This window comes from Polypterus senegalus, chromosome 17 (genome assembly GCF_016835505.1).
Source record: "Polypterus senegalus isolate Bchr_013 chromosome 17, ASM1683550v1, whole genome shotgun sequence".
Taxonomy (NCBI): Eukaryota; Metazoa; Chordata; class Cladistia; order Polypteriformes; family Polypteridae; genus Polypterus; species Polypterus senegalus.
The window spans coordinates 32,554,829-32,815,818 of record NC_053170.1 but is presented as its reverse complement, the minus strand read 5'-3'; the positions used below and the strand labels follow the sequence as shown (position 1 = coordinate 32,815,818).

Sequence of the window (260,990 nt, the reverse complement as noted above, 5' to 3'; positions counted from 1 at the left end):
CTTGAGTATTCCTACGGTCAGATTATTCTTTCTTTGTATATTACTTTTTTAGTGGCCAGATTGTGACTGATACTGTTGGAGTACACTTTGCTTGTGACTGTACAATCGAAAAAGGCATTTCAGAAAATTAATGGATGAACGTTAATGTGTTTGTGGCAAGCAATGCCATACTTCTAAAAATAAAAGGCTCTGCCAATATTTGAAGTGGTCTACAAAAAAATCATTCTGAATTATTGAACCTAAATAAAAATATTTCTCTTCACCACCAAGGGGCACTACAAGTACAACATTCAAAGTTGTACAAATTATAAATATGGCATGATGTGGCTTCTACTGTTCTTACTATTTTAAAAATACATACTGTATGTATATATATACTGTAAATATTATATATATATATATATATATATATATATATATATGAGGACTGGCTTATAAGCTAGTATGTGTATTTATATATTATACTATATATAAAATACAATTACAGTATATACACCATTAGTCAAAAGTTTTAGAACACAGTCATTTTTCCAGAATTTATTGAAATTTATGTAGTTTCATGTTTCATTGTACTCCAAAATTTAAAGCATAGAACAAATAAATAACTGGAGATAAAAATGTTTAACAAAATAAGTTCTAAATTTTAAGTTCTAAATTTTTGACTCATTAAATTAGCCACTTTTGCAAATATAAAAGCCCAACACACTCATAAAATTGTTTCTACAATGGAATTCAAAATATAGCTGTTTTAACCTAGTTTCCAAAATTGTCGCAGCCACTGCTTTCTAATGGAGTTCAGACCATGAGTGTGACTCATCAGCACGTATGCAAATAATTCCACATATCAAGTGTCTTTGTTTTAAAAGTTTTAGTAAAAATTCAGAGCAAAACAGTTTACACAAAAATAAGGAGAAAAATGGATAATGCAAATGGAAATTTCTTATACAAGACTTGAACAGAAACATCTTATATATCTTATGTCTCTTTGAAGTTCTTTGTATAACAAACAGTCATATGTTCATATGTCAGACTTGCAGACATGATTGATACATGAACTGAAAGAAAACTGTATGCCATTGTTACTCCATTGAAAACAAAGTAAATCAAACAGTGATGTTTCTAGCTAACTGAAGACTGACTAAAATTCTATTGCTGGAGTTTGATAAAACTGAAAACTAAGGAAATTCCATTGCAATTTAGATTTAGGGATGTAATAAGAATATAAGTTTAATGTCACTGTGCTCTGTACAAAAATTATTTTTTAAATCAATTTACATGTATAGGCCAGGCCAAAGTTAGCACACAGGAGCTCTCAGCATTTAGAAGTGCTGGGCCAAGCATAGGACAAGATAGACAAAGACAGCTGGAGGAATGTATAGTCAGCCTAAAGACAGGTGTATACTATTTTGTCCTCTGTTAACAGTCAGCACAAAATCTTCTTTCCTTGTTTGGAAATGGACTATTTACCTAAGTAAGGGCCTGCATGTGGAGAAGACAGTATAAAAAGACATGAACAGCAGCCAAACACTTTGAAGCCGACAGACGGATGGGTGATATCGTCATATGTCCTTAAAAGCCTTCCAGCGCAGCGATGAAAAATGGCAGACTCTATAGATGAAGATCTTTGGTATTATCTTGCTATAGGCTTCCCATCTGTAATGCCACGTAAATCGTCAGTAAAGAAAGCTAAGTTATTTTCTCTTATGTGAATTTTATCGCCGTATCACTATGGGAGGGATATTGCCTTTTAATAACATATCTATATAGTTTTCGGTTACTTAAAACGGCACAATTACAAAAGAATTTATTCCAACTAGGGAGCTAGCGACCCCCACAGGAACAAGGGATTAAACAGAAACATCCATTATCTATATAGTTATGAGAAACTCACATTCTAAGCAAATTAAGCAATTATTAATGTCCGTTTTAATATTAACTAGCAAAATACCCGCGCTTCACAGCAGAGAAGTAGTGTGTTAAAGAAGTAATGAAAAAGAAAAGGAAACTTTTTGAAAATAACATAACATGATTGTCAATGTAATTGTTTTGTCACTGTTATGAGTGTTATAAAGTGTGAGTATATATATATATATATATATATACATACACACACACACACATATAAACATATATATACATATACGTATACATACAGTATATACATATATATACAGTACATGTATTTTTATCCATGTTGCAAAGTGCAATTATCACAGAGGGGAGCTAAGGCCCTGATCCCTGCTGAAAAGCTGGATGCTTTAGGGACACATTTGTACTGACAAGAAGGAAAAAAATAAACTGCAATTTTTTTACTATCTTGAAATGCTTACGAGCATTCTTGTTACTTCATAATGCATGCAGCCACTATATGAGTAAAGGCAGAACAACTTTGGCAGGAGATGCATTGTTATATGTTGGAAGGCCATGAAACAATTCTCAATCCAAAATACACAAAAACAGATAGGGGCAAGTGTGCACTTCACCTGGAAATGTTATCTTTTGTATGCTGTGTGTGTTTGGGGTTAGGGGAGAACCGGTAAACATGCCATGCACAAAAGATTTTAAATTATGTTGAGCTGGGAAGATGATAGACTATGTTTTAACCTAAAATGTCCAGTTTCCTTTGAGCCAGAGGCCTCAACATGACTATTTCTGAATACAATTCATGTATCACTGATTGTTTATTTAAGGCCACTCTTAAAAATTCTCCAACAAAAAAGTAGTGTTGTAAAGTAGAAATACTTTGTTACCGTACTTGGGTATGTCTTGAGAACATTTCTACTTTACTTGAGTGTAGGTTTCCTGTTATTTTCAAATTTATTTCAATACTTTTTAAAACACAAATACTTTTACTCTGGTAGGTGTTGTTAGATACATTTATTACTGCAATAATAAACCAGAAAGCAAACAGACTAAGCAAATGCACTTAATGCTTAGTCAATTATCTAATATCCAGGTTTTCCCCACTTTAGGAAGAACTGCTTTATGAAAATTTGCACATATGAAAAATCAAATGTGTGCTTCTGGTGCTACCACCCAGTCATCAATCAGTCTTTCCAAGTGCACCTCACCACGACCTTCATTGGGTCAAAGCTGAACATTGGTGATACACAATCTCCAGTCTCATCTGGGACCATTCTGGCCTCCCTTCAAGACATTTTTATGAAGCAATGCATCAGCAAAGCCTATAGAATTGTGAAGGGCTGCTCTCACCTCTCTCATCTTCCAAAAGTGGCACAAAAAGCATCCAAACCAGCTCTTCCAAGTTCTGCAACAGCTTCTATCCCCTGGCTGTCAGGTCTTTGAACTTTGTGCTACCCCTCTGCCCTCACATCTGATCCTGGTAGCTTTTTTATATTCAGTACATATGTTACACTTGCTACTACCCTTTTTTATGATTATTTTTTGTTATTTATCTATTTATTTATTATCTATTTTTAATTATTACTATGTATTCACTTGCCTATTATTTATCTATTTATTTACATTATAGGTTTTTACCTCTCTTGCACCTGTTTTATGTTTTTCATGCCACTGTATGCTGCAGTACTGTGTAGAGATGGCATGATAATAAAGCCACTTGACTTGACATGACTTTTATTGCTGACTAGCAAAATACCCGTGCTTCGCAGCAGAGAAGTAGTGTGTTAAAGAAGTTATGAAAAAGAAAAGGAAACATTTTAAAAATAACGTAACATGATTGTCAAAGTAATTGTTTTGTGTATTTGGCGGCAGCATCAGGAAGTTGTTTTCGTCTAGCTGCATCAGAAAATGTACCACGACGTCTGACACGCCTCCTTTTTACTGTTTTCTCACAGCTTGGATTGCTGCTATCATAATCGGTTTGAGTCTATATATATATATATATATATATATATATATATACTCATACATATATACATATATACACATACATATCTTCATATCTATATATATATATATACATATCTACATATACACATATATATATATACATACCTAAGTACATCATATATACACACACATACATACATACACACACACAAATTATATATGTGTGTGTGTGTGTGTGTATGTATGTATGTATGTGTGTGTGTATATATATATATATAATGTAGATTGGTGTGTGTGTGTATATATATATATGAAAAGATGAAAAAAATTAAAAGTGCTCACTTTGACTAAAGGCAGAAGCGCAGTCAGCGTCTCAAAGGCCGGCACAGCTATGCGCGTGCGCCGGCTGCTCAAGTTTTGTAGGGCAGGAGACCCCACTTTTTGCAGACACGTTCACGTGATCAAAAGTCTCAGCTCTTTGGAGGTCATTCATATATATATATATATATATATATATATATATATATATATATATATATATATATATATATATATATATATATAGCAAAATACTAGCACTTCGCAGTGGAGAAGTAGTGTGTTAAAGAAGTAATGAAAAAGAAAAGGAAACATTTTAATAATAACGTAACATGATTGACATTGTCATTGTCATGAGTGTTGCTGTCATATATATGACAAAACCACGCTTTTATCAAGGCTTCCGTCGGGCAGTCTTTTGAAATGAAATTTTCCTCCAATCAGTCGTAGCAACGCGCTTTTTTCCAACTGTTACATTTTTGTAGCTCTGATGTGTACAGCAATGTAATCGGTGTACCAGGAAATCATGCATTGCCAGAAGTTCCCCTTTGCTTGGAATGGAAAGTGTGATTAAATGCGTTATTTTTTAACGCGTTATGGAGCACATGCATCGAAGCTTCACAGCTGTGCTTGTACTAAGAAAAGGAAACATTTTAAAAATAACGTAACACGATTGTCAATGTAACCTTTTGTAAGTAGTGCCTGGAGGATTCAGAGTGTAGAGAAACTCTAGAGATAGCGTGTGTATTAACTTGTGGATTTTTCTGTGAGTATTTGGTGGCAGCGTCACAAAGTTGGGTCCTCAAGACTGCGTTAGCTGCGGAGCTCAGCTCACAGCGAAATAAGGTGAATGGGAGGGGAGATGATGACGTGACTCTCCCACCTGCCTTAACTGTCAATCCCCCCCACAAACACAGTCTCTCGGAATTTGCATAAGCACACCCCTTCACCAGTAATTTTAACTTAGTTACAAAGTGATCAAAACTATCTTTTATATCCTGCGTCCTCTCATTAAACTTGTATCCCGCATTAGCCGTGGGCATGACAAACGCCAGCGGCAGCCTGTCTATGAACTTAATTTAAACTTTAGGTTTACACCGTGCTTTGTTTCCGAAGTAGCTGTACTCATGAATATGGTTGTATGTGTGACTCGGTCACTTCTTATTGTTTCGCTGCCTTCTCAATTGTATAATGCATGTTTTCTTCAGCGCTTTTTGGAGTTCTTCCTTGTTTTCTACGTATTGCGTTGACAGTCAGTTCATGTGATTACGTGGGAGGCGTGATGATGTCACACGAAACTCCGCCCCCCACGGCCATCGAGCTCAACTCCATTACATTATATGGAGAAAAATAGGTTCCAGTTATGACCATTACGTGTAGAATTTCGAAATGAAACCTGCCCAACTTTTGTAAGTAAGCTGTAAGGAATAAGCCTGCCAAATTTCAGCCTTCTACCCACACGGGAAGTTGGAGAATTAGTGATGAGTCAGTCAGTCAGTCAGTGAGGGCTTTGCCTTTTATTAGTATAGGTTCCCGCAGCATTCAGATGCCATCACTGTGGAAGCCCATGGGCTTCAGCCTGCCAAACAAAGTTGGGCTTGATCCATAGGCTACAGTGAGGATGGCATGTGCGTTCACATGCTGTGGTTCACTCCTCATGTCATATGTATTGCTCATATCTTCCTACAATTGAATTCTATATATTTCTATTTGTGTGAGTATGAGTGAATGAATGAAAGAGAGAAAGGTCATCAAACACATAAAGAGTGGAACTTAAAAGGTGTGCTTCTCTGCTTAAATCTGTTGGCCTGGGTACACGGCTGTCAGTGATTTAGCGAAGGATCCTGGCTTAGATTGGTTTACAGAGTTTGGGAAAGTGAGCACAGATGGTGTTGCCTCTGACGACAAGTGAGTGTTGTGTGGTGGAACCAGAAGCGTGAATGTGCAGGAAAGGAATGTGGAAGAGAAAAAGATCATTGGAGCCATGTGGAAGTAGCCATGGAAGATCAGAGTGATGACTGCTTTTGGAAGGTGACCTAATGAAGAGACAGCCTCTAGTATATCTTGTGTGAGGAGGAGAGGGACAGACACTGCATTTCACGGTATATTAGGCTACCAGCCCCGGTGATGATAAAATGTCAGCCAGATAATTATATGAAAAAAACAAATCACACTATATATAGTGTTTTCTGCTCAAAACTATATATATAGTTTTGAGCAGAAAACAGAGAATAGTTTAGTATTTACAAATATAAATGTCTGTGCTTAATAAATGCAACTGAACATACTGTTAACAATATCCGACTGAATGACTGTGTATAATATTTAGACATAAAAATACTTGAATTCCTAATATACAGCAAAGAAAAAAAATCTTCATAATTCTTCACAATTTGATTTGAAAAGGAATTGCCTTGGTTGTAGAGAGTTTTAAGACAGAACTAATACAGTATATTGATTTATTCACACTGCACTCTCACTGTTAAAGACACTAACTTGTAAAGGATTATCTAAATTCATATTTTTTGTCTACAAAAATAAGCATCAAGATTTGAAGGAGCTAGTAGTATTTGAATAAAATGTAGAAGGGTGGATTTGAAAAGCCTGATTTTATACATGTTGTTTATTCTTTAAAAGTCAGTTGTATTAGAATGTGCATCAGTAACAAAAATCTGAATCTTTATTGCTAGTGAAATATTCAAAAATATTCAACAGAACTGAAGAACATAAATTTTTCTTTACCATCAGATTCCCTTTTCTAAACTAAATGTTACGCAATCAAAACTGCATACATGAGCAGATCTGTTTTGTTCATAAAATGTAAAAAGTTTAAAATCTTGGGTAAGGAAGTAATCAAAATGAATAAAAATCATAATTTCTACAAAATTGTCCCAAACACAGTCCAGATTATCTTAATCTTCTTTTAAAATGAAGAAATAAAATTAACACATTCAAATATTTCATGCTAAAATATGACTTTCCTTTGGAGCAGTAGTTATAGCAAGTCCCTCTGGGCTCATTCAGCTCATAAAATGTCATATGAGTTACAGTATGTGGTGTAATAAAACAACAACAACATTTATTTAGATAGCACATTTTCATACAAACAGTAGCTCAAAGTGCGTTACATAATAAAGAATAGAAAAATAAAAGATACAATAAGAAAAACAAAATAAATCAAAATTAATTAACATCGAATAAGAGTAAGGTCCAATGGCCAGGGGAGACAGAAAAAACAAAAAAAACTCCAGACGGCTGGAGAAAAAAATAAAATCTGTAGGGATTCCAGACCATGAGAGGAAAGGGAAATAATTTAATTTTCTTGATTAGAGATGCTGGTATCTATGATCCCAAATTCACAAGTGGAAATGTGAGACAATTTTTAATAATAAAAGGAAAAAAAAAATGTAAAAAGCACTAGGACAAGTTTATTGTTTTGAAACTCAATCTTTAGTAACATCTATTGGGGGAAAGAACTGAGACACTAGCACAGAGATTTGATATATCAAGGTAAGGCATTTGAAAATGCTTGGCACTATTTATAACATTTATAATTTAACATCTAAATTCACTGGAAATGATTAATGTTGCAAAACTGAAGATGACCTTTTGTGTACCATATTTTCTGCATTAAAGACAATGTTTAAGTTCAATATAGTTTATTTTTGTGTAGCACTCTTCAGAGTACAGCCTCAGAGCACGTGCACAAATCGACAAATACAATACATTAATACCAAATTGTTAAACTGTTTAATATTTAAATAAATGAATACACACATTACATTAAACACAGAATTAAACAATACATTATTTAGTTAAAACAATCAAATCAGGACAATAAAAAGTGCATTAGCACTACAACTGAGATATGGGCAGTTGACAACAGAGGAGAGGAAAACAAAAACTCTGGTCAACAGCATTCTTAAAGAAAATAAACCTCTGGAGGGCCTTGACCAGTTTTATCAGACAAAATCACATTTCTAGACAATTGGCCATCCTCCCCACCAGCCATTCTGCAATATCATAACTAAATATTGATGTTCCTAGTATGTCTGTTGTTACTTTACATGGGAAGTTGTGACAATGTAGACACAATATAGTACGGTCCATAACATTTCATAATGATTAGAAAGGTTGAACTTTTGTACAAATGACCACCAAATTAAGATACATTGTGGACAGCCTAATGAGCTGCTATAATCAGTCATGACTCAGGCGCCGCCACGAGTGGCAGCCTTTCCAGCAGCTTTGTCTACGACTCTATTTTTTTACCTTTTTCTCTATTTTACTGATCATTCCTATCACTTTCTTTCATGTGGACTCGTTCCCTGGACACTTTTTTACTACTTTTTACTAGTGTTTCCTTAGGAGGCATTAGCTCTCCGGAAATGTGTTCTTTTGACATTGTGGCTTGTTAAGTAACCGAAAAATATAGAAATATGACAGAAAAGGTGATATCCCTCCCATCGTGATTACGGCGGTACAGACATCACATGAGAGACAATGATATAATTTAGCTTACTTTACTGACGGTTTTAACGCGGTTACAGATGGGAAGCTTATGACAGACTCTATCAAGGTGTTGGAGTCTTGATCTATGTAGTATGCCATCTTTCATCACCACGCTGAAAGGGTTTTCCGGACGGATGGCATAATCTTCTGTCCGACAGCTTCAAAGGGTTTGATTGCTTGTCCCATGTATTTATACTGTCTTCTCCACATGCAGGGTCCTCTCTGGTCTCCAAACAAGGAAAGTAAGGATTCAGTTTCATCTCAGGAATAGTACAATGCACCTCTCTGGTCTCCAAATAAGGACAGTAAACTCAAACCCCACCTCCAACAAGAATAGCATAATGCTCACACTGCAGTTTGTCCCATTCTCCAAACTGCTAGGCTAATGGTTTCTAAATGCAGTCTAGTCACTGTGTACCATACTTGGTCTGCCTGTATGAATGGATCCATAACAGTGTGCATAGAAACAGTGACATTAAACTTCAAATTATAATACCTAGTGAATTTCTTGGGATTAATAAAGTATCTATCTATCTATCTATCTATCTATCTATCTATCTATCTATCTATCTATCTATCTATCTATCTCATTAGAGTATTCTTCATTAAAGAATCTTCAGCTTTTAAATGCTGAGATAAGTTTGTCATCCCTTATGTATGAGAAACGATCATTTCACAAAGATAAAGGGTTATATTTAATGGTAGAGATGCCTGAATGGGACTGGGATTGCAGGCTAGAGGGGGTAATATAACACAGCAGCATGCCCTTATGAGGTAATCTATACTAATAAAAGGCAAAGCCCTCACTGACTGACTGACTGACTGACTGACTAACTCACTGACTCATCACTAATTCTCCAAGTTCCTGTGTAGGTAGAAGGCTGAAATTTGGCAGGTTCATTCCTTACAGCTTACTTACAAAAGTTGGGCAGGTATAATTTCAAAATTCCACGCATAATGGTCATAACTGGAAGCTGTTTTTCTCCATATACTGTAATGGAGTTGAGCTGGATGGCCGTGGGGGGCGGAGTTTCATGTGACATCATCATGCCTCCCACGTAATCACGTGAACTGACTATCAACGTGGTACGTAGAAAACTAGGAAGAGCTCCAAAAAGCGCTGAACAAAACATGCATTATATAATTGAGAAGGCAGCGAAACAATAAGAAGCGAGTGAGTGACATATACAACCATATTCATGAGTGCTGCTACTTCGGAAACAAAGCAAGGTGTAAACCTACACTTTAAATTAAGTTCATAGACAGGCTGCCGCTGGCGTTTGTAATTTAGTGCCTGCCCATATAAGGCCGTCCGTCAGCGGCAATCCAATAGAAACACTGCCGCTAAATATTCATGGGTGAAGGACTGTGTTTATGGAGAGGAAGATGAGATGGTCAGGGTGGTGTTTGGCACAAACTCAGCGAAACTGTCAGAGAAACTTTTAAGTGCTGGGTCTTAACTAACATTACATACAGCCATGGACATCACACGAGATGGCACCAGCACAGCTGGGAACCTTCGATGCAAGAACACCAAGCGGCTCACGTGAACTGACACAGTGCACAGATAAAAAGCAACAGTTCCAAAGAGTGCTGAACAAAAACCGAATTACACAATTGAGAAGGCAGCAAAAAAATATGAGGGGTCTGATACATACAAGCATATTCATAAGTGCAGCTACTGCGGAAACAAAGCACATGGTGGAAAAAGTCAATGTCCTGCTAAACGAAGACAGTGTAAAAAAAAACCCGTGCATGCAGTGTGTCACATCTCAGATAAAGAGGAAGACGAGCTGTTTATTGATGCAGTAAGAAACGAATCGATGAATGAAACCTCTTATCTTTACAACGATTGACAAACACGGAATGTAACTTGAACACAACACATCCTACAAATACGAACCTGATTGAAAGAAATAATGATAATCAAATCCTTGATGACAGCAACACTCAATAACACTCACAAAACAATTACTGTATATTGACAATCATGTTACGTTATTTTTAAAATGTTTACTTTTCTTAGCACAAGCACAGCTGAGAAGCTTCGATGCATGTACTCCATAACAAAAAATAATGCATTTAATCACACTTTCAATTCCAAGCAAAGGGGAACTTTTGTCAATGCGTGATTTCGTGGTACATCCATTACACTGATGCACACATCACAGCTACAAAAACGTTAGAGTCGGAATGAAGCGCGTCCCTACGACTGATCGGAGGAAAATTTCATTTAAAAAACTACCCGAGCGAAGCCTTGATAAAAGCGTGGTTTTGTGCACACTGAAAAGCAAGCAAAATTAGATGCATTACAGAAAGCGGACTTTGTGGCTCTTACTGGGGATCATTGGACTTCCGTGACCGTTAGTAATTCTAATTACATCTAATTACAAAATGTTCAATGATCACACTGTTTTAGCCTAATGTACAAAATAATTTTGGCTAATGTTACTCAGAGTTTAAAGATTAAGTTGGTCAAATTACCTTTTATGTTTCTGACTTATTTTTTTAAGAAGAAAAACTGCACTTTATGTTGAAATTTTGGTTATTATTATTTAAAGACAATACTATTACTTACTTAATTTTAGTACTTAAAGTAATTAAATTACCACTTTATTTTTAAATCTGCCTAATTTTAGCCAGGGATGATATTTTTGTTTCTGTTTTGAATTCAAATGCAGTTTAAAAGCATTTTTTTTCAGAAATTAAAAGAGCTTGAGTTTACAATATTCATGTCCATGTCTATTATTTGATTCTGTCTCCCACTAAAACCGTTTTAAATTAAAAAAAAACATTTGCGATTTGGGGCAAATTTACGTGTGCTATTACATACAGTTAATCAAGATTATTTCTTACACAGCCTCTAATTAATTGGATTAATTTTTTTAATCGATTCCCACCCCTAATATATATATATGTAGATATATATATGTAGATTTGTATATATATGTGTATATACAGTATATATGTAGATATGTATATGTGTATATATATGTATATATATGTGTGTGTGTGTGTATATATATATATATATATATATATTTATATATATTTATATATATATATATATGCCAGCAACACTCATGACAATGACAAAACAATTACATTGTCAATCATGTTACGTTATTATTAAAATGTTTCCTTTTCTTTTTCATAACTTCTTTAACACACTACTTCTCCGCTGCGAAGCGCGGGTATTCTGCTAGTTAATATATAATCTACATTATATGTACATATGCATTTTATAAATTTTATGTAGCACCCCTGTGTCTGGACCAGAGAGAGACATGCTTCTCAGGTGGCCAAGACCTGGAGTAGTTGGCATAAAAGCACAGACACAGCTCTTACAGAGCACTTTGAATATGTCTTCTGGCTTCCAAAGCCTATTGTCCCTGATGCATGGCCATTGGCAAGCCTCAGATATTGACCCTAGCCTTGGTGGGCTCACAGAGCCAAGGGAAGGTGTGGTATGCAGGTTGCCTCTGACCCCAAGCAGGGAGAGGAGAGTGAGGTGGAGCTGGGCAAAGCAGCTAGGTGCTCCTTCATCACCTCAAATTATTTAAGTAAATATGAAAATATGATGCTTTGTCTGCTTTTATTCATCCTTCCATTCACTATCAAATTCACCTTATCCGTTTCAAGGTAATGGAGTCTTGAGAATATCCTATTGGACACAAGCTTTTGCTTGCTAGGTCTTTTTGGGACCCATGTAGATTTGTGTTTCTGAGTAATGAACATCAGCCCAATAGTAAGCTGGCATGGGACAGAGCACTAAAACTGCATTTCAAGTAACTTTTCTTGGTTCTTATCCACTTTCATTGCTTAGATTTAAAAAGTCAATCAGTCAGTCATTGTCCAACCCTCTATATCCTACCACAGGGTCACGGGGGTCAGCTGGAGCCGATCCCAGCCAGCACAGGGCACAAGGCAGGAACAAACCTCGGGCAGGGCACCAGTCCACCACACAGATTTAAAAAATGAACTATCAATTTCTTTAAAATATATCTGTATTTAAGATGGCAGGGTGGTACATTGATTAGCAAGTCTACTTCATAGATCCAAAAACCTTAGTTTAATTTCTGCCCCTTTGAAGTCAAAGGAATTTTGATATACTCCTTTGTTATTCAATTCAGTTAATTGTCACCATACGTAACCTAACTTAACTTTATAACTTAACTTTATAAGTGGCTAGCTGTGTTACACAGCTTCGCCTGGGACATTCCCTATAACAGTGGGAACCAGATACTGTATAATGCTGTTGGTTAATTAGTTGTATCAGAAGTATAATGTAACCAAGTGCTTTATTCATTTATTTTTTTAACTGGTGCTAATATTATTACTGTTGTTCACTGGAGCTGCTTATTCTTGAATATGCTACATATAATTGTCTATGAGTAAAGCATTCCTGCTGCAGGATTTTGATTGATTAATAATCAACAAGACACCCACCTTGGTATAGAAAATTAATGCAGTTAATGGGGTGTAGGATCTCTATTTCATATTCTGGAACTAGGAGGCCAGAAATGTGAAAAGATCTGTACAATTTATGAGCAAGGTCCATAAATTGGTAAAAACCTTCGCTTTCTCTGTTGTGATTCAAAACATGGCCGAAGAATTGCTTTCACAAGTAGCCTAGAGATGCATGTTGTAATAAGCAAAATAATACAATTTATATATATCATAAAGATAATTGAAGAAGGATATATGCAAATATATAGATATATATATAAGGTGTACCCCGGCCACCTATCACAGCCCAGCCCCACCTCGATAGCTCGCTTCATTCACTATCAGTCCACAGGTATAGTCCAACATGGTCAAAACTCTAGCCCTGAGATTTACTTAAAATTATAGCAAATGCCAAAATTATTGGAAATTGTCATTTATGCAAGATGAATAGTAATCTACTTGCTGTATCATCAATATCTAACTTAATACATGGTAGGAATATGACTTCTGCTGCATGATCATGATATTGTCGGCAATTGAAAGTTTATGCAGTTTTACAATTTGTACAGTAAGCATATGCCATTACATAGGCTTTATTTATCAACTGCTAGCAAACAACTGAATTACGAATATGATTAACGGATGTATATAAGGTCATGTGTTTGATATATGTGCAATAAATTGGTTGTATTGACATGAGCGTATCATTGTTGTACTGTCCTAATTAAGACAAAAAAATTATATTAGATGTATACTATATGACTTATGGTTTTGAAGAAAAGTGAGCATTGCATGAAAACGTCACAAGAAAACGTTTGATTTCACTAATCTTTTCTTATATACGTATATGTATATGAAAGTTTTCTGTTTGGTTATAAAGTTTCTGTTGCCAGCAAGTGGCTTTCATTTGCTCAAGGCAGCTAGCATATGCTCTTACTCAGGGACTATTTCCCCCACCACACTGCATTTTCTATCTGTGTGAGTATGTGTGAGGTGTTGCTTTGCCCTTTTCTGGACTGTCTGGGGAAGCCAAGACTCATCCATTCAGATAATCTTACCGGTCCAGCAGAGGACACAGCAGAGCAGTATGGCCTAAATACTTTTTGATGAGCAGCATTCCAGAATTTTAGTGTGTAGAAGCCTGTCCTCCCAATTGATGCCCAGGATCTTCTGGAGGCAGCAAATGTGGAACACTTCTAGAGTACGGATTTGCTTGCGGTAGGGAATTCAGGACTCGCATCCATAAAGGAGTGTTAGTATACATACAGCGTGATATATCACAACTTTGGTTGCCATGCGGAGACTTTGGTTACAGAAGACATGTTTGTGTAGGCAGCCAATTGCAGAGGAGGCTAGTCAATGGTGGTTCCCAATTTCTTCAGTCACAGAGGCATCACTAGATATTATACTTCCTAGGTAGGGGAAGAATTGTGTGTTCTTCAGTGTCTTGTTGTCAGTCTTGATGACCGCTGGAGGATCTGTGTGCTGGAAGGTAATCTGATGGGTCATTGTCTTGGAGGTGATGATTTCCTGACCCATCAAAGAATAGTCTGAGTGTAAAGATTCAATGGTCCTCTGGAGCTCATAAATGATTGTCGAGGAGGTTTTTGAGTGGGCTGATAATCTTTGGAGATTGAAAAAATTGCCAGAGTTCTCAAGTCTCAAGGACTGAAGGATTCACTGGGTTCATTTGGCCCAATAGTTCTCAAAAGTGCTCTGCCCAGCGATCCAAGATCTGTTGCTTGTCTTTGAGCAGTGTCGCACCATTTGCAGTACGGACTGGAGCTACATTACATCAAGAAAGGCCATAAATTCCTTTGATGGAACTGTAGAACTCATAGGTCTTGCTTTCATCCCTGTAGTGGTGGATTTCAGTGGCCTTATTAACCTAACATTTGTTCTGGATTTCAATGAGCCTGCGCTGTGTAATTGATCTAGTTCTTTTCCACTTCTCCTGGAGGGAAACTGATGACAGGTTTGCAAAATAAGCTTGGAATACTGTGTTCTTGGACTCCAGGAAGGGGAGAATCATCTTGTCTATGGCCTCTTCAAAGCAATCTGGACTCTTTCTCTTGGAGAAGAGACAGAGCCCGTTGCGTTCATGTTTCCAGTTCCATGTTTCCCAATCACATTATTCCAAATGTCAGAGCTCCTTCCAGCTCGTGCATTGAAGTCTCTAAGTAAAGCTATCTTGTGTGAAGCAGGAACATGCTGGACTGTTTTATCAAGGGAAACATAAAAGTTGTCCTTTTCTTCCTTGGTTGAATCCAGATTAGCAGCATATGCACTAATGATTGTCATATGGGAACCTTTCGCCAATGGAACATGCAGGGTCATTAAACGCAAGCTGATGCCAATAGGGTACTCTGGGATTTCTGTGAGGAGTTCATTCTTGATAGCAAGGCTGATTCCATGGATCCACATCTTCAACTTTGGTTGGCCTTTCCAGAGGAAAGTATATCTAGTTGTGGTTTTAGTGATGGATCCTTCATCTGTAAGACAAGTCTCACTGAGGGCACAGATATCCACCTTGGAGCATTGGAGCTCTGAGGCTACGAGGGCTGTTCTCCGAGCTGGACGGTCAGTATTATGCAGATCCATGAGTATGCAGATTAAAAGATTTTGTAGTTTTTCAAACGCATGTAAAGGGGTGATTCACCAGGTGTGGTTTTGGTGTGGACAGGGCAAACTTTGTTTAGGACACCTTTTTTTTTTTTCTTTATTTCGCCTTATACAATTTCTTGTTTTAGGAATTTATTAGTTTTCGCATACCCCTTGGGGTCTGAGCACAGGGTCAGCCATTGTACAGCGCCCCTGGAGCAATTACAGGTTAAGGGCCTTGCTCAAGGGACCAGCAGAGTAGGATCTCTTTTGGCAGTGACAGGGATTCGAACCGCCAACCTTCTGGATACCAGCACAGATCCTTAGCCTCAGAGCCACCACTCCGCCCCTTTTATTGTCCCCTCTCCATCACAGGGTTGACACAGGGGTAGGCAGTGTTATCCTTGAAAAAGGCTGCCTAGTCATGTTGGCAGGACGCAGACAAAGCACTTGTCCTGGGTGTGCCTCTGAATGGCCATCACACCAACTTGGCTATACACTTAAGGGTTCCATACTAAGAACATAAACCATCACCCAATGGTAGTTCTTTTTGTCTGTTGCCTATCGCCATAGGACTTTGATACAGAAGGAAGGATGAGGAAAACACATGGAAGGAGGAGCCTGTGCAAAGGAGTTGTTCATATCGGTGGTAGTGAGGGTGCGCAATCCTCAATAACACGCCTTACTTACTGTTGGGAAGTGAAAGATGACAAAGTACAGCAGAAAGTTGCACCACTTTTGATGGACCCTAGGTGGTTGAGTCAGTCTAAGTCAGAACCTCACCTCTGATCTTGACACCATGGGTGGCCCTACCAGGTGTACATGACTCCCAATGGCTTGCAAACCACTCAGTTACATTAAAGTGTTGACTCATTGGAGGGTTAATCCAAAACATAATGTAACCTAACACAACAAAGGCTTTCTTTGGTCTTAACAGAGCATCAGTATAAACCATCAGTGAAGTGGTAATTCATCTCTGTGCAGTGTGGCACAATAAGAGCCTTTGATATGCTGGTAAAATAATTGTGAATACAAAGGATTCATACATCATATACTGAAATATGCAATATCAAGAGAAATATGGCTCACTTAAGCCACCTCTGGCCTTTGTATAATGAAGTTATTTTAGTAGGACATACTGCAGAGATAACTACTTTAGCGGTGCTTTGTAAGTGTTATTAACACCAAAAGAAGACTTTGTTGCGGCCTTGTTACATTATAGTATAGAAGTAAAAGTAGCATTTTTGCAGTACCTAAACTAAACTGTTACCAAGAGATCAAACTTTCAAAAACATAACCTTATTAACAAAATAAGCACAGAAGAAATGATTCCCGACCAAAGGAAGAACTTAAAGAACAAGATAAGGGCCCTGTCCACACTATTACATGTTCTTTTCAAACCACAGACATTAGATTAGTTTGTGCCTTTTGTCCACACTACCCCAGCATTTTCATTCTCCAAAACTCAAGACTTTTACTTCTGGAAATGCAAATGTGAAATGGATTCCATTCATACTGTAAATAAGTGAGCAGTTTTGTTTCATATTGTACTGTGTAATTTCTGTTTGGTCTGTGTTTTTATTAAGATGTAATGTAGGCAACAGAGGTTGACCAACAGCCGTACCAATTTTCATTTAAAACCCTTTTCTATCTATCTGTCTATCTATTGTGACAGACAGGGAGCGCTGTCGTCCCCTTGAACCCTCGGATCAGACGCCAGACACCAGATAAAAGTCCAAAAGTTGACTTTATTATAACTAATAAGTGCACAAAGCACCCTACACTCCACAATACTCATACAAATCACAATACTCCAATCAATAATCAATCTTCCACTCTCCCAGACGCGTTGCCACCTTTCCTCCCGACTCAGCTCATCCGTCTGGGATCTCTCACAGTCCTTTATAGTCCATGACCCGGCTGAACCCTCAGCCCATGTGACATCCTAGCACTTCCGGGTCAGATCAAAACTCCTGTTATTCATCCCGGAAGTACGTCATTTCCCCTGTCGCTGTGACTAAGACGTACTTCCGGGTTATAGGGCAAATAACAGCCCCTGGGCCCCTTGCAGCGTCCTCTAGTGGCCCCCAGGGTATCCAGCAGGGCTGTGAAGGAAAACTCCAATGTCCATGATTCCCTGCTGGCATTTGGGGCACCTCCATGCTGCAGGGAGGGCTTCATCTGGTTGCCTGGGTGTATTGGTCGGGATGACTGGCTGGCCATAGTCCACACTATCTATCTATAATAAACAACACATGAGACAACAGCTTCTCAGCTCTACCAGTCACATTATTATGTGATGTAAAATGGTGATCTCTCTAGTTGTGGGGTTGCAGGGACAACAAGGGTCCCCCATTAAAGCTCCAGACTTGTGTTCATCATGCAAGCAAAGACCAGTCCCTGAGCTGAAAGCCATTCTGTGGAGATTAGAAGTCACCCTAAATATACTGAAGGGTTAGAGGTTAAAAGGCATTTCCAGCAGAGAACCTCTGAGGTGAGATTGGAAAGAACAAAATTTGGCAAGAGCTTGACTAATGGAAAGAAGAGAGGCCAGATGGGGTACACAGAGGAATGGAAGGTGCTTTAAAGAATGCTCTCTGGTTTGATATGTTGTATTGTGTACTGACCACACTAGGCAGCAGTATGGAGAAAGAAATGTAATGGGGACAGTTGTAGTAAAGTAAACATAAGCTAAGGTCAAAACAGGAACAGCAAGTATCAAGTAACAGAGCCCAGAATGTGGGGCAAAAATCACAGTCAATATTCAGAAAAAGAGAGAATCAAAACCAAGAACTTACAAGTAAACTGAGCCACCAAAGTGTAAGTTAAAGAGTGTGGTTAAATGAACATAAAAAAAGTTCATAACTGATGAACTATAGGTTGTTGGAGACATGTCAATATTGAGAAAATATGGAATGCATTAACTAAGACAGTAACTAGGAAGTTGCTTACTGTACCTTTGAGATCGGCACATAACATCTGTCTTCCATTGTAGTAATCAGAATTGGTCTACTTGAGCGGCCAGCCATTTGTCAATATCATGCATAAAGGGAGTATCCACCTGAAACATAACATAAGCAGATTTTGAAATTATTTAGACAAATGAGTGGATGGTAAGACTTATTGCTCATCAATCGTTAAGCCTGAGGTCTAACATCATTTTTTTCCTGGGCTAAGAATGAAGCTTAATGATTGACTTTTTTGGACTTTATTTGTATAAGCACCATTTACTGAGATTGGATACATCTCACTAGATTAGTTAAGCATATATTTAAATTATTTGAATGTTTGCTGTGTCTGACGCAGTATAGAAGCAATCAGGGTCCAATACTGGACTAGCAGCGATAGTTTCAGCGTGCAGTGATATGATTAGATTGTAACCAGGAATTTGTTTCTTTCCTGTAAAGGGTGGTATAACATGTCATTGGTATCAAGGAAGTATTCAAACAAAAATTCTAGTCTACAGATACTGCATCATGAGTTAGCTGTAAATATCAGAAAAGTTGTTTCCTGGATTTAAATGGTCCATTGAGACTACAGTAAAGATGAATTACTTTAACCCCTATGCATATTTAATATTATGGGGAATAACAGAGGATGGTGGAGGCTAGTCTTCAGCGGTTCTATAAGTGCCTAACAGATAATTGTATTTTAATTATTCATGTAGGCTACCACAGACATTGCTGTCATATTTATTATGCTCATCCATTTCTCTTCTATATCTGTTCTTTCCTGCCCAGTGATACAGGGAGATGAGGCCTATCCCATGTCAGGTCAGGTCAGGTTGGGAAGCGTGTACTGGTACAGTGCGTTGTTGCACTCACCACATGATGAAACAGCATGGGATCCCGGATGGCAACCCTCCAGGCAGACATGCGGTCCAGTCCAACCCTCCAGAAATAACTCTCTATGTGCCACAGCGAGGTGTTATGTGGGCGTCCCCTTGGCCAGGTCCAGCTACTTGGGTCTTCAACAATGAGGATCCTGAGAGCCGGATCACCCTCGGGGAATCGCGGCACATGGCTGTAGTGCTGTAACTGACGCTCCCTCACAATGCAGGTAATGTGCCTCATTCGGGACTCCATGAGCTCCATGAACCACTCATTTGACACCAGTCACACCAGTGGTACCCAAGGATTTTCCGAAGAGACACAGTACCAAAGGTGTCCAGTCTTCGTCTCAGGTCACTGGGTAGAATCCATGTCTTGCAACCATAGAGAAAAATAGAAAGCACCAGGACTCTAAAGACATGGACCTTTGTCCTTTTGCAAAGATATCATGAGCGCCACACACCCCTTTCCTCATGACCCCTCCAAATCATTCACTGACTTCATCGTTAGAGTCATGAGAGACATGAATGTCACTGCCGAGGTAAGTAAACTTCTCGACAAGGTCAACACTCTATCTACAGACAGACACACTGCCGGTCTTTAAAGGGGCATCTGTGGGGTATCTGTTGGTGAAAAGATTCACTCATCTTTACTTTGCCAATGATGCTGTGATATTCAGAGTCAATAGAATGCTTTTATTAAAACAAAAACAAAATTTCCAAATAAAGTGCAGTGCTTCAAGTGTTCATAAAGAAATAATCCATAAAAAGCAGTCCTGTCCCTCAAGCACCGATCTCCATCGCACTCCATCTGGGACCCCTGACCGTGCTGACCTCTCTTTTTCAGCTGGCTGGCTGGGTCATCCTCTTTCTTTTGCCCCCAATGCCGCACTCTTGCTCTACAAGCCTTTTTCCTTTCTTTTTCGTCTCCTCCTGTTTCTCTTTGCCAGCCCCTTCTTATATGGCTCTGTGAGTGTAGCATCTCCTGAATTGGAATAAGCCAGTTTGAGAAAACATGTAAGTTTAGAAAAAGTTGGAATGTAATTGGAAATGTAAATAGAAACAAAAAGCATTGATTTGTAAATGTTAGTTAATGATCTCTAATCTGAAAACAACATAAGATTCCATTATTTGATGTTACAACTAATGAATTTAACTTATTTATTAAAGTTTGGACAGTGGAAAATGTACCACTTTGTAACACTGCCTTCCCTCCTCACAACACTTAATAACTGTGTAGGTGCTGAAGACACCAATTCATTGAGCAATTTTGTCCCATTCTTCTTTCAAACAAGTCATAAGGTATACAGTATGGTGTCTTTGATGTCACATTTTGCATTTGAAAATGCTCCACACATTCTCAATTGGGGACAGGTTAGGACTTCAGGCAGGCCAGTCGAGCACAGCACCCTCTTTCTGTGCAGCCATGTCTTTGCAATGAGTGCAAATTTGATTTTGTATTGTTGTGTTTAAATTTTCATGAGCATCCATGGAAGAGTTGTCATCTTGAAAGCAGCATATGTTACTTCAAAATCTGTATGTACTTTTTGGCATTAATGGTGCCTTCACTGATATACAAGTTACCCTTGCCCAGGATGCTGACACAATCCCATACCATCACAGGCCCTGGCATATGCACTTGTAACTGGAAACAGAAATGATGGTCCTTTTCTTTTTTGGGCTGGTGGACATGATGTGGATTTCATCCAAAGAAGACATAAAATATTGATTTGCCTGCCCACAGTACACATTGCCACTATTTTATGGTCTATCCCTGATGCTGCCGCACCTAGAGAAGGTGGCAGCTCTTCTGAACACTGTTAACATACAGTACAGATGTAACCAACATTTGTTAATGTAGATAAGTATTGTGTTGATAAAAGTTTGCCGAAGTACTCAGGAATCTCAAGTGGTTATTTCACTTATTGATGAATAACGGTTCACGATGCAGTGCTATATGGGGGATCGAAGATCACGGGCAGCCAAGGCTTGTGCTTTCCCTTTACACACCAAAATTTCTCCAGATTCTTTGAATCATTTAATTATATTACTCACTGTTAATGGTGAAATGCCCAAATTCCTTCTCATCTGTCTTTAAAAAACATTGCTATTCAAATGTTGAATGATTTTTCTCACACATTTGTTGGAAAATTGACGATCCTCTGCCCTTCTGCTCCTAAAGGCCTTTCCTGCTTGACGCTTTTATACCAAATTATGATTCCAATCACCCGTTGAACATCATTTGTTTCTACAAACATCATCATTGTTTTTAACTCATTATTGGCCCTAAAGTGCCTAATCCCAACCTTTTTTGGAATGTGTTGCAGACCCTCAATGGCAAGAATGGTCGTGGATAAATTTATTGGTACCCCACCATGAAAAAAGAATAACCTACAATTGTCTGTGAAAGAACTTGAAACTGGCAAATTTAATTGGAACCTATTGTCGTTTATTCCATATTTAGCAAAAATCAGACTTTGCTTTAGAGTTTTGATTCAATTGGGTATTTTAAATAATAACACAAATGAAAATGATCTAGTCAAAAATGTTGGGACCCTTAACCTAATATTTTGTTGCACAACCTTTTGAGGCTATCACTGCAAACAGGCGATTCCTGCAGCTCTCGGTGAGGCTTCTGCACCTACGCACAGGCTGCTTTGCCCACTCGTCCTGAGCAAACTGCTCCAGCTATGTCAGATTTCAAGGGGGTCTTTTCCAGACAGTGTGTTTCAGTTCTTTCCATAGACATCTGATAGGATTCAAATCAGGGCTCTTAGAAGGCCACTTTAGAATCATCCACTATTTTGTTCTTGGTCATTCTTGGGTGCTTTTTGCTGTGTGTTTTGGGTCATTATCCTGTTGAAGGATCCATGACCTGCGACTGAGGCAGAGCTTTCTGACACTGGGCAGTATGTTTGCTCCAGAATGTCTGGATAGTCTTGAGATTTCATTATTCCCTGCACAGTGTGGCCGGGTGTAAGAAGAACGAACCATGACGATAGAAGAATAGTTGGGCTGTCAACTGGGTGGTCCCAATTAATGCCCTTTCTTTTGTTTTCCTTTAACTCAAAGTCAACGTCTTTTAGCCGTAACACAATATGGTCTCATGGGCAACACAATTAACATAAACAAGAGGTTCTCTTCACCCAAACTTTAACAAACAATAGGTCTTCCAAGGAGCTCTAGACTGGTCAGGTCTCAGTCTCAAAAGATAGCTTGTTCCCGGCACTCAAGCTTCTTATCTCATGACAACCAGAAGGGGAGGGGCTAAGTGCCCTCATTGGGCAGATTCTTGGAGCTGTGGGGAGAAAAGGAGAAAACACAGTTAGCAACAGCGCCCCCTCGCACCCCGGCGAGTGATCCAGCAAGGAGATTCTTGGACGCTTTGTGACTAGTGAGTCGCTGCCTTGAACCCAAAAGACGAGGCTAAGTCTAAGGACTTCAGGAAAACCTGCTTTATTCAACTTGAAACAGAAACAGCAAGGTTATTTACTGCAACGGGAGCTACCACTCTACTACACACAGACGCAGCACTCTGGCAGGGTCGGGCCAGATCAGTGGCCAAGTTATAATGTTTCCTGCATCACCCATTGGACAACAGACGCATTGTGAGTGGAGCTGGTGAGCTTGCAGTTTTCTCTGTGATGTTGCAAACCTGCGATGCGCTGTGAAGCTGTGGTTGTCTCAGTGATGGACAAGCAGCCCTCGACAGACGCGTCAATCGCATTTCAGCGTCTTGCCCCATTTTGCTGTGTCTCCCCGTTGGGGAGGGTCTCAAAAGAGTTCAAAAATCTCCCAGCGCAAGTGTGACCACAGATTCAAGGCACCATCTGCCAGAAGCAGCAAAAGAGCACCAAAACATAACCAAGCCTCCTGCTTATCTCCAGTAAGTATGCTGTTCTTTATTATGAAAGGTTAATTTTTCTGAGATGATGTGACTTGCCAAAAAGCTCCAGTTTTGTCTTATCTGTCCAAAGGACATTCTCCCAAAAGCATTGCTGCTTGTCAATTTACAGTTTAGCAAATTCGAATCTGGCTTTTATGGTTATCCTCTGGCCATGCTTGTTCCCCCGGACCTCCCAGTGTGGAGGCTTCCCGGCCACATGCTACAGTAATTATTTATGATCTTTTCTAGGGGTACCAACAAATTGGTACATTTTAGAAAATCTTTGTAGAACAAGCAGTACTTGACCTGTCCTGACACTTGCTTTGCTTTACTGGATGACATATGGAAAACATGCAGGTATGCCTGGTACAACTCCTTTCCATTTCTTCACTTTTCAGGCAGCATACAGCACTTTGTTTTAGTGAGTAGTGATGATACCAACATATTTGTCTGTATAATTATGAAAAAATGAAGTTAACCAGACTAATTAATAAATGTCTTGACTTTATACTTTTTTGTAAGCAAAAGCAAATTTTGAAATCACTGCTTTCTGCTTTTATTTGCTTTATTCATATTGTTCCAACATTTTCTAAGTCAGGTTGTATATAGCATCTTTGTATAAAAATAATCACTTCACACAACTTTGATAGTCCAGGTACACAGTTAGTATTGTATATACTTTTTTGCTGTATTATACTGTACATACTTTTTCTTAGAATCAGTGAATGAGAAGCAAGAACTAAACTGGTAACCTTGTTTTTGGTCCATGGCATGAAAGCACAGTGCATAGAGGACACACAGGCAAACTCCATATAGAAGGAGCACCATTCAGCATTTAATCTGGGATCTGAGCGCTGTAAAGCAGGAGCTGGGAATTAATGTGCTGCTTACTAATTTCCAAATTAGAAAATAATATTACAATACACAACTATTCAGGCTATAGAACTTGGAACAATTGAGAGAAAAAGCCGAATAAGGAATTTGTTCAAAGAGTACTGATACTGTATCAGTTGGCCTGTCCCAAATATGCTCTTGGCAGCCGTACAGCAAAGGTGATTTGACACTTTTGAGATGAATCACATTGCACGGTGCACCCGAGCAGATCGGTTGCTGAATCCAGAAACTTAATACTGGGAAGTCCAGAAGTTGAAAGCCCTAACCAGATATGTTTATTTCCTTTCAGTAGCTATGCAGTTACTTTTTGTCTTACTTATCACAATAATTATTCTATTCTATTTTATTTGTTATATTTAGTCATTTTTCTGATGACTATCACTTGATTTTTATAGGTACTAATGTACACAGAAACTGATTAAAAGACTCTTCTTTTACCTTATCATCCATCAATGAATCCACTTAATCCAGGGCAGGTTGGTGAATGTCGAAGCCTATTATGACAGTATTGCTTATAAGGCAGGAACCAAACCTACATAAAGTGCCTTCTTAACTATGAAATTTCAAAATATTTGTTGTCACCAGTAGGAGGTGTAACAGCACATCCCCAAACCCAACCTCACAGACACAGTCCCAGGTTCAAACATACTTGTATATTACAAAGTACCTTTAACAAGCTTCTTTGTTCACAGCACAGAACAGCAACTAAAACCCTGTTTATTCTCTCTACTCGACTCCCAGGCAAACTCCACTCCCGACTCCGAGCCCCTGAAGAAGACAAGGTGGCTTCTTTTATGCTGGACCAGGGAGTACTTTGGTGCCACGTTGCTGGATGCTGGAAGCACTTCTGGGTCAAACAGAAACTCCCCGAGGTAGGGACATCGCTACCCTACAGCTCCCCCTGGTGGCACCCAAGTACCCTAACAGGGTTGGTCACTCAGACTAGAACTCACAGCATGCCCTGCAGGTGTACCAATGGGAGCTCTTGCCAGGAAAATGCTGCCATCCACTGTATTGGGGAAATATAACACTCTGGGAAGCAGACATCATCTGTCCTTCTACTATGGCTTCTCAACCAAGAAAGATATTAACAACTAACCTGGCTGGAATGCCCGTCGATCCATTTTCTCTCATTATGGCATTCCTCCATTCGAATCGGGACAGCAGTCCATCTTTTATGGTACTCACACCCTTTAGAATTTTCCTGGGAACAACATATATGAGTAAGGATGCAGAAGGAATGCCAGTCTACTTCTTGGCGTACTGAGCCACGCTCATAAACATGTCTATGGGGTCAAAGTGTTCTGGCTATGTAGATTATTCACATGTCTTTGGGCTGAGAGAGAAAACTGATGTTCCTGAGTGAAAGTAATGCAAACATAGCAGAATAAATTATTACCACACAAAATCAGCCTTGAGCGGACGAGAAACTGAAATATAGAAATACCATTACCTGACTGATGAGAGCCATCTGTGCATTGCCAGCTGACAGACAACAGTTGTTGTGATACACTGGTCTTAGTTTTCGGACTACTTCAGCTTCAAAGCGATGCATTGTGGACAACCAACTCAGGTAAGATCAAGGCTCTTGGTTTTCTCCAAGTGCTGCTCAGTGTTGTTGGTTAGCAGTTAAGTGGGACTAGTAGGCCATGGAGCGAGTTAGCTGTTCAATTGGGAATGGAGCTGTGCTGGTTCTCATTAACTAAAATCTGACCTCTTTAAGAGGTTTTCTTAGCCCTTGATTGGTCAGGTAGTACTCTAGAGCTGATCGATGACTTCTTGATATAAGCAATTATCAGTTGCCTATTGATATTCAATGGAAGAAGTGATATCCAGCTTATCACTGACCTTTGCTTTTACCAGCTATGTCCTCATCCTCACACTCCCTATTCCTCCTATTTCTTCTCATCACCATGTTAATTTTGGAGAAATAATAACTGATGATAGACTCACAGGTGGAACAAGCTGCCCACCTTCTTCCCTTCTGCACATCCTTTTAAAGAAAAACACCTGAAGACTCTCCTTTTCCACAAGCACCTAATAAGATCATCAACACATTTTTGATTTGGATCTCCATAATGGAATAAGGCAAAGATATGTTTTTCTATTTTGTATTGTAGTTCATTTGGCAGATGGCTGTTGCTATTACCTAAAGCAACTTGGACTAGATAGATAGATACTTTATTAATCCCAAAGGGAAATTCACATGCTGCAACAGCAGCATACTGATAAAAAACAATATTAAATTAAAGAGTGATAAAAATGCAGGTATAACAGACAATAACTTTGTACAATGTTAACGTTTACCCCCTCGGGTGGAATTGAAAAGTCACATAGTGTAGGGGAGGAACGATCTCCTCAGTCTGTCAGTGGAGCAAGACAGTGATAGCAGTCTGTCGCTGAAGCTGCTCTTCTGCCTGGAGATGATCCTGTTCAGTAGATTCTCCATGATTGACAGGAGCCTGCTCAGCGCCCGTCGCTCTGCCACGGATGTCAAACTGTCCAGCTCCGTTAGTTCCTGTTTTCTTTGTAATAAGGCACTATATACACTGTAAAAAGTAATGCGTTAAAATTACTTAAAAAAAATAAGGCAACACATTACAAGCAATATTTTTGAGTAGATTTGATATACTGCACTATTGAGTAAACTTAATTTATTAATTAACTCAAATTTACCTAAAATAAATGAGTTTGATTAAATATAAGTAGTGGCAAAAATGGTTTCATTTTACTCCGATTTTCATTTGAATTATGGTACTCAAAGTGAGTACAGTAATGACTGTATAACAAATACATGCTAAAAATCCATATCTCTTTATTTATTTGAACATGCACAGATAGTCACAACAACGGATTATATTTTCAAAGGAAAATTAAATCAAATGTCTGAGGATAATTTTTACTGAATTACTGACATTCAAATGTCAATGAAAATTTTCTTTTCTTTTTTTAAACTTTCTTCAAAAAGTATATCTCAATCAAATAATGTCCCAGGAATGAGTGGTAAACGGGAATCCTGCAGCAGGTGCCGCTCTTCAAACACTTCCTGCATTTACGCCAACATATCCTCTTAAATGAATGGCCACCTTTTCCACTACTTTTCAGTATGCGATAGCGAAAATCCTGAAATCAAATAGGACGTATGAAATCAAACATCACTAAATAAATCACAGTCTTTTTATGTTGTTTACAGGTCGTAGTTTAGGACAAATGCCATATCGTTCTCAAACTTACCTCAAAGTATCATTTTCTTTTTCTGTGTAAAATAAAAGTTTTAAACGATAAAAAAACATATGAACATACATAACTATCCGAGAAATGTGCTTGCTTTTTAAAGCAAACCAACGAGGTAAGTTGTTAGAAAGACGCTACATTGCCTGCCATGTTTCCCACATGAAGGGAAAGGTTTCGTGAAAACAACAAATGCTTACGTCTGTATCTGTAACTATATGAAATAAAATACCAGTTATTCATTACAGAATTAATATGCTTTATACTTACACATTCGTAGTAAAATAGCTCTTATTATGGATACGCGTTACAGTTGAATGCGTTGTTGTAAAGACCAAGAAATCGATGTGAGAGGAAGTGCCCTGTCATTAAATTTAACTTAACTTAAATGTGTTCAATTCACAGTTTAGTTTTTTTACCTAGAATAAGTTACAAAAAACGTTTACATTTTAAGAAAAATGGTAAGTTAACATTATTCTTAATTTTTTTATTGAATTAGAATCAAATAATCAATAAAAAGGGTAAAATCCATTTTCATTAATTAAGGTAATGATTATTTTGCATATAGTTAGCTATTTTCTATTAGTATTTTTCACACAAGATTTATTTTTTACAGTGTATGCGCCCGACCTGACACAGACTGACAACGGAGGCACATTAAAATAAACCAAAAAGAATTTATTTTCCTTCTTCAGCTGGGGCCCAATGTCTTCCCCGTGTCGCTCAGCCACAACACAGTTCCAAAATACCCCAAGTCACAAACACAACTAAACTCTTCAAGTCCTCCACTCCTCCTTGGCAGCTTTGTCTCCCTCCTCCCGACCCGGGCTCCCAGAGTGGGGGCTGGTGGCTCCTTTTATAGCTGCTTCCGATTGCACCTCCAGGTGTGGCTGAACTACGACTCAGACAGGCCAAGGAACCCCTGCAGGGCCTCCTGGTTGCTACCCCGGATCCCAACAGGGCTGTCTAGAGCTCCATTTCCCATGGAGCCCTGCGGGTATCTGAGGCACCAGAGTCACCCAGGGGGGTTGCCACCAAGTGGTCCGGAGGAGGTATTGTGCAGCCCATGCTTACTCCCCTGGAACATATACAGAAGGGACATCCCAGCCAGGCATGGGCCCCCGCCATCCATCACACCTTCCTACATTTACTCATTTTTTTTGGCACTTGTAGCCCTACTCATCCCAACATATGTCTACTCCACTACATTTCACCCCTTGTAAGCTGCTCTGCATAAGAATCTTTGCTAAATGAAAAAACATATTACAGGATTTTCCATTGCAATTAGCTGTGAGGATGGACCACTCATTTGTTTTTGTTTTTTTGAAGCACCGACTGTGACTGAAGGTAGCAGTAGCCTCACTCTATTTTACAGAGCACAAGCAACAAAACCAGGATGAAACTGTCAACGTGCGGTTTCTCAGACTTGTAGTTCATAGTTTGATTGGCTGTTCAGTGCTCGGCTTGTAAATTTTGCCATGAACGCACATTAATATGAATCAACCTCTCTGGGATTGCTTGAGCAGATTGAAATTTGGGGAAAGACAGAATTTGTTTTGATATCCAGGATTCTCTAATTTATCTTTCTGGAACAGAACCCTGGGCTTTAATCATGGCCCGTGGAGTGTGCATACTCTCTCTTTGTGTCAACACACATTTGTCTCCACATATGCTTGTCATTCTCTGTTTCTCTAAGCATATGCATGTTAGCTTCAATGGCCTGTGCACATTACTTTAATAACTCACAACTCTCCTGGCCTTGTCTGAGCCAGAGTGGCCATTAAAGAGTGTTGGATACAACCTTGTGTCTGCTTCTGTATCAACTTCTCATGACCTTGGGCTGAAAAATAGGTGGAAAAATGATCAATTTATGGTTAGAAAGTGTTCAAGAAGCCTACTGCAATAAAATAATAAGTTCAGTAAAAGTCAGACATTAAGCTTAACCGGCAGTCTGAGTGAGCTTCATTCCGCAACCTATAACAGAAAAGTATTTTAAACAAATGTAGATGTTTGTATACAAGCAAGTGCTTTTAAAATGCCCTTGACATTGTTCGAGCACAGCATTAGGAGTTTAAAATCCTTTATCAATTAGGGAGTAGAATGCTCATAGAGGTACGGTAATACTAAGATTATGTACAGAAGCAGCCCTATCACCCGATAAGATTATTATAGCAGTGCTGATTGGATTGATGCCGTTAAATAGCACTGTTATCAGTGTACATATGTGTGTTTGGTAGATCGTTACATAATAGACCGAAATCATGTAAAATTAATCAGAGACAGGCCAGTAGAAATAAGTAATGGCTGCTGAGAAATAAAACTTAAATATCTAGTGTATCGGCCATTTATATATGGTACATACACTCGCCTATGTAAAGTACACATTACACATTCTTCAGTCTATGTTGTAAAGGAGCTTAGTTGAAAATCGGGGTGGAATGCTCAAAGCGTATCCCACAAAACTGTTGACGGGATAGCAATTCACTGCAATTTCAATATACAAACCTACAATGGGATCATTCAGAGTCTTCAGTTATCCCAACGTACATTTTTGAGATGTGTAAACAAAAAAAAAACACCAAAGTGCCAGGAGAAAACCTAAAGATAGTGTGGTGACTCTTCACAGAATCACATTTTGGGTGTCTAGAAGTGTGAGGCAAGAAGGCCTCAGATTTATCAGGTCCATCCATCCATCCAGCCTGATTAATCCATTTCATTATTGTGCAAAGTAAAGCTTAGCCACTGGACACAAGTCGAGAGCCAACCCTGGATCAGGTAACAGTCTATGGTGGGATACACATTTACTCACACCATCATCATCATCATCATCACTAATGCAAGCCCAATTAGCCAGCCTTGTAATAGTAAAATATGGAATACCAACAGAAAAATTCAAACAGACACGGGGAGGGATAGGCAAAATACAATATGGAGGGGAGGCTTGGATACTAAGGAAGGCAGATACTAGAAGCTTGTGAAAATTCATTTCAGAGAAGAGTTGAGGGAATAAGCTGGACGGAAGAAGGGAGTAATGAGGGAGTATCAAGAAGAGTCAGAGAGGAAAGGACCTTGATAACAACAATTCAAATAAGACAGAAGAGATGGTTCTGACATGTACTTAAGTTGATGCCACATCACACAATTTCTAGTCATCCAGGGGATGTCCAACTTGATGCCATAGTTCCTGATCTTTTCACCTGAGCATAGCAATAAAAGCCACAGAGTATGTTAAATTACATGACTGCATGAGGACCTTTCAGCCCAGTTACAAATGTCCCCTGTATCAAACGCTTGTCTCTTTTTCTGAAAGCCAATACCATGCTGCCTGAGAGAGAAGGCGCCTGTTCAAAGGCTTTATAGGCATGGCAAGTTCAGCCATCTCAGCTCCTTTTTATATTGTGGTATGTAAAATATGAGGCATCCACATATATAAAATATCCACAGTCCTTCTTCCTCATCGCTGCAATATATGCATTGTACTTCTGGCTTATTGGTTGTCAGCTTTCATCCACAAGTGTCTGTTCCTATGACTAAAGACAACATCAGACTGCTGGAAAAGTTGTAGACTATGGCTATACAGAGCCACTGGTTCGGCTGACTACACGACTGGATGTCATGCCGCCAGTTCTTTAATATAATGTAAATGAAGCCTGCGACTGAAGATCATGTAATGAGACAAAGCCATTAGGTTTGACAAGCTGCTACGATAAATCATAGGGGAAAACATCATGTGGAAGGCAGAGATGGAGAACAATGACCAATATCCCAGAGAATGAAACATACCAGAGTGTGAAGAAGAAGGTGCAAGACAGGAAAGGTTGGAGTTAATATTCCATGACAGGGACCTGCCAACAGGTAAAAAACTAATGAAAATGAAGTTGATGATAGATGTATCTGTGTGCATCAGAGGAGCCTGGCGCTCAACCCAGGGTCGGTTCTAACCTTTTACCAAGTGCTACCAGGAAAGGCTCTGTACCCTGCCAACCTGAACTGGATTAACTGGATTTAAGATAAAGTATAAATTTGAGTTTAAGCTCTCCCGTGGATAAGATGTATAATTTCCGTTATTTTATAAAGTCGGTTGTATCAGTCGAATGCGGAAAACGCACGCTATTGGTCCAAGAGAGTACGATATTCTAATGCCCACCTGAGAGAGTAACCACGGAGCACACAACCTTTTATTGCCTATGCATTGTGCCTACATGAGCACACGATAATACCTGAACTATTTCAAAGTGACGTTTGCACTGTTTTGTATTTTTTGTATCTCACACCCTCATACACCTTTATTGTAAGAGCATCCCTTATCTACAATGGAGCGTTTGATCATAAAAAAAATATATGAAGCTGGTTTTAAATTATCAGAAATAAACTTGATGCATTAGGATTAAAAGTTAAGACGGAAGTAAAAACTTAGGGGTAACTGTTGACTGTAATCTGAATTTTAAATCGCATATTAATCAGATCACTAGGACAGCATTTTTTCACTTAAGAAAAATAGCAAAAGTTAGACCTCTTATATCATTGAAAGATGCTGAGAAATTAATTCACGCTTTTGTTTTTAGTAGACTAGATTACTGTAACTCACTCCTCTCAGGACTACCCAAAAAAGACATAAATCGTTTGCAACGAGTGCAGAATGCAGCTGCTAGAATCCTAACTAGGAAAAGAAAATCCGAACACATTTCTCCAGTTTTTATGTCACTACACTGGTTACCTGTGTCATTCAGGATTGACTTTAAAATACTGCTTATGGTTTATAAAGCCTTAAATAATCTCGCTCCATCTTATATATCGGAATGTCTGACACCTTATATTCCAAATCGTAACCTCAGATCCTCAAATGAGTGTCTCCTTAGAATTCCAAGAACAAAGCTTAAAAGAAGTGGTGGGCGGCCTTCTGCTGTTATGATGCACCTAAAATCTAGAATAGCCTGCCAAAAGGAATTCGCCAGGCAAATACAGTAGAGCACTTTAAAACACTGCTGAAAACACATTACTTTAACATGGCTTTCTCCTAACTTCACTTTAACTTAATCCTGATACTCTGTATGTTCAAGTCATCATAATAACTATTCACAGTGGCTCCAAAATCCATACTGACCCCAACTCTCTCTTCTGTTTCTTTTTCCGTTTTCTTTACGGTGGCAGCCTGTGCCACCTCCACCTACTCAAAGCATCATGATGCACCAACATTGATGGACTGAAAGCCAGAAGTCTACGTGACCATCATCATCAGGTCCTTCCATGAAAACCCTAAATACAAAGAGGACTGTTTGATTTATGTTAGGTAGATTGCCCAGAGGGGACTGGGTGGTCTCTTGGTCTGGAATCCCTACAGATTTTATTTTTTTTCTCCAGCCGTCTGGAGTTTTTTTTTTTTCTGTCCACCCTGGCCATCGGACCTTACTTATTCTGTGTTAATTAATGCTGACTTATTTTTATTTTTTATTGTGTCTTCTATTTTTCTATTCTTCATTTTGTAAAGCACTTTGAGCTAAATATATTTTGTATGAAAATGTGCTATATAAATAAATGTTGTTGTTGTAAATTAAAAGTCGTTGAAGTGGTGAAAGAAATTGGTAACTGCGCTGCTACCACAAAATTTGATGTGTCTGAGAAACTGCTGCGAGATTGGAGGAAGCAAAAAGATGGAAAAAAAAATGTAAGTGTTGTATTTTTGAATCGGTATATAAGTCAGGGTCTGATTTTATGATCGATTTTTTGGGTTTCAAGACTCGACGTATATGCGAGTATATATGGTAACTGTTCAGTACATTTTAATATATATATATATTTATTTACCAAACTTAGTTTTCTAATTTCTATATTGTTCCCAAAACACAGAATCTGGGAAATAACAGTGCACTTAATTAGCCCAGGATTCCAATTAAAAACAGAAGCTGGTTGGAACAAAAACCTGCAGCCACAGAGTGTCCCCAGGACCGAGTTTGGGAATCTCTGGCATAGATGATAGTAAATGCTGGATGGCAAGGACCTTCCTTCAACTTAATGAAAACAAACCTGAAGTAATTATATTTGCTCCCCACCAGCTCTGTCACTAGCCTTAGCAGAGCGCTTCGTCTGCTATCTCTAAATAAGCATAATGAGGTTAAAAGCCTGTCGGAAAAGGGCAGCTTTTATCATCTTAGAACTATAGCTAAATTAAAGCCGATTTTATCTCATAGTTATCCATGCTTTGATCACCTTTTGGGTTGACTACTGTAATTCCCTGTGTATGGGACTGTCCCGTTCCATACTCTCTAGTATTCAAATGATGCAGAATGCAGCTGCTAGACTTTTAACTGGAACAACGAAAAGACAGCATGTCACTCCTGCTCTAGCTCTTTTGCACTGGTTTCCTGTGAAATACAGAATTGATTTTAAATTTTAGTCCCTCAGTACATTTCAGATCTGTTTCCAGTGTTGTGCTGAGGTGTCACCCGCTGCACTCGGGTCCCAATCCAAGTGGTTCGGTGTGTGGTGGGTGCTCTTGCTCCCAACCTCCCTACCTACCTATTTCAGATTCAGCCCCCTGGTCACTTAGGTCATCCTCTCAGCTCCTCATTTACGTCTTAAAACTAAAGGCGACTGGGCTTTCTGTTTAGCTGCCCCCCAATTTTGGAATAGTCTGCCGCGCACTTGTTCTGTTATATTTGTACCTTTTGTGAAAGTGTTTCTTTGATATCTGAAATTCAGGCTTCACACATTATACACTTCATGTCTACATTTTGTCAATTATTACTAAAACATGAAAAACATTTCTGTTTTAACGATGTGTTTACATAGATTGTTGTAGACACGGAACGCACATGAAATGCATGTGTTACAAATAACAATATAGTATTTATAAAAGGTGTCATTTTGCTTGACTTCTCACTCTATACAACTCCAAGCAACTGACATGCAGGTAAACAGACTTGAGCTGAGAAAACTGTGCGCCGGTGGGGGATGTGATAGCAGGCTGCTTGCTGCTTATCGACACATTTACAGGACAAAAGACGCTGACGGAGAGGTGCGATGCGATTTAAGGTGGGACGGATCTACGAGTTTTTTCGTAGGGTCTGGTAATTCTAGTGTTAAGTCCTGCTGTACTACTGACCAGTTTAAATTTAAATGAATGGCCCACCTTTATCATCTTGGTTTCATTTCAGTTTGAGGTTCTCCAAGGGTTTTTCTTAGTCCACTAATATGTTAGTTTTAATTTCAATTTAATAACTCGTACCCTTTTCTTTTTAATCTATTGTTTGTTTTATTACACTTAATTTTAATTTTCTTACTTCTTGTACTGTATGTATATGTTTTCATGTTATTTTATTTACATATTTTATATTCTACTATGTGATTTTATTTATACATTTTTGCAATGTATGTAGTATTTGTTATTTAATTCTTCTTACTGGAAAGCACTTTGGGCCAGCTCCTGTTGTATTTAAATGTGCTATATAAATAAACGATTTGATTTGACTTGACATATGCATTCTTGTATGAATCCCGAAACATGCAGACAGGTTGGCCGGATCTCTGCCTGGTAAGAAATGTTTTAGTTTCACATCACAACCAAATCCTACAGCTAGCAATGTTGTACATAACTGGGTGTGTGTCTAACTCAGCGTGGCTATTAACAAAATTCTGTAAATAGAAAACAAAAAAAGAACACTCGGGCAACTGGACAGATGTAATGCACTAGTATCGGCACTTTAACGTGACTACTGTGACGACTAAATATCACTGCCAGGATAATGGAGTCGTCCTGTCTTGAATTTTGTTCAAAACACGCAAGTAAGCTTTCTTGGCTGATCGAAAACGAGAGTTCTTGTAAGGCGTTCACCGTGTTGGTCACGTCCTTGTTAATAATTGTCTTTGCTCCCTTCACTTTTTTTTTCCTTTAGGTGAACTTGGAACATTCATTTCTCACATGTTGCATGAGATGATAAACATGCTTATCAGTGGAGGATTAGTTTGCAGTTCAGTTTCTATGGTTTCACATCTTTCCATGATAATGTGCTCTATAATAGCTGAAAAACACCTATTCATTTTCTTACTGTTCAAATACTGAGCTGGCTGCAGCAGACGACCGCCGACCAAGATGAGGCAAGCATTGGTGGCTATTCTAATCATGCTGGTTTGCACAAGGATGGTTGGGGTATGTACTGTACATGTAATTATTTTAATACTCAAAAAAGTAGACATTTTAAAACTGAAAAATTAGACAAGTCAGTTAGTGGAAATGGATCAAATGTTACTGTAGATAGATAGATAGATAGATAGATAGATAAAGAAAGGCACTATATGATAGATAGATAGATAGATAGATAGATAGATAGATAGATAGATAGATAGATAGATAGATAGATAGATAGATAGATAGATAGATAGATAAAGAAAGGCACTATATTATAGACAGACAGAGAGACAGATATGAAAGGTACTCAATAAAAATAAGTGTTGTTGCACAGACCAACAGAGGAACAGAAAATTGTGCTAGCTGCTGTATTAAATAGATAGTAAAATTATAACAGCCAAAAAAAAAAAAAAATCCAAGAGAAAGATTTCAGTAATTGCATTAAGCAAACACTTTGAAATAAATTAACTGAAATTTAGATTTTTCATGTAAACAGATTTCTTAATTTTATCTAAAAGGCTTGTATTCTATTCCCAAACTCCACATCCAGTGAATTCAATTAAATCGAGTAACCTCACAACTGAATCAATTTTACATTATTGAACTTCTCACTGCTTCACATTCATGACAGATTAAAAAATAAAATGTAAAGGAAAATGTTTCTTTTATTAAGCCGTCTTTTTTTGTTAAATTGATTTCATGGCTCCCGCTGCTGCTGCTGCTTAGCTGAAGCAGTGCAGTTCAATATTAGAATGGAGTTGAGATTCCCTGATGGGCTTCTGTTTGCTTTCCGTGCAGACTGTGAAGTCACAGTTCATGTAGAGAAGACTCTCGTCTGGCATGACAAAGCCGCACACTAAGCACGCAGGCTGAGTGCTTTTAGATCTCATTTAATTTATGATTCACTTGGGCCAGTACCAGTACCACCATTTCATGTTTCCATGTGGCATCTCTGGACGTTTATCTATCAATAGTCTTTTTTTTTTTGCAATCACATTTTCATGGAATTCATTAACTTTGAGAACTGAAAGAATTACAACTCATTACAACACAAAAGAGAATCCTTAAACTCAGCTTTGCAAAGGTAGGAGAAGCAAAAGAGAAAAAAATAAATAAAGAAGATGTCAGGACAGGAATGAGAGAGTGTGGCAGTTACACTGCTGGGCCTGAAATTAAAAAGGCTGAAAAGATGGAAAAAGTCAAACAAGCAGCGTGCAACAGCCAGGCAGCACATGGCCACGTATTGATGCTTACAGTTGTGCTTGAAAGTTTGTGAACCCTTTAGAATTTTCTGTATTTCTGCATAAATATGACCTAAAACATCATCAGATTTTCACTCAAGTCCTAAGTGTAGATAAAGAGAAACCAGTTAAACAAATAAGACAAAAATATTATACTTGGTCATTTATTTATTGAGGAAAATTATTGAATATCACATATTTGTGAGTGGCAAAAGTATGTGAACCTCTAGGATTAGCAGTCAGTTTGAAGGTGAACTTAAGAGTCGGGTGTTTTCAATCAATGGGATGACAATCAGGTGTGAGTGGGCACCCTGTGTTTTTTAAAGAACAAGGATTTGTCAAAGTCTGCTCTTTACAACACGTTTGTGGAAGTGTATCATGGCACGAACAAAGGAGATTTCTGAGGACCTCACAAAAAGAGTTGTTGATGCTCATCAGGCTGGAAAAGGTCACAAAACCATCTCTAAAGAGTTTGAACTCCACCAATTCACAGTCAGACAGATTGTGTGCAAATGGAGGAGATTCAAGACCATTGTTACCCTCCCCAGGAGCAGTCGACCAACAAAGATCACTCCAAGAGCAAGGCATGTAATAGTCGACGAGGTCACAAAGGACCTCAGGGTAACTTCTAAGCAACTGAAGGCCTCTCTCACTTTGGCTAATGTTCATGTTCATGAGTCCACCATCAGGAGAACACTGGACAACAATGGTGTACATGGCAGGGTTGCAAGGAGAAAGCCACTGCTTTCCAAAAAAAAAAAATTGCTGCTCATCTGCAGTTTGCTAAAGATCATGTGGACAAACCAGAAGGCTATTGGAAGAATGTTTTATGAATGGATGAGACCAAAGTAGAACTTTTTGATTTAAATGAAAAGCGTTATGTTTGGAGAAAAGAAAACACTGCATTCCAGCATAAGAACCTTATCCCATCTGTGAAACATGGTGGTGGTAGTATCATGGTTTGGGCCTGTTTTGCTGCATCTGGGCCAGGACGGCTTGCCTTCACTGATGGAACAATGAATTCTGAATTATATCAAAGAATTCTAAAGGAAAATGTCAGAACATCTGTCCATGAACTGAATCTCCAGAGAAGGTGGGGCATGCAGCAAGACAACGACCCTAAGCACACAAGTCGTTCTACCAAAGAATGGTTAAAGAAGAATAAAGTTAATGTTTTGGAATGGCCAAGTCAAAGTCCTGACCTTAAACCAATCGAAATGTTGTGGAAGGACCTGAAGTGAGCAGTTAATGTGAGGAAACCCACCAACATCCCAGAGTTGAAGCCGTTCTGTACGGAGGAATGGGCTAAAATTCCTCCAAGCCGGTGTGCAGAAATAATCAAAAGTTACCGGAAACGTTTAGTTGAAGTTATTGCTGCAAAGGGAGGTCACACCAGATACTGAAAGCTAAGGTTCACATACTTTTTCCACTCACAACTATGTAATATTCGATCATTTTCCTCAATAAATAAATGACCAAGTATAATATTTTTGTCTCATTTGTTTAACTGGTTTCTCTTTATCTACATTTAGGACTTGAGTGAAAATCTGATGATGTTTAAGGTCTTATTTATGCAGAAATATAGAAAATTCTAAAGGGTTCACAAACTTTCAAGCACAACTGTATACCCAAGAATCTGTGCCACAAAGTTTAAACCAGGCCCAAATTATAGAAACAGAAGTACAACACATTAAAAGAAAGAGACTTGAAGGATTCTGAGCAGGATGCCAGTCTCTATCAATATTTTAATTTCAAAACAGATGGTAGTTTAGAATTCCATCTATTAGGGCTGGCATGTGTGATAAGGAACATTTTTGCCGGCCCCCCATATACTTTTCTAGGAGTGAGACGACACCCTTAAGTGTCTTAATCAATACACAATTCATATGGTGATACAAGCTGTAATGATGCAATAGTTAAATGATACAGTGTGTCCTTAGAACATAACATGACAGCGGACAAAATAATGAAACAAACTAAACTTTATGTGGAAAAAATGTTGTAAAAATGAAAAGTTACAATTAAAAGAATAAAACACAGAAAATAAGCATTGTAAACAATAAAAATGGATGATACAAATATGAATGCAAAACAAATCTTGGCTTTTTCGCTCATCTTGCATGTGTCTCTAAATACCCCGGCAAGCTAAAATGCGCCTGCCCTTTGTAACGAAACACACACGCAGTGCAACCTTCAAGGACTTTCTGCAGACAATGTACTAATGTACACTAATAACATTCCATAAATTAACTCAATTTTATAAAATAACACAGTCGATATATACAGTACACAATCATGAAAATCAGGATCACGAAGGTCAGCATGAAGCACCGCAATGAAGTCTTGATACACACATGCGCCGTTTCTGTTCTTGCAGTGAAGCACAGTGTTGAGAACTACAGTATACGATATTTGAAACGTTAAAATAAAAACATTTTGCATAGATATTATAGGTAATATACAAGTAAGGATGTGTGTACAATCCTCAAGGTTTAAACTTAGTTCTCATTTTTTGCTATTATTATTATTGTGTAATGCAAAAAAAACGGTTACATAAAAATGTCAGCACATTACCAAAGGGCCACCTGAAATGACCGCATATGCCAGCCAGCCCTGCTGTCCTTGCACTGCCACCCAAGAAGCCCACCTCAGGTATCTATGTTTATTACCTGTAGTGCAGGATGGCTACACACTCATATGCCGTCATCTGATAGACACGTCATTTACTGCCGAGGCCATTGAAATGTCTCCACTCATTCCACATTGAACACAACCGGGTTGTCTCTGTTGGGTGATGGTGCGATGAACCAAACTGGATGAAGTTAAGCATGGTGTCCCACAGGGGTCAATGCGGGGGCTGCTGATATTTTTATATATATATATATATATATATATATATATATATATATATATATATATATATATATATATATATATATATATATATATATATATATACACAGTATAAAAGATTTGGCGAGGAATATCAGTAACAAGCAGGTTAGGTTTGTAGATGATACCAAACTAGGAGGACTGGCAGATAATCTCGAAACTGTTGAATCATTATAGTGGGACTTTGACAGCATACAGTCTTGGGGAGACTTGTGGCAGATGAAATTGAATGTCAGTAAATGTAAAGTATTACACATAGGAAGTTAAAATGTAAGAACACAGAATGGAAGATCTGAAAATCAAAAGTACAGCATCCAAGAAGGATTTAGGAGTCATAATGGACTGGACATTATCAACTGCCAGACAGGGTTCAGAAGACATTAAGAAGTCTAACAGAATGTTAGGTTATATAGCACGATGTGTGGAGTACAAGTCACAGGAGGTTATGCTCAACCTTTATAATGCACTGGTGAGGCCTCATCTTGAGTACTGTGTGCAGTTTGGGTCTCCAGGCTACAAAAAGGACATAGCAGCGCTAGAAAAGGTCCAGAGAAGAGCGACTAGACTGATTCCAGGGTTACAGGAGTTGAATTATGAGGAAAGAGCTGAGCCTTTACAGTTTAAGCAAAAGAAGATTAAGAGGTGACATGATTGAAGTGTTTAAAATTATGAAGGGAATTAGTACAGTGTATCGATACAGTTATTTTAAAATGAGTTCATCAAGAACACGGGGACACAATTGGAAACTTGTTAAGGGTAAATTTCACACAAACATTAGGAAGTTCTTCTTTACACTTAGAATAAGTTACCAAGTAGTGTGGTAGACAGTAGGACTTTTACAGACCTTCACCATTTTTACCTGCATTTGTGTCAATCTTTAATTTAATATTGTTTTTTTATCAGTATGCTGTTGCTGGAGTATGTGAATTTCCCCTTGGGATTAATTAAGTATCTATCTATCTATCTATCTATCATAGTGCCTTTCACTATCTATCTAACCATCCATCCATAAATGTTGAAATATGCAATGAAAAGATAACACACCTACAGTACTTCTGTTTCTGTTCAAATTTTGCTTTTGTAAAGAGGCATTTGCTTTTCTTCCAACTGTACAGGCTGCTGTGAATGATAAAAAGGAAAATCCTGATACAGTAAAATCCTCCACTACATCCGAAGGTCTCAGAAAGGGAACCAAAACCACCCCAGCTGAAGATAACCCAACAAAGGAAATGAAACCAGATATAACAGCCCAAAATGAGAGAACAATGACAACTGAAAACAATAAGGTGTCTTCTGAGGAAACAGCGACTTCTGGGAAAATAACACACTCAACTGGAAAAACTGGAGAAAACACAACAAGGGAAACAACAATCCGCAGGACCACTGAAAAGACAACAACAACAACTGAAAACAAAATCACAATTCAATTTAACACGACTGAGAAACCCACCAGTACGCACTTGGTAACTTCCACTTCTAAAACAACTAGGGAGAGCACAACAAAGGAAACTGCAACCCACAAGGCATCTGAAACAACAGCACATGAAAACAAACCCATTGCTACAAATCACACTACTACTACGGAGAAACCCACCACTCTTGACAAAACAACCAACACACACTTGGTAAAAACCACTTCTAAGGAGACAACTCACAAGGCTAATGAAGCAACAATTACAACTAAAACCAAACCCACTACTACAAAAGAACGCAGAACCACTGCTGAGAAAATGACCACCACTCACAAAACAACCTCTACACATCCAATAAATTCCACTTCCAGTAGCACTAGAGTTGCGACGACAAAAGAGCCAACAACAAAAACTGAAGCCAGTAGTGATAAAATCAGCTCTTCTAAAACAACCTCTAAGAAAAGTGAAGTGACTGGCACAACCAAGCATAAAGAATTTACCACAACCGCCCATAGTGGAAACAACAACCCAGTCATGTTGTCAAAGTTCATCCTGCTTGGAGCCTTAGTTTTCATCTTCTCCAGTCACCTGCTATTATAAAGTTAGGGAGAAGAAGCACAAGGAACTTATTTGTTGTTTCAATGATCAGCTTGCATTTGGTTACCAGACCAGAACTGAAAATTCGTCCTGTGACTTATCTGTTCACTGCTGTTGAGAAGAGTCTGAGAGTATCAAACCCAATCTCCATTATGTATCCGTCATGATCTGCACCAATTGTCAGTTAGAGGTAGTTGCTCATTTTTCGAGACAAACCTCACAAATCTGATTAGTGAAAATATTGGAACTTTTAATTCTATATTTGTATGAAGGCTCTCTGCAAAACACATTTAATCCATTTTTCTTGCCTATGTTAACGAGATGATCATAGATTAATGCTAAAAATTCCCATTACTGAATGTTTACATTTGTACCTCTTCATTCTATTTATTAATAATACTGCAGAGCTGAACTGCTCTTCTACGGCCCCGACATGTCTGCCGCATGGGCTTTTCAGACTTGCCCGTCTAGTGAGGGTGCAGACATTTAAGTCCAAAGGCTCTTCCATCTGATTTCTGTGCTTTTTAATCAAGCAATCAAGAATTAATAACTGGAAGCTAAATTAATTATAAGGAGGACAAATACAAATTAACAAATGTGATTAAATTATTGGTACATAATTGATACACGCTGCTATTTTAGCAGACACAACTACTTAAGGTACATGTTGCTCTTTTAATATTGTTTAATATATTAAAATAAATTACCACCTGTTATGGTGTCTGTGTCTACTTTTGATCAACAGAATGATTCTTGGCAATAATTATTTCTTTCTCTGTGTCTATTTGAATAAAAAGAAAAAAAAACAAAACACTTGTACTGACAAAATGACAATAAATGGCATAACATTTCTTTATATTTTTGAACTTTATTAGGAAAATAAGCATGTTAAAAAAATAAAAACCATCAAGGGAAGCAAAAGGAATCACATTTTGACAAACTGGATTGTCCATTTTATGGAAAGTAAAGTTTTAAGGCAGTGAACTTTCTAGTGGTTTAATAGAAGAGTTTGAACTCGGTGTGTATTCAAGCAACAGAAAACCACCGAGAAGTTTATCAGCATGCAGTTCAGAGCTTCTGTACGTTTATATATTCATACATACATATACATATATATAAATATTTATACATACACATACACACATATAGATAGATAGATAAATAGATAGATAGATTATATACAATTACACACAAACACACACACATAGTATTTGTGTGCATGTATGTATATATATGTGTGCATATATATATATATATATATATATATATATATATATATATATAGTACATATATATATATATATATATATTCACATACATACATACATACACATATGTATATACGGTATATATAGCACTGGGCCACAACATTGCATAGACGCATATATAGTATATACAACAATATATAATGAGATGACTGGTTTATCAATAATTTCTATAATTTTATATGAACTCATTAATAGGATTGCAAAAGCTGCCAAAAGTACAACTTAAATATTGCCATTTGGAAAAATATGAACTTAAATAAAATGCATGCTGTGTAGTTGCCTATGGTCTGGCCATGCACTACAAGAGGCGATCATTTATGGCCACAGCACTTATTGACATATATTTACATTTTACACTTTCCTTTTTGATTGTATCTTATCAGTGTTAATCCGTTTATAGTGTCTATAAAGAGTATTTGCTTGTTTGGATATTTTCAGTTTTTTTTTGTGTTACAATATGGGCTCTGTACAGTACATGAAGTGTACATTTTTTTTGCCATTATTAAACATGAAAAACTAATGTCAAAGCAAAGACAAAATTTTCTGCATCCTTCAAAATGAATTATTGAAAAGCAAAGTGTCAAATTCCTTAACTTGTTTGCTACTGTTGATTTCTCAAAAAGAAGCAGCCAGTTGCCTTTCCAACTTTCAATTTCAGGTGTCTTCAAGTCAAACAAACCTCCCTCAGAGTTGTCCAGCTCCAGACAAACGTTACATCAGAAAGACAAATGAGCATTAAAAAAAAAAAAAAACAATAATAAAATAATAAAAAAGAAAAAGTTCATTGTGAAGACACAGAGTCGGTGTGCCATGACTGTGATTCAGCCCATAACAGGATGAAGCCCTGAAGACTAAGCTGGAATGAGATTTAGAGTGTGAAGCTCTCCCAGTATGAGGGTAAGCAGATGTGTTTTCCATGCTGAACTGGTGCCCAGTCTAAGGCTGGAGCTTAATATTATAGGGATGTTCACTGCTTGCCTTGACAATCTGCACTGGATAAGTAAATTAGAAAACTGACGTGTGAAACATAACAAGGCCTTACGGAGTGTAATGTGACGTGAAACTGGCACATGTAAGCGTCACTACAAGCCATCATTTGCAGCAGCAGCAGCATTAAGAGTTTTGTCCACACAATCTTGGATTTTACTTATTAGCAAAGCACTAAATGACAGGACTTGAAGATGTGCTACTCATGTGAAGATGTATTATTTTCCTTTTCATGGCATCATTTTTTCTTACCTTCACACATCTGTATCTTACACTGTTTAATAAAAAATGGCTTTGGGTTTCCGAAACTAAATGGAACACCGCAGCAGCTACAGCACAGAAATCCTAGATTGTCTTGACACACACAACTGGCACACCTAAAAAGCAAAGTAGCAAAGACTGCCGGCCGTATTTCTAACAGCCAATGATAAAGTCCTTTCTTCCTTCCACTAAGATGGGGTTCATTTCAAATTTACTTTCTCTTTGAGGCACATTGGGATTCCTCGGGGGTTTTTGATGTTGCAGAGTTTTTTTTCTGCCATTTTCCCTCTTGACTTCATTTTAATTAACTTAAAAATATCATAGCAGCTTTTTGCGATGCCATCTTGGTACTCACGGATGGGATCGTTTTGTGAGCATTTGATTGTGTGTTGCCAAGTCACGATCCGTGACATCAGCGGGTCAAACATATAAAGGATGACGGGGATTTTCCACTTGTCTGCAAAGAGCAGTGCTTAAAGTTGCTCCCAGTTTCTTTTTGACTATGAGTTATTATTATTAGTTAGCAGATATCTTTATTCTGCGGTGGGTTGGCACCCTGCCCAGGATTGGTTCCTGCCTTGTGCCCTGTGTTGGCTGGGATTGGCTCCAGCAGACCCCCGTGACCCTGTATTCGGATTCAGATGGTTAGATAATGGATGGATGGATGGATATCTTTATCCAAGGTGACTAACAAAGCATGTCAGTTGTTATCTTAGTCCAGTGGGTTTTAACGTTTGGTATCTTAGTTTTGTTTCAGACTACGCCTTTCTCCTGATCATTTATTTGAACTTCCTTGCCTCCTTGGGAAACTTTCAATTACAATTTGTACTTATAATCCTATAAGAAGAATCTGAATGTATTTTTAGTATCATTATGCATATGGCTTTTGTCTTGTAATGTTGCAGAGGGGGGCACACTGCATGCTAAAGTCCTACTAAACCAATTATCAAAGTGCCCGCCATACTCCACACTGCCATCCCACATAAATACATGCAGTAAATCACAGCGTCAGGCCGCTTTTACACCAGATATCTAAATGAAAGCTTTGTTGACGGTCAATACAAAAAAAATAAACTGCAACAAAGTATTCATAAAACAGTTAATTTATAAAAAGCAAAATAAAAAAATGATGTGCAGGACTGGTTTGTTGTGACATTTTCCTGGATCTTGTAATGAAGTGATGTATGACCGACCATTAATGTGCACTGTTTTCCTACTGTGTAACCCAAACATCAGAAACGCATTATCAAACAGGAAAACGATTCAAGAAGAAGATAAATAAAGTGTGCACAACCGCTTATCTGAAAAAAAATTCTGCTATTGAGCAAAAAGCTGGTAAATGAAACTTAAGACACTCCTGTTTCCCCAAGTCAGAATAACCATTAACTAATAAGCAAACGAAGAAAGGCGTGAGCAGCATGACATTTTAAATACCGAGTCAGCCCCGGAGACCTTTTGCCTTAAATTAATGAATCACGTCACCACATTACACAATGGTGATTAAGCTTTGCTCTAAATTGCTCAAAAGTTTTCATTTGGAAGTTAAAGTGCGTTTCGTGTTAATTAAGACCCAAAATGAAATACACGGTCTCTCCTTTCATAGGCTGTCGGCCCCCAGCTCTTCCCTTTTGGGGAAGTTGTTCAAAATGTATTGTCTTCTCATTAACTGGTGGGAAGAGCACAAGAAGTAAAATGGGATAACCGCCTTTTTACAATGCATTTTGGCGATATGTTTTTCAATTCTCATTGCCATTTTGGTCTTCTGTCTTGTGTCCCGATACCTCTGTGTGAGTTTTAACTTATCTTACTCATATCTGCTCTCACACTCTGCCTCACGTTGATGCTGTCCAGCTCGTAAACCTTATACACTGCTGAGCTGCTCCCTCCTTTTACTACAACATTTTAAAATGTAAAAAAAAAAAGATGAGAAGGTTTTATAGGAACTGCAAAGGCAACAAAAATGCACGTAGACATTGTATCAATCACGAGTTCACACTCACAAACACGTTGTAAGCAGGATCTCCTGTTTCATGGCTGTATGCCTAACCTACAGCGCTCTGTCTCTAACTCTGGAAGTCCATCAGCGTCCCAAATAGAGCTGGTGTATCTAAACAAAGAAAGGACATAAAGGAAAATAAAGATGGCACCATATGGTTGATCCAGAGCTGCGGAGCGACCCTCTTCACGTTAACAAATCAGCCCACTCAGTTTACTCTCAGTAAGGCTGACTTAACTGAAACCCACCAATATCACTGGCTTGGACATTGGTGATTTGTGCTGATGTCATATGAACATGCGTTTCTTGGAAGTATCAGTCCTTTAATTTTCATTTATGTGCACTGTGACTTAGGTGAAATGGTACAAAAACACATGAAGAACACCTCAAATCAGGTTACAAAATATACAGTTTATATATTTGAAGAACAGCAAGGAGGATAACCTTGGCAAATAAGAGACATATTGGCCAAATGTCTTCATATCAGCCATTCTTCTACTTTATCATCTCCCTTTCTTGATTTGGCCTAACGTAAAGAATCTCAGGGTCAAAGCTAAACATCAAATTGTACATTAAGCATATTATTAAAAATGCATTCGGTCACGTAAGAAACATTGTTAGATTTGTCATGTCACTTTAACATGCTAAAAAGTTAATACATGCTTCGGTCTTTAGTTATCTAGATTACTGCAATGCACTCCCTGTCAGGATTACCAAAAAAAAGGTATAAGCAGCTGTAATTAGTCCAAAGGCAGCAAGAAAAAGAGAAATCTCAGCACATGTGCCCAGTCTTGGCATCACTACACTGGCAGCCAGTATCCTTTAGGAATGACTTTAAAAGATGTCTACAGTTATTGTCAAAGACAGGCTCATAATAGAAGAAACTGAAAAATATTTGATACCTCCTACCCTACAGTATATGTACCTTTAGTGGCTCTCTTCATTACCTGTGTGTGTCTGACCCTCTCTTGCCAGGTGCTCCCTCTGCCCAGCATGTTCCCATAAAGCCTGCTTCTCAGATTCTTATTTGGAGTCAACTTGCTGGCCTCTTTTTCACTTTTTTTACTTCCCATCTTTGAAGGGGACTCTCAGTATGCCTCCTACACCTTTATTCTTCCTTGTGTGCCTCACACTTGCGCTTCCTCTTTTGATCGCGTCACCAAAGCCTAAATGAATAATCACATTGCTCTGGGGTACAAAGCACACACACACACATACACAGACTGTAGTGTTTTATTATATGGTAGATAATTCGTTGAAACATCTAAAACCTTCTGCAATTTTTTGACTGCTTGTTCCCCTACATTCCAAATTGTAATCGTAGATCCTCGTCTTGCTCAGTATTCCAAGAGTGAAGCACAACAGAACTGATGATGCAGTTTTCTGTTTCTATGCACCAAAAATCTGGAATAATTTACCATTAGAGATACACTGGGCCAGTACAGTTGAGAGGCAAAAACTACTAAAACCCACCTCTTTAATGTGGTTCTCAAGAGCACTTACAAGAAATTTGTTCTTTTCAATAAATATAATTCTGTTTGCTGTTTCATAGGCTGGACACTGATCACTATGTTTGTGCGTTTTCTTTTTTTCCAGTGCTCTGTGGTGACACTACTGTATGTGCCACTGTCCCCAGGCCTAAGAAGGCTGCAGCCACCTGAGTGTTCTACAAGAATATCCCACAATTGTGACACTTTCATAGATTGCAGCATGCCCAGAGGGGATTGGGTGGTCTTTTGGCCTTGGAACCCCTCAGGTTTATTTTTTTCCAACATCCTGCCAACTGGAGTTTTTATTTGTCTGTCTTCCCTGGCCATCTGACCACACTTTGTAATTAAGCTGGTCATTAAGACTCTGCTGTTACAAATTGCTGCTGTTCCTTAATTATCATTTTCTTTCTGGAACTATGTTTAGCTATTAATATTGCACAGTACTTTGAGCTATTTCTATGCATGAATATGTGTCACGTAAATAAATGTTCTTGTTGTTTTCGTCTTTTAAATTTGTATTGCTTAGTCAGCTTTCAGACTGGAAGTAGATTTGTCACGTGAATTACAGTATATATGTTGTGGCCGGCAGGCCCTAATAAGGCTTTTGCTCTGCAATTTACTTTACTCTTCATTCTTAAATTTAACTGACCCACCATCAGGAGGTGGACTCCACGTCCACATACCTCAGACCACGGGAGGAGGCTCCTCAGGATTTCATTTTAAAGAACGCCGATTACAATTTGAGGTTTATACAGTAAATGGCAGTTTTTGTTTTTTTTTTAACTGCTTTACAGGGACACATTCCTATATTTTCTTTACAACTATGTAACAAGTAGGTCAAAGTGACAATGTAGTTTTGTCAATCAAAACTCTCGAAAGCACTTAATGTTCCTTATGATTTTAAGCAAAGCAAAACTGACACAGTAGGGTACTTTGACATTCACATGAAGAATGGTGGATTGAGAAAAAAGGAAGGAACTGAATGACTAGATAGACAAATAGATAGATAGATAGATAGATAGATAGATAGATAAGAGTCACAAATAAAAGCAAATAAACAGGTTCAATGTAATCACAGGATGGCACTATGGTTTGCTTATTTTCCATTGGTTCACAGTGTGACAGCCCTTAGTTACCAAACGTCTCCTTGTATTCATGAGGCTTTTGAGTCACATTATTTACAGTCTCTTTTGCCACATGGTCACAACAAAGTAGAAGTTGCATTTTCATAAACTTGTCCAGCAAGTCAGAGACCTAAACAAGTAACGTAATTCCGTGCAGTCTTTGCTCCAGCTGCCAGTCTTCCATAAGATAAGGAGAATCCACTTCATTACGGCTCACATGTAAGGAGACTACAGTTAAATGATCTCCATGTCCCAAATCTGAGTAGGTCGCTCGTCAGAGGATGACCACATCACTATATGGTCCTTGTCATAGGTCTTGCCTCCTGGGGGAAATATTCACAGAGATTTGTGTTACTATCACATGGCCCATGTAAGGAGTATGGTGAGAGAGCACTCAACACAACCTGCAGTGTTTAGTTCTATTAGCTGAAAGTGCACATTGGGTAGTGTTAGTAAACAGTAGCACTGTCAAGGCTGAAGCGTGGTGTCTTTTTAGAAGGCAAAGGTATCCATCAATAAAATATGCTGTTATGTGCAAATGTAATTTGAAAACACTACCCATTATTATAGTATAGATGTTGTCTACTAGAAATACTATAGCAGACAAGGAGTTGAGTGTTTGATACCAGAAGGGTCTAATCGGACCAAAATGCCTACATTTCTTTTGTTCTTAAAGGAACCCAGAATGTCATTTTTTATATGTATGTTATTTACCCCAAGTAGTTAATAGGAAGGATTGACAAAAGCTCTTAATCTCAGTTATAACAGACGTTCTGAAATAATAGGCGTCTATGTTGGCCAACAACAAACAATATCAAAACCTTCCATGAACAAATCTCTTCTTATGCGTGTTGCATAATCCACATGTCAAGTCATCCAGTTGTATGCTAACAACATCCCAAACACATGCATTTTTACTAAAATATTGTTAAATCACCACTGGAATGTGCTGTCGTGAATGAAAATGGTGCATGCCCTGATGCAAACGAGTATCTGTATTGTAGGCCCACCCGTCATCATTACATGCATATTCACATTGATGAGACATAACTGGAGTATTGCATGATTATTTGGGAGCAATCTGTGAACCTGAATGGGTGAATTAATCTTCTGCTTTCTGATGCATCCTGATAATGTTTTCACTCACTTTTCTTTAACTTCCAATCTGTAGTTGTATGCGTCTCTCAGTGCACCCTTGCTGTTGATATCACAATAGGCACAATGTCAGCCAATGAATAAGCTTGCTACTGGGCTGGACTCCTGACCAATGAATGAGGTGTGGAGGCGGATCTTCAATTCAAAATGCTCAGGATAGATCTGTTTTTATTCATGAGTGCGTTTTCCAAAACTAGTTTAAGAATATTTTCGCAAAAAGACGTGTTTGGGATATGGTGAGCATATGATTGGACAACCTGACATGTGCATTATAAGACAGGATTAACAATATTTGCTGTTTTCAAGCATTGGTCACCACTGACTCTTCTTGTATGTAAGAAGCATTATTATTATTATTACATTTTTTACATGAAAACATTACATTTACATTTTTTTTGACCATCATTGTTAACTATGGGAGGGTAAGGAACATATAAAAAATATAATTTTTGGGAGGAGTATTCCTTTAAGTTCTGTTAAGAAGATTCTTCTACAATAAGAAGAATAGGTGAATAAGATAAGGTGGTTGAAAAACACCACTAAAAAAAAGACATAGTGCTTTAGTGTTATTGACTAATAAGAACTATGGACTTGACAGACATATATCCTGGCATTAGGACCACAATTTAACACCAGAAATGTCAAATATTTATTTGCTGTTGTACAGCAAGTGTACTATTAGAAATAATTGATATTGATATATTTTTAGCAAACTACAAAGCTGTATAAATGCAGCAGAAAAAAAAATATTATTATGTTTTATTTTTGATCCTACTGACTAAACCAAGGCTCAAGTTTATTTTAATGAAAATGTCAGTACAGAGCTCATGTCTTGTCTGTTTATTAGTAGCTCTTAATCTTGTAAATTTTTCCAAATAAAGACTGAGTAAAACATAAGAAGCATGGTCTAGTAGCTAAGGCACTGGACTTTAAACTCCAAATTTGCGTGTGTAACCCCTCATGCCTGGCTGTGGGACCCTAACCCTAGTCACTTCCTAACATGTGATCTAACTGTAAAAATCAAATTACACTTCTACGTGTATAGCACCTTGGAATTATATTTATTTAACAAAAGAGCAATATAAAATAGAGACTTTTAGTTTGTTTCTTTGAGTTTCCAGCATACTAAATGCCTGTTACAAAAACTAAGGTATAAAAGCCTGTTGCACATACCTTTCACATCCATTGTCATTCCCTCAAAGATAAGGCTACAAATTCGCCCACCGGGCTGGATCTTCCAAGACTGCCGGGGGATGCGGGACTCCGTCCACAACACCAATTTGGAGCCTTCCTCTGGATTTCCAACCACCTGCAGGCTCAGATCCAAGGCCAGCTAGAGTTAAGGAAAAACAGTGCTTTAATGTCATGTCTGTGTTACATTTACAGCCTTTGGGTATTCACTTCACTGTATGTAATACGTAGTACGTTCAAAAAATCTGAATACTGTGCACATTTACAAACATAATATAATAAAAATAAAGCACACTATTAAACAGAAGCACCATTTTGCATCATTCTGCTTTCCGGTCACAAGGACAGGAAGCGATTTTGACAGCTTAGGGCGTGAAGCAATCCTGGGTATGGTGTTAGGCCATTACTGGTCAAACTTATCTTCTTACTGGATCTACTTAATCTAAATGTTGAGTAGTGTTTAATTGAAGCATACCCCAGCAGCATCAAGTCCTAGAGCACAAACACACAGACACTCATGTACGGCCAGTTTAGAGTCACTAAATAACTGAAAACTACACAAACTCCATTGTTATAGTACATTGGGCCAGGTTTCGAACCCAGTCTCCTAGCCCTATGTGGCCACAACACTGCCCACTGTGCCACCATCTTATCACTATACCTACGTGTTCACTTTACAACAATCTCTTTTTTAAATTAGAGAGTTCAAGCATTAATAATATTATTTTGTCAAAGAGTGGCAGTGATGCAGTGGCCTGTACATTTAGCACTGTGCCTGCATACCACATTTTTGGTTTAGTTTCTGAGCCTGAAATTTTTCATATTTATTGTAGGTGTGAAGTGCCAGAAATACAAATCATTTTAGCCCTTAACTACTCACGCTGGTGTATTTTGTACACCAATCTCAAACAATAAATTTGAACATGACCTTGGTAGTTAGGATGAACAAAATGCTTTCAGATGGTTACCTTGTTTTTGAGCAAGCCTTCTTGATAATACCAAACATGTGACATCCCATCAATCTGCTCTGATACAACCACCCGGCAGGACTTCAGCTCTCTCAGGTCGCCTTGAATGGTCATGTATTGTCCTCTGTGGCGATTTTTTAAATGGAAGAAGATTCGTTTCTGTAAGGCAAAAGCTGGCATCAGGGCTTACTTAGTGACTATGAGCAGCCTAAAGAATTACATAATGTAGGTGCGTCAAAACCCTAATTTAAAAAAAAAAAAAAAGATTGGTTCCGTTTCCTTAGTGGTTCTCATTATCTGACTCCTGCTCAAATGTGTGCCAACAGCATACTGAAAACCTACTATAATAACTTTGCTCTCACCTGACGAATAGGATAGAGTGACCCAATTTTGGACATTTCACTGAATTTCAGCCAGTTAGTGATCTCAATAGACTCTTCAAGCAGAATCTGACTTCCCCTGTAATTGCTGTGTTCACAGGCCACCCATCTGAAAAAGATACGAGAAAAAATGAGGGCAAATGACAAGACAACACAGTTACTATAGGGAGCAGCATCGTCATAGGATGATCAAACTAGAATGGAAAAATATGACACATCTTACCCTGCATGAGGAAGGAGCAGAACTATTCTTGCAGCATTTAAAACTATGAATAAAGACTTTAACAAAGACTCTTTATGCCATTTCTATGCTACGACGGCTTGTTATAAGCAAAATGGAACTTGCCGGATAATGCTTTTGCATTTAGACAAGAACAACCTGAAAATTTTAGTAATTAGTTCCATTAGAAAGTGTTAAAGACTCTGGTACTATAAATCCAAAATTATTTTAGGAGTGTTGAGCAGCATGTTACTTGGTTGATAATAAGAGCAAAATTACTGGCCTGAGTGCAAAGTTACACAAGCATTCTTTGCTATAACTGTCTTGCTTTTGACTTCAAAAGTGTAAGTTAGTTTTATGAATTCTGAAAGGTGAATCCGGACATCTTTGGAGGATGGCAAACTTAGTTTTATGAGCACTAGAAAAAAATGCTAATAGTGCCTTGGGGACAGGCAACATTTACAAGCCCCATAAAATGAGACAGAATCACACCACACTTTAGATTTAACTTTATACAGGCAGCCAATGAGTTGATCAGGGTCTTCTGCCACAATCGAGACTGAGGTACACATGTCGAGTAGAAGAGGTAAAGCCGCTGAACAGCAATGTGTGAACAGAGCCGCCTGGAGCAGTGAACATCTAGCACTATCAGGTGTATGGTGGATTGCCATATCTTGATTTGCTTTCACTTTAGTACATAAGATTAAAGAGTATTAATATTTTGAACATTGCAGTATAACATTAAACTGAATTAACAGCCTGCTTCTCTGGCTTGTACTCCTACTTACTTTTCTGAGGACTAAGTGCATTAGTTAAGTCAGTGAGGAAGGAAGATGCTCTGATCGAATTAATACAGTAGCAGGATACAGAATAAAGTGTGGACTCTACAGAATTAATATATTATATATATATATAATCATGTGGGATGTAAAGAGATGCTACAACAGCATGATAAAGAATTAAGTGCAGGTTATACAGAATTGATATTGTAGCATAATATAGACTCAAGTGCAGGCTGTATAGAATTTCGTATAGATGTAGAATATAGTATGAGATGTAGGAAGGAAGAAAGGAAGCCTTTATTGCTATTATACAAGTACAATGACATTATAAAAGTTACAACTGCAAACGGTGCAAGGACATCAAACAAAGACAAACAAATAATATAAAACACACACATCCTATGACAAAAAATATAATACATAAATAAATAAATAAGGGACAGGAAATTATTATTCACTGAAGTAATCGTCATACGTAGTGGAGGAAAAAAAAAAGTAACTGTTCTAGGAGCTCTTAAAATTTAAAATTCTGATGGGCCAAAGATAGAAACTATCTGCAAATCTTTTTGTTTTACTTTTAATGCTCTTGTACCACTTGCTGGAGGGCAGTAGTGTGAACAGTGAGTGGCCAGGATGGGAAGGGTCATTAATGATTTTTCTGGCTATGCGGATGCATTGGACACTGGAGATATCTTCCAGGGAGTGCAGCCACTGTTTTTTCTCTGCTGTGGATATTACCCTCTGCAGAGCTTTTCTGTCTGCTGCTGTACTGACAGCCTACCAGGTTGAAATACAGTATGCTAAAACATTCTCAACTGTTTAGTGGTAGAAGGTCAATAGCAGCTTCTCCTTCATTTCCACTTTACGGAGAAATATCAGGAAATGCAGAGGATGCTGGAACTTTTTGACCAACGCTAGAGTGCTTGCTGTCCAGGACAGGTCAACAAAAATGTAAGTTCCTAGGAATTTAAAGAAGGTGACCCTCTCCTTCTAGTTCCCCAATGATGTACTGTATACAGGGGGTGGCTCTGCTCTGTGCCTCCTGACGTCAATGACCATCTCTTTAGTTTTGCAGATGTTAAGTAAGACATTGATCGCAGAGCACCACACTGACAGCTTCTGCACCTCATCTCTGTAGGCTGATTCATTGTTGCCGGCTATGAGACCTACAATGGTGGAGTCATCAGCGAACTTAATGATAGTGTTTCTGGAGTAATAAGATGTACAGTCATAAGTGTACGGGAAGTGGGTTCACTACACAGACCTGAGGGGAGCCAGTGCTAAGTGTGAGGGTGGAGGAGCTGTGGGGGCCAAGTCCAACAATTTGTGGGTGGCCAGTTAGGAAATCTTTCGTCCAAGTACAGAAGGAGGGGGAAAGTTCAGGTCATGCAGCTTATCGATTAGTATGCTAGAGATGATTGTATTAAACACTAGCTATAAACGACAAACAGCATTTTGAGTGTTCCAAATGGCTCATCACTGTATGGAGGGCTGTACTGATGGCATGTACCATGCTTCTATTTGACCTATTGATGAGGGTCGAAGGAGGGAAGGAGGCTGGCTTTAATGTGTTGAGCTATAAGTCTTTCAAAACATTTCATGACTGGTGACATTAATGCAATCGTTCTGTGGTAATTAATGTTATTGAGATATATACTGTATATATATATATATAAAGAACTGATACAGAATTAAGTGCAGGCTGTATACAATTTATACTGTAACATAATATAAAATACAATATGGGCTGCATAGAGTTGATAGAGTTGCATGGTATAGAATTAAATTTGGGCTGTATAGAACTGATACAGTATTATCTGTGAGGGATGGCCGGGGACCTTACCAGGCTGGGACACCTCCTTAATGGAAGGACCGTGGTCGACAGTGTGCATTATCTTCCCCGGAGTACTAGATGGCAGTCCCCATGGGTTGCAGCAGTGCCTTGAATTCCCACAGGGCTCCATAGGAGTTAAGAGTTCAGCACAGCCCTCTTGGGCTCTGAGGGTGCCCCCAGGGCTGCAAAGCCCTACTTTATCGGGCTTCCAGGAGAGCTTCTGGACCTTGCTAACAAGACACCTGGAATACTTCCTGGTGCAGCATAAAAGGTGTCGTCTGCCTTCGTTCAGGGAGCCAGTGTTGGGAGATGGAGGAGGAAGAGGAGGAGGATGAGGATGACGATGAAGACGCAGTTGGCCAGAGGAGAAGTGGAGGCAGAAGACAGAGACAGAGAGACAAAGAGTTAGACAGAGAGAGAAGAAGACAAAGTGATGTTTATCTGATTGTGCTTGCTGTACTGTGCTTTGGTGCTGGTGGGAAACCAAGGGAAAGAGTTTCCCACACCTCAATCAAATCCTGTATTATCCTGGACTTGTGCCTTATGTCTGTCTGTGTCGGGTTTGGGAAGATGGTGCGCCCCCTGGTGGCCACACATTATATAAAATAAAGTGCAGGCTATATACCCCAAAGTGCTGTGATAAGTCAGAGTAAATGAGTATTAGACATTACACTGTGGATCTGCTTTAACAAGAAAGTCCACAAGTAAGAGGAGGTAGATATTTTGAGGTGAGGCGTCTCTAAAATATTTCTGCAATAAAACAACAAAAATATCAGTTAAAGGAAGATGGCGGGAGAAGAAGCAGTAAGAATGGGAACGACAGGCAGAGGTGCAGATGTTGTTTAGCAATACTCAAAATTTACAAAAGAAGACTAAGTGTCAAATTATACCAAAGCAATGGGATTAATTTTACGACAATTCTGCAAAGCATTTTACTAGCATTTTTATTATTACAGAAGGTCAAGATGTAAAAGAATACCACTAACTGCAACTTGGTGTTTAATAGTAAAAAATATAAGCATAAGAAATAAGAGAGTGATTTGCAGGACTGTGCTGGAAGTGAAATACATCAACACCTTTTCAGAGTTTCTCTTCACATACACATTCAGACGCTGTTCCCCAAAGATGGTCCCCATTAAAGACATCAGCACATCCAGCACAGCAGACTGCCCACTTGGACTCACATTCCTCCCTTGACGCGCACAGACAGGACGTGGTTGTTGAAGCCCTCAGCCAGGAGGCTCTGAATTTCGGAGTTGAGCACAATTTCCTTCCCTTCAAAGCATTCCAGGCTATATATGGAGATTGACGGCTCTGAGAACACCTGGGGAATGATGAAACAGAGAATTGAGCTCCCAAATGCCTCATGGAGCTAAAGGCAAGATTCATTTACTAAATACAACCTGTGCTGATACTGTGTACAAAAAAAAAAAAAGAAAAAAGAAATTCTCCTTTGGTAAAGGCATGATTTATTCATCAGCAGAATCAAACAGCTTCAAGTGCCTGCGGTATAAAGATTTAAAAGTAAAAACAGTAACAAGCAAAATTCCTTCTAAATGAAGTATTAGATTTTCAGAGTATTGCTAACTATGGGGTTTTCATTAAGTCATTCAGTTTTAATTCAATGTAGAGTGCGGATTGAAGCAGCTTTCCCTGGCAGCACTGGGAGCAAGGCACAAATCAACCTTGTACAGAGTGGCATACACAAAGTACACCCATGCACATATTCAGAACTGACAGTGGTGTAAACATGCTAACCTGCACACCTTTGGGATGTCGGAAGAAAATGGAGTACCCAAAGAAACTCACTAAGACAACGTGATTACATACAACCAGTGACAAGGCTAGGATTTGAACCCTGGATTCTGGAGCTCTAAAGTTTACATTTCAGTCTTAGTACTAATATTATCTTCAAATTTAGGAATAATTCAATTACTTTATTACAAAATGTATATTACTTTTCAGTGTGATACTGCCATTTTTGGAACAATAAGTAACTGCTTCCTATCTCCAGGGTGTTTCACTCAGTTGGTCAAGTCACCCTCTATGTGGAGGTTTTATATTCTCTTTGCAGCTCTATGGGTTTCCCGCAGGGATTTCTGGATCCTTCCACATCCATATTATGAGGCTGGATGGTGTCTCAAAAATGACCTAGTACTATTGTGGTTGTGTACATGTATTTGCACCCTGATGGAATGGGTATTCAGTCTATGGTTGCTTCATGCCTTGTTCTCATTTCCCTACAATAGGAAAATTAGGCTCTAAAAGTAGAGATATGGATGACTTAGACCTTTAAAATAGATGATGGCAATAAAATATGTTAATATGTTACTGTCCTTAAAGTATACTCACAATGGGAATCATCTTGACTGATCGGATGATGACGTTAGGTGCACAGCCTATGGTGGTAAAGTTCGGATACTCTCCTTCTCCCAAAACGTACAGATTTCCAGAGAATTCTCGACCTTCGTATACAACCCAGCTGAAATCACAAAAGCACAGAGAACTGTTCATCTGGCAATCTGCATTATAAAAATGGTCGGCCATCTTTAAACTCCTTTTAACTGCACCTTCATTTAATCATGAGTGATAGCAGCACTATTCCTTTATCCTTACGCCATGGTCACAATACGTAACTTCTAGTCATTGTGTATGTCAGGTTTGCTGACCATAGTTGCTGATCTCGTCCCTGAACTACATCAGTTGGTACAACTGAAAACCACTGGCCATGTCACGTTTAGTGACTGCATGATGACCACTCTAGCACCCCTTTTTCTGATAGCCGATACCATGCTGCATGACTGAGCTCATGCTGTACGAAAGAATAACAAGTATAGCTGCTTTTTGCTTTGCACCCCTCACCACCATAACCTATTGTCTATGAGGGTGAAGTGAAAGTTTTACATTCATCAAAAATTTCAATCTCCAGTTTTCAACGGATCTCAAAGTTTTAGGGTACTGTGAGATCTCAATGATGGGTGTGTGTTTGTCTGTTTCACAGTTTGTTTAAAAACAGCCTAGAGCTGAAACGGCTGGATGGAAGAACACTAAACTGAAAACCTAAGCTTGGTATGAGATGACGATGTGCTGATTAGTTTTTGAGCCAAATCATGCCAGAGAAAGAGTCACTCTAGAGGAACCCTCAAATACCGAAACTCTGAAATTAATTATGAATTCTTCTTCTTAATTGCTATTGTAATGATCTATTTTATGATCAGAAAGATCAGCTTTAGAGTGTTAAATAGTTACTGAAATGTTATAGAATAGTTTGGGTAACTTGGTTCCTGGGGTGCAAAGTCTACTGATCCTCCTGTCCAAATTTTTTCTTTCTTTTTTTCCATTCTGTCGTGGTATGTGAAAAACGAGACATCAGACAGACGAGCTTCTTATGTGTTTCTTAGGTCCAAAGCCCTCATATTCCATATTCCTTATCGCCGTATTAGATCCACTGTACTTGTGAATGAGCATTCTTTGGTTGTCAGCTCTCATGCACACAGAACACGCCCCAACGGCTAAAGACAAAATCAAACAAGCAGGAATAAGTTGGAGGGGCGTCTCAAATTATGTGACTCGCTTCACAGGAGCATGCTGCTGACTGCCTCTGACTTGTTAAGATTATGTAAATGAAAGCTATGACAGAAAATCGATGTAAAAGTCACATAATGTGACATGGCCTTTACCAATATTACTGTAAATTTAGCTGATGTAATTATTCAAGGCAACTTACAAAATTAAGCTGGTGAAATGATTGCTGAAGATCGCATTGTCAGCCGGAGGTGAGGACTGAACCAGCAACCTTGAGATTTACCAGTCCAATGCCAACAGTTTCCTTCTTCCAGCGAAAGATGTCGGGGAAGGAAGGGCACACAGAGAGGTAGGGACAGACTTTATGCAATTATGGAGGAGAATATACAGGAACACATCCTACAACTGGCCAGTCCTCAGGGTGCTTGGTTGCTTATCATTTCCTACTCCAGTGTTTCTTTTCCTCTATGAAAATTTGAAAGTGTGACATGGAATAAAGACAGGTGGCTGTTGTATAACTCCTTTCTGGTGCTGATGCCAATGTGTTACTACGGACTGTCTCTCATAACCCCCACGTGCCTCTCTGACTTACCTGCCTCCCACAACTCTGAATGAGCAGGGCTTGAATGATTCAGGGATACAGGCTCGATCCAAGTCATACACTAAGCAGTTCCCCTGGAAACTGGGCTCAGAAAAGAGATAAATCTAAAAAAAAGAATAAAAAGGAAACAAGCTAAGAAGGCATATCTAATAAAACAAAGATTCCAATACCTTGTTACAAAGTGTTATTTTTGGATGATTAATTACAAACATAGTGACTGTGCTTGAGTTTAACTGCTCAGCCATTTCTAGCACCATGAACAAAGACTAATTACAATTGGTGAAGTATTCCCAGTGATGGGGCCATTCTTTGTAACACACTTCTGCACAGTGCAGAGTTGGCAAAAGAGAATATGACATTGCTGTTTTTCATTGATCCATCATTTCACTAAAAGCAATTTTTTACTGCTCATGCTTGATAGAACTAAGTGCTTCTACACTGGATGGGGGGACCAGTCCACTGTAAAGCAAAGCCACTCAGCTTGAGCTTATTCAGAGTCACAAATCAACTTGGGAGGTTACAGCTACAGGCTGAGGAGACTCCACATGAACAAAGTGGAGAAAATGCACCACAGAGGAAGGTGGCAAACGGAGAGGTCTGTAAGTGCTGAACAGCTTATGTGCCATTCTTACTGTTGTAAAAAAGTACACTTTATACATTCATCAAACAGGTCAAAATGCAGGAAGAATCTTTAACATTTATTTTGACATGTTTAAGAAATGAGCTGCTGTCTAACAGACTGAACTGTGTGGAATTTCAAAGCCTAGAAAAAATATCAGCCTGGTCCAAACTCAAGAAGCAGGCTTCAGGCCCTGCTATAGAGTTTGTATATTTGCATCTAGTATCATGTACTCCAGTCTCCAGAGATGCAGGTTGGGTTAACTGATAACTCCACATTGTCCCTGAGTGAGTCCCATGAAGGTCAGTCACCCTTGTCCAGCGTTAGTCATTACTTTATGCCCAGAGGTTCTAGCACATGTATGTTATGCCTCGAACAGGGTTCTATACCTGTCTCTGTTTTCTTTGGTTGAATTTAATTGTTTTGCTACTTTCTATTGATTGTAAACATTTTATTATTTTATGTATGGCTACTCTGTAAATACTTTTGTAATTTTTCTTATTTTTTTTATATCTTTAACCAAGGGGGTCTGGGCTCACTAAACTACAAGCAGGCCATAAAATGGCCATTGCAACACTGACTTTGTCCATGTTTCATTGAAAGTCCTTCAACATTAACTTATGAAAACAGAAAGTTCTGGTTTTGGATTTTTTTTTTGTTTTGCTGTGTATAAGGAGTTACACATGTGCGACTGGGAGACTACCTCAGGGCTCATTTGATGGTAATTACCCTCTAAACCAGGGGTTGGCGCTGTTATCTAATGCTTCTCTTTTACCTTCCTCCAAAGAGGATGATTAATGGACTGGCATCCGGTGATGTCACTTCCAGTGTCTGGCCTACTAAACCTGCCTATAGTTATATAATGTAAATAGTAAGGTGGAAAGATTTAATACTAAAGTGAGAGCTGCTGTTGACATAGTTGCACCTGAAAAGACAGTTAAAAAATCTTCTAGCATTGTTATACCATGGAAGACCCAAAGAGTGTCTGATTTAAAGAGAACATGCCGCAGAGCTGAGCGTCAATGGAGGAAGACTAAACTTACTATCCACTATGAAATATTAAAAGTCAAAATAACAGAATACAATAACACTGTCCGTCTTGAGAGACGCTGTTATTTCTCCAAGATTATAAATAACAATGCTAGTAATCCCAGAGTCTTATTTTCTACAATTGATCGCCTACTAAACCCAGGTAACTCAAAGGAATGCCTCCAAAGTTCTTCCAGTAAAACCTGTGAGGCTATCGCTGTATTTTTCAATCAAAAAATTAATGATATTAGAAATAACATAGTATATCCCTCCAACACTAAGGATCCTCCTAAACCCCAGCATCCTGTTATAAACAAATTAAACTCTTTCACTAGGATAGATTTACCTGATTTACAAAAAATAATCTCTCAATTAAAACCCTCCACCTGCGTCCTTGACCCGATACCAACAAGGTTTTTCAAAGAAGTATCAGGTGTGCTAATTGATAATGTTCTTGACATAGTAAATTCGTCATTAGATACGGGGGTCTTCCCAGACTGTCTTAAGACTGCTGTAGTTAAACCCCTTCTTAAGAAACATAATCTTGACCCTCGGCTCTTGAAAATTTTAGACCCATCTCTAACCTGCCTTTCTTAAGTAAAGTTCTGGAGAAGGCAGTCATTATGCAGTTAAATGACCACCTCAATAAACATGCTATTCTTGATAAATTTCAGTCGGGTTTTAGAACAAATCACAGCACAGAAACTGCACTCGTTAAAGTAGTAAATGATTTGCGAGTGAATGCAGACAGAGGCCATTTATCTGTTCTCATCCTCTTAGATCTGAGTGCTGCATTTGACACCATTGATCACAACATTCTTAGAAATCGCCTTAGTCAATGGGTGGGCCTCTCTGGCAGTGTCTTAAATTGGTTTGAATCCTACCTGACAGGGAGAAAATTTTTGTTAGTTGTGGGAATTACAACTCATGATATCCGATATGGTGTTCCACAAGGCTCTATCCTGGGTCCGCTGTTATTCTCAATCTACATGCTTCCGTTAGGTCAGATTATCTCAGGGCACAACGTGAGCTACCACAGCTATGCTGATGACACACAGCTGTACTTATCAATAGCACCTGATGACCCCGATTCTCTTGATTCACTAACACAATGTCTGACTTGTATCTCAGAATGGATGAATAGTAACTTTCTCAAGTTAAATAGAGAAAACTGAAATCTTAGTGATTAGCAATAATGGATACAATGAGGCTATTAGAAATAAACTGGATACATTAGGATTAAAAGTCAAGACGGAGGTAAAAAGCTTAGGGGTAATTGTTGACTGTAATCTGAATTTTAAATGCATATTAATCAGATCACTAGGACAGCATTTTTCACTTAAGAAACATAAGTAAAGTTAGACCTCTTATATCACTGAAAGATGCTGAGAAATTAGTTCATGCTTTTGTTTTCAGTCGACTAGATTACTGTAACGCACTTCTCTCAGGACTATCCAAAAAAGACATAAATCGTTTGCAACTAGTGCAGAATGCAGCTGCTAGAATCCTAACTAGGAAAAGAAAATCCGAACACATTACTCCAGTTTTGATGTCACTACACTGGTTACCTGTGTCATTCAGGATTGACTTTAAAATTCTGCTTATGGTTTATAAAGCCTTAAATAATCTCGCCCCATCTTATATATCGGAATGTCTGACACCTTATATTCCAAATCGTAACCTCAGATCCTCAAATGAGTGTCTCCTTAGAATTCCAAGAACAAAACTTAAAAGAAGTGGTGAGGCGGCCTTCTGCTACTATGCACCTAAAATCTGGAATAGCCTGCCAATAGGAATTCGCCAGGCTGATACAGTAGAGCACTTTAAAACACTGCTGAAAACACATTACTTTAACATGGCCTTTCTATAACTTCAATTTAACTTAATTTAACTTAATCCTGATACTCTATATGTTCAATTCATCATAATAACTATTCATGGTGGCTCTAAAATCCGTACTGACCCCTACTCTCTTTTCTGTTTCTTTTTCCGGTTTCTTTGTGGTGGTGGCCTGCGCCACCTCCACCTACTCAAAGCTTCATGATGCTCCAACAATGATGGATGGATTAAAAGGCAGAAGTCTACATGACCATCTTCATCAAGCCCTTCCGTGAGAACCCTAAATCCAAAGAGGACTGTCATTTATGTTAGGTAGAATGCCCCGAGGGGACTGGGCGGTCTCATGGTCTGGAATCCCTACAGATTTTATTTTTCTCCAGCCGTCTGGAGTTTTTGTTTTTCTGTCCCCTGGCCATTGAACCTTACTCTTATTCGATGTTAATTAATGTTGATTTATTTTTTTTTCTTATTGTGTCTTTTATTTTTCTATTCTTTATTATGTAAAGCACTTTGAGCTACTGTTTGTATGAAAATGTGCTATATAAATAAATGTTGTTGTTGTTGCCTCCTCCTATTGGTGTCCTACTTAAACCGCCATCTTAGGAGACTATGGATTGAACCATCTGAAGAAGACTTGATTTTTTGTTTCAGTCTATTTTCCATCAGAATATATGGGGATAACTTTCTTTCCCCGAACCTTCATGATCTCTGTGTTTATTCTTAACAAAGTTTTGGTACTTGGATTGTGTACTGGTTTGATTTTGCTTGGATTTCCCTTTAAAGATTTTGCTTTTGTGAAATCATTTTCTGCTTTTTTTATGTTTGTTTTTTGAACATTCTTGTTAAATTTTTTTTTTGAAAATATTAAAAATCATTGTTTTCAATATTTGAGATCAGGGGTTTAACGATACCCTTCTTTGCCTTTCTGGGTTTTTTAAAATTTGAAAAGTCTTCCCCTCTTGTGATATTTTTTCAGTCTGGCCTGTTTTCAGCATGTGCAGGTCATGAAGTCTGTTTCTTGAGTTTGGGTCCAGGCTGATATTGTTTCTATGCCTAGTTTTTGAAATCTAGCTTGAATTTAAGATTTCATCAGCCAGTATTCATAACCCTGTGGCTCGGAATTAGATTAAGCAGGTCTGAGAATGCTATGTTACATTAAGGAGATGGATAGTATTGTAGAGGAGATTCATAATCCTGGGAATCTTGGTCTAGGCCTCAGCCTGGTGAACACTTGTATCTGTTCCAAGTAATTTTTCTTTGGTTCCTTTTAACATCCTATCAATGTGCACATTAGAATAACTGGGAGCACTACACTGGCCCAGGGTGGGTGTGTGCAGAAGTGTTTAGTAGGGTGGACTGGCATCCCATTTAGGTTTTTCAATCTGTTTTGATGACTGGATAGGCTCTACCTTGCAACAACCCTAAAAAAGAGTGCACTATCTGATCCACAAATGAAACTGAGGGAAATTCTAGCTAGGTCACAATCATGGTTCAGAAGATCAGAAGCTTTAGACTTATTTTAGCCTGTTCATTATAAAATGACAAATTAAAGGACATTGAGACAAGCTCAATGCAGACATCTGGGTTAGAGCCAAGTAGGAATAAATGCTGTAAATGTGATGGGAAAATCCCGACTGGCTTTATGCTCCAAAAGATAAGGCGCTTCTCTATTCATATGGCCTTCTTGTTAAAAATATTAAATAGTAATCTTTTTTATTGCATCACGCATCTTCCTCAACAACACAGCAAAGGTGTGATTTGCAAATACAGCATTGTGGACTGAGGCTTATGTCAACATACTCTTAATCAGTTCATTTCATCATTCCGCATTAGGAAAGGACTACTTGATTTTACCTTATTTTTGAAGCTAGGGCTGTCTCCATTTGCCTAAAAAAAAAATAAAAAATAAATGTCAAGTTGTATTTTTTAGTCATTCTAGAGACTTTAAAAATTTAAAAGCAGCAGACCACCAGACTCAATAAGAAGTACTGACAACAAAAGTTTAAGCATTTATTAGTCAAACAGTTTATTTTAATTTTAGCAGACATCTTTCATAGTGAGAATTCTCAAAAAGGAATTAAAAGAGAAAAAAAAATCTACAAGTAAATGTCTTGGCATCAATTCAATACAATCAATACTTAAGCTATCTGAAGCTTTGTACATTGTACTTTAGAGGGAAAGAAAGAAAAGGTTTGCAGTGACAATTAGAAGGAAACCTCTAACAAAACTGTATGGATTTGAGCAGTATGACAAAATAAATACCAAAATGTTTGAAAAGGTCATAAGAAAAGAATAAAATCATCATATACTGTAGTGACTCAGCAAGCAAATACTTTATCACAGCCTAGTACACATAAAAACATTGTGTATGCTGATTTGTGTTTCTTTTAATTAAAATGAAAATCTGGTACCAGAGAGTTGTGATTTGTTGAATGTTGGTTGGACGTGCAAATACATATTTCACTCTGTACACGTGACAACACTATCACTACTTATACCACATAAACCAAATTTACACAAGAAGGAAGTAATTAAAAATCACAAGTGCCCAAGACAAAATTGTAGTAAAAAAAATCTAGATATAAATCAGCGCCACTCCCAATATGGAAATGTACAAAATTTTCAAAGTGCGTGTAATGAAACTAATGACGTAGTCTTTCAAAAGATAAAACCATACAGGGTGCCACCACACATGTCCAAAGCAGGATCTGAAGCCTGGCGAGAGAACTGTCTGTGTGGAGATTACACGTGGTCCCCAGGTAGGTTTCTTCAGGTTACTCAGCTTCTCTCGACATCTCAAAGATGTTTAAGTGAAGTTAATTGGAAATAATAAACTACGTGTGTGACTCCTGTACCTGACTATAGACTTGTCCAAGATGGCTTCCTACCTGGGGGAAAGTGCTTTTTGGAACAACTCCAGTCTCAAGACCCTGATTTAGATTTAGCAGGACTTAACATGGTTGAATACAGTCTGCATTTAATTATTTTAAGATTAGCTATTGCAAAAATGAATGTTTTATCAGTGAAAGAACCAGAACCAGATAGAGTCACAAAATGTAAACCACTAGGGCGTTAGACTATGGTGGACAACTGAGCACTAAAACATTTTATTCAAAAACATTACTGGATTTTTAAAGGGCTGTAGTACTATGGCATTCAAAGAGATTTCACTCAAAGTGACTTTAGTCTGTGACAATTGTTAGGATAAAATGTTTTGTGTCAATTTGTAAAATGCTTCTGACTGTAACTGCCTGTTTAGCTAAGATATTCTGTAGCACTTGTACCCAGCACGTTACTCCAAAATGATGAGATGATGCCAGTTAACATTCTATTCTCTATGAGAATGGGTACATAAGAAGTCCTATTCAGCGAATCAGATATCTACCAAAGACTTTTAAGCTGTTTAAATATTTTGGGATCTTTAAGGCTAGGGACCTGAGTCGGCAATCGGAAGGTTAACAATTCGAATACCACAGATGCCAGAAGTGATTCCGCTCTGTTGGGCCCTTGAGTAAGACTCTTAACCTGCAATTGCTCCACCCTGGTTATGACGTTAACCTGCATCCAGCCCTGCAAGCAGGTACTCCAACTTGCAGGGAGAACTTGGGGGGTTAATGGCAGGATTGGCACTAGGACTAGTGTGGTGCTGAGGTGGGATTCAGAGGAGGTTTGTTATGTGGTGGGTGCGCCATCACGCTGTATCAGTGCATGCTCCTAACTTTTCTCTCTCTCTAGATAACACTAAAATACAGGAGTGTTTAAAGATTACACTGTTTATACGCTAATTTGTGCAACCAATGTTTCTTGATTGTGTTATGCAAATAAACCTAACTTAATTAAGACAGTTTCTTTCTTGTATTCTTTGTCCTGTCATGCTAAATTGATTTGATTACATGACGAGACACCTTAAAGCTTGCTATAATAAATGACACTCTGCTGATGCTGCCATTTGTAAAGGTGCATCAACTGTTCTTTATGTAAAATATTTATTTCCTTGAAATACCCTATGAGATTTGACTCTCTATGATACTCACTGTAACATTGTACAAGTTTTTACTTGCCGTAACTCTGGCCTCATGTCACACAATGGTATCTGGGTTATTGTGACTATGACTCAGTGACACCCAATGGCATTTTACTGACTCTGAAACCAATAAGATTTAAATAAATATATACCTTTGACCCTTGTGATGGATGGCGCACATGGGCAGGTATCCCAGCTTGGATGGGGGTAAGGTTCCTTACCTGGACATAAGGCCAGCTCTTCAGTGACACAAGAAACAGGGCAATGATTGTCTTGCCTCAGCCAGAAGATGCCAGTGCAGCAGTGGGTACACTGGCATACTGGCTTGGTTGGTCCATGGAACAATACCCACCTAGGAGGCCAGTGTAGTGGTAGTGGAAGGTCAGGGGGAGACATGGAAGAATTACATGCATGTCCAGTGTGCTAGGTGGCAGCCTCCCTGGGTGATGCTAACTGTACAGACATCCTCAAGGCACACTAGGAAGTGTAGTCCTGTAGGGTTCCGGGAGTACCGCCAGGGGATGCTGCAGGTATTCATCATCCCTACTTTATGGGACTTGAGATTGACCCAGAAGTGCTTCCATTGGGCTATACCGTAGCACAGGAATCACTCCACATCCAAAATAAAAAAAGTCGCTCCACCTCATCCAGGTGAGTTGTAAGAGTGGAAAGAGAGAGGAAAAGAAGAATTATATGGGATTGTATTTATTAAAGACGCCTTTTTGTAAAGTATTTGTCAAAATAAACCTTTCTATTGTACCAGGACTTGTTTCTGTAAGGTTGTGTCTGAGATTTGGGATGTTGTAACGGTCCCCTAGTAATCATACTCTGCAATGACCTAAGAGGGGTTAGTTACTCTGTGACACCCAATTACATTTCAGTCATTTTGATTGTAACTTTGTCAAATCTAATTAGATTTTAAGCACTGTCATCCTTACCCTGTAGTACCCGGTGTAATTTCCACCACTGTGATTCTGAACACTGAGATTTAAAGAACACGGTAACGATTACTTAGATTATAGGAAAAGGTTGAGTCTCACTTTTTCACAGATTTAAGTAACTTTGGAGTTGATGTTTACAATGCTGAGATCCCATCAACTGAGGCCCAAATTCTACGGCACCACTGAGACATCATTGACTGTGACTCAAATACCCAATAAAGTGCAAACCTTTATGATTTTGACCCTAAGACACCTAAGGTGATTTTAGAATATGCAGATGTTACCCTTGTGACGCCCAGTGGAACAGTACCACTTAAACTTGATGGTCTGTCTGTCTGCCACCTCTGTTGTACAATTCTTACTCTTTTCTTCCTTGAGCCATTTTGCAGGTACTCACCATTAAGATGGGCTGAACAGAAGAGATCTTAAAGTCACTGGCTCCCCAGTCTTGCCAGGTATGGTAATACCCTTTTTCTAAGATATATTGGTTCCCCGAATAATCCACATGAGAGTATGCAATCCACCTGTAGATGAGAATGACAGCCTGGCATTTATTGCTTTCATGCCAGTTTCACAGACAAAGAGAGAAGTTGTGTCATATTGGATTCAGAAATATGAACAGCTACAGTGGATTCAGAACTTCCTTCACTTATTAAATTATGTTGTGTTGTAGATTTAATTCTAAATGGGGACATTTGCCATTTTTGACCATCAGTCTAATCTCAACAACCTATAATAATAAAGTGAAAATTCAGAAAGATTTGCACATTTATTAAAGATCCAAAACTGAAATCTCTTATTAACATAAGTATTCAGACCCTTTGCTGTAGCACTCTAAACTGTGGTCAGGTGCATCCTGTTTTATTTAGTTCTCCTTTAGATGAACTTGACTGGAGTCCACCTGTGGAAAACTGAACTGATTAGACGTCACTAAGCAAGGCACATGTATGTGTCTATAAGGTACCTGAATTCACATGCATGGCAAGACAAAAAACAAACCATGAAGTCCAAGGAACTCCCTGTAGACCTCAATGATACAACTGTGGTGAGGCATAGATCATGGCAAGGGGATAAAATGATTTCTAAAGCTTCTAAAGTGTTACCAGGAGCATAGTGGCCTCAATAATTGTGAAATGGAAGATGTTTGGAACCACCACTAGATTTGGCCAACAGTAGATGAATGATCCCTGTAACAGAGCTGAGATGAAAGAATCATTTGAGCACCACTCAGGTGATTATGGTAGAGTGGCTAAATAGAATCCAATTTTGAGTAAAAGGTATTTCACAGTTTAAAGGGCTAATTGAAATCTTTAGAACCCCAAGCACTATGTCTGATGAAGACCAAGTACTGCTCATCCCCTACTTAACACCATCTCTGTGGTGAAGCATGGTGGTGGCAACATAATGCTAGGGAGGTGCCTTTCAATAGCCGGGACAAGGAGAATGGTAAGAATCGAGGAAAGGATGAATGCAGCCAAATACAGACAGGTCCTTTAAGAAGAGTTCATGCAGACTTAGACTGAGGTGATGGTTCACCTTTCAGTACGGCAATGACCCAAGCAAAAAGCCAAGACAATACTGGAGTGGCTTTGGGACCAGGCTCCAAGTGTCTTTGAGTGGCCAAGCCAAAGCTTCGACTTAAACCCCATAAGATACGTGTGGAGAGTCCTAAAGATGGCAGTTTACAGATTCTTACCATCCAATCTAACTGAGCTTGAGGGGATCTGCCAGGGAATATATGACAAAAGTTGGCTGTGCAAAGCTCATAGAAACTTATGCAAGAAGACTTGAAGCTAGAATTGCTGCCAAACGGGCTTCTACAAAGTACTGAATTAAGGGTCTGAATACTTAACGAATGAGAGATTTTGAATAAAATTTCAAACCTTTCTGAAAATGTTTTCACTTTGTCATTACAGGTTATTCAGTGTAGCTTGATGGACAAAAACAGCACATTTAAAATTAAATTTACAACACAATAAAGTGTGCAGAAAATTAATACTTTCTGAATTCACTGCATGAGATGAAGGTAGAGATTAGTGAGAGAAAGGGACTATGTGACATCAGAGGAATGTCAAGATGCTGCATCGTGCTTGCAGGCAAACACTGACCAAGGCACAACAATGAAACATCAGCCATTTCCACAAGGTGGCGATGACCATGAGAAGTTTGTACTAGTCAATAAACTTTGAGTATTTTTCAATCTGGGAAGTAGCCAAATTCACACATTATTTTTATTTTCATGCAGTACACATGGCACTCATTTTGACATTATCCATATTTAATCACAGGAGTATTCTTGTAAAAGCAGACTGAAATTCTTACTTGCATGTACATCAACAAGTATTGTAATGGAGTCAACCTTTCAATCTACTTACGCCCCACTGAGGACATGGATGGACTGGATCATTGATTTGTAACCAAGGAGCTCCAGATCTGGTGTGGCTTCTACTACATGAAAACGCTGCACTTCCACATCCTCATTATTACATTCATGCATAACCATTTCAGGGTCTGAAAAATCCTACATTAAAAAAAAAAATAGTTTAAGGTCACAAAAAAGGCTCATTTGTGCTGAACATCATCTATACATACTTAAAATAATTAGCGTTATTTCAACATTGTAATCTTGTATTTTGAGGTGTTCAGTTAGATAAATCCATCTTGCGCTTGTACCATCCAAAGTCATGAAGAATAACATAATTAAAATGCTTTCCAATGTTCATGCCAGAGGCAAGGACAGAGAAAACCTCCACACAAAATCTAAAGAGGTATAAGAGAACAACACTTGAAGAATCAGAGGTCCCGCACATAACCAATGTGCGATTCGAGACCCCTAAGAGGTAATATATCCAGTATGTGTGCAGATTAGCTCTGGAAGGGCACATGAAAGACTGATATGTCCTGGGTGCCAAAATGACATTTCAGAGCTGATGCTAGTGAGTCACTGGTCAGTTGGAGAGAATGGCCAGGGAGCTCCCGCAAGATGTTACAAGACCTCCTAGCTGACAGGTGGCAGCAGATAGCCACCATGTGGGAAAGCAAAGGCTAAGTTGCGCATTTAAAGGATAAATTAAGAAAAGTCCTGCTGATCTGCTTGGAGGCAGCATAGGGTTGTATGAAATGGAAATGGAGTGACTTTGAGAAACCCATCTCTTTAAAGACAAGCGGATGCTTACAAATGCGGAGACACTGTGAGCTACCAGAGGGACTTGCAACTTGCTAAGAATCAGGCTGATGGGTAGTGATGATGACAGTGAGTTTAAAGCTGTCTCTCAGTTGAGATATCAACAAGTCTTGCACAGAGCAGAGGGCTGGGATTAGTACTCTAATGGGGAAGGAGGTGGACTTCAGAAAAAGACTCTGAAGGAGATACAGAGATGAAATATAAGGAAGGGATTGCTTAAGTAGTACTTTGAAGTGAGCAGTTGTGTGAGCCCCCCACACTGGGTCTGAGAATGGCCACCGGGTTTACTCTCTTTATTTTGCACTTTTGGCAACACCTCATTTACTGTAATTGGGTGTTTAACAGTGAGTAAGCACATCGATTTTGAAACTTCTGACATCCTTTCTATCTTTTGTTGTGTGTGTGTGTGTGTGTGTGTGGGGGTTACAAAGAGTACCCCCTCTTGTTAATATTTCTTTATCTTATTTAGGTCCTTACCGCTCGAATTAGATGTAGAGACTTGAGCTCTGAATCACAACCTCCCCACACTCTCCAGTCATGGAAGTCTCCCTCTTCCAGAAGGTACTGGTGTCCTCGAAAGCCCTCTTTCTGGTAGCCCACCCAGCTTCAGAGAAAAATAGAAAAATACTCCATTAACATGTGTGCTAATAATCTAATATAGTATATTGTTAATATTTTCATAAATGCTTACTGAAAACAACATTTGTCAAATCCTGTAAATTAGAAAAGTACAGAGTTAGAACTGCTTGGCAAGTCTTTTCTCATTTATTTTTAACTTTCACTGCAGCCCTGAGTAGTGTAATGTGCTGGGGTGATTTATAAAGTGGGTCCATTTCTTTTTGCAGTGAGTTACTATAACTCTTAATAAAGCTGTGTTAACCAATTGGACATGCAATATAAACAGAAAGCATTTCCATCCAACACAGACATTTGCATTGCCATCTACCATTTTTATTATGAAATGTGGATCTTGTCAGTGAACATTAATAAGACTGTGAGCATTGCCAGCGTTAGGCATATGTGTTCATAAAAAGAGCATCAATTGTTGCTTGAAGAGGGCTTATTTTCTTTAAGGTAGTAAAATTAAGGTGGGACAAAGTCAAGACTCTGGTTTTACAACAGGCAGGCAATGATTCAATAACAAAAAAAGCAAAATAAGGGTCAAGAGAAAATCAGTCACAATAGCAAAGATATTCTTGCAAGTGAATAGTCGTTCTTCAAGTAAAGCTTACACCAATGGTGATTGCGATTCCCATCCTTAATTAAGATAGTGGCAGTGATGTAGTCCATCAGCACTTTCACGTGGGACCTTACAATGGAAACCATGCTCACAGCTCTCACCAAAAATGTAAAACTATGTGACATAATCAGAACACATGATCAACATTGAAAAAAAAATATATATAAATGTGGTAATAAAAAAAACAGAGAAACCACAGCAGTAAAGAAGGAACCATTCCACCACAAAGCTGTGGACAGTCCCAGAGTACACCCATGCATGCCCGTGCACTGACCCAACTAACTTTTAAGGCAGCCAGAGTTCCCAAGAAAGCCGACACGTACATAAACTCCAATGTGCTAGTTAGGAACTTGACCGTATTGTTGATATGTTCTAGCCATGGCCTCATCACTGGCTCGAGTATGTTTTTTTGTTTATTTAATATTTTTGTTATCTTATATTGTTTTATTATTAATTCTGTTTTTTGTTTTAACTTTTCTTTATTGAAATCATGTCACATCATGTTTTTTATTAATACCGTGTTTAATTACTTTGCCATTTTGTGTTACGTTAATATGAGATATTTCATTCTTAGTTATGCACCCTGTCTCCTTAAAGTGGATTTCATGGAGGCAGAGCTACCTGACAATGCAATTGGAGGATTACCCACAGCTTCATAAAAGGAGAGGCTTCTGTTTGTACTGAAGCATTGGAATTTGAGTTTTGATTTTAATGACTGGTTTGTTGCTTCTTTTCAATTTCTTGGATTATTGGCCCCTGCTCTTGTTAAAAGGTGCTGTCTTTGTTGTGTGATATTAGATTTTTTGCTGCAGCTCTTGCCTCTATTTTATTCTTCCCTCATTTGCTTTCTGTGATCCTTTATTTTGAATCCTTTACATAAATTATTTAATTATAAAGAAACTGTTCTGTTATTGTGGTCTCCAAGGTTTGACGATGATCATTCCACATTTCTAAATAATATGTTAAGGTATTTTTGAATTTTTAAAGTCAGTGCCCCATTTTTGGCTTGTGCAGGTCTGAAAGTCTGCCTTTTGAGTTTGAAGTCTGGCTGCCTGGAGTGAGGCCTCAGTGGAAACAGATCAGTGGTTGGGGCAGGTCAGAGGTTTTATGCTTTTTTAAGGCTGGCTCCACTATTTTGAGATTTTTATGTGTCACCATTCATAACGGGTGTGAGCTGGTAACTCATAGCTCCTGGGCACTGTATACTCGCAAATATAGAGAAACTGAATTTTCTACTTTAATTCTGAAGGCATTACTGTGAACTGAGATGAGAGTGCAGGATGTGGATGGTTGAGTGATGTATAAATGATATTTTCTCAAATTCCAATGTTATTCTCCAGGGGCATTATTTGTTTCTATTTTTAGGAGCAGATGTGTATATATGGAGTATATGAACCAGATAAAATATAATAATCCCCCAATAATGTGCTACAAACATGCACACAGCCCCTACAGAGGAGGATTCTTCAGGACACTCAGACTCAGCATCTTTTCTAATTGTAAGTAATGCAAAGCTGTGCTTGCCAGTGCCTAACTGTCTGTAGCAGTGTTTCCCAAACTTTGTGAAGTCACGACATACGCCAGTGTGTTCGTGACCCACTGATTTGACACCACCATAAATTTAGTGTGACCGTCTGAGCACGAGGAGTGGGTTGGTCCCCCTTGGTGAATCGAGAGCAATTGTCAAAGTGTGGGGGAGTCTCGTGCCATCATCAGAGGATTGGATGAATCAAGTTTGATCGTCAGTGCTTTTTCTCCTTGGTGAATCAAGCATGACTGTCAGAGCAGGGGTTGGGGAGGTCATCCAATATCGGCCACGATCCACCTGTGATGCTGCAGGTTTGAATCAAAAGAGATCATTGGACTGGCGAATGGGGTTTCATCCTGGATTGGTCACGATAGTCCTGTGATGCTGCAGCTGTGAATCGAGTGTAATTGTTATTGTCCACTGCTCACCTACAATGCCACCACAGCACACCAGTGGGCCATGAGACACAGGTCAGGAAATGCTGATCTATACTATTTAAAATCACATTTTATTTAATTCCTATATTAACATTTCAAGCATTTATTTATAGAATTACTTTTTCACTTTAGATTCAGGAACAGTTATAATCTAACAGGCACAAATTAGGAATCTGCTCAGAGTGGGACACCAATCTATCTAAAAGCACTCACACAAATGACCTCAATTAATATTTTTGGACTCTGGGAAAAACAGAGAGACCCTTCAACAAATCCAGCAGAACAAAAGTCCAACCTACAACTGAAAAGCGTCATGCTTCCTCACTGCATTATCTGTTTCTACTTAATTTACATTAAAATGCTGAAATGCAAAATGTAACAGAAAGATGAATATTTTTCAACATACTAAAGTAATAGTGCATAAAAAAATGGGTAATGGCTACTCATCTCTAAAAACTTACCATCCTAAACCTGGGAAACAAGTGAAAAACAGCAGTCTGCTTACCAGCCTCCTAATACTTTAATGGAGCCTGCATTGGGCATAAACACATTCTGTGAATCTGTTCGGGTCATGAAGTCCCGGGTGTCAGTGTACACCTCTCTGCATTTTCCTGTAAAGTATGGTTTTTCATAGATGATCACCTGAAACCACATAGGAGAGGCTGATGTCATTCCATTTCATTTTATTTTTGCCACTTACACAAAAAGTGAAATATGCTTAGGAAAGCTGATCATCTTTATGTTTCTGTCTTACCTTTGGTTCATTGATATTTTCAACCTTTGGTTCACCCTGCACAAAAAATAGAAAAAAACAAAATATTTGTCTGAAAAATGCTTGCATTACAAGTTAGAACATTATTTGTATTTCCAGAAGCTGAATCAGGACCATTTTGATCCTTTTTAAATTAGGATTATCTGTGTGAAATTGGCCTATTAAAGTTTACTTGACTGTATACAGTATGGTGTCTCTACAGTGAACGCTACCTCTAAAACACTTGACATGCTCAGTGCAACTTACAAGAAATCATCCATTTTAAAACCTGCTTGGCTCTTAAAAACACTGAGTGCAAATTAGAAAACTGCCTTGGATGTGGCAGGGCACACTCACAAACACACACACTCATACGATGACAATTCAGAGATCCCAGTTAATTAAACATGTATGTCTTTGGAACACAGGAAAAAACTCCACGTTGAAACATGGTTGGGTGGTGTTCAAACTCCACTAATGCAGTGGCAGGGTCAGGATTCAAATTCAAGATATGTGGCAACAGCACTAAAGAGCATTATATGTGCCACCAAGAGATAAATTCTAGAACTGTTTATGGGAAGAAAAAATGACTTGCTTAGCATCACCACATATGGGCTAACTAAAGCAGTGTTTCTCAAACTCAGTCCTGGGGACCCCCTGTGGCTGCAGGTTTTTGTTCCAACCAGATTCCTAATCAGTGACATAACACTGAGCTCATTTAATTTGCTGGTTTTTTTTCTTTTATTCGACATTCAGAAAAGCATAGCAGCATGATTTTTACATTTATAAGACATTTATAAATATTTCTGCTTTTTCTATAGATTTAAATGCTTAACTTTCTTTTGTTGATTTCATTCTACTTTGCCCTTTCTCTGTGCAGTTTTCCCCCTTCATTGTATCTTAATAATGACAACTTAAAACGAGCAGAGCAGACACCCAGGCAAACAACACTGAATAATCAAAGGCTGCAGCTACTTTAGAGTCAGACCCACTAGTAAATAACGGATTAATTAAACAATTAGAACACCTAGAAAAGTAGAATGAAAATCAAGATGAAAATACTGTTAAAAAGAAAAAAAATAGATTATTCTTATATAACTGCTTGGTACATTTTAATATATATACATATTTTTTTTTTAGCAAACTTAGTTTTCTAATTAATATATTGTTTCCTAAACACAGAACTTTGGAAATATTAGTTCACTTAATTAGCCCAGGAGTTCAATTAAAAACAGAAGCTGGTTGGTACAAAAACCTGCAGCGACAGGGGGTCCCCAGGACCGACGTTGAAAACCCTTGAACTAAAGGATTTGAGAATGCAGCCTAGTTGATTCTAGTTCAAAGTTTTTGCCACTAGATGGCACCACTAACTTATTTATGCTGTGTAGAACACAACTTGTGGAGTCATTAAGTCTTAGTTTCAGAGTCAACCAAATCCATCAATCTGTTTTCCAAATCCATTTATCCAAGGTTTAAACAGAAAAGTAGATTTTAAAAACAGAATGAAGTAATAATTAGGGAATGCCTTAAAGCTTACATCTTTAGGTTGTAATAAGAAAACAAAGGTGAGTTTTATTGCTAATTCCTTTGTTGCCCATTCAATAAGGCAGGAGCCTCCAACTCCGGTCCTAAAGCACTACTGTGGCTGCAGGTTTTCATTCTAACTGTTTCCTTAATTGGTGACCCATTTTTGCTGCTAATCAACTCATTTTCCCTTCATTTTAATCGATTTGCTTTTTAAGTTTCAGTCCTCTTAATTAGAAGCCAATTCTTGTTGTTAACTAAACTTGTCATTTTAATCCATGGCTTGTTGGTGCTCTTATTCTGCATACATTTCCAAAACTGAATTTCTTTTTTAAAGAGTGCTGTCAAAAGGGGCTGTGGACCTGAGCAGATCAACATTACTGAGACCTTCACCTTTACTGTATTTTAAAGTATTGCATGATGGATGCAGGTTGTTGGACATGTGTTGGCTCATTTTGTATCTCATTATTGTTTGACTACTAATTAATTAGAAAAGAAACAATTATGGGGTCAGAGCCTTAATTAGCATGGCAACATAAATTAATTAGCAACAAAAACTGGTCACTAATTAGCAAAAGGGTTAGAAAGAAAACCATCCAGCCACAGTAGCACTCTAGGACCAGAGTTGCAGACCCCTGCCATAAGGATTTAAATACAAAACAAAGCACAGTTTCATTTTCCATTCTTACTCTATTCATCTATCCATCCATCTTCCAAACCTGCTTACCCAGTGTCATGATTTGGGGAGTCCCAAACTCACAAGTGCAAAAATACTTCCAAAAAGTTGCCCAATATTGTCCATCAAAAACCCTGACTAAAAACCCAAAGGGCAGAGAATAAATCTTTATATATTAATGGTTTATTTCCATAAAACTGGCTGTGTAAGCACAAAGCTCAAAGAGCACATAACAGATTCCTGAAGAGACAAGGCAGACACAGCAAGCAAAGTCCCAATACAGAAACCAAAGACAGTCTCGAAACAGACAAGAGGTTCAAAAATATCAAATAACACAGTCGTAATACAAAATCCAGAGGCAAGGTCAAAAGCAGAGCAAGAGTTCAAAAATCCAGAAAATCAAAAGCAATAACAAAAGCACAGCTACCCACAAAAACTCTCCACTCCCTAGTTCAATGAACTGCAAGGAACTATGGGAGGTCCTCCCTTAAATCGGATGCAGGGCCGTTCTTGGTGGTGAAGCAAGACCGCTTCCATTGGGAAACCTCCAATAAAACACATGGGACATAACAAAGGCCATTCCCCTTTACTAACCCACACATAGAAAAACAGATACAGTCATATGAAAAAGTTTGGGAACTCCTCTTAATTCTTTGGATTTTTGTTTATCATTGCCTAAACTTTCAAAGTAGAAACTTCCTTTTAATATATGACATGCCTTATGGAAACAGTAGTATTTCAGCAGTGACATTAAGTTTTTGGATTAACATAAAATATGCAATATACATCATAGCAAAATTAGACAGGTGCATAAATTTGGGCACCCCAACAGAGATATTACATCAATACTTAGTTGAGCCTCTTTTTGCAAATCTAATAGCCTCTAGATGCCTCCTATAGCCTTTGATGAGTGTCTGGATTCTGGATGGAGGTATTTTTGACCATTCTTCAATACAAAATCTCTCCAGTTCAGTTAAATTTGATGGCTGCCGAGCATGGACAGCCTGCTTCAAATCATCCCATAGATTTTCGATGACTGTGACAGCCATTCCAGAACATCGTACTTCTCCCTCTGCACGAATGCCTTTGTAGATTTCAAACTGTGTTTTGGGTCATTGTCTTGTTGGAATATCCAACCACTGCGTAACTTCAACTTTGTGATGGATGCTTGAACATTATCCTGAAGAATTTGCTGATATTGGGTTGAATTCATCTGACCCTCGACTATAACAAGGGCCCCAGTCCCTGAACTAGCCACACAGCCCCACAGTATGATGGAACCTCCACCAAATTTGACAGTAGGTAGCAGGTGTTTTTCTTGGAATGCGGTGTCCTTCTTCTGCCATACAAAGCGCTTTTTGTTATGACCAAATAACTCAATTTTTGTCTCATCAGTCCAAAGCACTTTATTCCAGAATGAATCTGGCATTTGTATACAACAAGTGACTCTGTTTGTGGCGTGAGTGCAGAAAGGGCTTCTTTCTCATCACCCTGCCATACAGATGTTCTTCGTGCAAATTGCGCTGAATTGTAGAACGATGTACAGATACACCATCTGCAGCAATATGTTCTTGTAGGTCTTTGGACGTGATCTGTGGGTTGTCTGTAACCATTCTCACAATCCTGCTGCTCCTGTATTTTTCTTGGCTTGCCAGACCTGGGTTTAACAGCAACTGTGCCTCTGGCCTTCCATTTCCTGATTACATTGCTTACAGTTGAAACTGACAGTTTAAACTTCTGAGATAGCTTTTTGTAGCCTTCCCCTAAACCATGATACTGAACAATCTTTGTTTTCAGATCTTTTGAGAGTTGCTTTGAGGATCCCATGCTGTTCCTCTTCAGAGGAGAGTCAAAGGGACACTTGCAACTGACCACCTTAAATATCTTTTCTCATGATTGGACACACCTGTCTATGAAGTTCAAGGCTTAATGAGCTAATCCAACCAATTTGGTGTTGCAAGTAATCAGTATTGAGCAGTTACATGCATTCAAATCAGCAAAATGACAAGGGGACTCACATTTTTGCGCAGCCAGTTTTTCACGTTTGATTTAATTTCATACAACTAAATACTGCTTCACCAAAAATCTTTTTTTGGAAAACACCCCAGTACTCAGATGTTCCTAGGAAATGAAAGACATACCACTGTTTGTTGAAAGTAGAGTAATTTGTTATGCAGGCTGAGAGGGGTTCCCAAACCTTTTCATATGACTGTACAATAAAAAATAACCATTAATATGAATAAATTGAATATAATTAAACAAAACAAAAAAGAGACACAACTTTTCACACCAGCCAGGTGGAAAATGGTGGCTGAACTATGACACCCAGGGTGCAAACATAAAACTGTTGATTTTAAAAACAGAATGGAGCAATAATTAGGAAACAACTGAAAACTTACTGTACATCTTAATGTTGTCATAAATAATTTGGTGGGCTTTGTTGCCCACTTGATAAGGATTTAATTCCGGCACATGTAATCATGATTGATAGACCGACAGACAGACAGACAGACAGATAGACAGATAGCTCGATCTTTAAGTGGAAATTGCTGAATCCTACTTTCGGTCACACATTATTTCATGACTATAGATCAGTCAACAGGATTCAGAATGTTTCAGTGACCATTGCCCGTCCACTTTTACATACTATTTTTAGTGGATGAACGGAGCAGACATCTGGCTGTTTTGCACCCCACGCCTTCAAGCTGCTGTACCCTCCGACTTCAATAACGCGAGGGATTCCTTCAAAGAAAGGCTTTGCATAGACCAACCACCTGCAAAAGAAATAAAATTATTAATCTCAGAGAGGTGCTTGCTACTTTAGCAGTAACTGAGGAAATACTCTCTCTTGTGTCATAACATAATCTGAGCACTCACCCAGAACATATTACCAGTCATTTCATGGATTCACATGAGTTCCACACCTACAATGTATATGCTATTAGCATGATTTTCTGAACCATAATATACAATACTAGTGTGAACCCTACCGTAACAATCTCTTCAGTATCACAATGCCTGCAGTTGAGTTTTACCAAAGTCAAAAATATGACCATAGAAACAACTCAAAATACAACACAGAAAATGTATTAGGTACTGGTTGTGCAAGTTAGGAACTAACTTAATAGAGGTGATAAAAATACAAATGAATTCACAACAAGTATTGAAAAAACAAATAAAAAGCAAGAGCAACAGGTGCCACCTCATAATGTACGTGTTTTATTTGAAATGCCCTGTGTTTGCATTGTGCAGGATGAAGTTCTGTATGCTATACACATGTTGTGACTCAAAAATAATGTGTGTGTTGTTTCTCTGGGTGCGTGAGTTCAGACTGTTACCAATGCCACCTGACATACTGTATATCTGATCAGCAGAACCTGCATTTGGCTTGCCACAGATTGTAACCACCCTGTAAAAATCCAGTGCCCCCCTGCTAAATGTGTCCTGGTTTCGTTGAGTTATTTATGTACAGTAATTTTCAAAAATCACTGGCAGATGAAGTGCAAATGTCAAAAGAGCCTTGTTTGCAGTATATTTTTATTTTCTTAATTAACTTAATGCATATCAAAATCTGATACAGGTAAGATTTAGCTGCCTAAATAAATTAAATGAATCCATCCATTAAAGAGTACCTCTTGTGATCTTTAATTAATAATTAGGCCATATACAAGGGGCACTACAACATTTTCATGGCAGTTGAAACAGCTTGTGTCCTCTTTTTTACTTCCTTTCTCTCGTCTTAATCTAAATTATGACATTTTCAGTTACTGCCTAGGCACCTGCTTCAACGTAAGCTGGCACAAGGAGAATACTTTGAAATAATGTAAAAAGGGAAGAAACTTGTGATTTTGAAATGTTGAAAAGCACAACATCTGTTGATTAGAGTATCATAGATGGGAAGATGAGCCCTCCAAAGGCATTTCAATCTTTCAGCTGAGTGTGAACAAAGTGTTTTGTGATTAAGCAGCAGGTGGCAGCACTTCATCTCTTATAAGGACTGGCGTGTGAGCTTGGTTAGTGCCACATCATCACCGAGGCATTCCTGTGGCTAGCTTGGACGTTTGATGGAATAAGGCTCAGGGCCAACAAGGAACAGGAGGAACTAACTGGGGACGGAGACAGGAAGTGGAATTTTTTGCAGAGAACACTGATTTTAGCAGAAGTGATTTCTTCTTTTTACAAGAAAGTCTGCTTCAATTGTGCTGCTTCAGGACATTTCCCGAGGATGTTAACACTGCACCTTTAATAAATCTAAACTGTATCCCACCTTGTTGGGTCCTGACACACCAAGACATGCACAGCCCTGTTATAAAACCCCTAACTGGATGCTATAATCCTAGCAAAGCTCCTTTTGTTGTTCCATAAATAAAGGACTTAATTCAAAACCTGCTTAAAATAAGATCTAGTCCCAGAAGAATAAATATTATTGTATCACAAATAATATACACTTCACTTTGTAGGAAGAGTTACTCTAATTTTAATTTTTCAAATTAAAATACCACAAAAAATTGGTAAATATACTGGATCAATGAAAATGAATGTCAGGATTTTCATGTTTTATGTATTGATAAACATGACACATTTGCCAATGATAATTGAATTAAAAAATGCAAAATCTCTTCAAGTTTATCCCTCACCTTTCTTTGTCCAGAAAACTGTGTTGATAAAAAAACAGAAATATGACATCATGGTTCCTTTATGAGTTCCCCCTAACTGTCGCCCATTATTTCTTGAGGTTTTTATGCATTTTTTTTTGTGTTGATCAACCAAAATCAAGTTTTTGCTGATGTGATGCTGTAGAAATTGGCGTTGGTTTCTCAGAATGTGCAGGGAGCAAAATAAATATGCAAAAATGAAATGTACATGTTCAATGCAAAACCATTAACTGTTGAAGAACAATAAAAATGAGAAATCGATCATTAAAGTCACCCACATTTTTTTACAACCCTATCTGTGGAACACATGGCCTAACTCAACTTGAACTAGTATTTTACATATTATCTCTTTTGTCTCATACAATTGAAATTGTGCTAGGCCAAGATCCTAATTGTGAGTGAATTCGTCAGGCATCTGCTTCACTGGGCCACATGTTCAGGGACTGTCCCCTGATTGGATCTTAGTGTCATGAAATTCTTGCTTATTTATCTGACAGTTTTAATAAGGTCCAATACTCCAACAGCTCTCTTTTTGTGGGTAACATGGGATAGAACAGAACTTTTAAATGAAGAGTCCATTGTGATAACATACACTACATCACTACCACACTGTTTTATTCCACACAAATGGAATTGTAATTCCCACAATCGGAAAAATTATGTATTATTGTACTTAAAATTTGAAAAACCTTACATTCACTTTAGGAGGAACTGCCTAAATGTTCTTTAAAATCTGACATGAGATTATCAATCTTGCCCTGAGCTGGTTGAATATGTTGAACCTCTGCTAACTTTTTAATCAAGTCACTATCTTCGACTGATCACTTCTTTCTGGATTGTTTTTCTCCGTTCTCTAGATGGGTTGGTAGGCAACATCTAATCTGGTTTGAATAAGGTGGAGAATTGTATGTTTGACTGACTTGCAAATTACTAGTTATCATGCAACATTTAAATTTCGTTAAAAAAGTCACTTGGTATGAATAGTATTGAGCAACAATTTCCATGTTTCTCTATCAATATCTCGGGCGAGGAATAGAAATCGATAACGTACAACCTTCATTCTTCTTCAGTTTGAGCAAAACACACTGTACTCCATCTGAAAACCGTCCACTGCAGATGACTTTCCAAATTACAACCCTAATTGAACCCTAACTGAACAATGCCAGGTAGCTCCAGCCTCACCTAAACATATGTTTTGGAACTGTCCAAGTTTAAAGCCACTCTAGGAAAAGATATTTTCATATCTATCACAAAGTGTAGAATGTACAATAACTGCAAATGCTCGTACAGTAGACTCTGGAGATATTCCACATGAGCTTAGCTATCCGATGATGAAGTGTCCATTACGACATTGTTAGCATGTTGACTAATCCTCCTCAAATGGCAGAATCCTAATGCACCTTCCATAACTCAGTGGGAACCTGATAGTATCTAAAACTAGAAAAACAATGTAATTTTCTTTATGTGGAACTGTGCAAAGATTCCTTAGAATCTGGAATGATTTCATTAATACTAGCCAACCCGCGGCGTATCATACGCCGCATAATCAGGCCGGTTCTTTAATAATTTTTAAGCACAGGGAGAAAATTTTACATTTGCAAAATCGGTAATGTAATAAATCAGCAAGAAAAGCAACATTGTAACAATGCACAGAACGAACCAACACACAATCGTCCGTGCGGCGTAGCGAGGTGGGAGGGGGGTGTGTACAAAGTGCAGGAGCATCTAAGAAGACGCATGTCTGTCGCGGATGCGAATTGCTGTATGTAGCGTGTACAACACTTTGCTCTGCTGCACAAGGTCATGCGTCGTAACCGAAAACTCGTTTTTTAAAGACTGCTCACTTCATTGTGTTTTAACCTCAGTTGTAAAGGAATGTTTTAATGATCCCATGGGATACCCCTCGCAAACAGTTTTACACGCTGCATATGGCGATTCACCTCTGCGACAAACATGCCTCTATTAACAGTCAACGTGTGGGGAGGGGGGTGTGTACAAAGGGTAGGGACGAAAACAGTGGGAGCATATGAGTCGCACTTAGTGGCAATTCCACGGTTTGCAGCCCGAATGGGGTTTAACGGTTTACCCACGCCTAGACACACGCTCAATCTCATGCATAATTATTTATTGAATGGTAAACACTTCTGGAAAGACACGGTTGTCTAAAACAGGTTAGTGTGAGAATACAACAGTAAGTGAATGAAAAGATGGAACTCTGGAGAGAGCAAAATACAACACAATAGTGAACCCGCAGCATAACAAACGCCGCATAATTATTTATTGATGGTTGAACACTTCTGGAAAGACACAGGGACACCCCTCGCAAACTGTTCTACACGCCGCATACAGCGATTCACATCTGCGACAAACAAACTGTTTTACACACTGCATACAGCGAATCAATTCCGTGACATGATTTTTCCTAGATGGTCCTGTCGCGTCCACCCTCGCACTCAAAGCATACACACTGCCTGCTCATATGCCCGGTCGCAAGCCGCGTCCAGCCTCGTTCTCGAAGCATACACACCGCCTGGTTATGTGTCCGCTTGCAAGAGAAACTCACGGAGAGCCGCCCACCAGCTGCCTGTGTGTGTGCCTCTGTCTGTCTCTGGCGCGGCTTTCTCTTGCGCTGCCTCTGTGTGAACCGGTCAGGCACAGAGAAGGTCATCTGCTGACAGAGCGTCTCAACTGTTGCAGGGTCTGCATTGGTGAAGCAGGTGAGACGGTAATGAAACAGAGGCACAGGGCTTATTGGTTTTTAAAGACTGATTCCTTCATTGTGCTTTAACCTCAGTTTTAAAGGACTGTTTTAAGGATCCCATGGGATACCCCTCGCAAACCGTTTCACACGCTGCATATGGCGATATGCCTCTATGAACAGTCAACGCAGCTCGGACATGACATTACATGACATTAACCTGACCTGCAGTGCACGTGGCCTCTAAGACAGACGAACATAAATGACGCCATTTTTTCTGTGTCGTCGCGTCCGAGTTGGTGGGCGTGGCCCTGTGAGTTGTCGCCGTATCCAATGGTCTTGAGTTGGTGGGCGTGGCTCCTCCTGCGCGCCATAGGTGTCTCACTTGTCGGCGGCTTAGTGAATCCACGCCCCTTCCGGCGTGCTTTTCATGGTTGTTTTGCCTTAGTGAATTATATATATAGATTATTTTAAATTTAATTGTAGTGTTATTTTAAAAAACTTTGCTGAGCTCCTGCTTGTGTCTCTGCTAAACTCCTAATGTTTTAATTAATATGAGGCTATATATCCCAGTACACCTCCCTTCTCTCTTTTTTCTCGTCTTATTACTCATTTCTCTCTGTTCTGGGTGAAGGTAGGTTTCAGTGCGATTCATGATTACTTATTTTAATTGTTTCAGTGATAAATTGGATTGGTTGCAGTACTGATTGAAAAGACTTTTAAATGTTGTTATACTGAAGCATATATTTGAATGTCATATTATTTAACTTTTTCTGTAATGTACAAGTAAAGATTAATATATAAAGACTGAAAAATTTCCAACTTTGATATACACTTAAGACTTGAGATAGATCTACCAGTGTCCAGAAGCTCATCTGTGTCTCCATGTGACAGGTAAGCTCACTTTGTGACATCTGATTCTCCACAAAGGACTTGTCTCGAGACATTTTTTGTTAAAAAGATAACTGAGTTTTTTTTTGTTTTTTTTTTAAAGATCTTGCATTTGATGTGTAAAAAAATAATTTTCAATTTTGTTTATCTATTTCAATGGATACTGTGATATTTGTGAGAAATGCAGAGAAGATAAATTAGAGGCAAAGTGGGGGCTTTGTAGGGCAGTGGAATAAGAGAAAGTAGGGAAGCCACCCACCAGACATACCATGTAAAGGTTTGATTCATTCAGAAACAATGTCTTTAGTTTATTTTGTTACGTGTTGCTCTCCCTGTAATCATCCCTTCCTAATATCCTCTTTGGTTTTGACATTTGGATCTCAGTGCCATTTCATTTTGAATAGCAGACGCAAACTACAGGGGATGGTGCTCTCACATTCAGCGTAGAGAAACATTACCTAGTATGTAACTCATTATTTACAAAAAAGCAACTGTTACATATTATATAGCTACTCATCGTAAAATACAATGCATTACAAAAAAGTGCATCACTTTTGGGTAGCTTTTTCTTCTTTGTATGAAAAACTGCACATTTGACTAGCCACCATTCATTTTTAAATCCTAAACCCATTAGCCTTCATGAAACTGACCAGAAACATGGCTGTATCTTGTGTTTTTGTTAAATAGTGAAGCACCCCTGAGTTCAGATCTGAGAGGGACACACTCCTCAGGTGACTGAGACCTGTCTGAGGGGTTAGAGAAGCCAGCTATAAAAATCAGTCTCTTGGGCAGCAGAAGGGGGTTCTCAGACACAGCACTTAGAAAGGACTTCCATCGCATCGCCCAGCTGATAAAGCCCATCGACTTCTTGCCTTACACCCACCGCTGCTGTTATGATGGTCACTACCTCTCTATGACCATAAACTGGGCAGATATGATTTACCCCTCAGCACATGCAGGAGTAAATGTTTACTTATAACTTTTCTTCAGTTTTTAAAGCAAATGCCTAATCCTTTCCTACCTACCTGTCATGGCAGAAGGCCATGCATGCACAGTCACAATGTTACTACAACAGCAGGTGGTACCATTTTAATGAAAATATTGCTGCAAAACATAGCAATTTATTTACTTTTTTTTTGAGTGGCGAAAATAATCATCTACAGTAATGTAATACAGCATACCTTTTTTTTTACTACAAGAAAATAAGTACTACTCTAGGTTATTTGTGTCACAAAATGTGTGCCTGGGGGACGTCTTAAAGCAGGGGTCCTCAATCACACTCCTGGAGGGCCTCGGTGGCTACAGGCTTTCATTTCAGTCAGTTTCCTAATTAGAACTTGGTTCTTGCTGATAATGAAACTTGATATTTAACAATATGTCTTGTTAGCACTTTCATTCATAAATGCCACATTCTAGTTACATTGTACATCAGAGGTCTTCCATTACAGTCCTGGAGGGTTTCACTTCAACCAATTTCTTAATTAGAACCCATTCTCTCCTGTTACAATTCAGAACCCTTAATTGCCCATTTTAATTTTTAGCAGCTGCATTTAAGTCTATTTTTTGCCTGTTTTCATAACCAGACATTAGTTAATAATGCAATGCAGATCACCACTAAACCAGCAATTCTTCAGCTAACATGTTTCCTTTTAAACCTGTGCATATTCACCATGAAAAATCTGTGTTAAAAATGTTTAGTAATAAATTAGAGGGGAATTCGACGGACCATTAAGTTTAAATCTGTTCTGGTCCACAAGGATAATGTTCTCAGGAAACTCTTTTAAAATTCAAAATTGTATGAATAAAAACACTAACAAGCCAAATAATTAAATACCAAGTTTCATTATCAGCAAGTACTGTCTTCTAATACTAGTTGGAAGGAAAACCTTCAGCCAGTGCGGCCCTCCAGGCCTGTGATTGAGGACCCTTGGCTTAAAGGGTCTGGTGGTGGTAATTCTTCACCAATCCAAGGGTGGCACTGCATTCTAACAGCTATTGTCGTCCTCCATTTACAGACTGGATGATTGACAGCTTCACCACCTCTGATGTCACTTTGGGTATCTGACCCCTGGACCGGCCTATTCTTGCCTGGCCGTCATTTCACCAGAAGTGTTGACATCTCGGATAGTCTGAAGTAAGACTCGCATCTTTAGTGACGTTTCTTTTGCTGAAAAGCTGATTTTCTTTTGCCTTTACAATATATGGGGTCTCAGTGTCACCCCAAATCTTCATTTTTGTCTTGTCCTCTTTTACACTTGTTACTTTAAAAAGTAACCTGAGTATGTAACACACATTACTATTATGAGTTACCCCCAAGGACTGCTCACATTACAGTCTGTTTGATTTATTGTTGAAAAAGTCCACTGTCCAATCATGTCTGACTTGATTGGACAGCCATTACATTTTGTTTTGTTATTTTTATGAAAACTGAAGAGGAAGACTAAAATGCTACGCAGAAAAAACACTAACTACAAGATTCTTAGTTTACTTTACCTTAAATTACACACTGCTAGAACATTAAAATCTGTTGGCTCAGGCACGTACCATTGCAGTTATGGATGTAGCTCAAGTGCAATGTCCAATATTCATTGTGATTATCGGGAGATTGTACAAAGACCAAGGTTAAAATGGATGGGGGAATTGAACAATTTTGTTGAATGAGTCAGTTAGTAGGTTACACTGAGCAAATGCTTTTCACTTTTAAACTTATTGAGGAACAGTCAAATGACACTGTCTAGTCTACCAGGAGACATCATGGCTGTCACCGTAGTTTAATGCAGCTCATGAAGTGACCAGACTAGATCACTGTATACCGGTCTATTTAAATTGTACCAAGGACGCTTAGAGTAAAAGAGGAAGAAAGAAGAAATCAATGACGGCAAATCAAGTCTCACAGGTAACAGGAGTCTGACCAGCACATCTAGCCTGTTTAGCTGGCCCTAATATCTCATTTGGTGCATACATGACAATTGTCAGGGTATCTGCTTTGGTACCATGAATTGGCAGAATCTTCCAGTCTCCAAAGATGTCACAAAATGCATGGATACTCATCTGAAAGTTCATCTTAAATGCAAGTAAGAATTTTACTTTACTCTGCACATGTAACAATATTTCTACTACTACTACTAAACACATAAATTAAAACTATCAAATGCAGAACTTACCAGTAAGAGTAATAGTTGTCTTTTTGTTAACAGTGCAGCAAATATTTTGGGTGAAGTGATTTTACATTTCTACTAAAGTATTTAGTACAAATTCTGTGCATATATTTACCAATGCATAGAAATTGCACACAAATTCATCCATTCCTCTGTTTTCTGAATGGATGCCTATCCCTGTCACACAAGGTCAGGGTTTCAGTCCATTACAGAACACACTCAGACACACACCCATACTGAGTCACAGAGAGACAATTTCGAGAGGCTAATTAAAAGAACCTGTTTTAAGGTGTGGGAGGAAAGCAAGGAACTTGGAGAAAAGCCCAGGCTGACACTGGGAAAACATGCAAACTCCACACAGAGAGTAACAAACAATGGAATCAAGCTCAGGTGCCTGTACCAAGATGCAGCAGTGCTAATCGCTGTGCCCCAATGCCATCTATACACGCTTAAAGAAATCTATAAATGTCAGAAGTGTCTGCTGTTTATTTACTCACAAGCCAGCATTGACGATTATGGAATTAGCTCTGATTGGAAGACCATAAATGCGAGCATCTTCGGATGTGTCTCGGAATATGACCTTCTTCCCTTCTGCGTTATCTTCTGGGAACAGGCACAGTTCAGGAACGCTGTAGTCCTGAGGGTGAAAAAGCATGTTAGAGCAGCAGAACAGGATTTTCCATTTTTGTAGGTTGGTCAATTTGGATAATAAATGGAAAAATGAGGCTACTTTACCTGTCTAATATATTCTGTTTGCAATTTGTTTTTTAAATATTTTAATTTTTAATTTGCCTAGTAGCAAAGTAACTTCAAGTAACATTGGAATGGGCATAATTGTAAACAGATCAGCTTAATATATCCATATTCTTCAAAATCCTACTGTCATCCACAAGGAATCACTCAGAGTCTTGCTGTGACGATGTGGGTTCTGGCTCCACTCTCCCCTCTGATATTTGGAAGCCCTTGAACCCAACACCGTCGATAATGTCACTGATGAGCTAGTCAGTGAAGGCAATAACAATCCAGCAAGGGGATGGTAAAAAGTGCAAAAGTGCTTGTATTAAAATAGTCAATAAAAACAGTGTTCAAATAAAGTGCAGTGCTTTCCAAAGTCTTATAAATAAATAATACATAAAAGAAATCGTGGAGGTTAAAATAGCACACAAAATCAATCCTTTAAAACGAGGTTAAAACGATCATATGGAAGCAATGTTTAAAACCAACAACAAGCCCGGGGCCTTCTTTTTAAACTAGCGTCACTCCTGCTTCACCCATCTGGGCCCCGCAACAAGGGAGACACTCTCTCTCTGCAGCTGACCTTTGTGCCTACCTCTGCTGTCAGTTGCCTAACCGATCCTTGGCTCCGGTCGGCTCCTCCGGACAGCGACTTGGGAATTCCCTACGACCAAGGCTCTCACGTTGGGAACACCACGTCCCAAGTCCCGACTCCCGCTACTTTCTGCGGAGAGTCCTGCGCCTTCCGGTCACTCCCGCCCTACAAAACAAACTCTGCGGGAGCGACCACAACCACTACTTATCCCGGGTGTTGGCCAAACACCCAGGCTGCCTTCAGCTGCCTGCGAGCGCTCGCCCGCTTCCTGCTTCATTGACTTGCGCTTTCCTCCTCACTGCTTCCTGCTGCCAACCTCCGTTTTCCTTCTCTTTCTCTCCTATTCGTTTGTTGTTCTCCCGTTCTTTTCTTTTTCCTCCTGTATCCGACTCGCGCTTCTTTTTATATAGCGAGGGGCCATAGCAGCTGCAGCACATTAGCCACGGGAACAATCATGGATGTGGGAAGTCCCTCACCTGTGCATTCGGTGAGAAACGCCCACACCACAGATCGCCCCGTGGCTTGCTATGGCCCAACGCCCCCTCGCCAAGCCGCCGCGAGAGCGGTGATTATTTATTTAAAAAAACTGGCCTTTGCACAGCGAGCTGTGGATCCATAACACCACACGTGCCCCTTCCACTTCACGTCCTCACATGGAGTGACTGGCAGCGAACCTAAGACCACTAAAGCAGAAGCAAATACTCATTCAACTTCACTAATGGGAATCTCACTTTGCTTAGATATATGTATATAGGCCTCTCGACATCTACTGCCATTAGGAGGGTATCACAGCACTGGTTCTTTCATTCTTAATGCCCCTCTATATACTTGCCCCTTATCTCAGAGATCCTGCATAAGCCCCAAATGTCAGTTCTGAGGAATCGCTCAGGGATTTGCCCTACCTCATTTTAGGTGTTAACACAAACATCCTGGGTTCAGAGTCTTCTCTCTGTGGAAGTACCTGAAACAGAGACATCCACCTATCCTTGTAGAATGTATGGATGCTAGAGCTAATCCTGGAAGTAGGCTTAAGTTAGGAACCAAGTCAGGATGGAAGACTTTCACCTACGTTGGTACAATTCAGAATCACCAATTAAATAGCAGCCTGTCTTTGTACAATGGGAAGAGAACATACTTTAAGGAGAACAGGACAATTCTCAGGAAAGAGCTAAGAAATAAGTAAAGGTACAATTCTGCAAGGTAAAACACAATTTACCATAAAACTGTGCTTCTTAAATTATTTTATTCTGTTATTAAAAAAAGCAGCCAATCACTGACAAATGCCAGAGTGGTCCATCATGCTGCTTCTTCAAAATTCTGAAACTGAACGGAATGACTAACAATACTGTCTAAAAACAAACAGATATCGTTATGGAAATCGGGCACCTTTTAGCGTTAAACCTACCTGTTCTTTTTAGGGCCCATTTTTGGAATTTCTAAAAGGAAAAATTTGGATATTCTTTTATTAAGTCTTTTTTATTCTGTTATAAGATCACCAGGTCCTCATAATTCTACCCTAGCAGCACTTGGCATAAGACAAGAACCTAACCTATAAAACAACAAAATGCAAATGAACCCAAATGTACAGTATGTTGGAAAAAGAACGTATTTACCTAACCAACTAAAATATACTGACTTCCACTTATTAATAATTCTGATAATACAGGGTGTGTATCAGGTGGCCTGTCTATCTGAATAGTAATCAGTGGGGTTATCAGATACAACTCATACACTGTACTGTATAGATATGTCTATACAGAGCTGTCTTTCCTTACCCTGACTGCTCTCCGCAGTGAGCCAATGACAAACTTCTTTCTGGGAGGGTCGTCAGGTTCTGGGCTGTGTTCTTCTGTCTCTCCAAATGGGTAAGAAAGCTCAATGTCTCCTTCTTCCAAGGCAAATTTTTCCCCCTTAAAGTCAGGCTTTTCATATAATACCCATCTGAAAATGCAATATTATATACATATATATTAGTATCAACAATCAATAAAGAGATTGGCCATCTATCTACTTACTGAATCCATCCATCCATTCTTTAGAACAGGTTAGATGAAAACAGGCCATTTAGCCTGAAAAGCTCAGCCATCCTATTTACGTAGATTGTCTAAAAAAACATCAAGTTGCGATCTGAATATCTCTAAACTCCTACTCTCTACTACTGTAATTTCTGGAAGGTGGCAGTAAGCTGTTGCCCACACCAGCAGCACCAGGCATAAAAGAGGAACCAAGGTTGGACATGATGCAAGTTCATACACTCCATTTTATGTATTCATTTGTTTGTTAAATTCTAACTTAATATCAAGACAATGACAGGGTCTTACTAGCATTTCAGTATTTTACCATGCCTTATCTTATATTTGAGTCCCATTGTATTGCAATCAGGGATTCAAAAATAAAACTAATAATAAAAAATTATTATTTTGTGTTTTTATTTTGGTTTAATCTTCTGTACATAATGGTGACAGATAATTGTTTAGTAATTTTCTCTTGGATATATAATTTTCTTTTAGGGCTCTGATATTTTCATATTTATTTTGAATCATGAAGAGTTTTAATATATTTAGTTCTTTTCATGTTAATTTGTAAGCTCTGTTAATTTCAATTTTATTTTCTTTTGAAATTTACTACAAACACATTTTGATATATTTTGTGGGTGCTCTGGTATGAACTTTTAAAGTAATCTCCCCATTTTGGGAGCTGTTTAGGTAAATCCTGCAGATGGTAATTTGGGTAAGGCTTACTTAAATTGTGCTTCTTCTTGGTCCTGGCCTGCTTTATGAGCTTTTGGAGGCCTCATTAACCCCTCTGACCATATCTGTGGTCAGACAGAGTCAAAACTGGAAAGTCCAAATGATCATGCATCAGAACCTAAATGCTAAACCAAGCTCAAAATCTCTCGTTCAAAGCCAAAGTCTAACCTTTCAGTTCTCTTGTAATCTACCAAATATTGCAACTCTGTTTTTTCTGTTCCAAATCATTTCTGAGCATTTTCAAATGTAAGTAGTTTGTTTTACAAGCAATTATTTCCTTTTATCAGTATGACAACCATTTGACCACCATTTTGTACTCAGTTTGCATGGCTGTTGGCATATTGTTCACTGGTTGCTATGCCTGTTGTTGGTCATGTGATGTGGAGGTCAGATGGTGTATTGTGTCATCTTGCTTCACATGCTTTGCATCCTGGCTTTTGGATATTTATAAACCTCCACATTCCTCATTTCTCCTTTTTTGGCTAAGGAAGTTATTAAGCTTCTGACCTTTAGCTTGTTTTTTGACATGAGAGTTTTGTCTGGGAATTTGGCTTTCAAAGGCTCCTGACTATAAATTTGGCTGGCCCCTTAAACTTGTCATCTCCTGTTCAACTTCTCTAAAATTTATTTCATAGGATGCTCACAACATGACTTTAAAAAATATTTTGGAAATATCCACAATCTTAAACATGTTCTTAAGTGGGACACTGGCTTTTATACCACTACAAACATGACATCAAAATGGCATGACTGCCACGAACATTTCCCCCTTAGTGATGGACTGTTGTGTCATGGCAACCTAGGTACAAAATTGCAACCTACATTAAAAAAAATCACTAGGGAGAGAGAAACCATAAAACTCTGGCTCCTTGAGACAAGTCAAAAGCAAAATCTTTACAATTGAACATATTTACTGAAAAAGAAGAAAAAAATAGCAAAAACAAGTCAAAAAATATTTGCCTAGAAGTCAATCTGAAGTGAGCAAGTCCTAATACACGATCTTATGGCAAATCCAAGAAATGGGAAAAAAAAAATAAAAAAAACATAATAAACCAGAAAAGCAATATTCCATTATCCATTACAGGATGCTTTTCTTTGGCTGTCATAAATAGCCAGAGGAAGGACCCAACACCAGTGACGTCATGGTGGTCCCTCCTCTTGCGGCTCCACCCACAGGACAGATGGTATGAACACCCTTAGAAAACTGAAGAGCAGTAAATAATAGCCAATTACAGATTTTTGGCTTGAATTAGCATTTAGTTTTTTGACTTTCCAGTCCCTTTGCTTTTTTTCATTAATACGGTTTTATTTCTTCCATTTTACAGCCCATTTCCTAAAAGTTCTTCCTACTAATTTTACTGGACGGTGACATCACAGTTGTGGCTGTTTTGAGCAGTGACTTAAGTGACACTTCATGTTGCTCAGAAAAGCTAAAGAACAGTAAATGACAGCTTAATAAAAGGACACAACATTTTCTTACCCTCCTCTCACCACTCGGATTGAGATGGTTTCAGGAAAGACCCAAGAAGTAGCGTCTATAACATCACTATAAATCTCTGTTCTGTTGCCGGTGAAGCCTGGTTGATCATAGATGTATATCTGTAACACAGTACAAAGCATTATGAATGACCTATAATGTTGGGCTTCTGCTTCACAAGCTGCACACACATATACACACATACCTACATTTTTCATCTAGTAACAAAACTGACTAAGTCACTAAGGACCAGTACACTCAGCACTGAAGAGACCATTATGGTGAGACTGTAACAGATGGTGTAAGAAACACGTGACACTAGATACAGTCCATATCCAACTAGTAAGAAGGGCAGTACCAGCATCATCTCCTCAAAACCCTGCTACACCTAACAACCATCCCTTCAAATGAAGTGGTCGTCATTTGTGAAATTTATGATTAAGGCTTTTAATTAAAATGACTTTTCTGACAACCTAAGAATCTTATCTATGTTCATATCACTGCACTATTTAAAGCTATGTGTCCTGGATCTTTATCTAAACCTCACAGCGGGCCATACCTTAACGGAAATTAACATCTCCAAATCTGAGGTCATCATCCATTCCCAGAAAATAGTGGCTTGCTCTATGCAAGTGAGGGGGAATCAACCACCCTTTTAAATACCTTGGAGTCTTATTTGAAATGACAGAAGAGCAGGTACTGAAGCTGACCAGGGGATCAGTGCAACAGCTGCTAGCATTGTGCAGCATGATGTTGTTGGCTCCTGATTTATTCTACATCCTCTTTCTCACCTAATCATGGGCTCTGAGTGACAGAAAAAAATGAGTTTGCTGGCATAAGCAATTAAATCGAGACTTTGTAAAACTTTGCTGGGTTTGCCGTTTGTAACTTGGGAAGACCCCTGGCGAGCAGTTTGTAGTCTTACAAGGTACAGTTAGAACAGAAATGAAGCCATGAAGGCCTAATATTATATCATTATGTAAAGCACTTTGAGCTACTTTTTTGTATTTTGTAAATAAATGTTGTTGTAATAAAATAAAACCAGAGTCTTGAAATACAGGCCAGAGAAGGTGGCTGAAAGATGCACCCAAAGAGTAGGCTGGAGGAACAAGAGAAACCAGCACTTCAGCTCAGAGAGCAGAAAAGGCAGAGCTGACTTGCAATGACAGATTATGGAAGGATGTAAAATGTGGCACTTAAAAGAAATGGTGCACAGTAAAACACTGCTATAGAATAATGCAAAAGTGACAGACATGTTCAATCATAGCGAAAAATTCCAAAGAGGATGGTGACCAAGCTGTTTAGCTCTCTAATTATTGTCTGTGAACAGGTAATAGTTTATTACTTAATACTGAATTGATTATATTTAATATAAAAAGAGGATTGCATTCTACCCCTTAAACAGTATGACAGCACAGTTTTATTTGTATCCGGCCAATGAAGTGAGACCTTAATGTACCTGTGGAGTTCATTAATGTCAGCAGGGGTGCCCTACCATTTCTATAGGATTGGAAGTTCAGTCGAAGCAGGTTAGGCAGGCACTGTGGTGTAGGGGTTAAAACTTTGAACCTGAAACCCTTGGGCTGTGGGTTCAAATCTCACTAATGACACTGTACGAACATCACAAGTCACTTCACCTGCTTGTGCTCCAAGTGGAAAACCAAAAGAAATATAACCGATTGTACCTCAAATGATGCAAGTCTCCTTGGATAAAGGCATCAGTCAAGTAATAATAGTAAACGGGAAGTTTCTACCCAGACCTCTATAGTCTACAAATGCATCTTTTCTTGGGTTACGTGTGGTTGAGCATTTGCTTTAACATTAGTGTGGTTCTATGAAAGGCTTTAGTCATATTCATCAGAAAAATCATTTGATGGTACTTAATTTTTTATTTTTTGTAATACTTGTATGTCTCTGATGGGGTTTGTTGCTGTTGTTTGCTGTAATAAAAACAATTCTTCAAGTTTTTGTAAATGCTTAATTTCATTTTGGGACAAAGTGTTTGTTCATTCATTCTATCTATGTATCTGTCTTATAGTGCCTTTCACATCTATTTATCTGCATATTATATAGTGCTTTTCATATGTACAATCATGGCCGAAATTATCAACACCACTGGAATTTTCCCAGAAAATGCACCATTTCTCCCAGAAAATTGTTGCAATTACAAATGTTTTGGCATACACATGTTTATTTCCTTTATGTGCATTGGAACAACACAAAAAAACAGAGAAAAAAAGCCAAATCTGACATCATTTCACACAAAACTCAAAAACCGGGCTGGTCAAAATTATTGGCACCCTCAACTTAATATTTGGTTGCACGCCCTTTGGAAAAAAATAACTGAAATCAAGCGCTTCCTATAACCATCAACAAGCTGGTTACACCTCTCAACTGGAATTTCCGAACACTTTTCTTTTGCAAACTGCTCAAAGTCTCTCAGATTTGAAGGGCGCCTTCTGCCAACAGCAATTTTGAGATCTCTCCACAAGTGTTCAATCGGACTCATTGCTGGCCACTTCAGAACTCTCCAGCGCTTTGTCTTCAACCATTTCTGGGTGCGTTTAGAGGTATGTTTGGGGTCATTGTCCTGCTGGATCACCCATAACCTCTGACGCAGACCCAGCTTTCTGACACTGGGCGCTACATTGTGCCCCAATATCTTTTGGTAGTCTTCAGATTTCATGATGCCTTGCACACAGTCAAGGCTTCCAGTGACAGAGCCAGCAAAACATCTTAGAACCTCCACCATGTTTGACTGTAGGTACTGTGTTGTTCATTTGTTCGTAGGCCTCATTCCGTTTTCTGCAAACAGTAGAATGATGTGTTTTACCAAAAAGCTCTACCTTGGTCTCATCTGTCCACAAGACATTTGCCCAGAAGGATTTTGGCTTCCTCAAGTACATTTTGGCAAACTCCAGTCTGCCTTTTTTATGTTTCTGTGTCAGCAGTGGGGTCCTCCTGGCTCTCCTGCCATAGCGTTTCATTTCGTTCAAATGTCGACAGATAGTTCGAGCTGACACTGTTGCACCCTGAGTCTGCAGAACAGTTTGAATATGTTTTGTTAGTTGATTGGGGCTGTTTATCCACCATTCGGACTATCCTTCGTTGCAGTCTTTTATCAATTTTTCTCTTCCATCCACATCCAGGGAGATTAGCTACAGTGCCATGTGTTGTGAACTTCTTGATTATGTTGCGCACAGTGGACAAAGGAACATGAAGATCTCTGGAGATGGACTTGTAGCCTTGAGATTGTTGATATTTTTCCACAATTTTTGTTCTCAAGACCTCAGACAATTCTCGGCCCTTCTTTCTGTTCTCCATGCTTAGTGTGGCACACTCAGACACACAACACAAAGGTTGAGTCAACTTTTCTCCATTTTAACTGGCTTCAGGTGTGATTACTATATTGCCAGCACCTGTTTCTTGCCACAGGTGAGTTCAAACGAGCATCATATGCTTGAAATAAAACGATTTACCCACAATTTTGAAAAGGTGCCAATAATTTTGTCTGGCCCGTTTTTGGAGTTCTGTGTAACATGATGTCAGATTTGGCTTTTTTCTCTGTTTTTTTGTGTTGTTCCAATGCACATAAAGGAAATAAACATGTGTATGCCAAAACATTTGTAATTGCAACAATTTTTTGGGAGAAACGGTGCATTTTCTGTGAAAATTCCAGGGGTGCCGATAATTTCAGCCATGACTGTATCTATCTATCTCCCTCCATGACACCTTGTCTTTGACTGGGATACAAGATTTACTAACGAAGAAATTGAAGGTTGTTGTTTTTAACATGGGTGTTAGGGCTGGCCTCGCCTTTTAACTGGCACTGTGCATCCAACCCTACCTATCTGATTGAGATTGAGCTCGCCTAGTAGCTTTTCACTTTGCTTTAAGGCCGCTGTCAAGCCTCAAAGGTTTCTGTGACTTTTCAAGTTTTTTGCCTATTTCCTTTAGTTCTATTTTATTTATGCTTGTCATTCCTCCTGTTTGTTTCGGATTACTCTTTAGATTACAGACTTTAATAAAACAACAACTGCTTTAACTAGTTTGTCATGTCTCTTCCACTTTCAACTCATCCTGATCTGCATTCCCACAGTAGCTGGCAAAGCTTACCATGCTTGACTGGGTGGCACCTCACTTGCCGTTCCCACCCCAGTTCCTTGTCTACAGGAAGCCGCACCTGTAGAGACTAACTTGTCTTTTAAAAGTCTTATCAGCCAGAAAACATTTGACAATGGGTGAGGACACCAGAGATGACGGGCCCAATTTATGGAAAGTGCTTTAGATCATTTAAACGGAACTATTGCTCACAGATGGTCACTTTTCATTACAATAACAAGAAGGCATGTGCTGTAGAAGGTGATTTACACACTTCTAAAGCTAAGCACTGATGAAACAGGAGAAATTTAAATGGCAGCTGGAACAAATAAAACTACGTATGCATGTATGAAGTGAGAAAACCAATGAAAAATACTGTACTGCCCTTTCACTTTAGGCCTCGCTAGGGGTGTGTGCCGACTTTTCATTTGAGGTCTTGAACAACTGTAAGAAATCTTCCTAGTTGCTTGCACCATAAAAGACAAGATGGGAAAAAGGTCAATTCATCATCCCTATTGTGCCTCAAAGGCTCAATCTGAAGGTCTTGAATAGGTGGGCCACAAAGAGACTCCAGCAATAGTGACCTCTGTGGACAGGTGTGCTACCAGAATGACGGGGACAGTGAGAGAATAAAAGAAGATCATCATCTGAGACAATTTTAAAAGGACAGGTTAATTTAATTTAACTTCATGTTTATAACTGATAAAGGTGATAACTGAATGATAAAAAAATGAGTGTTTCTCATATATATGGAATGCATTATTTTGCATTCATTGTTTGTATTTATGGTCATTTTTAAGTACCATACTACTGTCTTTTGTGTATAGAAGACATGCAAATAATGCTGGTGGGCACATTACACTTCTTCTAGTCAGAGGGAATGTCAAACTAGACAGCTGAAGTTGCTGATCCTGTTGTCTGTGTATGCCAGATGAGATGAGTAGAAATTGCAGGGAATGACAAACTAGACAACTACGTGATGGCTTTTCAGTGCAATTTCACATTTCCAGAGTACTGCAAGCTGACCCCTTTTTCTGGCAGCCAGGTTTATGCTGGCTGACAGAGCTGGTGCTATACGAATGTTTCCCCAAGTATGGAGAATCCAGCTACAATTTCAGACCTTTTTTCTTTTTTCCACTCTATCATGGTGTGTAAAACACAAAAAATCAGGCCCATGAGCCTCTTTTCTGTTTGTCAGGTCTAAATTGCTGTATCACATGCATTGCACTTCCAGTTGTTTTGATTTGATCTTGTAATAGAAAAATATTTTAATATCATTCCTCGATGCCCTTTTTTTTTCCACGGGTGTCGCTATTTTGACCTTGTTGCAAGCCACAGTAGTATGCCCGACAACCAAAACTTGTGACCCCTAATGTCAGATTAGACGGTATAAAGGTCACCTCAAAGACATTCTGGTTGTCCAAGGTCCTGTATAAAAATCTTCAGTGATGAGTGCATTCTCTTTATCAATCTTCTGGTTTCAACTTAGGGCTTTGTTTTCTTAGGCTTGATGATAGATTGATTTAGACTTCCTAGTTTTCAAATTGTTCACCTTAAGACTACATTTCGCTTCCAGATTCTTTATTATTAAAATCTGCCTAAACTCATTTTGTGGTAAAATACTAACTGAGCGTTGGTTCTCAGTCTTTTGCAAACACGGGCCCGCCACAACAAAAGACAAAATCATTTTTATTTTTTTGGGGAATTCGCAGACTAGTTGGACTGATCTGGTGTTTATGTCGGACTATATGACTTGCAGTCAAAGTAATGTGAAGCAACTGCCTCTGACTTGTAAGATTATGGAAATGAAGTCTGCAACTGAAAATCGCTGGAAAACTCATGTAATGCGACATGGCATTAAGACGTACAACAAACAACATTCTCAATCCGGCTTAATCAAACTCAGACCCTGTCTTTACAATACTGGTGTACCGCAGGAAAAAAACTCTCTGGCCAGGGTTGCCAGTCCTTTGCAGGGCCCACACACCCAGACACCCATGCTCACACTGGGCTAATTTGGAGTCACCAATTAATTTAATACGCATATATTTGGGGATATTGAAGGAAAGCAGCACAGACAGGCAGTGGTACAGTGGTTAGGGCTTTGGACTTCAAACCCTGAGGTTGTGGGTTCAGATTCTGCCACTGACACCGTGTGATCCTGTGCAGGTCACTTCACCTGCCTGTATTGCTATTGGAAAAAGAAAAAAAACGTAACCAATTGTATCTCAAATGTTGTAAGTCACTTTGGATAAAGGCTTCAGCCAAATAAATAAATGTAATGTAATATAATGGAAAGCCAGAATTCGTCAAAGAAACAACAATGCTGGATCCATAAGTCGGTAGGTAGCACTGTCCCCATCATGAAACTGTACTTCCCACGCAAGCAAGAATTTCATGCATATTTGAATCTGAACTTGTCATGGGAGGAAGGTTAAGCCATGCTCTTGGCACAACTAAGGATGGAGATTTGTTCACAGACAGATAGAAACAGTGATATCTTAAAAGGCTTGCAATGCTTCCTGATGACGTGAAGAAAGAAAAGCCAGGCAATCATTTCATTTGAAGCATCAGCATAATCCATTGTCCCATTACCTTTCCAGGGCGAGGGTTGATTTTTCCATGTTCTTTTTCCTTGGTTTGCTAAGGAGACAAAAGAGAACAAATTCACATGATGTATTCTTCCTAGAGATGTCAACATTAACATTAATTAAATAATTTGATCCATGTTGCTTTGTGGTTTAATATTATTTTTGTCCTCCTTTTTATTGCTTTAAATGTTTTTGCTTTATAAAGTTCCTTAGGACTTTTTTTACCTAAATGGCCACTGAAATAAAATCCTTGAATCCTTATGATAGACTGATCAGTTCTTAACTTTACAATGCAAGTGACACAAACATCAAAAAGTGAAATGATAACACCAGCATCTGCAAAACAAGCCAAAGAAAACTCATAAATAATTACAAAGTAGAATGATAAATGCCAGATGCCAGACGGTTTTGTCAGTAAAGAATATATCCTTTTGAAGCATGCAGGATTCTCACTTTGTTCATGAACAAATACCACCAACAACTGCACAGCAGCGTTTTCTTTAACCATTTTAAGTGCCCCAAACTTTATTATCCTATGGCCATACACCATGTCTTTGTTGGCTCTAAAAATGGTTATGCAGAATAAAGTGACTTAATGGAGAAAAGGTTAAAAATTCTAGTCAATCAAATACATATGAGAGAATTTAACAACACTGTCACAATGAATGACTATCACAGAAATCAATAATGCAATCAAAACATAAATTAATAAACACAGATACATAACTGATTTTACAGAGTATTACAAGAACATCTTCAAGCCTTTTTGGGTAACAGTCTTGGAACAGGGTTCTGGTCTATCACAGCGCCCACTCACACATAAACCCACATAGGACCAGTTTTGACTCACCAATTAAACTAACACATCTTTATGGACGTGTGAGGGTAACTGGGGGTCCCCGAAAGAAAATGAATGCACACCCCGAGATAACATGGAAACTAAACACAGTGAACCAACTGGATTTTAACCTAGGAAACTCGGTCAGCAGTGAAAACTACTGTGCCAGCCTAGCGTTAAAAGATATTTTATAAGAAATAAATTTTTGTACTAAGACATAACTACATGCATGATGTATAGATAGATAGATAGATAGATAGATAGATAGATAGATAGATAGATAGATAGATAGATAGATAGATAGATAGATAGATAGATAGATAAGGGACCTTGATAAATCAGGTGCTCTCTCCAAAGTATTGGATGCTAGCAAATCCCTGAAAACAGGAACATCTATAATTCTACACAGATCCCCAGTAGAAGTTTATAAAATCTATCTATTAAAATAAATGAATTACTGATATTTATATTTATCAGAGACAGACAAGAAATGTAAAATACTCTGCCAGATATGAATTTCAGTTGTTTTTCCCAAGACAGATAAAAACTCATTGGAATGTTCATCCTATGGATCAATTGCCATACAAAACATTGATGTTAAGATTCCAGCCAATGTTCTCACAAACAAAATCAAAGTGCCACCTCCTATCATTTCACGCATTCAACTTAACTTCATTAAATGGATGGCTATTATTAACACTCTAATGTATGCTCAGTGTAATATAAAAAGGACATCAGCAGGGACAGTGACATTAAGGTCTTGCTCTTGCTCGATGCCTTTGAGTGGAATGAGGTTTAACTCAGACATATTTCTATTTGGAACAAACATATTGTAAGGATTAAACTGACATCATTTAGGTAAAACAGTTCATGCATCTTGTTTAGGGCTGCAGGATCAGAAAGGTGTCCCTTATCACCGATTTCATTTTCTGTTTCCTTTGAACCTCTCCCTCTATTTATTTGTCAAAACAATCAAAGAGCTGGAAAATGTAACAGAAATACAAACAAAAATGGGTTCAAAATTAATCTTAAAAAGGCTGCATTATTTTTGCAAAGGTTTCACATAATTGGGAGTCATAGTTACACAATGATTTCAAGACCTATTTAAACTAACTAAAGGAGTGTGTCAGACAAGACCTGAACAACTAGGCATAGCTTCACCTCATATTATCTTGGAGAATTAATGTTATTAAAATAAAAATTCATCAATAGCTTAAACATTTTCTCATAGGTTAAAAAAGGAACTTGAAACTTGTAACTCTGTGTTGTCTTTGATCACTAACCTTTTAATAGAAGAGGAAAAGAGGAAAGCCAAAGAGAAGGTATATGGATGTGATGGGAGACGACATGCAGATGATGGGTGTAACAGAGCAAGTTGCAGAGGACAGGAAGATATGGGAAAAGATGATCCACTATAACCAGTCGAATGAAGAAGAAGAAGAATTAGATCTGAGCAGTTTCTGATCAATCTATTGTCAGAACTTACACTATCTTAAGACGCAGTTGTCAATAAAAAATATTAATATTAAAATTTTATTAAGCATTTCATAGCTTTCTTTAGGTATTCTTGGATGTTCTGAATATCAGAGAACAGTTTAGTATTATGTTAACCAAACCAAGTTGATAGAAATATCTATACTTTTTTTATTCTTATTTTCATTTACTGCTGTACCATTTTGTTTACCTCATGGGTGTCACCTCTTTAAGGGTCCCACTGCCATGATACGGCTTCTCGTTGCTAGAGGGCATGGTACTGGAAATCAAGCCATGTGACACCACTGACAAAATGCTTTATTAGCTGATGCCTCAGATCTAATAGCATCTGTGACAGCGGATAAACCAAAGAACATTGTGTAAGTTATTACACAGAATTTGGACCCAGGAAACTTTATCAATTCCTTTTCAACTTGATTTTTGGTTAGTGTTTTGGGCTTAGGCAACACTTCCTAATATAGCAAGGGTCACAAATAAAATATTAGAAAATCAAAATGAGATCCAAAAATACAAAGTAAACAAACAAACCAAAGTCAAAAGCAAAATCTTGGAGTATAAATTTTGTTCTAGAATCCATTTTAGCCTGTCCTGCACTAGATCTGTCCTTTAGGAAATAGTCAAAGTTCGGACACTTCCTTGAGGGCACCAATAAGTTTTATAGAGGAACTTGACATTACGTCATGTGGCCTCCATGTCACATGACTAAGAATGGTACTGTTTCTATAAACAATATGGAAAATGAAACACAAAATGTTGGCAAGAAAACGTCATGAAAAGTAAAGAAGAAAAAGACAAAAATAAACTGAAATACAGTGGAACCTCGGTTTGCGAGCATAATTCGTTCCGGAAATGTGCTAGCAGTCCAAAACACTCGTATATCAAAGTGAATTTCCCCATAAGAAACAATGGAAACTCAGATGATTCGTTCCACAACCCAAAACTATTCATATAAAAATGATTATTACAAAATATAAAGTAAAAATACATAAAACAAATTAACCTGCACTTTACCTTTAAAAAGAATCATGGCTGGTGTGAGTGAGTTTCTAAACTCTTGTGGGATTCGACCCAACGGGACGACACGTGGAAGACCGTCCCAAAGCAATCGCAGTCTCCCAGTGCTGTAGCAGTTCACCGTATAAGCGCATCCAAAAAGTTCGCAGACATGCTATAAGCGCCTGCCGTCAATGGGTGATACAAGGAACATTATAAAAATCCCGCTACAATAAATAACCGCGCTGTTGCTGTTTCAAGCTAAATAAAGCTGGTGTTGCTAAAGTACTGAAACTCAGCTTCGTGTTTTGGGGTGCAAGACGGGGACTCGCACTCCACAGCAAACACGTGCGCGCGCACACACACACACACACAGTCACAATGCTGTAGTAAACAGTATACGCTCGTACGGATGTTGACTATATGAGTGAAGCACACAGACTCAGACAGGAGACGGTTGCCCTCAAGAGAAGAGAGAGAGAGAGAGACGCGCACGGGAGCGAGAGCGAGATAAGGAGAGATGCGCGCCCGAGCGAGAGAGATAAGGAGAGAGAGACGCGCGCGCGAGAGAGAGATAAGGAGATAGAGACGCGCGTGAGAGAGAGAACAACAATCAGCTCAGTTGTGATCACATGACGTTCAGCAGACAAAGTGTATCCATACTACTCGTATTGCAAGACATCGCTCGTTTATAAAGTCAAAAATTATTAAAAAAATTTAGCTCGTCTTGCAAAACACTCGTAAACCAAGTTACTCGTAAACCGAGGTTCCACTGTATTCCACATTAATGCAATTAATAATGTAATTAAATTCTCAAAGGACAACAACGTGAGATGCCTGGCATGAAATAGAATATGAATTATTTCAAATGTGCAAAAACGAAACTAACATGAAATTGCCATTAATACAACATTAGATCCTCACAATTCCTCCCAAAAACCAACACCATGCTAATTTAAAAGTATCATGGTAAGCGGACAGACAGAAACACATAACACCTTCCACACAGTTCATCAATTAAATCAAAATTACTCACAGGTTGCCCCTCACTAACCTGAACAAGGCACTCTACTATATAATAAAAGGCAGCTGTCTGCGTGTGCACGTGTGTGTGTGTGTGCGTGTGTGTGTGTGTGTGTGTGTGTGAGAGACTGGTCCCTCTGAGCTATCTGATTGGTAAGTTGGGCTTTGGTTTGATTGATCAGCTTGACGTTGCAATGCAATCAAAAAGAGGAAGTGCTGGACAACAGAAGTTGAGGTAAACAAGGAGGAGTCCAGGTGTAGGAGGCACACTGATAGTCACCTTCAAAGATGGGAAGTATTTACAAGAATATGAATGAGTCGGTAATGGGGACCCATCTACCACTGATGACAGTCAAAAACCAGACATGAGACAAGGAAGGCACTTTAAAATGAGAGAGTTTAAGAAGAAGGCTTTACAGAAACACACTTGAGAGAGGAAATTCTGGACAAGAGAGGTACGGACTCATGTGGGTATCAAGGTGAATGAGGAACCCCTGAAGGTACACGTAGTGTAAGAAATATAAACTATGAAATGTTTCTTAATTTACTCTATTACCTGTAAGATATGAATGTTGAATATTTATTGGGGAATATCTTCACAAATTCTTTAAATTACCAATATTAATCCTATTCAGATATCCCCATTTAATTATCACTTCATTTTTTATGAAGGTTGCACAGAGCCTGTAAGAGCCAATCTTAGAAAATTTACTTAAGTGTTTGCTTAATTTCAACAGAATATTAGTTTCTAATACTTACTTAGATTATAGTATAGTTTTTTACCCCCTGTAGGTTGAGAGCATGCACTGATTTTACAGGGCATTGCTGCTCCCACCTCATGACAAACTACCCGGATTAGGAAGATAACATGAAATAGAACTTTCTTTGCTATATCCGTAAAACTAAGTGTTAATTTAGCCAGTAAAGAAGCAGTCTCAGTGAGCATGTTAGATAAGTTTGCAAATAGGATATTGGAATTCAGTTTTCTAACCATGCTTACAATTATTTGATATGAAGATTTGAAAGTATTACTGTATGACCAAACTTGGAGAGAAATGAAACAAGATAAATAAGCCTTATACAGAACATTCTTAAAAAAAAAAAAAAACTTTTATTTTCCTTCCTTCAATTTTTTCTCTATTTTTTTGTGAACTGCTACTTTGAATTTTTACTAAAATTTTTAAAACAAAGATATTTGTATTGTGGAATTATTTGAACACACGTCACACTATTGCCTGAACTGTCCTGTGAAGGAAACTAAAAGCTACAGAACTTTGGTAATTAGGGACAAAAACAGTTACAATGCCTTTAACTTTTAAAATCTCCATTTTGCCAGTCGTCATGTTTGTCAGATACAAGTACTTAATGTTTTGGAAGATCTTATGCAGGAATTCATCAATTGGAGTCCAAAAATTTGATTGGCCTTTCCTGGTGGGCGGTAGAAAATATCTGACCACAGTTGCCTTTCAGTATAATACGGTAACCTGTAATGTTCCGATGGATTACAGTTAACAAACAAGTGAAAAATCTGAGGTGCCACGGAGTTGTAGCTCCCTCCAGAGTTTACTAAGGTTGACCTTGAAAATCTCCAAGCTACATTCGTGTCCTCTTTTGTTTTTTTTTTTTAAGATCTAGGCCTTTTCTGATATCATCTCTGATCTGTGTGTTTTTATGGGAATTCAAACAGTTGATAGTAAAGTACTATTTACCAAGGGAGAGCTGTGACAAGGAGAGTGAAAACCTCAAGTTGTTAAACTTAACATGGCTGCCAAAACCTAAACCATTTTTATCAAACCCAGACAGGCACGATGGGCATGCTCTGCTGCTCCATTTGTTCAAGTTAAGTGGAGCTGAGGACACCCCATTATATAGTAGACTAGCAAAATACCCGCACTTTGCCTTAAAGAAAATTAAACCTTTTTAAACGGAGGGAAAATATGCCAATAATTATTTAAGGATCTCTTTGTATACCACATTGTCAGGTCGGCCCTCCGGTTGTAATATGACCAAGCTGTGTGCTGAGCTTACTCTTCAGCATGCAATGTACAGTTGGCCATGTGAAAAGTAATCTTGTCTAAAATCTCACAGCTTGGATTGCTGCTGTCATAATCGGTTTGAGTTTCATGGTTTGTTTCAATTATGACAGTATTAGCAGGACTTGTGTTGAAGTGACATTCGGCATCTGTCAACCGTTTTAAGCATACAACCGGTTTCATTGATAACTTCACATCCAGCTTTTGAGAGTTTAAACATTCATAAACATCAAAGTGTCCACTACTGAAATCGTCACCTGTGAATCTAAGATGTTTAAGAGGCATTGGCGGTTCTCCAAAGGTGTAAAATATTTGGCCATTTTGGTACACTTGAAAGCGACAACCGAACAATTCAGTGGCAGCCATCAATTCACATGCAGAACCATTGGTGAAGGGCTTAAGCATTTCACTCTTATAGTGTTCCTGTGTAGTATAATTATCTCCTGTACCGTCATCGGTCCACACCTTGAACCCGTCTCAGTCATTCAATACATAAGACACAATGCTCCTCCGGATATCAAGAGTGAACCTGATATGGCTGTGCAATATGTAACAATGAGAATGGAAAAGATAGGTGCCATCTCCGGGCATGGAAACCACTCGGTAAGTGACAGTTCTTTGATCAATGGTGATCACCTTGATAGACATGTTAATGGGGGTACAGTTGAAATGAAAAAGGAAATGGGTATCTGAACAATGTAAAGTAAGTCTAAAATACCCACACAATAACTATAATCATAATAAACGAACAATAAAACAGCGGAGAAGCCGTGGATTAAATAAAAAGGCTGTAGTTATCAGCAGGGAGACGTGAATCCCGTGGCGAAGTAAGGAAGTGAATGTAGAGACCGGATTGACGGACGGCCTTATACAGGCAGGCAGCCAACAACGTGGGAGGCGTTGGGATGGGGGACCCAACGCCGCCTCACACGGTGACCGAGCTGAAGGCTATGGATGTATATATGTATGTAAGTAGGATTCAGTTAGCGTTGGGAACCCGTGTACCAAATTTCTTGAAGATGGGCCCATAAGTAACAAAGAGCATTGAAAAGTTCAATATGGCGGCCGACAGTGGCATCATACCACCGAAATAAGTACGTACATTGGTTTCGGTTAGCGCAGGGAAGCCGCCTACCAAATTTCGTGAAGATGGGACCATAAATAAGAAAGTTCAACATGGCGGATGTTGTCGACCGTTATGCGTAGAATTTCGAAATGAAACCTGCTTAACTGTTGTAAATAAGCTGTAAGGAATGAGCCAGCCAAATTTCAGCCTTCTACCTACACGGGAAGTTGGAGAATTAGTGACGTTGGAAAGTTCCAATTTGGCGGCCGACAGTGGCGTCATACCACCGAAATAAGTATGTACATCAGTTTCGGTTAGCGCAGGGAAGCCGCCTACCAAATTTCGTGAAGATGGGGCCATAAATAAGAAAGCTCAACATGGCGGACGTTGTCGACCGTTATGACCGTTACGTGTAGAATTTCGAAATGAAACCTGCTTAACTTTTGTAAGTAAGCTGTAAGGAATACGCCTGCCCAAATTTCAGCCTTCTACCTACACGGGACGTTGGAGAACTAGTGATGAGTAAGTGAGTGAATGAGTGAGTGAGTCAGTCAGTGAGGGCTTTGCCTTTTATTAGTATACAGTATGCAGAGCATATAAATTTTAGCCCTTAAGCAAGCTGTGGAGTACATCGAGGATGGGATGTTTGTGAAAATGCTTCCCCCATCTCTTTAGTCATATCAGCGCCCACATATGCAAAGTAATCTTTTTGTGGTATCATCTCTCTGTTGACATCCATGGCTGCTGATCCTATATGAGCAACAGGAGACTAAGTTCTCCTAAAGCATCTAATACACAGTAAAATCAACAGTGTTAACACTTTTACGTGTTTATTTAAGTGTCTAGAAAGAGTAGGACCATAAAACACAGAGTATGACCATGCAAACACTTCAATTGATAATTTATCACTGACAGTGCTACTGTGTTGTTTTCATTATAGACATATTTCTTAATAATCTGTAAGGTGCTCAGGCTTGCAGCTTGGAGTCTGAGCAAACACATAGTGCTCCACCCATAGCCACACCTTTGGCCAGCAAATTGTTCCTTGACCCGTCCTAACCTCTTCATTGGTTGGGGCAATCACATGATGAGAGGTGCAGGGAAAACAAAAGGCAGGGCCAGACACAGGCATTTCACTCTAGAATTGTGAGTTTTGTCTTTCTATGAACCTCTCATCTATCTCTATCTCTGTTTTTACGTTTTCCAGAGTTTAATCCACCTTAATCCATTCTTTAATAACATTTACACGTTATTAAAATATACAAGAGTAATGAATTGCATTACCGTTTAAAGAAAATGCACTCTGTTTTTTTGTGCTTCATGTTTTATTACCATTGCTTGTTCCTGCTTTGCATGATCTATTTTTTGCCTATTCTCACAGGAACAAAGCTAAGATGCCAGTTCATTGTGTTGTACACTCATATACTGTTCACGCCCTCTGATTCAGAAACAGACAATGCCCTTCCTTCTTACTATCCTTCTCCTCTAATTTTCAGTGGCCTTCTTCCAAAATTATCAACAGATTATATTTCAAAATTCTACTGCCTGTGTTTTAACGAGGACCAAATGTAATGACCATTTCACACCTGGACTGGCTTTACCACACTAGTACGTTATTGCACTATACTAAAATGACATGCAAAGCTACTAATTTCAGCACCCAACGACTACCAATCATCACTGCTTAGTTGATACTGACCAGCTATGAAAGTAGGATGCTCTGGAGCTGGCCTTCTCACTTGTTTTTCAGCTCTCAATAACCACTTATTGAGTTTTGTGGGTCTATTATTGAGAAGGCAGTCTTTGTGTACAGGCACAAAGCTCTATAGTACAGCAGCTTATTTCCGGCACTAATAAATAAAATACACAAATGTTGTATTTTGCAAAAGAATGCCATAATTTCACAATAGTTATTTCAAAATTTCATAAAAGATATTGCCTGGTTTCTCGGTACCATTATGCATGAGCATGCTGTGGATGTCCCGTGACAGCAAGTGAGGGATACACTATGGATGTACACATGTGCAAGAAGTGAACAAAAATCATAGTTAGGCATTTAATTGTGCATGTGCTGAGGCTTTTTTTTTAATTATTTTAATCAGGACAATTTAAAGATGATGGAAGCCTTTGCAGCTGCACTGGGTAAAAAGCAAGAAGCAACCTACCGCTGCTGAGGTGAAGAAAGCATGTAGATTGCAATCAAGAACGATAACTGAACAAAAGTTATAGACACACATTTAATTTTAATCAGATTAAAGTTTAGTAAATTTGGTACAGATGTTTTAACATAGGCAGAGTAGTAGTAGCGCAGAGCAAGTGTGTCATTAGGATTCTCAGAGATCAGGCTCTTATCACCTTCTGTGATTTTTGCTTGCAGTCTTACTGAGATTGCCTAAATACAAAACTGAAGAGGACAGTGGGTTGGCATCTCTTGACGTTGTATGATTGTCTTTCCAGTATCTAAATTCAATGTGCCTTTCGCAGTCTGAACAGGCAATAAATCAAATAGGATGGATAAAAAAAAAAAAAAAATCAGAGGCTTAACAATATTATTTTTGTACATTCCTGAAAAAAGGTCAAAGGCATGATACAACTAATCAGTGGCAAAAGGCTCTGATAAAATCCCCCCAAGAATTCCTAATTCACGGTACTAGGGTCTGCATGAGGTTTGCACGTTGTCCCTGTGTATTATAAATTCATTGCAAGCTATGGGTGCTTGTAACTTCTCTCTCCATTCGTGTGCCTGATGTTACCTGCAGCAGTAGATGAGATCCTTGAATACCAGAAATGTCTCAGGGATACTCCTCAGTTAACAAAAACACTTAGTTCTTTGTATGCTGTGAAGTAAATAACATCCCCCTTTTCCATCCTCAACCTGAGGACATGAACATTTAAGGGTTAAACATTAGCTGCAGTGCCACCAGATCACACTGTTTCAAAATATCTACAGTAAATAACTGGATTAAAACTATATACATACAATATTCATAGGTTTCAGCTAGCATATTGCACGCATTACACTCTTTTCTGCTTGGCTGTGCAGTTATGCGATGTAAAAGACGAGCGTATCGTCCACCATATTTCCTTCGTGCCTTACACTCATGCAGACCCTGGCGGAGTGAGCTGGAAATGCAGGCTTTACGCTGTCACTGTTTCTATGTTAAAACAACTGACCAAATTTACTAAATGACTAAGCTGATTATAAATCAAACGCAGGCCTATAACATTTTTTCAATCCTTTGATTGTGCTTTCTTTACCTCTCCCTCCAAAGGCATGCCCAGTGTTACCAGCAGCAGTTTCTTGCCTTATACATTGTAGTGCTGTGATGATCACTGGCTTCGCTGTGGTCTCTAAACTGTGCAGATTAAATTTACCCCTCAGCACATGCTGAACTGAATGTAAATCTATGACTTTAGCTCACTTCATGTCACTCAATTGCACGTATGCACATCCTTAATCTGTCCCTCACTAGCCATCACAGGATATCCTGAGCACATGCCTGGCACGATTGATACTGAACACAGCAGACAATGTCTTTGGTGGAATAATACAAAGCTTCCATACCTTAGTGGCCATTCATGCCTGAAAACTCAAATCTCCTCTTCTGCAGTTTAATTCATTACACCGACAACTTTATGCTTTAATCCAAATCTTCTGTCCATGTCACACTAATCTTGATTTGACTCTGATATCAGACCCTTCTGTTAATTTTGCCCTGGAGCTTTCAAGTTTACCTTGTGTAGTTTGTTACATTGTGATTCATCATACATGTATATTAGACAATTTTGTGTTTTATTGTATTCCTGTTAACCGGGAATGCACTGTATTACACTGTATTCTTATTGGTAGTTTAAAGTGCCTTGTGATAAGTGTGCTGTGAATGATACAACATAAAAATCATATTAAGTAATTAATTGACATCCACTTTCCCCTTACTGGGGCAGTATTAAGACAACAGTGTGCTATGCTTGCCGCAAAAAGAGGCAAACTTTGATTAATACAGGTGACTGAAGCAAAAAAAAAATGTCAATAAATACAAGCAAAAAAGATCATAAATGAGAATTGGTTCTGTTTGTTGTCAAATACTAATAACAAAAAAAATCAAAATCAGCCCCAAAAAGAGGTCTTTTAGTACTAATAAAAAGAAAAACATCCACCACACAGGAGCTAAGTAAAGGTCGCCACAGGCCACCCTTAAACCCATCAGGTGCCATCACCTACGAGGCTTTGCATCTGGCACACGAGAGTGTGTGCTAACAACAGGACTACTAAAACAGCAATGTGCGCAAACATCTGAACTGACTTCAGAAAAAGTCTGGAATAAAAAAAAAAAGATTATGAGGAAAGGCCTTGAGAAAAGAAACAAAGGAAATGGTCAAAACCAAATATCAAAGACAGAAATGCTACCAAAAAACTCAAAATCTAAATTCTGGGCAAAAATCTATCATACAAATTCTCAAAATAAAGCATGTAGATTGCAGTAAATTCATGAAATCTTAGATTGAGTGAGGCCTCAAGAAACTGTGACATACAGACACACACACACAGAGACAGACAGACAGACACCCATCATCAAGATATCGATGTGTTCGGTATCAGGGGACCCTAAAACGTTGAAATCGACTGAAAAATGGAGATCGACATTTTTGACAAATCAAAAGCTTTTGTTCCTCCCCTATAGACGATATGTTATAGTGGGGCAAAGCAAAAATTACGTTGAAAAAAAACATGAAAACAAAAAGATAAAATTCCAAAGCAAAGAATCTAAATAAAGATTCACTGGGTATGAAAACCCCAGAATGCATATTTAGATTATTTTTCTAGCTTTAGGAAAGCCTGAGGAAAATTAAATACAAACAGTAATTATAACAACAGTAAGTGAGTGAGTGTTGAATTTCAAGAGGACGCAAAATTTCAGAACTCTCTGAAAGCAACATTTTAGAAAGTAATTCTACAACTCAAAAAATCTTCAACTGTATGAATACAGATCAGATAAAGAATATCAGTCATACTACAATGGAGGTCAAGCCACCAGAGCACATTCACATAAAAAAGAAATGAAAAGGGCAAACTCCACACAAAAGAAACCAACCTGGCAGCAAGTTTACAAAAGCTTCAACACCATTGTTCAGGTTGGCTGTACCGCCCTCCCCACACACATGCAGAAATGTGACATGTCTGTGGTCACAGAAGCAAAGTTTTGACCTTCATTAGTCTTCATTATTTCTATTGTTGTTTTCTAGCAGTAAATGATCTCCTTTTGCATCAAAGAGGAGCGGCAAGCAGTGATTTGCCTTTTATGGGTAGAAGGTGCACAATGCTTTTCATTGTTACTACTCTAAATATAGTGCCTTTCATTTCTATCTATCCCTTGTACATAGTGATTTGTATATTATATATATATATATATATATATATATATATATATATATATATATATACAGCATCTTACATATCAAGCCAAGTGAAGTCAAGTTGAGGAGCATGCACTGGTACGGTACGTTGCCGCACTCACCACACGACGAAACAACTTGGGATCCCGATTGGCAACCCCCCCAGAAAGACACGCGGTCGAGTCCCACCCTCCGGAAATGACCCTCTATTTGCTGCAACCAGGTGATACGTGAGCGACCCCTTGGCCTGGTCCAGCCACTCGGGTCCCCAACAATGAGGATCCTACGAGCTGGATCACCCTCAGGGAAATGCGCCACATGGCTGTAGTGCCATAACTGACACTCCCTCACAATGCAGGTATGTGCCTCATCTATTTTGTATATATTGCTTATCACATCTCTCTATTGATGCTGTGTGATTAGAATCAACACATACTGAAAAAGGTTTAAGCTGATTCCTGATTTACAGATATATGCTGACATTTAAGTGATTCCTTTCTACTTTATCACACCACCATCAGATACCAGTACTGATGACATCTATGAAATCTTCCATCCTTCAGAAAAAAACAATGTAGGAGCTGGGAGGGAGACAGTACTAATGTCAAATGATCCACCCATCCATTTTGTAAATCTGCTTACTTTATTTCAGAGTTGCTGGCAGCTGGAGCCTATATTGTGAGCATTGACCGCAAGGTTAGAGACCAGCTCTGAATGTGACGAAAGTCCATTGCAGGGACACACATGTGTAAACTGGGCCAATTTAGAGGTACCAGTTAACCTAGCAAGCACAAATCTGTGATTAAGCTGGAAACTCAATTAGACAGAAGATGAATGAGCAAATGCTACAGACATAGGGATATGGCTGGGGTCTGAAACCAGCTGCAGCTAAGCACTGTGTTCCCCTTCAAATACTCCTAACAAATTTTTTAAAAATATAATTCTCACAAATGTTTCCTATGTTGCAAGTTGTAATTTTGTGGAAACCCTGTGGAAAAAATAGAAAACAAACAAAAGTTCCACGGCAAATTGTTACTATAAAGAAAAAAGTAGTTGCATTGTCGACGTAAATCCCAATTTAAATGTTGACATTACAGACACAGAGAACAGCACTCAGTTCCACAGATGGCATCACGATGGCCTCAGGCTGAAGCTGCGCATGTTTCAGACAAGACAGGTGTGTCCAACGCCCAAAAAGTGGGACACCGAGAATGTGGAAGATCTTGAAACGGAGGCTTCATGCTGAGCCCCACCTTACATATTTTAGTAAAGATTTTTATTACATTTTACAGTCTTTAATATTTGAAATGACAGCTGTGAAATGAATGAAACTTTGACCCTGAGCATGTTCTGTATATATGCCTGTACAGACAATATGCACCTACTCCCTCACAAAGAGGCTCTTTTTTATCTGATGCCTAATGTTAACCCTAAAAACACACAAACAAACCTTAAAACAGGCAGCAGAGGACAAAACACTTAAATGTTAAAGGAGAAAAGTGCACTTAGCTTGCCTTGTAGTGCCAGTTTAGATTGGAATATTCAAAGAAGCATAGAGAAAAGGAGTCATTTGTTATCATTATTGCAGAAAATGAGTACCTGGCACAACAGGAATGTGGACAAGTTTCTTGACTGCCATGCTTGACTCAGAGCAGAATCCAAAGATTGGGTGGCTTGATGACTTCCAACAAAACAGAACTCAAATGGTAACTGATGAAGAAACAATAGCTAGCAGAAACAGGGAGTGGGATTGGCCCCCTTTAACCAACTAATTTAAATATTACTGCCACAAAAAATGACCATAGGCAACAGTGAAGATTAATGATATTATGTGTGGTTTGTGTGATGAATGAGCTTTGCACTCACACGAATAGCCTTCTTATGAAATGTTTTTTTTTTCCCACATACAATATACAGTATACATAAACATTATATATACACAGTATGTATTGTAAGAGATGCCCGGTAGCCCAACCCGGCCGGGACATCCAAGACATGGAAGGATGGGGTAAAGCAGCATCTTTTGGACACTGCCAGAACCCCCCCGAATACTAGATGGCAGCTCCCCTGGGTTGTAGGGATGCCCCGAATTCCCACAGGGCACCATGGGACTTGGAGTTCTTTACATCAGCCCTGTTGAGTGCCGTGGGTGCCGCCAGGGGGTGCTGCAAGGACTGAGGAGCCCTATGGTATGCATAATAAATACACACAGAATTTATATTTTTTTGGAGTAGGATGGTGGCACAGTGGTAGCACTGCAGTTTTGTAACAAGGAGACTGGGGTTCAAGTCCTGGGTACTCCCTACATGGATCCTCCCAAAATTTAATGACATCCAGGTTAGGTGGATTGGCGATATTAAATTGGCTCTGTTATAAATATGTGTGTGTGTGTGTCTTCACCCTGTGAAGGTCTGATGTCCTGTCCAGGGATTATTCCTGCCTCAAAACGAAGGCTTGCTTGGATAGGTTCCAGCTTTCCCACAAGCCTGTTTTGGATAGACAGGTGTGGAAGATGGAAGAATCTTTTCTGTTATTCTGCTTCTTGTTATTATCACTGTATTACAGAGCTCACACTTATTAAGCATTGTCTGCATTTGTTTTCTTTCTTGTGATATATAAATACGTAAAAAAGCACTTCTTGGTTCTATGCCAACATCAAGAAAGTTCTTTATTTTGCATCTGGTGGTGAAACTCCTAATTAGGCACTATTTGGTTTTGTGTAGCAAAACAATATTATCTTAATGTTACAAAAAGCAGTACCATACCCATGCATTTTGAGAACACACAACCGTTGGACCCCAGATAGACTGGAGTGCCACGGTTAATGATTTGTTCAACCATGACAGTATTAAATTGTGGCCTTCCTTTACCTTCCATCCTCCAAATATCTACACACTTCAACTTAATCTGGATTAAATTGCTTTGTCATCTCTATCAACTTTTACCAGGGGTCTTCTGGCAGAGTACGATTGTGGATTTGTATGATAAAGGATTGTTTAGTATCAGATAAGGACCCTACTACATTTTTGTTTAAAAAGACAAACATTTGTCACCGTTCTAGCTTTTCGTCCACACTACAACAGAGTTTTCAACTGATGAAAACAAATAACTCGAAAATCTCTGACCCCATCACCCTCTGGTTGGTTGGTGCTTATTACATGCCATTCGCTGACTACATCCTACCCATTACAACGTCCTGTTCCTTGATTGATTACCTTTCATAGAAGAAAAACACACTCCAACATGGCCGGCATAAGGTTTAAGGTTTAAGATTTCTTTATTTAGTCATGTCTACATAAGAAAACATGACATTTGCCATAGCCATAGAAGAATTGCTTCCTATGGTGCTTGATGTGCTGCTTAAATACGCATCTAAACTGCTTTTTGTATAGTTTTACTGGTGCATACATGCACAAAAGGAAAGTCATTTAATGGTCACTACAGCTTCTAGATAAATCCCATGGCCTGCAGCATTTCCGCTGTAGTGAAAAGGTCACAGCTTCTTTGAAAATCAGATTGTAAATTACTCAGTTGAGAGCCTCTTATCAATGTTTATTACTTAAACTCGATCCATTCAATAAGCAAGGCCACATTCTACAGTAAAATTAATAACAAGGCGCTTAACAAACTGGACTGGTATAGAATGCAGCATAGTGAAATTCTGCTGCCACAGTTATTCAGGGAAGGATGTTGGGAAGTATATACAGACAATAAGGCAGTAAAATGATGTTTTATAGAATAACTACAAAAAAATAAAAGTAGCATAAGAATGTCTTAATGTACCTACTGTAGTGCAATGCTGAATTGATCAGACATATAGATAATGCAGTTTACCAGCAGTAAAAAAAATAAAAAGGTGCAGATGGCAGTGCACATGTAACATACAGCAGACATACACATAAACTAACAGATGGGTACCGTACAGGTAATTGAGACATAGGTGTCATGACTGATGTTGTTATTGTTGTGGTTACTTTGTCACTGCTGTGGCCCCAAAATGGAACTGTAAGTGGAACGCCTTTTCCAGAGTGCAATTCCTAGTGCTGAACCTGATCCATCCATGGCACTAACACTCTCAGCTGGAGCACCTCAGCTGTACTTTTGTTGTCTGATTTTTGTCTGGCTGTTTGCATTTCAAATGTCTTATTCTATAACTCCTAAAGTTGCTCAAGTTCTTAGTACAAGCTTACACAATACAATACAATACTTGTGTGTGTGCATGTGAGCAAATCGAATCTAGTTATAAAATACTGCAATATAGCAATATTATTATGGTATGTTTAACCAGCATACATCATAGTGACATACCAATCGTTGATTAAATTTGCTGCACACTACACCTCGCATACATATTTCTTCTGGACTTACTCAATTATTTTATTCGGTTTTACACAGCGATATGAACAGTATTCACCATCACAATGACAAAGTATACAACAAATTAGTCAGAATCAAACACAGAAAATAATTAACTAATAAAATCGAGAAAGAAAATCCAAATAAAAAAACAAATTGTACAATACTAACACATACCAGGAGAAGCTGATACCAGCAGCTCTAAAAGACAGGAGTTTTACAACATTCTGAACTAGCTGACTGTGCACGTGAATGAATGGGTGCGGGGAGGTTCTCTTTGCCCTAGTCTGAGTTGGTAAATATTATTGAAAAGTAGAGCCACACGAGCACGTTCAACCAGGTATGGTGGAATTTAAGATCAATCACAAAACTACAGATGATAAATGTTGTGTTTACTAGTGACAGCTGGTATGTAGCTGTCCTTCTGGCAGACCCGCTGGGGCCTGGCGGTATGCTGTTTGTGAAATGCCTGTGTTATGTTCAGGCTTCCACCTTGCCCCTTTGATCTGGTTACACAACGAAGTTTAGTGTATCTATTGTCAACTTTGAGTTTTAAATGAACAGTAAAATGAAGATGTGTAGTGGTTAATGCTGCTGACTCCCAGATTTAGTGTCCTAGGTTCAATATTTATTCAAAGTCACTGCCTCAGTTTGTACATGTTCTCCCCAAGGAGAGTTTTCTCTGAGTACACTGGTTTCACTCTAACATACTAAAAGTAAATTGATGGTTACAAACTGGAATGTTGGGCCCTAAGATGCTGCTGGGAGAGGCCCTGATCCCCCATAACCATGAACTGGATTAAGCAGAATTGAGAATGTGAAGTTAGGCTTACTTTATGTAGTTGGCAACATCTAAAAGTAACAAATGAGCATCAATGAAGGGATATGTACAGCACCATCTACTGGAATGCTGCAGAAATGCAGAATATAGAGTAACGAAGTATGAATCTGCTGTTAAATAAACAAAAATGAAATGTTCAATGAGTACAGCAAGTTAACCCTTTTCAATATGATTTATAAGATTTCAAAAGTGTACCACCACTAGGTTTACTTATGAGCAACAGTGATGAAATATTGAAGGACTGATATTGAGGATACTCAAAAAAGGGTAGGACTATGTTTCAGCCTGGGTCATTTTTCCCTTTTTTGGCATTTGTGTTGTTTTAGCACTAATATTTCTTCATATGTTTTATGTTGTTATGTATATTTTGTTGTTGTTCTATTTTTATGTTATTTAGTAGATATTCTTTGGGTACTTGTGTCCCCTGACTAAATTCGTATTGGTTTGTGAATGGAATCCCAAGAGGCAGAACCACCATGAATGACATCACTGCTCAGGAACCCCCACTTCCTTTATGTTCAGGTTGAGGAAACAGTTCACTCAGTGTATCACTGATAGTTGTGTGTTGTGAATCCTCATTATAAGTATTTTTAAGAAGTCTTTGGTTTCTGGATTGCAGACCCGGACTTATTAGCTTTGTCTTTTACAATTTTGTGTTGCTGTGTCACAACAGGAGTCAGTACAATGAAAAATGAACTTACCAAAATGCCAAAGTCAAAATGAAAAATCAGCCAAGCACTGTCTAAACAACTGCTAAGTTCAAACTCCCTAAACTTCTTTCATTAGCATTGTGGATTGAGCACAAATCTTTCCTTTCAGACAGCAGGATAGATACATCACCATCATTGATGACGACAATACAAGTCACAAACTACAAGCCTAGAAACGATCAATAGTCATTGCTATAAACAATTTGGAAATGCCCCTGAAACCTGCACTGTTATGTGATTTCAGCACCTTTGCTATTTTTTGTTTGACATATTACAATTTCTTTTCTATGACTTTTAATTATTCTGATTTTAGTTTCGCTTTCATTTTGTGGTTTTGTTTGAGGCCTATAAATTAGTTACACTCACTGAAAAACTGACATATTCGTTAAGATTTAAAAATTTTCTTCCGCGCCCCATAGCCTACAATGTGCCCCAGTACAGGCAGGATATTTTTTTTAAATTTATAGAAAGCACTTAACTTTAGAGCACAACTTCACAAGGCAAAATTTACATATTGTATACCATGTTTGTGAAGAAACAACTTTGACTTGATAAAAACGGAACTAATCCTTTAAGAGATTACACAATGCAAAACAAAAAACAAACATTGTAGCATTCAGATGTGCAAAGCTGGTAGAGACTAAGATGCTCACTTCTAGAACTTCTGCCTAATACTGACAATGTTCAGCTAATAATAGCAGAAATAATTGGAAATGGGGAACAGAAGATGAAATGCAAGTCACAAAATATGCTAAATTGGAAAATCAATCATCTTTCATCAAACCAAAATAACACTCCCAAAGATTTGAATTCCAGGAAACTATCACAGAAAAACAGAGCATAATGGGTCATAAGAATAATCCATCAAACTTGAAAAGAAATGAAATGAACAGCATGGCTTTTATACCACCGCATTAATGATATCATGTGTTGCGACCTCCAACACAATTACCACAGCAGCTCCATGACAACAGCATCACAAAATAGAAATGGCATGGGAAACAAAAAATCATAATATCCATGAAAGAAAGTGAAACAGAAAACTAACATCAGTATTTAATTCAGCATCCCACAAAACCATAACAATTAATCAATAAGAAATATGTTTCAGACAATTATAAACAAAACAGCATCCCATCAGGCACACAGTGGGTGAATGTTTATGAAATCGGCCATTTCCATATTATAATTTAGAAGTATGAGTGATGGCACCTTGTGAAGAACTGACAATCCATACGCACCCGGCTCCTGCCATGCCTCTGATGCTGTACTGGATCAGCAAGTCTGATAACAGGTAGGCCTATAGAATTGTATTTTGATTTTGACATTAGCTTGTACATCATGTTGATCAATAGCAAGAACTGTTATTAAACTTCTGAATTGTCAACACAATGAAATACAAAATGACAATTTTAGTAGATGTGCCATCATTTGTTTTTAAACATTACACAGCACATCATTTCATTTCTGGATACAACTTCAGCTGAGATTAGTTCAAGTTTCAAATTTAAAAAATGTACACCACTAACAGATCTGATCAAAGCTCCAGATCTTCTAATCGCTGTGGCCTCTGAAGTTGTGTCGGTACACCTAATGATGGTAGTGACCACACCCACCTTTCATAATGTTTGCAATGCTGTCTGTCATCCGAAACTCCCCATGTGGGGCCCGCCGCACCCATGCAGCTTGGAGTTGTCAGGCTATAATCTTTTACAACATGCTGAGCAAACAAACGTGTTTTAATAAACTTTAGCTCACTGTGGGAATCAGCGTGACACCTCAGCTAACTTCATATATCTGGTGGGAAAAGACTTTCTCAGGCAGCCTCTATTGACTCCATTTATGTCTAAACATAAGGGTCTTGATGGCCTTGTAAATATCTTTGAAAATAGTCTTGTCCTTGGAATGTCTGTCATTTTTGAAGAGCCACTGCAATGAATTCACAACTCATTCATTCTTTAGATTCCTTTTTTGCCACAAAATTACAAAGACAAACAAATAATACTGTCTGAACCAGTAATGTAAAATGGGATTAAATAAATAAATTGTATCCATGCCCTGTGTACTTGTGGCTTAATTTACATTACAAACCATATGGACACAAAGTGCCAAAGAAATCACAAGTGAACAGTTTTCTGTATTCGAAGACCTGGAGCCTCTAAGGGTCACAAGCACAAGGAGCAATGGGGGCTGAACTGGCCACCATGTGCCTTATTGTGCACCCTACCAGCCACTAGGGGCCCACACTGTTGGTGGTGTGCACAAAAGGCCTTCTCTTAGAGTCATCTCAGGCATTCTAACTGCCAACAAAAGTGGTCACAATACAAAGAAACAACCTTTTACCTAAACAGTGCATTTCTATACAAAATACCAATCCAAAGCCCTTTACAAATGCAATGACATTGTATAACGATTCCAATAAACTTTCCATACATATATACTAGATAAAATATCCAGCATTGCCTGAGTATATTTGTATAATGTGTTAAGGTAAAAAGGCAAATATTTATTTGTGTTGTTTAATTATTGCCCCTTTAGTCATTGCTGGCTGTTCTTTTCATCACCTGCACTACCTCTCTATCTATCAGTCACGAATTTCACCTTTTCTTATATATCATGATTTCATAATTGTGGCACCTCCTTGCTGGTTTGGAACCATGAATGCTACTTCTTTATATTTCCTGGTTTAGTGTGGTTTCTTAAAACGATTAAGAAAAGGAGTATGTGCCCCTATGGATACATGTATAAAGAACATAACCAGACTAGGATTTAACAGCTTAGTCAATTGGTTAGGGCAGGGGTCGGCAATCTTTCAGCTGCATCGTTCCGAATCTATGTTACAATGTTATTCTGCGTACTGACATAATTCTAACAATTTCGTTATATATAGTATCAAAATTGGTCGGGTTATAATGGGCTTCAAAAGTATATATTATATACTTTTGGAGCCAATTATAACTGGATCTTATATTATTGGTCATTCAATGTTTTAAAATACATAGGATCATATGTTGAAAGAATGTTTTGTCAAATTTTAACTTTCAACACGTTTATTAAAAATTGTATTACAAATTATAAATTACAATTTACGTAGTTTGAATAAGAAAAAGTTATTAAGAATTCTAATATGATCCATCATTCTTTATTATTAACCAGAGCTATTAATCAATTAATGCAAACCTTGTCTCTGTAACTCTTTGCTCAATGCTCAATATCAGGCATGTAATTGTTCACTTTTAGCTTCACACAGGCTTCTGAATGTTCAGGTGTTAGACAACTTCTTTTATACCTTCACTTTTCTCATCAGAGTTTTTCAACGTGGATTCATGTTAAGTTTGATAATGCCTTTGTACACTTGATGTACGACACACAACACTATCACAGCATAACGCATACACACATAGCACAATCCTTTTTATTTGTACAGATTCATATTCATTCATCTTGAAAAGAGAGAACATTACGTTTTTGTCTTTTATGAGTCATTTTAGGGCAATATATTACTTAATAATAACAAGAGGTTTGTTTCAACATAACACAGCCTGCACTTGCGTGCGCAAAACGTAGGTGGGAATGCGGAGCGCAAACTCATACGTTGTAATTAAAATATAATAGCGAGGTTTGCTTTAACTTACCACGGCCTGCAATGAACACATTTTTCATTTACATGTGAGTCGCATACGCAAAACATAGGCGAGGACGCAAACATGTGCTGTAAAATGTCATTTTTTTACTATATTTCAATTCAATCAGAGTGCCACTGAAAATCTTTCCATGTGTCACACTTTGCATGCGTGCCGCAGGTTGCCGACCCCTGGGTTAGGGAATTACCTAGTTGACTAACTGATTGATCAATCAATCAATCAAATTGATTACTTAAATAATGTTCTTATCACAAATATGGCTGACTTGTTTCCAGTCTGAAATGTTACTTACGTAGGCATCAGGGAAGGCTCTATATTTCACTGTGTGGTTGTTCCGTGGTGTGACAGTTGGTGAAGCTGAAGCCACCTCCCTCAGAGCGTCCATGGAAGTCTGCCTATTAAACTGTGGGGCAGAAGGTGGGAGGCTAACCTTTAACCTCTCATAAGTCCCTGGCAGGGAACTTGTTGGAGATGACAGGAAGGATAAGCGCTCATAGGCACTCATTTTGCCTACATCCCCATACCCCAAGCTTTTCTCTATGGAGCTGGAAAGATCAGGCATGGAGGAAAATCTATATAGACTGTCAGCCAGTGAGCTACGTTTGCCATTTTCAGTGGGTCGCTCTCTTGCTTCCTGAGACTTGTAGTTTGAAAAAAGGAAGCTGTTTTCTAGTCTGGAGAACTGCTTGTCATCTGTTGGGGTCAACCTGGTCTCTAGCTTCCCTGACAACAAGTTGCTAGCGGCGCCCAGGCCTGAAAGGATGCTAGTTTTTGAAAAGACAATGCTGTTGTCTGCAGATGCTCGATTTAGAGTTGGGACCCTAGGTTTGTCTTCCACCAAGTTGCGCATCATCTCTGAGGGGGTTAGGAATTGTTTGGATCCACCTTGTCTCATGTTCAAGGATGGTGGTAAGGATAAATTTAGCCTCTCTTTAAGTTGAGGTTCAGGGGTCAATTTCTGTTTCACAGGGTTTCTAGCAATGCACTCGATTGATTTTGAGGAAGATATAGGGAGGGGTGGTCGGGGCACATCAGGAGATGGGAGGTTCTCATCAATGGGTGGCAAAGATGCTGGAAGGGAGACTGGCCTTGGAGCCCTGGTCCCTGTCTTTCTCCTTAAAGTTACGGAAGGATTGATGCTTCGGAGAGTATCCACAAAACTGTCAATATCCAAAGAGGTGTCTGCTTCCTCATCCTCTTCCTCTTCCTTGTCGATGGGAATAAACTGCACAAGCTCCGCTTTGAAGATGCTGTCTTTGTCAGAGTCATCTTGACAGCTGGAATTTAAGGTTGAAGTCAGACTTGCTGGAGGTTCCTCCCAAATTTGCACAGTGGGTTTGGTCTGCACAGCAGAGGTTTGTTGACCTTTGGCGTTGCTGTTGTCTTTAAGCATGAACATGTGATTGGAGACTCTGTCGTCCGCCTGATGGGCAGGGACTTGATGAGCTGGAAAACTGCCACTTTTGTTTTCATTAAGAAATTCCATTGTATTTCCTGGAACCTGGATGTGATTCGCTGTGCTTATTGAACCTCGCCCTGAATTATATTGTTGAGGCTCATAAGTGAATAACCTTCTTCCATCACCGTCCTCCATTGGTTTATCTGCCAAAACAAACCTCCGGCTGCTCTTCTGTACCGGAGACAGACTTTCCCCATTGACAGCCCTAGTTTCAGGTGGCAGGTATCCATCAGTTATGTTTTTTTTGTCTGAAACCAGGAACACTGTGCGGGATTTTGCCTGGTCTTCATCTCTCTGGTTCCACTGGGACTGTATTTTCAAATGTAAAGTGGAACTAACAAGGCCAGATCTCCCACCACTAGATGTTTTGTAGCTCATTTCTGCTGCCTCCTCTGATATCGTGGGGTCCTCATAAAGAAATCTGTCATGTATCAGTTGGCCAGCAGCTCCATTTACAGGCAGAGACCTGCAAAAACAAAACATTAAAGTCACTGTAAAAACAAAAAAACTGTGCATATACTGAAAGGAGGACCATTCACACTGTCCACTTTCACAAGGTGTGTCACAGAACAAAATACATGACAATACAGAATGAAGCTGACATTTGTAAGAAGTGCCACTGGGACCCCTCCCTGGCAGGGACACTCTCAGCATGGAAGGATGGGGGAAAACTACTTCTGCAGGGCATTGTCTCCCCCAAAATTCTAGGTGGCAGTCCCCCTGGGTTACGGTGCCACCATGGATTTCCACAGAGCACACTGGGAATTGTAGTTGGACGTCTCAGCCCCATTGGGTTCTGTGGGTGCTGCCAGGGGGTGCAGTAGGGCCTGGCGAGCCCTACTTGGTCAGGCTTCAGCATCACCTGGAAGCCTTACTTCTACAAATTGCATGAAAAGAGCCGTCTGCTTCAACCCTGGGATCCAGAATCGGGAGGAGGATGACAACATTTGCTTGGATGAGTGGAGGCAGAAAAAGAGAAAGACAGAGAGGATGACAGATGAGAAAGAGAAACAGTTAAAATATGGCTGTGTGCTTTGTAACTGTGACTATGGTTGAGGCGTGGGAAATGCTTACTGGAAAGGTTTCCCACAATAAAAGCTCTTATTTAATCGTACCTTGTGCCAAAACCAAGTGGTGTCCAGTGTTTGGGGAGCAGCAGTGCCCCCTACAGACTACACATTATATATCATAACATTCTCAGGTCCATTTAACCCAATTAAGGAGTGGCGGACTGTCGGGTACAAGGCAGGAAACAGTTCATCTCAGGGTTTACCCACATTGAGCCTGTTTGGAGGCACCACAAGTCTTTGGCGATATGGATGGGGAAAACTAGAATACCAGGAGGAAAACAGACCCTGAAACAGGGAAAGGGTACAAACCCCACACAGACAGAGATCAGGAGAGGAATTCAACCCAAAGGATTCTAGGAAAACTAACCATGGTGCAATCATTCTGTTTAAAATAAAACTGAAAAACTCAAATAAAATAAAATAATACAGTTTTTAAAGCAAGAAGGCATTATTAGCAGAAACTTGGAGTAGCTTCAAAATGACATGCATCAAAATACCAGGTTGGCCTAGGGCTTCATCTACTCTCCGAATAGAATAAAGTGTTTGAAAAATAAATGTAGCTGGAAACTCACAGTACAATACAATACAATTTATTTTTGTATAGCCCAAAATCACACAAGAAGTGCCGCAATGGGCTTTAATAGACCCTGCCTCTTGACAGCCCCCCAGCCTTGACTCTCTGAGAAGACAAGGAAAAACTCCCAAAAAAAAACTTGTAGGAAAAAATGGAAGAAACCTTGGGAAAGGCAGTTCAAAGAGAGACCCCTTTCCAGGTAGGTTGGGCATGCAGTGGGTGTCAAAAAGAAGGGGGTCAATACAATACAATACACAGAACAGAACAAATCATCAATACAGTATACAAATAAAAATTTTAGAAGTATGTAGCAGAATTTAACAGTAGATGATACCCCATAACATGATTTGGATATGTTTAGAGTCCTGGAGTCCTCATCCATCAAGCTGCCTCCCCCATTTGGCCATTTCACGGCTGAAACAGCGCTGAGTCAGCCAATCCGATGAAAGGACCCCTCTTTCCCATGATTCCTGCGATCCTCCATCAGGGATGACTTTACCTTAGGCAAGCAAAACAACTTGGCAGGTGGGCTGTGGCACCAAGTGCCACATTTGAGTACCGAAAAGAATTCAGTGAATTTAGAAAGTATTTAGACCTCATTACCTTGTGCAAACTTTACCAAGCTGTAAGTTTAATTTTTAAATGATAAATTTAGAGGTGCCCAGGCCCGAAAGTTTGCAAATACTATATATTTAAAATAAAAAACTGAAATTGTTCATTCATAGAAGTATTCAGACCCTTTGCTGTGGCACTGCGCAGTCAAGAAGTAGTAGTGTTTTTTTTCTGTCCTACCTGGCCATTGGACCTTATTTTATTCTTTGTTAATTATATTGCCTAATTTTTATATATTTTTTCTTCATCTTGTAAAGCACTTTGAGCTACATTATTTGTATGAAAACATGCTATATAAATAAATGTTGGTGTTGATACAAATGGTCAGAAGTGAGTAAAGCAATATAAAGGCCATAGTATGCCAAGAAGAAAAAATGGTCATCAGTAAACCAAGAGACATTAAAGACTAAAGTCTGGTTTATACTTACTGCGTGATGACTGCATGCAAACCACACCTCAAAGCCCACATGGGGTGAGCAACCAAAACACATTTATACCTGATGTGGCCTGTTCGATTGGTGTGTTGATAGTCTTCTAGTCAATAGGAGATAGCGTCTGGTCAGTGTTGTACAGCTAACAATGTCGCAACAGAGGATGCAAGACTCCCCTGATGGAAGAAGAAAGAAACAGCGAAGTTGGAATGACCAAAAGCAGTGAAGGAAGGGCGAGTGTGATATTTTCATAAGTGGAGGGCCTACGTGATGAGCAGATGCACATCAAATGTTTCTGCATGTCTTCCTTCCTCAGCAGTGTTGTATCGTAATGAAGTAGAAATAGTTTGTAAGTGTACTTAGGTATATTTTGAAAATATTTTACTTCACTTAAGTATAATATTTTCTGTCTACATTCACTTTAAGTTTACTTCATTTTTAAACACAAATGTCTTCTGTGATATATTTTGTGGATTGTCTTGTGAAGGGTCACAGCAGGCATTTCAATCATACGGTATTGCTTCTGTTAGGACAATTCTCTCAGTTGGATTCATTCAACACGGGATGATGGTCCACAATGATTCTCCAAGGAGAACCACAGAGATGATGTATGGTGGTGAGTTGAGGGCTCGAACATACAAAAATGGCAAAACTGGGTCATAAGAAAGAACCACTGTACTACGCAAATGATGCTTTTCTCAGTCAATTACCTAAAATTTAGGCTTCCCTGCTTTAGGAAAATTCACATATACAAAGAATCCGAGTTTATTTTCAAATGTGCGCTGTTGGCACTAACACCTGGTCATTCCAAGTACTGTGCGTTACAGGAAGCCCACAGAATGGGGATGTTTTGGGTGGGGCTGAAAGTTGGTGATGTGTAATCCCAATATCAGTTATTGCTTAGAGCAGTCACTGTCCTCATAGGCAGCTCACCGAACAGGACGGAGCCCAAGAAAAACTGAAAGGCTACTTCCTTGAATATGAAACTAGAAGTGATAATGTCCAGGTACTGTGATTTAATAAACATTATTTGGGTTTGTTTTAAGAACTAATGTTATTATTAACTAATTCTGCCAATTTACATGTAGCCAGATATTATATGAAAAAATAAGGGTTCATTTTTGGAGACAAGGAATGCTTAAAAACATTTTTCGCCTAAATTATGTTATAGAAATTCCTGTTATGAAGGGTTTTTCAGGAGTGGATTAGCTCCTTTCTAAAGATGATGAAGCTGAATGTCTCTCCTATCACCCCATTAAATGAGGATACATTCATTGAGATGTCCGCTCATGTGGCCTGCCACTGTTTCAAGATGCAGTTACTTGGCTCATACTTTAGTGATAGTAATGAGACTCACAAACAAAAAGTAAGGTAGCCTGAATCAGTTTAAGTTTGTCAGAACATTTTTTGACTATACAGTTTATACAGTGGAAGAGAAGGTCTGTGATACGGTTTGCATATTTGCAGCTGGAGATCCACAAAGGGAGAAAATGAATCACGTATCAAAAGTAGTTTTTGATTCCTGAGCTTTCAATCCCTGCTAGGGGTCTTCATCACAGGATAATCCTTAGACTTACAAGAATCAAAGGCAATATACTGTATAGCAAAAAATTATGTGGGCGGGGGGGTGTAGATGGGGGAGGTGGATAAGTCAATGTGGTTGGGGGATATTGGGTGTAAAGTCTTGTTTATTATGAATATGTTCTTCTTAAGTTTGCATATGCTGGATTTATGTCCAAGTGTCTGTTGATGGTGTTCTCATTTGATAACCAGGATTCGGCCAGCTCTCTGGCACTTTTCGTACTGGCCTTGAATTTTACTTGTACATTGTCCCAGTTAAATGTATGTCCTGTTGATTTAGTATGCGTATAGATTAAAGATAGTGAATCCTTTCTTCTGACAGCATTGCGGTGTTCCTGTATATGTGTTGCGATTCTTTTTGAAGTTTGTCCAATGTATACCGCTGAGCATGAACTGCAGGGAATGCTGTACACTGCGTTTCGTGTTTCGGCTGTCGATTTCTTGATTTTAGCTTTTAGTTTATACAGTATATATAAAACAGTGGGTGGCATTGCGGTGCAGTAATAATGCTGCTGCCTCACAACAAGGAGACTGAGGTTCAAGTCCCGGGTACTCCCAGAACAGAGTTTACATGTTCTCTCCAACTGAGTGCACTCCCACAGTCGAGACATGCAGGTTAGGTGCATCAGCAAAGCTAAATTGTCCCCAGTGTGAACGGCCGCCCTGTGCACGGATGGTCCTGCCTTGTGCCTGTTGCTTGCTGCGAGAGGTTCCAGCGTTCCCGTGGACCCTGCTCCAGATAAGCAGATTTTGAAAATGAACGGATGAATATAAAACAGAAAGATACCTGCAAACGTCTACTGTAGTAGTTATTCTATGGGAAAATGTTATTGTTACTTAAGTAATTTTCTAGAACAGCATCCCACTTTTATTTAAGTATGGCTGTTCAGTATTTAATACAGCACTGGCTCTCGGTGATGTGACAACGTGAGTGATGTGAAGTAAAATTCAAATTGATTCATTAATTAAAGGACTAATTTGGTTAGCACTCAAACAAGACAGAATACATCCCATCATTTTACCAAATAAACTTCAGCTACCTTTCACTGCAGAAGCCCCCGATATTTCCTACTTTATTATATCCCTAAACATATATATATATAAAGATATTTCAGCATTAACCAAAGCCAGCTGCTCAACTATACAGACACGCAGAGTCATTTGTACTCCCCAAACTTTCACTGCGCCATACCAGCTCTCATTTTTGGGTATCGGCCCTCAGGCATTAGTGACGCTGCAAATTCTTCACCTTTCATTCTCATTTCCCAGGTTCAATAATCATCGCAATCTGACGCATATTTCTCAAAGACAACAACTTAGTGCTGCCTAACCGAGCAGCCCATAGCACCACAAGGGCTTCACCCTCATCAAACCGTCAGTTTCAGTTATTATTCAGCAGAGGAAAATCAAAGTAAATTTTTAATCTAATTACACCTGTCACCAGATTATTAATACACAATGCACCTTCATATAACAATGTTTGTCATGTCATTTACTTTTAATCTATTATGTGAGGGCACAGATAGATGCCTAACCTGTTGTTTGACGATTGGCATTATCTGCTGTTATTTCTCATTAAAAAAATATTGCAGTAAAATGACAAATTTCTGGCTAAAAGCCAAAGAAGAAATTTGTTTAATGTAATTCTAACAGGGAAGCTATCTACAATATTTCCTCTCTGCTAAATCTGGTTAGCGTACATTCTAGTGTTTATTCTATAAGGGCTACTGTAAAGAAAGCTGTTGATTTACAAAGATTTATGTTACGTGAGGTTCTAAAAACATGCATGATAGGCCAATTGGTATCCCAAATGGATTTCATGTGAGCACATGCACAAATGGGTCATGTCATAGACTGGTTCCTACTTTGTGGATGGTGCTGCTGGGATAGGCGCCAGTCCCCCTGAACTGGATTAGGCAGGTTTGAGAAAGTTAATATCATTATGTGTTTTTACATGGCTGATTAACTTAGTAAGCAAGATCATGTCATCATCTGAGCCATAGTAGGTTCAATGCTGAAGTCATAGTGAAGCATTCCAGTCCAACTGTTGTACACTATGGGGAGGGAGCATTCACTGGTACAGCGCATTGCCGAGCCCACCACAAGACGAAATAGCTCGGGATCTTGTTTGGCAACCACCCAGGCAGACAGCCCCCAGAAATGACCATCTATCTGCAGCAGCCAGGTGTTACGTGGCCGTCCTCTTGGCCTGGTCCAGCCACCCGGATCCTCAAGAATGAGGATCCTGTGAGACGGATCACCCACAGGGAATCGTGCCACATTGCCGTAGTGTAGTAACTGATGTATCCTCACAATGCAGGTTATGTGTCTTATTTGAGACTCCATGAGAAACCGCTCAATCGACACAAAGTCAAACCAGCAGTACCCAAGGATTCTCCGAAGAGACACAGTACCAAAGGGGTCCAGTCTTTGTCTCAGGTCACTGGATAGCGCTCATGTCTCGCAACCATAGCAAAATAGGAAGCACCAGGACTCTAAAGACTTGGACCTTCGTTCTTAAGCAAAGACATCAGGAGCACCACATGACCCCACCATACTCTCCCAATCCATCTACTGACTTCATAAGAAGAGTCACCTTAGGCATGAATGTCACCTCCAAGGTAAGTAAACCTTTTGACAAGGATGACGCTCTCTCCACAAACAGACACACTGCTGATGGCAGTGCCTAAGAGGTCATTAAAGGCCTGGATCTTGGTTTTTATCAGGACACTCGCAAGCCCAGACACTCAGACTCTTCATTCAGTCTTTCGAGAGCCCTGATCAGAGCCTCCATTGACTCCGTGAAGAACACAGCATCGTCGGCAAAGTCAAGATCGTTGAATTTTTCTTCGCCAACAGATACCCCACAGCCGATGGACCCCACAACCCTGCCCAAAACCCAGTCCATGCAAATGACTGAACAGAGTAGAAGCAAAAACACACCCCTGAATAACCCCAGAATCAACTGGGAAAAAAGCAGAGGTTCTGCTTCCACTCTGCACAGCACTCACAGTATCAATATACAGGCCGGCCATGATATCCAGCAAATTTGAGTGGATCCTTTGAAGTCTCAGGATATCTCACAGGGCATCTCGATCAACTGATCAACTTTACGAAAACTGATAAAGGCTGCAAAGAAACTCTGACGATATTCGCATTTTTGCTCCATGAGATCCCTCAGTGCCAGGATGTGGTCGATAGTAGACTTCGTAGGTGTAAAGCCAGACTGCTCCAGTCACTGGTAGGTGAGCAAGTGATCACAGATCCTACTGAAGAGGACCCTAGTGAGGACCTTACCCGCAGTGTTATCCCCCCGTAGTTACCGCAATCCAGGCGATTACCCTTCCCTTTCCAGACAGGGATGACAAGTCTGTTGGTATTTTCCAGTCACTTCAGGTGTCAAAATCCAACAGGATTTAAGCTGCAGATGAAACATTGTACCTCAGTTCTCATCTCACAACCGTGCTCACCAATATCATGTAGCTAGGTGCTGTAATACTTCACAATAAGGACTAGCTTGGACAGAGCCAGAATAAGTTGGACCTCAGACACAATTAAACTTCAGCATTCTGAAGGCTGACTCCGACGTTTTGTTGCAGTGTGCATCATGCAGTGTCTGACTACAGGAAATTTTAAAAGCCTGCCAGAAATTCATACTGTAGACCAGTACTTTTCAACCAGTGTGCCACACTTACAGGGGGTGAAAGGCTATACCACAATCTAAAACTATGAAAGAAAATTGTAGTCTATTCTTCTTAAGCAAACACTAGTATGAGTTTAGCTTAGTGCTTTATCCTTCTAAGATTGTCTGTTACAGTGAGACAACAATCAAAGTCAAAGACAGAGAAATCAGGTCAAACCACATGAAATGTGCAAGAAGTAATTTTAGTAATTACACTTTCTTTAAGAAGTTTCTTGTTTACAGCAAATCAGGTGAAGAACGGAACCTCCAGCCAACTTTGTATCCCGTCGCATTGATTTCCTGCAGATCACGACCTAGGAGGACACGCCCCTAGAAACACAGGAAGTGGCACTAACAATGGCTAAGATGTTAGAAAAAAAAAAAACTTAATGAGTCATCACTTGCACTTTCATTATGTAGCTGTCAGACCCCTAACTATCTCAGTGCTTTAATAAATGGGAGCTCGACAATGTCAGGGCATGCAGATTTTGTTTGGTAATGCTCACAATAGTTATATTTTAAATATCTTGTAGACTACCACAGCCCGATCTTAGAAAAGTGCACTTTTACTACATGGAATCATATTAGCAATACAATTCTAAATCCACTGCTGTCAGTTCACATACAGTACAGGCCAAAGGTTTGGACACACCTCCTCATTCAATGTGTTTTCTTTATTTTCATGACCATTTACATTGGTAGATTCTCACAATGGTTTTATTTCAGGTGACTACCTGTTGAAGCTCATCGAGAGAATGCCAAGAGTGTGCAAAGCAGTAATCAGAGCAAAGGGTGGCTATTTTGAAGAAACTAGAATATAAAACATGTTTTCAGTTATTTCACCTTTTTTTTGTTAAGTACATAACTCCACATGTGTTCATTCATAGTTTTGATGCCTTCAGTGAGAATCTACCAATGTAAATGGTCATGAAAATAAAGAAAACACATTGAATGAGGAGGTGTGTCCAAACTTTTGGCCTGTACTGTAAGTTAAAAAATTTAGTATAAGCAGCTGCCAGATGCTGTCAAATCTCATTGTTTAGTGGTTTTTACATTTAGGGGTTTGATTCTTTCTGTTCAAGAAGATGTAGTCGGACTGGACTGGCACTTTAAAACAACATACCATAATCAAATATCTTGGAGGCAGATTTTTTTCAGATCTGGCTCAAGTTTCCCAAAAACAGCACATATTAATGAATAAAGATAAAATTAGAGAGAATGATTTTTAGGTTGTGTGCAGTTACTCTTTGCGAGTAACGAGTAGGTAGTTAATAATTTATGAGTAGGTTAATATACCACTTTACAAAAGATGAGTCTTTGGAAACAGTTGTTCATTATCTTACAGTCTTAAAATAAAGTCAACAAAGTAATTACTGCACAACACTTCTGGGAAACTCACCTTTGTATTTTAGAATATCAGAACATAAGAACATTCTGGATAAGAACATGCCATTCAGCCCAACAACGCTGGTAACACAATAAACTACAGATCCCATAATGCAGCGCTTTAAAATAAAAATAAAAAAACTTTTTGTGGAGCACTTGAATGGCATTGTCTCACAGTTTGCATCCTGTTCTCAAGTGGGGATTTTTGGGTCGTTTCCAGCCTCTTTCAGGGCATGCTGACTTTGCTGCATAATCCCATGAAAAAGAATTAGCCTAACAGATGAAATTATACAAAAAAAACATATAATATTTACATATTCTGCAAATGCCCAAATGAGCTGGAGCAGTTGCTGCTCTGTTACTACCAATCAGAGTGCCTCTGCGTCTAAGTATGTGAGTGGGAGCTTCAGTCCTAATGAGAAGAAAAAGTCTGATATGCTAAAAATTCAGAATACCAATGTGGCATGATGCAACCATTTGGTCAGTAAGTTCAGTACTTCAGTCCTAAGGTGCTTTAAGCGTTCCCATAATACATCAATAACTTGACACTGAGAGAGCAGACAGGTTTGGTGACACAGTCACAGGGAGGGGGGCCACCACTGGAATCTGCATGCCAACGTTGATGTCAAGGCCAACTCCTTAGCTACTAACCAACAGTGCCTGCAGCATTGACAAAGCTGAAACGGCACATTGAATGACGCCCTTCATTATTATTGAGGTTGACCAACGTAAAATTATTAAAAGAAACACTTCACTAGGGCAGTGCATACAAAGTCAGTCTTTACTAGCATAGTCTGTTGTGGGAAAAATAAGCAAAGAAAAACTCCACTCAATAATGATAATTTTTTTTTACATATGACTTACCTAATGTAGGTTCTTGTGATAGCCGAGATAAAGGCTTAATTTCTTGTTTTCATAAAGAATGGAAATAACATAGGTGTCTAAGGTGGCCAATGCTGGATAAACAGCATACAATACCAAAAATGTATATGAAAAAAACTCATGTCACTTAACCTGCCTGTCATCCAGTCATTTGCTCATAATGTCCCAAACACATTGTCAAATAAGTCAATTCCTGAAAATGCTCTCACAAATGCTCAAGTGAAACCAAGAATTTGAACTGGAGACCCACCCACCTCTTCATTCATTGGTCACAAATCCAGCCCAGTCACAGCTTATTCATTAGCTAACATTGCTCTTTACGTGATATTAACAGCACAACGTTCACTGCGAAACGTGTACAACTAAAGATCAGCAGTTAAAGAAAAGCAAGAGATTTAGCAGGAGGAGAACAGGCCTCAGACTTGTGCATATATGAGATGCTTCCACCAGCAGAAGGTCAGTTCACCTGTCTGGTTTTATACCGGCTGCTGCTAAATAATTCCGAGGTACTCCAGGTGTGGATGTGAATACCAATGTAATGATAGGAGGGGCGTCTACAATTCAAACGCTGAGTGTTCTATTTTCATTCACAAGAGCATTTTCTGGAAAGAGCTTCTTTAACAATATTTTAGCACACGGATGTACAACTCCAATCCTGGTTTTCATTCTAACCCTTTTATAATTAGTGGTCAGTTTTTGCTGTTAAATAACTTTTTCTGCCTTAGTTTTAATTGACTTGTTATTTAAGACTCAGTCCTCACCATTGTTTCTTTTTTCTTAATCAAAAGCCAAACAGAAATGAGATACAAAACGAGCTAACACATGACCAGCTAAGCCATGTCCATCATTCAATATATGAAAATAAATAAAGGTGAAGGCCTCAATAATGCTGATCTGCTCAGGTACTCAAAACATTCCAACCATACTCTTAGAAAAAAGAAATCAGTTTTAGAAATGTCTGCTGCGGCAGAACGACAGCACAAACAAGCCATGGAATTAGATAACGGGTTTAATTAACAAGAGTCAACTTCTAATTTAGAAACTGTTTGGTGTGAAATTGCCTAGAGTTTGTGACCACAACTTACTGGTCAACTGTTGGTTCACTTCATATCTCATTTTTGTTCGGGTGCCATTTAAGGAAAAACAAACCAATTCAGAGGACAGAGTTTAAAAAAAAACAAATCAATTAAAGTGAAAGGAAAAGAAGTCAATTAGCAGTAGAGGTCCCTGATGTAGAAATTGGCAGGAAGGAAAACCAGCAGCCACTGCAACCCTCCAGGACTTAAGCTGGATAACCCTGTTTCAGTACAAATACACGTGTTAGGGATTTTGTGAGCATAGGACTGGATGACTTGGCATGTGGATTCTGTGACGTGATGTTTTGATTTTCCATGGACATTTTTGATATTGTTTTCTATTGTCCAGCATGTGTCACTATAGACACCTATTCTATCAGAAACTTTGCTATCTCTGTTCTGCATTAAAACATAAGAGTAAAAATTTTCACAGTCATTATTACAAACTACATGCTTATTTACTTGTTTTTAAGATACCTACACCTCCTAACCTTAAATTTGAAAGGAACTTCAGTAATCAGAGAATAAATCTACAAGAAGGGGATGGATGCCTGGCTGATTCAAAGTGTGTTCATCTTATTCCTTCTGTGCTAAAGACTTGACCTTTTTGTGCTACACTTCAGAACTACTTTTGCTGATCTTTAATCCTTTCTCTTTCCAGGTTTTGTGCAAGTGACATTTTTCCATTCTGTTCAGGTAACATTACTTTGTTGGATTGAATTCAGTTACCTGAGTAAGAGATTTATAATGCTACATAACAATTAATCAGTTAATCAAATACTTAATTAAGGTGGGGAACTATGTGAAGGTGCTGCATACCGTACCTAGAGTGTATCTGTGCTTACTGGTGTCTTACCTGCTTATTGTATAGGTGGCAAAATAAAGTGCCTCAGAAAGGATCAATAGCACTTTAAAACAAGAAGTTAAACCCAGCAGCATGTGTCAAGGCTAGGATGATATCATCAAGAGGCATTTTTATGGGTCCCTACATAACAATGGTAGGTCTCTTTCCAATATAAACAAACTGAATGGGATAGAAATAAATACAGTTTTCTAAAGCCATGGATTACATTGCCATAAAGCCATATAAAGGAATTTTGCACAGGCTGAAGTGCTACATAATCAATGAAGGCAGTGCTGTGTGATCATTGCATAGGCTGCAGTTGCTGATGGAGGAATAATAACGACATTCCCAGTGTCCCACTGTTTATTATTCTTGCAGCACTATTTCTGTTTCTGCATTTTCGCTTTATCGCGCTTCGACTTTTGCTGCTTCACTCTATCGCGGATTTTAAATGTAAGCACATCTAAATATATATCACGCATTTTTCGCTGGTTCGCAGATTTCTGCGGACAATGGGTCTTTTAATTTATGCTACACGCTTCCGCAGTTTTTTTGCCCAGTTGATTTCATACAAGGGACGCTATTGGCGGATGGCTTAGAAGCTACCCAATCAGAGCATGCATTACATATTAAATAAAACTCCTCAATGCTATAAGATATGCTTCCCGCGCGGTGCTCGATTGTTTGTTTGTCTCTGCCTCTCTCTCACCCTCTCTGACATTCTCTGCGCCTGCCGGAGGGGCTGTATGCAGAGGTGCTGTTTGCCTAGTGGATACGGACGCACCTCTAAGAAATGCGGCTTTATCGCGGTGCTTCCAAAAGCACACGTATTGATTTTTTGATTGTTGCTTTAATCTCGCTCTCTCTTTCTGACGTTCTCTGCACCTGACGGAGGAGATGTGAGCAGAGGGGCTGTTTGCATAGAGGCTGTTTGCTTGGAAGATACTGACACTCCTCTAAAAAATTTTGGCAAACTTAAAAGCACACGTATTGATTTTTTGATTGTTTGCTTTTCTTTGCGAGCGCTCTCTCTCTCTCTCTCTCTGAAATTCTCTGCTCCTGAAGAGAAGATGATCTATTTGCATTCTTTTAATTGTGAGAAAGAACTGTCATCTCTGTCTTGTCATGGAGCACAGTTTAAACTTTTGACTAAAGGGTGTTATTTCATGTCTAGAGGGCTCTAATAATGTTAACAGTGTGGGAGAGTTTATAAGGGCTTAAAATATATAAAAATAACTATACAAACATATGGTTTCTACTTCGCAGATTTTCATCTATCATGGGGGGTTCTGGAACGCAACCCCCGCGATCGAGGAGGGATTACTGTATTGTGGTGGTGCTTATAAAAGGTTAGCTGCAGCAGCAATGAGGGTCATTGCTCAAGCTTTCCATGCATAAAATCTGTGGTTCTAATACAGAAGAGAAGACGTGCCCCATTGATAATTTAATGGGTTCTCATTTCTTAATATTTTATCATTGTAGTTGCTCTTATTTATTTATATTTAATGGTTGGTCATTGTGGGCGGAATGGTGGCGCAGTGGGTAGCGCTGCTGCCTCGCAGTTAGGAGACTCGGGTTTGCTTCCCAGGTCCTCCCTGCATGGAGTTTGCATGTTCTCTCTGTGTCTGTGTGGGTTTCCTCCCACAGTCCAAAGACATGCAGGTTAGGTGCATTGGCGATTCTAAATTGTCCCTAGGGTGTGTGTGTGTGTGTGTGTGCCCTGAGGTGGGCTGGCGCTCTGCCCGGTGTTTGTTTCCTGCCTTGCACCCTGTGTTGGCTGGGATTGGCTCCAGCAGACCCCCGTGACCCTGTAGTTAGGATATAGTGGGTTGGATAATGGATGGATGGTTGGTCATTGGACTTCTTTGTTGATTTATTTTCCATGCTATATTACTTGACTACCAATTATTTCTATAATGTGTTCATTTTTCTAGTAGTAGTTCTAGTTAAGTCTGACATGGGGATCAAAATAGACCAAGAGGAAATGTCTCAAAAAAAGAAGAACTTAATTAATAATTAGATATCTGGTACATTCAAGGGGATTTAAATTGTTGACGTGGAAGAATAATTTGTAAATTTTGCTTAATAGTGCTGTGGTGTTGTGAAAGGCGCTATATAGTTAAGATAACTAACTTAGGACTGGCTTCAGAGCGTTTGTCTTGTTCCCTGACCAATAACTTGTTTGAAGATCTTTTTACAAATTCACTTATGAGGAGCCTGAAACTGACAAGTAAGAATTACTTGAATGTCTTGAACTTCATGTTCACATTTGTTATGTATTTAAGGTTTTCGCAAGTGGAGAATGTCATTTTACACTTATTTTCTGCTCATTTGTTCATGCTGGTTTTGTTATTTATCAGTATAATTTTTATTTCATACCACCATATTGTGTGTTTCTTTATGGCTGTAGCTATATTGTTGACGGTTGTATGGAGCATTGCTACCAAGTGACTGAAAGTCTCCCTGTGTGTAACATTACAGGGCAATTCCTATATAAGATGGTGGGACACTATTGATAGTGTCTACAATTCTGTATTCAACTAAAAAACATTGCATGTTAGCTAATGCAAAATTATTTTCATGAGATAGAACTTTGCGCATGTTTTTGACTGATTTTTGATTTACAATTTGTTCTTTGGAATTTTGGCTTCTTTGACATTTTGACAACAGTTAGTTTTTGGTTAATTAGTTTACCATTTATCTCCCAGTCTATCCACTTAGACTTTCATCCTGCTATTTTTTTTTCCATCTTGGAAGAACAACATCAAACACATTCACCTTTACCTTCTGTTATCAACAAAACACAGGCAGATTACAATACTACAGTACCTCTTTGTTGCAAATGCTGAAGCACTTTATCTTCAGGGCCTTCACTACCTCTTTTTGGAATACTCCAGAAGTAAATCCACCAATCATTCTAATGCAAACTTAAAAGGGGAATATTAAATGTAAGGTTGGGAGGGCACCCAGTCATACAAAGGTCAATGTTAGAATGCCAGGTCACATACTGTACACACATACACATAGAGTACATACAGGGAGGCATGGCGGCACATTCGTGGTGCTGCAGCCCTGCAGTAAGGAGGCTGGGGTTCACTTGCATGGAGTTTGCATGTTCTCCCCGTGTCTGTGTAGGTTTCCACCGATCTACTCCCACAGTCCAAAGACAAGCCAGTTAGGTGAATTGGCAACACTTAATTGGTCCTGGTGTGCATTTGTGTTCACCCTACAATGGGCTAGCACCCTGTCAAGGGATTATTCCTGCCTTGTACCTTATGCTTGCTGCGATAGGCTCAGGCCACCCATGACCCTGCTCAGGTCTAAGCCCGCTTTGAAAATGGTATTTTTATGGTTTATAGATGAACATATATACACACACACACACACAAATACATAAGTGTTCATTTCACTCTTGTCAGCACAGTGTATTTAATCCTCATTTCAAGCATCTCCTAGTACAAAGTAGCAACAGGTTACAACGGGTATGGAATGCTGCTTCAGAGTCCTGAAATAGTTCAGATATACAAATGGCTTCCTGTCAGCTGCACAGACACAAGCTAATCTTGCCAATAACATAAAACCTATAACCTCTAACACGCTGTGATACTTGGCCATATTGCTTACTTGGATTAAAACTATGAGACACCCAAGACCTTCTGCAGTTGGCCTCTGTGTATATTAAAGCTCTGCTTTACACCTTTCAGTTTTTTTGTCCCATACTTTCTAGAACTGTCCTCATGGGTCTGTCAGGGTGATGGTGATGTTGCTAGTGATACTATGCCATTCCTTGATAGCTTTACACCCATACTTCTTTCTGTGCCATGCCCTCCACTATTTCATCTCATTTTTCCTTATTTATATAATTTTCTTAAATCTGACTCAATGCAACAGTAAACATTTTGCAAGATCTGCTCATCTTCTCTTGATATTTTTGCTTCTACAATATTTTAAATCTTCTATAATTTTTAAATTGTAAAGTACCTTTTTAAGTTTGCAATTTTATTCCATTTTAATTTTGTGTTCTCACTGGTTAACCATGTGATGGCATTTTTAAAAAAAGGCATATTATATACTATATCATAAACTAGGGGTGGCACGGTGGCGCAGTGGTAGGCCTCGCAGTTAGGAGACCCAGGTTCGCTTCCCGGGTCCTCCCTGCGTGGAGTTTGCATGTTCTCCCCGTGTGTGCGTGGGTTTCCTCCGGGCGCTCCGGTTTCCTCCCACAGTCCAAAGACATGCCGGTTGGCGATTCTAAATTGGCCCTAGTGTATGCTCGGTGTGTGGGTGTGTTTGTGTGTGTGTCCTGCGGTGGGTTGGCACCCTGCCCGGGATTGGTTCCTGCCTTGTGCCCTGTGTTGGCTGGGATTGGCTCCAGCAGACCCCCGTGACCTTGTGTTCAGATTCAGCGGGTTGGAAAATGGATGGATGGACATCATAAACTAATTCATTGACTGTACCAGGGGATGGAAGGCATGTCTAAGATACTTTCTGTGAAAGCCTCTATATAAAATAATTACTAATTGTGTGAGTTAAGCATGCAGCATTGCATAGTGGCTAATCAGATACTTCTTAAACTCAAAACTGCTAATTTGGTCCCTCACTTTTAACTCACTGTGTGACAATGAGCAACTCTCTTAATAAAAAAATAAATAAATAAAACAAGCAAAAACACCAATATATACTTTGTTCTGGAAAATCCACTAAAGAAGCATCTGCAAAATATATACTTGTCCATTTTTTTTACCATCTTATCCAATTCAGAGCCACAGGGAGCCAAAGCCTATCCAAACAGTGCTGGGTAACTGGTCTGTAATCAAATGTTAATGGTACACCAGTTCTTTGCATGGAGACACACAGTATTTGTCTCCAAGGAAAAAACTATTTTCTACAGATGTTCAATGAATAAACAACAACCTTCTCCCAAAAACACACCAGAATAACTAAAACAAAGTCTAAATGTAAAATGAGCAGACACCGTCACAGTGAGGCACGATAAAAATGGTATAAAAGATGAATAACAAACTACTGTATAAAAATACATCATATCCATCCACATAATTGTCTATTCAGTTTAAAGCCACAGGGGGCTGATGCCTGTCCTGGCAGCACTGGGCATATATAGGAACTAAAGTTCTGGCCCTTCAGTAGACAACATTGATTCATAACAAAACCTACAGTATGCACTCGTCCATTTTCCCTTCTTTTTTTTTTACTTCTGCTTAAAGTCTAGGACGGCTGATGCCTATTTCAACAGTTTTCGGCTCAAGCCTGGAGAGTCACAATCAGGCAAACAATTCCGAGTTGCTCATTGCCACACCAAGCAAGTTTTTGAGATGTGGGAAGAAAACTGCAGTACTCGGAGGACACCCGCTCAACCCTGACCATATCTATAGCGGTCTGCGTAAATGTGTAACGTGAACTGAACGTTCTCTATAATGCAAATAAAGACTGACTGCCTGAACTGGATTACGTGGGTTTGAAAATGAATGACAGAATCAATTGTTAAATGACTTATTGGGTGAATGAAGACACTAAAGTTCTCAAAGGCGCTCAAGGAATGAAATGTGGAGAATGTACGAGTAAACCGTTAAGGTCTTTGTTAAGCAGCAGAACTATGGCGTTTGCGATCACCGGTGCAATATCAAAAACACCGACTGCCTGATGAGCTCTAAAAGTTATGGGCTCTCACAGTTACAGGTGCACAGTCATCTCCAGCAGCAATTAACAACTAAATCGCTTTGTAACGAATACAACAAAGTACAGTTAGGAAGCGGACACCTACATGGCCAGTTGAGAAGGATCGCGGCGGTAACGTTTTTTTAGACAGCTACCTCAATGATGCAGTCGGGCCTCAGAGAAGCTGCGTTGCTTCTTATGTGGCAGTACCCCCAACCTTGCGACAGTGACGGACTTGACATTAAACGCGGCATAAACATATGGAAAACAGGAGGAGTCGGACTGCTCGAGCGCGGCGAACACCATGTCACTTACCCGGCGAGGTGTTTCTGCTCGTCCACTTGACACTCTCCCGTCGGCCGACCACCTGCTTCAGCCGGACTGCCAGGCACATGGGAGTCTCTCCGCGGCGAAGGGTCTGCTGCTTCGTCGCCTCGTATCTGAGTGGGTGGTGTCAGCTTAGCAGCAACACCTTTGGCACGCTTCGCAGGCTCCTCCCTGCCGTTGGCTCCACACCCGCCTTCAGGAAGAGATGTTTGAGATTCCTCTCCCTGGGAAACCAGCGGAACAGGTGATTTGAGTTTCATCTGACATTCCTGCCCTCGATTATCGCCAGAGGTGGCTAAAGTTGGCTGCGATTCACTGGTCGCCGCCCCTGTGGTTCGTCCCATCTGGGTCCGCCCCACGTCGCCCGCAGACCCGGCTTCAAACCCACAAGGCTCTGAGACTTGGTCTCCTGTTATAAACCGATCGTGGCGTAAGGCGGCAATCGCGTTTGAGGACTCATCTTCGGGTCCTGTCTCCTGCTTTGTTGTCCACAACTCGTTACGCGAGTCTGAACGTCCACTTCCGTCGCGATGGACCTCTGATCCCGTTTTCAATGCGTTAGCTCCAATTGGACAGGTCGGCTGGTTTGTATCACATATTTCTCCAGGATACCCTACAGGGTCTGTATTTGCAGGTGTGGATTGCACCAAGACGGGGGGAATGGCCCTTCCAGATAACTCTTTTTGAAAGTCATCCTCATCTTTGCACTCTCCCAGTAAGAACATACCCTGTTGAGGTTGGCTGTCTGAACTAACTTTGACCAGACTGCTTTGGCTGTCCAAGTTTAAACCAGGGACAACAGCTTCATGACCTTTCACAACAGAATGCCTGGTGCCTCTGTCCTCCCTGTCTTCTCCATTATTTTCCAAGGATCCAACTGCAATGTTCAGTTGCTGGACAGTCACATGGTGGTTGGTGGAGCTGCTATACTGGCCTTCCAAATGCCTGCCCACCCTTCCATTGGCATGGTCTGCTTGTGCTAAAGAGTCAGTGTCAACCAGTGTGCCGCTCTCAGAAGCCACAGTTCCAGTATCTCCTTCTGTTTCTTTTCTGTGCTTTTCATGGTCTAAGTGTGTTAATGTAGATATTTCTTTGATTTTTGTGGAATCCATCTGCACATGTGAGGATATGCATTGACTTCTGTTTTTAAACTCCTCATTTGCACTGTGCTCTTCACTCAATATCACTGAAGCTTCCAAATCTAATTCCCCTTCTTCTTGAGTGACTATGGTTGTTTTGCCCATGCTTAGGTTATGCTCATCAGGATTCAATTGTTGGACATTTTCATTGTGGGTTGCACTCTGGTCATCTCGGTCATGATAAGGCTTGTCTTGAGACTGGCTCACTACAGCAGCCATCATAGCAGATTCTGACTTGGCTTTAGGACTTTTTGCTGTAGAATGTTCTAATTCAACAGTAAGGTCAATTGTACTTGAACACTCCATGGTTTCTTTTCCAAAAGTCTGACTCATCTTCTCTGATTCTTTAGCAATCAAATATTCTTTATTTTTTATCATCTTGCTTGAATCTTCATGTTCTGACTCTGTCTTGTTATGAACATGTTGCTCCGAGGCGACTGTTTGATATTCCACCACATCGAGCACCATCTCTGAAGAGAAGTATTTCTTAGCAGTCCCTGTGCCTTTACCAGGATTATCATTACTACCGTTGGGTTCTGCTAGACCTTCTGGATTTTGAATGCAGGGGCCGACCTTCGGGTTTACAAATACCTGTGTGCATAATAAATCCTCCTGCTGGGTTAGGTCCATATGCTCTGATAATGTGGTAAGATTCCTTTCTCCCTTGTCCTCCTTTTGCTCATCCATTCTGCTTGCAGCATGGTTGCCTAGATCGGTGTCAGCACTTCCAGATTTAGGATCAATGTTGTCCAACTTATCAGTTCCCCTGTGATTAATCTCTTCTAAGCTTTCATTTGTACAAGTTGCTTCACCATTACTCACTGCTGTCATCCAAGTCTCTGACTGTCCAATATCACTAATGGCTGGGCCCAAATTTATGTCTTCCATGCCTACCTTACTTTTGTGTGCAGATTCACAATTTGGCATCTTTATTGAATGCTGTGATCCGAATTCAATGCCTGACTGAGTACATCCACTAGTGCCTTTGTTTATGTCCTGTTGACTTTTGATATCATTAGCATCAATTGCATTCTGCCCATTGACAAACACTCCACCACAAAATTCTGTCATATAGTGACTTCTATTCCTGCCTTTTTCTGTCGCGTCTATTGTTGGGTACACAGTCCTGGCATTCAGTAAAGCATCTGTGTAGAGACTGAGGTCCTCGTCTTCGGATGCCTCCTGAAAATGGCTCTCTCTGTCTGACTCACTCTTGCTTGCATCAAATTCTGGATGGTTTGCCCAGTGCTGAATTCTCAGCAGGTACATCTGGTGATTTTCATCATCAGTGTTGAATTCTGTTTCGGATGGAACAAGCCCATCAACACCACTTGCCATTTCACTGACCTCAACAGCACTCTTGTCAGTAATACTTTTTCTTGGGCCTGCAGTGGCTGTGTGGCCAGTTGAGGTACCACATCCCTTTGTAGAATGTGCAAGCTCAGATGGAGACTGGAGTTCCTTGGACAAAGTTCTAGTATTTCCATATCTGTCCAAAGCCCTCTCCTCATTTTTACCCTGAATGTTTCTGTGCGGCACTGTCTTCACTTCTTTTTTGACTGATAAATCGTTGATGTCTTTGATGCTCCTTTGTGGCTTCGCTGTTTTGCTGTTTTCCCATTCTGGTACCTTCTTACCTCCCTTTGCATCTCTATTCTTCTCTTTTTTGGTCATATGGATTGTGATGTTGTATTGTGTTGTCTTTGCATTTCGGTTCAGACTTCCTGATCGGCTGGATGTTACTGAGTTAACTGGTCTAAGCTCCTGCTCATCTAGCTTCTGTGTACAATATAGTGAGCTTGAAAGATCTTTGGCACTTTCCTTGCTCTCCAGGTGCTGTGCTAAGTTTGCTTCTTCACCTGAAGGAACATTTGGTCCAAGGTATGAAGACAAGATGGTTTCTGCCCACTCTGGGAGCTTCTCTGAAGTTCCGGACTTTTCATCCTCGGCCTTCTGAATTTCAACCATGGACTGGTTATGCAATGATGACCCTTCATTTTCAGAGCATGGAACAGCCTGAGCGGCCCTGTTTCTGGGTAAGCTGTCGAATGATGTTGTTAATAAAAGCTTCCCTTGTTTGTTCAGTGCCTGATCCCTTGAGGTGCTCAGGGGATTCAGACTATCACAAAGATCTGACTGCAGACAGTCAGTGGATTTACTTGCGCTGCTGTTTGGGCTTCTAGCGGAAGGTCTGCTGATCAGATGTCCAGTGGAGCTCCGCTCATCTGGTTGGAGGTTGGTAGAACTGCTGCTCATGTCAATTTGGCTGCCCTTCTTCTTCCGTGTCCCACTGTTCATGAAGGTGCTGAACCTTTTGAAGAGGGTCCCCTTCCGCAGATCTGACTCTGAGTAGCTGCGACTCCGTTTCTGTGAAGACAAAAAGTTGTTGTTAGGCATCTGGCTCAATGTTAACATTATTTACCCGGAATCGGGTCACATCTGTTTTTCATTTTTTCAGACCAAAATAAGTGTAAGCAGATCTCCTGAACACATTATAATCTGCCTCAATAATTCTTAAAATATTAAAAATGATATCTGATAGAAATTAAAAGTTTCATTGGTGTATATAGCTGAGTATATTTGTAGGAAATTAAAACAAAATTCCATAGTGGATTTATAAAGAGATGAAAAAGAAGCTGCAATGGAAAAACAGCAATATAGGGCATATAAGGCTAATGTGAATCATAGGGTGTATGAGAACATGAGGGCAACCATTAAGAAGGATATTAGGGGGGGCTGCAAGGCAGTTGGGGAGGAATATAGCAGATAAGGTGAAAGAAAACCCTAAGAGATTGTCAGTATTTTAGTAGTAAAAGAATAGTCAAGGAAGAGCTGAAGTGTATCACAAGTAGTAAAGGGGAATTAAAAAAAACAGACAGTGAAATAGCAGAAATATCTAAATTTCCATTTTTCTGAGGCTGTCACATCTGAGGAAGTAGATAACCTCCCAGCAGTAAAAGGGACTGAGTGATTGGGAAATTGTAGAGGGAGAAGTGTAGCTCAGATTAAATAGGCTGTTATGAACATGTTGCTCTGAGGCGACTGTTTGGTATTCCACCGCATCGAGCACCATCTCTGAAGAGAAGTATTTCTTAACCGTCACTGTGCCTTGTCCAGGATTAGCATTACTAACGTTGGGTTCTGCTAGACCTTCTGGATTTTGAATGCAGGGGCCGACCTTTGTGTTTACAAATACCTGTGTGCATAATAAATCCTCCTGCTGGGTTAGGTCCATATGCTCTGATAATGTGGTAAGATTCCTTTCTCCCTTGTCCTCCTTTTGCTCATCCATTCTGCTCGCAGCATGGTTGCCTAGACCTTTCACGTGGTACCTTATCAAAAACCTTCTGAAAATCAATATAAATAATATTGTAGCAAACCCTGAGATGGAAAGACAGAGAAACACACCTTACGGGAGTTAAGCCTGATAACAGCCATTAGTATTTAACAACAAATGACTAACAGTCGTACTACTAGCAGGATCACTTTCCCAATGTTAAAGCCATGTGAAAAGCATCTTATAAATGACAACTACCTAAACCGGAAAGAGCTATCCCACTTTTGCAGTGTCTCTGACCATCATACAGTGTCAAGTTACTCTCCATCCTTTCATTATTATCCGTGAGGCTGTATTTATGCTGCCCTAGGAATCTCCATCTGCCTTCCCGAGCTTTCCTGGACTTGTATGTGCAACAAGAAAGTTCCGAGGGTTCCTGGAATGCACAGCTCAGCACACCAGTTAATCAACCTGCCAATCCTTAAGCTGATATGCTGGCTATTACAATATTATATGCCCCTCTCTGATCATATTCTTTTGTTCCTTCCTCACAGAATTCCAGCATTTCTTAATAATTCTTTACATTAATTCACCTAGTATACACCTTTCGCTTGCTGGCCTATACTTACTTGGATAAGCCTGATCACTAACCTCCTTAAGCACTCAAAGATAGGTATTATCTGGTTCTGGTGATTTGTTGGATTCGAGCCTATCTATTCCAAGCAACACCTTCCTCTACAATTTCCATATCAATAAGTACCTCCATAGTAGTCTTAGTCTTCCTCCCACATTCCAGCAATATGCATGTTGGGTTAACTGACAACTCCAAATTTCCCTCATGCGGATGTGTATAAATGTGCCTTGCAATAGCTGGACACAACTGTCCAGGGTCTTCTACAGCAAGTGCTGATGAGATACAGTAGGGAATGCAGCCTCAGACCTGCAGGGAATCTCCATTGTCCCCTCCATAGTACTTCTGTGGTAGTCCCTGCAGGCATTCACCCATGTACCATTCTCTAACCCTTCAGTGGACAAACAGCTTTCTGTTAGAGTCAAAAAAAGCAAATTTGGACTCGTCAGTCCAGAGCACCAGCTGCTATTTTTTGCTGCTCAGGGCTTGTAGTTTCATACAAAGGTGAGTTGCTTGGCTTCTTTTTCACCTTATATGAATGACTTTTAAATTGCAATTCTTTCATGGAGACCATTTCTGATAAGACATATCTGGACTGTTGGTTGCACAAACGTCCTGATGGACCGGAGTTGATAAGGGTGCTAAATTTTGAAGTGAAGTCAGCTTAATGCATTTCTTGCTTGCTGCACTCAGTTTTTGTGGCCGACCATGTCCTCTGGAAACATCTGTGTGCTTGTGAGAGACCTTGACGGTGCTCACTATGTGTAAGATTTGCAGTTTAACCCATCACATTTACCCCAACCTCACCCTTTGTTTGATTGTCACTTGTCCATTTTGTTCTGTCTACACAACTGTTTCTGCCTGAGTTCATCACTTTGGTGCAACTACACCTGTCATTGTTGATTAGCACCTTCATCAAGCACTCTGTGCACACAAAGATCTCATGCGTTTGACTGCAAAGTGATCTCTTACTATATTACTTTCTTTCTTTAAGGACATCATATAGTACTGCATCACTGTTAGAAAGACAGCACACATTGGCATTACACGTCTTACATTTCAGGGTGCATGTCCCAGCATGCAATACAGCATGTAGTATTATGGGATGTTCGTTGAGAGAAAGAGATGCATGTATTAGCCATTTCCGCATAGAGAAGTAGTAATAAGTAATAAGTATGAGTCCGCAGTATCCAGAATCAATTAGAATATGTGAGATTAATGAAACCACACATACAGTGCATCCGGAAAGTATTCACAGCGCATCACTTTTTCCACATTTTGTTATGTTACAACCTTATTCCAAAATGGATTAAATTAATTTTTTCCTCAGAATTCTACACACAACACCCCATCATGACAACGTGAAAAAAGTTTACTTGAGATTTTTGCAAATTTATTAAAAATAAAAAAATTGAGAGAGCACATGTACATAAGTATTCACAGCCTTTGACATGAAGCTCAAAATTGAGCTCAGGTGCATCCTGTTTCCCCTGATCATCCTTGAGATGTTTCTGCAGCTTAATTGGAGTCCACCTGTGGTAAATTCAGTTGATTGGACATGATTTGGAAAGGCACACACCTGTCTATAGAAGGTCCCACAGTTGACAGTTCATGTCAGAGGACAAACCAAGCATGAAGTCAAAGGAATTGTCTGTAGACCTCCGAGACAGGATTGTCTTGAGGCACAAATCTGGGGAAGGTTACAGAAACATTTCTGCTGCTTTGAAGGTCCCAATAAGCACAGTGGCCTCCATCATCCATAAGTGGAAGGAGTTTGAAACCACCAGGACTCTTCCTAGAGCTGGCCGGCCATCTAAACTGAGCGATCGGGGGAGAAGGGCCTTAGTCAGGGAGGTGACCAAGAACCCGATGGTCACTCTGTCAGAGCTCCAGAGGTCCTCTGTGGAGAGAGGAGAACCTTCCAGAAGGACAACCATCTCTGCAGCAATCCACCAATCAGGCCTGTATGGTAGAGTGGCCAGACGGAAACCACTCCTTAGTAAAAGGCACATGGCAGCCTGCCTGGAGTTTGCTAATAGGCACCTGAAGGACTCTCAGACCATGAGAAACAAAATTCTCTGCTCTAATGAGACAAAGATTGAACTCTTTGGAGTGAATGCCAGGCGTCACGTTTGGAGGAAACCAGGCCCCGCTCATCACCAGGCCAAAACCATTCCTACAATGAAGCATGGTGGTGGCAGCATCATGCTGTGGGGATGTTTTTCAGCGGCAGGAACTGGGAGACTAGTCAGGATAAAGGGAAAGATGACTGCAGCAATGTACAGAGACATCCTGGATGGAAACCAGCTCCAGAGCGCTCTTGACCTCAGACTGCAGCGACGGTTCATCTTTCAGCAGGACAACAACCCTAAGCACACAGCCAAGATATCAAAGGAGAGGCTTCAGGACAACTCTGTGAATGTCCTTGAGTGGCCCAAACAGAGCCCAGACTTGAATCCGATTGAACATCTCTGGAGAGATCTTAAAATGGCTGTGCACCGACGCTTCCCATCCAACCTGATGGAGCTTGAGAGGTGCTGCAAAGAGGAATGGGCGAAACTGGCCAAGGATAGGTGTGCCAAGCTTGTGGCATCATATTCAAAAAGACTTGAGGCTGTAATTGCTGCCAAAGGTGCATCGACAAAGTATTGAGCAAAGGCTGTGAATACTTATGTACATGTGATTTGTCAGTTTTTTTATTATTAATAAATTTGCAAAAACCTCAAGTAAACTTTTTTCACATTGTCATTATGGGGTGTTGTGTGTAGAATTCTGAGGAAAAAATGAATTTAATCCATTTTGGAATAAGGCTATAACATAACAAAATGTGGAAAAAGTGATGCGCTGTGAATGCTTTCCGGATGCACTGTACACACCTATTCAAATACATGTATGCTTCTTTATGTATCCTCAAATAAATAAGCCATAATTTCTTTCTGAGCTGCTGTGTGGAATACTCTGAATCCTTTACCAGCATTCTGACCAACACTCCAGAGCGAAAACTGCACGTCCTGACTTCCTCAAAGATATATGGTCCTTCTTTGCTACATTCACTTTATGCAAAAGTAATGCTGGGAACACTAAAATACACTCTGATCTATTCACACACTAATGTAGATGACATATAATAACTACCTTACACAAATATTTCTGTAAACTAAAGTCCCTAAAATTTTTAGAACTGTGTATAGGTGTGTGTGCACTTGTACAACCTTAAGGTATTATATAAAAGTTAGAGGTCCTATGCCTGATTTTGTAGAATTATGGAAACAATTATAGCATACCTAGAAAGTGTCAGTGAACAGTTGGAAACTTGTTAAGGATACATTTCACAGACACTTTAGGAAATTTTTCTTCATACAAAGAACCGTAAACACATGGAATAAGTTACCAAGTAGCGTGGTGGACTGTAGAACTCAACAGACGTTCAACATTCAGGTTGAAGTTCTTTTGGAGGAATTAAGTGGATAGGATTTTTGAGCTGTGATGGGCTGAAATAGGCTGTTGTCATCATAATGTTTCTTATTGTCTTATGCTTATCTGTTAGCCATCAGGCCAAAGATTCAAAGGTGCCAAGTTCTATAAATCACAGGGGACTCTTGGGCTCCCTCTAGTGGCCCCAGCCAGTTAGTTGTACAGTAGAACCTCTGGTCACAAACATTTCTGAACATGTGCAAATTGGGTTACAATCAAAAAGTTTGCCAAACATTTTCATCTGTTCACGACCACACGCTCTGGTGGCGAACAAAAACACTGGCAGCCAGTTTCCCTTCCGGTTTGTACGCGCCAATGATTTCTGCATGTGTTCAGTCTCAGTCAGATGTGCATACATTCACTGTGAACTCTTTGTGCTCTATTTCGTGTGCTTTTGCATTAATTTTGCAATTAACCATGGCCTCTAACCAAGTGAAGAATGGTGGTGTTGGTGAGAAGAAAGGTTCAAAGAAAATTGAAATCCAACTAAAGAAAGAAATAATTGAAAAGCATGCGTGTGGCGTTCATGTTACCAATCTTGCTGCTGAGTACAAGAAGTCGAAATCTACTAGAAATCTATTGGTTTCTAAATTGAAATCTTCTTTCGCAGAGCCGGACTCTCCCTCAAAACTGTAACCTCCTCTCCACCCAACTTCCTCCTCACTTCCTTCATGCCAGAACTCGACTCATGCAAGGGTAATTTTCTTGGTTGTTTATGGTTAGTTTTTGTATAAATTAAGGACTTTTCAAACTTTATTTTTTTCCCCTGTGCTTAAAACTCATAAAAAAGTGTTTACAGCGAGCGGTTCGTAAGGGTGTAACGTAAACTCTTGCAATGTTAGTTTTCTGTGTTGTTCAAGGTTTTTTCAGTGTTATTTAAGGTTTTCACATTTAGTTTATTATTACACTGTGCATTCTATGGTATAATTAAATATTTTTGTGCTTAAAAATCTTAAAAAAACATTTACATACAGTTTGTATGGGCTGGAACAGATTAATTGCATTTACATACAATCTTATGGGGAAATTACATTCGGGTCACGACCAAATCGGGTTGCGTCCAGAGTTCTGGAACTAATTACGATCATGACCAGAGGTACCACTGTACTTTGTAAAACTAAATGTTCAAGCCAGAGAGATCTTAGACTCCACCGCATTTCCAGCAAGTTTACATTCCAGCGACTTTCTAAATTTGTAGCTAGCAACTGCTGTTAACCTAACATCATTTGCACTTTCAACTTATAACATAAAGCATTAACACTGAGAATTGGCTTCTCATTTTAAAACTGGATTGATTGAAGAACTGAAGCCATTGTGGCCCTCTAGGAACTGAGTGTGAGACCCCTGCATTAGAGCCTGGCAGTGTGCTCACGTTAACACATCAGACATTTCTCATATTGTTTGCTTGAACATCATTCAAATGTTTTTTTTCACTTACAACAGCCTGGTATTTATTGTTATCTGGCAACTGTTTAAGGAAAAATAATCAATTTAACCTTTGAAATCATAAAAGGAGACTCAGTTAAAGAAAAAGCAACAAAGTCCGTTTCATTAGCAATATTTAATTGTTACTAATTAAGACAGAGGCAGGAATGTAAAGAGGTAGTCACTGGTATCCTCCATGGAGACCCCTGCTTTAGGCAGTACACACTCTCAGATGTGAGTGTGGGCACTCGAGAAAGGAAACCCAGCTCGCCCTGTCAATTTTATTTGCACACTTTTTCTTTTGTTCACATTTAGTTCTCAATCTCAATGTTGTCTTTACATATACCAGAATATATCCAGGCATACCAGTAGGTAGAAGGAACATGAAGGTAAAGAGCACTCTAAAGCCATGCATGATGGTAAACACATAGTTAATACTTTTTTGATAACTATTTACATAATCTGAGAGGGCACATAAACGCCCCATCCAGGGATGATTCTCGCCTATCCCAGCAGCACTTGGTGTATCTGTCAAATGAACAAATAGCTAAGAAAACAGATGGATGGAAACTGGATAAGTTAGACACCCAGCTTTACAAAATGACCCACACCTTCACTTAACCTATTTTTTGCATTAGGTGGGCAATTCTCTCAAGAGCCAAAGGGGGTGCCAGACCAGGGGGTGGCAGAGTGCACGAATCCTTCCTCTTTTTTTATTGGCAGACCAACCACGGGAAATTTCGCCTGGACTCGAGGACGTCACTTCCGTTTTCTGGTCCCAATGACATCACTTCCGGTTCTGAAGCTGATGACAACACTTCCGGTTCCTGTCCCGATGACATCACTTCCACTGCCTGGTTTTGAAACCACCATGTTTTTCTATTGTTATTGTTCTATTGTTGGACTGAAGGCTGTTGAGATATGTCATTTGGAACCAATCTTTCATTTTGGCAGCCTGATTTATGTATACAGGTGGCTGCCCCCAAACCTCTTTCTGTGTCTGTTCAATCATTTTAAAATATTAAAGTAGTCAGCATAGTGGCTAAGAAGTATTATTTTATATCCAGGATTTACTTGTATTTGCTGTATAATTGTTATTTTGGCTATTTTAATTCATATTTTATGTAATTTCTGTTATGCTTGCCTTTTCCTTAACATGTTCTGTATGTACAGTGGGGCTGCAACGATTAGTCGACGTAATCGAAGACATCGACTACAAAAATCGTCAATGCGGATTTTTTTATTGTCTACGCTTCATGAACAGAACCTTCAATAGAGGCTCCAGTCAGTCACAAAGAACCACATTGGTTTTTGTAACTGCAATGCACTACATGAACGTCTGGGGGCAGTATCGTTTGTTATTGTTTGTCAAGACTGCACACAGTCCTACCAATGAAGAAGAACGTCTGAGGAGAAGAAGAATGTAAAGGAAAATAAACGTGGTTGCAAGGGCGAGTCGGATAGAGGAGGGGGAAGGAGATGGAAAAAAATTGAGACAGAAACTTTCTAAAGTGAGGGAGCACTTCACCGAAAAAGGAAAAAAAGTTGAATGCAGATTATGTAAAGCAGAGCTTTCTTTTCACGGCAGCACCATCACTGGAGATGTGATGCCGCCGTCTCTTGAGAACGTATGCTGGCGCTGTTAGTTAGTTAGTTCGTTCGTTAGTTAGTTAGTTAGTTAGTTAGTTAGTTAGTTAGTTAGGGTCAGATCAGGAGGGGAGGGAGAGCGTAAACAAGACTGATAAAATAAAAGTAAAAAAAGGTAACTTTTACAAGTAACAAATTTACACCCGATCTGTTCTTTTCAAATAATATTGCATTAGTGCGATGATGTTTTCTTATTGGTACTATTCAGGTCATATAATGATGTCTTCAAAATGTTACATATATTTTTCTATTTCCTTTTTTTCCCTCTGGTGCTGTGCGCTGACACCAGAAGGCGTGAGCTTATTCAGTGCTAGCAGCAGCACGCAGGTGGCTGGTTGTTTGTGCTATAACAAGTTGACCTGGCGGCAATCAAAGCACATGTACTATGCACGTGGTCCACTGAGAAAAGAAGAGCGTTCATGGCACACCTTGCAGAGGAACATTCTTTTCTCTGCATGTCCATGAGTCCTGTGCAGACTGGGCAAGAAGGTACGTGAATGAATATGAATAATGTTGCATCCATGCTGCAATGTATAAGATCATAAAATGAATAATTCCAAATATCATATATACCTATGTCCCTGTTTTTTGTCAGTTCAGCTTTGACATCACGGCCCTTAAGCTGCATACTAATTCAGCGTAAGCAGGAATACTCAATAAAATTGAATAAAACAAAATCAAGTGACAATGAAACACAAATAAGGCAGATTTGCCAGCGTTTGTGTGTCAGCTTTTATCCATCCATCCATCCTCTTCCGCTTATCCGAGGTCGGGTTGCAGAGATGCCCAGACTTCCCTCTCCCCGGCCACTTCTTCCAGCTCTTCCGGAGGAATCCTGAGGCATTCCCAGGCCAGCCAGGAGACATAGTCCCTCCAGCGTGTCCTGCGTCTTCCCCAGGGCCTCCTCCCGGTTGGACATGCCTGGAACACCTCACCAGGGAGGCATCCAGGAGGCATCCTGATCAGCATCCTGATGCCTGTGCCACCTCATCTGACTCCTCTCGATGCAGAGGAGCAGCGGCGCTACTCTGAGCCCTTCCCGGATGACTGAGCTTCTCACCTTATCTTTAAGGGAAAGCCCAGACACCCTGCGGGAGAAACTCATTTCAGCAGCTTGTATTCGCGATCTTGTTCTTTCGGTCACTACCCATAGCTCATGACCATAGGTGAGGGTAGGAGCGTAGATCGACTGGTAAATTGAGAGTTTTGCCTTACGGCTCAGCTCCTTTTTCACCACGACAGACCGATGCAGAGCCCGCATCACTGCGGATGCCGCACCGATCCGCCTGTCGATCTCACGCTCCATTCTTCTCTCACTCGTGAACAATACCCCGAGATACATGAACTCCTCCACTTGGGGTAGGATCTTGCTCTCAACTCTGAGAGGGCACTCCACACTTTTCCAGCTGAGGACCATGGTCTCGGATTTGGAGGTCCTGATTCCCATTCCAGACGCTTCACTCTCAGCTGCAAACTGATCCAAAGACAGCTGAAGATCACGGCCTGATGAAGCAAACAGGACAACATCATCTGCAAAAAGCAGTGACCCAATCCTGAGTCCAGCAAACTGGACCCCCTCAACACCCTGGCTGTCCCTAGAAATTCTGTTCATAAAAGTTATGAACAGAATCGGTGACAAAGGGCATCCCTGGTGGAGTCCAACTCTCATTGGAAATGGGTTTGACTTACTGCCGGCAATGCGGACCAAGCTCTGACACTGGTTGTACAAGGACCGAACAGCCCTTATCAGGGGGTCCGGTACCCCATACTCCCGGAACACCCCCCACAGGATTCCCCAAGGGACACGGTCGAACCCCTTTTCCAAGTCTGCAAAACACATGTAGATTGGTTGGGCAAACTCCCATGCACTCTCCAGGATTCTGCTAAGGGTGAAGAGCTGGTCCACTGTTCGGTGACCAGGACAAAAACCACACTGTTCTTCCTGAATCCAAGGTTCGACTATCCAACGGATCTTCCTCTCCAGAACCCCCGAATAGACTTTTCCAGGGAGAAGTGTGATCCCTCCGTAGTTGGAACACATCCTCCGGTCCCCCTTCTTAAAGAGGGGGACCACCACCCCATTCTGCAATCCATGTCCAGTGCCTTGAGGAACTCCGGGCGTATCTCATCCACCCCCGGGGCCCTGCCACCAAAGAGTTTTTTAACCACCTTGGTGACCTCAGTCCCAGAGATGGGGGAGCCCACCTCCGAGTCCCCAAACTCTGCTTCCTCATTGGAAGGCATGTTAATGGGATTGAGGAGGTCTTCGAAGTACTCCCCCCACATTCCCACAACGTCCCGAGTCGAGGTCAGCAGCGCACCATCCCCACCATATACAGTGTTGACACTGCACTGCTTCCCCCTTCTGAGATGCCAGATGGTGGACCAGAATCTCTTTGAAGCTGTACAAAAGTCGTTCTCCATGTTGTCCCCCAACTCCTCCCACGCCTGAGTTTTTGCCTCAGCAACCACTGAAGCCACATTCCGCTTGGCTTGCTGGTACTTATTAGCTGCCTCCAGAGTCCCACAGGACAAAAGGGTCCGGTAGGACTCCTACTTAAGCTTGCTGGCATCCCTCACCGCCAGTGTCCACCAACGGGTTTGGGGATTGCCACCACTACAGTCTCCAACCACCTTGCAGCCACAGCTCCGGTCAGCCGACTCAACAATAGAGGCACGGAACATGGCCAATTCAGACTCTATGTCCCCCACCCCAAAGAGGAAATATATCATAAAAAACATTGAATACAAATCAAAAGACATTATGCTTAGGCTATAAAATACATTAGCAAGACTGCATCTGCAGTATTGTGTACAGTTCTGGTCACTGTGGCACAAAAAAAGACATAGCAGCACCTGAAGCTGTGTAGAGGAGCACAACCAAGTGCACCCAGTAGGACACATCTCCTTTTGTTTGTTAAATTTCTTATGTTTTTATATTCTATGTGTTTTAGTACATGTTTATGTATCTTATTGAGTTGTTACATATTGGTTGGATGTTTAAATAAGACGTTCACCAAACTCTACAAATGTGTTTAGGGGACTATAAATAAAATGAGCTTTGGCTTCAAAATTTATCATAATTTGCCCAAAAAAGTATATCCTCTGGCTAAATGAGATAAGCCCAAAAACAAAATCTTTAAACATGAAGAAATATTTATTAGCAGAGGTTGGACTCCTGTAAGTCCTACATATGCAAGTCTCAAGTAAGCGTCAAGTCCTGACCTTCAACTCTTAAGTTTCAAGTCAAGTCTTCAGTTATAAAGATTACATCCAGGCATGTCAAGTCAATCAGATTGTGTTCATGGCTCTCCATTTAAGTTCCTTTTTTATGTTACCTTTATATCATTTAAAGAATGTTTCTTCTTTTCACCATGTGTATTTATATTTTGTTTATCATATTTCATTATTGTGTAGTTTAGTTTTCCACAGTATGTGTGGTCACATGTTCTGTGATGTTGGCTGGTCCAACTGTCTGTCTCTATGTGGAACCCCTGACCCTCTAAAGACTGAGGAGGCCCGTTGATCAAATGCGGTTCATTGAATGTGCTTGAAGGTGTTGGTAAGTTATAGCAACTTATTGAGCTTTTATGTATTTCCTGGATTTTGGGACCTTCATGGTTTTGTTTTTGAATGTTCTCTCTAGATTTGTGTTTTGAGTCTTGTTTGCTTTGAGATTGCCCGCTTCATGCAACAGCTGCCATGCCCTTTTCACTCCTTGCAGAGCATTTCGGTCATAAATATTTTTATTTATAATGAACCTTCACTGCCCCTGATGTTTACAAGCCAATGGCCGTCAGATCCTTCTGCTTGTTGGGGCCTTTAGCTGCAGTTGTCAAGACTTTATGATGAGGTTCTCAAAAGTTCATGACAGAAGTCGAGTCATAACTGATAAGACTTGAGTTAAAAAGGACCACTACTACCTGAAATTAACTGAATTATGATAATGGCATATGCTGTGTATATTAGCATGATGTATATGTGATGTCATGATGTGTACTAATATATAAGCTGAGAACAGACACCTTAATAAGAAGGAACAGCGAGTGGTAAATAAAGCATTAGTTTATTTTAGAGTCACGTAGAGCACATGTAGTATTGATTTTCCACTGTTTCCTCCTAAGTGCACTGCGTCTGAAACAAATTGTGCTTGAATAAAATAAATTCTGAAAGGCTATGTCACTTCAGAGTAACATAGCTACACAGTCAACACTCATTTTAAAATAACTTCCTTGCATAATTTTGCATATTTATACATTATTAAAATATTTCAACAATACCCCATTACTTAAAAAGAATTGCACTTGCAGAAAATCGTATCAGTTTGTGAACGATTAGTGGCTGCATGCTCACCCGTCCATGACTGCTCAACAGAGTAACTGGGCACCGGCGCTGCCACTTTGAGCAATGAGGGAGAGTCAGTTTGGTCAGACGGCTCAGGCCTAACAGATAGCCAAAGGGCTCTGCAGCCTTCAGATGTTCTTTTTTTTGGGTTATTTTGTTGTAGGATGAATTCATTACTACCCTCACTTGAGTTCTGCTCTTTATTTAAAGAAATATGAAAGTGCATTTGGGTGTGGGGTCTGCTCAACCTGCGTTATCTGCTCCATAGTCATCTCTAATAAACAAAAGTATGTAAAACTATCATAGGTAGTTATAATAGATGTTAAATAAAACAATACAACTTCATACACCTAACATCTGTCTAGGAACACGCAACAATGTAATGACATGCCTGCTGTAGTTTTACTGTTTGCCTTTGGCAGGGCTTAACTTGTGTAATGTTTGCTTTTAGTATGCAATATTTCTCATCAAAACAAATCAATGCTGCCATGTTACAGAGAAACAGCTCAAGGGCCACGAGTGGGAGCGCTTCACACTGGCATGTGGCCAACGAGCTAAAGGGGTAAATTCACATATCACTTAGTTTACGTTAAACGTCTAGATAGATAGATAAATAGATAGATAGATAGACAGATGTGAAAGGCACTATATACTAAATAGATAGATAGATAGATAGATAGATAGATAGATAGATAGATAGATAGATAGATAGATAGATAGATAAAGGCACTATATACTAAATAGATACATAGATAGATAGATAGATAGATAGATAGATAGATAGATAGTGTGGGGGCCAGGACACCCCTATGATAGGAGGACCAGGGTATGAGAGGGCAACCCCCCTGGAATACATTGAGGTTAGAGGTTCCTAACCTATGGCCTATGGCCACTGCCAGGTGAAGCCTAGACAGTTCCTGAGCCCTGGACTGCAGCACTTCTACCGCAACTGGAAGTGCTGCCGGAAGAGGATCACAGAGCACCTGAAGCACATCCAGGTTCACTATAAAAGAGGCTGCCTCACTCCATTTGAGGAGCCACAGTCGGGAGGAGGAAGACAAAGCTTGCTGGGAGAGGAGTGGAGGCCGAAGAGAAAAGAAGGAGAGAGAGAGAGAGAGAGAGAGAGAGAGAGAGAGAGAGAGAAGGGACTAAGCACTATTGCTGGAACTATGTTATATTTGTGGGGAATGGAGAAGATGTTTAAGAAATAAAGAAATAAAGTGTGTGGTGGTTTTGCACTTGTTTGTCACTGTGCCCATCTGTGTCTGGGTTTTGGGAGCTATATGGTCCCGATATTCCACAATAGATAGATAGATAGTGTGGCGGATGGCCAGGGCCCTTGCCCAGTCAGGACGTCCAAAGTCTGGAGGAACCAGGGGAAATATGATTGTCGGGACAGTTTCTTCCCCGGGTCAATAGAGGGCAGCCCCCTTGGTTTCCAGTGGGGCCACGGGTTATGAGCATGGGGGCTCAACACTGTTGGAACCCATGGCCACCGCCAGGGGGCACATTGACCTTTCCAGGGCCTTATTTGGTCACACTTCTGCCACTCCTGGAAGTGTGGCCGGAAGAAGCTGGAGTCCATCCAGGTGCCTTATTAAAAGGAGACGCCTCACTCAATAAGTGGCCAGAGTCGGGAGGAAAGGACAAAGCCTGAAGAGGAGTGGAGGAAGAAGGGACTGAATGGTGTTGGTGTATTGCATTGTGGTTACTGGCATTGTAAACTGTAACTAAACGTGTGGAGTGTGGCAAAACTTGTCTCCTGCCTGTCTGTGTCTGGGTTAGGGTGGCGGTACACCCCCTAGTGGCTCACAGTAGATAGATAGAATCATTACCACAGGATGAGGTTTTGTTCCCTCTGCCCAAAGAGATCTCACTACACTGAATTGTTCAACAATGGTGCAATCCTACAGTGGAGGACATTCCTTCAGATCTCGACTTGATGTTATTTCGGACAATCAGATAAATACAATGGATGAGCTTGTTGGGCTGAATGGCCTGTTCTTGTCACAATTTTTCTAATGTTCTAATAAGGTGTCTTATAAAGTAAACTTCACCTGAAACATCTACTGATATGCTGTTAAAAATTTCACACATGCGAAAGACACAATTGACCACCTGGTCCTTTGATGGGGACTTCCTTTAAGCAGACTTTTGCCTGGAAACTGTGCATTGAGGTCTTTGAGCCTATAGCAGAACACTCTAACTGTTGGAAACGCCGCGTTATATGAATGTTTATTTATAAAAGAGAAAAAAAAGGGTCCCTCACACACTCTCTAAACTACATCAGTCAGAGTAATTTGGCTCTGAGTGCAACAGAGGGCTTGAATGACTGAGCTACACACAATGGCAACAACTAGAAAAAAGTACAGCAGAATTACACATCAGAATGTTAATGTTGTCTGGTTAAGTAAATTTAAAGAGGAATATGAACTCTGGAGATTTCTTAGTTGGTGTGTATTTGTTTCTGAAAAATCAGGCATTTAAAAATGAATATTAGTTAGACTTTTATCGATTACTTGAAATCATCTGAAAGCCCAAAACCCTGAAAATGTAGAGGTAGTAAGTGGGCAAATTAATGTTGCGCATCATGAAATGGAAGAATCTGTACCGTGTAGTACCCTTTCTGTCCACAGGGTGGAAGGCTTTTCACATAAATGACTCTTACGTAATGTCGACTCGCATCTCTTGGGAGTCCGAGCGTCTCCTCCTTCTCGATGGTGATTCGTGCCTCAAATGAACCTCGCTGCCTGTCCGTGAATAAGACTTTGATGGATTTGTTGGGTAGCTGGTCACTCAGCGCTGCTGTCTCTCAGCTCCAGCTACATTCGGATCCAGGCTAGGGGGCTTTATGTATGGAGTTTTCACGTCCCTTTCTGTCGCAGTGGCTTGTTCTACAAATTCCCCCCTTCTGTCGCAGTGGCTTGCTCTACAAATTCTATTTTCCCTCACAGATCCCAAAGGTGTGAGTATTAAACCGACAGCTCAGTATTAGGATGTGCAATGAGCTGACACTCCATCCAGGGTTACGTGTTGCCTTGCAATAAATACTTGAAGATTCCCATGACCTTGAATTGAATAAGTGGGTGAGAAAAAGGGAGGATGGATAGATGTGACAGACTTCAACACACAGGTGTGTCTATTCGATTCCTTTATTCCTTATTTTAAAGTTATCTGCTTTTTAAGCTTGTATTCCCTTGTGTTCTTAAAAATGAACATTGTGCAAATAGCAGAACACCCTAAACTGAAGCTTCCATTAACAACTGTCAAACAGAATGGACCCCCTAGTAGCAAACACACTGGAATTTAAAAGTCAGGGCTGTCACTGGGAGACCCCGAGCTAATTACTTCACACCCCTGCTCTCCAATACAATTGTGTTATGGCTTTAAATTGAGTGGTCATAAGAGAAAAGTGAAGTGTGTTTGTCATTTCCACATGTGATCATTATGAAGAACCATCATTTAATAGAAAGAGAGATAGATGTGAAAGGCACTATATGATAGATAGATAGATAGATAGATAGATAGATAGATAGATAGATAGATAGATAGATAGATAGATAGATAGATAGATAGATAGATATGAAAGGCAAGACGAGACTTTGCGCCAATAGATTTAACCACGAAATAAAAAACAAAGAGTAGATGACAACGTAGAACGTCATAAAGAGGTTCCAAAACATTGGCGCTATACACATACAGAGCAGGTTAGAGATAATGGAAGTACTAAAATTCAAAAGTTTCAAAAAAGTGATAGTAAAGATAGCATTAGTGCTAACAAACGGAAATTATTACTCGGTGAAATAACGGAGCAGCAAAAAGAGATCGAATATATTGTTCGGATTTAAAAGTTTAAGTCGGAGACTTGTAGATCTTCTAATTCGTGTTGCTATCAGGGAAAACTAGTGTTTCTTGCCAACGAAGAGGCGTATCTGCGAGAATGAAAAGATTTGTTGGTTTGGTGAAAGTGAAATCCCATGAGAGAAAATTTCAAGCCCCGCAAGGCAAGAGCGTATACAAAGAGATTTGGAAAAGTCCTGCCCGCATCTAAAACATTTACAACCACACACACGGTTTAATCATTTCTCATTTGTGTGAATGCTATTGTCAGACACATTTCTTGTAAAGAGAAAGAAACGATATTCACTCACGGGCAGTTTATACATTGTGTTGTCACGATGTAATTCCAAACATGGAATCAAAATTCAATGCGATTTAAAAAAAAAGTTAAAAGTGAAAAGAGATTGAATATATGGACATATAGGTGATATGACAGAAGTATGCAGATATTGTCTGGCTTTAAACTTTAAGTCTGAGACTTGTAGATCCTCTAATTCATGTTGCCATCAGGGAAAAGTAGTGTTTCTTCCCAATGAAGAGGCCTGCCTATCCACGAGGATTAAAAGATTTGTTGTTTGGTGAAAGTGAAATCCACATCCGAGCTTCAGAGAGGCAAAGTGGCTGGCGTGTAGCACACGCAGGGGGGTTGGTGAGTGAAGTCCCCTAATTTCATTAAAATAAAAGAAAAAAATATACACAAGTCTGTATCTATCTATAGACAATCTGTCTATCTATCTATTGTGGAGGACTGCCAGCTTCGTGCTCCGGCCCTCACCCCCAGGCCGCCAGGAGGAGCTCTCCCAACAGCAGGATCGTGCCCCGAGTTCCAGCAGGGCCTCATGGACTATGTAGTGTTTATACACAGCCCTGCTGGATACCTTGGGGGCCACCGGGAGTCGCTGTAGGGGGGCTCTTATGTGCCCTATAACCCGGGAGTACGTCACAGTCACGTGACAAGAAGGAACGACGTGCTCCCGGGTTGAAGAAAAGGACTGTTTACCCTGACCTGGTAGGAATAAGGAACTGTGGACTGATTGGGCAGGAACACCTCCGGGTCAGGGTGTATAAAAGGATTGTGGGGAAGCCCTGACACTGAGCTGAGCTGGGAGGTAGAGGGGCGAAGTGTCTGGGCGAGGAGGAGAGAATAGTGTTGTTGTGGTTGATTTAATTTATGAGTAGTGTGGAGGGTGCTTTGTGCACATTATTCTTAATTAATAAAATGTCTTGGACTTTTATCCAGTGTCTGGAGTCATACCTGAGGGTTGGAGAGGTGGAGAAGAGCCTCACTGTCACACTATCTATCTATGAATGCATGGTAGCTGAAAGACATTAAAATGTGTGCGATGTTTAAGTGTGGTAAAACTGATGACAACAAAAGTAAAAGACATCACAGCTAAGGGTAAACATGGAAAGTCCAATCTGGAAATGAAGCACAATGTGAATAATGAAAAGAATGTCGGCAACGCCACCAAAAACCTTCACAGGCACGTTACAGTAGAAAGAGCAAACACAGCCATAATGACAGCTCTGACCTGCAAACTCTGACGATCGCAGTACACCGAGAGTTTCAGTTTCCATCTTTTTTTGGTTATTTTTTTGTATGCTGCCCTTCATCTGAGCTCGAAAGGTGTAGGTGATGAAAATGGCAGTGCAGCAAAGGGCAAAAGAGTAATGCGGACCTTACGGAAAAAATCCCATGGAAGGCCAATAAAGCTACTAAATACACATATTAAAACAGGTTTGAAAATGCACTTAAAGTCTTTCTCGAACTTGAATTGGCAAGCTGTTCTGTGTCCATGGAAAAGTCAGCTGAGACACTGGGAGGCAGTGGGCAGTCAGTTGGCCGAGACCTCCAAGACTGTAACTGTGTGGTGAAGCACACTAAGGGTCCATGGCGAAGGTACAACTTGTTTTTTTTATTATTTTATTAATAAAAACAGTGTGCTTAGGTTTTGAGGGATGCAAGTGCAAATGGTAGCATTGTGGGGTCTTGGTGTGCAGACAATTGCCTCTTTAACACTCTGAGCTTCATGATAAGCAGACCTGCATCCTTATCAGCTGAAAAGGAGTCTGTGCAGGACAGTGAGGGGGGGGCATCAGATCAGTAGCCAAAGGTGGCACCAGTGGATCAAATAGGCACAGTGCTGGCAGGCTGGCAGGTGGTCTGTCTGTTGTTGAGTAACTGGCATTCCATCGGTGGACTGTTACCCGAAAAACACAAAGGGAGGAGCAGGGAATGATCGGGCAGCCTCCTAGATCTCAAGTAGGGCCTGTGGGGCAGCTGACGGAAGACGTCAATGGAGGCAGTCAGGATGAGAGTAGGAGATCCGATGGGGTGAGTTGGGGAGACAAGAAGGGAAGACGCACGGGGTGACAGAATCAGATTGGAAAAGAAAAAGGAAAAGAATCCAATCTCTTCTATGTTTTATGTTTTTATTGAATTTTTATTGCTGATTTTAACCCGTGGAGAGCACTTGGATGAATTATTTATTTATCTATTTGACTGCCCTGCACTGTTTCACTTGGCTTGACTGTTGAAATTCGACGCACTAACACATTGTAGGCACCTCACTCTTGCTGTTCAAGTGTCTTCATGGTGTTGGCTCATCTCGGTACTTGACTGTCAACAGTCCCGGGTTCAAGAGTGACAAGGATGCTGCAGCCAACCCGGATCATCACATTCTGTGTCTGACTTTGTCTGTTATAACTGACTGCAGACCCCCAGAGGTTTATTTTCTACAGGGAGGCTGCTGACTGGGATTTTGGTTTGTCAACTGGCCATTCTACAATTAATGAATGGACACATAACTCTGGACTCCATTTATGTTAATCAGTTTTGAAATACTATGTCGTTCTGCGAGTTTAAACAAATCTGTGTCTTTATATCTGCTAATTATATAATGAGTAATTTGCAAAATGCATATAAGCATTTTACCCGAGAACTTGTCACTGAGCTCCGCACCTGCACTTGGCAAAGAGAGCTAAACAAAAATAAACTGAACTGAAAGAGAAATTGTAGGATCTATTAAATGAAAATGACCACAGAAGCTTTTGATTTTGTAGCACCTTTCATGTTGTATACTACATTTATATTTGGAGCACAGCCACATGCAGGCCTATCATTTAGGACAGTCGAGTGCTGAACCCTGGAGTTTTCAGTTTTAATTACAGTACACGGCGGCTGAAGCCAAACCCCTGATTTAGTACAATTAAAGCTGTCAGCTGGGATTAAAGGAGGCGAAACTAAGAGTTATGTCACAATAAAACTACAGTAGTTACGCACAAAGGAAAATGAAGCTGCAAACATCACATTTCCGTGACTCCACACATTTAAATATGTAAGTGCCGATAAACCTTAAAGTGCACACAGCAGCCTCTTGTGACACTGGAATACAATTTGTTTATCAGCTCCGAAAACCAACCAAAGCTGGTCACGGCAGATTCTTTATGTAAAGTGGTGTGCCATATCCTGCAGGGAGTGCGCTCTGGCAGCACTTAAGTGTTTAATAACAATTACATGTCATGCCAGGAAAGCAGGCTCAGCAGCTACAACTGTGAGGCTTATTTAAATTCCTGGGACAGCAGAAGAACAAGATAGTTATTACTGGGGGCATAACGTGCAGCACATTCATTAAGAGTCGGCCCAACAGGTTCTCAACAGGAGCAGACGCCGCCAGGCGGGCGACGGGCACAGCCTGCTCTGTATGTTTACGTATATAGTGCCATTCACTTATGAGGAAACAGTTCAAGAAAGGCTATAGATAGAAAGTGTGGGCCCGATTTTCAGTATATTATTGTCATTTTTAAGATGTGAATTGTCAATACATAAAATAGAAATATTGAGACTTGACAATATTCTAAAAAATGTTGTTTTTCTGATTACTGTTAATATATAAAGGCAATTATGAGACTGCAATTTGCCATTGGTATCAATAAAGCATCTACATTTTTTATCTATTATATAGTGTATATATCTATCTATCTATCTATCATAGAGTGCCTTTTATATCAATCTATCTGTTATATAGTGCCTTTCAAATCTTCTATATATATCTGTCTACACTATATAGCCAAACATGTGCCATATCTAACTAAATATTGACTATACTGCCATTCACATAAATAAAATCAAATTTTGTTGATCACAATTATACACAGTACAATATGCAGTAAAACGCCTAGTTGCTAAGCTCCAAGACTGTGCATTAGAAAGAATATAAAAGAAGACAATTAAAATAACTACACAACTCTATGAAAATTTAAATTTATATATACAATGGCAACAGTACTGTGCATTATATTAAGTATTGTTAAAAAATATATAGCATTTTATATATATATATACACAGTATATACACATACATATATATATATATATATATATATATATATATACATCCATCCATCCATTATCCAACCCACTATATCCTAACTACAGGGTCATGGGGGTCTGCTGGAGCCAATCCCAGCCAACATAGGGCGCAAGGCAGGAAACAAACCCCGGGCAGGACGCCAGCCCACCACAGATATATATATATATATATATATATATATATACACACATACATACATATATGGATTGTGAGAATGGATACAGACAACCCACAGATCACCTCCAAAGACCTGCAAGAACATCTTGCTGCAGATGGTGTATATGTACATCGTTCAACAATTCAGCGCAATTTGCACCAAGAACATCTGTATGGCAGGGTGATGAGAAAGAAGCCCTTACTGCACTCACGCCACAAACAGAGTCGCTTGTTGTATAGAAATACTCATTTAGACAAGCCAGATTCATTTTGGAACAAAGTGCTTTGGACTGATGAGACAAAAATTGAGTTATTTGGTCATAAAAAAAAGCACTTTCATGGCGGAAGAAGAACACCACCGTTCAAGAAAAACACCAGCTACCTACTTTCAAATTTGGTGGAGGTTCCATCATGCTGTGGGGCTGTGTGGCTAGTTCAGGGACTGGGGCCCTTGTTAAAGTCGAGGGTCAGATGAATTCAACCCTATATCAACAAATTCTTCAGGATAATGTTCAAGCATTAGTCACAAAGTTGAAGGTATGCAGAGGTTGGATATTCCAGCAAAACAAAGACCCAAAACACAGTTCAAAATCTACAAAGTCATTCATGCAGAGGGAGAAGTACAATGTTCTGGAATGGCCGTCACAGTCCCCTGACTTGAATATCATCGGCAATCTATGGGATGATTTGAAGCAGGCTGTCCATGCTCGGCAGCCATCAAATTTAGCTGAACTGGAGAGATTTTGTATGGAAGAATGGTCAAAAATACCTCCATCCAGAATCCAAACACTCATCAAAGGCTATAGGAGGCATCTAGAGGCTGTTATATTTGCAAAAGGAGGCTCAACTAAGTATTGATGTAATATCTCTGTTGGGGTGCCCAAATTTATACACCTGTCTAATTTTGTTATGATGCATATTGCCTATTTTCTGTTAATCCAATAACTTAATGTCACTGTTGAAATACTACTGTTTCCATAAGGCATGTCACATATTAAAAGGAAGTTGCTACTTTGAAAGCTCAGCCAATAATAAACAAAAATCCAAAGAATTAAGAGGGGTTCCCAAACCTTTTCATATGACTGTGTATATATATATACAGTGGTGTGAAAAACTATTTGCCCCCTTCCTGATTTCTTATTCTTTTGCATGTTTGTCACACAAAATGTTTCTGATCATCAAACACATTTAACCATTAGTCAAATATAACACAAGTAAACACAAAATGCAGTTTTTAAATGATGGTTTTATTATTTAGGGAGAAAAAATCCAAACCTACATGGCCCTGTGTGAAAAAGTAATTGCCCCCTTGTTAAAAATAACCTAACTGTGGTGTATCACACCTGAGTTCAATTTCCGTAGCCACCCCCAGGCCTGATTACTGCCACACCTGTTTCAATCAAGAAATCACTTAAATAGGAGCTGCCTGACACAGATAAGTAGACCAAAAGCACCTCAAAAGCTAGACATCATGCCAAAGAATCCAAAGAAATTCAGGAACAAATGAGAACAGAAGTAATTGAGATCTATCAGTCTGGTAAAGGTTATAAAGCCATTTCTAAAGCTTTGGGACTCCAGCGAACCACAGTGAGAGCCATTATCCACAAATGGCAAAAACATGGAACAGTGGTGAACCTTCCCAGGAGTGGCCAGCCGACCAAAATTACCCCAAGAGCGCAGAGACGACTCATCCGAGAGGTCACAAAAGACCCCTGGACAACGTCTAAAGAACTGCAGGCCTCAATTGCCTCAATTAAGGTCAGTGTTCACGACTCCACCATAAGAAAGAGACTGGGCAAAAATGGCCTGCATGGCAGATTTCCAAGACACAAACCACTGTTAAGCAAAAAGAACATTAGGGCTCGTCTCAATTTTGCTAAGAAACATCTCAATGATTGCCAAGACTTTTGGGAAAATACCTTGTGGACTGATGAGACAAAAGTTGAACGTTTTGGAAGGCAAATGTCCCGTTACATCTGGCGTAAAAGGAACACAGCATTTCAGAAAAGAACATCATACCAACAGTAAAATATGGTGGTGGTAGTGTGATGGTCTGGGGTTGTTTTGCTGCTTCAGGACCTGGAAGGCTTGCTGTGATAGATGGAACCATGAATTCTACTGTCTACCAAAAAATCCTGAAGGAGAATGTCCGCCATCTGTTCGTCAACTCAAGCTGAAGAGATCTTGGGTGCTGCAACAGGACAATGACCCAAAACACACCAGCAAATCCACCTCTGAATGGCTGAAGAAAAACAAAATGAAGACTTTGGAGTGGCCTAGTCAAAGTCCTGACCTGAATCCAATTGAGATGCTATGGCATGACCTTAAAAAGGCGGTTCATGCTAGAAAACCCTCAAATAAAGCTGAATTACAACAATTCTGCAAAGATGAGTGGGCCAAAATTCCTCCAGAGTGCTGTAAAAGACTCATTGCAAGTTATCACAAACGCTTGATTGCAGTTATTGCTGCTAAGGGTGGCCCAACCAGTTATTAGGTTCAGGGGGCAATTACTTTTTCACACAGGGCCATGTAGGTTTGGATTTTTTCTCCCTAAATAATAAAACCATCATTTAAAAACTGCATTTTGTGTTTACTTGTGTTATATTTGACTAATGGTTAAATGTGTTTGATGATCAGAAACATTTTGTGTGACAAACATGCAAAAGAATAAGAAATCAGGAAGGGGGCAAATAGTTTTTCACACTACTGTGTATATATATATATATATATATAAGCACATATACAGTATATATATATATATATATATATATATATATATATATATATATATATATAGTGTATATATATAAAAAAAACTGCTCAAAAACATTAAAGGAACACTTTGAAACACATCAGATCTCAATGGGGAAGAAAAAATCCTGCTGAATATCTATACTGAACAAAAGGATGCCACATAGTTTGATGGAAATGAAAATTATCAACTTACAGATGGCAGAATTCAAAGACACCATGAAAACCAAAGTTAAAAAATGATGCGTCAGGCTAGTCCATTTTGGCGAAATCTCATTGCAGCAACTCAAAATCGTACTCAGTAGTTTGTATGGCCCCCACGTACTTATATGCATGCCTGACAATGTCAGGGACATGCTCCTAATGAGACGACGAATGGTGTCCTGAGGGAACTCCTCCCAGATCTGGACCAGGGCATCACTGAACTCGTGGACAGTCAGAGGTGCAACCTGGCGGCGTTGGATGGACCGAAACATAATATCCCAGAGGTGTTTTATTGGATTTAGGTCAGGCGAGTGAGTGTGAGGGCCAGTCAATGCTATCAATTCCTTCATCTTTCAGGAAATGCCTCCATACTATCGCCACATGAGGCTGGGCATTGTTGTGCACCAGGAGGAGCCCAGGACCCACTGCATCAGCATTAGGGTCTGACAATGGGTCCAAGGATTTCATCCCAATACCTAATGGGAGTCAAGGTGCCACTTGACTAGCCTTTTGAGGTCTGTACGTCCCTCCATGGATATGCCTCCCCAGACCATCACTGACTTACCACCAAACCGGTCATGCTGAATGATGTTGCAGGCAGCATAACATTCTCCACATCTTCTCCAGACCCTTTCACGTCTGTCACATGTGCTCAGGGTGAACCTGCTGTCATCTGTGAAAAGGACAGGGTGCCAGTGATGGCCCTGCCAGTTCTTGTATTCTATGGCAAATGCTACTGTAGCTCCATGGTGCCAGGCAGTGAGCATAGGGCCCACTAGAGGATGTCGGGCCTTCAGGCCACCCTCATGAAGTCTGTTTCCGATTGTTTGGTCAGACACATTCACAACAGTGGCCTGCTGGAGGTCATTTTGTAGGGCTCTGGCACTGCTCATCCTGTTCCTCCTTGCCCAAAGGAACAGATACCAGTCCTGTTGATGGGTTAAGGACCTTCTACGAGGGGCCCTGTCCAGCTCTCCTAGAGTAACTCCCTGTCTCCTGGGATCTCCTCCATGCCCTTGAGACTGTGCTGGGAGACACAGCAAACAGCATGAAGCATCACTTCATGACCGAGTGACCAAAGAGTTGGAGCTCCTCTTTCACTTGAAAAGAACCGCTAAATGAATTGGCCTGCATTAACAGGAGGCTGCTATTTTGTTTTATTCTGATGGCACTGAGTGTTTGTTTTTTCTTTTCTCATTTGAAGTAAAAGGGGACGGCAAGATTATTTTGTTGAGTCTGTCATTTCCTTGGATGACAACAATATAATATATATTAAAAAAATAATAATATAAGCATACATACTGATGGCATATGAGAATGTAAAAAAGTAAATATATTTAAAGTGAAAAAGTGTGAAAGTGTACACAGAGCCAGTGCTAGGTTATTTTGCACCCTAGGCCAAGCTTATTAGTGCGCCTGCTGACTGTGTGGCAGCTAACCCATGTGGCTGCTCACCACCCCCCAAACACGATCTGCACCCTACTTGAATGCCTAATTCACCTTAATGGTGAATGTGCAACAATAATAGCATCAGTGTGTTGTGACTTTACTCTTAAAACCAGGGCGTCCTTTAGCTCTAAGGCACTGTCCTCATTTAATATGAGAATTGTGGACAGAAACTCCTCCTCAATCTCTTTGCACTGGTCCTTAGGCAACGGTGTCCCTGAACAGAGTACAGAGAAGAGGCCGTCATCAGGATGGCCCCTTAGTGAGTGGACACCCAATGGTGTGTTCATCTGACCGCACCACTCTCTGCCGAGCCTTTCTGCTTGCGGTTTCCCAAACCAGGTAGTAAAACTTTTTGCTTGATTATTTTCAATGGTGGATGTGTAGATGTTCTTTATATCAATCAATACTGCACATCTGTCCATCTGTATTACATACACTACAAAACCATTCATACCTACTGTATCTATACAAATGTACAGGCAGGCAGGCAGTCAGATAGATAGATAGATAGATAGATAGATAGATAGATAGATAGATAGATAGATGGATAGATAGAAAGAGTTAGGTCCATAAATATTTGGACAGAGACAATGTTTTTCTAATTTTGGTTCTGTACATTACCACAATGAATTTTAAATGAAACAACTCAGATGCAGTTGAAGTGCAGACTTTCAGCTTTAATTCAGTGGGTGAACAAAACAATTGCATAAAAATGTGAGGCAACTAAAGTATTTTTTAACACAATCCCTTCATTTCAGGGGCTCAAAAGTAATTGGACAATTGACTCAAAGGCTATTTCATGGGCAGGTGTGTTCAAGTCCGTCGTTATGTCTTATCAATTAAGCAGATAAAAGGCCTGGAGTTGATTTGAGGTGTGGTGCTTGCATGTGGAAGATTTTGCTGTGAACAGACAACATGCGATCAAAGGAGCTCTCCATGCAGGTGAAAGAAGCCATCGTTAAGCTGCAAAAACAGAAAAAACCCATCCGAGAAATTGCTACAATATTACGAGTGGCAAAATCTACAGTTTGGTACATCCTGAGAAAGAAAGCAAGCACTGGTGAACTCAGCAACGCAAAAGACCTGGACGTCCACAGAAGACAACAGTGGTGGATGATCGCAGAATCATTTCCATGGTGAAGAGAAACCCCTTCACAACAGCCAACCAAGTGAACAACACTCTCCAGGGGGTCGGCGTATCGATATCCAAGTCTACCATAAAGAGAAGACTGCATGAAAGTAAATACAGAGGGTGCACTGCAAGGTGCAAGCCACTCATAAGCCTCAAGAATAGAAAGGCTAGATTGGACTTTGCTAAAGAACATCTAAAAAAGCCAGCACAGTTCTGGAAAAACATTCTTTGGACAGATGAAACCAAGATCAACCTCTACCAGAATGATGGCAAGAAAAAAGTATGGAGAAGGTGTGGAACAGCTCATTATTCAAAGCATACCACATCATCTGTAAAACACGGTGCAGGCAGTGTGATGGCTTGGATGTGCATGGCTGCCAGTGGCACTGGGACACTAGTGTTTATTGATGATGTGACACAGGACAGAAGCAGCCGAATGAATTCTGAGGTGTTCAGAGACATACTGTCTGCTCAAATCCAGCTAAATGCAGTCAAATTGATTGGGCGCTTCATGATACAGATGGACAATGACCCAAAACATACAGCCAAAGCAACCCTGGAGTTTATTAAAGCAAAGAAGTGGAAAATTCTTGAATGGCCAAGTCAGTCACCTGATCTTAACCCAATTGAGCATGCATTTCACTTGTTGAAGACTAAACTTCAGACAGAAAGGCCCACAAACAAACAGCAACTGAAAGCCGCTGCAGTAAAGGCCTGGCAGAGCATTGAAAAGGAGGAAACCCAGCATCTGGTGATGTCCATGAGTTCAAGACTTCAGGCTGTCATTGCCAGCAAAGGGTTTTCAACCAAGTATTAGAAATGAAATTTTTTTTCCGTTATTTAATTTGTCCAATTACTTTTGAGCACCTGAAATAAAGGGATTGTGTTAAGAAAATGCTTTAGTTGCCTCACATTTTAAGGCAATCTTTTTGTTCAACCCACTGAATTAAAGCTGAAAGTCTGCACTTCAACTGCATCTGAGTTGTTTCATTTAATAATACATTGTGGTAATGTACAGAACCAAAATTAGAAAAAAATTGTCTCTGTCCAAATATTTACAGTATGGACCTAACTGTAGACAGATAGATCGATCAATCAATCAATCTTAGGTCTAAAATAGTTAAATATAGAATAAATACAGTAGATAGTCATTCATATCTATTATATAATCCCTTATGAATTTATTTATCTGTCTGAATGCAACGACTTCGATGTCTTTCTGACTATCCAAGGAAGCAATCCTGACAAAGATGTGTATTTCGAGACAGACACACTTTATCCACTTTATATCCTGTTCTTGTCAAATTGCACTCCCTAACATAAGCCTGGTTGGATCCTACATATGAGACCTCTGTGTAAAAAACTATTTCCTACTAAAAGTGTTCCAAGCTGACCTGTACGATAGGTTGGGAGGGAAGCCTTCAGTCCAGGTCAGAAAATTCACTACAATGCCTAAATGTAGCAACTCAGATGTGTTGCTGCCAGAAGAGAGTCTTTCTTCTTACAGGCTATGAAAGCAGTGATGCATGATGGGAAGCCTGACCTCTAATTATGTCTCTGCTTCAGTTTAGAAGTCAACAGACCCTAGAGCACAAAGGAAAAACTGCAAGCTTTTTCCTGGCCATGGTTTTCCAGGTCTGTTTTTCCAGTTGAATGTCTTTCAGTGGAGTTTGCATGTTCTCTCCGTGTCTGCGTGGGTTTCCTCCGGGCACTCCGCTTTCCTCCCATAGTCCAAAGACATGCAGGTTAGGTGCATTGGCGGTTCTAAATTGTCCCTAGTGTGTGCTTGATGTGTGTGTGTGCCCTGCGGTGGGCTGGCACCCTGCCTGGGATTTGTTTCCTGCCTTGCACCCTGTGTTTGCTGGGATTGGCTCCAGCAGACTCCGTGGCCCTGTACTTAGGATATAGCAGGTTGGATAATGGATGGATGGATGGACTTCTTTTAGTAAATTCAGACGGTGTCATCAGAGATATGGGCAAAAGAGCTTAAAAATAAAGAAATAAAAGAACTTGCCTTTGACCTGGACCCCGCTCCATAGACAAGGGTCTGTTTTGAACCTGTTTTCTCACTGAGCTTTTTTTCCACACTCGGAGGTCGAATTGTTTCATCTTCATCTAAGTGAGTTCTGTGTAAAGAAAAAGAGAAGAAAGATGTCAGATAAGCACAAGAGTCACAATGTTTAAGATGGCCCTGCACTGTCTTTTCACATGTAAAGTAGGAAGACAATTTAGACTGGTCATAAACATGTGTGTTAGGAAGGGGGGCTGACCAGATGTCCTCTTGTTTACCCCCCAACAATAAACTTGTATTAATGAATTCTCAGCTGGTAGGGCACTACAGACTGGTGGCATGGATTATGGAAAAATGCTGGATGGACTGCAAGGATCACTTACTGTACTGGAGGAATAACCATAAATACAGGAAAACCTTGCTATCTACAGATTCACTTAATTGTTATTACAAAAGTGTGACCTGTTCGTGACACCCTTGGTTTACACCTGCATAATCACCGTAATGTGCAGCACCAGGACTTGCAATTGTTCTCCACGAACAAGGAATTCCCTGTAAGAGCAGCACATAAGCTTACACTCATTAAGTCTCATCCTTTTGTACACAGCACTCATCTCTGCTACCAATTGGATGGCTTAGTGTGGTCCTTGGATTGTCCATGCCACAGGCGACTGTGGTGGAATGCCTAGAAGAAGATTGAACTTAATTACAGAGGAAGTAAAGGTCAGAAAAATTTTACTGTAGATAAACAGGTGGAAAGATCATTAGCAAGTCTCGTGGGATGACAGTGGAAGGCCAGCATGTCCACCCGATCTCATCTAACCACATCGTTCCTCGCCAAGAGTCAGTGCCATGCTGGAACCTAAACCCATTTGTCCGATGCGATGAATGCTTCACTATCTGCAGTTTCTGTATCAGTGAGGATTTTGAGGAACGCAGCCCCCATGAGTAACAAGAGCTGAATGCACTAGAAAGACAAAAAGCCTACATTGCTTGAAAGGGCCGAGTGTTTCAGTACCCATATCAGATTCAGTCAATCAGTCTTGATTCTATATGGGTGACTTTCATGGAGTAGACCATCATAAGGTGCTTTAACATTCAGGGCAGCAACATTAAATATGAGTGGGACGTGCGCCAATGACAAGAAAAATCAACAGCCTTGGGAAGTGACTGTTAAAATTCAACAAATTTAAACAAATTCACCCTCCTCTGCAAACATGGGTGCTCACCCATTATGGCACTCTTGGCATCTTTTTAGGGTAATTAAAAAGCCAAATGCCAGGTGGAATAAAACATACGTTTAAAAAGCCTCCATTTACTGTACACAGGCAAATCTTCTTGTGGGAAAGTTGAAGAGCCTATGCTTTATGTGACCTGCCAGTGGGGCATTTGATCAGTGTGGCACAGTCAGCCTGAGAGGCTTTCGCCCTTATTTGAATTTATTTGAGTGCCAGTTAAAAATTAACCACTACTGGGCAGAGTAAAAGGATCAGGCTGGCCGTGAGGCCTTTCTAGGATACCCACATCCCATTCCTAATCACACCAGAACTGTGCAGTTGGCACTGCTTTTCCCTGAGTTCCATTGAATATTTGGGTTCTTCAAAATGTGAAAAGGTATGTTGCCATTTTAATGATGTCAGTCTGACTATGAATTTGGATGTGTGCCAGGGATCAACAAACCATTGAAAAATATTGTAGTCACTCAACCTGTGAGAGAACAGGCTGGAGAGACGCTGCATGACGGAGGGAGAAGCTGCACATGCTCAAGGAGCTTAAAACGCGATGCGATGAAGAGCACAGGAGTTTGGGCTTGGCAAAGGAAAGAAGGCAGCCAAGGTGGGCATAAAGGCTCGTAAGGACCCCTTGAAGAGGAAAAGTGACATCTCCCGAACTTGATAGATAGATAGATAGATAGATAGATAGATAGATAGATAGATAGATAGATAGATAGATAGATAGATAGATAGATAGATAGATAGATAGGAAAGGCACTATATGATAGATAGATAGATAGATAGATAGCAGCCTTGTGCATTAAGGTCCAGTGCGCTGCATTCAAGGCCCCCTGAAGGTTAAAGAATGTTTGTCAACTGGTAAACGCTCTTATTTTTGAACCCAATTCATCAGTGTGGAGTCTTCACATTGGTCAGATGGAGGACTAAACTTGTGCACGAGCTTTTTTTGTAATGGATAAGTGTCACATTAAGGGTCAGGCCAGCGTTTCTCAACCTTTAAGTATTTGCGACCCGAGTTTTCATAACAGTTTTAATCGCGCCCCCCTAACGTTTTTTTGAAAGGAGCCCACCAATACCAATTTGTTCTTTTTTAATTAATGATATATCATAGATGCATATTTTATTATACCTACTTAACTTTTATCGACATTTATCTAACTCTATATTTATTTTTCTAGTATTAGAATGTAGTTTAAATTAATTTGTTTTGGTTTCAATAGATATATTTTTCATATTTTTGATTCTTGTTTTTATTTTCACATCTTCGCTCCCCCCTTTTTGTTACTTCACGCCCCCCCTAGGGGGGCCCACCCCACAGTTTGAGAACCACTGGGTTAGGCCATGCCTTGAACTTAATGGTGTAGGGGAAAAATCACAGGCTTCCTGTGACCCTTTTAACAGAAAAAAAAATGACTCATAAAATGGATGGAGGAAGGAGTGGTGTCCAAGGTTGGCCCCTGACTGCTACTAAGAGCTGCTGGGAAAACCTTAAGCTTTCTTTGGAAACAAAATAAAATGGACAAATAAGTGAATGAAAACAATAAGGTGTCCTCTCTGATGGACTGGCGTCCACTCCAAGGGTGATCCTGCCGTGCACAAAATGCTGCTGGGAAAGCCTTAGATTTCCTGTGAGACTATAATGGAAATGGGTGAGTGGTTGAAGAGAAAACAAAAAAATAAAGAACTTGCATTCCATCGTGTCACTGTGTCTCATTTGTCCAGTCGTGATGTTTTGTGACATTTCATCACTTTGTTTTTATGTAACCCAAATCTGTAACATTGCAGGAATTATAGTCCTGCTTTCACACATGTTGGGCATCTCACCAGTTTACTACTCAATTTAGAGTCGATACCTGGAAAAATTCTCAAGCTGAAACCTATAAAGTGCTCCTAAAAAGTGTTCACGCACTTTAACGTTTTCACGTTTTATTGAACACTTTTCATTGGCACTGTAATTCCCCCAAATATGTCACCTCAGCTTATGTGACAGAACCCTCCTTGTGTCATCAAGACCACTTCTGCCAGGTTAGACTCAGGGTCTAACAGCATCAGGCCCAAGACTGCAAATATGACTTCATGGGACAGCAGTGACCCCCCAAATCAAGTAAGTGTGCCAGACGTCATGGCTACCTTTAGTTGGATGCATTGATGTTAATTCAGATCAACTGGTTCTTAAAAGCTCAGGCGAGGACATTTACACAGCATCCTTACCAAAAGAACTTTCACAAACAAGCTTTGAACTTGGAGGTGTGTTTCTTTGATCCACCTATCTTTTTAAAAATAACTGGAAAAACTGTGTAAAACCTGAAATAAAAGTTCAACACTAGATCTAGTTCAAGGAACAGTAAGGCAAAGAATCTGTTAGGCAACATTTTGATAAGATAAAAATAAGAAAGGTCTTCAGCGTGTATGGTCAAGACAGAAAAAGGGCTCAGGTTATAAACAAACTGAACACTCTTTGGACATAATGTAGAATTTTGGGGTCACGCCAGAACGAGGTGCCTGGGACATGTGCCATACGTACTTTTGAACAGAGCAGGTTCAGTTTGGTTTCTTGAGATAGTGAATCCCACTTCCATACGCTAAACTGATCCATTTAGAAGATGTGCCTATGAGAGACAGTAAGTGTTTGATAAACGGTGATCTTATAGGAGCATCAGGAACTGAATGAGATCGGTAAGAGAACATCAGTTGTGTATCCGGCCTGCACGTAGTAGAAGAAGTAACAGAACGGGCAGGTCAATGAACACACTCTGCTCTCGCCAAATTAAAGGCCATTAAAGAGCTTCGCTAAATGAAATGCAGCAGACTTGGAAAGGATCCATTGGAATACTTGTTGCCATTAACCAACAGGTGGAAATCTACTGTATAGCCCAGGAGGGTTAAGCAAGACTCATTGACAAAAACTGTCCAGAATAAATAAATCCATTTTGCTGGAATGCAGAAGAGCCAGTTCAGCGTGACTGTAATAATTCTAGCATTTAGGTGACTCCTCACAGATATCACTGTGCTATTATTATGTGGCTGCACCTTCTCTTTAATGAGTTATTCCCACCGTTCTTTGATGTTCAGCACTAGTACCTTCATCTTGTACATTTGTTAGATCTTTTTAATTTTGTACAACGAAGCAATGAAAAAAGATGAAGTGACAGGGCAGGTTTGCTCCACACTACTGGACCCTTCCGGGAGCCTCTTGAACCCACCACCGTCGATAATGTAATCAAGGGATGAGCCGGGCAAATGAGGATACCTGTGCAAAGCAAGGGGTAAACGCAGATGTGTAACAGTGCTTTAAAAATCCAACAATAAAGATCCAAAGTATCCAAATAGTGCAGTACTCAGAAATGAAATACATAAATAAATAAATAATCCAATTAAATGATGGATTCAATGGAGGTTTAAAACAATTCCATAAATACCCATAACAGAGAGGCTAAAATCTTAAGGCAGGAATCTTTTCTGTAAAATCAAGTCCCCAGTGCTTCCCTTTATCCTGACTGGACCTTGCAGGAGGAGGAAACACCCAACTGAAAGTCCAAAGCTATCCTTCTTCCATAGGTCCCATATAGCTCCCAATCTTAACCCAGGCTCAAGTCCATACTGTCCATGGCTCCCAATAGGGCCCCCAATCCAAGCCTTGCCAACTGCCACTGCCTCCCCGGACTTACGTGGTGAGTCACATCATCCAGCACCACATCACTATATCTCCCTCAACCGCTCAGCCAAAGTGATCAGCTTCAGCAGCCCCTAGTGTTGGTGGCAAACTCCCCTCAAGGGGCTCTCCTCTCGACTGTCTGCCTTCTCTCTCTTCCTCTCACTCCCCTGCTCACGCACTGGCTCTTTCCCATCTTCCTGCCTGCTTCTCTCTCCTTCCATTAAGCTCCTTTTCCTTCTCTCCATTGTTCTTGTCATTCTCTCCCTTTTGTTCTGTGCAGGATCCTCATTCTACTGCCTCACTAATTGGGTGTGGGTGTGAAAGGCATCTACCTCCACAGCTCAGTTGACGTGCCTAACCGATCCTCTCGTTACTGCATGTGCATGCAGGGGGATTGGCCAAGTACACCAAAGAGCCACAGAGCCAAACATGCCTGCGTACACTCTCCCCGATTGAAGCCCTGCATGCGATTATTTATTTAAAATTAGCTACTATACCTCAGGTGACTTTATGAAAAGGAAAAAAACAAAAACTAATTTAAACAGGCATGGGGGCGTTGTGGTTGGCACCCTTTCTCTCCATGGAGTCTGTACATTCTGTGTGTCAGTGTGGATTTTTTCCTGGATACTTCAGGTTTATATATCATTATGTGCATGGGAGACAGTTTATGGGCTCTGGTGATGGTCATTACCCACTGAACCAGGGGTTAGTGCTGTGGTTTAATGCTTTTTCTCTTCTTACCTCTGCAGAATGGAAGAATGACAGCCACACCACCGTTGACCTCATTTCCATTGTCCACCCTTCTGGACCCGCACCTTGCACCTAACTGACAGCCACTCCACCGCTGACATCACTTCCATTGTCTGCCCTCCTGGTCCCGCCCCTTCCTTCTGAATGACTAAATAACCCGGGAAGCAGCCATTTTGTTTTCAATTCTCTTCTGAAATCGTATCTGGAAAGACATCTCCACAAATTATTGCGTGCCACATTATAGTGTCACCAAGGTGGCGCACCAACTCTTTTACATTATTGTATATATATATAAAGAGAGAGAGTGATCCAGATCTAATTATGCAATTTTCATTATGCTATAACTTATTAAGTTTATTACATAGAAAATCATCCAAAAAATCCTGGACCATTGAGAAGTGTGTGAACTGACGACATGAAGAATGATCTTTGCACAGAACTGGAATCGTCCCTGCATAAATGAAAGTCATCCAGATGATCTGGATCTGCATAATTAGATCTGGACCACTCTATATATACTTTGTATATATATATATATATACACAGTATATATATATCTATATATATATATATATCTATATATATACACAGTATATATATATCTATATATCTATATATATATATCTATATATATATCTATATATATATCTATATATATATATATATCTATATATATATATATATATCTATATATATATATATATATATATATATATATATATATATATATATAAATAAATAAAATTTGTAGTTTGTTTCTTCACCAAAAAAAACATTTGGAATGATTTTCACAAAATATTCTATGGACATTGCTGTTTGTCCAAGTTAAAACATTGGCTATATGGTATTTTAAACATTTCATTTGGGGTTCTTCCTTATATTCACATTTCATCAACATCCCCATGCTAATATGGGAACTACAACTCCCATCAAGCAGCTGGAGAGTGCTGGGGCTGATGGGAGGACATTGTTTTGTTTAAATCAAAATGGGATATCATCAAAGTTTTCTTCTTAAGAAATTTAACACTTTCATTTCCTTGCTGCATTACAGCTTTTGTCTAAGAGTATTCTTGTAAAATACCTCACAAATGCCCACTAAAGAGGGAAAACTATCAAACCCTGGTTGTTATGAAAGAACAAACACAGGATCTTTATAAATAAAACATTTATTATCAAAAAATGCTTTGTGGCCCAAGCTTTGAGAAGCACACAAAGTCATAGAAGGGGATGCCCTTAAAAAAATAGGCAAAACAAGTTCCACCACAAAAATCCCACGAATGGTCAGAAAACAGGGCAAAGAGGTCAATGTCCAGAAAATCGATAATCTAAAAAGAATAAATCACCAGAGAGTTCACCAAGGTCAGCACAATCAATGAACCACAAGGGACTGCTTATGTTCCAGACTTTTACAGGCAGGTGGTGGATAAATAGATGCTGTTAAAGTAAATGATCAACAATATTAACATAGACAGAAGAATACAATTTGAACAAAAAATATATTATATAAAAAAAGAAAATGAACTCCAGCTGGAGGTGACCCTGGCTGAAACATGGCAAGTATAAGTCTTTATGCCTTATCATGGCTTCCCAAAGACAGTTTTTCTCCTCATTGATTATCATCTGGACTCTTCTAGAGAGATAAGTCCATAAGAGGTGTATGGTGTTACGAGACCCTTAAGGAGCAATGTCCAACTTTTCTCTTCCAAAAAAACTTTTAAAACTTCAAAACACCCTCTTCAGTAAGTTTTGTAGTTCTGAAATCACATGTGAAATAAAGTTTAGCACCAAACCTGCAAAACTCAACACAAAAGAAAAGCCAACTGCTTTGCTCACCATTACCTATTACATTATGAAGGCACATTTTCCGTAACCGATGGTGCAAGATCTGAACTGACAGACAAGGACAAAGGCAGATTGGTTGTGTTGTTAATAAGGCGTGCAGAAAAGAATTTCAATGCACTGTGAACATGTGGCAAAAAATGACTTCATGATATATTTTTTATCAAAGAAAAAATTGTACATATTGAAACAGCCAAGGCTATCATTACCAGTGCAACTACAAAATAAAGCACAATGAGGTTGGCTTAAGTGACTTTTACTTTTTCTGGATGGTGGTCTTTTTTATGACAATTATAAGTTTATACTTATGATATCAATCTTGAATTATGATTTGTAGCAATCTGAAATCAAATTTGAATGAATCAACTTTGAATCATACTTATAACATTATTGAACACCGTTATTGGCGCTGCCTCATGTAATAATATGGAGTTGTGCAGCAGTATCTGTGAATCCCAATCCCCTGTGGTCCCCTTGCTATCGATGGTTACCATGGTCCATGTACTCAATTATTCAAGAAGCCACCCAGTTAATTAAAGATCTATTAGTGAAACGACAGTGAAGCAGGAAATATAAAAGAGTAACGTTCACTGCTCTAACTCTGCAAAAAGATACCACAATTATGGAATCTAATCATACATAAAAAGCACAAATTCTTGGCTCAAGAGAGTAGACAAATTAATAGAGAGGTAGTGTACATGTCAAGTGGGACAACCAGCTATGGCAAGGATGCCAACATTAAAAAAACACATATTTGCCTTATTACCTGAACCCATTATACAAATATAACTGTCAAACACCATGATACTTCAGCTAGTACAGATGATAGATAGATAGATAGACTGGCTTTATACAGAAGCTGTTTAAATAAATGAATAAATTAATTAATTTATACATACATACATACATACATACATACATACATACATACATACATACATACATACATACATACACACACACATACACACATACTTTGGTGTGTTCAGACTGTTGGTGCAAGGGACTCCCAGTCATGTTTCTTGCCCTCTTATGCTGATTGATTTGTTGGCTGAAAGTCCTCAGTGTTAGTGTGTCAGAGGGAGGATATGCAGCATTGTCCATAACGGCACTCAGTTTTGTCTTCTTTTTTATTTTCCTTGCTATTACCTTCACGGGTCCAGAGTGCATACTATAACTGAGCCTGCCCTTTTTTTACATATATATATAAAATATAATATACAGTTATGTTTTCACACATGCAGTTCAGAGAATTGTTCATACCTTCTAACCTATGCTTACTGGAATCCAAATCCTCCTCATTCAAAATGCCCCACCTGGCAACCCAAGCAGGCTTAGAAAGCAGTATACATATGCATACAGTATGTTGCATATACTAAATTATATTTCTCTAGCTATATTTAGGCAACATTATATCTGTGTGTATTGCAATTCATTTTTCTGATTAAATCTGTGGGTGGCATGGAAGTTTAGTGAGTAGCACTGCTGTGTTATTGATCCTGCTTCCCCTGTGTTGTCTGTATGGAGCTTGCATGTTCATTGTGTGCCTGCTTGGGTTTTCCTTCAGGTACTTCACTTTCTCTTCCAGATCTTTCCAGAAATGCATGTTATGAGGACTGGTGATTCTCACTTATGCCCTGTGCTAGTGTGGGTGTTTGCATGAATGGGCCTTTTGACAGACTTGTGCTTCACTCAGGGCTTTTTCCTGCTCCTGGTAGCATCTCTGTGACTTTGAATTGAATTTAGCAGGTTTGTAAAGGTTATACTTGTGATTATTGTGCTGTACGTTAGGCTCATAAGTAGATGTCCTCTTATCTAGTACATATTGTAATAAAGTGTAAGGTCTGTGTGTGTGTGTCCAGCCCCTCCAAGCAATCTGATTGGTCACTTTGGCTTTGCTGTGATTGGGCAGTCTGGGTTTGTAGACACAATCAGAAGATCAAGTGCAACTGTGAGACACAAGAGGACTAAAGGCATGGGTGGCATGCTGAGCTTCTCCTTCAAAGATAGGAGGCACCTCAAAATGACAGAGCCTGAGAAGCAGGATCTCAAGAGAGGTTCAGACACACAAGGATAAAGGGGCTGAATGTACACGTAGGGCCAGAAATAGCAAATATTTAAAAATAAAATTTAGTACTACATAAATAATTAATACAATGTATAAATAATATTACAATAATATTTTGAAATGTGTAACAAGGCTAGTTTGGATTAAATTGAAATTGAAACTGAAGTCTAGCATTCTCTTTTTTTCTTACACACACATTTAAAATGTGACTGCCAATATGGAAATGAGGTGTCTTATCTTTCATAGTCAAAGCCTGAGAAGGGACTTTACACAAAATAAACAAATATGACTTACAGTAAGTGTGGTAAAGCTTTCTGTCATATAGCTCCTTTAATAGTGGAAAAATACTAATACAGGACAAAAAGGTTATGTAGTGTTTAACCTTTTAAAATAACTTCTACGTTGAGCTTGTGAAAACTGCAACAACACAATAACCATCTACCCATCTAGCTTCAAAACAGCAGACGGAGATCAGAATCACAAGAAGGCAGAGCTTATTCCAGCAGTAAAGTTAGGGTTCAACTGAAGGCAGGGTGCTACTCCAAGGCAAGGCACACTTACTGACATGTTCACACTTACACATTCTGGGTGAATTAACAATTTCTAAAAATATAAAATGCAGTGCAGGATGGGAAGAACACTTTCAGCGACACACACATGGAGTCACCGTAGTTGGAGCTGACTGAATTAGAGCCGTTGATTTCACTTCTTAAATACACAGTTCATTACAGGAGTGTGCATTTCTCATGTCCTTGCAAGTTACTGGTAAACGGACCCTGGAGTCTTAACTGCTTGCTGCTTTTGCTTGTATTGGTTTTTGTTATCAATACTTGACTTTGCACAAGAGTAACAGTGGGACTGAGTCACAGATTAAAATGCTTTGTAAAAGTGCTAAGGGCAAAAGCTAACAGTAAATGAGATATAATCAAATAATCAAAAATCAGCTCTAACAATAAAAATCAACTCTGACAAGCTGAACAAATGCAAACAAGAAAGAAACAATTATAACGGACTTAAAAGGAACTTAAATACAGAAATCCATCTCCTTTGGTTCAGGATAGAGTAACCATTAGCCTGTCATGCACGACTTCAAGAGGTGGGAAGAAATCTGAAGCACCAGGAGAAAAGTCCACGCAGACACAGAGAGAGCATGCAGCCGCCATGCACTGTCAGAAGTGCCTGGACTGCTACTCATGCCCAAGACTTGGAGCGAGCGAGCAGAAACATTAGCCACTAGACTGCAGTGCTGGTCCACCATACAATGATGCCTTAATATTACATCACTTCTGCAACGTCCTCTATTCGATAGACTTTGTGATGTACTTGAACTTTAAGGTACTATTTGATTTTTGTGCGCTCAAAGAACATTAATAAATCATGCCAGAAGACATCGCTGTACAGTAGCAACTGTGTTGTGTCTGAAGCAGACAGATTTAGTGACAGCCCCATCATTACCTGACAGTCAGGATGTCCCACCTTTGGAGTTTAATGTGACTTTCAATCTGCTGGTGTGAGCCGTGATGCCAGACATGCTTTCTGTTGGCTGCGTTTGATGTGGAGCTCATCATCCTAAAATACGGTTCACCCTGGGGACAACCGTTTGATCTTTCAATTTCATGCAGTGTCACTGTTATGGTTCTTGATTTTTGCATCCTGGGATTTGTTTTGCATATTTATGTGCCCATTTACCTCAAGCTCTGGTTTATTTTTATTGTTACGACAGTGACAATATTGTGGTGCCATTTTGGAATATGTTTACTGTCATATTTTCTTCTGATCTCAGCCACATTGTTTGCTGCTTCTTCTGCATTGCTAATCATGTGACAGCCAGCATTGTGGCACATGATGTCATTGTCGTGTTAAGACCAGGGTTTATTCTGTGCCTTGTGTTTATTTTTCTTTTAACTATTGTTTTTAGGTATGTTTCATTTTAATCTTGGTATGCTTATTTATTTTTTTTACAAATGTACTGAGTCTTTAGATGTTCCTCCATTCTTTGTGTTTTGTGAGTGGAACCACAAGAGGCGGTGCCACCTTTAGTCTTTAAATTTCAGGCAGGGGATTTGCTTATCTTTGAATGTTTCCTCTTTTCTGGCTTTTATTTCTTGCTTTTTCTTTCTGGATGGTGTATTGGGATTTGTGTAACTTCATGTTCTCCTGTTTTAGATATCTGGCCTTATCTTTAAAGAATTTTGCATGAACTTGTCCCACCTGGCCAGAAGTTTTATAGTTCTTTTCACTAGAAAGGATTTTTTGTATTTTATAGTATTTTGAGTTTTACGCTTATTTTATGAAAACTTGAGCTTGACTCTTGTTTCACTCCTTGTGGTGTTTTCCTATCCTTTCACATTCAGGTCCTTTACAAAAAAAAATCCAAAGTGTCTTTTAGATAGAACAAGCTGGTGAAAGTCCTAGCCTGCTTTACGAGACTTCTAGAAGGCCACGTCCCTTTTTTCTGCCATTTATGTGAAACAAGATAACAAAAATTAAAAGGCAGAATTAGTCCCTCATTACTAGCTTGACTGAACTGAAAACCAACACCTACTACAAACGTCTAGCAATGGGTGTGAAGCAATTAGGTTAAAGGAGAAGTGTGAGCAGAGTGGGTTATGCTTGCCACACACAGTTAAAAATGACAACTTTGAGAAGAATATGTTTAATTACAAGTCATCTCGTAAACAAGCAAAGAGTAGCTTAGTGACACAAACACCAGGGTGTGGTGGCTGTTCGGTCGGGCCTGAATGATTGAGCTTATGAAAGGAGATGGGTGGATAATAAGACAGCGAGTAAGTGAGCAGTGAGAAGACCTTTGTGACTAAAAACCTGGGCACGTCACAGCCGTTTGAAGACAGTCATGGCAGAGAGGCACAGAATGACACGGTGGACTATGTTACATAAAGTCATTTGTATAAATGTATAAAAACTTCATCTTATACAGTACAGCACCTTTCCATAGCAAATTCCAACCCAAGGAATAATATGATACATAATACAATGGTGTGTCAAGGAAATTTGTTGGGATTAAGTGTGCCAAATTTCAAAAAAATCTGCCCTTTGAGACACAACTTGTTTCATGAGGATGGAGAGACACACTGCAACAGTAGGTGCTTTTTGCATTATGTGTTGTGGAAGATCAGCCTTGACACAGACAGACACGCAGACTCAGAAGTCCCAAAAACACACACGTTTATTATTTTTCTTCAAAGCACACACAGTGCACAAACCCAAAATGCTCAGTCCTTTCCCTATTCTTTTTTTTCTTCTCTCTTTACTCCACTCCTCTCCCACAAGCTCTGTCTTCTACCTCCCGACTCTGGCTCCTCGAATGGAGTGAGGTGGCCCCTTTAATAATGCACCCAGATGTGCTCCAATAGCTCCCTGACACTCTTCTGGCAGCACTGGTGTGGTGGAAGTGCTGCAGTCCAAGGCTCCACTGGCAGTGGCCATGGTCCCCAACAGGATTGAACTTCCAAGCTCCGGTCCTGTGGCCCCAACACAAACCAAGTGGGCTGCCCTCTCATGCCCCGGGGACGGTATTGCTTCTCTCCCAGTGGGGCAAGGTCCCCGGTTGTCTGCCACAGGGTGTATGTACCTAATAACAATTGTCGAAAGCGCAAATGAGTTAAGAAAAGCAACAAGTTGCGAACCTGCTAATAGCAAACTGCAAACCAAAGGTTACTTTTAGAGAGCTTTTATCTAAAACTTGGACATCTGGATTACTGTGCTGCCTTCTCAAATGCTGGCAATGTGATAACATTTGACACAAAACACAGAAAATTTAAAATCTGAGTTCAATTTTCTTTAGATTCACAGAACCAAACTGCCATTGGACCTCTTCTCCACACAAAGCCACCTGTATGTAACTAGAGAGTCAAGACCTTAGACATAGACGAGGAATACGCCATTGTGCCTGTTGTACCGCTGACTCCTGTATGGTGTTATTGATGTGCAGTTACAAGAAGTTAAATCAGCATGAACTGTTAGTCCAAGTGCCATTGTTTTTTCTAAATTCCAAATTTTAGTCCTTCACTGCATGTTTTGTGCTGCATGTGGGTGTGTATTTGGGCAAGCATTTGATCGCCAGATTATTTAGAGTGTGTCCTCTACAAAATACTTGTGGAACCTTTTAGAAGATCAAAGCTGGCAAAGCAAATGACCCAGACCAGTATTCATCTTGCATCATCAAAACATCTGACAACCACCTAATTCCGGTGTTCAGAAATGTTCAACCTGTAATTGCCCCCTGTCTTTTGTACCTATTATGTTTCAAGACACCCACCATTATGCCACTGCACTAAAAACACTAGGACTTCTACAGTGGGCTCTTACTCTATGGTTATCAAAATCTTTGGAAGATTGTAGTGATCTGGCCTTCCTTGAACCATTCTGGCCTTATATTTCAGTTATTTGTACTCTAAAGTGCCATGTAAAGCTAGCAGTAAGTCTACACAGCTCACCCGGAACACAATAACCAGATTCCATCAGTGACAGTGTTGTAATTATGGATGATGATCAAGACATTGAGTGAAACTGGCAAGGGTCATGATATAACTCAAGTAAAAATGTCTTCTCAAGGATCAAAATCAACTTGTTATCAACACTTAAAGGTTCAGCTTGAAGATTTATAAAAAAAACATCTTCATTGTGAAAACAAGAAAATCTATAAGTGAAAGATCAGTCGCATGGCACTTTCAAAAGGAAGTTGGCTGCTGTTACAAAAAGAAGCCACTTACCAGTATCTAGACCACATGGCAGCAAAAAAAAAGAAAAAAGAAAAAAATTAAATACATGCATACCTACATACTGTGGCGGATGGCTGGAGGGACCGGGAGAGAAGCAATACCTTCCGTGGGCCCTATCCTGGTCTGCGTGGGGACCACGGGAACTGAGCTTGGAAGCTCATCCTAGTTGGGGCCTGTGGTCACCGCCAGGTGGTGCCTGGAATAGTTGTGGAACCTGGAATGCAGCACTTCCGCCACACCAGGAAGTGCTGTTGGGAGAAGCTCAGGAAGCACCAGGAGCACATCTGGGTGACGTATAAAAGAGGGCGCCTCACTCCAGCAAGGTAGCCGGAGTTGGGTGGAATTGGACAAGAGCTTGCCTGGGAGGAGTTAGAGGTGATAGAGAAGAAGAAGAGTCTAAAGGACTGAGTTGGTGGTTGGTGCACGTATCGTTGGTGTTATTGTGAGTTGCACAAATAAAACGTGTGTGTTTTATGACATTCTGTGTCTGGCTGTGTGTGTTGGGTCCGAGCATTTTCCACAATACATACATATCTTTATATATAATACACTACCGTGGCTGTTCGTTTGTCATTCCAGGATTTTAATTTATCCGTAGCTCGCAAACCGTTTGAACTATTGAGCTGAAATTTGGTACACATATACTACGTCACGTCTACTATCCGCTTTCGGGGTGATGATTGACCTCCAAAGTTATTCCCCTTTTTATTTTATTTTATTGTAGAATCAACTCTTGGCAGTGGCTAGCATTGTATCCTGCGGCACATGTATTTACTGGCGCGGTTTCCATCCTTACCACCTTCACCATTACTTCCCCTACCTCTTCATATCTTAAATCATTCTTAAGTCTTCAATCTGCCTCAAGTGCCAGCTTAAGTGGAAAATTAAAGAAAACATACCAAGTAATTGCAACACAAACACTGACTCAATCAGTTTTAACCTGGAAAGACGCCGACGAAAAAAGAGAAGAAACGAGCAACTAGGGTGGAGAAAAGAAGAGCGGCTCAGGAAGCAGCAAACGCATCAACCACTGACCAAACGAATGCTAAATGTACAGAGAAGGAGGATGAAAACTAGGAATGCTCAGGTCAAGTGAATTCACTGCACGGTATCATGCAGTGTGCCATTACTGGTCTATATATACATATATATGTATACACATACATATATACCTCCATAGTATAATGCCTAACTAAAGTAATTGTTTACTCAAAGCTGACCTTACATACAATTTCCTAGTAAGACGATTACTGATGATAATGATGGGCAGGCATTCTTCATCCAAACTCATTTTCAAGAACTCACACTTGGCTCATAACTATAACAGCCAGCGTATGGCCACAGTATTTGGGATGATCACAAATAATAAAGACAACACATACAGGAATAAGGTAATGTCTCTTACAAAGTAATGTAGTCCTCAAAGCTTGGGTCTGAATTTTGGCTGCAAATGCAAAAGAAGTCATTGTGGACTTTGAGAGATATTGTGTTGCAATACAATTAGCATTAATGGGGCAGCAGTGGAAACTGTCAGTTTTGGCAGAGATCTGAAATTAGAATATTCTGATGACCTGTTTTTGGAACCAAAACACTTTTGGTCTTGTAGCTTTGTAAGCCCACACTGTAAAAAGCCTGGGGTCCTAGAAACTATTGAAATCGTCAGAAATGTTGAGATGTCAGGTAGTTGAAAGGAACTACTCTGGGCATCTCTCTCCTAGGAGGTTTCGTTTTGTTGATGTGTTCGCATCGCTTGTGTATTAGCTTGGGAGGAAAAATAAAAGGGATACCATTTTGCCGATGTTAGCGGCGAAACAACTTTGTCTTTCTTCTGAGGTTTCGTTTTGCTGACATGCTGGCCCTGTTTGTCTTACTAGCGGCTAAGCAAGTTTTCTGTTTCCTTGGAGGTGGAGCCCTTACCCCAACTTCACCTCTCACTTCTGGGCCGGACAGACAGACACACACACTTCTACGCATAGACGTTTATATATAAGATATCCAGGAGCACCACCACTTCCTGATGTGCCTTACGTAAAAACTTCACACAGCTCTGAAACGTCAGACAGGTCTCCTTCCTGCTCTGTGAGGGAGTAGCTCTGCTGAAGCCACCCATAGGAAGGGGATGGGGGAAAGCCCCGAGAAGCCTCATCTCTGGAAGAGTCAAAACCGTCGCAGAGCCATCGGAGTCAAGCCTGTTGGGGGTCGGAACTGGTGTGTTGCTGAGGCGTCACCCACTGCACAGCAACATGTCAATTTGAAGTGGTCCATCCGGCATGATGATTATCTTCCTCTGCTGTTGAAGGAACTTCGTAAACTCAGCATTTTCAGTGGCGGCACTTTCTAAGGTACGTAGACCTGGCAATGGCCAGAACTCTGTGGGCGGGAACACCTTTAATTGGTCTGGTTGCTCTTATGGCTGTCATACTGAAGGTTGTTGAGGGTTGTGTTGGTATTACCAGTGCTCCCAGAAGACAGTGTTTCATATAGCAGGGCACTCTAAATATCACTGAGAGGAGTCGCAATGAATGGCTTGATGGCAACTCTGTTCTGTACCGGAAACTGAGAATGATGGCTGCGAGGGGTCTGAGGGCTGATAAGGAGATGTTTGTTAGAGGAATCTGTGAGCAAGTGACACACCACATATGGTGTAGTGACCCACATCCTGCTTACAGAGGAATCAAAGTTTTATTCACATCTGAATCTGTTCCTTGGAGAGTCTCAGTCAAGGCGGCTGATGGAACAGTCCTTACGGATGACACTGCAGTTGTGACCCGCTGGGCTGGCTACTTTGTGCAGCTGTTTAAAGCTGATCCTCCAGCTAGGACGTTGGATATCTCTGGGTCCACGGTTCTTGATTCTGATCCTTAGCTGTGAACCACTGAGGTTCACTGATGGTAGGGAAGGCTGCAGAGATCTGTAATATCCAGCGTGAACTTCTCCAGGTTGTTGGTAAGGCTATCCTCCTTGCATTGGAAGCAATCTTTGTTTCCATTTAGGAGACGGGCATCATCCCAACTGGCTTAAAAATGGGACTTGTCATCCCTATCTGGAAAGGGAAGGGTGATCGCCTGACAAGTGCAACATCTTATCTAAGGAAAATCGGCTTCTCATAGCACAGGCAACGAACGTCGCTTAAGCGTTTTCAAAAGTCCTGTCCTACTTTGTGTCACTGACTGAACGGTCCAGACTGCAGATTGCACCAAATTTAATAAAAATGTATAGGGAATCCTTCATTTGGGTTTGTCGTTGTTTGGTGCAACTCATCTCCTTCACTGGCCTTGTAGTTGTCCTTCATGCCTGTGTCTGTGTTATGGGACTCTACAGAATCGGACTACACTTTGTTGCTAAAGCTGCTACAAACAGAGACATTCACCTTCTGATGATTACTTGTAAGGTCAGTCACATTTGTGTCAACTGCAGTATTTATGACTTGTTCAGATTGTCACTTTTGTTTATTCAAAAAGCTGACAATGTCATGTATAGTTTTTAGCTTTTCTCCTTTCACTGTACCACTGGGTTCTCATTTTCAATCACCACCCGTTTTGGATTTTTATCTTTTCGTGGCACAGTAACATACCAAAGGTATGGTCTCCTAAAACTGAGATTATTATTGTTGTCGCCCAGAAACAGCCCAGCTGAAAAAAATGTAATGTTCATGGAAACAGCTTTAGATGATGCATGCTTTCTGGCATGCCAGGTAAGTCTGTCTGAAATATCAATTTCAAAGATTGTCCTACAGCCATAATGGGAAACATTTGGTTGACAACACTGCTTACGTATCCTGTGGAACTCAAGTGATGTTCAGCAGGTATTAAGAGGCCTAATGTGTACCAAGAGAACATTTCAAACACCATTACATTACCACCATCTGCCACGCAGGCTGGATCCATGAGCTATGCAAACACTGACACTACTATCTGGATGTCACAGCAGAAATCAAGACTTGTCAGACTAAGAGACAATCTTCACATCTTAGGTTTTCAGATCCATCACTGAGGTCTTATCTTGCTGTTTTAAGTAGACAGAAGTGGAACCTGGTGTGGTTTTCTGCTGCAGTAGCCCATTGGTTTCAAAGTATGATAGACTGTGCATTTAGAGATGTCCGTCTCACTCCTGTAAACAGTGGTTATTGGAGTATTTGTGGTCTTTCTGTTGGTTTGAGCAAGCTTTACCATTCTTCTTTGTTAACAAGGACCACAGTTCACTGGATTGTTTCTTGTTTATCACACCATTTTTTGTAAATACTTGGTGCGTGAAAATGGCAGGAGAGCAGCGGTTTCTGAGATGCAGGTACCACCACATCTAGCACCAACAATCACACCATATAATGTGTGCTGGTCATTCTATTTTTTGGCCAAAGAAAACTTGACCTCTTCATTATGTCTGCAGACAGAATATTTAATTTTGCCTGCATGATCAGAAGTTTGGAAGAACAGACTATTTGTATTAATAAATAGCTGTAACTAATAAAGTGGCCACTAAGTGAATGTGTGAACAGCGATGCTCCATTCATCGACTCTAAACTAGAACAATTTATTGATACCAATCAGCCTAAAGGCTTATCTTTAAGCTTGCTAAGGAAGCTGGAGGAACTAGAGAAGGCAGACATTAGAACGATTATGATAAGAGAGGGTCATTCAGCCTAACAAGTCTGGCCATCCTATTCATCGAGACTCTCCAAGAAAACATCAAGTCAAGGTTTGAAAGGCACTAAAATCTTACTCTCCACCACACTGCGTGGTCATTTATGAATCCTTGTATGAAGAAAAACCTTCCTAACATGGTGGCTCTGTGACTAAGGATCTGCCCTGGTATCTGGAAGGTTGCTGGTTCAAATCCTATTACTGCCAGGAAGGATCCTACTCCATTGGGCCCCTTAACCTATCAATTGCTCCAGGGCCTGTTGTGCAATGGCTGACTTTGAACTCTGACCCCCAAGGTGATTTGAAAAGACAATTATCCTCGGGGATTAATAAAGTAGATCAAAATCAAATTAAACATTTGGGAAAAATTTTCCTTTAACAAGTTTCCAACCATTTTCATGTGTTCTTATTGCAGAATTTATTTTAAAATAACCCCTGGACACCACTGTACTAATTCCTTTCACAATTTCAATTGTGTCACTACTTAATTTCCATTTGCCTACAATGAAAAGTTTTAGCTCCTTCAATTTCTCCTCTTAGCCCAAACCTTTGAGTCCAAGAATTAGCCTACATGCTCTTCTCTGGACCTTTTCTAACAGTGCTATGTCCTTTTTTTGTAGCCAGGAGACCAACATTGTACACAGTACTCCAGGTGAGGCCTCGCTACTGCACTTTAAAGCTTGAGCAGACCCTCCTTGGACTTGTACTCCATACTTTGTGATTTAAACCCTAACATCCAGATAACCTTGTTGATCACTTCTGTTCACTATCTGGATGTAGATAGTGAGGAGTCCACCAAGACTCCCAGGTCCTTCTCATAAGGGGTCCTTACAAGTTTCAGACTTCCTATTGAATATTCAGATCTACCATTTCCACTTCCTATGTGTAATACCTCACATTTATTCACATTAAATTTCCTCTACCAGAAATCAGCCTACTAGTAGAACATGCCAACTACACAAACGTCATAGCTGGCATGACGGCTCTGACTTCCCATGTTTAACATTCTCCCTTAAAGGTTATGAAATGAATGACTGCTAGAAGTTCTAAAACCAAAATCACCTGTCATGGACTAAACAACACAATGCAACAATCCATGGATCCTAGGGCCTTTAAAATGATTTGAGTATAATGACTAAGGTTTTGAATGTCAAAGAATCCATTAGATATATTTATGTTTTGCTCCCATGTGTTTTAAACATTGTTAAAGATGATTTATGTTCTCCCATGGCACCATGTTGTTTTGCTTATGGGCACTGCCATTTTGGAAGAGTTTTATTGAGGGTTGCTATGACATGGCTAGGCTAGATGACTTTGTGCACTTCCTGATCATCCAAGAATGGATTCAATAACAAAAAAAACTTAGTGGCTTTTCTTATTATTGGATGTGAGCTTAATGGCTACAAGAACTGTTTCTATCATCTGGCTGTGTTTTTTAGTCTTTTTAGACTTATGATTTACCACTGCATTTTTTTGACCATGATTATAGATACAAGTTCTGAGCTTTGACTACTTCATCATAGTCTTTTCGGTTACAATAAATGATTGAATTCAAACCAGTCCATGCTGCTGCTTCTGACTCCATTCTCTTTCATAACTAGTACATCCATGTTTGTCATAGCTCTTTACAAATTGCCAGAGTTGCAGGGAAGTGTATGATCTGCCATGATCTGAATTAGTGACCCCCAAGAAAAGCTGCAAGTAGTTCAGCATTGCCATTTGCTCTGAGCCTCAGCTTAGTGGGCCTCACCATAGCCAAGGGTACACATGGTCTATCATTTTAACTCTAAGGCGGTGTTTCCCAAATTGGGTAAAGTCAGAGGGCCTATAGCTAAAGCTAAACAGAATTCTAGTGTCACACATTCTATGAGTATTTTTGAAAAACTATTTTATACATTGAAATATTTGTACCCCTTCTCCTAAACAATGAGTGGAGGCCTAACAATGTTAAATTACCCAGTCTCATACGAGTCCCTGAAATGAGCTGATGATATTACAATCAAAACACACAGCACCAAGCCCTGCAGCCCAGACTTTACTGGCAGTAAAAATGATTCATTCGTGAATTCATTTTCCAAACCCACTGGAAGCATCAGGCACAAAACAGAATCCAACTGTGTAAAGTGCGCCACACCAGTCAAATATTTACTTAAAATGGAAAATGGAAGAACAGCGCTCACAAGGTGAAGATACACGCATGTGCTGCAGGTAAAACAAACTTCTGGTCATTTGCATATAAATCTGGCACATGTAGAAGGCAAAAATGTTGAAAGATTATCATTATTCATTTGTTCCTTTGGCATTGTTTTTATGGATTCTTGTTGAACCAGTAGAGCTGTTACCACGTTTGACGTTCCTACATACCTTGGCCCTCAAGCAGTTGTGAAGCCATTTCTCACATTATTCTCCAAAATTGTTGTTCTGTAGTTAAACGTGTCACTTTAAGCCAAAGGGCAATTTTTCTGACAAAAATGTGACACTTTAAAGAAACAGATTATAGGTCAAAGGAGCCTGCAGTTAAGGACTTTCTTTAGAGATCAGAAAACATTTCTGCTGTTTTCACTCACTGCCTCAAATAATGGGCTGTAAGCCATGCGTTTGCTAGCTGACATCCATGCCCAGCACAATGTTTGACCCCAAACAAGCAGCTTTTCATGGTTGTGCTCCAGTTGTCACACATACACAATATGGGACAGGACTACAGCTTTGTACCGGATGGTCTTGTATATCATATTCTAACGTTCATGGTCTGGACCTGAGTGGGACACATACCTCAGGTGGCCAAGGACTCTCAGAAGGGGCTCCTAAAAGTAAGGCAGTGATGGTGGTGGTGGTGAGGGGTATTGTAGATAAGAGAAGCACTTATAAAAGACCAGCCTCAGCTACTAACATCCACCATATTAGGTACAGTACATGGCTGCCAGCAAGCCTTGGGTAGGATGCTGGCTTTTGATCAGCAGGGAAAGTAGAGAAGATGCTGTTGCTGCTGACCCCAGGTGAGTGAGCAAGAACCAGTGCTGTGTACTAACAGGCTTAGGATGAGACAGCCAGGAGTGTGTGGAGCCACAGAACATCGGAGCAGCACTGCAGAGATGTCAGGTTCGACCACAAAGACACCAAAAGGCCCCTTTTAAGGACAAACTACTGTCAATGTTGTCAGATTGTAGGTTTATTCGTCTGCCTCTCAACACCCCAGTGTCATTATAATAGGTTTGTTTAATGCTTACGATCAATATAGCTTTATATGTTTATATGGTGTCTAGTGACACTTGTACAAAGTGCGAATCAACATGCAACAAATCTCCACTCTCTGACACGATGACTAGTAAGAAGAACAGTAATTTGAGGATGGGCTGTGATGGACTATGAATGATAATGTGCTGATATTGATTAGACACAAAGTAATAAATGTATGTGCTAGAAAACCATAGGAAAGTTTAGGGTTAATTATACTTCATCTGGCAATTACTCCTTTATAAGATTTGTGACAGAGCTGCTTGGGATGTTTGAGGTCAGCATGGGCCAAAGATGTTAAAGCATAAGGTATGTCTTGTAAGACTGTCATCATGGGTAAAACATTGGCCAATAGAATATTTGAGAAGAAATGTAGGACCTGGATGAGACTGGTCCAGAGGCCCCTATGAGAAAGGTTCCCGATCTTTGGAGTCCCATTGGCGCAGAAATAACAGGGAAGTGCAAAAAAGACATAAATATCAGGCCAAATTGACAGTCTGTGTTCCATCCCAGCCATTGTAGCTGGAGGCCCGGCCAGAAAGTCTGACCAGCTCACTGCGTAACGCAAGAAGACTTTCAACTTTGTGTGTCTAGACTTCAACGAGAAAGGCTGCTATCCATCCATCGAGGTTATATTTGGGGTAAATGCCACATCCATTTGTAATAGATTTGCTTCAGATTTAGGAACATTTAGGAAATTAGGACATTTATGCTTATGGCTTATAATGAGTGAACAAAGTGCTATACCTATTCTCCTGCTTGATTGCTGTACACTCTGTTTATCGTCTCTGAGTAAGCTTCTGTGAAGATATCACAGCTTGACACATGAGAAATGGGAAGTGTTTACATGGGGGATATTACACGTTGTCACACACGTGCCATGGGAGGCAGTTAAAGGGCTCAAAAGAAGGAAATTCCCAGTTAGACCAGGGGGTGGCAGAGTGCACTAATCCTTTCTCTTGTCTCCCTGCAGACCAAATGCGGGAAATTTTACATGGCCCCCACGACGTCACTTCTGGTCCTGCTCCAGAAGACGTCACTTTCGGTTCCTCTCCTGAATGACATCATATTCCCCCTCTGACCTTAAAACCGGGTGGCACGGTGGCTCAGTGGTAGCCTCGGAGTTAGGAGACCCAGGTTCGCTTCCCAGGTCCTCCCTGCGTGGAGTTTGCATGTTCTCCCTGTGTTTGCGTGGGTTTCCTCCGGGTACTCCGGTTTCCTCCCACAGTCCAAAGACATGCAGGTTAGGTGCACTGGTGATTCTAAATTGTCCCTAGTGTGTGCGCCCTGAGGTGGGCTGACACCCTGCCCAGGGTTTGTTTCCCGCCTTGCACCCTGTGTTGGCTGGGATTGGCTCCAGCAGACCCCATTGACCCTGTAGTTAGCATACAGCGGGTTGGATAATGGATGGATGGACTTTAAAACCACATTGCCTGTACTATTGCTTCAGTTCTGTCTGTAAAGATCATTTCAGCAAAACTTTTAAGTATACAGGAGGCTGCCCCAAACCTTTTTGTGGTGTCAAGGCTTGATTATTTACCCCAATGTGAAGTCTGTGACACCCCCTTAACAAAACCATCCTTGAAACACCTCCACTAAAATCTCAGAACACATCAGTTATTATATCAGCATCATGCATAATCTGCTGGTTTAAATTGTGATAGAATTCCATTTGGTGCAACTTCATCTGCCAAAACATCTCAACGTCTCTCACCCATCATCATCGTCATACAATGCAGAAGAAAAATTCAGTGTGCAGCAGCATGAGGTGCACATTCACTATTCAACAACATCTAATAAGTCATAAAATGTCACATTTCAAAAGCCACCTGTATTAGGAAGTCCTACGTACGGACAAGTATCTGGCTGTCTCATAGCTCCAGTCATTCTCGGGGTGGATTTTACAGATTCTCTCCAAGCCCACATCCATTTTCTCCGGATATCCCAGTTTTTCTGTCACATCCCAGAGAGATGGCTGGTTGGTTCAAGTGTGGACATGTGGGTGAGTGTGCCCTGCAATTAATTCCAAACTATTCCCTGTTTTGTACTCCGTGATGACTGGATGAGTTCTGGCTGCTCACATTGGAAAAGACAAATTTACAGACTTTATGAATGCTTAGATATTGGTAATTTTGTATTTGTGCATAATATTTCATACATTATTTTCTTGACAAAAGAGTACAGCCTAAGAAGTTCAAATCAGACTGATAACACTGCTGACTGGAAAGCACACAACTGTGTGATCTGCACCCTAATTCTTAGAAAGTCATAAATTAGTCATTTGTCATACCTTAGCTGAGATATGACACCAAAGTAACAAAGAATGATCCACCTGAAACTGAAAATAAGGGAGGAATGAATTACCATCTAGCAGATCAGTAAAGATATAATTTACTTGAATTTGGGATGAAATTTAATAAAGAAACTGAACTTTAGTCTCCAAACCCAGTTAAACCACTTCATCGATGACAACTTTACGTCTGCAGATTTATATATGAAGGTTTGAAGGACAGGGCTGTTTGGAAACAATTTGATTAGCCACATCAAGCTCTATCACATCTACAGACACAAATCTAAAAACACGCTACAAATAAACGTGTTATGGGCTCAGTTGTTTTAAATGCAGATAACAATGGATTATGGCGTGTGCAACTGGTCTTAATAACATGAAATTAAAATGATTCCTGTACTGACTGTCAACAAGACAATTCTTATTCAAATATATATATCGATTATTTTGATTAAAAAAGTTTTCACATAATTTGGTTGAATATAAGGGTCTCACTAACATAAGTGTTCTAGCAGATGCCATGGAGCTACCAATTCTGTACAGAGGCAACCTTGAAGAATTCACATTTTAAACTAATAAGCAGCAAATGATGTTTTGCACACTCATATGTAAAGCTATACACATATATAATAAACAATCCCTCCATATTTACAACCTGCTTAAACCAATAATGGAGGCCACAGCATATAATCTTAAAAATGCCAGTTCTTTACTGGATTGGGTGGTTCCTTGTAGAACCTTTGCTTAACAAAGACCCTTTTCATCCTCTGAAGGGTTTGATGCGTATGAAATTGAAAAAGGTTCTCATTATATGGACAAAACAAAAATATTTTAATGTAAAGAAGGTGACCAGGATACAACAGATTAAGAAAACATGAACATAGCGTGCATTGTATGCAGTAAAAGTCTTAGTCTTTTGGCATTTCACAAACCTGTCATCACCTAATTACTGTTATTTATGTAACCATTCACAAATCTAAAAAAAATTAGGTGTTCCTTTGGGACCCTTCATGCAGATGGTTCCTCAATGGCATCACTCTGAAGGACCACTTTGGTACCGTTAGTTTTAAGAGTGAACCACAGGAAGGTATCTAAGAGTCTTTGAGGACCCATCAATGTCCTCTAACAGAGCAATGGTGTGCAGATGCTGAAAGGCGGCAAGGCCACATCTGGAATCCAGAGTGTGTTTGTTTGCCTTCCATTCTGCTGAAGGGTATAAAAGTACCAAAAAAGAAAAGTTGGCAGATGCATCCCTATTGAAACATCACAGTTGTGAGAAATGATTGAAGGAATGGATTCCTTACCCATTAATAATGTGAGAAATGAGATTAGCTGGATTTTACCTACAATTTGATCATCATATACTTGGGGTCACAACTAGACGCTGGCCAAGAAGTACATTTTACAAAAATCAGAAACTGGTCAGCAAAGATGTGCCAACCTGTTAAAGACGTGGGTTTTACACCATGATGAGATAAATATGGACTTACTGTAGACATGCGCCAACTTTCTCTTGACTAATGTGGATGCGACTTTGCTTAAGTCCACAAACGCTAAAGCGCTGAATGCTTCGGGGTGTCCCTTCAGTGCCAAACACGGCGGCCCCCTTAAATAATCGCACGGTGCCAAGCATGTCCCCTTGGTCTTCAAAGTGATACCCTTTCCCGCGACCCCGCTTCCCATCTCCTTACCTTCCCTTGCTCTCCTTTTCCATTTCTTCCTTCACTCTTTCATCCTTCTTCTTCTTGCCCCGCTTGCTCCTGAATAAATGCCTTAGGGAGCGTCCGCTGCCGTCCTCGCGTCTGTCGTAGTCTTTCAGATTCATCTCGCTCTTTGAGAAGAGCCTGGACAGACTTTTCCTTAAACTGCTTTTTTTAGACATTTTAACTTTGTGTGACAGAAGCCAGCTGCTGATTACCCCACCTTGTGCAAACACTGCGCGCCGCGCTGCTACAGACGTGTCTCACTGCGCCTGGACGCCGTCCTCTGTGCGCTCCATTAACAAACCTCTGAGAGCGCACCTGATCTACGGAGATGAAGCGCCTTGTGGTCCGATCGGCTCTGTAAAACCCAGAAAGTCATAACGTGCGTTTAAAACCGAGTTCGTCGATTACTTCTGTAAAGTCGAACTGGTAGATCCACTGGGCGAGCTCCGCCGCACTTTCTTTTTCTCCAGGTGAACTTCAGGTGCCTCGGGGGCACGGCTGATGCGCGCAGGCTGTCAACGACCGTCCGCCCTGCGCCGATGGCCTTTCCTCTCAGTCCTGCCCACCCGCCCGCTCACTCGCTGTCGTGTTCTGTTTGGATTTGACCATTCACTGGAGATAACGTCGGACTGAAGCCACCGCCGAAAGGCAATTCACCATAGCTCATAGAAACTTGGCATGGATAGGAGTCTGGTAATGCTTTAAGTTAGATATCAATTTGCAGAAGTTATTAACAGTCTGACATACGACAACAACACTGCTCAAGACACTAAAAATTTTGAATGACAATGTTTACAGCTTGGTTGATAAAATACTTTCATTCCAAACTTTTTCCCATTGTTACCCTTCGATCGTGCTAGTGCACGTATGGGTATGCGTATGAAAAGGCACTATAAAAAGCGGCCGTTCTCTTTGGCGCTTTGCTGTTAGGTGCCCAGTAAGTTCTTGTAACACTTAATTCATGCTCAAATCAACATAACTCTTTCGTTCGTGGTTTAACCTGCTGATAGTGACAAAGGCACTCGATATATGGCTGCTGGCGTTATAAAATGTGTGTTAATGCTCGATTTCAGTGTTGGAGTGTCATTTTTTTATTATTGTGACTTGGGCCTCCACTTATTAGTAACTCAAAACTGTGAAGCTTCTTTATCCAAAGGATTTTAACAGCGGCATTAGGACATTTTCTAAAAGTTAGGTCAAGAGTCTCAGGTCAAGAATCAGTGAATATGTATAGAAAAGCTACACTAATGTACATTCATTAAACACGCACACATATCATGTATATATACTGAGTAGAGTACGCACACTTCCTGAGGAAATTACGAGAACACCTGCTTAGCAAGGTATTTATCTAATCACTCAATCACGTGGCAGCAGCTCAAAGTATAACACCATGCTGAAACAGGTCAGGCGCTTCAGTTACTGTTAACATCAAACACCAGAAATTGTAATGTGACCTCAGTGATTTCAGCTGTAGCATGATTGTTGGTGCATGACAGGTATTTCTGTTACTGGGATTTCCACACATAACAGTCTCTAGAGTCTAATCAGAATGACACAAAAAAAGAAAAAGAACACAGGCTCACCAAAACTGGAGAGTTAAAGATTGGAAAAATGTATCCTGATGTGATCAATGTCAGTCTCTGCTGAGGCACACAGATGGTAGGATCAGGATTTGGTGCTAGCAGCATGAATCCATGCATCTGACCTGCTTTGTGTTTTTCTGGTATCCTTTGTGCCAGTTAATACACCTCAATTTTTTCCTGAATGCCTGTTTTGAGTATTGTTGCTGACAATATGCATCCCTTTATGGTCACAATTAACTCCTCTTCTAATAGCCACTTCCAGCATGATACTGCACCATGTCACATAACAAGAGACATTTCAAACTGGCATCATGAATATGACAATGAGTTCAGTGTTCCTCAGTGACCTTGCCAGTCACCCGATCTGAATCCAACAGAACGTCTTTGGGATGTGTATGTGTTGCAATCATGTCAACATGGACCTGAATCTCACAGGAATGTTTCCAACAACTTGAGGAATCTGTGCCATGAAGAACTGAGGCTGTTTTGAGAGCAAAAGTAGGCTCTACCCACTATTAGTATTGTGATCCTAATGATTTGCTCAGCGTATATATACATAGCCTAATAAAACACTGAGGTCAGTGTGTCCGGTCCCTCAGAGCAATCTGATTGGTCAGTTTGGCTTTGGTGATGTGACGAAAAAGGAAGTGTGAGTGTGAGACGGACAAGGAGAAGAAATGAAGTCGTCGTCAAAGATGGGATGTATAAAACTGGACAGAAGTCAAGAACTAATATATATATATATATACTTATATTAAATTAAAAAGTGTACTAAAAAGTAAAAAATAAGTCTCTCAGTCATCACTCGTAAAATAAAAGCGTGGATGCTTTTGCTAAGATTTTATTGATTGACGAAAAGAGTATGGGAGACTTATTTTTTACTTTTTAGTACACTTTTTAACTTAATATAAGTGTGGTTTTTAAAAAGTATTTTATTATATACTGTATATATATTATTTTCAACTTTTTAGTCTTGAGTTTGTTTTAGTATAATTTTGTCATCAATATCTTAACAATTCCATTAATATTTCTATCAGTTACTAGCACCATCTATTGGTGAAATCTTTATCTATTTTTCATATGAAAATTTCATTTCTTAATTAACATGGATTAATTAATCCATCAGTAAAATTGGTTATTGATTCATGTATTGTCATCGGAAGTGAGTAAGTGTGCAACTCATTTGGACAATGGGAAGTGGGTTAAATATCGATTGCAAGATTTGTACCAGACAGCAAACAGGTGAAGTTAAAAGAAGCGTGGTAATAATAAAAATAGTGACAGATAGTGACATGGAGCTTCTGTGAAGCAGTAGTTATAGGAACATGCACAAGAGAGGTAGCACCAGGGCAGAGAGGTTCAGGTACATGGAGATACAGAGGAAAGGTGCTGAACACACATGTGGGGCAAAAGATAGCAAATATTCTTTAATTATTCTGTTGCCTGTCTTTGGCAGATACCATGGCTAGAGTATGCATAAAGTGATAAGATGTCTATCCAGCTGGAGTCTGTGTCTTTACACGGGTGTAATGTCGGCCAGTGTCTACAACGAGGTGGGAATGTCTGACGAACACAGGCAAGTGGCCGACATAAGACAGCAAACAGTGCAGCATACGTGCATCCACAACAGAACTGGAATGTCCAATGAAGGAAGGCAAAAAGAAGAATCACAAGAAAGAGGGATGTAAGATATAGGATTTCTAGGGGCCTAGGGGTGGCTTGACTAGGGGTACACCAAAATTCATCCAAGCGCTCCATCCCCCTCCAACACAGAAGTGGGCCGATCCCCATGAAGAACCAACCCCCTCAGTCTGTCATTTTCACAACAGGGTGGTTGGGAGTGTACTGATGTCAAAGGCAAACAACCCCCATTCCCCCATCAATCTGACATGCAGTCACAAGCATGCTGATCTTCAAAGGGGCCCTGCTCTTTGATGTCGATTACAAGTCGTGGGCGCTTGGACCCAACACTGCCCACGTATACTAGCCATCCCCCACGGCTTCACCTGCGTATTAGTGAAACAGGGCAGTGAGGAGGACCCGGCCCTGCTCTCTACTCCTGACGTCACTCTTCCCCCGCAGCCTCTGTCTTGGATTAGAGCGAATATATCACTCCTGCAAGTGAACTATGATTCTTAGTCGCAAAACCAACCGGAATGTTCAAGAAAATTATGGAGAGGAAAAAAAAGATCTAAATCCATTAAGTAGTTATCTCGTTCGCTAACTACGGTAAGCGGAGTTAAGGTTACGCTCCGAGGCAGACGCGTGAGTGAGGAGGGTCCCGCCCCCCTCCCGTCAGCCTGATGAGTTTCTCTCGGGGCTCGAGCTAATATATCAGTACCACAAGCAAACAATGATACTTAGTCGCAAAATCAACGGACTGTTCAATCAAATTATAGAAAAAAATGCCGATAAAAATCCGATATAAATCCATTAAGTAGTTCTCTCGTGAAAAGCGGACAGACATACAAACGAGCTAAAAAACTATAAGAAATGTCTCGCTTGGACCACAAAACCTTTAAAACTGTTGCTTAGCAAGCACCTATGAGCCAAGGGTAACCTACATTCCAAATTTCAAGTCCCAAGTCCTCATGGTTCAAGAGATTTTGTGATGAGTGAGTCCATGGTATTTGGCTTTTATATACAGACAGGCAGACAGATGTTGGATTTTATATATAGATCCCCAACTATCAATTTTGTAAGCCATACCTAATCCAATTCAGGTTTGCAGTGACTAAAGCCAGTCCTAGCAGCATTAAGCCCCAGTTTATCACAGGGCACATGAAAACTCACTCAGACACAAATACTTGTCAGTGAGTACACATGCATGCTAACAGTAAGAGGACCTGTCACAGAAAAAATTCATGGCAAGTTGGCTCAAAACATTAAAAAGGATGACATTATTAACACGTTTAAAGTGCACAGGGAGGAATGAACAAAGATAGGAGACGTACACAGTGAACAGAAAGCACTAACCTTGATGCTGCTCTGGTCCCTCCAGCAAAGGTCTTACACGCATGTCTACCGGGCACCTCATCCTCACACCTCCTCTCCTCTCACATTCTCAGCCTTGGTGTCTCTTACCTTTAAAAGTGAGCCTTCGCCCCAATTCAATGATGTGTTTGAGATTCAATGGGCTTATTGTTCTAAGTCTCCTTTTAGAGTCCCATCTGTGGTCTGGGTGGCTCTATAAAGTATTGGACCCGCCAAGCCACAATGCTCTTGGATGCACCACTCCACCCCTGACCATTCTGTAGCACAGGGCCAGTCTCTTAGGATGCCTTACTTAAAAGGGTGACTGACATTATCCACCCCCACCACCACTTTGTGCCACCTAATAAGATGCAGGGAAACAAATGGCATCTGACCAGTTTTCACTTTTAGTTTGAAATGGCAATATGGATCTCTTTCTCTTCATCTGTGTTTATGTAGTGCTCTTTGTTCCATTCTGTTGCCAGTCCTCTGAAGTCCCCTTTTCACTGGAGGTGGAGGGTCAGATATACCTGCTGAGGTATCTTCAGCTAAGTGTCCTGGGAGATCATCACCCGATTCCTCACCAGGTAACCTTAAGATAGAGTATAGAGATTTATACGTTAATCATTCAGTCAGTCAGGCTAAGCAGCTCATAGAGCCCTCATACACAAGATTAATTTTGTTATGAGCAAGCAACTCATTAATACGTAGTAAAAGTCACATTAAACTAAGGCTGACGACAGTAAAAGCAGCCAGTGAGAACAGCTGGTGAGGCTGTGCACTTTGGACTCTCCTTCTGATGCATGTCCATTTATTCCAATAACATAGCAGTCACAAACTCACCTCATTGATTCCTGGATAGCTTCTGTCCTCTTAAATCTAAAACACTGGAGCAGACACTGCAGGGCCACCTGCTGTCTAATATGGAAATAACCAAAGGAGCTTTTAACATGCTGAAATCCTGGGACTTCAAAAAAAACTTGAAAGGTTTAGGCCATACAGGCCAGTTAGTCAAAGCTATGGGCTCATCAACTAATGAATTCATCTTTAGTCGATACTTCTAAATGAGACTGCTGGGATATTTTTGAGGTGATGGCTTGGTAAAGGAACTGACACCAGCAGATGAGATTTGTGGTCTCCATAAAATGATCACTAAAACGGTAAATAAAAATGAAGAATGTTAAGCAACACATTTTTGCGTTTGTACACTGCTTATACAGCAATTACAAATACATTACAGTTAAAAAGAAGCACAAAATGATGATATGCAACAACCATACAAGCTTAGCTCAAAATGTAAAAAGCACTCCATCAAAATAGCGTGTGCAGACACTCTATAAAAATAAAGCTTACAATATTCTAATCAAAAATTAAAATTAACACAGGTTCAATAAATGTAGTTATAGCTAAGCATTATATTACTTATGTGCTATATACAGTAAGTAATAAATCATCCTTTTTGTTATTTATCTACATCTAATATATAATCCTCAAAATCTGTGTGTATGTATATGTACAGGTATATGTTTATACTGTATCTATAGGAACTCATGCGGATCCAGGGTTCCTCTGGCAAGCTCAGTTGAGGTAGGCACTACCACCCCAGGGCAAGAGGGGGCGCCGTCATTATCCTTTCCACAGCCTGCAGAAGACACTCAGTCAGTGCACCCAGCCATGATGTTTTAAACAAGCCGCACCCCTTCTGGTCATGTCACCATAAAAAGTGTCAATCCACAAAGATGATGACTGATATACTGTGGATATATATGGAGGGCTGACATTTGGCTGATGTAGCATTGGCGTCTTTCCTGTCCTGCCCTGCACACATCAGTTTTGCTTTATTTTTTTGAGCATATAAATTTCAGTCTGAGTTACTGGGATGGTACCTGAACAATTATGTCTATTCCTGACTGCTTACAGTTGTTTGTATGGAAATAGACATGCATGTTATGATTATTACAATAGCTTTATTAACACAATAGATTTATTTATTTTATTAACTCAAAAGAATGTCACAATGACACAGTACACTTAGGTACAATCTCATAAGTGCTCAAATTACCAGCGTTCATTATTCAGACATTCTTGTTGTGCTAATAACAATAATAAGAAGACAAATAATACAAATAAACAATACAATAATTAATAAGGAAATAATAAAACAATAATAAATTCTGTGTTTCACATGCTCACAACTGTAAACCTACTTTTGGCCAACCCTGTATTTATGTATGTTTGGTATACAAAACAAAACCACACCATTGGACCAATTTCTGCTGAAATTAGCACCCCTCTTTTATTTGATCAGGGGAGGACAGTGCGCCTCCGCTAGGGGCGTGCTTTCGACAGGGAGTCAGCGTTTCTGGGGACGTTGAAAAAAATTTCTAACTCCAGACCAAAAACGAGGCCCCGGCAGGGCTACCTGCATGGGGCAGATTTCGCCCAGGGTTGACGGTTCTCCCCAAGTCATGCCAGGCCCATCCTTGGCCCATCAGGACTTCCAGCTGAAGCATGTTTGAAAACTTTCTAAGACAAGACCCAAAATGAGGCCTCGGGAGGGCTACCGGCACAAGGCCGATTTCGACTGTGTGCCAACCTAAAATTTTGACCTATTGTTTTTTTTTTTCTTTTAATAGTTTGAACAACAGTGCCACCTGGTGGCTAAGAGCAAATAAATCACCAGAACAGACTTAAACTGAACAAACAGACAAATGGACTAGAGCTTAAAATTGCTTACCCATGAACTATTGGGTGCTGTTTCTACTATTAGATAGATAGATAGATAGATAGATAGATAGATAGATATATAGACCGAACTTTATTTTTCCCCAGGGGGATTTTTTCTTTTTTACAGAAGCACTGTTAAAGAATTAATAAATAAGCACAGAACATATGCATACACTCACTATAGTCTGATCACACACAAGAATAACTAAAAAAGAAGACAATTAAAAAAAAAAAGAAAAACTTCTGACTTGGCAGTTTCAGTCCCAGTGAGGTGTTATGCAGGCCTACTGCTGTTGGCATAAAGGAGCCGCCATTGTGTTTCTTGACACACTTCTGCTGAGTAATTTGTTGGCTGAAAGTCCTCAGTGTTGGTGTGTCAGAGGAAGAATGTGCGGTGTTGTTCATAATGGCACTCAGTTTGATTTTTACTCTCTCCTGTGCTACGACCTCTTAGAGAATCCACAGTGCTTCCCATAACTGAGCCTGCTTTTTAATTAGCTAAATTAGTCTTCTCTGCAGCTATCCATATATTAATAAACATTTATTTACCATTCATAAACTTCAGGTTTCTTATGAAATTCTCAGAACACACTAGAAGTCTTACCAAGAAGCTGTGAGAACAGCGAAATTTAATTTTTAATCATGTTTAATTGCATATACTTCTTTGAGACCTAGGGTGCTGTTTAGCTCCATAAACAGTCTCTTAAATCCTTCCCTGAGAGTAAGCCTGAGTCCTGTGAGCTTTTCCTCAATTTTTTATAAATTAACCCCAAGCCATTCGATCCAACATTTCTCTTTCAAGTGTTGATCACTGTGGGACGATACTAGTCCCTGTTAGGCCAGTGCACAGGCATTTTACTTCCTTTCTGTTCCCTGTTTCTTCTCAGCTAACTGATATAGCCCTGCACATGAATCCTTTGAATTGTCCGCTAGATATTTTACTCTCACGCCTGTTGAAAGTTAGAGTTCAATTGTTTTGGCTGTTATAAACAACTGCCTAAAAACTGGTATGATGCCAGACAACTTTAAACATGCAATTGTTTAGCCTCTGCTGAAGAAGTCCACTCTTGACCCTACAATTCTTTCAAACTATAGGCTAATTTCTAAGGTCCCGTTTTTGACCAAAATTATGGAAAAGGGGGTTTCTTTGCAGTTACTTTCATATCAAGAAGATAACAATTTATGTGATGTGTTTCAGTCAGGTTTTAAAAAGCGTCACAGCACTAAATCTGCTTTGCTGAAGATGACAAATGATACGCTATTAACCTTGGACTCGGGTTCTTGTGGGTCTTAGTGCAGCATTTGACATGATGGACTATGGGGTTATGTTAAAACGGACTGAGGATGCGCACTGAAATGGTCTGAGTCCTTCTTTTAAGGTCTGCTAACATAGATGGGAACTGCACTCAGCCAGCACCTCTCATACATGGAATTCCATAAGGTTCTATTTTGGCTCCTGTGGACCATCTTTCAAAAACATGACAGTGTTTATTGTTATGCTGATGATATGAAGACATAACTCAAAGTTAATCCTGACATCATTTCATCGGTAAAAAATCTGAAGGAGTACTTTGAGGATCTTAAATATTGGATGGCTCAAAATTTTTTACAATTAGAGGTGATTATTTTTGGTTCTACCACATCCACTAAGTTAGTCTCCTGGGTAGAAATGATTTGAAATGATGTCAGGATCCTGAGTATCAACTTTGAGTCGCCACTAAGCTTTTCTTCAGTAGTAAAGGCCAGTTTTTACCAACTGAGGCAAAACTAAAATCTTTTCTTTCACAGAAGGATTTGGAAACAGTCGTTCATGTCTTTATCTTACCTCGGCTGGATTATTGGAATTCCTTTTTAATGTGGGATTGCCCAATTCTGCTCTGTCACACCTTCAGATTGTTCAAAACGCAGCCCCTAGATTTGTAATTGGGCCTAGAAGAAAGGATCATATCGGCTGTGTATTAGCCTCTCTCTACTGGCTACCAGTGTGATGTCACATTGATTTTATCATTTTTGAAGCCTTGCATGATCTGGCTCCAAAATACATCTGCAAACGTCTTCATTCTTACTCGGCACAAAGACCACTGAGGTCATCTTGATAGCTACTCCTTGCAGTTCCAAGATCTCCGCTGAAGTCCAGGGGTGACAGAGCTTTTTCAGTTGTTGCCCCTCAGCTTTGGAATGGCCTGCCTTTCCACATCAGGTCTTCATTGTCAATCGAAGTTTCTAAAACTCAGCTTAAGACCTACTCGTTTTCTTCTGCCTTTCACTGTGTATAATGGGTCATGGGAGATGGTTTTACTCTGTGATTGTTTGTACTTTGTTTCAATTTAATGCTCCTTTGAACAGCACTTTGGTGCAGCATCTGTTGTTTTAAATGTGCTTTTGTAAATAAATGTAATGGATGGAATGACTGATTTTTACAGTTACCTGTAATTTTAGTAAATTCTAAATTGTAAAATGAATGTACATCTCAAATAGAACATTCCATACCATACCATTTTCTAGGTCCACTAACTCCTGATCAGGATCTTGGGGAGCTGGCTGCCATCTCAGAAAGCATATGGAGTAAAGCAGGGACAGTCCTTGGGCAGGGCACCAGTCCACTACAGGGCAAACACACAGACATACACTCACAGACGGGCTAATTTGGCTTCACCAGTCCACCTAACCTGTATGTCTTTGTACTGTGGGAGGAATCCAGAGCACCCAGAGAAACTCAATGCAGACACATGCAGAATGTGCAAACCCCAGGCAAATAGGTCCCAGGACGCAGTCCCTGGTCTTCTTACTGCAAGACAGCAGCACTGCCTCTGGTGAGAGAGGAGTTTAAATCAGAAGGCTCACCAACTCCAGCGCGCATTCACAATAAGTTGTCAGGAGCTGTGCAAGATCCTCTGTATTTATGGGGCGCCTGTTGGAGATCATCCACAAAACACATTAAACATAACAAAGGCAGTGTAAGTATGTTGAGGGAAAAAACAAAAATGAAGAATGATGTACACTGTCAACATAAATAAAAAGAATCAAAATAAACAAAAGAGACATATAATATGAATTTAAACCCCAGCCAGAGGAGAAATCCTGGACAAACTTGTTAGGAAGGCAGGCAGGCTCTATTGTAGGAATAAAGCGGGACAGTTTAACATCTGTAGCAGAGCGACGGGCATTAAGCAAACTCCTGTCAATCATGAAGAATCCACTGCATCCACTGACCAGTGTCATCTCCAGACAGAGGAGCAGCTTCAGTGACAGACTTTTGTCACTGTCCTGCTCCACTGACAGACTGAGGAGATTGTTCCTCCCCCACACTATGCGACTCTGCAATTCCACCCAGGGGAGTAAATGCTAACATTATTCAAAGTTATTGTTTGTTTTTACATGCATTTTTATTACTCTTTCATTTAATAGTTTTTTTTTTAATTTTTTTTATACTGCTGCTGTATTATGTGAATTTTCCCTTGGGATTAATAAAGTATCTATCTATCTATCTATCTATCTATCTATCTATCTATCTATCTATCTATCTATCTATCTATCTATCTATCTATCTATCTATCTATCTATCTATCTATCTATCTATCTATCTATCTATTTATCTATAAGACATGTCTAGGATGAACAATGAAGGGCACACAGGGCAACAGAAGATGACACAAGTGAGGGTACTGAGGAGAGGCACAGGAGGAACTCTATTTTTGATTTATTCTACTACTGTTTTTGGCAGGTAAGCATAGCTACTATGGAATGCTGCTAGACAGTAAGAATTCTGGAACCTTCAGAACTCGGCTAGATGATATTTTGCAGAAGTCAGCTCAATTGGATTGACAGTCTAGTTGTGCTGAATGGCCTGTTCTCATCTAAATCTTTCTTGTGTTCTTAAATGATGCTTGTCACCCACCACCCACATGTCCAACGTCCTTAGTCATAACATCAGGAACAAAGGCAATGGCAGCTCACCACACTGCCACCCCCAAATAAACTTCCAGTAGCCATCATCTTACCACAGGAGAGGAGCAAAATGACAGGACTGGATGGAGTCATTTGATGCACCATAACTTGCAAAGTAGGCCCTCAAACTGGTTAATTCAAGGGATTTCCATCACGAAGCAAGTAGTAACAAGACATTAACTGTGTCCAAGGAGATGAAGCCAGGGAGGCATAGGAGGATAAGAATTTGAGGTGAAGGGAGAATGGTGAGAGATAAGAACTTAAAGACCAGCATGTCAAGACAGAAATATACAATCAGCACACATGCCTAAGCATGCTGGGAACATGGCACCCACAAGGGGGGGACTGACAGGGCTCTAGCCAGGTGGGCCAGGATCACAGGGGCCCGGCGCGGGATGAGTAGATATTATGCACAAACAAAACGTATGAACAGAAAGCAAGAATTGATCCTACAGTGTTGAGTGTCAACTTCAGCATAAAATATTTTGAAAACTAAAAACAATATCAAAAAAAGTTTCAGATAAAAAAATTTCTACATACATTTTTCTACAACTTTCTCATTTTGACATTTTACGAATCCAAATATAACGTAGACCTCTCCACTGGTCGAAAATTTTGATATTAATTGCTGATTTGGTGTCATATAGTTTTATATATTCTTTATTTATAAATATTATGAACAACAAACTTGAACAAATTATACATGGTTTTAAACACAATTAAATAAGAAATACTACACAAAAAAATGAAACATTTATGTCACTTATTTCTGCAGATATAAAGAGTTAAAATTAAAATTCATTTTTTGGTGTTGAAAAAAGCCCAATTTGAATTTTGAATGCAATTTACGACAAAAAACTTCAAGGTATGTTTACCAATATCTGTCTCGCTATTAATTTGTTTTGTACAGTCCCAGTTACTGTTTCTTCAGCAGAAAGATCGTTTAGCAGATTGGCAAATTCATTAAAAACATGGCAAAGAAGTACAACTAGTCAAAAACGATTTAATCATCTAGCAATTCTTTGTATCGAAAATTATTTAGCTAAACATGTTGATTTTAGTGAGGTCATTGAAAATTTTGCTTCAAAGAAAGCTAAAAAACAGATTTTGCAATAATTTTTGATACTATTGTAAGTTTTTCATTAGGATCTTTATAAATATATTCAATAAATGTTCATAATACTTCTTATGTTTTCGCATCATTAACCTCGCTTATTTTATTTTAAACCCTATTGGGTATCACGTTTTCCTTAACTCAAGGTGAAGGGCCCGCCAGAGATCCTGGCCTAGGGGCCCGCGTTAGAATGTGGGGGCCATGGCTGGGAACACCGAGGGGCAGAGATGACAGGGAGAATCACGTGGAGATGTACACTGTGAACGTTCTCATCCTTATCTGGAAACCAGGGATTGCCTCATTTCTTCCTTTGTGCCTGAAGACAAATTCCAACAAGGCTCAAGGTTGGCACCTGTGTTATCTATTTATGTATATAAAAGCCAAATACCAATGACTGACTCATCACGAAATCTCCCGAACCATGAGGACTTGGGACATGAAATTTGGAATGTACAGTAGGTTACCCTTGGCCCATGGGTGCTCGCTAAGAAATGGTTTAAAAATTTCGTGGTCCAAGCGCGAAATTTCTTATAATTTTTTAGACCTGTTTGTATGTCTGTCCGCTTTTCACAAGAGAACTACTTAACGGATTTAGATTGGGTTTTTTTCTATAATTTGCTTGAACATTCCGGTTGGTTTTACGACTTCTCTCATTGCGCTAAGAATCATAGTTCGCTTGCAGGAGCGATATATTCACACTAATCCGAGACAGAGGGGAAGGAGAAGTGTGAAGTCAGGATTAGAGAGCTGGGCCGGGCCCTCCTCACTGTCCTGTTTCACTAATACGTGGGCGAAGCCGCAGGGGGATGGCTAGTTTCAGAATTAAACACAAGGTAAGCTAATGCTCCTATTGGTTTTCCTTTCAGGCTTTTTATTTTGAGGTGAGCTTTTTAAGAGTGAGAAGATAAGTGAAGTCGACTTGGCACTCCTCTTTACGAAGGTGCCAGTGTATCAGCCTTACCCCAAAGAGCTAACCCAGTGCTCACAGTTGCCTTCCGTTTGCACACCGGGTGAAGTTACTCGGGCACTTGTTTGCTCACTGCCTTGTACATATTTGCAGTCTTTGACACCAAAAGTCATTAAAGGATAAAATGAACAGTCAACAGTGGTTTAGTGATTTCATATGAGATGCAGCTCCCACGTGTTACTCATTACATCCTGGATGTCTCCCTTGATTCTGTGCTGCATTTTGCTTATTCTTCTATATTTAGATTTCGCTAAACTTTGCTATTTCGAATGCTTACATCCCTGTTAACATTGGTGGCTTCCATTACATATCCTGTATGGCAGGTTTGTCAAATGGGGTGGTTGGCATTACATGGGTCTCCTGAGCCTGGTGTTTAAGTGCCAAGTGAAGTGGTGCCCAATAGCAGAGTTTGACAAGATAAGCATTTTGGCTAAGCTGGCTGAAGGGACATGCCTGGTATCTTGCAGTCGCAAGGTGTGACTTTAATTTGTTTGAATAAAGGCATAAGAAAACATAAGCATTGCAAAACAAATATTAGATACAGCTGAGGCTGGAGTCTTGTTCTTGCTCAGGTAAACAGAACACTTGATATTGATAGGCCTGTTGATTTTCCAAACATTTATCAATTCCTAAGAGCTGACTCCCATCATAACATGCTGAAAGTGAAGGTAGGACCCAACCATCTCACTCATAAAGGGTCAATCAGTCCCACCAAGTAATCCAACATCCATATCCTTGGAATGAAGACCAGAATAACCCCCAAGGACAGGATGTGTCATCTCCACCTTGACAGTGACGTTCACAGCCATTAAACACAGGACTCAGAAGCTGTGAGGCAGTAATGCTGACCATCTGTAAGAAAAGGTTTTTAGTGCGCCACTGTGATCTATAAGGGTTTATTTATAATGAGAATCTAATTGACAGGGTGAATATGACAGGGAGATAAGATGAGTTAAGTGTTGACTATGGAGAGGGTCATCAAGGTTGGCAGCTATTTCAAGGTTTCCCAAGGAAGAAACCTCTGCAGTATTGTTTTTTGTATCAGTATACTGCTGCTGGATTATGTGAATTTCCCCTTGGGATTAATAAAGTATCTATCTATCTATCTATCTATCTATCTATCTATCTATCTATCTATCTATCTATCTATCTATCTATCTATCTATCTATCTATCTATCTATCTATCTATCTATCTATCTAATGTAATCATGCTTGTCAGCAAACCAACTGTACCCATGTTTGGAGATTGTATGTTCAAAGAAAAGGTATAAAACTCAGACAGCTGCATGGAACTCCAGAGCTCACCTACGGATGGATGGAAGACATCACTCCTGCCTGTGCCTAGGACAATAATTTCCAACACTCTGTCAAAGACTGGACAAGCGCCAATTGCAGGAAACACCAACTGCATCATGCTTTGGTCAAGTATAGCTCTCCCTTGACTATTAAATCATTGTGAGTGTTAAACCAATATTAAACAGAAGGAAGTATAAACTTCTCTTAGTGTTACTGATTGTTTCGATCACTGCTGTACCACAAGGGAATGGTATTGCTTATATATATGGGTTTAGTAAAGGCTGCCATCTCTAATGCAGGGGTCACCAAGTTCGCTCCTGGAGAACCACCGTGGCTGCAGGTTTTCATTCTAACCTTTTTTTTTAATGAGTGTCCTGTTTGTGCTGCTAATTAACTTCTTGTGAATTCATTTTAATTGAATTGCTTTTTTAAGATTTGTTCCCCTGAATTTCTTCATTGTTCCTCTTTATTGCTTCATTTCTTTCCTTAAATGGCACTCAAACAGAAATGAAATGTGAAACGAGGGAGCCAACAGAAGACCAACTAAGTCAGGGCCTCAAACTCCAAAACAATTTCACTCCAACCTGCTGCTTAATGAGGCCCGAGTCTTGTCATTAATTAAACCCGTTCTTTAATTCCATGGCTTGTTGCTGCTCTTGTGGTGCATTAGCAGACATTTCTGAAATTGTTGATTTACTCTTTTCTAGGAGTTCCATTAAAATGTTTTGGGGACCTGAGCAGACCAACATTCCTGAGAAATCATCTTGCTTTATTTTCAGGTATTGTATGATGGGCACCAGTTGTTGTGGCTAATTTTATATCTTATTTTTGTTTGTCTGCTAATTATGGAAAAAGAAACAATTAAGGGGTCTGAGTCTTCAAGAGCAAGTCAATTAGTTCAAAAGAAGTTAATTAGCAGCAAAAACAGGACACTCATTAAGAAAAGGGTTAGAATGAAAAACCTGCAGCCATGGTGGTCCTCCAGGACCAAAGTTGGGGACCCTTGCTCTAATGAACCTCTTCCAAGGAAGCATGTGCCCCCTGCTGGATACACCATTGTGTCACTATACTACCCATTCTGTATTCTTTAACTTCTTCTGGAATTTATTTAAGTCTTCACTACATTAAGGATTTTGGCCACACAGCGTAAATTGTTCATCCTCTTTACAGAAGTTTAGTGTTCTTTCTCTTGTCCTGATCGTATCTTTGTGAGGCAGGGGTGCTGAACCATCATTTTCAGATTTAAAGGAAAACGTAAAATACTGGGTGAGACATCCTAGGTTTGAATGCATTGCCCAGATGCTGCCTGCTTGAAGTTTGAACATTCCCTTTGAAGGGTGAGCGGGCCCTGCCATAGACTGGTACCTGTCCTGTTTTGGATCCTACCTTTTACCCAATTCTGCCTGCATGAAACTGGTTTGAGAATGCTATGTAATGTTAACTGTACGTCAGTGGGCTGGCATGCAACTCAGTGTTGGTTTCTGACTTGCATCCAATGCTGCCCTTCAACAATTAATTGGAATCAGTAGGTTCATACAATGGATAAACTAGCAGATGGGTCCTGTAAGCGTGTGGTCAGGTGGATCTCAGTGGTGAGGCCTCCCTGAAGGTTGATTGGCACTTTTAGCAATGGATGCCATGTTGGTTTGTGCCTTGAGCCTTATATTGGCAAGACAGGTTCCAAGCACATGTGACCGTGAATTTGATTTAGCTGGTTGTCTTATTTGCACCAAATTTCATACATTAATCCATCTCTTGTGTAAATCTTAATCTGATTCTAGCATCATGCTAAACACAACAGCATTGGCCACAAATCAGGAACAAGCTACTGTATACACTCACACTTGGTCAGTTTACCTTAATATATGGATGAGGCCACACAAACATAAGATGAACATACAAAGAGTGGGTTGGAGTCAAATCTTGTCTCCTGCACCAGTGACGCAGCACTTGGTCACCAAAAGGCCACAGCAATAATGTCGGGACCCTGTCAGCAGCATTGTGAAAGCTCTACTGACACTTTACACAAGAAGACCTTTAGGAGGAGAACATCTGTAATCTAGCAGGTAATGAGGCCAAGCCAGAAAGAACTGCATGCTCAATATGAAATTCAACTGCAAAAGTGGAACGTGAAACTCAAGAGCTTAGTGAAGCCTTTCACAGGCGACAATATTATGGAGCACAAAGGAAGACTACAATACCAGATGAGCACCGCACTGCAAGCACAAACAATGTAAGATGAATCAAATAATGAATGCAGATCAAAGGGCCAGGATGAAAGGTATAAAGTATGAGGAATGTGTGGAGCCATGGGTTACAGTGCCTATAAAAAGAATTCAGTCCATGGAGGCTTTCACATTTTATTGTTATATAACACTAAATCACAGTGGATTCACTTAGCTTTTATGACACTGATCATCAAAAAAAAAGTCCCCTTAATACCAAAGTGGTCTAAATCAATTACAAATATAAAACAAAATAACTGATCACATAAGCATTTATGCCCTCCTTTTAATACGGCACTCCTAAATCCTCACTGGTGCAGACAATTAGTTTCAGAAGTCATTGAATTATTTCAATGGAGTTCACTTGTCTGAGGTTTCAATTGGTTGTTGTATTAATGCCACTGTATGTGGAAGGTCCAACTGATGATGAGTCAGTATGGTGGCCTAACCTACACAATGAAGACAAAAGAATACTTCAAACAACTCCATGAAAAGCTGACTGAAAAACTCAAGTCAGGGGATGGAGATAAGAAAATAAACAAGTCAGCGAAGATCTTATGGAGTTCAGTTAGTTCAGTCATCAAGTATGGCACAGCAGGAAATCTGCCTGGAGCAGGCCAACCACAAAAATTGAGTGATGGTGCAAAAATAACAGTAATGAGGGAAGCCACCAAGAGATTTATAAGAACTCTAAAGGAGTTACAAGCTACAGCGACAGAGATTTAAGAGACAACAACAACTGTTGCCCATGTGCTTCACCAGTCACAGCTTTGTGTGAGAACAGAAAAGAGAAACAACACACATGACATTTCAGCTAGAGTGAGCCAGACTTGGAAGTCTGGTGCTAGAAGGTGATATGGTCTGATGAGATCAGCATTTGAAGTTTTTGGCCAGTAGACTAAGCCCCATGTTCAGCATAAGCCAAACACTGCTTGTTATGAAAAGCACACCATCCCCACCATGAAACATGTTGGTGGCAGCATCAGGCTGTGGAGATGCTTTTCATCAGCAGGCTCAGGAAGGGGGTAAAATAGATGCAGTAAAATTCAGGGAAATCCTGGAGGAAAACCTAATGCAATCTGCAAGAAACCTCCTCCTAGAGACAAGATTGTATTCTAGACAAAAGCATAAAGCCAAAGCTGTACAAATTGTTTCAAAACAGCAATGTTAATGTCCCGGACTGGCCAAGTCAAGGTCGAGATCTCAAACGAAATGGGAATTTGTGTCAGAACTTGACAATGGCGCTTTACTCGCAATCTTCATGTAACCTGTCACAGCGTGAGGAGCTTTGTAAAGAAGACTGGGGTGTTTTATTGTGCTATCAGATCACCTGGGACATGCACCTAAAATCAAAAGTAACAACTAACTTCTCAGGTTCTTTTCTTTTCAGCCATTTAAGTAATGTCTATAACCTCTTACTTGTCTCAGTGTCCTTACTGTACCCCACATATTCAATGCTAGGACCTCGAATGGCAGGCTGTTCGCTGACTGGGACTGTCTTTTACTTTAACCCCTTTACTTCACCCCCAAGAAAGGACTTTACAAAGCATCCTTTGTTTCCTTAAGGGACCGCAGCTAGACAAGAAATGACAATACAGCGCTTGGCAATGCTAATAATCAATAATCAGAGTCTTTGAGTTTAAGTTTTTACTCAAAAATGAAATTTATTTTTATAATAACCAATAGCAGCAAATATAAGCAATAGAAAGAATTATACAACCTGGGTGGGTTCATGCAGTCTCCATTCAGTCCCAGATGACAGCTACCAGTTGGCCAAGTTCCATAGTTACTGATTATAGAGAAAAGCCAAGCAAAATGACACCTTTTATTGGCTAACTAAAAAGATTACAATATGCAAGCTTTCGAGGCAACTTAGGCCCCTTCTTCAGGCAAGATGTAATAGAGAAACTGAAGTTCCCTGTGTTTGTATCCACACACTAGAACAAGAAACAACATTGGTAAATCTTTAAATGAAAAATCTTAAATGTAAAAAATTAATAGGTTCATTCAGGCCAAGATTAATTTAACAAGAGAGTGAAGAACAATGTATGGTCAAGATCTTTGTTAGTGATTATATATCCTTTGTGGCAGTAGGGGGCAGTAGTGCACCCTTGAACCCTCAGGTACAACTCCAGACACCAGGTAAAAGTCCAAGACCTTTTTATTTTCGTTTAACACCGTGCACAAAGCATCTTCCACACTACTCAAACTATTAACTATAATAAACACAATTCCCTCAACAATAAACTCTCCTCCTCGCCCAGACACTTGCTCCTCTCCCTCCCAGCTCAGCTCAAGGTCTGGACTGAGGCACCGTCCTTTTATAGCCCCTGACCCGGAGCTGTTCCTGTCCCATCAATCCATAGTTCCTAATTCCTTCCGGGTCAGGGCAATCAGTCCTTTTACTCAACCCGGGAGCACAACATTTCTTCCTGTCACGTGACCGTGACGTACTCCCGGGTCATACGGCCTCACAGGGCCCATAAGCCCCCCCACAGCGACTCCTGGTGGTCCCCAAGGTATCCAGCAGGGCTGTGTATAGACACTAGAAAGTCAATAAGGCCCTGCTGGACCTCGGGGCACGATCCTGCAGTCGGGAGAGCGCCTCCTGGAGGCCTGGGGGTGCTGACCGGCATGAGAAGCCGGCAGTCCTCCACACCTTAATTAAAAAGTCAACTAAAAACTGTCATAGCGAACACAGTCCTCTTTGGAAAGTCTCCAGCAGCTAAGCAGCTCCATGTACTTGTTTGGCTCCTTTCAGAGTGTCGGGGAAAGCAGCAAAGGAGCCAAACACTCCATTCTTGCACAAAGCACCAACTGAACTAAACTAAAAACTCAACTGAGAACTGAACTGAGACTCTTTTCAAAAACAGTTCTAATAAAAAGCAGCCACTTTCTTTTGCCCCATCTCGTCCAAATGAAGAGATTACACACACCTGGCTTACCGTTCATTAGCAAAGCGACTAACGTTTTTACAGTTTCTCAAAACACAGGAAAATGAACACACAGTTCATGGTCGATTGCAATGAGAATCAAAAGCTGCACTAAGCTGCAAACAGAATGGCTATAGAAAATATCCCAAGGTCCTGCATTGCCTTTCAGTTTTCCCAGAATGCACTTCACTGCTGTCCAGCCTGACAAATCTTTCAGGCCTCGGTTGTTTACCTGAAATCTGTCAGGTGAAATGGTTAAAGCATCCCACATACAGGTGCAGTGTCCAGATGTGTGTTACCGGCCTCGGGCCTAGGGGAACCTGGGCCAGGTACAAGACACTGTTGCTACAGGATGTAGCCACAGCGATATGCTGGAAAGAATAAAGGCAAAAAACCAGGCAGCAGTCCCGAGTCTCCAATCATACTTCTCTGTTCTTTATTCTCCTTTACCCAGAAATATATAAATACTAAGATCAACATGACAATCAATAGTGCAAGCCAATTTCCTCTGCATAACAAATTGTGTAAACACATTTACTTTGGTTCAACAATAATATTGTGGCCAGCTATCAAATAGTACTTGATTAGAAACCAGTGTCCCCAGAACCCGTTCATTTTCAAAGGAAGCAGACAGTTCTGTATCCCCACATTGTGTGTAGATGAGATACTAAATCAAAGCAGTCTGACTATTCAAAGCAGCAGGTAACTCTTTAACAAGACAGGTAAGTATTTATGTCCTGTAGATAGCCATCAACAATAACCTGTAGCAGAATTTTCCAGAAATTCTGCCTTTTCTTTAAAACACTGGTTTATAGCCCATTACACTACGCAACACACAGGAATGTCATTTTCTTTAGAATACTGAATTCTAGCCCATTACATGTGCAATACCGATAGAGAGAAGCCTGACCGTCTGTCATGACGGTCAAAGGTGCGTCTTCTAAACATTAACCTGAAGGGGGAGAATGCTTATGTGATCAAATATTTAGTGTTTTATGTTTGTATGTAATTTAGATCACTTTTCAAAGATCAGTTTTTACTTTGACATTAAAGAGTCTTTTTCTGTTGATCAGTTTAAAAAAGCTAAATTAAATCCATTGTGATTTTAATATGGTATAATAATAAGGAGGTGAATACTTTTTCTCGGCTGGCAGCGTGGCACCATGGTTAAGGTTTTGGATTTCATTCCCTGAGGTTGTTGGTTCAAATCCCACCGTTGACACTGTGTGACCCTGTGCTCCAATTGGAAAAAGCAAAAAGAAATGTAACCAATTGTATTATAAATGGATAAAGGCATTGGTCAAATAAATGTAATCTCTATAAAGAAAAAAATTACATGGAGTGAATGGCTACAAAAAAAAAAATGAAAAGAGACTTTGCCAAGAGTGTTTACTGTGTGTGTGTGTCAAATGTCCCATAGAATATTGCGGAACAACCACAGAGCTTTGCAGCTGGTTAGCGAAATCTTCAAAATAATTCTAAAAGGGAGAGAAGTCATTGTAATGGAGCCCATTTGTATTTGTCATATGAATATTGCCTTTGTTTCAAGCCCAAAACTCTAACAGCCGCATTATGCAATTAATTCATATTGTGACTTGTCAGGTGCGTCTCGGAGTCCCAAACCTCAGACATGACCTTACAGACACCAGTTCAGGTTTAAAAGACCTTTCATTCACAATATCTTTACAAGTCTTCTACCACAGTAAACACAATTATTTCTCTTCTTTCTTCCTCCATTCCTTACAGATACACTTTGTCCACCTCCTCTGACTTCAACTCTCAGAATGAGGTCAGGCAGCTCCTTTTATGTTGGACCCGGGAGTCCTTCTGGTGTCACAACATTTCATTACAGACACTTCTGGGTCATAAAACAGGGGGTGTCCACTCCCTGGAGGCAACTCCTGGCAGCACCCAGGGACCTTAGCATGTACGGTAGGTCTAAACTATGTGCCCCATGCAGCACTGTGGGTATCCAAATTGGTGCCATGTCAGAGGAACACTGGCACCTATCATACTGGGAAATACTGAACTGACAGTTGTTCCAGCATATACCTACTGCCCGACTAGAAAAGGAAATATGAACCATCCCAGCTGGGATATGCATCCATTTGTGCTGTCCTTCCATAATGGCAACCCAGTTGGGTAAGGAACCGCTCTCTTTCCCAGTTGTCATGCCAGTCTATCACAATAGATCATTATGTCTATTACACTATGAAAATATCATTCTCACATCCACTTAATCCAGTTCAGGGTATCGGGTAGGGCCTATCACAGAAGCACCGGGAAGCAGACAATACACAGCCCTGGATAGGATGTCAGTCCACGGTATGGCCAGCCTACACACACACTCAAACAGAACCAGTTTGGACTCACAAATTAACCTGACTTGCACAGAGAAGGAAAATCAGAGAAGCCGGAGGAACCCCCTCACACACACTAAATTCCCCCTAGATTTAAACTCGGACTGCTGGATCTGTGAAGTGGCAGCATTAACATTTGCACCACCATGCTGCCCCATTTTAATTCATTTTATTTTTATAGTACTCTTCATCAGTGATGGATGACCTTCCAACAGTTCATTTTTTTTAACATGTCTTTCCAGTGATTGTTTACAATCAATTTGTGATAATGAGCAAATCGATTCAATGAAGCTCAACAGGAGAGCTAAAGTGCATTCGTGTCCTGCATGATATTATAGCATCCTTCATTTCGCTGACCCTGGCAGATGTTTAAAGTGCATGCGCAAGTACTGTCTGAATCAGGAGTCTCGACTCACTTCATTTATGATTCTTTTAAGTTCAGACTATCAATTTCGGTAAACGAAAACTCTGTCACTGATGATTCTCTCATTCATCATTCAAGTACAATACAGTAACGACACATTTCCATTATGTAATAAGAGGACAGGGATATCATAAAGGGTTGGCACACCAGCCGGTGATCCCTGTATATTTGGAAAGTCAAAAATATCAAAGTGGTTCACACAACCAACACAAACGACTACATGGATATGCACCACAATACAGACTGAGGCAAACATGGTGGTGGAGCCAGTTAAAAGGCAGGAAGAGGCGGGCTTAGAGGACCAGAAACAGGAAGTGATGTCACTCATCCACCCATCGCTGGTTGTACAGGAGAACTGAGAGGAGAGGCTTTAGGTGAGAGCACCAACCTTCGACTTGGGGGTGGAATTACCATAAGATGAGCCATGAAGTTGTCTCCCAAGCCCACGCATGTGACAATTAGAATGTGTTCATTGTTTTGTTTTGCATAATTTGTAACTGGAATTGGTTCAAACTGAATGTATAAACCATATTAGCAATATAATACAATACAATTTATTTTTGTCTAGCCCAAAATCACACAAGGAGTGCCACAATGGGCTTTAACAGGCCCTGTCTTTTGACAGCCCTCCAGCCTGACTTAATAAGAAGACAAGAAAAAACTCCGTGTAGGGAAAATAAAGTGGAAGAAATCTTGGGAAAGGCAATTTAGAAAGAGACCTCTTTCTAGGAAGTTTGGGCGTGCAGTGAGTGTCAAAAAATACAATACACAGAACAGAACACAAGTAATCCTCAATACAATACAATAGTACAATAGAAATATTACAGGCGCAGAGCACTAATGTATTTGTGTCCCTTTGTGAATTCAACAGATTAGTCGCACAAAAACTAAACCATCTAAATATATTATTCTAATTTCTAACATTTATTTGCTTTCAATTTTACTTTAGCACACTTCTTCGCAGCTTATTGACTGTACAGTGCGGCTATCACTCTCTGATTCTTTCGAGCTCACCAGAAGCATTTTGTGAACGAATCACAATCCACAAACGAGTCACATGAGTCTCATTCACTTGTCACACTGTGTCATGTTTGTGGACTGAAACAGGACAATATCATATAAATATTCATCATCATGTAAAATATATGATTATTTATATGTAGAAACACAAAGGTATATATAATGTGATGGACAGCCGGGTCCATCATGGACATTGCAGTACCTTCCCCGGGGCGCTTGGGGGCAGCCTCCCTGGCCGTGGATCCCTCCTCAATGTTCCCCGTGGCTCCATGGGACATGGAGTCCACTACAGCAGCCCGGTTGGGAGATGGGGTGGCCGCTAGGGGGTGCTGCGGACAACCAGCCACCATGCTGGATGGTTTATCAGCCCCACCCGGAGGTGCAATTAAGACCAGCTGGTCAGGCACCTGGAACACTTCCGGGTGGGGTATAAAAGGGCCTGCCTCCCAGCAATCAAGGCCAGAATCGGGAGGAAGAGGACGAGGTTGCCTGGGAGGAGTGGTGGTGCCAGGAAGCGTTTGGTTGTGTGGGTTATTTTGTGCTTTAGACTGTGTTGGGCCTGTGGGACACGGGGAAGGCGTGTGCCCACGGCTGAAGAAAATAAAAAGCTCTTTGAGTGTGAACACGTGCCTCTGCGTAGTCTGTCGGGCGCTATATAGCGCCTTTATCACAATAATTACACATATAAAAATAATGTAAGAATTATAGATTTGTGATATGGCTACGGGGGAATCCCCCACCCTTGATTAAAATAAATTAAAAGAATTGATTCACTTAAACGGCTAGTTTGAAATATCAATTCAGTAAAGTGAACTGAAATGGCCATCAGTCCTCCTCATAGACAACAGTCAGAGTAACAATCAGTGGCCATGATGTTAGCAATGCTTCGTTGAAGGTGTGTGTTCCCATTATCAAGGCAAAACACAATCAGCATGCGGGTTGAGTTCTGTTTGTCTCGATTTCTCTGATGAGGACCAATGTCACCAAACAGTTTAGAACATGTGTGTTGGTGGGTCCACCCAACCATGCAGTCCCATTCAGGTAAAATTTGACCCCATTTGTCAGGTGACATGGAATGCCCTAGTCGCTGATGGCACTGTGACAGTCTTTAAAGGTGACATGATTGTGAACCGACTGGTCCGGAGTGCTCATCTGTCCCGTTCACCTGCCTCATGAAAGGCAGTTAAATTGACCAGATTAGCACAAAGGAATTGGCATAGCATAACAGAGCACTCATTTTCTATTCATTGTATCCAAAGCAAAGACCTTTCTCTTTTTGTGCCAAACAGGTCTTTCCATTGGCCCTGAACAAACAGTATAAACCTTTCTTTTTTTTTCTGTAGAATGTGCCTTTTAGTGGTTTGTTTGAATAAGCACACCTTAGCTACGCCCAGATTATCTGTTCGCATGTTCATCTTCTTACAGCAGCTTTGCGTAAACAATATTCCTACAGGCCTTTCAGTGAGAACCAGCCATGGATTCCATTATTACGCTGCATCCTGTTTTTTTTTCCTACTGTTCTGTGTTTTAATATGGCACATACTTATTGGATCCAGCTCCACGCACTTTTAACAGCCCTTCCTGGTGGTCCTAACAGACAAGACAAAGGATTATGCGGAAAGCAGAAGAAACAAGCAGTAACGTAAACATTAGGAGTGACCTAAACTGGAGGTAAATTGTGCTTCAATATGGTGACCAGGCCAAGAGTGAAATACAGTGTGAATCTGGCGTATCAGCGTGTTAAGAACAAAATTACTTTCTTGAACACCACCTCACTAGGCCCTGTCATCCGATTCTCTTATCAGCGCTATGCTGATGATACTCAGCTGCTCTTATAATAATAATAATACATTTTATTTATATAGTCATTCCTTCCAGAGGACCACACAGTCTGAGATAGAACTCAACATGTCTCATTGATATTGCAACCTGGATGAAAGAACACCTTCTCTAGCTTAACCTAGAAATCCAGCCAGTCCGTCTGGTCAGCTCTTTTCAGCTCAGCTCATCATCACGCAGAGACAATGATGAATTAATTTTGCAGAAAAGTAGGTGGGACCAATTAGATGTGAGGGTCACATTTCCAAACCAATCTGAAGCCTCATGAAAGTGGTGCTCAAAGTGTGGATAATTCCTGTATAGCTTTGGCATTATGCTTTGGACTGTTGTCAGTCAGTCATTACCCAAAGCACTATATCCTAACACATGGATCAGGGGGGTCTGCTGGAACCAATCACAGCCAACATACAGCGCAAGGCAGAAAGAAATCCCCGGGCAGGGCACACACACACACCCACACCCACACCAAGCACACACTATGGACAATTTTAGGATCACCAATAAACCTAACCTGCATGTCTTTGGACTATGGGAGGAAACCGGAGTACATGGAGGAAAGCCACGTAGACACGGGGAGAACATGCAAACTCAAGGGAGGACCCGGGAAGCAAACCCAGGTCTCCTTACTGCAAGGCAGCAGCGCTACCACTGCGCCACCGTGCCACCCTGGCAATGTTGTCTTTCTGGAAAACCAATCTTAACCTAAAGCCACAGACAGCATCAGGTTTTCCTCCAGGATTTCCAAGTATTTTGCTGCATTCATTTTCTGCTTACAAGCCTTGCAAGGCCCTCTGCAGAGAAGCATCCCGACATCATGATGCTTTGACCACCATGCTCCACAATGTGGTTGGTGTGTAGAGCACTTTAAAACACTGCTGAAAACACATTACTTTAACATGGCCTTTCTATAACTTCACTTTAACTTAATACTGATACTCTGTATGTTCAATTCTTCATAATAACTATTCACAGTGGCTCCAAAATCCATACTGACCCCAACTCTCTCTTCTGTTTCTTTTTCCGGTTTCTTTGTGGTGGTGGCCTGCGCCACCACCACCTACTCAAAGCATCATGATGCACCAACATTGATGGACTGAAAGCCAGAAGTCTACGTGACCATCATCATCAGGTCCTTCCATGAAAACCTGAAATACAAAGAGGACTGTTTGACTTATGTTAGGTAGATTGCCCAGAGGGGACTGGGCGGTCTCGTGGTCTGGAACCCCTACAGATTTTATTTTTTTCTCCAGCCTTTGGAGTTTTTTTGTTTTTTCTGTCCACCCTGGCCATCGGACCTTACTTATTCTATGTTAATTAATGTTGACTTATGTTTATTTTTATTTTTCTATTCTTCATTTTGTAAAGCACTTTGAGCTACATTTTTTTGTATGAATATGTGCTATATAAATAAATGATGATTGATTGATTGATTGATTGAGTGTGCTTCTGACAATGTGCACTGATCAAACATGGCAGTCCATGCTAAATAAAATAAAAAAGTAATAAAAATAAAACGATGATGGGATTAAATTGGCTTGTAAGATGACGGTATGAATGTGTGTTATTTTCTTTTGCCTGATCACTGCATTTTCACACTGCCTTCTAAGTTTTGTCATTAAGGTGTGAAGGAACAGCCATTTGGATCTCCCGATTGTGTTCTCCGCTCTCTGGACCCTTGGACGTGGTGTCAATCTGAAGACCCGCAAAGCTGCAGTGGCTGCAGGCTTCATTCCAGCCACTTTCTTAATTAGTAACCCATTGCTGCTGTTAATGAAGAACAATTCTTTGGCTTTAATTGAATTGATTTTTTGAGGTTCAGAACACTTTATTGTTTCTTTTTTTCTTAATCAGCAGCCGTACAATAATGAGCTGCAAAGTGAGCCAAAAGACAAAGAGATGTTAGTCCATCATGCAATATCTCTTTCAACTTAATAAAGCGAATCCTTTAGATATGAATCTGCCTTGGCTGACAAAACATTTAGATGGTTCTTTCAGAACATGAAAAGGAGTAGTTTTGGAAATATCTGGTGTGGCAGAATGAGAGCATTAAAGAGCCAAAAAATTAAGTAATGAGTAAAAATGGTGGATCCCCAGGAATGGAGACTGAGAGCCCAAGTTAAATGGTTATCTGTTGGCTTGCTTGCATCTGATTATTGTTTAGTTTATAATTAAGGGAAAAAGAAACAGCCTAAATCTTAAAAAAGAAGTCCATTAAAATAAAGGCAAAGGTGGCAGGTCCCATTAAGAAAGCAGCACATTACACAACTTCTAGCCAGAGGGAAGTCCAAACTTGACAAGACTGCAGTTGCTGTTCTCATCACCTGAGGATGTCAGCTTACACAATGGAGTGGTGGCTCTGAGGCTAATGATCTGCACTGGTATCTGGATGGTTGCCGGTCCGAATTCCCGTTACTGCCAAAAACAGATCTTACTCTGCTGGGCCCTTGAACAAGGCTCTTAACCTGCACTTGCTCCAGGGTTGCTGTTGCAATGGCTGACCCTGTGCTCTGACCCCAAGGGGTATGCGAAAACTAACGCATTCCTAATACAAGAAATTGCATAAGGTTTAATAAAGAAAAAAAAACTAGAAACTGCAAAGGATGACAATAGATGGTTCCACTACTGAACTCACCATGAGCACAAGCTCGCGATACTTTAGAAATGTGAAACTGTGCTGAAAATTTATCACAGAGTCACATAGGTTGTCATGCCCTGTGATTTTCAGTTGTGTAATCTGGCAGCAAAATCAGCAACCTCAGTTGTCAAGTTTACCATTGTCTCTGGCTAGAAGTTGTGGCTTTAACAGAGCATCAAAGTTTTCAAATTTGTCACTGCCTGGCTGGACTGAGCAACTGGGCATGTCAGACTAGACAACTGCTAATCACCAGAGCGCACCACAGCCGCTCTTGACTTACTAAGATTATCTAAATGAAGTCTGTGACTGAACATCACTGAAAAGTCATGTAATATGACAGGGCCTTTAGCAGCAGTAATCAGTTACTAATAAAATAGATGTCCATCCATTAACCAACCTGCTATATCCTAACCACAGGGTCACAGGGGTCTGCTGGAGTCAATTCCAGCCAGCACAGGGAGCAAGGCAGGAAACAAACCCCAGACAGTGTGCCAGCCCACCGCACACACAAACCAAGTACACACTAGGGATAATTTAGGATCACCACTGCACCTAACCTGCATGTCTTTGGACTGTGGGAGGAAACCCACGCAGACACGGGGTGAACATGCAAACTCTATGCAGGAAGGACCTGGGAAGTGAACCTGGGTCTCCTAACTGCGAGGCAGCAGCGCCACATTGCCGCCCTGAAATAAATGTCTAGAACAAAAATCTGTAGCTACTGCAGCCCTCCAGGATCTGAGTTTGACACCCCTGGCCAAGGACATGCTACCAAGAGGATACTGGAAACCCACCAAAGAAGGGCAAAAACTTTAGAAACCAAGCTCACACCTCAATCTAGGAACTGGCAAAGGAAAAAAGTAACATGGCGGTGTAGTTCTTATTTGGACTGAAAATAAAAGGCATACCAGGCAAGCTGTTAGATAATCAGAACTTAGGGGCTGTTGATGCAGAGAACAAAGAAAGCATTTGTAAAATAAAAATACCTTGATGGGCTGACGTTTCATATTATGATCCCTGGTATTCTGCCATTTGGTGTGCTGAGTGCCCCCTAGTGGTCACCATACATATAAATTACGATGGAAGAAAAAAAAACGAGATACAGCAGTACCGTACGTAGCATAGAAGTTCATGTTTTAAAAGGGCATTGATTCGCTGTCAACCAGTTCGTATAGTTTATTTGAGTTTTCACCCCTTTAAGTTTACAAAACGCTAACACCTTTGGAGAAGACTTTGAAAAAATACTCTTGCCCATTTATATTAAGCAGATAAAATAATGAAAGCCCAGAACTTTGTCAACCTCAGGCTGGATTAGCAATACAATTATAAAAACCCTGCATTTTAATTAAGCTTTGTGGCAGAATTTTCCAAAACTGCAGAACGGATCTGGTAATGTACTGTGAAATGTACACACTGTGTAGTAGTTTGGCATCGGTGTCATTTTCAACAAATCCAGTAGATGTCGCTGTACAACAACATAACTGTCCCTTCTTGTTCAATGCTCAGCCTTAGTATTGTGAAGGCAGGTGGGGTGCACGGCTTTGTAGGGACAAGTGGCTAATTTTTTATTTTATATTCAACGATTGATAGATATAAATACATATAGTAAAAAAAAGCAGGTGGGAGAGATTTGAATGTATAAAGTGCAGATGTACATGTATGTGTGTTGCTTTATATATATATATATACAGTGGTGTGAAAAACTATTTGCCCCCTTCCTGATTTCTTATTCTTTTGCATGTTTGGCACACAAAATGTTTCTGATCATCAAACACATTTAACCATTAGTCAAATATAACACAAGTAAACACAAAATGCAGTTTTTAAATGATGCTTTTTATTATTTAGGGAGAAAAAATCCAAACCTACATGGCCCTGTGTGAAAAGTAATTGCCCCTGAACCTAATAACTGGTTGGGCCACCCTTAGCAGCAATAACTGCAATCAAGCGTTTGCGATAACTTGCAATGAGTCTTTTACAGCACTCTGGAGGAATTTTGGCCCACTCATCTTTGCAGAATTGTTGTAATTCAGCTTTATTTGAGGGTTTTCTAGCATGAACCGCCTTTTTAAGGTCATGCCATAGCATCTCAATTGGATTCAGGTCAGGACTTTGACTAGGCCACTCCAAAGTCTTCATTTTGTTTTTCTTCAGCCATTCAGAGGTGGATTTGCTGGTGTGTTTTGGGTCATTGTCCTGTTGCAGCACCCAAGATCGCTTCAGCCTGAGTTGACGAACAGATGGCCGGACATTCTCCTTCAGGATTTTTTGGTAGACAGTAGAATTCATGGTTCCATCTATCACAGCAAGCCTTCTAGGTCCTGAAGCAGCAAAACAACCCCAGACCATTACACTACCACCACCATATTTTACTGTTGGTATGATGTTCTTTTTCTGAAATGCTGTGTTCCTTTTACGCCAGATGTAACAGGACATTTGCCTTCCAAAAAGTTAAACTTTTGTCTCATCAGTCCACAAGGTATTTTCCCAAAAGTCTTGGCAATCATTGAGATGTTTCTTAGCAAAATTGAGACGAGCCCTAATGTTCTTTTGCTTAACAGTGGTTTGCGTCTTGGAAATCTGCCATGCAGGCCGTTTTTGCCCAGTCTCTTTCTTATGGTGGAGTCGTGAACACTGACCTTAATTGAGGCAAGTGAGGCCTGCAGTTCTTTAGACGTTGTCCTGGGGTCGTTTGTGACCTCTCGGATGAGTTGTCTCTGTGCTCTTGGGGTCATTTTGGTCGGCCGGCCACTCCTGGGAAGGTTCACCACTGTTCCATGTTTTTGCCATTTGTGGATAATGGCTCACACTGTGGTTCGCTGGAGTCCCAAAGCTTTAGAAATGGCTTTATAACCTTTACCAGACTGATAGATCTCAGTTGCTTCTGTTCTCATTTGTTCCTGAATTTCTTTGGATCTTGGCATGATGTCTAGTTTTTAAGGTGCTTTTGGTCTACTTCTCTGTGTCAGGCAGCTCCTATTTAAGTGATTTCTTGATTGAAACAGGTGTGGCAGTAATCAGGCCTGGGGTGGCTACGGAAATTGAACTCAGGTGTGATACACCACAGTTAGGTTATTTTTAAGAAGGGGCAATTACTTTTCACACAGGGCCATGTAGGTTTGGATTTTTTTTCTCCCTAAATAATAAAAACCATCATTTAAAAACTGCATTTTGTGTTTACTTGTGTTATATTTGACTAATGGTTAAATGTGTTTGATGATCAGAAACATTTTGTGTGACAAACATGCAAAAGAATAAGAAATCAGGAAGGGGGCAAATAGTTTTTCACACCACTGTATATATATATATATATATATATATATATATATATATATATATATATATATATATATATATATATATATATATATATATATGTTCATGCTTTTTGCAGAAATTGATACCATTTTTATCAAGATACCAGTATACAGATTTAAAAATACAGCCAAGTCAGTTCTAGTGTTGCTATTGACTATTACTGCTTCAAATGGATATGAACATGATACTAATTGTTTTGACTATTTACATATGGCTACAAAGCTCTGTTTATAGCAGCAATTCCTTCAGTATCCTAATGTTCCTCTTTCTTAGCTTATCCTTAATTCTTCCTATTAAATACTAACTGGTTATGAGAGAAACCTTTCTAATTGTATTTGCATCACTGAAACTTGTTATGCTATTCTCTTGGGTTGCAAGGTACTGGCATTCCTAAATTCAGTTCTAGGTTCAAAAACGGCTCAAGAAACATGTCAGCCTATTGTTTTTTTCAGAATGAAGGTTATTCCATGTGACAGCTTGCCAAGGAACTGAAGATTTCATACAACGGTGCCCACATCTGCCTTAAGAGAAGATGGCAAACTTACGAGAGTTGTATCATTTTGCCATTTTTGCACCCAGAGCTGAACATTAGGAATGCCAGCATCTTATAACACAAGAGGACAGAAGTTTCAGGGTTCAGCAGGTCTAATGCAGTTACAACGGTTTCTCTAATAACCAGTTAGCATTTAAAATGACTAAGTAAGAATAAGCTAAGGGCACTCAATGAATATCTGCTGAAAATGGGGCTTTGTAGCCATATGTGAATAAACAATTAAAATCAGTCATTTCAAACAGTAATAGCCATTAGCAAACACTAGCAATGTCTTAGTCTTATTTTTGAAATCTATATCATATTAATTAATTAATTTTCCACTGCTCATCTATGTAATAGTATCTTGATTTAAAGAAAAAGGTATCAATTTCCATAAAAAAATATGAAAATTTGTTGGTGTGTCTGAACTTATTACTGGTTGTGTGTGTATATAAATATATATATATATGTATGTATTTATAGTATAAACTATCGCCACCATTGTTACAATATACTGTTGCTGCTGGAGACTCTATTTATATTCATTACACCCAGGAAGTTCACATATTGTATACAGAATTCTAGTTATGTCTGGCCGTTTGCACATTATACTCACACTACGCACACTGGAGTCTCCCTGCAGCACTCAGATCTGCAGCAGTCAGCATTGCTGCTCTCTAGAAGCAGGAGGAGGGTCTGAGTTGCCGCCTGGTCACTTCCTTTGTGGCGTCTGCATGTTCCTCATGTGTCTACGTGGGTTTTCTTCCCACAAGCCCCTGATGTGTCGGCCTGGCTGACTGGTGACTCCAGAATGGTCCCACGTGGGTGTGTGCCTGTTTATGCCCTCTGATGTTTCGGTTCCTGCCTTGTGCTCAGTGCCAGGACAGGCTTCAGTTCCCACGACTCTGTGTGTTTAGCGCTTGGATGAATGACATGTATAGCTTATATAGTGTATGTGCAGCATTTACAGTACACAATATGTATATATTTGTTGCACACTTAAATCTAAATGAGAAGCTATATGCCATCTTGAGTCAGCCATGTCTTAAGGTTAAAAAACAACCTTGGGTAAACTGTGAATTGTAAACTCCTTTGTGTCTACAGGGCCTATTTGTATTGTCTAGTTAATTTTAAAATAAAGTGGATGAAAAATGTAAGCACTGAGGGAATAGCTAGCCCTGTTTTAAAAAATCTATATACTGTTTACATATACCGTATGTTATAAAGACATCTGGAGAAATACTGGAGAAAGATAAAGGCTTCAGGCACTGCCTGGGCTTCCGTTTTGTGCTGACAATTGCTGTAGAGACAAACACACACACAACACCACGAGCAACGTGGAGCTGAGCTCTGCACATGATGGAATTCTTTATTCCCCACTTTCTCTCACTCTCTCTGTTTATGAAGTCCCAGGTTCTTAGCCTTTTTTCAGGATGATGGCAGCTCCTTTTGTAGGTGGATGGTGAATGGAGACCTCCTGTTTCTGGAACTCTGTCAAGCGAGCAAACTGACAGGAAACCTTGTGGCATGAGACTCTGCCCCTCTGTCTCTCTCTGCTTCAGATGCTTCCCTGTAAAGACAGTCTGGTGGTCATATTCTTGACAGTAAATACACAAATGATTACTTTGATTAAAATATGCCATATATTCTTAGTAGAGAATCTAACACGTTGGTACGAGAAGAACTAGTAGGACTAAAATACACCATAACATAGCATTCTCAGGCAAGCAGTTCCAGGTCATAGGGTGCTGGAGGCTATCCCAGCAGTATCAGGACCAAGGCAGAAACCACTCAAGGAATGGGTGCCAGTCCATCACAGGGCTCGCTCCCTCAGAGCAAATTTCCAGCCTCCACTTAACAAAATATGCCAGGCCTGAAGTGGGAATAGAAAAGGCCACACAGGCTTGCGGAGAATACGCCAGCAAACAACAAAGAGGCGGGAGATTTGATGCCAGGATGCTGGATGCCAGGGGCAGGAGTGGCATTACCCAGTGCACCACAAGGTAACAACACTTTAGCAGCTTTTTACTAAAGAGGGTGTCCATTGCAGAAAACACAGAAGTTGCTGGGTGGCCAGAGATTGTTTGGAAAGAATTCCTCCTGCTGTGAAGTTAAGTAAGTCATACTGAAACTGTGCATTTGTTTTGAGCCAAACTGCTTGTAAATACCAATGTTAATTACAGCATTAGTGCGAGAGTAATCAGGGAATGTATTCACTTATGGACCCCCTGCATGAGTTTGTAATGCCGCATGGTGGTGCAGCAAGCTGATGCCTATCAGCTCTTCGGTTCAAATCCAAGAAAAGCAAGTTTGAGAGACAGCTACATAGTTAAAGATTATATCCAACATTATTGTATTTGAACAAATATGACATGGGAAAGTTATTATGTTTACAATGAAAATAGTAATAAATACATATAAAGACTATCTCCACATTTAAAAAATCCAATGTCTGTCTGTCCGCTTTTCACTAGAGAACTACTTAACGGATTTAGATCAGGTTTTTTCTAGAATTTGCTTGAACATTTCGGCAACTTATCTCATTGCGCTATGTATCATAGTTCGCTTGTGGTACCGAGTTATTTGCGCGAATCCAAGAGACACGCAGTGGGTTTTGGGGGGCGGGGCCTTCCTCACTTACGCACCAGCCTCGGGGCGTGTACCTTACCTCAACTTAGCTAGCAAAGTAGAAAACTACTTAACGGAATTAGATCGGGGTTTTTTCTAGAATTTGCTTGAACATTCCGGTTGATTTTGTGACTTCTCTCATCACGCTAAAAATCATAGTTCGCTTGCAGGAGCGATATATTCGTATTAATCTGAGACAGAGGCTGTGGGCCGAGGGGAGGGGGAAGCGTGACGTTAGGAGTGGGGAGCCGGGCAGGGCCCTCCTCACTGTCCTTTTTCACTAATATGTGGGTGAACCCATGGGGCACAGCAGGCACAGTATATAAATAAGCAAATATCCATCCATCCATTATCCAACCTGCTATATCCTAACTACAGGGTTATGGGGGTCTGCTGGAGCCAATCCCAGTCAACACAGAGTGCAAGGCAGGAAACAAACCCCAGGCAGGGTGCCAGCCTACCGCAGGGCACACACACACACACACACCAAGCAAACACACACACACACACACACACACACACCCCAAGCAAACACACACACACACACACACACACACACACCAAGCACACACTAGGGACAATTTAGAATCACCATAAATAAGCAAATATGTTTATGCATATTCTCTGTGCACAAGGAATGACATTTTCAAAAAAGAATCTATTTCTGGTGAATTTTCTTTCAAAAGAACAGCTGAGATCACCACTGCAGTGGTTCAGTGGGCATCCTTTAATCAGCAGATCTGTGGGAGCCCCGTCATACGAACAGCCTGAGTTCAATTTGACAGAAGAAGGGGCCTGAGTTGCCTCAAAAGCGTGCATATTGTGATCTTTCTAGTTAGCCAATAAAAGGTGTCATTTTACTTAACTCTACACTACAAATGCTAACAAATATGCAAGTGCTTGAGCTTATGAAGTCAGAAGTAATTTGCAAAACATACAGTAGCTGTATACACCAACCATAATTAAAAGAATAAATGAGTCCATCTCACATCCTACAACTTGCATGTTTATGAAAGGGACCAACATATCTGAATACATTAAGTCTTTGGCAAAACACCTTATCAAGGAATAGGCACTACTTACAGTATATACACTCACCCTACTGAACACCCGCTCATCCATGCAATTATCTAATCAGTCCATTTTGTGGCAGCAGCAACACAATGCATAAAACCCTGCAGATACAGGTGAGGAGCTTCAGTTAATGTTCATGTCAAACACCAGAATGTGATCACAGTGATTTCAACTGTGGTATGATTGCTAGTGCCAGATGGGCACCAACTGTTGATCTCTTGGGATTTTCACGCACAAGTCTCTAGAGTTTGCTCAGAATGTTGCAAAAACTATAAACATCCAGTGAACGTCAGTTCTGTGGATGGAAATATCTTGCTGATAAGAGAGGTCAGAGGAGAATGGCCAGATTGGTTCAAGCTGACAGAAAGGATACAGTAACTCAGATAATCACTCTGTACAACCAAAGTGAGCAGAAAAGCATCTTAGAATGCTCAACACATTGAACCTTAAGGATTACAACAGCAGAAGACCACATCAGGTTCAACTCCTGTCAGCAAAGAACAGAGAGCTGAGGCTGCAGTGAGCACAGGCTCACCAAAACTGGACAGCAGAAGACTGCAAAAATGTAGCTTGGTCTGATGAATCTTGACATCTGCTAAGACACACTGAAGGTAGAGTCATAATCAGGTGCCAACAGCATGAATGCACGCACCTAACCTGCCTTGTGTCAACAGGCCAGGCTGAAGGTGGTGGTGTATTAGTGTGGGCAATGTTTCCTTGGCACACTTTGGGCTTGTTAATACTAATCGATCATTGCCTAAATGCTACTGCTGACAATGTGCATCCTTTCATGGTCACATCTTCTAATGACTAAATCCAGCATGACAATGCACCATGTCACAAAGCAAAAGTGGTTTCATGAACATGACAATGAGTTCAGCATAATTCAGTGGCCTTGCCAGTCACCAGATCTCAATCCAACAGAATACCTTTGGGATGATGTGGTGGAGTGGAACATTCACGTCATGAATGTGTAGCTGACAAATCCGCAGAAAGAGTGTAATGCCATCACGTCGACATGGGCCAGAATCTCAAAGGGATGTTTCCAGCATCTTATGGAGTCCATGCCACGAAGAACTGGGGCTATTTTCAGAGCTAAAGGAGGCCCTAGCTGGTATTAGTTTAGGATTTCTTAATTATTTGCTCAGTGCATGTAGATAATATGGTTAGTAAAAGAGTTGTGTTTCACATGATCTCATCATCTTTATGGTGAAAAGCATTTATAAAATAATGAAAATTTACTTTATTGCCAAACTGCCAATTATTTCCCCATATATCCCTCTTGTGGTGGAGTGAAGGAGTTTGACTAATACCAACAAATTCAAATTCTCATGCATTGAAAAACAAATGTTAGCACAATTTACAGAGAGCTTCTTTTCAAAATGCTGCATGTTAAACCTTGGAATGGATTTCTTAACTTCTTAAAGAAGACCTTTGGCGCCTGACCCAGGAGATCAGCCTTTCATTGCCACCAATTTCTTTAAGAGTTGTCAACTTCTGCCTTTAATTGAAAGCTTGCTTAATTTATTCATTTTATTTCTGCTCTCAGATCACATACTGTTATCCAAAGAAGTGTGTAATAAAATTTTATAATAATCATTTTTAAAATGCTTTTAAATATACTGTATAGGTGTCTGTTAATTCTGATTGCTCATTCTTGTCCGTAGAACAGAAGGAAGGACCACCATAACACAGCATAAAGTAACATAACGTAACGTAACGTAACGTAACATAACATTCTCAGGCCCACATACTGTAAGCCAATTCAGCCCTTTGTCTTATGCTTCTTGCTTAGAGCTTTACATGATGATCAGCACAGCCACACACAGATTGCAGACAATATGGAACCACACAATGGATAAACTATTTTTTCTTAAAACTTCATTATGTTGTTCTATATTGTGCATAGACAAAAATGAAATTCTCCATCCAATTACACAACCTACATAGCAACAGAGTTTTGAGGAGCTGCTGCCTATTTTGGGAGCAGTGGTCATAAGTTAGGAAGCAGGCCAGGATGAGGCAGTAGCATGCCACACACACACACGCACACGCACACACGCACACATGCACGCACACACGCACACGCACACACGCACAATCACGCACAGACGCACACACACAGACACACACAGATGCACACACGCACACAGACACACACAGACACACACAGACGCACACAGACGCACAGACGCACAGACGCACACACACACACAGACACACACAGACACACACACACTCACACTCATATTTGGCCTAGGTGCCTTTTAGAAGTGAGAGGAAAACATGACAAGGGGAGTTTAGTGGAAACCCCACACAGCAAAATGGGAATCTTTAACTTGTGATTTGAGGTAGAAGTACAAACTTGTGGCACCATGTCACTTTGGAGAATTAGTATTCACTTTTAAACACATTGGATTGTAACACAATCTTATTTATTTTATTTTAAACAATGATATTTTCGATTTTGCTTCTCAGAATGGTAAAGATAATTACACTTATTACATATTTACAATACATAAAGAAGATCAAGCTCACTTAGATCAGATGGTCACATTCCAGTTACTGACACCATTTTACATCATAATCTGCTGACTTTTCATCTGCTCCTCCCCTTGCCAGTAAACACTCAGGTAAAAACTAGAAGAATGTGGCACCTAAACAATAATACCTATTCACATTGGGATAACCTCAAATCTGGAAGATGAGACTAATATTGATCTGCTCATACGTAAGTACAACTCATCTGAAAAACAGGCTTTGGTGAAGTAGTTTCTGTCAAAACAAATGTGTTTAAAGTTGAAAGGAATTCACTTTGATGCAGTGATACCACACCTTCTCTTAAATCAGCAAAAACAAAGATTGAGCATAGATGGAGCACAACAAGATTTCAAGGTTACAGGGTTGTATGCACCACAAGCATTACAAATTACAAGAAAGCACACCCCATGGCCATTTTCTGTACTCTTTTCAATTAGTAGATAAAAACAGGAAAAGCCCTTGCTTCTTATAGCTATCATATACAGTTCCTTCCGACATTGACAACAATGATTTGAAGAATTATTTTAATATTATATTATCTGCTATTAAAATTGAATAAGGTGCTAAGGTTTGGTTCTGGAGGGCCATACTTTACAGAGGCTGCCAGTTCTCATTCCAATCCATTTTCTTAATTGGAGGCCCATTATAGCTACTAAAGTTACTAATTGTTGCTTTAGCAAGACTTTCGTACTTTATTTTCAGCAAGTCACATGTTACAATTCCCAATCTTATTTTCTTTAAGTCTTAAACAGTGGTATTCTCTGTTTATAATCGCTTCTCGAATTAAAGTTTAATGCCAAACAATATCTACATACTTCTGTCATATAACCTATATGTCCATTGTGAACTTGAACCCGGACACAGACAGACGGACATCGTTGTTTCACCCAACACACACGTTTATTTATAATATTTACAGTTAGTGCACTTCCCAGTGCCTCCAGCACCGTTCCCCCAATGTCCAGGGCACACAGTCTTTTAGCCTTTCTGGTCGCCTCCAGTCCTCTCTCCAGCTCCGTCTCTCTTCCACCCGACTTCCGCTCTGAATGAAGGGAGGCGGCCCCTTAAATAGGAACCTGGATGGGCTCCAGCTGCTTCTTGGTCAAAATCGCATTGAATTTTGATTCCATGTTTGGAATTACATTGTGACAACACAATGTATAAACTGCCCGTGAGTGAATATCGTTTCTTTCTCTTTACAAGAAATGTGTCTGACAATAGCATTCACACAAATGAGAAATGATTGAACTGTGTGTGCGGTTGTAAATGTTTCAGATGCGGGCAGGACTTTTCCAAATCTCTTTGTATACGCTTTTGTCTTACAGGGCTTGAAGTTTTCTCTCGTGGGATTTCACTTTCACCAAACAACAAATCTTTTAATTGTCATGGATAGAGCATCTTCATTGGGAAGAAACACTACTTTTCCCTGATGGCAACATAAATTATACGATCTCCAAGTCTCAGACTGAAAGTTTAAATCCGAACAATATATTCAATCTCTATTAGCTGTTCAGTTATTTCACCGAGTAATAATTTCCATTTGTTTGTGCTAATGTGATCTTTACTATGATTTTCTGAGACTTTCGAATTTCCATTATCTCTAACCTGCTCTGCATGTGTACCATACCAACATTTTTGAATTCTTTAAAACATTCTACTTTGTCATCTACTCTTTGTCTTTTAGTTTCAGCCCCGAGTGTAGTTAAATCTCTTGGCACAAAGTCTCATCTCACAGGACGTGAAAGTGTCACTCTGAGAACATCACGTCTTGTCTCCTTCCAAGATTTTTTTTTATAATAATATCCATCCATCCATTTTCCAACCCGCTGAATCCGAACACAGGGTCACGGGGGTCTGCTGGAGCCAATCCCAGCCAACACAGGGCACAAGGCAGGAACCAATCCTGGGCAGGGTGCCAACCCACCGCAGGACACACACAAACACACCCACACACCAAGCACACACTAGGGCTAATGTAGAATCGCCAATCCACCTAACCGGTATGTCTTTGGACTGTGGGAAGAAACCGGAGTGCCCGGAGGAAACCCACGCAGACACTGGGAGAACATGCAAACACCACGCACGGAGGACCTGGGAAGTGAACTCAGGTCACCTAACTACGAGGCATCAGCGCTACCACCATGCCACCGTGTCACCCTATATTTATATATATATATACAAAGTATATATATATATATATATATATATATTGTAATGGATGGCCGGCCATTTATCCCGGCCAATACCCCCAAGCCGCCAGGTGGAGCCCTCCTTGCAGCGTGGAGGTCCCCAGAAGACCAGCAGGGCATCATGGACATTGGAGTTTTATGCAAAGCCCTGCTGGATGCCGTGGGGGCCACAGGAGGGAGCTGCAGGGAGGACCGAGGGCTTCTTCGTGCCCTGTGACCCGTTGGTTCGTCACAGGAAGAGCGACGGACTTCCGGGTTGAAGAAAGGGACTATTTACCCTGACCCGGAAGGAAAAATGACTTGTGGACTATTGGGCAGAAACACTTCCGGGTCAGGGATTATAAAAGGACTATGGGAACTCCCAGACAACGAGCTGAGCTGGGTGGAAGTGTGGCAACGCGTCTGGGAGCTGGAGGATTGGTTTATTGTTTATTATTGTGGTTTGTTGTAATTATATGAGTATTGTGGAGGAGAGTGTGCTTTGTGCACTGTGGAAGAAAAATAAAGTCGATTTGAGGACTTTTACCTGGTGTCTGAAGTCGTGGACAGGGGTTCAAGGGAGCGAGAGCGCCCCCTATCGTTCACAATATATATATATGGAGAAGGGGTATCCCAGCTGGAAGAGAGAATAATTAATTATCGGATGGCCTTCATTACAACACAGACAGATTGGCCAACAAAATATCTGGCCGGTAGCAAATAATAGAAGGACCAGCAACATCTGAGAATCAAGAGCAATTCCATTCACTATATGCTAGGTGGCAGTGGTCCTCACATGGAAACTTAGTTGTGGGAGGACCTCCCTACTTTCTTATTGACCTGGAAATGCATGACACCAAAACCATTCCTGGGTCCAGCCTAAAAGGGAGCCCGATGCCTTACATAACTGAGTAAAAGTCGGGAGGCAGTGGGCAACACTCAGTTAAGGAGAAAGAATTGTTGGTTTGTTGTTCATTTACTGTATAATTGTGGCAAATTGCTGGAAAGAGATGTGAAAAGGTGTTTTGTGGAATTAATATCCTTTGTTTTACTCATATATCGTGGGTTTTGTTATTGTATCTGTGGTTTGGGTCTCTCTGGTGCCTCCATGTGGTCACAATATATACATAACGCATACAGTATAAAAGTGTTTGTGTGCGTATATGTATCATTTTCTGCCATTTTCAGGCCCAAAATAACCATTCTGGAATTGTTCTCATTTTTTTAAGTGTGAAGTTTCAAGAACTGGGAGGACAACTAAGCAAGTCTTATAGAATGAGGTAAGGAGCCCATCTGGAATGCTCTCTCTCACTCTCATTCTCTCTCACACTCTCTCTTTGTGCCATGCTAATGGTCATTATCTGTGTATAACCTGGTTGACTGGCTGCCCCTCAAAGAAGGTTTTGGAGCAAAGTTTTTTATGGCTGTATGCCCTTCCTGATGACAGCCTCCTTTAGTTGTTTTTTTATGACACAAAAAAACTCTAAGCCAATTTGGGCTTTCTGTTAGGTAAAATTAATCTTATATATTTTTACAAATATATTTAGAATTAAAGTAAACTTATTTGACAAAGCTGATTTTTTTTGTGGATTCCATGCAGCTCCTGCCATTTTTAAGAACATTTGCTACAGTGTTGCTATAGAAAATGACCAAATGTGTACAGCACGTGATATCATCTTCCCTAAAGTATAAAGGTCAGCTGTGCACAGTTCCTGTCATCCTGTCATAGCAACAGAAACTAAGGTTGACTCACGTTAACAGTTCATCTTCTAGTTGTGTTACTTTGTCTCTGCTTGTCTCATCATAGACATGTTACCCATCACACCCACATATCCAGCAACGGCTGCTGTTGTCCATAAACAATATGGATGCAGCTGTGAGAAAGGAGCACAAAGCTGTTGTACTGCCTTAACAGAGGAAGAGGCTAATAAATATTAAGGAAGCAAGGAATGAAGCAGAGTCATATGACAGGTCAAAGATTATTACCCAAAATTCATTTTAACAAAAATTGCTGCACCAAAATATTTAGCAAAATTATTGTCAAAACATTGAAAGAAAATAATCTAAAGGCAGGGCACTTATCTTAGCAATCTCGCCAAATGTTTAATTTGAATCCATAATCTACGACAACCAGAATGTTTAATCATGTCACCTGTAAAACACAAAATGGCAACAATAAGCCCCAAAATGGGGGCGCCCATGATGAACAACATAAACGTGAAAATGTACAATAAATAAAATATGAAGCTGAAATAGAAAATAAATGAGAAAGGTAGATTCTACATAATAAAAACCAATAACAGGAATAAAAATAGTTTGTCAGAAAATAAGATGCAAAGCAGAAACATTCTTCTAAGTCAGTGCTTCTCAATTATTTTCTTTCATGCCCCCCCTAGGAAGAAGAAAACATCTCGCGACTATAAATAGTATCATTTGTCTATAAAATTGTTATAAGTACACCTCTGCATAACACTGTATCCTTATTAACGTATAAGAGAATAAAAAAAGAAAGAAATATGGACCAATTTACAACAAAGAATAGCTTTATTAAATGTAACAGAAAAGATTTAAAGTGCATTCTAAATTCAAAAAAAAATTTAAAATAAAAAAAAAAAGCATGTTCCCCGAGGTCAAACACGCCCCCCCTTGACGGAGCCCCAGGGAGGGCGCGCCCCACTATTTGAGAAACACTGTTCTAAGCAAACATATCATAACAATAGATGGCAAAGAAAAAAAATTCTCAAGATGGCATCCCTATAATGGTAAAATATTCCGGCAACACGGGACACAAACATGAAATGACAAAAAATTAGTTACAAAGGTTCTGAAACCCCAGATTCATTACCTGAACTTACATTTAGGCAAGTGTATAGAAGCAGTAGTTCTGTTGTGTGCCTTCTAATTATATTGCATGTTGTGCTCAGCAGAGCAGTCATTCCTGGAACAGTTTGAGTCTTCTTTTGTATTATTCTCAGTGAGGCGATCACCACAAGTGCCTCCCCAACCTTTTATTATATACAGTACACTAAATGTACTGTATATCATATACACATTTGAAATCTGCTGAAGCCAGACCACATACATCTAAGCATTTAAATTCCATTAGATAAAAATTTAAATTTTAATCCAGGGTTGGCAGCATGGTGAAGTGGCCAAGACACTGAATCCTAATTCAGAAGGCATTTTGCTGAATTCTGGTACTTCATTTTCTGTGCCACCCCAATCCTGCCATACAATCTACCAGTTTTTCAATTGTAAGTAGTCTGAATGCAGACCCTGTGAATAACAGTAATGGCTAAATATATATATATATATATATTTCTATATATATATATATATATATATATATATATATATATATATATATATATATATATATATATATATATATATATATATATATATATATATATATATATTCTATATATATATTTCTATATATATATATAGTCGCAGTAGGAGGCAGTAGCGCTCCCTTGAACCCTCAGGTACCACACCAAACACCTGGTAAAAGTGCTACAATTCTTTGTTTTATTATAAGAATTACGTGCAGAAAGCACCCTCCACTCCACACTATTCATTAACCAATACACAATACTCCAATAATAAATCAATAATCACAATACCAATCCTCCGACTCCCAGACGCGTTGCCCTCCTACCACCCAGCTCAGCTCATTGTCTGGGAGTTCCCATGGTCCTTTTATACTCCCTGACCCAGAGGTGTTCCTGCCCAACAGTCCACAAATCCTTATTCCTTCAAGGTCAGGGTAAATAGTTCTTATCTTCACCCCGGAAGCACGTCGTTTCTTCCTGTCATGGGATTTGGAAGTACTTCCGGGGCATAGGGTGAAAAGAAATCCTTGGTCCTCCCTGCAGCTCCCTCTTGCGGCCCCTGTGGTATCCAGCAGGGCTGAGGATAAAAACTACAAAGTCCATGACTCCCTGCTGGTCTTTGGGGACCTCCATACTGCAGGGAGGGCTCCATCTGGTGGCTTGGGGGACTTGGCCGGGATAAACTGCTGGGCACAGTCCACAATATATATAAATATATATATATATATATATACATATATACTGTAATAAAGACACAAAAACTGTTCAAGGTTTGGGGTTTTCAGCCCCGTATACTGCAACAAAAAATGGTCAATCGTTTTCATGCAAAACTCAAAAGACATTGAAGGGAGGGAAGATGAACATTTTATGGAGGCGGACCGGATATTGATGTGAGGAATGCTGGGATAGATGTGGTGGATTCTGGGAGCATGACGTCATCATGGGTCAGCAGAGGGACTAAATACACCCAGAAGTGTGTGCTTCCTATAGCCGTCTGGGCGTTCTTTACGGCTATGACGTCTTGGTCTTTCTAAGGAAGGTTAGTACACTGCCGTCGACCCCCCGCGGGATGTTTTCCGAAGCAAACCAGGTCGATCCGCTGTTCCCCAAGCGCTCATCCATGACGATACATACACACACACACACATATATATATATATAGTGTCCACCACGGGGGCACACCAGCTCCACAAACAGGCACAAGGCACATGCCAGCACACACACAAGGCTTTTATTGAGTGGGAAACATTTCCCAATTTTCCCATCAGCACCAAGTACAGTACAATAAGCACAGCAATAGCACAAATTCTTTAATTTGCTTCTTTTTCTCTGCCTGTCTGTCTTCCTCCTTCGTTCTTCCTCTGGCAAGCTTCGTCCTCCACCTCACCTGAATGAAGTGTGGCGGTCCCTTTAATGCTGAACCTGGGAGCACTTCAGGTGGCCCATCAGTACTCCCAGGTGTAGTAGAAGCCCAAAGTAGGGCTCTGTAGCTTTCCTTGGTATGGTGGCTCCCACAGAACCCATTAGGGCTGTTCCAAACTTTAACTCCCATGGAGCCCTGTGGGAGTCCAAGTCATGGCTGCAGCCCAGGGAAGCTGCCACTTAGCTCTCTGGGGGAGGTAATACCCTGTGCACATCTGCTCCCCTTGTCATTCTCTTACGACAGCCTCCTGGCCGGACAAGAACACCAGACATCCATCACAATATACATATATACTGCTAATGTCTGTCTGTCTGTCATGTGATTACTTGCAAACTGCTAGGGCTATAACTTTGATTTTAGTTTCGACTGAAAGCTAATAACATGATACACTCTGGGAATTCAAGGTAGCGGCAACGTTGTTAAAGTGACTTGTGCTCATGGGTTTTTTATGGCAAAGTAATCGTCTAAGCAAGGGACATGAAAGAATAAAAAGAGAAGAGCAGCAACATCTACTAAGCATCAAGCAAATCACAGAGGCTGAATATGTGACAAAGAGCACCATAGTAATAATAATAAGAAGGGCAGTGCCATCTGCTGAGGGTCAATTACAGGATACATTGGTTTTTTACTAGTCTAGAATAATTTCTTTTTCACTTTCAGATTTTCTACAGACGCATCGCAGTCCACAAAATGAGGGATGACTTTCATCGGTAAATATTCATTGGAAAAAGACATTTCACTCTTGAGCCAAACAGAAAGAATACCATGTATGTACAGTATCTAAGTTTGATAAATTTTAACATTTCCAATAAAAAAAAAGTTTCCCATTGTTGGAAACAACTAAGTCAGGAAGGATCCTAAACAACAAAGGGAAATGCCTAGCACTGTATTTAGAATTGTGCACTTTGCCTTACATCTTTTATTTGAAAGATCTCCAGACACAGAAACAAAGAAACACAATAAAAGTGTCAAAAATTAATTACCAGATGAACAATGACTTCCGATGAGTGGTAATGAATTCACAAAATTGTTTTGTCCCTAAGGTAGTTTAAATAGAAAAGCATTACTAATAAAATCCACCCATCAGGTTAGCCACAATCAAAACAGAGTGTTTTAGATTCTCGAAGGGCTCTGCCTCACTGAGGTTTACTGGCAATATGAAACAAACACAAAAAATCAAAATAAAAGTCGACAGTCTCTTTCACCTACTGAGTAACAACAAGCTCTATTCTTGCTTCCACTTTTAATCAAAGCTCTCTGTCAATCTGAATTCTTGGCAGGATGTTTGCTTTGCCTCCTTTATGTTCAATTGTGAAAATAAAGTGCAACTCACACAACTGTAGGGTAGCAAGGAAAGCACCACTAGCTACATGAATACAAATCATTCCCAAAAGTTTCAATAAATTTACCCAAGTTACACTCAATTGTGGTTTGCTAATGTCAGCTACAGGCAGCCACCAAAACATCGAAACTGAAAAGGTATTAAGGTGTTGACTTCACTAAAAATGAGCTCCACTCATTGGATTCCGTTCCCTCCATGCCACCATGTCCAGGTCCAAGAGAACAACATACTGCTTGTCAGTCGGAATAAAAGCTTCAGCCTGCAGTTAAACTGCACCACGATGTGATGTTCTGGAACAACTGAGCATGGCCAAGATGTTAAAAATGGCACTTTGATTGCATTGAGCTCTCTGCACAACATTTATGTTTCACATGCCTGGCCTTAATTTCAGAAAAAATGGCAAAGAAGGAGACATACAGAATCTGACTATGTGAGTTCACTATATGATTGTCCAACCAAAGTGGACCAGAACGAGACACACACATTGTTCTGGGGCAGAATGAATGTTGCGTTAAAATTATGTCTAAAAGTTATTGTGAGTCAAAATAAGAATACATAAAAAGGAACTGAAAACATGTTACAATGCATCCAGAAAGTATTCACCGTGCATCACTTTTTCCACATTTTGTTATGTTACAGCCTTATTCCAAAATGGATTAAATTAATTTTTTTCCTCAGAATTCTACACACAACACCCCATAATGACATTGTGAAAAAAGTTTACTTGAGGTTTTTGCAAATTTGTTAAAAATAAAAAAACTGAGAAATCACATGTGCATAAGTATTCACAGCCTTTGCTCAATGCTTTGTCGATGCACCTTTGGCAGCAATTACAGCCTCAAGTCTTTTTGAATATGATGCCACAAGCTTGGCACACCTATCCTTGGCCAGTTTCGCCCATTCCTCTTTACAGCACCTCCCAAGCTCCATCAGGTTGGATGGGAAGCGTTCGTGCACAGCCATTTTAAGATCTCTCCAGAGATGTTCAATCAGATTCAAGTCTGGGCTCTGGCTGGGCCATTCAAGGACATTCACAGAGTTGTCCTGAAGCCACTCCTTTGATATCTTGGCTGTGTGCTTAGGGTCGTTGTCCTGCTGAAAGATGAACCGTCGCCCCAGTCTGAGGTCAAGAGCGCTCTGGAGCAGGTTTTCATCCAGGATGTCTCTGTACATTGCTGCAGTCATCTTTCCCTTTATCCTGACTAGTCTCCCAATTCCTGCCACTAAAAAACATCCCCACAGCATGATGCTGCCACCACCATGCTTCACTGTAGGGATGGTATTGGCCTGGTGATGAGCAGTGTCTGGTTTCCTCCAAATGTGACGCCTGGCATTCACACCAAAGAGTTCAATCTTTGTCTCATCAGACCACAGAATTTTGTTTCACATGCTCTGAGAGTCCTTCGGGTGCCTTTTGGCAAACTCCAGGCGGGCTGCCATGTGCCTTTTACTAAGGAGTGGCTTCCGTCTGGCAACTCTACCATACAGGCCTCATTGGCGGATTGCTGCAGATATGGTAGTCCTTCTGGAAGGTTCTCCACAGAGGACCTCTGGAGCTCTGACAGAGTGACCATTGGGTTCTTGGTCACCTCCCTGACTAAGGCCCTTCTCCCCCAATCGCTCAGTTTAGATGGCCGGCCAGCTCTAGGAAGAGTCCTGGTGGTTTTGAACTTCTTCCACTTAGGGATGATGGAGGCCATTGTGCTCATTGGGACCTTCAAATCAGCAGAAATTTTTCTGTAACCTTCCCCAGATTTGTGCCTCAAGACAATCCTGTCTCGGAGGTCTACAGACAATTCCTTTGACTTCGTGCTTGGTTTGTGCTCTGACATGAACTGTCAACTGTGGGACCTTCTATAGACAGGTGTGTGCCTTTCCAAATCATGTCCAATCAACTGAATGTACCACAGGTGGACTCCAATTAAGCTGCAGAAACATCTCAAGGATGATCAGGGGAAACAGGATGCACCTGAGATCAATTTTGAACTTCATGGCAAAGGCTGTGAATACTTATGTGCATGTGATTTCTCAATTTTTTATTTTTAATAAATTTGCAAGAATCTCAAGTAAACTTTTTTCACGTTGTCATTATGGTGTGTTGTGTGTAGAATTCTGAGGAAAAAAATGAATTTAATCCATTTTGGAATAAGGCTGTAACATAACAAAATGTGGAAAAAGTGATGCGCTATGAATACTTTCCAGATGCACTGAACAAGTCTAATTTAGTTGTCCCAATACCTCATTCTGGGTGATATGCCAGTGTCCCTTGGCAAGTGCTGTAGGAGGTGCTGCAGGAATATGAGGCAACAAAAAGGCTCTTGTGTTCCTTATACAGTATGAATGCAGGGTATGCTGTGTCTGCATATGTGGGGTTAAGTCAAATTTGTTCACTTTGGGTGCCAGAGTTCGTCAAGGCTGTGTCATGTTTTGTTCTTATTTTAGTTATTGGTCTGTGCTGCTAATATGGAAATGTGAGGCTGTTTGCTTTTAGGAGTGTGGCCCATGTGTATACACGTGTGTGGCAAAGTGGGGCATAGTAAAGGCAGCTATCATTAAAAGGTCAAGCCAAGTGCTCATTGTTACAGACGCATTGAACCGGGAGGGCATCTGGAGAATGGAAACAGAGTAATAAAGTACGAACAAGAGATGACGGTACACAAAGGAGCAGGCAAAAAGTCTGAGAACTTAAAGGACTGAATTAAGCAATCATTAAACCAAAAGTCACTAAACAAAATCGCTGCCCAAAAAAGACAGAATCTAAATGTGATTCTGATTTGGTTTATGCCTTGCAAAGCTACTAAAATGCATATTTGTTAGTTAAAAAGATCCAAAACTAGGTTATATGAATTATCCAAAAATATAAAAACCTTGTGTGATCGTGCCATGCATCACAACAATGGCAAATATGTAGCTGGTAATGGATGCTGTAGTTGTAAATAATATGGCAGCAAGTCGAACACAGTGCTCGACAGAAAAAGACAATGGGATTGAAATGAAGTCATCTTAAACAATGGTAAAAAATAAACAATAACCCAAAATCTTAATAGAAGACTACAGAAAATATGCAGAAATACGTTGCAGGAAAACCCAGATTCATTTCACTTATAAAGCCTCTGAACTTTGTTCTTTAAAAAGTAAAGAATAAGAACATTAGTTTCTCAATCATTTAATTTCTCTTTTTGGTTTTGATTCAGAGATTTTAATTGCTTCCTGCTTGAGGGTCTGAAAGGCATTTTTGGCTTGTTGCATAGAACTATTCAACGCTTGACTACTCTTCACATCACCTTCTAAAACTTTCCTCATACTGTTGCCATAAAATCACATACATCGTTTTCTCTTTTATCTTAAGAGGAAATGTTCTAGATAATGAAATTGTTCAAAATCCCCACAACATACTGCATGAAGACATGCTTCCTTCTTTCTGTCTTGAATGACTTTCCCCATATTTTGTACTCACGCCTATGCTGTAAGGCACTGTTTATCTACGAAAAACCTAAAGAAAGAGTTGCAATTGGCAGTGCTGCAACCATATGAATCCAGTGCCTTTGCTTTCAACCCTGCACCAAGTCCTTGGAGATGTAGAGTTTACCCACTCTTCTGTTAAAAAGATCCAAAACTAGGTTATATGAATTATCCAAAAAAATAAAAACCTTGTGTGATCGTGCCATGCATCACAACAATGGCAAATACTGTATGTAGCTGGTAATGGATGCTGTAGTTGTAAATAATATGGCAGCAAGTCGAACACAGTGCTCGACAGAAAAAGACAATGGGATTGAAATGAAGTCATCAAAAACAATGGTAAAAAATAAACAATAACCCAAAATCTTAATAGAAGACTACAGAAAATATGCAGAAATACGTTGCAGGAAAACCCAGATTCATTTCACTTATAAAGCCTCTGAACTTTGTTCTTTAAAAAGTAAAGAATAAGAACATTAGTTTCTCAATCATTTAATTTCTCTTTTTGGTTTTGATTCAGAGATTTTAATTGCTTTCTGCTTGAGGGTCTGAAAGGCATTTTTGGCTTGTTGCATAGAACTATTCAACGCTTGACTACTCTTCACATCACCTTCTAAAACTTTCCTCATACTGTTGCCATAAAATCACATACATCGTTTTCTCTTTTATCTTAAGAGGAAATGTTCTAGATAATGAAATTGTTCAAAATCCCCACAACATACTGCATGAAGACATGCTTCCTTCTTTCTGTCTTGAATGACTTTCCCCATATTTTGTACTCACGCCTATGCTGTAAGGCACTGTTTATCTACGAAAAACCTAAAGAAAGAGTTGCAATTGGCAGTGCTGCAACCATATGAATCCAGTGCCTTTGCTTTCAACCCTGCACCCAGTCCTTGGAGATGTAGAGTTTACCCACTCTTCTGTTTCTGTGTAGGATTTCAATCGGCTGAAACATTTTTATATCAAATCACCAAGTGACTGCTGGTTCGAATAATGGGTACTTCTTATATGGCCCTGTGGGTTTGTGTGCATGGTGGGGGCCAGTGATGGCCCAGTGAACTACCCAGAGCTGTTTCCAACTTTGCACCCAGTAGTGTCAGGATAGGCTCAGGCTCCCCCCAGTGATCCTGAACTAGATTAAGTGTGTCAGAATGTGATGTTACGTGGTATCTGACAGATGACCATCCCTCCTTACTAATCAGTGTGGATGGGGCAAAGCGGCTTCATCTTTTGTAACCGGTACAAGCCTTAACCTTGTTACAAAATCAAACCAGTAGATCCAGGTCAGGACAGCTTCTATCCACAGATCATAAAGCGACTGAACAGTGTCATGCATGTGCATCAATGCATCACTCTCTGGGCTCATCCGAGGTACGTACTACCACCCTGGGTTGAGACGGGGTGCTGGTGCTAACAATATCCTCTTCTGTTCTCTCTACACTGGTGGGAAGACACCCAGTGAGTGCATTTAACTCCTCCCCTCCCGGTTTCCCAGCTATATATCCAGTGGTCACTGGAAGGCGGCATCACTTCATAAAAGAATGCAGTGCCATAGGATGGAGCTCCTAGCCAAGTGACAAATCAGGCATCAAACGCCTAAAACAGATTTCCGACTTTGTGAAAAACGTTTTTTCTGTTCCTTTCTAGTGCCATTGAGTACATGTCTTGTTTATTATCTTGCATTGATTAAACAGGGACGACTGGGTTGGCACTTTAACATTTCTTCTTGCGGATCTGCTGTACTTCCCTTGACCATTACTGTCTATCATAACCACAAAAATTGTAACATAAAAAATTGTATATATGTTCATTTACTGTATATATTGTAAAATCCAAAAAAAGATATTGTAAAGGGTTGGGGTCTGTCTAGACATCCTGTTTAATGAAGATGAAATTAAGGAATGAATGAAAGTTCAAAAAGTTAATGGACATCTGTTGCCTGTTTCTAGGCTACAGTAGCCTGCTCTTTTCAAGTTGAAGCTTCCTTCATTGAAAATGTCTCCCATTAGCGATGCTTCTTTCAAAGTGGAGGATTTGTCAGTAATTGCCAAGTTCCTGTGTCATTGCTCTTTCTATAGGTCCTGATAGAAGAGACGGAATCTCCAGGTGAAACTTGGAAATGACGTCAGAAGTCATCTCTTGACTCCCCGATTGGTTTGTGGGTGAAAAAGAAGGAAGCATCAGGTGCTTGAGGCAGAGTTGTCACCTTACCAGAGCTTTTTAGATGATCCCTATATGCAAGAGTATATATATATACGAGAGAGAATCAAAAGGTACAAGCAACATTCCCCTTATTACCAGTAACTGTGAACAGATGAACATAACATGTTCCTTCTCCACATTATCTCCCTGCAGGTCAATGCACTTTTGAATCGTTCCACTGATGAGTGAGACAATTCACGGTGAAACTCAGTGTTTCACTTTTTAGAAAAATTTGCAAAAATAAATTCTCTTTTGTTTCCAGCAGAATTTGTGGCATTCACACAAGAAAAGAGAAGTTTAGTTCTAGTATGGAAGAGCTCTAAAATCTGTACTAACCCCTACTCTCTCTTCTGTTTCTTTTTCCGGTGTCTTTTTGGTGGTGGCTTGCGCCAACACCATCTGCTCAAAGCACCGTGATGTTCCAACAGTGATGGATTAAAAGCCAGAAGTCTGCATGACCATCATCATCAAGAGCATCCATGAGAACACTACATACAAAGAGGACTGTTTCATTTATGTTAGGTAGAATGCCCAGAGGGGACTGGGTGGTCCCGTGGCCTGGAACCCCTGCAGATTTTATTTTTTTCTACAGCCGTCTGGAGTTTTTTTTGTTTTTTCTGTCCTTCCTGGTCATTAGACCTTACTCTTTTTCTATGTTAACTAATGTTGTCTTATTTTAACTTCTTATTTTGTCTTTTGTTTTTCTTCATTATGTAAAGCACTTTGAGCTACTTTTTTGTATGAAAATGTGCTATATAAATAAATGTTGTTGTTGTTGTTGTTCATGCACTAATTCTGCATATGCCTGTCATTTAGCATTTGAATAACAATCTCTACTGAAAAAAGAAAATCACCAGAAGTGTGCATATCATCAATTATAATAACAAGGTTGCTAGGTAACACCAGGAGTGGGAGGGCTTTGGCAGCAGAGAATCCTTGTGTGGAGGAAACACAGTATTGTGCATAATGGTGCATTTCAATGTGGCTTTGTGCGGAAAACATGCAACCTACTACATCTTTAAAAGATGTACTGCACTGCTCTGCAGTGATGTGACCGAGAGACGTAAGCAGAATTAATTTTACAGGAGTGCTACTGATTTCATGTGTTACACAGAAGCAGACAAAACTACAGGTAAACAAGGAAATGTGAATGAGCCTCAAGGAAGCAATGTTCCTTGTATAATGAATGGCCAAGTGGACTCCCTTCTTGTGCCTGGTCAGGAGGCCCAGGTGGCAAATAGACATGAAAAATATCAGGAGGTTCCTTGGTTATGCAAAGATCTGGGGCTAGAATGCTATCTAAAGACTGGGTATGCTGGCATCCTGGCAGGATTAGATAGAGGAACATTACCCAGCCTGGAGCCCAGCTTGAAGGAATGACAGGGGGAGCTGAATTATCCAAGCACCCCTGAACTGTTAGTTGGCAGCAACCATGGAGTTAGGTATACCATTGGACACCGGCAGGGCATGTTGGGAGTTGTAGTGCCATAAAGCAGCCCTGTTGGGGTCCCTGGGTGCCACCAGGGGGTGCTACTAGAAGCTGTGCTCCTTGGTTTTTGGAACTTCAGCATGACGAGAGGAAAAAGAGAAACAAAGAGGATTTGTATGTTTTGGAAAAAGCCTTGGTAAGGTATTATAGTTAATAAATTACTTATTTGAACCCAGGACTTGTTTTTGTGTGATGGTGCCTAAGGTTTGGGTTGTTGCAACACCCCCGACTGGTCACACTTATCCATCTATCTATCTATCTATCTATCTATTGTGGACTATGGTCGGCAACTTATCCCGGCCAATACCCACAAGCCGCCAGATGGAGCCCTTCCTGCAACGTGGAGATGCCCTGAATTCCAGCAGGGCATCATGGACTTTGGAGTTTTAATGCACAGCCCTGCTGGATAACGTCAGGGCCGCCAGGGGACACTGCAGAGAGGCACAGAGACGTATATTTTCCATACAGCCTGGAAGTACGTCCAAGTCACAGGGACAGAAGAAATGACGTAATTCCAGGTTGAAGAAAAAGAGTTTTACCCGACCCGGAAATGTTATTAAAGTCACATGAACTGAGGGACAGAAACACTTCCGGGTCAAGAAGTATAAAAGGACTGTAGGAGATCCCAGCAGGGAGGAAGAGTGACTGAGCTGCTGGGAGGTGTGGAGGATTATTGTGAATTGTGTTTAATTGGATTATTATTATTGTATTGTTTATTAAAGGAATAGTGGAGGTGCTTTGTACACTGTATTGTACAAATAAATTAAATATTTGGACTTTTATCTGGTGTCTGGCGTCTGGTCTGAGGGTTCAAGGGGACGACAGCGCCACCTATCTATCTATCTATCTATCTATCTATCTATCTATCTATCTATCTATCTATCTATCCTCATATCATATAGTTTTTTGATTTTTAGTGGGTGTGACTCTGAATTGATCTTAATAATTGATGGAAGAACTTCAGTCCAGTCAACCGCAGCACCACCCCATGTACAATATGCTTTCTTCAGCTTTATCCTTCACATACTTCTTTGATATTCTGGCTCTACATCTGATCATCTGAGAATAATATAGCCTATATTGTCTGGGCCGAAGAGTTTACTATGAAGCATCACTTCATGCGACACACTGAAGTGGTTTCAGTCTAAATGAAACAACAGAAACTTCAAACTCAGAGTGCCTACTCATTTAAAATTTGTCTGATTCACAGAAGAAAACAATGAAGCTCTAAAATTATGATCATGAGAAGATAAGGACTTCTCTTTTTAATTTTTTTGGTTTTCTTCTTACACATTTCCTAGGAAGAATAAAGAAAATGTCCTACAAGGGGGCGAAGACAGAAGGAAGTAATGAAGTAATTTTTTTAACATTGTAAAATAATTAAAGAGATACTTGTAAAAGGCAAATAAAGTCATGTCATGAGTGACTAACAACCTTTGTGGTTATCATACTGCAAAGTGAAGTAAATTATGGGAACTATCTAAAATAGATTCTACAAAACAGTGCCAATTTTAAGCAATGTGAAACATATTTCAGAAAAAAAATATATGAGTACATGTATGCAGCAGGTGAGCCTGTCATCTGGAATTAATGCACTTTGGACACTCAGATGCTCTCCTTTATACTGCACACTCCTCAATTTTCAAGGTGCTTTACTCAAAAAAAAAATCCACACTGGACCATAGATGTTTCTACCATTTAGCTATCCCTGTTATGGGTTAAGCTCAGAGATATGCAGGTGAATACGCCTATGTTGTCCTGGATAATGGACTACCTTCTTGGGCAGTTTGTGAGACTCAAGGACTGTGTTTGGGATACAGATATGAGCACTCCTGGAGCGCCATAAGGAACAGTCCTGTTTCATTTTCTCTTTACTCTGTACACCTCCAACTATAAATATAACACCAGGTCATGTCAACTATAGAAATGCTCAGATGACTCTGCATTTATGCGGTGTATTGATAAGAGGGCGAGACAGAGTATAGGAGTCAATTGGAGAACTTTGTTTCTTGGTGCAAAGAAAATTGTCTACACCTTAACATCTGCAAAACCAACAAACTAAACAGCCTCTATGTCTGGTCAGTATTGAGGGAGTGGATGCAAAGTTGGTGCACTCCAGCAAGTACTTGTGAGTCCACTTTAATGACAGGTTATAGATTGATCTTGAAACACAGAGGAATGATATAAGAATGGACTGCCTTGGAGACTGCGCTCTTTTTAATTGTGGGTGGTGATATTTTTCATACACTATGTTTTACAACTCTGAGATGGCTAGTGCAATTTTCTACTCAGAAAAAGAGCACTGGGTTGGTAACATCACTTCAAGAGAGGACTATCAAATGTCACGCATGTGCGCCACTGGGCCACTTTCCAAGTTTGCCTAAAGCATGACCACCCCAGGACAAGACGGGGCGCTGACGTTAACCATCTTGACTTATTTTCAACTCACAGCCTTGAGAAACCTCACAATGAAGGCACTGAAGTAAGGGAACACTATAACAGCAGAACACTCTGTGTATATATATATATATATATATATATATATATATATATATATATATATATATATATATATATATATATATATATATATATATATAGATATGGTTGAAATAGTATTACTGTCAAATAATGCAAAGAGTACACGACACGTGTTTCGCCCTAATTCTGGGCTCATCAGGCATACACACTCACTGCACCCCCTCTCGGGAATTGAACCTCGGATGCCAGCGGCAAAGCCTCTTACGTTGCGCCACGGCATGTGTTTCCTTTATTTGACAGTATGTAGATCGGGGTAATTACATTCATGGCTTTCGTAGTCTGAATCACAATCTGATTGTATGGGTGGTTACCTACCAAGTAACGGTTGTTTCAACCATTCTATGATCTGCTTCTCACAACTGCAAAGATGGCACCGTGGCAGACGGTTAGCCGACTTGCTGAACAACCACAAGCGTTACCTGGTAGGTAACCACCCATACAATCAGATTGTGATTCAGACTATGAATGCCATATATATATATATATATGTATTTATTTATTTAAAGAGATTATGTAAAAGGCCATATTTCCCCCTGGAGATACATAAAATTCTATCTATCTATCTATCTATCTATCTATCTATCTATCTATCTATCTATCTATCTATCTATCTATCTATCTATCTATCTATCTATTCTGGCTCCTTGCATCTGGCTGTTTAATAAACATAACTAAAGAAATTAATATATGCTAGATTCTGTTGATATATTTTATGCTTCAAAACATTTTCTGCATTTTTCTATTATAAATTTTGTCTGGTGTCTCAATAACTGTCTGCTGTTGTCTCTGCTGTTAGTATGCCAGGCGTGATCGAGGTTGAGTGTCTAGCAGTTTGCACCAAAAAAAGAAAAAAAAAATGAAAAAGAGAAATGCAATGTGATTTTTGTGGGTAGAAGGTGTTAAAGAAGCAGAAATTCACATCCACTTATGCACTCAATGCGGGGACAAACCTCTGCCTCATCAAAGTGTATGTGAGTGACTAGAGATGTTCAAAAATGGTTATAAAGATGTGATCAATGCAGAGGGCTTATGACCACCAATGTAAACTCTTTTTTGGGAGAAGTTGTCGGTGTCATCCTTGTTGACAGAAGAGTAACAAGAGAGGAAATCATAAGAAAAACTAGATGAAGTCTCTGTTAAAAAATGTGTGACGAGGGGAGAGAAGCCGTGATTTTTTTCTATAGAGAAGAAAAGAGAATAGATAAGGAAATAATGAATTGGAAATGTCCATAACATAAATTAAAAAGAAAGTGGAAAAAATGTATGAAGAACTCAAGTATTATTAAAGATCTGCCACAATCACATTTTTATTTGCATAGATTACAGGTAAATATCATGAGTAAGTTATAAAAGGTAACTTTTAGGTAACTTATAAAGTTATACATACAATATGTATACTGAATATATATTTCTAATTAGCAAGTCATATTTGTTTTTCTAAGTATACTATCCATCAATTAATTTACCTATTTCTGGAATCCTCTTCATCCATCTCTTCATCAATTGTCAGACTCTCCTAATTCAGTTCAGGGCCTGCACAAAAGGAATGAACTCTAAATGGGTCCTCAGGCCATTACATGGCCCATTCATACGCATATCTCCAGTCACACCTCAACAGGGCCGATTTAGAAAGTCACCAGTTAACCAAACATCTGCACATCTTTGAGGATATGGGATAAAAATCAATGGCATTTTGGGACAGCTGCAGCCTATCCGAACAATCATTGGGTGTAAGGCATTAACAAGACCTGGACAGGACACTGGCTCATCACAGGGCAAACACACACAATCACATGGGGCAATTGAACAACGCCAATTGACTTAATTCACATCTTTGGACTGTGGTAGGATTTTTTAAATGAAATCGATCTCTGTCCATACTAGCATTTTATCATCACTTACAAAAGTATTTTCATCCATACTTAATAGACCTAAAATGTACTGTATATAACTAGTCTCCTTAAATTGGGCATACACTGTGAAGTTTTGGCATGATTTGTAGCCTGATTTGCAGTCACTAATTGATTTTCTGACGTGGCCAAAAGTTTAGCTTCACCAGCTGTTGTTTCCCATGCAGTACCAGAGTGGCTGCGATGCCCAATTGCCTCTCACAAATGGGATGTCACACAATCAGAAGATGATATAAAAAAATCAATCAAAACACAATTTAGATGCACACAGGTAAGCAACACATTAAGCTCCCTGGGAAGCAATTCTTCTATCCCAGCTCTGTTAGAATGTTTTTCTTCTGTAAAAGATGACCAGTCAGGGAATGAGACTTAATGAGCGGGATCCTATCAGTCATTAGTTATGTAATAAGCATGAACCAGCTTGAGCACAATGGAGTCAATGATTTCAGAAATCTTTGCTTTTGTCCATCAATTGTATCGAACTCTTGGGAGTGTTTTCAGACATATTCATTTTTGTGAGTTGAAAACACCAGGGTAGTGTGGACAAAAGGCAAAAAGTGAGAAAAATGTCTGCATTTTAAACAAGTAGGTACTAATGTGGGTAAGGTCTATTTTACTTCCCCTCAAGTCATTGGATTGCAGCCGGAATTATAGGGCGCAGGGTAGTGGGGGGTAGAATCAGGTCAGATGGATGATATGGAGCAGGTTTTACTGGTGGGCAGGGGTAAGTTGCAAATCAGTTTTCTTCACATTCCGGACAGACATATTAACCTTCTGGGTCTGGGGTCAATTCCTTCCTCCGTCTACCCTGTCCTGTAAAGGTGGTCCTAACAATATACACAGGAAACTGTTTTTACATACATGCATTATTTTTGAAAAATAATCTTAACGATTATAGTGATAATATATGAAAATAATGCGTTGTTACAAAACATAAGCTTCTCAAACCAGCTTAATGTAATTCAGGGTCACGGAGTGGAGTGTGTGGTACAAGACAGGGGTCAACTCTGGATGGAGTGCTAGTCCATCATAGGGTCCACTGATCTGATGTACACACCTATACTCAAACTAAAACACTACATTATGAATATGTTAAGGAGTATAGCAAAGCAAAACTTCTGTCTGCACAGGTCCCTGGGATAACATATGCTAAGGGCAGAGTATCTTTAACAAACGACCAGTCAAAGTAATAGTAGTTGTTGTAATAGTACAGTAGTATTGTGATGAGTACAGAGTACTGTGAAACTCTTACCTGTATGTCCAACCAAAGTGTCTTTGACAAAATGAATATATCACTTGTGCTATTGTTGGTTCCACCAGTCCCTGCTTTACAATGGTTAATAAGTGATCAAAAGTATCAGCTATCAATTATGAAAAGTGATAAAATGTTTATTGAATGATCTTTCTGACCATAGCGGAAATGTCGCCCAGTCCCACCCTGGTCATTTTATAGTGGTAATAATTGGTTGTCCATCAAGTCTGATGATGATGTCCACTTCTGTCTTTATCAGTGAGTTCTTCGATGGCTGAATAGTAATATCCTTGACCCACAACAACTGTTGCAGATTGGACATGTATATGCGGTAGGAACAACCATGGGTGTGTTCCTCCTGAGTATCCTTTACTGACTCCTAGCAACCCTTTCCTCCGCTAGCATCTGTATCTCATCTGAGCACATCTGCCTCCAGGTGTTTCGGTCAGTAGCAATATCATCCAGATCCTTGGGCCTATTTTGCACTTTCTTAACATGATCTTCAACTGATCTTTATAGTGCTTCAACTGCCCCCCAGCAGAGCGTCGTCCACATTTTAGCTGGCTATATAGCACATGTCTTAACCATCTGGTGCTGTGTGATCATGGATCATGGCCGCATTACTTCTACAGTTGGTTCATCTGATTATTTCACAGTGGGGCACACAATCATGTCAGGTAATTAACAAGATGC

At 39.9% G+C, this 260,990-nt stretch overlaps 1 protein-coding gene across 1 annotated transcript; it reads right to left on the bottom strand.

Annotated features, from left to right (window-relative positions):
• Nucleotides 1-46,703: 46,703 nt before the first annotated feature.
• crybg2 (crystallin beta-gamma domain containing 2) lies at nucleotides 46,704-201,521 on the bottom strand. Its single transcript, XM_039739338.1, has 22 exons — nucleotides 201,015-201,521; nucleotides 174,874-174,985; nucleotides 143,006-146,523; nucleotides 123,710-125,342; nucleotides 101,030-101,077; nucleotides 94,337-94,455; nucleotides 91,882-92,047; nucleotides 89,274-89,413; nucleotides 80,022-80,148; nucleotides 75,178-75,213; nucleotides 74,929-75,065; nucleotides 71,696-71,822; nucleotides 70,410-70,555; nucleotides 68,432-68,558; nucleotides 64,924-64,956; nucleotides 59,574-59,686; nucleotides 57,809-57,938; nucleotides 56,641-56,780; nucleotides 52,603-52,729; nucleotides 52,241-52,399; nucleotides 51,255-51,414; nucleotides 46,704-49,249 (listed from the first exon to the last, which is right to left on the bottom strand). Exons 1-22 carry the CDS (start codon nucleotides 201,203-201,205, stop codon nucleotides 49,161-49,163), a joined length of 7,578 nt encoding a protein of 2,525 aa, XP_039595272.1. The 5' UTR covers nucleotides 201,206-201,521; the 3' UTR covers nucleotides 46,704-49,160.
• Between the last annotated feature and the right edge of the window lie 59,469 nt (nucleotides 201,522-260,990).

Excerpts from the sequence above, each read along its gene's own strand:
- crybg2 (XM_039739338.1), bottom strand. The coding sequence starts at position 201,205 with ATGTCTAAAAAAAGCAGTTTAAGGAAAAGTCTGTCCAGGCTCTTCTCA. Across the intron at positions 80,149-89,273 it reads ATAATCGTCAATGCTGGCTT|GTGGTTGGTCTATGCAAAGC; the intron begins GTGAGTAAATAA and ends TTTCTTTTGCAG. Across the intron at positions 75,066-75,177 it reads AAAATATCAATGAACCAAAG|GTGATCATCTATGAAAAACC; the intron begins GTAAGACAGAAA and ends ATGTGGTTTCAG.